The following is a 224,268-nucleotide window of genomic DNA, read 5'->3' as shown; positions in this document are numbered from 1 at the left end:
ATTTGGAGAACCTTTCAACTGAGATTAGTTCATAAGCCTTTGGAGGGAGAGTACATATTTCTCAGTTCTAGATTAAATTTTCAAAACAACCTATCCCTCATGGGTTTCCTATGCAGATAGGACCTTTTGAAAATTTAATCGAGAGTTTAGATTTTGCTAGCTGAGTGCTCCTTAAGAAAAACTTAATTTTGAGAAAAAAATATCATGAAACTCTTATAAATTAGCATCAAACACGGTGTCTTTTTTCGAGAACATTAAGATAAAAAATTCGGCAAGTCTGATATTTGGCACCATGAAAGAAGGGCTCTTTCCCGACATTTCGAGCCATTTTTTGAAATTTTTTTTTGAAGATTTCATAGGATTTTTCTTCAGAAAAGTCGATGAAAATCAAAGGGTTCATGTTCATATCCATCAAATTTCATATTTGACCTTAAATAAAAAGTTTCCAACCCAAATTTACCAGATTTCTAGCTTTCTTTGAAATAACCCCAACATCCAAGCTGGAAACCTCAATACGACCGAATTAAAATCGTTTCTTTGTACAATTTGTCATGAAAATACAGCAACAGATTGCCCAGATACAAATTCGAAACATTGCTAAAAGTTCCCAACATTATTTTTTCAATCTTCTGCCATATTACACCATGACATTTAAAAAAAATCGAATCAATCACATTGTAGAGAACAGTTTTCTGAACAATTTCCATTAAAAATATATCTATTTTGGTTCAATATAAGTAGAGATACAGTATGTAAAAAAAGTATACCAAATTTCGTAAAATAAAACGTGACTTTCTCCAAAATTTCAGAATTTAATTCCCATTCAAACGATGAACACCGCCTACTAAGATGTTTTAAAGATGAAAACATTTGGCTGAAACATAAAACTTACATAAAATTTTGATGATACTTATGGAAATTATTTTTATTAGAATTATAAAAAAAACTCAGTAGCCGGTGTTCATCGTTTGAATGGGAATTAAATTCTGAAATTTTTGAGAAAGTCACGTTTTATTTTACGAAATTGGGTATATCTCGTCTTATATTGAACCAAAATAGATATTTTTTAATGAAAATTGTTCAGAAAACTGTTATCTACATTGACTCGAATTTTTTTTAAAATGTCATGGTGTAATATGGCATAAGATTGAAAAAATAATGTTGGGAATTTTTTGGGTAATAAATAGCTTTTAAATGAAATACTCTAATTTCAGCAATGTTTTAGGCTAGAATTTGTATCTGGGCAATCTGTTGCTGTATTTTCATGGCAAATTGTACAAAGAAACGATTTTTATTCGGTCGTTTTGAGGTTTCCAGCTTGGATGTTGGTTTATTTCAAAGAAAGCTAGAAATCTGGTAAATTTGGGTTAGAAACTTTTTATTTGAGGTCAAATATGTAATTTAGAGTCTTTTAAGGCATATTTATAAGAAATTTGATGGATATGAACATGAACCCATCGATTTCCATCGACTTTTCTGAAGAAAAATCCTATGAAATCGAAAAAAAATCTTCAAAAAAAAGTTGCTCTAGACCCCCCGACGAAATATTTCGCCGGACCCCGCAAAATGTCGGGAAAGAGCCCTTCTTTCATGGTGCCAAATATCAGACTTGCCGAATTTTTTATCTTAAGTTTGTTCTAGGAAACACACCGTGCAAAGATTGGAGAATCAGCTACATCAGAATAACATCAGTGAAAATGAGTATGAATAGCGATCAATGTTCACATGACTATATCTCATTTTGGACAGGTTTGTATTGACAAACGGTGAAAAATCAATCTGATCGCTTGAACAAAATTATTTCCAGTTCTTAATTCAAGTTTTCTTGAGATGTTTTTTAACTAATCGTTTCTGATACTTGACATCAAGTGAGTTTAAATGAATAAAAATGATTTAAAAAAACCGGCAAATTGGTCTTATTTATTTTAAGCCTCAAAAGCCCCAGCCGGTCACAATTAGCTAGACATTTCTTTTAAAGATTTTTTTCATTTTTTAATTTCTAACTAAAAATGTAATGACTTAATTTATAGATACTCATTGAACTTGTTTTATAAAAAAATCTATAATTTCATTATTTTACATATATTTTTTTCTGGTTCTTAAAGTTGAACCGGAATATTCTCAACTATGATTAACAAAAGATATAATTAAAACAAAATCAAACGCCCAATAATGAAAAAAATCCTTTTCTCCTTTTTTTTTAAAAATTTAACACAAAATGTTTAATGGGCCTGATCATAAAACATTTTGTTTCAAATAATTAAAAAAAAATTGTCACCATTTTTTTTATTTCTTTGGATTTTGCTGTTCTTGACTACACTGAATTAAATTCATTCTTTTTTTTGTAATTAAGTGTTGAAAATATCCCGGACTATCTAATCTCAAAATACGCTTTTTAAACACTACCATGAAGAAATCTCAGATTGGTATAAACTAACGATGATTTTCGTCTAAACGGTATAAACTAATAAATTTTCGTAAGGATTGTCTATAAGGCCTCAAACCAATCACATTATTTTAAAGTAAAAATGAAACTTAAACTTGAAAATATATTGAATTTGCATTAAAATACAAAAAAAAAACTCTGACCTCACGACCTCACATGGTGAGTCAACTCAAGAATCTAGTCACCAAACAAAGGTCTCTTTACTATACTTTGCGGTTGCTGGACTCATTCCAGATCTCTTGGCGTCTTGCAAACCGGTTTTGCCTTGGACGGAAAGCTTCAGAATATTTGCAATCCATTAAACAAGTGGAAAATTTTAGTTCAGTATACGCAATGCATTAAAGTGAAATTTTCCATTTTTGCTATTTTATGTTATAAAAATAGTTACTATTTTATACTGCAATTTACACTTTTTAAATTTTGCCTTAGACCTTTTCAGCACTTAATCCAAACCCCCAAAATCTAGTTCTCACCCACATACACAAAGATTAGCGGCTTCGTCCATAAATTTTCAAAATCCAGCAAAACCAGAACAGACAACGGAAAACGATTCACCAAGGCCAACTTGATAGCGGCAGAAGTGCACTTCCCAGCTAGCCTACAAGATCGCCATCCAGAGTGTGCTATGATGACCAGAATCCAAAGAAATGAAAGCAAAACAAGAATTAGCACAGCCAAAGAAGGTGCGCGCGCTCAGCATCAAGTCACCTCCGCGATCACCACCCCAGTAGGCTTCATTACATCGCGGACCAGCGGCCTGCTTGGATCGCTCTTTTTTGCTTCTACTCTACTCTGCGTTACTCTCGTCCAGGTGTGACTACCTACCTAGTGACGATCGCGATCACGCGCGCACTTAAGTGAATCAGTGTTCTACGCGTGAGGCGTAAGGCCAAGTTCAAGTTAAGCTGCTGCTGTTGGTGGACGCGGGCGAAAGGTTGAGCACAATCAACAACTGGATTTTCAAGTTCACACGCGAGCTGCAGTACAGTATGTAAAGGTCGTGAACACCCAGGCCTCAGCTGGAAAAGGAAAGAAAACAATAACAGTTTAAGTGTACGCGAATCTTCCGTGACCGCGGGACAGTTGACGAAGTGCAGTGACTGGAGAAGAACGTTTCAGGAAGACCCAGAAGAGATGTCGATCAAGCGTAACGAGCAGGATGTTCCGTACATCGAGTTGGGGGAAGAGTTCAAGATCTACGTGCAAGCAGATGAGTACACCGACCCGAAGCTGTTGGCCAAAGCTGCGGCAGAGATCAACGAAACGCCGGAAAGGGTCCAGGAATCGCTGGCGGAACTCCGAGAACTCCTGAAACAAGAACCGGATCTTCACATCCCACTTGAAGACGACAAATTTCTGCGGAAATTTCTCCGTGCCTGCAAGTACGATGTCCAGAAAACGTACCAGATGATTCAGTTCGCCTATCGGATGAAGATCAACGGAAAGGAGTACTACGAAAATACACCAAATCCGTCCTCGATCAGACACGTGTTCGACGAAGGAATGATCTGGTACATGCCGGAAAGGGACGCCGACGGAGCGGCCGTGTGCGTCGTTGAGGTTGGAAGTGAGTATTCTGAAGGGATGAAATTTGAATATTATTTTGTCAAACCAGTTTTATTTGCGTGATTCCCTTAAGGGGGAATGATTCAGCTTATTTTGTTTACCGTTTTTCGAAAATTTCATCTGCGCGAACCGGTTTATGGACGCAATTCTACGGAATTCGGTGAAGCATTATAGTATCATTAGATGGGGGTTGCTAAAAAGAATTACCTGGTATTTTCTTAACTTTTTGTCACTTTTTGGAATGGAGAAAAATCGAATTCGACAATAAAAAGCGTTAATTCTATGCAATCAAAAATGTTTAGAAAATTGCGTTGCTAAAAATGGGAATTAACTGCAATCATATTTTCAGTCGGAAAATCTTTTTGAAATATCGTTTGTTGTTGTTGTTAAAACTGTGTATTGTCATATTTTTTTTATTTTTTTATTCTATCTTTGACCATAGTCAAGAAACATATTTTTTTGAAACTATTTAGAATTCATTGTGAAGCGTTTATTTTTGCATTTTAAATCAAATATGGACTTTCAAAGCATATCCCAAATTTTAAATTGTAGGACATGCAATCGAAAAAAAAATATTTTTAGAGAAAAAATATATTTTCATTATATTTGGCATTTTTATTTACAGTAACATAATTGTTATAATGATAAAAGATATGATACTATTTATATTTTTTAACTCATTAATAAAAAACTAAAAATAGAACGTTATAAAGCGCTAATCATGTCTCACGGATATTTTCAGTCTTTAGATCAAAATGTTTTTGTTTTAAATTCGTCATTTAAAAGTATGCTGAATAATACCTACCAAACTTCAAGTTTAATTTTGCCTTTGCAGAATTTTGGCAAGATTTTACTCTTATTTTCCAGGTCGGGTAATTTTCGATAAACTCGGCACTAAATAAAAATCTTTCTGTTTTTCAATAGTTTTTTTTCTGATGAAAGGTTTATTTATATCAGCGAATATTCTATTATGAAAAATTGTCATTGTTTAAAGTCCGACTCTTAAATTTATAACATTTTCCCTTTTTCCATATTTCATAAAAGATTTTTATATGTATGACATTTTTACAAGGTTTTCAATTTAAAACATTATCTTGTTTAACCATCTCAGGCATTCATATTAAAAATTATAAACTGCACTGAAATGATTGCTGAAAAGTTTAACTTTTCAGCACTTTTATCGAATAAAATCATTTTTCAATATTTTTTATTTAAACGGTAAATTTCCTTAAAACATGGATGTTTGACGTAAATTTCCATTCAAAAAGCGTTTTACGGGATTGCAAAAAAAATTGTAAGCCGCTTGTTGCAAAACTTGTTTTTTTTTACAATGTCAAAAAAAAATAATGAGATAGCCTGCTAAATTTTTTTGTCTCATTTTTCACGTTTTTACACGTTTGTGATACAATTAACTTTTTTCAAATATCTTAGAGTAAAAATTAAGTCGACAACAGTGTGTACAAATATTTTTTGAAAGTCGTTTACATCTAACTTTTCCGTAAAAACGTTACTTAATCCACCTTTAGGTGGTTGGTGCCTTTCTCGCATTCATAAAGTGATTACATTTCACAGCCACAAAAAAGTGTATAAATAACACTTATTTTTATTAAAATATCTGAGATCCGGCCTAAAAAAAGTATATTAGAAACACTTAAGTACTTTTAACTTTTGATTGGGTTGTCAGATCTTCAATCATTTGGGCTCGTTGGAAAGGTCTTTTGATTACCTATCTAACGATGAGTCGCATGATAGATCCGGACACCTTTTTCATCAAAATATTTGAGATCCGGCCTCAAAAAAGTGTATAAATAACACTTAAGTGCTCATAAAAAAAATCGTTTTTCGCAAAAAAACACATTTTTTGAAAAATCATACCTAAGGAACTTTTGTGTGTACTAAAATTTGTGCAATTCAAATATGCAACTAAACACTTTTCTTTTAAAACGTGGCGAGCTAACATTTGTTAAGCCGTGGTTTTTGTGGTCAGAAAACTCACTTTTTTGGACCACCCTATTTCGAATAGGAGCACATTAATCGCCAAACAAAAATATATTGACCAAAGAACTTCATTGCCAAATTTGGTACAAATCTGAGCACTTTTGATTGGATTCTACTTGTTTGAATTGGATTCGCTGAGTGCTCAATTAAAGAAAACGTATCAAAGGTATCGTAGATCAAAACTTTTAAAGATCATAAAGAGATTAATTTTGAACCAGGAATTAAATAAAACTTAGCTTTTCGCAAAAACAAGAACTTATTCATTAGATGACTTTGCAAAAAAACAAAATTCTCAATCCCTCAATTCTTTTCAAACACTCAAATCAATCACATTATCCGTCACCCTACAGAGAAGTGGAACACATCAAAGGTATCGATCATCGAGCTGATCGCCGCCATCCGGTTTTCGGTGGAGGCCGCCCTGCTCGACCCGGAGACCCAGCTGCACGGCATGAAGGTCATCTTCGACACCGAGGGCCTCTCGATGGCGCAGATCGCCCAGAACACGCCGAAGCACGCCTGCATGATCCTGGACTGGGCTCAGAAGGCGTGCCCGTTCCGGTTGCGGGGCGTCCACGTGGTCAACAACTCGATGCTGTTCAACATTCTGTTTGCTATTTTTAAGCCGTTCATCTCGAAGGAGCTGCGCGATGTGGTACGTATCTTCGTTGAATGATCGTAGTAGGTCTTGTATGCTAATCGACGCCTACTTCCTGTATGTCTGTTTGTTTGCTCGTTCTCGCGCAGATCTTCTTCCACAACAAAGACTGGAAATCGCTGGCCAAGCATGTCAACCCCAGCTGCTTACGGCCCAAGTACGGTGGATCACTCGCCGGGCCAGAGTACGAAGGTCGTCTGCTGGGAGATTTTCTGCAACTTTACGACAAATATTTCGACAGTAAGTAGACAGAGTGCCGTTCGTTGTCGGTGCTTGATGGCTGATTGTGATAACTTGTTCTCTAGGTCGTGGTAGTTTAAGTTTCTCATCCACAGTTGGCGATCCCTTTGTTGAGAGGGTCGTTCATGAGCCACTTCGTCGTCACTTGGGGATGCGATTTCAATCATTCAAACACAATCACTTTTGAAGCTTGAGTTTTAGATTTGAAAACCAATTTAAGCAAAAGAGAATGTTGTGTCGCTCAACAAACTTAAACACGTGGCTTATGGATGACCCCCTAGTCAAACTGCTGGGAATTGTTAGTTCCTACTATTCACACATTTTCTCATTGTATCGTTTTTCCGTTTTATTACCCGCCTCTTTCAAAATAGCTCTCGACGGTTACGGCTACGCAGAGGGCAGCCAAAAGCGCAAATCCAAGTGAGCTGTGTGCTGTGAACAACCTCTCCTCCAAGAGATCACCAACTTCTTAGTGATGACCTGCTGCTGCTGACCTTATACCGGCTTGATGATTTGTAGACCTGTGTGTGCGCCGCGCGCACGCCTACTTTGTCAAGCTTGATCAACCGTACAAACGCCCGGATTGTGCTCTATTCTTGCTTTGACGCAAGCGAAAAGTGTGGAAATTTTGTTTATTTATTAATAATTTGCCAACCTGTGCAAAACGATGACGTTGTTTGGATGGGAAAAAAGAATAAAGAGAAAAAAACTAGTTTCTGACTCAAATCGCATCAATCGCCATCTTTGAGAAAGAAATCCCGTCATGACTCAAGTCTATATCTACAAGTCTACAATAAAAATCTTGAAGGTAAAAGACGTAAAACCATTCCGCGTCCGCCAGGTTAGTCCAAAATGCAGGCCAAATGGTGACCGGCATTGTCCGGGGAGGGCAACGACAACGAACCACTTTCATGGATTAGTGTACAGCCTGCTACGTCGTCTGCTGCTGAGTACTGATGCTGGTAGAATAAACAATTAAGTGTGCAATTCGGCACGCCGCAGGGTAGACGACACTGAATGTTTGGCTCGCGGTCGGCCGAACTTGGTATGTCACCACACAAATTAATGATCGGAGTTATGCCGGTTGGTGGACGGAATTGTGAGGCATTCTTGACAATTGTGATTTTGACTCTTCCATTCATTAAATATTTAATTTCAAAGTCTATCCTAAGATAATTTTAATAATTGTTACAGCTCGTTGTTTTTTTTAAATACAAATACGTTTTAATCCCATTTGAATATTTGAAACTTGATACAAAAAATCGGTTTTGATGATAATTCTGAAATTACCATTAGAATAGAATTAAAAAAAAATATTTATCATTTAAAACATAGAATTCTGACCATCAGGCACAGAAATTACAATCAAAATTTCTAAAGGCATTGTTGATGATGATTGAATTTTGCGAAACTTTGAGGAATTTACAAAAATGTATTTTCGAAGATTACTTAAACATGGTTTTGCAGGTCGTTTTAAACATATCTCAATTAGCATGTCCGGAAACATTTTTTAAAACATTTTTTGCACAATATTTTGATATTTTTACAGGTTTTTAAACAGACATAGAACAACAGAATTAGCACATCGATTTAAATTTTTGAAGCGTTAAACTGCTCTTAAACTGCTGTCCCTATTCAGGGCAAAAAGCTCGCAGATGAAAATATTTCTCTATGATTTTTCAGGATGTAACATTTTAAAAAAAAATGGTGAATATCCAGTACCAGTATTCTGAGATATGATTAAAAAATCAGATTTCGGTTTATCAATCGAACCTTAACCCGAGCAGGCGGAAATAACTTGGGAATAACATTTTTTGATATTTGAAAATACTAGGCCAATAATATTATATGTTATTTATAACAAGATTTTTATTCGTCGTTATATATTTTTTGTTATTGGATTGTTATTGTAATAACAGACTAATAACATTTTCAGTTATCCTTCGAACAAACCATTGTTATTATTTTTTGTTATTTTAACAACTAATCCGATCAACCCAATATCAGTTGGAGGTATTCTTCCATAACAAAAAATGTTATTCCAAAATTGTTTTGGCTTTCAACCAATATCAGACCAATATCAAATTTTGTTATGATAACATAACCTGTTATTAAACCCTTATGCAAAAGTGGATTTTTCAAGAGGATTCCATAACTGATATTTCAACAGTATTTGTTATTGAAATGGCATGAATTTTGTTATTACCGTCTGCCCGGGAACTACCATTCTTCTCTATCGAAATAAGTTCTCAGAATATTGAAAACGCATGGTGAATTACGTTCAATTCTAGAGTCAATTTCAAAACAACCTATGAGTCATGGGTTTCCTATGCAGATCGAACCTTTTGAAAATTTAATCTAGAATTAATGTTCCGAATTCCGATAGTTTATTTATTAAACCATGTTTTTTCAACGTTATTTTCGTTTTTTTATTTTTTTAATCCATACATTACAAATTTCTACTAAACGATTTAAAATGATTTTTTTTTTGCAATTCCGCTGTAAAACTGTCAACTTTTCCTGTCCTTTTGGAGAAACGAAACGGCCTACTTTTTCCTACCAAAAATAACAGAAAGGAAAATTAATACCTTTCAATACCAGTGCTGAAAAGTTCTACTTTTCAGCACTGAAATTGGTGCTGAAAAGTTGAATTTTTCAACACTATTATCGAAAAGTAACATTTTTAAATATTTTTTTGCAATTCCGTCGTGAAACTACCTACCTTCCCTGTCATTCTTGAGCGACGAAATAGCCTACTTTTCTGTACCAAAAATAACAGAATCGAATAGCAACACTTTTCAAAATAAATGCTGAAAAGTTCTACTTTTCAGCACTGAAATGGGTGCTGAAAAGTTGAACTTTTCAGCACTTGTATCGAAAAGTAACACTTTTCAACTTTTTTTTGATTTAAACGATTTATTGACAAAATACATGAAAATTCGACTTAAAATTTCACTCAATGTGTGTTTTTCGAAATTGCAAAAAATGTTGTATGGAACTCGTTGCAAAACTTGATTTTTTCAGCACTCGTCGTATTTATCCAACTCGGTGAACCTCGTTGGATAAATGTACGACTCGTGCTGAAAAAATCCTCTTTTTGCAACTTGTTGCATAAACTACTATTATATAAGCAAGCGCAGAAAGAAAGAATGCATGAAATTGTTTTAGCAAAACTATAGTATAAATATCTAAAGCTGTTTCTCTATAAAAACAAAAATGCGTTAACATATTTAAAATTGATTGAATTACGGAACAAGCATTCACATTTAAAGTTTTTAAAATTTAAGCATAAAAAACACTATGTATTACCAGTGACAAAGACTAATTTAAAAAATATTGTTTTTTTCTTTCATGTGGAAAATTGGAAAAAAGTCAATCTCGGTTTTAAATGATAATTCTGAAATATCCCCTAAAATTCAACTTTGAATTTTGACCGTCAGTCTCATTTCAATCAAAATTTCTAAAAGCATTATTGAAGACACGAAATCAGAAAAAAGTTTCCTCGAACCCTCTTTGACCTTTTGTGAAACTTTTTTTTAGGTTATTTTAGTTTCTGATCACGAATCCGAGGTCCATTTTTCGAAGTCCTGTGCTGTAGGGGGGGGGGGGGGGGGTGGGGGGCACAACCTCTTTCATTTTTATAATATTTGAAAAAAGAAAATTATTCTAATAATTTGCTGGCTGAACTTTTATAAGTAAAATTTACCGATCAATTTGATGGTGAACCCAAAATAAATAAAAGATTATTTATCAAAAAAAAATTACAAGAAGAACGTTACAAGATTAAAACTATTGATATTTTCAGCTCAACTGTAATAAAATGTAAGTCGTGCCATCAGAAGGAAAAATTATTGTTCTTATAATCTGCAAAAAAAAAAACTCAGAAGGATCAATTTTTAATTGTGAACAAAAAAAAACATTTCTCAATACGTCCAAGAGAGCTAAAATCGGTTTAAATTGCGCAAAGTTATGTTTCTTTTTAAAATGTTGCTTTGCGAAAATCGACGAAAATAATCATTTTTGGACTACCCTAACACGGTACAGTTTCCCCTAACGATCTAACAAAAAAAAAGTATATTTAAAATTTATTTGGTACAACAAAGCCCTTTATCTACATAGGAAACCGCTGTATGCTAATTAAAACGTTTCCAAATGATAATTGACGAGCAATTTTTAACATTTATAGCTGTGAAAGAATATACAAAATAAGGTTTGATTATTTATTTCGATTGTACTGGTTTTTAGCGTATATTTTTAGTCATAAGAAATTATTGAAATATACTCTCGGAAACACTCCAAAGTGCATTTTGTGAAAAAGCTTTATCATCATTTTATTAAATAATCAAGTTATCAGCAACTTTACACTCCCTGCATCCAGATAGTGACTGATACAACAAAGGTCTGTAAATAAACTTTTTTTCTCCAAAACAATTCCGTAATCTGTAATCCAACCTCACCAACCAACCACCCAGGGGTCCACAATGCTCAAGTGTTTGCTATCAATTCCTTCGCTACCACACAAATCAATCCCCCGATAAGAGCGGAGCCTAAGCCCGATACTTATACCGAATCTTAACCCCGCCGGTTGCTTAGTCCCGGTTAAGGTTCGGCGTCGTACAAGTCGTCTCTCTATCGCTGCCAAGGTCAACCAAATGTCGTTCGAATTGGATGTTGACCCTCCGAGCGCCGAGGTGCTCGAGGTTGCCCGCCAGGAACTCCGGGAAACTCCAGAGGTCAGAGCGGCTGCGATTTTGGAGCTAAGGAAGCTGCTTCAAGCGGCCACGGATTTGAGCTTCCCCGATGACGATGACTTCTTGGTGGCGTTTTTGAGACCCAGCCACTTCTACGTGGACAGTGCGCTCAAGTTGGTAGGTTTGGATCGGGGGAGGTCATGAGTTTTTGGGTTGCTTTGATGCGCGGGTTCTTTTTAGATGAGGAATCTGGCGGAGTTTTTGAAGACCCACAGCGACATCAAGAATGTGCTGCCGGTGGATCTGAAGGATGAGATTTGCAACTACAACTTGGTGACGGTGCTGACCAACCGGGACCAGCGGGGTCGTCGAATGGTTGTGGTGCACATGGGTGAGATTTGGGACCCTAAGGCGGTCAGTGAGGACAAGATCTTCGCCATTCTGTACACCATCCATAAGCTGGCGGTGATGGAACAGACTACGCAGATCAACGGTGCCGTTGTGCTGTACGACTTTGAGGGACTGGGCATGAAACAGGTCAAGGGAATGTCCCCAGGAGGTACGAAGCGGCTGTTGTCCTTCATCCAGGAAGCGGCTCCGCTGCGAATCAAGGGAGTTCACTTTGTGAAGGAACCGATGCTGTTCAACATGGTGTGGGCTTTGATGAAACCGTTCGTTAATGATAAGCTCAAGAAGAGGGTAAGCTACCGACATCAACTAAATTTTAAAGATTGCCTGATGACCCTAAATCCCCCTCCCAGATGTACTTCCACGGCAGTGACATGAAGAAGCTGCATGCCCACGTGAACGCAGACTGCTTGCCGGCAAACTACGGCGGAACTCTGCCCGCGCTGAATTACGGCTCCAAGGATTGGTACCCGACGATGGAAAAGCACAGTGATTTCATCAAGAAGTTCAACTCGGCCGGTTTCAAATAAGAGCGTGCGCGTCTTAACGTACAAATAGACTGAAATAAATTGTGTGTTTGACAAAACTATTAAAAACTGCCAACCTCGAGCAAACATCGTCGTGGTTTTAATCGCAGTTGGCACTGCACAGACTGCATCTACCTGGTGGATAATAAAAGCGCTGCCCAGCCGGCCGGGCCAATATTTATTCACGGCACGGCTTGCTGTGTTTGCTTGTTTGCGTGGGGTTGCGCGTCAGGGTAGAATGTATGTGCTTGCCATGTGCGCTCACGCGCTTTCAACAGGTGATCACGTCATTTGCGTGAAAAGCTTAGCTATGGTTGCTGTGATGTTTTGGAAAAAGCTTGGATGGGCTGGTAGCAGTGATTTAGGAGCTTTCGATTTGCAAAGTCTGATAGTTTGAATCGTTTTTTGGTTATTTCACCCCAACTGTACACTAAAAAGTGCAAATTCGAAATCGACTTTTTCTGATCATGTGTTTATAGTATCGAAAAATGCAAGTTTCCGAATTTCAACAGAGTCGGACCACCCCTTCGTTTTGAAACCGCCCCAAAGTTTTGCGATCTTCGTAAAAAAAAAAATCAAAAAATCTATGTTTTCATATTCATATCGCAGAAACAGAAAATGATCGAACAAAAATTGACTACTACTATTTTTATTGTAAATTGGACGATGAATTGAATGGCGTTCTCAGATTTTTGATTGGAATGCAATTTTCTCAACATACATGCGATTTAATTTTAAATTAAACGTAATTTTTGTGTTCCAAAGACGATTTTGGGTATAAACAGCTCCGCCAAATTTAACCGTGATCAGAAAAAGTCGATTTCGAGTGTTTACATCTACAAAGTAGGAAGCTGTTCAAGCACAAGCATGACTTTTTTCTTACTGGTAAGTAAGCTGTTTTATAATCAGTTATATTTGTTTTATTTTGGCCAGTTTTTGAATTTTTTTGCTGGTAAATTTTGTGTGTTTTCAAGTTTCGATCGGTAAGAAGAGGTTTTTCATTTTTAGGGATGACAAAAAACTGTGGCGAGAGTGTCATTCTGCGATGTCGCATATAAATTTCCTAGCTGATTTTGGAATCCTACAACTCTTCCTGGTCCAGCGAAAAAAAACATCGCGAAGCGAAGCTGATCCAACAAACAGAGAAGATTTTCACTAAACCAGTAGGTTTTCAAACGGAATCAAATTAAGATTAAGACAGCTGAGCAATTCTCTACGAAATCGGTCTTTTTTCTTCAATTTTTATTTTTGTATTTTTTAATTCGACTGAAACTTTTTTGGTGCCTTCGGTAGGCCCAAAGAAGCCATTTTGCATCATTAGTTTGTCCAACTAATTTTCCATACAAATTTGGCAGCTGTCCATACAAAAATGATGTATGAAAATTCAAAAATCTGTATCTTTTGAAGGAATTTTTTGATCGATTTGGTGTCTTCGGCAAAGTTGTAGGTATGGATACGGACTACACTGAAAAAAAAATGAAAAACGGTAAAAAAAAATTGTTGATTTTTTAATTTAACTTTTTATCACTTAAACTTGATTTGCAAAAAAACACTATTTTTAATTTTTTTTATTTTTTGATATGTTTTGGAGGACATAAAATGCCAACTTTTCAGAAATTTCCAGGTTGTGCAAAAAATCTTTGAGCGAGTTATAAATTTTTGAATCAATACTGATTTTTTCAAAAAATCGAAATATTAGTCGCAAAAATATTTCAACTTCATTTTTCGATGCAAAATCAAATTTGAAATCAAAAAGTACTTTAGTGAAATTTTGATAAAGTGCACCGTTTTCAAGTTAAACCCATGTTTAGGTGACTTTTTTGAAAATAGTCGCAGTTTTTCATTTTTTTTAATTAGTGCACATGTTTGCACACTTTTGGAAAAAAATATTTTTGAAAAGCTGAGAAAATTCACTATATTTTGCTTCTTCGGACTTTGTTGATACGACCTTTAGTTGCTGAGATATTGCAATGCAAAGGTTTAAAAACAGGAAATTTGACGTTTTCTAAGTCTCACCCAAACATCCCACCATTTTTTAATGTCGATAAATGTCGATATCTCAGCAACTAATGGTCCGATTTTCAATGTTAATATATGAAACATTTGTAAAATTTTCCGATCTTTTCAAAAACAATATTTTCAAAAAAATTAAATCAAGACTATCATTTCAAAAGGGCCAAATATTCAATATTACGCCCTTTTAAAATGTTAGTCTCGGTTTAAAATTTTTGAAAATATTGTTTTCGAAAAGATCGGAAAATTTTACAAATGTTTCATATATTAACATTGAAAATCGGACCATTAGTTGCTGAGATATCGACATTAAAAAATGGTGGGCTGTTTGGGTGAGACTTAGAAAACGTCAATTTTCCTGTTTTTAAACCTTTGCATTGCAATATCTCAGCAACTAAAGGTCGTATCAACAAAGTCCGAAGAAGCAAAATATAGAGAATTTTCTCAGCTTTTCAGAAATATTTTTTCCAAAAGTGTGCAAACATGTGCACTAATTAAAAAAATGAAAAACTGCGACTATTTTCAAAAAAATCACCTAAATATGGGTTTAACTTGAAAACGGTGCACTTTATCAAAATTTCACTAAAGTACTTTTTGATTGCAAATTTGATTTTACATCAAAAAATGAAGTTGAAATTTTTTTGCGACTAATATTTCGATTTTTTGAAAAAATCAGTATTGATTCAAAAATTCATAACTCGCTCAAATATTTTTTGCACAACCTGGTAATTTCTGAAAAGTTGGCATTTTATGTCCTCTAAAACATATCAAAAAATAAAAAAAATAAAAATAGTGTTTTTTTGCAAATCAAGTTTTAGTGATAAAAAGTTAAATAAAAAATCACCAAATTTTTTTTTACCGTGTATCATTTTTTTCCAGTGTAGTCCGTATCCATACCTACAACTTTGCCGAAGACACCAAATCGATCAAAAAATTCCTTCAAAAGATACAGATTTTTGAATTTTCATACATCATTTTTGTATGGACAGCTGCCAAATTTGTATGGAAAATTATATGGACAAACTAATGATGCAAAATGGCTTCTTTGGGCATACCGAAGGCACCAAAAAAGTTTCAGTCGAATTGAAAAATACAAAAAAAAATCGAATGACCGAAATCCTAGAGAACTGCTCAGCTTCTGGATGGATACAACCGCATTGACTCCATAAACAACATCCATTCATATATATAAAAAATGACGATCTCGATTTTTAAGATTTCTTGACTTCAATTCCAGGTCCTGAAAAGCCACAATTTTTTCATTCTGGAAAAAAAAAATTAATGGTCGATAACAATACTCTCTAATTTTGACGAACAGTAAATTGGTTCCACTTTGACAGTTCAAAATTGAGGTCGTTTTGCGAACCACTATTCAGTACCCAGTATTTAATGATGTATATATTTGGCATAAAAACTAAGTTATTTTTTTAAAGCTGAAAATTGCCCAGGAAATTTTTAGTTTTCTAGGGGACCATTAAATGATCAGGAAATGAATCAGGAGAAGGCTGATTAAAATAATATTTAAAAGCCCAAGTCATTTAATCTTGAATAAACCGAGTTTGAATATTCAATTTTCTATTGGAATCGGAAGTCAAGTTGTTATCACACGGAATTTACCAAGGTATTCAACAATATCACTATTTTTCAAAAAGATTTCACGAAACAGAAGGCCGAACTGTACATGTACTTTTCACTAATATTTTAAATGATTTTAAACTAATTCAATCTTGCTAAAAGTGACAATAAACGCAGGAAAATGATTTGTATTCAGTTGATTGCAATTCTATTTTCACTAAACATTTCAAAGTATTTTGAAAAAAAAAATTTGGCACTGAGAATAAAAAAATAACTAAACAGCATTTCTTTTTATTTGAAGCAAAATGTATCCATAAATGCTTAATAAATTTTCAAAGTACATGCTACTGTGAAAAACATACAAAATATCAATACAGCCTTCAAAAAATTAGGTATTTCCAATCTGTGGTTCCAAAACTTAAAATTTTGAAAAGGCTTTAAAGTACGGTAAAATAAGCAAAATTCAATGTTTACAATCGTTCGTACTAATATTTTTCAATGAAAATGTATATTTTAGCATACATTTTTTGTGCCCTTTCTTTTCAAAATTTCATTCAATGAAATTTACATCAGCCCGACTACAACCTTACTTTTTACATTTTGTGATCATTTGATAATTCCAGAAATACAATATGTTTTTTTTTCAATTTTAATCATTTTTTACTTCAATTAGGTATTCATAGCATTCATTTCATATTTCATGTGATAACAATTCTATTCTAATGTTTGCTTTCCTATCAAATATTAGAGTTCAATGCAGTTCAAAAAGTAAATATCACGTTTTTTAACTGAAAACTTATCAAATTTACACTTAAAAAACCATTTGTTAAATGTGCTATTTTTTGCATTGATTTTCAAAAATCCTTGAATTGTGGAATTTCACGAATTTTACACTGTCCACGAAATTGTGAAAATTCACTAAACCTACTTATTCGATGTATTCCCCCCTTGGCTATTTTTCAAGAAAACTCAAGGAAATTATAAATAGGAAATATTTTCAAGAACTGCCCATTTTGAAAGAATGTGAAAACTCACCTAATTTTAAATTGAGTACGGCTCATATTCGAAAACTTGAACAAAAATATTTCAGAGCTGCTCATGTTTCAACCAATGAGAACATTCAAAGAAAACCAAAAAAAAAAAACAAAAAAATTTTTAAAAAATATCATCTTTCAAAAGGTTTAAAGAAAAGCAATAAATAACTCGAAACAAGATTTAAAACATGTTTGTTTTTGAAGAACTGTTTATGCCTAGAATAATGAAAAAAAAGCTTGTAGGTATCCATTTCCAATTCGTTTTTTGCACAATTCGTCTTAAATTCCCATATTTCAATTTTCAATATTCAATAAAGTTAAAATAAAGGAAAAAATGTTTTTTTTTCAAGATTTGATTATTCGAAGACCATTCTCCCTCATATCAAAATTTCCAGTTTTGTTGATTTCATTATTTTTATATTTTTCTTAGCAAATAAATAAACACGTAAAATGAACGATTTCCCAACACAAAAAAACCTCAAACTAAGTAGCGTTCCTCCCTTTTGCCTTTCCCTTCACAATTGCTGCCGTCGAGCCCAAACCTGCCTCGAAACAATTCGTCTAATATCACTCAAGTCGCTTAGTACGGTCACACAGGTTGCATCCTTCAAGGACCACTGGCAAATCCGTACGTGTTCCACTTGCTTATGTGGTCGGTGTACTTCTCGATGCAGGGATACCAATCCCGGGAACCATAGTTAAGCATGGGCAGATTCCCGCCAAAGTTTTTCGGCAGGAAGTTGGGGTCAAGGTACTTGTGCAGCTTCTTCATGTCTTGACCGTGGAATTCCAGCTGGAAGGAGGGAGATGAATTAGGTATTTTTGTAGGTTCCTTGAGAAATAATGAAGCTTACCCTGGTCTTGAGCTTCTCACCAATAAAAGGCTTGAAAAGCTGCCACACCATGTTGAACACGAACGGCTGCTTGATGATGTGAACCTCCTTCATCCGCAGTGGAACCGCTTCCTGGATGAAGGTCAGCAGAAGTTTCGAGAAGGACGGCGACAACGCCTTGACCTGCTTGAGTGAAAGTCCGTCAAAGTCCATAATGATGACGACGCCGTTGATCTGGGTAGACTGCTCCAGCTGGGCCACCAGGTGGACCAGGAAGAACATCCGGAACATCTTTTCCGGGCTGACCGCCTTCGGATCCCACGCTTTGCCACAGTTGATCAGCAGTACCCGGCGACCCTTGTGGTCCTTGTTGGTCAGCACGTTGACGATTCCGTGGTCGATGAAGGAGATTTTTTCATCCTCTGGACTTAGGTTGTGCATCAACGGGTAATTGTTCTTCTTGAACTCTGCAATTCGTCGCATCTGCAGTGGGGGGAAAGATAACAATTTCAGGCTAAGAAAATGAGAACAATTGAATCATACGACGCCCTCAGGCAAATGCGTTTACGGACTTTGATCGAAGTGTTTTCTTTATTTCTTATCGCAAAAAAACGCAGACCAACGTCGACATCGAAGCAATAAATTTAACGACTCAAGCGACGCAAAAAAAAATGAATTTATCTTTGGAACCAATCCATCAAATTGTGCTTTGTGACGTAGGTTGAAGTAAGTTTCGAAGTCTGTGAAATTGACCCTTGCAGGGAATTCCCAAAGTAGGCTAGGTGCTTGAAATCCAAGTTGGCAGGTTTGATTCCTGAAAGCCGTTATGAGTTGGAAGGCGTTTGGCGATCGAAGCGCCACCTTTGATCGGTAATTTGTCAGAAAAATAATTTGAAGGGGTAATTGCAGCTATCAGTTCATGCACCTAAAATCACTTTGATAACAGGTGTTAGGCACCAACTGCACGCGTTCCGTGTGATTTTTTAAGGTGATTCCTTTTGAATCATTCGATAAACACTTGAACAGTCTTGTTTATAAGTGTTTTTCTTTTTTGTTTGTTTGGTGGCTTGTGTGACACATTACGTTATCAAATTTCGACACTTTTGTTAATGACAATCATCGCATGTTGAATGATGACTAGCTGAATTTTAGACTTTAATCGCTGAATCCACTCTATTGGCACGTGCGGATGTTCAAAATATTGAGTGCACTCACGAAAATATATATTTTAAAACCTAATTTTAGCTTATTTCTTGCAAACTTCTTTTGATGGAGTTTAAATAAATCAATTTCCAATTTTTTATAAAGTAGAAATTTTGTATATTTTTTAACTGTGCTGCCACTTCAGATGTAGCATTCCTCTGTCATGTGATAAGACAATGAAAACAACCCAATTTTTGCGTTTTGTTTTGAACCTTGGACGTAAAGTTTATGTTTTGACCAAGGTTCTTATTTCGTTGTTATGTTTACAGTCATCCCCCATATTCGGAACAGTTTACAGATCGGCCAATGTTTAAAAAATCATAGCAAATCGATAATTGAACTTAATGTTTTGCTTTTACCTTCATTTGAAAGCTTTTCTTGCGATCTTTCGAATGCTGTATCGAACAACTGCAAATTTTATCTTTTATATCATGCTTTTGAAGAAAAACTTTGCCCCTTGAAATCCACAAATTCGGAACACTTTTTTCTACCGGATGTAAACAAACTTTGGTTATCTCCATGATTACACAATTTTTACAAAATAATGATTTCACGCACTGAAACCAACGAAATTCAAGCTTAGTTAGAGGAAATATGCCCATTTTAATCACTCTAAGCCGTTCGACCAATTCTCATCACTTTTGCCGTTTTCCGCTATTAAATCAACATTTTCAGATGTATAAACAATGGAGAGTTGCTTGCTCACTTTTGTTTGAGCTATTTATTCCTTTGGAACAGTCAAAAACACTTTATGAAAGCTGTAATTCATGATCAAAGTGCTGATAAGCCGATAATAGAAATAGGCTGAGAAAGGGTATAGTTCCCCTATGTTTTATGAATGGTCTGATAACTTTTTTGTGATAATATCAGTTAAATTCAGGTGTTCCACAATTGCGGGAGGCACAATAACATCCCACAATTATGGAACATGCAATTTGGAGGCAGTAATTAGGGGCTCAGGATAAAATAGTCTTGAAATGAAGTTTTTGCTCAAAAAGTACTACTTTTACTAGTGAAATAGCAAGAGAATGTCCAAAAAAAGGTTCTAAAAATAAAAGGGTCGACAAGAAAGATGCATTTGGCATGCTATTGACAAATTACCACAAAAGTGTTCCGAATTTGTGGGTGATCCAAATTTGTGGGATGACTGTTGCTTGATTATTCATCAATAAAAAACGAATTGAATTGAGAATTTTATAATTTTTGTTAGTATTTACCAATTTGTATGCTTCTGGTCGAATAAAAAAAAAACAGATTTGTCTTTATTTTGAACGGTCAAATGGGGGATTTTTACTGGTCCATTTTTACCGGGAATATTCCGGACTCCGTTGAGCTTCGGCCCTCCTATATGGGTTTTCTTTTCCACAAACAAATGATACAAAATTTCAAGGAATCATCCTAATACATCATCCGGCAACAATAATTGACTCAGTTAAGTCCTACACAGAAAAAAAAACCATGGTAATATTTCATCTGAGAAGGTGTCAGAAAATAATGTATAATTTTACCTCTGGAAATGTGTAATTTTACCACTTTTCTGGTGTAATGTAATTTTTTCAGTCTAAATTGAGGTAAAATTACATCATAAAAGAGGTAATTTTCAACCTTTCAAAATTACAGCTTCCAAACTTACATTATTTTTTACTGTGTACGGGGCGCCGGAGCCGGTTCCAATTGGCCACCAATTGACATCAGCTCAGAGCACCGTTTCCGTTTGGAACCTATTCCGGTGCCCCGAAGGTCTGGATCATGTCAATTATTTTTGCAGAATGTTGTATAATAATGATTCCTTGAAATTTTGTATCATTTCAGACATTGTTTTGTGGAGATGTTTGTGTTATATTCACAGAAAAAAATAATGTAAATTTGGAAGCTGTAATTTTTGAAGGTTGAATATTACCTCTTTTATGATGTAATTTTACTTCAATTTAGACTGAAAAAGTGACATTACACCAGAAAAGTGGTAAAATTACACATTTCCAGAGGTAAAATTACACCTTTCTTCTGACATAAAAGATGTACCCCTTCCCAGATGTAATATTACCATGATTTTTTTTTTCTGTGTTCACCAAATACCCGTATTGGAGGGCTGGGTTAAAAATGGATCATATTTGCTTCCGACAGTTCAAAATATAGACAAATTCGGATGTTTTGCAACCAGAAGCATTCAAATTGGTCAATTCTCCCAAAAGTTACAAGATTTTGAAGAAAATTAGGGGTCAAATGATTACCTGAGCGTTTGAGTGTTAAAAAAGGAGTATCTTTGAAGATTTGAAGTTTTGAAGATTTGAAGATTTAAAGATTTGAAGATTTGAAGATTTGAAGATTTGAAGATTTGAAGATTTGAAGATTTGAAGATTTGAAGATTTGAAGATTTGAAGATTTGAAGATTTGAAGATTTGAAGATTTGAAGATTTGAAGATTTGATTTGGTGAGACTTGGTCATACAAAAATGCAGACATTTATAAGAATCAATCTCATCCCCAGACCTTATGTCACCTCTGATGACGGTACACACTGAATCATTATGATTCTTTCTGGAGTCCAGCAAAAGTTTTTTCCATAATTTTCCATTATTTGTAACGGAATTTAATCAAAATCTGTAAAAAGTTTTATTTATTCGAGATAAATATTTTGACTAGATGAAATTTAGCTCTTGGCGCATTTTGTCTTAATTTTGTCTCTGTTTATATTGAAAACTCGCAAGCAAAATATTCCTTTGAAATTTTAATCAAATACCACCGGATGATTCATAGATCAAAGCCACCTTTATGACGAATTGTTTCTTGCTGCCTTCCAAAGCACTTTTTTTATCAATCCTCGTAATCTGCCTACTTAGATACAACCCTCACACCGCCAAGCTTGCCCTCCTCCAAATCTCACCATTTTCAGCGCACTCTCCGCATAGAAGTGGCACGGCCTCAGAAAGATCATCAGAAAATCGTCATCATCGCGGTAGTGCAGATCGGTCGCGTTGTGCAGCAACTTCCGGAGCTCTAGAATGGCCGCCTCGCGGACTTGGGGCGTCTCGCGCAGATCCTTGCGGGAAAACTCCAACAACTCAGGACTGGGCGGGGAGGTGTCAATATCAAACGGCGCGAGGTCCATTTTTAAAACGCACTTTTTTTTCGAGGTTGATTTGTGCAAACTTTCTGGAGCTGGGGAGCAGCTGGGGTAATTTTAAACCGTTCCGGGGCGCGTCAAGAATCGGACTGATTGTGATTGCGTTACAATCGTATCAATTACAGCTCGTGGAAGAAGTAGGAGGAACTACCCGCGCCTATCAATGTAAGAAATTTTTGATAATAAGCAAACGATTCGCGAGCAATCGCCGCCGTCATAGGAGGCTCGGAGATTCCATTCAAGACGGCTGAGGTATCTAGGGTAACTAGACACTTATGTGGACTACTAGATTGGAACTCGGTTTAAGTGACGACAACATTTGGGGAACTTTGTTTGTACTTCCTCTTGGGTACACATGTGGCTTGAAATCAGTGAGCTCGGGAGATTCTCCAAGCTGAACGTGGCGTTAGAGTTGACCAAACCAGCTGATAGCCAATAGGTACTAACGCAAAGTCTTATCGATGGTGAGGTGGTTCGCTCTTATCAGCAAAGTGTTTTCACCTTCTTTGAATCGTGGTGTGTTGCCAAAAGACAAAACGGCTCTTTCGAAACTAGGGTAAAGCGTCAATAAATGACCAATAACGTTATATTTTTGCTTACAAAGTTTTAATTTATCACGAGTGATAACTTTCATGGCCATGACAAGATGTTTCACATATTTTAGAATTTTTATTCATGTAAAGTAAATTTGGTATGACCATTTCTCAGAAAAACGAAAGCAATAAATCTACCGTTTTCCTTACTCGCGATCTTTTTTTTTTTTGAATTTCCTTTACGTATCAATAAACCAGATAACATCCGTGAAAATTACAGTACAAGTGAATACACTTTTCATACTCCACGTGTTGAAAGAGAAAACCCTTATCAACGCCAGAGAATACACCGAGACCGCGTCAACAAAGGCAGCATTTCTCTCAGCGTTGCACTTAGTATTAAGCAAAATCAAAGAGATGTTTGTCTTGTTTTTGAGAAAACAAAATAAAATATGTGTATTTTCTTCTGCGTGCGACGTCAACCAACTTGATCGGCCGATCGATGTTTGATTTATTATTACGATTTACTATCGCCGTTTGATTCAAGGTCCTGATAATGAAAATACCACAATTAACGGCAATGGGATGTTTGTTTGTTTGCGACGCAACGTAACGAAACTACGCATAACTAGTGGTGACGAATGACATTTTGAGTTAGTTTATCAACTCAAAGGAATATTTTCAGACAATTTATTTTAAATTTGACACAGATTTTTCTGAACTCCATTTGAAATTTATAAATATTTCTGTAACATATTTTTCTTATAAAGTAAAAAGTCTTACCAAACACACTCTTAAAACAATCAAAGCACAATGTGTTCCTAGAACAAATTTGTGATAAAAAATCGACAGGTCTGATATTTGGCACTATCAAAGAAGGGCACTTGCCCAACATTTTGTGCGGTATAGGTACCGAAATATATTTCGTCGGGGGTCTAGAGCAACTTTTTTAGAATATTTTATTTTTGATTTTAGTAAAATAGCTGAAAATCGATGGAATCATGCTGATATCCATCAAATTACTTGTGAATATGCCGTGAGGGGCTTTGAATTACAAATTTAACCTATCTTTGACCTCCAATAAAAAAGTTTCTGAACAAAATTTATCAGAACTCTCGCTTTCATTTAATTTACCCTGAATTCAAAATCGAAGAACTAAACGACCGAAAATAAATTATTTTGCAAGTTTTTTTTTTTTTGCTGTTTTGAAGAAACTATTGAAACCATCGGATCAGTTTAGGTCTTCTTAACTTTGCATAACATTTCTACAGGACCTAATACAAAAAAAATGGGACTGTAAATATTTAATTAAAAAGATTACTCAATAGGATCCCAAAATACATTTTTCAATCAATTGTCATATACACCATTACATTTCAGATTCAGATTTTTGAATAAGTTTTCAAAATAAGTTCCATAAAAAAGTTGGATTAAAATCTCTTAAAATACTATATTTCATATGAGTTCAAAAACTTACCCAGCATGGATTTGGATGAAATTTCGGTCATCGCACAAACGACCATCAAACGATGATGATCAGAATAACTTTTTGCAAAACAGATCAGACCGATGGATTATGCATTTTCAAAAGAACAATAAGATATTTACAGCAAGCGAAGAAGAAGAATGATTGATTATGATAATGAATTTAGAAATAAAAAAACACGAATTGCTATAAAAACTTTATTTAAACCATCAAACATGAACATTACATTTAAAAAAACACTAACATTGTCAAAGATAGCTGTAAAATGTTATAACAACTTTGAAATATTCACGATTTTTGGAATGCACATAAATTTCAACAAGTGTAAACTTTGAACTTTAGTCATAAGAATATTCTCACTTCAGTTCGTTAATCTCTCCTTCGTCTTCTTCTACTCTTATACCCGTTTGTCATTTGGTGATTGGAATTGTCATTTGTAGGACCCTACATTCCTAATATTCTTTGGAATGACCGTTACTTCTCCGCCTTGTCCACAAATCCACACTCATTGTACCGCTTGATGTGGTCCACGTACTTGGCCGTGCACGGATACCAGTCCTTGCCAGCGTAATCGATTTCCGGCAGGTTTCCGCCGTAGTTCTTCGGCAGCACGTCGGGGCTCACGTACTGGTGGAATTGCTTCATGTTGCCCCCGTGGAAGAACATCTGGAAAAAAGAAGAAAAACAAAGTTTGTGATTAGATTAGGGATTTGCCAATTCAGTTCATTCCATCCTTGGTTGGAAAAAAGGTGATTGATCGTTGAAATCAGCTATAAATAAAATAGTTTTTTTTTTGTTTTTTTCTTGTCATACCAAGAAGACCACAACGAAGATTACGAGTAGTTGGCTGTGACTGGATGGTGTTATAAAAATCAGTGCATGGTCGGCCTACTGTGACTGTCAATCAATCACAGCACTCGGTGAAGTGGGCCCAAGTAAACACTGTCGACAAGATCATCAAAGTAGGTCCTCGGTGACGTCAAACGAAACCGTTGAACCCTGAGGAGGATGGGCACTATAAAAGGTGGTAACCCTTTGGGTGTGAATCTCATTAGGCGAGTGGACGTCCAGGAGAGTACTTCAAGACTCTCAGTGGAATCTCACATGATAAATGGGTATTAGGTGGCCATGACCTTAAAAGGAAAGTTCAAGGTCATTCAAAGGAAGACAGATCATTTGTGATGACAAATTATTACAAATGTATCTAAATTAAGAATGCTTTTTCACTAAAATTAAATTTGTATATAAACCTTAGGTTAAATCCTTCTATTTCGGATGGATTTAAGGCAGATTCTGTGAGAAAAGAAAGCTACCAAACAAATTCATGGTTTACTACGATACTTTATTCAATGAATCGTTCATTTATCAGTCTATATTTTTTGTAATTTTGTTTTGAAAAATAATACTTTTGCATCGACAGTTGCTCGAGATTTAAATCCAATTGTAATACCAATTTTATACTACATTCTTCAAATAACCTGAAAATTTGAATACTATCTACTACTACAATACTACAATTGCTACAATTTCAAAAGCTTCTACAAGAAGATTACATTGCTTTCTAAGCTACGATTAATAAGTAGTGGAGTGTTTCTATTGGAAGAAAAAAAGGTCGCAAAATCGCCTCTATTTCCAGTACTTTTGCAGTTCGGGATCGTCCACGAAGCCGAACGTATTCCAGTCGTTGATGTGGTCGATGTGGCGAAACACGCACGGGAACCAGTTGCGGCCTCCGTAGTCCATGAAGGGGCGTGTACCGCCGTAATCCCCCGGCAGATACTCCGGATCGATGAACTTGTGGATCTTGCGCATGTCGTTGCCGTGGAAAAAGATCTGCGATTCGGGGTTTTATATTTGTTGAAACAACCAATTTTTGCGGTACCTCTATTATTATGTTTAATTTTGAAGGATTGGGTCAAATTAATTGGTTGTATTTTTTGTGAATATTTTCAAATCAAGTTTAGAAATATAATTATCATGCAAATTAATGGTTGATAAATGTTTTAACATTTTTATTAAATTGCAAAGATCTGTTTAACATGTTGTTTTGGAAAACCTTTTCTTTTTAATCTTGTTATTTCGAAAACTAAGGACAAGATTAAAAAGAAAATGTTATCCATAACAACATTTTAAACAGTTAATTGCAATTCAATAAAACATTATTTTTTTCATCAATCCAGGATTTGTGAGGAGATAGTACACAATCGTGCTTATTCCATTAAAAGTCAATTAATCTGTACCTTACAGTTTTGATGAATTATATTTAAGCTGATGCATGTTAAATTTTAAGATTTTCTCAAATAACCAGAGGATCAAAACATATTTATATCTGAAAATTAAAAAACAAAATAAGTTTTTGTCGCCCTAATTAAAATTGGCCCGAAAAATCAGGAAGCATAAAAATATTTCAGGAAACTTAAAAATGATGATAAAATAAGAAGTCCAACCAAATTACAACAATTCGAAATGCATTTTTCTGTGGTGATTATCACTTTAAAAGACTTTATTTCATTCAATTGTTGAAACATGACTATTAAGTGTTTTTTTCTGTGTGATTTACATCAGGAATCGGTGTTTCTGTTCTGAATCACCAGTTTCTGTTTAATTTCATATTTTACACATTAATTTAGTTGAAACGATTTTTTAAGTAATATTTTACCAGAGCAATCCTCTACTAATTTGGCACAAACTTTGATGGGGGCCATCCTTATGATCAAAGAAGCCATTGGTTCACCCATATAAGTCTCTATACAATTTTGGCAGCTGTCCATCCAAAATTTATACGAAAATATTCGAAAGTTTGTAATTTTTGATTTAAAATATATAAATATTGAAAGAACAAGCCAAAATTTTATCATTTGCATGGAATTTTTTTTTAAATGCATTTTACACTAGTTCAGTTATTTTGCAATCATTAATTTTCAAAAAATGTAAGATATTACGAAAACTAAAATTTTAGTGAAATAAAAACATTTTGCGATGATGAACATCGAAAATTTTAAAATTTTCAAAGATTTTTAAATCAACCCAAACATGCTAAAAATGCATTTTAAATTGATTTCAGCTGATGGCAGCTCAATTTCCATTGAAATTTTTAAGTTTTTTGAAAAAATATTTTTTGTCCCCTGATTTTTCGGGCCAATTTTGAAGGGGGGGGGGAGACAAAAGTTTTAAGTAAAATTTGTACCAGCCTTATAAAATATTTTTTTGAAGAGATCAGAAAAATTGCTATAAAATTGTCTAAGAGACATTGAAGATTGGACCTCTGGTTACTAAGATAAAGCGGCCTAGAGAAAAAGAAACAGGAAAATTTAGGTTTTCTAAGTCTCACTCAAGAAACCCTCCATTTTCTAATGCCGATGTCTCAGCAACTAATGGAACGATTTTCAACTTTTCCGGTCTTTTCGAAAACAATATTGATTATTTTGCCACTTTGAAATTTTAGTCTTGATTATAAAATTGACAAAAAAATATAAAAATGGTCGAAATCGGCCAATTTCATAAAGAACTGCTCCAAATCAACTTGCTTAAATTTTTTGCACAGTTTCAGTTTTGTAGAAAATTCGACTAATAAAAGTAAACTAATAAGATACGGCTGACTTTATTTTTCATTTTTATCAATATTGTAACAGAAAGGTGCCAGGAAAATCAAATTTTTCTGTCAAAATCCATATTTAATAATGCTTAAAAGAAGGTTGATTTTGATCCAAGTATTTTAAAAATAAGTATTTTTGTGGATTTGAATTGTTGTGAAATTCGGACAGAGTCTCCCCAAGTCTCCCCTAACTAGTCAACGATTTTCCACCAAATCATCACAAAACAACGGCCAGAGGTCATCAGCTTCTCTCTGAAAGCGATTACAGTATTGACAAACATTGCTCAGGCAATAATCCCGGCTACCAGTCAAACAGCCAGCCCCAGTCAATTCAGTTATGGCACAAAGAAAAATAAATTTAACTCTTATTTCGAGCCGCACACAAAGTCAAGCGTGGACTTCGGAACCCTCTTCAGGAATGTTTCCCCCAGCACGAATGGATTAGCCCCCGTCCCGGTTGACGAGTTGATAACACGTCTTATCTTTCAATCGTCCATCGAAGCGCGTACTTTGGTCACATCGTTGACCATCGTCACAAAGAAGTGAATCAAGAACTTACGCGCTTGTTGAGCTTCTCCTTAATGAAGGGCGTGAACAGAGCCCAAACCATCTTGAAGATGAACGGCTGCTTGATGATGTGCACCTCCTTGAGTCGCAGCGGAAGGGCCTCCTGGATGAAGGTCAGCAGCAGCTTCGAGAAGGACGGCGACAGCGCCTTGACCTGCTTCATGCCAAGTCCGTCAAAGTCCATGATGACCACGGCGCCGTTGATTTGCGTCTCCGGCTCGAGCTGGGCCAACAGATGGATGATGTAGAACAGCCGGAACAGCTGCTCCGAGCTGACCGCCTTCGGGTCCCACAGCTGGCCACAGTTGACCAGCAGCACGCGGCGTCCCTTCTGGTCGCGGTTCGCCATCACGTTGACCACGTTGTGCTCGGTGAAGGCCCGCTTCTCGTCCTCCGGCATCAGGTTGTGCAGCAGGTTGTGGTTGCTCTTCTTGAACTCGGCGATGCGACGCATCTGGGAAAAACATAAAAGGCAAATAAAGTGTCCCATTAATCGCAAATCAACTGTGGCAAATGAAATAACGCGCCTCGGTTGAAACCTTGCACCCGTTATATAACATTTGTGTATTTTTTTTTCTCATGCGGATGGCGCCGGTCGACACACGCCGGCCAGATGAGTTATTGACAACACAAGAAAAGGCAAAACAGCAAATGGGGAAAGTCCGCGTACTCTCTGTTGACTTTAAGCGATTGCATGCAGTGAAGAACGACGAGTAGTTTGTGTGATTCATCTTTGGTGATGGTAATTAACGACAATAAGAGGGTTTTGGATTTTTTGGCATTTAAAACTCTTAAAGCCGTTGCAAATATTTTTCAAAGTTTATGTCTGGCCCGCAAAAAAACTAAAGGAGCAATCAACTTAAACAATTCAAAATGCTTTCTATAATAATTTTCAGCATGAATTAGACCAGTTTAAAAACATTTGCATTTTGCCTTCCTCACTGAGGTAAGGCTATAATCCTGCTCTAAAAATGAACTTTCTATTAAAAGCTCCTAGACCCACCTTCATGTGTACATATCTACTCAGAATCGAAAACTGAACAAATGTCTGTGTGTGTATGTGTGTGTGTATGTATGTATGTGACAAAAATTCTCACTGAGTTTTCTCAGCACTGGCTGAACCGATTTTGATCGAACCAGTTGCATTTGACTTGGTTTAGGGTCCCATACATCGCTATTGAATTGTTTGAAGTTTCGATAAGTAGTTCAAAAGTTATGTATAAAAATGTGTTTTCACAAATACCCGGATCTCAATTATATGCATGTAAACGATGTCCGGATCCATCATCCGACCCATCGTTGATAAGGTAATTGAAAGTCCTTTCCAATGAGTCCAAGACATTGAAGATCTGGCAACCCTGTCCCGAGTTATGACCACTTAAGTGATATTTATGTACTTTTTTGAAGCCGGATCTCACTTAAATGTATGTAAACTATGTCCGGATCCATCATCCGACCCATAGTTGGTTAGATAATTGAAAGGCCTTTCCAATGAGTTCAAAATATTGAAGATCTGGGAACCCTGTCTCGAGTTATGACCACTTAAGTGATATATTTGTACTTTTTTGATGCCGGATCTCACAAATGTATGTAAACTATGTCCGGATCTATCATCCGACCCATCGTTGGTTAGATTATTAAAAGACCTTTCCAATGAGTCCAAAACATTGAAGATCAGGCAACCCTGTCTCGAGTTATGACCACTTAAGTGGTATTCATGTACATTTTTGAAGCCGGATCTCACTTAAATGTATGTAAACTATGTCCGGATCCATCATCCGACCCATCGTTGGTTAGATAATTGAAAGGCCTTTCCAATGAGTTCAAAACATTGAAGATCTGGCAACCCTGTCTCGAGTTCTGACCACTTAAGTGGTATTCATGTACTTTTTTGAAGCCGGATCTCACTTAAATGTATGTAAACTATGTCCGGATCCATCATCCGACCCATCGTTGGTTAGATAATTGAAAGGCCTTTCCAATGAGTCCAAAACATTGAAGATAAGGCAACCCTGTCTCGAGTTCTGACCACTTAAGTGGTATTCATGTACATTTTTGAAGCCGGATCTCACTTAAATGTATGTAAACTGTGTCCGGATCCATCATCCGACCCATCGTTGGTTAGGTAATTGAAAAGTCTTTCCAAAGAGTCCAAAACATTGAAGATCTGGCAACCCTGTCTCGAGTTATGACCACATAAGTTATACATTGTGTTCTTTTTTTCTGGATCTAAAAAAATGATGAAACCACTCATATACCCATTTTTGGTAAAAAGTGAGGAAGGCATCAACCACATTGGTGGATTAAGTTAGTTTTTTAATGAGATTTCAATGTACAGTACCAAAAAAATGTTTTCCGCAAAAAAAAATTAACAGGGCATATTTTTTTCAAGCTCATGATGGCCAAAGCAACTGACCGGGTGTATTATGTATTTTACAACACCAAAAAAATGTGCCGAAAATACGATTTGTCGATTAGGTTAAGATAAAGAGGTTTTAGGTTAAGGTTAAGTTAATAAGAAATTAGATAAAACATACAACAAAAGAAAACTACTATTTTCAATTCAAAATACAAAAAAACACCAGCTGATTTGTTAACCTTCTAGTTCTGACCATAAATTTTGTTTATATGTGGCATCAAACGTTTTCAGCATTTCGATGCCTTTGTGCTCTCTTGTGCTAAGCTTGCTGGGATTCCAATGTAGATAGCAGAAGAAAGCATAGAGGCATCGATTTGTAAACATAGTAAATTTTGGTCTGAATACGAATATTTTATGTTTTCAGTTATTTTTCATTTAAAACTTGTAATATTTTAAACAAATCAAACATGTTGTTTAAGATAACTTCAAAATAACTTTTTTTTTTAAACAGTTGGCATGACTCAAAAAGCTTTTTTGAACCAAAATCCCTTATTACCCAAACATTGTTGAATGTTGAAGCTCATACAAAATGTTCAAAATTTCGTGATAAATTGAGAGAAATTTAGAAATTATATTGAGAAATTTTACAAACCTGGAGGTTTTTTTTAAAGGACCAATAAACCAAATTTTCAGTTTTTGCTTTTTGGGTGTTTTTTAGTAACCCTGACTCATGGCGGTTTCAAAAACACCCAAAAAGCAAAAACTGGAAATTTGGTTTATTGGACCTTTTCAAAAATATACTCCAGAAACATTCAAAATATTTTTTATTGTTTCAATCATGCTAAAATGATAATCAACACGCCAATTGCAAGTCTATTTTACATTAAAAGGCTGGTACAACATTTATTTAAAGTTTTTGTCAATCCTCGGTTCTTGTCAAGGAGTATTTTAAATAGTTTACAATCAATTGTACAAGTTTATTCAATGCAAATTTTAATTTCCAATAACTCTGTTTCATTTGCTCCTTAATTTTGTGGGTTGTCATAAAGGCCTAAAAAATACTTAAAAATATTTTGAATAAAAACTAAATAAAAGAAACACGCTTCAAACAATTTTTCTTACTTTGTTTCAGAAGTTATGAGAAAAAATCAGAAAAAATATATTTAAATAATAAAATTTATTCTCATTTCTATTTTAGCATTACGACACAAAAATGAATATTAAGCTTAAAACAATTTACCTTTAATAATCAAAAAGAAGCCAAAATTTCAATTTTATAATTTGAAAAATGCATCACGGATAGAAATCCTGTCCGGGAAATCGACAACATTGTTCTCGATTCGTTCTGAAATTCGTTTCAGAATGTTGTCGACCAGTCGTCCGGTAACATTTGCATCAAAATCGAGAACAATGTTGTCGATTTTGAGGCGTCACGGTTGGTGACGTCTGGCAAAACAGAAAGCACGCAGCCATCCCGAACGGTTTAATCGGTTTTTGAATTGACCGTTGGTTTTGGTTTTTGAATTGACCGTTGGATATTTCTTTTGGTTCAGTAAAACAGTTGATTCGTTTTTTTTATTTATTGAGGCAAAAAATACATCATTAATTATAAAATTAATCTTTGTGTGAGTGTGTGTGAGTGTTTGGAATATGGGAATACAATTTGGTAATTTGAGAATTTGAGAATTTGAGAATTTGTGAATTTGGGAATTTGTGAATTTGGGATTTTGGGAATTTGGGAATTTGAGAATTTAGGAATTTGGGAACTTAGGAATTTAAGAATATCGGAATTTAGGAATTTAGGAATTTAGGAATATAGGAATTTAGGAATTTAGGAATTAGAGAATTTAGGAATTAAGGAATTTGGGAATTTGGGAATTTGAGAATTCAGGAATTTAGAAATTGGGGATTTTAGGAATTTGGGAATTACAGAATTTAGGATTTTAGGAATTAAGGAATTTGGGAATTTGAGAATTAGGGAATTTGGGAATTTGAGAATTTGGGAATTTAGGAATTCAGGAATTTGGGAATTCGGGAATTTGGGGGTTTGGGAATTCGGGTATTTGGGAATTTGGGAATTTTAGAATTTGGTTATTTGGGAATTTTAGAATTTGGGAATATGGGAATTTAAGAATTTGAGAATTTGGAAATTAAGAATTTGGGAATTTGAGAACTTGTGAATTTGGGAATTTGGGAATCTAAGAATTTGGGAATTTGAGAATTTGGGAATTGGGGAATTTTTGAATTTGAAAATTAGTGAATTTGTTAATTTGGGAATTCGGGAATTTGGTAATATGGGAATTTAAGAATTTGGGAATTTTGGGAATTTGGGAATTTGAGAATTTAGGAATTAAGGAATTTAGGAATTTGGGAATTCGGGAGTTTGGGAGTTTGGGAATTCGGGTAGTTGGGAATTTTAGAATTTGGTTATTTGGGAATTCAAGAATTTGGGAACATGGGAATATAAGAATTTGGGATTTTGAGAATTTGGGAATTAAAAAATTTGGGAATTGGGGAATTTGTTAATTTGGGAATTTAGGAATTTGGAAATTTGAGAATTTGGGATCCTGTGAATTTGGGAATTTGTAAATTTGGGAATTTAAGAATTTGGGGATTTGGGAATTTAGGAATTTAAGAATTAAGGAATTTGGGAATTTAAGAATTTGGGAATTTGGGAATTTGTGAACTTGGGAATTTGAGAATTTGAGAATTTAGGAATTTAGGAATTTAGGAATTTGGTAATTTGGGAGTTTGGGAATTCGGGTATTTGGGAATTTGGACATCAGTGAATTTGTTAATTTGAGAATTCGGGAATTTGGTGATATGGGAATTTAAGAATTTGGGAATTTTGGGAATTTGAGAATTTGGGAATTTGAGAATTTAGGAATTTAGGAATTTGGGAATTCGGGAATTTGGGAGTTTGGGAATTCGGGTATTATGGAATTTGGGAATTTTAGAATTTAAGAATTTGAGAATATGGGAATATAAGAATTGGGAATTTGATAACTTGGGAATTAAAGAATTTGGAAATTTGGGAATTGGAGAATTTGTTAACTTGGGAATTTGGGAATTTAAGAATTTGGGAATTTAAGAATTTAAGAATTTGGGAATTTGGGAATTTGGGAATTTGTGAACTTGGGAATTTGAGAATTTGAGAATTTAGGAATTTAGGAATTTGGGATTTCGGGAATTTGGGAGTTTGGGAATTCGGGTATTTGGGAATTTGGAAATAAGTGAATTTGTTAATTTGAGAATTCGGGAATTTGGTAATATGGGAATTTAAGAATTTGGGAATTTTGGGAATTTGAGAATTTGGGAATTTGAGAATTTAGGAATTTAGGAATTTGATAATTCGGGAAATGGGGAGTTTGGGAATTCGGGTATTTGGGAATTTGGGAATTCAGGAATTTAGGAATTAAAGAATTTGGGAATTTAAGAATTTGGGAATTTCGGAATTTAGGAATTTAGGAGTTTAGGAATATAGGAATTTAGGAATTTAGGAATTTAGGAATTAGAGAATTTAGGAATTAAGGAATTTGGGAATTTGGGAATTTGGGAATTTGAGAATTCAGGAATTTAGAAATTGGGGATTTTAGGAATTTGGGAATTACAGAAATTAGGATTTTAGGAATTCAGGAATTTGGGAATTTGGGAATTTGAGAATTAGGGAATTTGGGAATTTGAGAATTTGGGAATTTAGGAATTTAGGAATTTGGGAATTCGGGAATTTGGGAGTTTGGGAATTCGGGTATTTGGGAATTTGGGAATTTGGGAATTTTAGAATTTGGTTATTTGGGAATTTTAGAATTTGGGAATATGGGAATTTAAGAATTTGAGAATTTGGGAATTAAGAATTTGGGATTTTGAGAACTTGTGAATTTGGGAATTTGGGAATTTGGGAATCTAAGAATTTGGGAATTTGAGAATTTGGGAATGGGGGAATTTTTGAATTTGGAAATTAGTGAATTTGTTAATTTGGGAATTCGGGAATTTGGTAATATGGGAATTTAAGAATTTGGGAATTTTGGGAATTTGAGAATTTGGTAATTTGAGAATTTAGGAATTTAGGAATTTAGGAATTTGGAAATTCGGGAATTTGGGAGTTTGGTAATTCGGGTAGTTGGGAATTTTAGAATTTGGTTATTTGGGAATTTAAGAATTTGGGAACATGGGAATATAAGAATTTGGGATTTTGAGAATTTGGGAATTAAAGAATTTGGGAATTGGGGAATTTGTTAATTTGGGAATTTGGGAATTTAGGAATTTGGAAATTTGGGAATTTGGGATCCTGTGAATTTAAGAATTTGTGAATTTGGGAATTTAAGAATTTGGGAATTTAGGAATTTAAGAATTAAGGAATTTGGGAATTTAAGAATTTGGGAATTTGGGAATTTGTGAACTTGGGAATTTGAGAATTTTAGAATTTAGGAATTTAGGAATTTGGGAATTTGGGAATTTGGGAATTCGGGAATTTGGGAATTCGGGAATTTGGGAGTTTGGGAATTCGGGTATTTGGGAATTTGGAAATTAGTGAATTTGTTAATTTGAGAATTCGGGAATTTGGTGATATGGGAATTTAAGAATTTGGGAATTTTGGGAATTTGAGAATTTGGGAATTTGAGAATTTAGGAATTTAGGAATTTGGGAATTCGGGAATTTGGAATATAAGAATTGGGAATTTGATAACTTGGGAATTAAAGAATTTGGAAATTTGGGAATTTGTTAACTTGGGAATTTGGGAATTTAAGAATTTGGGAATTTAAGAATTTGGGAATTTGGGAATTTGTGAACTTGGGAATTTGAGAACTTGAGAATTTAGGAATTTAGGAATTTGGGATTTCGGGAATTTGGGAGTTTGGGAATTCGGGTATTTGGGAATTTGGAAATAAGTGAATTTGTTAATTTGAGAATTCGGGAATTTGGTAATATGGGAATTTAAGAATTTGGGAATTTTGGGAATCTGAGAATTTGGGAATTTGAGAATTTAGGAATTTAGGAATTTGATAATTTGGGAATTTGGGAGTTTGGGAATTCGGGTATTTGGGAATTTGGGAATTCAGGAATTTAGGAATTAAGGAATTTGGGAATTTAAGAATTTGGGAATTTGGGAATTTGTGAACTTGAGAATTTGAGAATTTGAGAATTTAGGAATTTAGGAATTTGGGAATTCGGGAATTTGGAAGTTTGGGAATTCGAGCATTTGGGAATTTGGAAATTAGTGAATTTGTTAATTTGAGGATTCGGGAATTTGGTAATATGGGAATTTAAGAATTTGAGAATTTGGGAATTTGAGAATTTAGGAATTTAGGAATTTGGGAATTCGGGAATTTCGGAGTTTGGAAATTCGGGTATTTGGGAATTTGGGATTTGGGAATTAAGGATTCTTTAAATTTTTAAATTTTAGAATTTTAGAATTTAAGAATTTCAGAATTTTTGAATTTTTGAATTTTTGAATTTTTGAATTTTTGAATTTTTGAATTTTTGAATTTTTGAATTTTTGAATTTTTGAATTTTAGAATTTTAGAATTTTAGAATTTTAGAATTTTAGAATTTTAGAATTTTAGAATTTTAGAATTTTAGAATTTTAGAATTTTAGAATTTTAGAATTTTAGAATTTTAGAATTTTAGAATTTTAGAATTTTAGAATTTTAGAATTTTAGAATTTTAGAATTTTAGAATTTTAGAATTTTAGAATTTTAGAATTTTAGAATTTTAGAATTTTAGAATTTTAGAATTTTAGAATTTTAGAATTTTAGAATTTTAGAATTTTAGAATTTTAGAATTTTAGAATTTTAGAATTTTAGAATTTTAGAATTTTAGAATTTTAGAATTTTAGAATTTTAGAATTTTAGAATTTTAGGATTTACGAATTTTAGAAATTAAAAGTTTAAGAACTCATGAATTTTAATATTTTAGAATCTTAGAATTTAGATTGTTCATATTTCAGAATATCAGATTTTTTAAATTTTAGAATTCCAGAATTGTGAATTCTAGCTGTTTTGATTTTCTGAATTTTGCAATGTTAGAATTTTAGAAATTTTGATATTTTTTTATGAAGCTTGAAATTTTAGAGCTCTTAAGAGTTTCAGAATTTTAGAAATTTAGAATTAGAATTTGGAAATTTTAGAATTTTGGAAATTTAGTTTTTCAAAATTTTCGAAATCAAAAGTTTAAGAATTCATGAAGTGTAGAATCTTATAAATTGGATTTTTCATGTTTAAGAATATCAGGTTTTTTAAATTTTAGAATTCCAGAATTGTGATTTTTGGCATTTTTTGATTTTTCGAATTTTGCAATGTTAGAATTTTAGAAATTTTGATATCTTTTTTTGAAGCTTGGAATTTTAGAGCTCTTAAGAGTTTCAGTTTTTTGGTTTTTTAGTTTTTTAGAAATTTACAATTTCAGAATTTTAGAATTTAAGAATAAAAGAAATTAAGTGTTTAAGAATTAAAGAAATTAAGAGTTTCAGAATTCAAGACTTTTAGAATTTAAGAATTTATAAATTAGAGAATTTAGATTTTTAAAATTTTAAAATATCAGATTTTTTTTAAATTTTGGAATTCCAGAATTTGAGAATTCTAGTTGCAATGCTAGAATTTAAGAAATTTTGTTTTTTTTAAGCTTGGAATTTAAGAGCTTTAGCAGTTAAGAATTGTAGGATACAATTTTAGAATTTTGGAAACTATGAATCGTCGAATTTTGGTATGTTGGATGTGAGTTTTGGAGTGGTAGAGTTTGAGTGTGTGTGTGTGTGTGTGTGTGTGTGTGTGTGTGTGTGTGTGTGTGTGTGTGTTCGTGTGTGTGGATGCTGCCTGCTTTTTCTTCTGCGCAAACTCCGAATTCTTAACCTCTCCTTACGGGCGCTATTCGACTTGGTTGGGATCGCCTCCAGGATGCCGACGTAGCTCGAGGTGTGCGTAATTAGTCGTGGAACGGCTCCGCCGGACAGGTACGTCGGCCGGGTCGCTCTCCTTGTCGTCGTGGTTCGATTCAAGGGGGCTTCATATCTGGTGAATGAGAAAGGTCGATTATGTCATGTGATTTGGGAGGATTTTATCATTTGAACCTTACCAAGCTTCTGGGGGACTGGAATCAACGGCATTGGCAGCACCTTGTGTCACTTCTGGTACCGCAGGAACCAGCAACCCGTATTCGAGTTCTATCGCTGTTTCTTCAGCACATCTAGGCCGAATAAAAATTCAAAAAGTTAACACGATTAGTCAACGAATTAAGCGTGTACTCCTTCCCCGTTAGCATTTCAAACAAGTCACAACTCACTTAATGCTGTCCTTGTTTCGTGTCCCCATGAAACGGAAACGCCGCACCGTCAAATCCGTCGAGGAATTGAACGCTGCCGACCGATGCTGGTGCCGCTCCGGTTGCCGCCGCCGAGGAGAAGTTCAATACTTCTCGCTGCACTACCACTCCTCCCTCGTCGGCCGTGCTCTCCGAATGGCCCGCGTCCGACGGCTTTGCACCGGGCCGCAAACTTGTCTTTACCTTACGGCATGAATGCCACCGGAATCCACAATCCTGAGAAGATCTTGACTCGATCAGTGTCACCAAGGTGGACAACGAACTGAAGGGCAAGTCCCGTCAAGGAATGGATCGCTTCCAACCGCGAGAAGCTGTCCTCCATTCCGCCCGGTGGTGGTGCCGCTTCGGCTGCCGCGCCCGAGGAGAAGGCCACATCTTCCCGCTGCAACTTAACCTTGCCTTTACGGCATAAATTCCACCGGAATCCACAATCCGATGTCTGATTTTGGCTTTACCGAAAAAAATAAATAAACTGAAACACAAACAATCTGTTTCACTCGCGCATTTGACGTTTGTTTTAGGCTGCGTTTGACAGATGTTACGCTTCAAAAAAGTGGTGAGGAAAACGGGGGACGTTTTTGAAAACAAAATGTTTCGAATTTGAGGAAAATGTTTTCGTTTTTGACAACATTTGAAACGAATTCGAAAACAAACGATGTTTTCGATTTCATCGCAGTTCAACATCGGTTTTGCGGACCGGATTTCTATCCGTGATCAGTTTTCTTTATGAAGATCAAACATAGATTTTAAATAATCTTTTTTTTTTTTCAAAATAGGTAATTCTCTACTAACTCACACGAAATCGGGAAAAGTTGCCTCGACCTCTGTAACTTTTGTCCCTGCTCACGAATTTGAGGTCCGTTTTTTTATATCTCGTGACGGAGAAGCGGTACGACTCCTTTAATTTTTGTACATCTAAAAAAGCACATGTTTTTCAATAATTTGCAGCCTGAAAAGTTGATGAAATGGAAATTTTGTGTCAAAGGGAGTTTATGAGAAATTGGACCCCCAAACCATCAAGGTTTACTAAAAATTCAGAAAAAAACATATTTGACAACGAAAAAAAAAGTTCTAAAAACTCTTCCATTTTTTAACTGTAAAAAAATTTGACACACGTCATTTTAAGTGAAATTCATTGTACTGTTCGAATCTGCAATAACCCAGAAGGGTCATTTTTTCATCAGGAACAACCATTTTCATTTTTAAATGTCGTTTTTTTAATTTGCAGGGTTATTTTTTAGGTGTAACAATGTTCAACGAAGAAAGGTAGGGGCAATTGCTGTCTGAGTTGGTGGAGAATGACCCAAATATATATAATTTGTTCTTGAATTATAAAAAAAAAACAATATCAGTATGTTTCTGAAGCTGTAAATATAAAAAAATCTCATACAAAAGGATTAAATGGCAAACTGCTCCATTTAAATTAAATTTAAAAATTATCGTCATCAAGCAAAAACCATCACAGGTGGCTCGTTAAATCTTCATTCAGTCAAAAATCAAACTCCTCTCATGGATTACATTGGTGAGCAAGAAGACCACCATAAAGCTCTCAGAGCACGCTGCGATAAGACGCGCGATTTCAATTCATTTTCCATTATTCCATGGATAGTGAGCGCTCTCGCGGATCAAAGCCCTCTTTGATAAGAATTGTAGCCATAATACACGTCAATCATATTTCGTTTGTTTCAACTTTTTTAATGCATGCTCTACGCGATTAGACGAGGTCACGCCTGCTTGTTGCCAAAGCCGGATTAGATAACTTGCGACTTACCATTTTGAGCGCACTTTCCGGGTAGAAGTGACACGGACGCAGGAAGATCAGCAGGAACTCGTCATCGTCCTTGTAGTGCAGATCGGTGGCCTCCTTGAGCAGGGCGCGCAGTTCCAGGATGGCAGCCTCGCGGATTTCCGGCGTTTCGCGCAGTTCTTTCCGGGCGAACTCGAGCAGCTCCTCGGACGGTGGATCCGTGTCGATGTCGAACTTTTGGGACATATTGGCTGGATGGGTGTAATGAGACAGTTGGATCAGTTTGGATTCTTTGAAGATCAACGGGGGTTTCTATTGTAACTCACTGCTTTCTTGTAATTTCGTTCTAGAATAGATCACCGAGTCTTGGAGGATTCACCAGGCTGCCAGAACCGTCCGGGAAAGCGTCCGATTAGCAACTGACTGAGGCTCGAGGCTAATCATCTACCAAAGACACACTCTCAATCCCTATCGCATCTGGGGCTGAACTCAAAGCAAAAACATTCTCACTAAGGGGCAAGTATATTTATTGAAAATACAAAAAAAAATAAGTACACACACAATACACAAATAGAATGGACACAGCGGACTTCTTCAAACAAACACACCAAACTGTCCGCCGTTTATCAGTTCCTCCAAGTAACAGTGTTGGTGAGGAACCTGCTTCGGAACCCTCGAAGAAATTATGCTTCCGAGAGCCTTATCGCAGTAGGCTAACGGAAGAGGCTCCTTATCTTTCGATCGTCGTCACAAAACTCACAGCACGGCTTCAGCGTATCGAGCTCGACCTCTCTAAGGTGATAACTGAGACTGATGGCAAATCGAAGTCGGCGATGAGTCGCTAGCCAGCCAGTCAGCTAAGCCAGGAAGTTCTGGAACAAAGAACGCAGCCAGCTCATCCAAGTAGGCGCCTTTGTCGCAGCTGGCTACGACCATCAAATGGCTTTCTTTCTGCGACCGATCGATCGATCGATGGTTTATTAATGAAAGTGTGCGTGCGTCTGTGTCCTGCTTAAGTCAACTGATTAAGGGTTGCATACCTAGCCGAGGTGTACTTTGATCGATAGACGAGTAGCGCTAATAAGTTGCACATACTAAGTTAATTGGACGAGCCCGACTTTGTCTGGAAATCAACTCATTGTGGCAGAAAGTTTTAACGGCTAGAATTTCAGCTACTAGACACTGCGAGCGTGTCAATGGCTTCTAGAAGCAACGGTCGGCTGAGGATCCTTAGCGTTTTGTAAAGTGTTATGACTAATGGGACAGCTGTGCTGAGATAAGTACGATGTCCGAGAGGAGTCTCTTCACAGTGTAGTGGACGAGTCGTGATTGATTTGTTTATCGCACGCGGTACTTGTCACGCACGAGATTACTGTACTAAGGGCTGAACTGAGCTGAACAGCAGGATTGTACACTATTTTATTTACGTTCTGCCAGGTTCAGTCGTTCTGCCGTTGCAACGGCATGCAGTAATACTTTGGATTACAAAATCGAGTGAATGATGATGTTTATGATTTAAATGCTTCGTTGGATCTATATAGGCATAAGTGTTTGCTTATAATTTAGCTTAGATATTTTTCTCATTTTTCCAAAACTGTATTTTTCAAGAATTATAACATAACGCAATTTTTTTCCGTTTTCTTTATGGCTGAGAAGTTGCCGATTTTTTTCCTCTAAAATACCTACATCTTTAAAAAACAATAGTTGAACCAAATAAGTACGAAACATTTAAAATGCACGAAATTGGCCAATTTCGTAGAGGATTGATCACCAGATTTAAAGATGAAATGATTTTAAGCAACTAGGTAGCTAAAATATTTCAAATGGTCAATTTTCTACGAACCTCTCCTCTTCAATTTGCGTGAAACATTGTTTTTAGGTGAAATTTTGATCCCTGATCACCATCATCGTGATGGTAGCCGGTAAAACCTCTGCCATTTTTAAACATGCGAAAAAGACGTGTTTTTCAATAATTTGCAGCCAATGAAATGTCAAAAAAACTTTTAATGCAAATAAGACGCCCGATTTGATGACGTACTCAAAAATAAAATAAAAACAAAAAACCATTTGCTTTTTTCGGAATTTTTAGTACGCCATCAATTTGGATGTCCAATTTTACATAAAAGTCCCTTATTTGAGGTCAAGTTTGCACATCAAATTTATTTATTTTTTCCAAAAAGGATGTTTTGAAAATAGAAGAAAAGATACATTTGCAAAAGTATTGTTTAAAATCATTTTGAGAGAGATATTATACTATAGTTGTCTTTTGAAATGACTGCTCAAATTTTAAAATCAATCCAAATATTTTCCTAGAAGATTATTAAACTTCACCAATGACCACTTGGCGCTTGAGGCAATTACTCATTTTTGCATCTAAAAATCCAGTCAAATAATTTGTAGATACAGTTAAATACTACAAATGAGTAGCACTTAGTAGCAAACTTAAACCAATGCTAAAATAGTTTAAAATTACTTGTACAGTGAGAATTCTATAAATTTTACTGCTGAAAAAATAATGTATGGATTTTGAATAACTTAACATCTAAACCCACAGTTTTTCATACAGTTGACTCTCAGGTTGAAATTATCGAAAGAATCATTAGTGGAATATATTTTCATACAATGAAATTTGGTTATGCTTAAATGTTTAAAATCAATTTATTTTTAAATGGAATCATACTTAAGTCAAAAATCACAGTTAAAATCCCTTCACTACTACATCAACCTCTTCAATGCCTATTCAATCAACCATTCAAAAATCTCACCGTCCTGCCCGCGATCATTGCCCGAAATTTGTCGCACCCAAACAAACTAATTACGGAGAGAGCATCCACACTTTTTTTTCGGCGTGTGTTGATCACCCCAGCAACTCCCCGGCTCGCCAGTTCAACAACCGACCTACATCGTTCAACTGAAGACACGATCTCGTCGCGCCAAAAATCTTTCTCCAGATCGCGACGACGGCCGTCAGGGTCATTGGACTTGGCCGATGCACCTTCTAAAAAGTGTCGATTTCGAACTCATGCAGGCCGTAAATTAATATTTTTAAACGACGTCCTGTCAGCTTCCAGATGCACTTCAATAGGGGGATGGTGATGATGAACATTTCGTTTTAGTACTCGTCGCGATCGTCCGAATCTTCCCTGCGCCGAGCGCCAAGGCTTTTGAACTGCATCAATGCCATTTTGATTTAATCAATCAACCACGGCAACTCGGCGACTCTCGGCGACCAAAGTGGACACACACGGACTGAACAACAGCAAAACAAGACGACTTGCATTCCCCTCCCGCCCTTCCCGTTGGACTGTGTGATACATTGTTTTATTGGCAATTGATCGCACACACAAACTCGGCGTCGTCGTTTTCAGAGTTTTCTTAGGCGCCATTTATTACCATGCAACCAAGCGTCAACGCTTGGTGATCACACAGGGAAGAACTTTTCGTACGGGGCTAACGCTAACACTTCGTTGGCGATGTGCTGCAACCGGGCGCCGAGCTGTGTCCGCAGGTCGGCCTCGATCAACCGGACAAACTCCAGCCGGGGCAGGGCGTTAAAGTGCCGGTTTGCCCGCGGGATGTGCGTACTGTGGTCCAGATCGTTGATCATGTAGTGGCCCAGGGCGAGCTGCACGTCGGTCACGTTGAGCCGCAGGTGTTGCACTCCTGACGGGGCTTTGTAGAGATCGCCCAGAACGCGGAACTTGGCCGTTGAGCTTCCTGTTGAGATTGGAGGTTGGGTTAGCTGGTGATCTTAATGGGTTCCAAGAGGTAGAACTTACTAATCGAGATCGTCAGTATGGAGTTTTCCGTGTCGGAATGATCTTCGAACGATTCAGCAGAGTACATGCCAAGAAGCTCCAACGCCGGCATAAGTAAGGTTAAGCTGAACTCCCGCTTGCCCAGGTTGACACTTTTGAGAGAAAAAAAAGTTCAATCAAAAGTGCGATCATACAGCTTTTGGACGCGTCTTACCTGGTATCGTGGACGAAGCTGTTCTTCAGACCGATCAGGTATCGGTTCACGTAGACGGCGGTCAAACCCTTGGTTTCTTGACTGATAGTCATGTTCGGGAGCAGTAGCGGATCAAACGGCGTGATCGCTACCTTTGGTGAAAGCTTGCCGCTGGCCATGAAGTTGACAAACTGTTGGATCGAGTTGCCAACGCAGTCGTCCAAGTCCGGTGCACCGCGTGGACATCCTCCCGATGCCGAGTCCTGCCGTCGTCCTGAAATCAAACGGTGATCGTTAGCTGCAGATCACGAAGATCGCGATTATTCCTTACGGGTTGGTGCCGTCAGCGCAAGCTGGATGCTCGCCAGTACTAGTAGACAAACGCCAGATGAGACCATTTTGTTCAGCGAAGTGTGGTACAAAGATTCGGGAGACACACTAGAACTCCGCACGACACCAACGATCGATCGAGACTGCGGCCCGGTCAATCAATCGCTGTGGACCACTTTGTCCGCGCGACTCTAATATGTTGCAAAAATTATCGGTTGCCAAAATTCGCCCCTTCGCGGACAAGTATCGTCATCGTCTGGATCGTTCCCGCCTGGAGCAGTCACACCCAAGCTTGAACATGTACCACCATGTCGATCAATTGAAATTAAATCAAATTAAAATGGTGCGGCGCTTCGGCGACAGTAGCGACATCTCTTTCGCGCGCAGCATCCAGCCCAGCTATACGGCCCCGAATTGCAACTGCGCGATGCAGAATTGGACCTGGACGGCGCGGGACAATGGCGGGAAGATGCTCTCAATACACTTGATTTGACGCCACTTGACCGATTGCAACCGGGTAGCGTCGGCGGCAGTCGCCGTGCTCTATTTCCAAGTGCGCGAGCTCCACGATCTTCCCTCGGAGACCGATGCCCAATTGGCTGTCCCGCGAGCTCGAGTAGACGCTAATTTAGCGCACTTGATTCGACGTTATATTTTTGGCCACCCAACAATCAACGGAACCGGCAGCGAAAATTGCGTCAATGAATCGAAATTCATTCTGTGATCGCCAGCTTGCGAGGCACGCGTGTGGACAAAGCCAAACGAATTGTGATCGTCACTTGCGAACCTGCTGAACAGTAGGCCGCGAAGAGTCCCATTCATTCACACTTTGCGCGACAAAACGGTCGATCAACCAACGAAGCATGCGTTGCTTAACCGACACACTTCCCCAACACGTTGCGTGTTGACCCAGGTCAGTGCAAGACTTGGATGCGATCTAGTGGGCTACGCGTATCGACGAGTTCTGTAATTGAACGCTACCGCGTGCTTCGCACGCAACATCGCGTGCAAGTTGACTTGTATGCAAGTTTTTCTCTCACTCAATAAATGATTCCTTTTACAAAAATAAATATTTTGTTTATTATTACAAAAAAGAGAACTATTTACAAATCACCCATTCCCCCACGACGACCCCCTCACTGACTCGGGAAGAACCGCTCGAACGGTGCTAGCCGCAAGATCTCGTTCAGCAGCAACTGGAACTTGTCCCGAAAGCTCTGGGTGACCTCGTTCTCCACCACCGACAGAATGTTCCGCCCTCGTTCGAGATCAAACGCCTGACTATGATCCGAGTAGTTGCCACTCATGGTGAACCACCCAAACCCAACCGTGTGATCCCCGATCGTCAGATCAAAGTCCGTAATGTTGACCCGCACGTATATCCGATCCTCGCTTTCGTACGTGATCCCCTTCAAGTGTATCCGCAGCGTAGAGTTCCGCATCGACGAGAACATCTTTGCCCACTCGGCGATCTGCCGCTCGTGAGCCAGCTCAGCCCGGTAGGATCCGTGAACATCAATCGCGGGCATGTGAAACTGCAGCAAAAACTCCAACTTGTTCAAATCGGCCCTCACTTCGGTCACGAACGAGTTTTTGAAGCCTCGCATCTCCCGGCCCAGGAAGTACGTGTGGATGTTCCGGTTGCGCACCAGCGTGGCGTTGGGGAAGCCCAGAGGATCGATCGACATCACGTAGTACCGGTCGGAGATCTTCCCGTTGGCCATGTACGTGATGTAGTACTGGACGGCCCGCTCGATGCATTTGTTGAGGGAGGGCGAGTGGCGGAGGCAGCCGTTGGCTTCGTTACCTGGAAGAAATTTAAAATTTACCGTATTAGTGATAGTTGTCAACAAAATCCTTCGAAATTTTTTAATTTATGATCAAAAAATATTGCAAAATGCTCTATAATTCTAATATAACAAAATGCAAATAGGTACCGTCAACTGAGGTGAATTGGTTCTACATACTGAATATGGATAAAGTTTAGATAAACTTTAACATAGTATGGATGTGAACATTTGTTTTGTACTTGGTGTTTTTTAACCGAAACAAGCCAAAAAACAAAATATTGGACTAAATCATGACTAAATCTAGCAAAACAATGTAATTGGTCCAATGACATCAACTGACATGAGCAGGATAGAAGCTTTGCTTACACTTCGTCTTTGGCCCATTTACATTTGTTACTTGATATCAGCTATCCCAAAAAATTGTTAATATGACTGGATTAGCCCCAATTGCCGGTATTTTAAATTTCATTGTTCCCTAGTTTGGTTGCCTTAAAACATGTTTAAAGTTATCTACGTGCATATTTTTCTAACAAAAATCGTAAAAGGTTGTTATAAACAAATGTTTGTCCCTCCCTTAATTTTGCCTTCCTGAAAATTAATTTAAATAAAATTGATATTTCAAATCATGGATTCAAAATTTATACAAAAATTATTGTTAAATTTATTTAATTCGTTAACATTTGGTTCCTACTGTTGATATTATTGTTCACAACGATAAAGCTTGTTTTCATCAGCACAAAGGATTTAACATGTTTTTTTTAATCAATTTTGAACTTCGCGACATTTCTTGACAGATTCTTGACAGATTCTTGACAGTACCTTGCTAGACAGCTTTTCTAAGGAGATCACATGGTAAAATGTTGTCTTGCTAATTTATTTTTATTGCATTTAGGCCGTTGCCCCCTCCGTCAAAATTGGTCTGAAAAATCAGGGGGCAAAAAAATATTTTTCCTAAAAACTTCAAAATTTCCATGAAAATAGAAGTCTAGTCAACTGAAAATAAATCTAAAATGCATTTTTCTGCATTGATAATCAAATTTAGCATGATTGGGCTTGTTTAAAAATGTTTTGAATTTTTATGAAATTCCAATGAACAGCACCGCAAAAATTTTATTTTTCGCAAAAAATAAAATTTTCGTCGATACTTAGATATTTTGGAAACCAAAGATGGCAAAACATGTGAACACGTATATAATGCATTTTAAAACACTTTTTACATTAAAATGTTAAAACCATGGCTCGTTATTTCAATTTTTATACTTTTTTATTTTTTTGCCCCCCCCCTCGACTTTGGTCAGAGTCGAGGGACATAAACTTCAAAAAATATTTGCAACGGCCTTAGATAAAAGAAAAAGTAATCATAAATGATTTGAGCATGTTTTCATCATTGTATATTAGGGTTCTAGTCTGTCTTTAGTTTTCTGAAAGTTAATGTCAACAGCAAAAAAAATATTTAAAAGGACTTTAAAAACACCGAAACTGTACAGGCCTCTTGAGTTGGGTTCAGTTGATTAAACTGTTTTAAATAATTGAAAATCCTCAATTTTGAAGATTTTTTGTAGGGTCGTAGGGGTGTATTTGAAACTGTCTCATTGAATATGATATGTTTGATTTTTTGAAATTCAGTTGATTTTTCAATAATTTTCTGCCAGCCCAATTTTATAGTATGTATTGAATATAAATTTGGACCTATGATCTGAAATTTAAAATCTTGAAAAAACTTCATATAATCCGTGCAGTGGCTTTAAATATAAATGAATATTAAATAAACAAAAACAAAAATATCAAAACAGGTTTCCAAAATCTAAAACATAAAATCAATTAACTGAGGCAAACAAACCAGACAGGTCATTAATTTTCTATCACACAAATCCTTAAATCCAACTCACGCATAAAGCAGAAACTATAACAAAACCTTGAGCTCGATCTTACCCCTTGCTCCGGAAGCAAATTTCAAAATCAGATCAAAACCCAACAGAGCAATGATCAAGATTCAGTGACTCACTTCATACCAACGGTACTGATTAATCAAATATTATTTCGTATTGTATTGAAATAAATTCAAACCATTTGGAACTTAAAGCTAATGTTCCTAACTCTTAAAATGGCGATGGCTTTCAAGAGAAGCACGATTTCAATTTTCTTTATTGCATTTCTGATAATTTTCGCCTTTTTTCATTCCAATTTACCAAATGATTCTTTCTTTAAACAATCCCGGAAATGTGTCATGAACAAGTTCTCCCACAAGAATTTATTTATAGCGAGAAACCCGATAAGAACCTCAACATAACTCACTCCACATCCCTCCACGCCCCACAACTAAAAGGTCATAAAAACAAAACAAAGCTTTTATCGTCCTTGAAAGATCGTTTTCCTTCTCTTTACATCCCTCTGCACATTGCAGTCGCCGAAACCGGTCTCCTCACTCGGAAATTGCATTGTTTTGTTTTCTCCACACTCTCTCGCTGGAGATCATTCAACTTTTGCGCGCACCGTCGCTTAATTCTCATAACCGGCACAAGAACATCGTCGTTCTGGGGTAAATTTTCAAAATGTCGTATGCTTATTCCTAGTCACTGCAACGGATGTTATTTGAAGTTTGATCAGGATGCTGCTTACTGACAAATGACTCGTAAGACGTTTAGAAAAGTTGCTCTAGAATTCTTTTCTTTTGCACCGCACGACCTGAACTTGTTTCCTCGAAGGTATCTTTCCAGCAGAGATCAGAAGCGATCGTACCGAGAACCTCCGAGAACCAGGTAATGGTGCGTAAATTATGGCTCTCAGTAGGCTTTGAAAGGAGCCCGGCAAGGGACAAGTTTTTTGCCGTTGCACTTGCACAGCACAGTAGGCCGAACTCTGCATCAAGTGCGGAGCGGTGTTCTGAAAGTGGAGTGCTCTCATCAAAAAACTTGATCCTCTTAGAAGACACCTTGAAGGTTAGGTTGTGCTCTGAGAGTTTCGCTGACTCTTCCTGACTTGGGTTAGTTGACAGGACTGCAAACAGTTCTCCCACATTGAGTACCGTTGTGCACGCGCGCAGTACTCCAGGTTGCTGACACCACTTGATCCGAAAAGATCGCGATCTTGCCGCATCGCGAGATCACTCATGGCATGCTACGGTTGTATTGCGCTCACAAGTACACCAACAGCAGTGGCCAGCCCGACTGTATGTATGATGTTTCAAGGCCAATGTCGAGTGTGAATAACTTGTTTCTTGGTACACCTCCCGTTCGTACTCACTCTCTGCCTCTGATCCCTCTACGTTCTGAACACAATCCACTTCAATCCCATCCTCATGGTTCTCTTATCGCACCCTGTGTACAAATTTCTTGTTCTGTACTTTTTTGCGTTCGACCGTTCAACGCGGAACAATTTTCCACTTCCGGTAATTCTCCAAGTAACGTCATGATTCGAAATCCGGACACTTAGTAGCATATCATTTTTGTTATAGCTGGCAAAAAATCATGTAATAAGTTGGAAATGTAGAAATATCATCAGGATGTAGTATAAACAGTCAGTTTCAAGAAAATGCATGCAAAATATGTCTTTTCAAACAATTTTACATCAGAATTTCAAAATTAAGATGACTTGTTGTGCTTCGAATCCCGGACACTGATAAACGCTGATTCGAAATCCGGACACTTTTGCTTCGAATTCCGGACACTCGATTTTACTTATGAATCGCACAAATTTGGACTGAAATGTTAATGAATGGCATTCTTTAGATCTCAAATAAGCTGTTAACATCAAAACAATCGATAGTTTATATAAAATTTGCTAGAATTTAAGGAAATCGTAACCATAAATTTCTGCTTTGCCTTCCCGGTGCTTCGAACGCCTATGAAATATTTCAAGCGAAATGTTTCGCATTTTTTGGTAAACTTATAATTTTATTGTATTTAATTGTTTTGGCATTAACTACAGCGTTCAAACAAACTTTAAATGAACGTTGATGTTGGAGTTCATCAAATAACACAGTTTTGACATTCATAATGCGAACTTATATCCAAATAATTGATAAAACAAGATGAAGTGTCCGGGTTTCGAAGCGTCCGGGAATTCGAATCATGACGTTATATACCGCGCACATTTGTTCCCGGCACCCTTTGTGGTCTGATTTACAATCACCTTTCATCTCGATCTCGACTTACGCGGGAATCCTTCGGCTATTCCAGCAACACCGCAAAGCATCACCGCAGCAAGCCAAAACTTCCTGAACATCGTAGTAGACATCTCGTCCTTCTAATCTCAAACGAAACGCGCTGCCACAGCCTGCTCTTATCAACTGCTCTCGTAATACGTAACACTCCCCGGTTGACTTCCTTCGGCTGCGAAAGTAAATTCACGAATGAAATTCCAGAAGCCCAGTGTGCTCTCTCTAACTCAAACGAAGCGGTCAAAGAGTCCAAACGATGATGGCGATGATGGTCCAGGAGAAAGAGAAAGAGAGTTTGATGTCTGAACCATGTTCCATGTATGGGCACTATTGCCAGTCAGTGTGCTCTGAATGTTCTGATGGGAATAAGTTTATGATCGGCGAAATAATCATCATCAGCGTCCGGCAGTCATTGAAGATCGGGATCGAAGGCTGGTCGGTGAAGAAGACAAGGTTATTTCAAGAATGGAAGTGAACGGAAGAATCAATTATACCCTCGTCATTATGATCGAGCAATAAAGAAACCACAATTGGGAAAAAATATAAGATTAATTGTTTTTTGATGAAAATTACGCAGCAATACTAATATTGCTAAAAAAAAAGTTGTGGCCTTGGCGGCCTCTATTGCAAGATTAGAAAACTAGAGATGCATTGTTAATTTGATTTTGGTTAACCGCGGTAAATTTTCTTGAAATATTTCGAACTGTCAAAAATACACCAAAGCTTTTACCACATTGATCACACAAAAAAACTGTGGTAGAAAAGTATCCACCGCGATTAATTTTTGACAGTTCGACGCCAACGAATTATTTCAAAAAAATATACCGCGGTTAACCAAAATCAAATTAACAATGCAACTTAGGATTCCGAAGGCTTGAAACGGTGAGGCAATCCAAACCTCTTTTTACACCTAGTTCCAATCAAACCCGGGATTCGAACCAACGACCTTTAGATTGTGAAAAAGAGGGCAAAGGGAACAGCATTATTTTTTCCGATGAGGCCGTTTTAAATACTTTTTAAAGTTTATATCCCTCGACTACGACCGAGGTCGGGAAGGGAGACAAAAAAATAAAAAAAAGATATCGAGCTGTTAAATCAGCAATATGGAGTTATACTTTCTGTGCAGTTGCTGTGAAGTTTACCATCGCACATCGGAAAATTTAATTCCATGTAGCACTCACAAACTCTCACTTTTAATCTCTCGATAAAATCTGAAATTTCTAGCCTTGTTTTAATGATTATAATGCAAAAGTTTTCAAAAAATCGTGGTTCTAGAAAAATATTTTTTTTATGAAGCAAAACTTTTTGCAGCACTGTTCATAAAAATTTTACTCATATTCAAACGTACAAAAAGTTATAATAAACTCAAGAAATAGCAGTTTATACACCAAGTTACAAAATGATGAATTTTTCATCACGAGTTGTCCAAAGCTCAAACATTTAAGCAATTCTCCTCGAATTTCGGATATGGATTTTATTTGTATTTTTTTTATTTGGCTCAAGCTCTTTGGGGGCCTTCCCTGTGACCAAAATAGTCATTTTGTGTGATTGGTTCACTCGTAAAAGTCTCCAAACAATTTCAGCAGTCTGTCCATACAAAAATGGTACGAAAATCTTCGAAAATCTGCATTTTTTTAAAGGAATTTTCTGATCGATTTGGTGTCTTCGGCAAAATTATAGGTATTGATAAGGACTACACTGTAAGCATTTGGTACACGAAATATTAAAAAAATATTATTTATAATATCGCCAATTTTAGTTAACTTTATTGTACATAAACCAATTTCCCAAAATCTATTTTATATCATTTTTTTTTATTTTTTGATGTGTTTCAGGCCAATAAATGCTTACGAGCAAAAATTCTGCCGGCGCGATATGTAGAAAAAATATGAAATATTTTTTTGACTACCATTTTAAAGTTAAATCAAAAAGTACTTAACAGTTTGCCGAATAATGTTGATTTTAAATAAAAATTTGCAGTTTCTCAATTCCATCAAAATAGTGCCTACGGTTGACCATTTCTAAAAATATTTCTTTAAACTACTTTTGAAGATTGGATCTCTGGTTGCTGAGATACAGCGGATAAAAGAAAAATAGACAGGAAAATTGAAGCTTTCAAAGTGTTACTTTCTAATTCCAATATCCCAGCAGCTAATGATCAAATTTTCATTGTAAATAAATGAAAAAAATGTAAATTTTGATCTCTTTAAAATAATAGAAAATATTGAAACCAAGGCTAACATTAAAAAAACGTGATATTGAGTATTTGGCCCTTTTTTAAATGTTAGTCTCGATTCCCAAATTTTCTAATTATTTTTACGAAAAAATCAGAAAATTTCACAAATGTTGCAATTGTCAACATTCAGAATTGGACCATACTGGAGATATTGGCATTAGAAAATGAAGAACTGTTAGGGTAAGACTTAAAAAAACTTCAATTTTCTTGTTTATTTTTTTATCATCTGTATTTCAGCAACTAGAGATTCTTCAATGGTTCTTAGACAAAATTTTAGAAATTTTCCTGAAGTTTTCACAAAAAATATTTTTGGAGGTTTACGTTTAAAGGCTTTAGAGGCTCGATTGAAAAAACGATAAACTGCAAAGTTTTAGTTAAAATCAAACTTTAACGGTACACATCAACCAGAGCTTTTGCACCCAGATTTTTGTTACAGACATTTTAGTATCTTCAAAACTACGGGAACTATCGATATTTTTTTATTCATCTCCCAAGTTAATGCCTTCAAAGTTATTTACAACAAAGTTTGACTATTTTTACAATCAGATTCTCGCAGGGTTGGGTCCGTAACTTTGACAAATTTGGAATAAGAAGACAACAACTTCCTTGCTTGCTGTGCACCCTTAAGGGTGATCATATTTCGAAAACTTTGAAGTACTTTTCGACTGCAAATTGAGTTATTTTTTTATTTAATTAAGGGGTTACATACATGTAGAAAATCACAAAATGTTATATTACAGAATATTTGTTAAAACCACACAAAAGATAATTATTAATCACTCCTGAAAGTTTCATGAAAATATTTCATGATTAAACTGAGTAAGAGACAATTTAAGTTCAAAATGTTGCCATGCGCAAAGCGGGCTGTCAAACTTTGTTGGCGTTTTTCTCTAAACCCCGAGTTGATTTCCGGGTGCCACGATATCTCGAGATGGGATGGACCAAATTGGCTGAATTTTGAGGTAAAGACTCTCAAGATGTATCCCGTGTGCATGACGAAGCCCAATTTTTAAAATTTGCTTTTTTAAAAAATACAAAAATCAAAAACTAACTGTTTTTTATATGAAAAACACAAAAATATTTTTATCTTTTTTTAAAATAAGCTTTTTGAAAATCGGGCTTCGTCATGCACACGGCATCCGTTTAACGAGTCTTCCCCATAATTTTGAGCCGATTTGGTTAAGACAATGTTGAGATATCGTGGCACCCGTTTCTTGAAACTGCTAACTTGAAATTGCTATATCTTGGCAACGATGCAACTAAATATCTTCAAATTTGTTTTGAAAGTAGGTTAAAATGTATTTTTCAATGCCATTAAAAAATAATTAAAAAAAAAGTTGATTTGTGTGCTCATACTAACCTCTGACTTTTTTGCCGAAATACATGTATGTAACACCTTAATTTTTTTTAATAAATGCTTATTCTGGGAATCGATTTTTGTCATTCAAAGTCAATGTATAACCGGATTTTTTTTTCGTGTACCTATTTTTTTAGCATAGTCCTTATCAATACCTACAACCTTGCAGAAGACACCAAATCGATTAGAAAAACAACTAAATTTATGATTCAAAGCTAAACTTTCAGAATATTGAAACAAAAAGTGTCACAAAATGCATTTTACATTGAAAGAGTTATTCTGCAATCAAAAATTTTAAATAATTCAATGAATTCTTACAAGTAACTATTTTCCTATAATTAAACGACTTTTCCAGATCTATGGCCAAAAATTTTTATAAATTTGGGAAAAACTTAAAATTGAATGGAAGAAAAATTCAAAATAAGCGTTATACTTGCGTTATACAGTGTTTTCGATATAGTTTACTGTTAGATGTTCTAGTTTTTTTCAATAAGATTTATATAACCAATAAAGCAACAAATTACGAGTTTGCCCCATCTATTTTTGGGAAAAAAGCTTGTAAAAAAATTTCAGACCGAAAAAAATTGTCTTTGAGACCATATTATGTGATCTTCGTCGATTTTTTCTGGAACCTAATCAATCATTAATTTTTTGACATTGAAAATTATACAAATAGTTGATTGATGGCAAGGAGACATTTTTGGAAAAATATTTGTTGTCAGAGAAAGGCGCTGTTTAATAATTGCAAAAAATACAATTTTTATAAAATTCGTCTATTTATAAGCTGTGACTCAAAATCAGTTCACTTTATCAAAATTTCAAATAGGTTTTATTCGATTGAAACTTTTATTAAACCTTAAAAATAAATTTGGGAAAAACATTTGTTTGTATAGTTAGCAGGGTGTATTTCATGCGTTATGTTGTCGTCGATGTGTAAGGTAAAATCACCAGCTTTTTTACCTTAAAAGTCTTTTCTTGTGGAAATGTTTGGTTGCCCCAGATTTGAAGGGCGCTTGACGACGTTGTGAAAAGTATAACTTTCAACCACCCCATCGTCTATGTTTTCAACGACTGCCATCATCAGCATCCGACCAAAAGTCATAACACTACTGACGATCCAGAAAATGCACTGAGAGGTACGCCTGCTACGATGCTCTTACACGAAAATCCCGTCGTCTCTCCCGCTCGGGAAGTGATTCACGCCCCTGACAAGGCCACCTAGCTCGATACGGAAGCTTCATTCATTTGCACGTCGTCAGGCCAGGCAAAAATTACAACCAAGTCAGCCAGCAGTCACCAAGAGAATTCGCTAGATTGAAATTGACGTGCAAATTGGCATGATTTGATAAGGCTTAAGTGACCACTACTGACTGCTGACACTGGCACTGCCGTGGACAATGCGTTCGGCTTAGGGTTACTGCACTAGTGGGAGTTTACTCAGAGATTTGTTTCGTACTTGTGTGAGAAATTCTTCATGTGATTAGCACCTTCTTCGATTTGGATAAGACGTACAAATTTTTGCGAAATAGTGAAAATTTGGTGCCTTGATTGTTCAAATTATGATTCAAACTGATCGTTACACATAACCAAAAATTCAACAAGTTTCAAGTCCATTTGTCTGTGCTATTGACTTGATTTCGGTTGCAAGTCTGAAAAATTCTAGCATCTCTACGCTCGAAAAGCTGGAGAGGCACGTGTCTACGATAACCAGGCGTTACCCCACGCTGAATAGAACAATATTAGCTTTTCAACGCGTCTGTCAACACCAACATTTGAACCGGCTTAGACGCAAAATCGCTGCTGCTATGACGTGTGTGAGTGTCACTTCTTCCAAGACCTGCTGTGGCCGGTTGCCAATTTGGTTGATTAGAGGAAAAGAACGACAGTTTTAGCTGATTCGCGTAGTTGGCGCTGGAATTGCTGGAATTATGGTGTGTACGCTTCCGTGTGTATGATTGGCACAGTAGGCTAATGATGGATTTGTTTGAAATGCGTGATTTTGTGGGTAATAAACTCATTTAACGGGGTAATTGTCACACGCCTCAATCGACTTATTTCCTAAGAAATAAGCCTAACATTATGTTGAAGGTCAGGTCGGCCAGGCCTACTTCGCGTAAAGTTTGCCGCAGAGATGATTCGTGCTTTCGGATAATCGACAAAAATCTGACTTCGTAATTATTACCATCTTTATTAGTGACTTCCGCTTTGTACAAAAACGTGTTTTTTAAATCGTAGTGTTACAGGACATTTCCGAGTTTTGCTTACATGCTAGTTTGATCGAGGTTACACAATTAATACAAACAATTCATCACAGACAACAAGGTGTTCCAGTTACGTATCGATAAGACCAGGAAGAGACAAAGTTCAACAGAGCACTTTACTAAACTAATCTGGGTGTCGATAAAAAGAAAGTAGTAAATGGGGTGCATTTTTGGTTTTTCTGGACTTAAGGTACAACAAATAAGCTCTACGCCGCCGGGAACATGTCGTCGAGCGTTGCCAACTGCAGGATCTCATTCGCAGTATTCTTAAACGTCTCGGACAGGCTCCGCTCCAATCCCGGCGTCAGCTCGTCCAGGAAGAGGCGCGAGTTGTCGTTGATGAACTGGTTGCCCACCTGGCTCAGCACCGGGTCGCCGTTGAACAGGTCCTTCATGTCGAACTGACCCTTCTCGATCTGGATCTTGACGGCGAGCCGCTTGACGCGCATGTACTGCTGGCCGTCCCGGTCGTACCGCTCGCAGTACAGCTTGACACGTGCGCGGGAGTTTTCTGCGAAGAGGGTGGGGAGGGGAGGGGGGGAGGTTGTAAGTTATGTGAGGCTTGAGTTATTGCGTAACCGGAGGAGGGAGAACCACTTACCCAAGACACCCTTCAGATCGCCGACGCCGGCAATGTTCAGCAGCAGCAGACGGATCTTCAGATCGTACTTTCCGCGGAAGGAGAGCTTCGGCAGGTAGATGTTGAAGTCGAAGGTTAGTTTGTCAATATTTACTCTGAAATTTAAAAGTAATGAGGATAAACATATGTATCACAATAGCTTATAGGACCTTTAGAAAAACTCTAGAGTAAGATACAGAAACATTAAGTAATTAAGTAAGATTAAGAAACTTTTCAAGGATTTTATTAATAAAAACTTGTTTCCAGAACAACAGTTTTAACCGAATTGATGTTTTTGCTAGAGGTGGACAAAAAAAGAGCGAGCTGCTCAAAGAGCCGGATCACGAAAAAGAGCGAACGAACTATGGTCACAAAAAAAAAGCCGCGGTTTTTCTGAAACTCTAGTCTATTAAAAAGAACCGTTCCACGATAAAAACATTTTTAAACGTGTGTATTTTTTTTTAGTTTCAAAATATAATTCGTTTAATTTCCAGCAAAGTGTACTATTTAATTTGTTTTTTAGGAATGAAAGTGTTATTGCAAATATTCCAACGCTTATAAATTAATACCAAATTTGTCAAAATTGTCTCACGGTGTTCTTTTTCAAATAATCTAGGATATAAAGGTAAGATAAAGAGCGGCTACTTCCCAACTATTGAGAGCTGAATCGACATATTTCGTTAGGGGGTGGTCTATTGCAACTTCCTCATCAATTAAAAATGAAAGACTCTTAATAGTATTAATGCCAATATTTTTAACACCACATAAAAGTCCTCAAACCATTTTTTTCAGTTTTTAAAGTTTACTTTGAATATTTTTTTCCACAGATTTTTAATATAGATTTGAGCTTTTCTAAATGTTTAACAAGGAAAATTTCTTAGGTACTATGGTTTGCATGCAAATGTTGTCGTTTTTATTTTTTTTATTTTTTTTTTAAATCAAATAAAAACGCGTAAAAAACACACCAAGCTTTAAAATCTCTTCATCATAATTTTGAAAACTATCGAAAGAGCGGTTCAAAAAGCCGCTCAATTTAATGAGCGAGCGAAAAAGAGCGGTTCCTTAAAAAGAGCGGTTTTGCCCACCTCTAGTTTTTGCTCAATTTGTAGTTAATGATCAGAACTATTCCTAACTATTTTTTACACAAAAAAATTGAGTAGCAATTGACCGTATTCTAATGAAATTATATTGTTATTGATACATTGTAGTAGGATTCGCATAATACTTTTAACTTTTGAGTCGATAAAAAGTAAAAAAAAAATCCCCAAAAACAATACCAAATTGCTACATCTCAAAAAAGGATCAATGTCGATATCTCTAAAACTTTTTTTTCGATTCTTTGTATGTTATTAATCTTTTTTTGTGTTTTTTGTTTTATTTAAACGTTTGCACGGTATGTCCACACATCCTTTCTCTTCTGTAGGTTCAGTGAAATAAAAAATATTATAATTCAAAAAACGGGTTTTCCGCAAAAAATATTTATTTGGCCCTGAAAAAAGCATATAGAAAATACCAAAATAAACCTTGTAGGTATCTTCAAATAAATAGTTTTAATATTTATTTTTTATATAAAGAAAAACCTTAAATAATTTCAAAATTTGAAAAAGATGTTAATAAAATAACAAAAACAAAAAGAATCTTAAAATATTCTCTTCAATTCCAGTAAAACAACACAAAAAATATTGTTCTCCCACATTTTATGAGATTAGGAATAAGAAAATAACGAAGATCATTATTGAAAAGAATTGATGTTCAAAAATTGTGAAATTGATAAAAGTTAACAGAAAAAACTAACTAACCAATATAAATTCCTCAAATTACTCTAAAATATGTTGAAAACGGAAAATATTCACCTTTAAACTCTCTTCCATTCTACCTTGAAGAGGGTTTCATTTGAAATTACACATTTTTCGCAAGAAACGACCATTCACCGTTGTAAACCAAACAAGTTACCAAAGAACAACAACGATCTTCTTGATGAGTTCATCGGCCAGACGAAAACCATCAATATTGAGCTGTGACAAACTCACACTGCGTCATTTAAATCCAGTTCCGATACGATGACTTTGCAAGTCACGCCGGATCGGATCGGTATCTCCCTTTTGACAGGGAAGAAGATAAATAATCTGTTTTTATTCTTTTCTTTTTTTTGCCTTTTAGCCTTTCAAAACTCACTTCAGATTGTCCACCTGGAACTTGCTCGGTCCGCTTACGAGCAGCTCGCTAAAGGTCGCCTTAAACTCCGAGCCGCGGTCCATGTTGACGGTGGACAGGGCCAGCGGTTCCAGCGGCGGGATCGAAAAGTCGTCGGAGATCTTGCCGGTGGCCAGCAGCGGCCGCAGCGCGTTCACCGACTCGACGATGCACTTGTTCAGGTCGGGATCGTTGCGTTTGCACACGTGGATTGAGGGAGCTGGAAGTTGAGAAAGACATAAAACGTATTAAATTATTGGGCGGTGATCAGAGTAGGCAACAGGACAGTTTCTAGAAGCGCGATCGATTGGGCACGTCGCGGCCTGCTACGATGTAGAACCTTCGACTCGAAAATTCGATAAGAATCGATTCCTTCTTCACGCAATCAAGCAATTCCAATGCCAATTGTTTCGACTGTGACTACTATTTTTTTCGATAGTACTCACACCGTAGAATTTGCAATCACTTTGCCGACAATGAGGTATTGAATGGAAGTCGATTAGCGCTGAATTGCTCATCATTGGGAGCCGTAGGGTACGGTGTTAAATCGATCAGGCTAAACGATCAACGGGATGGGCGTTGAATATCAATTTCAACCACGTTGATTGTAATCAGAACAGAGTGGCCTTTTTTTTGGACGGTGTGTGGCGGCACTACTTGGATGGGACTGTTTGGAATTAGTGGCACGTGAATGAAATCAATGATAAGCGCAGCACCAATGTGCATCAAGGAAATTGAAGCTTATGACACAGTTCTGTGAAGGTTTTTATTGGTGACTAAGGTGTTTCCGTACGTCAATTTAGGCATGGCAGAATATTAGAAATGACTTTTTCTTTCATTCTTCAGATTTTTAGAACCTCATTTATTATAAAAAATATTAGTTTATGCAATTTATCTCATTCATATACATACCGTCTAGAAAAATATCGTATGAAATCAATGAGTTAAAAGAAGAGTTAGCGTTGAATATATCCGAAGTAATTTTTGAAAAGGACGTAACCTTGCTTGAAAACGCCCAAGGTAACGTCCTAATGTAAAGTTTTCTTAGGGGACCATCCACAAACCACGTGGACACTTTTTTAGTAATCTCAACCCCCCCCCCCACCCCCTTCGTGGACAATTGTACATACAAAAAAATCTTTTTTGTATGGAGCGTGGACAATCGACACCCCCCCCCTAAAGTGTCCACGTGGTTTATGGATGGTCCCTAGATATTATAAACACAATACCACAAATTTTATTTTCAAATTTCAAAAATTCAAATGAGAATTCAGAATGTGTTAAAGAAAAAGCATATGAATCAAAATCTAATTTGGACTGATTTTCATTTGATTATTATTTTTATTATTATTACAAACTATAATCCTGAAAATGTAAAAAAAAATTACAAGATCACAAAAATCCAAATTCAACTTATGTATAACAAAAATATACCTAAATAAAATATCAAATTATTAAAAAAAAATACTTATGGTGCAACAACAGATAGTAAAACACTACAGGAGCTATTTTCTGAATAATCGAATAACGATTATTTATTGTTGGTTTTTTTTTTATATTTTGATGTAACTTATGACCAAAAAAGGCATTTTACATCATTCGTTCGTTCTTACAAATGTTTAAACAATTATTAAAATACTGAAAAATCTGTATCTTGAGAACAGATTTTGTGATCAATTTGGTTTCTTCGGAAAAGTTGTAGTTTTTAGACATTGAAAATCAAAAATTGGCTATTTTTTATGATGAACAGAAAACATCGTTTTTCTCGTTTAATTTTCTTACGCAGCAACTATTGGTCCAATCTTCAATATCTTTGAAGAAAATGTATAGGAAATTTCCTGATATCTTCAAAAACAATTTGAAGGTCCTGTTACCATCCAAAAATCTTTTTTTTTTTTGTTGTAAAACGGTGCACGATTGTGAATGTTATTTAAAGTTCTTTTGAATTGCAAATATAATTTTTAATCTAAAACTACAGTTTTTTTTAAACTTTTTTCCATGTTTTTTAATTTGAATCATGATTTCTTTTAAAAATTGGCTACACTGCCTAGTGAATTATGACCAACTTGTGCAATAGATAGCATTTCCTGTTGTCTAAGGCCGTTAAAAATATTCGTCAATTTTTTTAAGAATGTTGCTTTTGTTCTGAGCACTTCACAAAAAAAACAAATATGATAAATTTGATAATCAACGCGGAAGAATGGAAGGGTCGCAAATACTTTTAAAAATATTTGCATCCTTAAAGACAACACAAAAAATCTGCTTCAAAAAATTGTGTGAAAAAACATCATTTTAAATAAATGACGAAACAATAGTGTGGAATATTGAGTGTTTTTATTGCAATTTTTCTCTGAATATGTTTAATTTCTATTATTTTGGTTTTTAAATTCATCACCTTTTATTGAAATCAAAATTTCAAACTGTGAAAAAATTACAATTTTGTGTGGAATAAAAAAAAAACATTGTAAATCAAACTATGGAATCTGCATTGAACATTTCTTTAATTTTTTATTTTTTCAAGGTATTCATAAGGCCTGTATCATCCTCTCACCATTGTCTTGAAATGTAGCTTGGTTTTGCTTATTTAAATTAATTAAAATTATAAATGTTGTATGGTTTTTTTATCATTTAAATTATTTAAAACATAAATTAAATTAATATTTAAAATTTATTAAGGACGACCCAAATATTTTTCAAAGTTTTTCTCTCTCGGCTCTGGCTGGTGTTGATGGGGGAGGGGAGGGGTCTAAAAAACATAAAAATTTAAATAAAAGGCCAGTCTAAACTGTTGTGTTAATAAAGTGTTTTTAAATGTTTTTCACAACAGTTCAGCTGTTTTGCAATCATTAGTTTTCAAATAAAACTTTTTGCGGGATTTTATTAAAAATTCATATTATTTTTTATTAACCCAAACATGCTAAAAATGTTTATAAACGCAGGAATTCATTTTAAATTGATTTCCGCTGATTGCACTTGAAATGCCATTGAAATTTTTAACTTTTTTGAAAAAAGATTTTTTTGCCCCTATTTTTTCGGAACAATTTGAAGGGGGGTGACAAAAACATTTGAAAATATTTGTACCGGTCTAAATTATGAATATCAAGATGTTTAAATTCAATCTATCTTAAAACATATTTTTCATGACACATGTTTCCAATAAAACTTTCACAAAAATCATACAAGAAGGCAAATATTTTACACATTGTTTTCAATCGAAATAAATTTATTTTACTGTAATCATCAAATCGTGCTTAACTCTGAATTCTCAATCACCACTGAAAACTACCTGGAATGGACGATTACACATTATGACATCGTCAAGTTGTGCCGCCAAATTGCTGTGACATTTTTCTACAATTTCCTAGACTTTTGTCTCCACACAATTTTCCAGGACTTGCGTGTATCAGCTAAATTGATAATTCCGTTAGCCGGCCACATAGGCTTGGTTCCGATTTGTGGTTAGCCTCAAGTTAGTAGTACTTTTCCACACACTACTTATTTATAGCCGCGCTTGAGTACGGTTTTCACTTTGTGTGCACTCACTCGGTCTCATAATTACTTCTTTGTCAATAAAGTTATTGGGTGTTGAAAAAGTAGTAAAGTTTTTTTTGCCTAGTTTCAAACCATATCATTATAACAGTATCTCCATAAACAACATTCCGCGTACACACTTCCCCCTTAGTCACACTTCGTGGTCAACTAGCTAATTTATCATGCAGCCCGTTCAATTAGTGCAAACTTACGCAATTTTGCATCGATGGTGTCTATCCTTAGAATGACTCCGATCAGCAGTATAGCGGCGAATGATTTCATTTTGCGACTGTTTTTTCTGACTTTTTTTAATTTGATTTAACTACTTTTCACTTTTCAACTGATGAGCACAGCTTCCTTAAACTTTTGCTCACTTCACTTTCACTTGCGAGTATCCTTGGAGATAATACAAATCTTCTTCCTTTTTTTTCGCAAAAAAGACTGTCTATTTCCCAAGGCAGCTGGGGCAGGACTTGCGCGCCAGGAAGGAAATCCTCAACCGCTATCACTCGCACACTCACTCAGAACCGGAGCCGACTGTTTTCAAAATTGAGCAATCGGGCGCCTTTTATAGAATGTGTGTGACTGCGACGTGAACGCCGGCGACGACGACGATCGAAACGGGCACGGCGATTTACCGGCTTCCGAGGGGTCCCCCGATGGAGGGTGCGTGTGTGGCGATCGTGGGTGATCACGCGCGGAATGTTGCATGACTGGTGAGGTGCGATGCGACATTTATCTTAAATTGTTAAAAGTTCTATGTAGATATTTTCAATATTTTACAATAAATAAAATACATGAAATACTAAAACATAACAGCAAAACCAACATTTAAAAAAAAATCAAATAACGACATAAAAGTAGTTGTCTGTACTCTCTTCGTCGTTAAATGAAAAATGTAGCATGCGTTGATTGATGTCGTAAGGGGAAAGATGCCACGCAACACTCAACGTGCGCAACAAGCCTCCGCACGATACAACAAAGATCGCAGCAAGCCAGCGTCGCGACCCGCATTGCTTTGGGCGCGCGACTTTTCTTATCACGATGGCGACGACGACGACGCCGGCTGGGAGTAAAAACAAGTCATGTTAATCGAGATCGCGACATTATAGCAGTAGCTCGCGGTAGTCACGCGAGATCGTAGGCGTGATGTATTTTCTTTTGGATTATAAATTAATACGTTGATGAAAGGGGACGTAATTAATTGAATGGCTTGATTAGTTGCGGTAATTCAGGCAGATTAACACTAACAGTCTTATCAGATTGGATTTGATTTGTTTTCTTTAAAGTAGGGGAACAACATCTAATTCCAGCGTGCCTCTAATGTTGCCATGTCAGCACTTTGACATTCAATTACAGCTCATTAAAAGCTGTTTTCAACTGAAATCGAGTGATAAATTGTTCAATAAGAAGTGAGCAAGCAAGTTTCTATCAAACGTTTTGCAAAATTAGTTGTTCAAATAGTGAAAATCAGCAAAATTTCTCCTACTCTATTTTACGGAAATGTGTGTTATTACTTCACTCCTGACTTCACATGATAATGCAATTCATATTTCATTGCTAACACAGTTTATCATTAATACACGTTTCGGTAATAAAAACCCATTTTTTCATGTTTCTTACTGATCTTCGAGTAGCTCAAAATATCAAAATATTATACAGTCCAGACTTGATTATCCGAAGGTTAGGTATGGGACTTCGGATAATTGAATTACAAACAAAAAATTGATTTATCTTTTATTAAAAATTGCAAATCTTTTGTGTTAGGAAAAAGAAAAAAAATTGGCATGAAATTTACGTAACCAAAATAATAATACCCAGCGGATGAACCAATTTCAACTCGTCAAGTTTCAGAAAAGGTGTGAGTTAGATTTCTTATGAAAAATACTTAAACATTTTACAAACATAGCTAAAAACATCTACAGATCAAATGAAATCATTGTTTGCTAAATTGATGGCTGAAAATATTGTTCTATGATGTTTCAGGATATTTTAAGTAAATAACATCTCCAAAAATTGTGAATTTCTATAAACAGGATTGCAAGGTATGATGTTTTGAAATAAATAAATATCGGAATTTGGTTGAACAAAAAGCACCATGCATCTCCATCAAAATGTACTGGGAAATAAAATTCATGGAGAATCGGGACTGCAGTCTAAATAGGGACAGCAGGTTTTAGAGCACTCGCAAACTTGAAATTTGGAAATCAATGCACTATTTTTGTTAATCTTTGTCTGTTCTATTCAAAACAAGGAGGTCAGGATTCATTACAAGATTCGTTATTAAAACACCTAGATTAGCTATTAGAAAAACTCAAAAAGTATCAAAAACATTTCAGAAATTTTTTTTCCGATTACTCAATTTGGTATTGGTGAGATTTGTTTTTTTTTTTGCAACTGAAAGTAGCAGATTTTGAAGTTGTTTTCTAATTATTAGCTTATTATTATTCCAATCAAATATTAATTTCATTTTTTTACATTTTATAAAAGTTTTGGTATAAAGACCACATTTAATGGCCAAAATAATAAACTTGACAAAATTGGTCAAAATTTTCTCATAGTTTTTGCCATATTGAGCTAAATAATAATAATAACAAAATGGGTTTTGAAAAATTGCTCCCAACTTTCCCATAGTTAATGTAAAATTAAACAGTTAAAATTATTATAAAATTTGGTTATAACTGCTAATTGTTTTTTTTTAACTGGAATATCACATGAACTACGCGGTCATCGATTGAATGATCTTCCATGTGTTATATTTTGAGTTATTATCTTACTCTTTGGCATTCTCTCAAAAGATCTGTTCAATATCAATGTCTAGTCTAAGTTTTGGTTATGTTATTATTTTTTCTTCTCATTTCCAACGGTCATGACTTTCTAAGAATAAAATCAGATATTTTTACAGAACTTGTCTACACAAACTCATATCTCTGAATCCTGTTAATGGATATTTGCCATTTTTGGATATGTTACGTAAAACATCTTTAGCAGTGAACTCTTTTGTCCCGAAGATACTTCCATCATTTGTTTTCTTTTGAGTAAGCACTTTTTTGTGATTTGTTTATTTTTAACTAGATACGTGATTAAAATGTACCTTGTGATCTTAAATTGTAATTTATGAATAATTGAATACATGCCTTGTAAATGATCCCTAAATAATGGAAAAAAAATCACATAAACATTGCTCATGTATCCCCAACCCGTGCAAATCACCGTAAAGCTGAACGGTCAAGTTGAATATCACACAAAAAGTTAATTGACAAAAAAAGCCGTCCCAGCGATTGCTTTTTTCCTCCCTCTTTTATGTCTCTTTTTAAGCATTATATTATAGCCCCGACAAGCCCTTTTTATATGCCTCCAAGTTCGTCTCTCTTGCAGGCATTGAAATCTCTTCGGGGCTGAATTACTTCCTCATGATGATCGCTACAGCGCGCTCCATGACCTGCAAATCATGCTCTTATTAATCAAATCTTCGTTTGTCTGTTTTGGGGGATTGTCTGCTGCGTAGAACAATTAAATTTGCTGGGAGTTGTTTGGTTGAAATTTTTCTGGGGTAAAAGAAGGCGAAATTCTTGATGTTTTACAAAGACTTTGGACTCAATGGTTGATAGACGAGTGTAATTATTGATCTTCTTCAATCTTCAGCGAGGAATTCTACAGCGAGCTTTAAGACAAATAAACAGCCAAAGAACTTGATGGGATTCGCAAATTTGTTCGCTATTTGCTGTGCTGATTGACCAAACCGGTCCACGCAAGCATCGTTTTGGTGGGATTTAACTATTTATTCAAGATTTCGTAACTTTTACTGAAAACAAAAAAAAACACTCTCGTAATCACAGCGGGAACGCTTCTTCCTCCTCGGCCTCCTTCATGACTCCGTTGGCGATTTCGGTGAAGGCCTTCGAGAAGAACTGCTGGACGGCGGGTTTGGCTTTTTCGAGGATCAGCTCCGGACTTTCGTTGATGGCTTCGTTGGCGGCCTTGTTCAGGCGGGGCTGGTTCCGGAGCAGGTTCGTCAGGTGGAACTTGGAGTCGCCGGCGAATTTCACCTTCAGATCGACGGGTGCAAATTTCATCGTCGTTCGGCCGGTGTCGTTTTGCTTGTTCAGCAGGTAGTGCATCTTGAGGAGGAACTTGGTGTCAGCTGGAAAGGGGGACCATCATGAGACTAATTTCGTTATATGATTTCTTTTGAATTGCTTACTCATATCCAAAGTGGCATCACCATCGCCATCGATTTGAAGTAACGAGATCTTCATCTTCATTGTGTACCTTCCCTTAAGTTTTAGCTTGTTCAAAGTAATCAACATGTTCATCGTCTTATCAGGAACATTTACACTGTTAAAAAATATAAAACATTTCTACAAACTTTCCTGTGTTACAATATTTGATATCTTACCTAAGCTTATCCACATTGAAATTTTTCCCTCCAGTAACGGTTAGATTCTTGAAGACGGCATGCAAATTAGCTCCATCGTCCACATCGAGTCGATCGATATAGGCCGGATCTAAACTTGGCACCATTACCCCATCTCCAAAGTCCCCACTGGCAATGTTGGTCCGCAGTTTGTTGACCACGGCAATTACACACCGATCCAGGTCGGGATCATCGCGATGACAAACACTCAACGAGGGAGCTTGAAAAGCAAATATTTTTAATAAAGTCACTTTTTTCGAAGAACTTTCAAACAAAACTCACGCAAATATCCCCGAACTTCAACGAATCCAAACAGAGCTAACACAGTTAAAAACAACATCTTAAAAGCCGGAATAAATTAAATGTAACTATCACAGTGATTCTCTCCTCAGAATGAACCCTAAGAAGGTATACAATCTGCTTATATAGTAGAGTGTTGTTATCCCGGGTGGTTTATTACCCCCGAAAAAAAAAGTGGTTCTAAGTGTCCAAACAACAGTTAAACGACAATCACTGCGCTGTGACACCTCATAACTTAAAGGTATGACGTCTCGAAAAAAAAGAAAATAATCAGAATTTATTGCAAGGAGACAATTTAGGGTAAGTTTGGCCGAATTCGAATCAAGTGTTCTTCATAAATTTGTGTGTGATGAAACCTAATAACTGAAAAGAAGTCAACACTTACTAACAATTCAACTAAAATTTTATGTAATTACATAACTTACTTTTATCGAAAAATAAACTGAGAAAAAATCTCGGGAAGGCGCCGGTATTGGCGAATACAGTATGGATCTTCAGGGGATAAACAGTAAACGTACGATTGGCTTCCACTGATCATTTTTGATTCTTTTTTTAACCCAGGGTTGCTCAAATTTGAACCTCACATAAGTTTTTTTTTTCAGAAATTTCAAGTGGGTAATTCTTTGCCAACTCAAACAGCAGTTGCACCTACCCTCTTCAATTAACGTGAAACTATGTCCTACGGAGTAATTTTCGTCCTTGATCACGAATCCGAGCTCCATTTGTCAATATCTCTTGACGGCGGATGGGAACGACCCCTTCCATTTTTGAACATTCGAAAAATTACGTGTTTTTCAATAATTTGCAGCATGAAATCGATGCGTCTGTGCTCTCTTATGCTAACAAGGAAGGAAAGGAGGAAAACAACCAAGCTTAATACTTAGAGAGCACAGAGGCATCGAAATGGTGATGGTTTCCTGAGCAGATGAAAATAACTGGAAAAGTTCAAGTTCTGTTATTGATAGGAGGTCAGAACTTGACATTAAATCATCCAGATTATCTGTTATAATAACTCAAAATAATAACAGAGATATGTTCGAAAAAAAAACTCATTGTATTATCATAAAATATTACAAGAAAATTCGATAACAGAGAAAAAAAAATCCCGGTAGCTCAATTTGATATTGGTGCGAAATGTTTTTTAAGCTAGTAAATAACTGATTTTTATATTGATTTTCTCATTTGTAGAGTAAATTTTCATAACAACCTATGAGTCATGGGTTTCCTATGCAGATAGGACCTTTTGAAAATTTAATCTATTTCTCCTAATCTAGGAATTCACCTAATTTTTAATAAACCAGTATTAGAAGAATATTCAAAAATCAATAATTAAAAAAATCAACTTTCAAAATTTTCACTTTTAAAAAAATTAGGTACATAGACTACATTTTATGGCCAAAATAATGTCCTTGACAAAATTGGTCAAAATTTTCCCATAGTTCTGGGCCATATTCGAAACGAAGTTGACTTTATAGCTGTCGGCCACCATTGCTAGTACCAACCACTAGTGTCTTCCTTTTTATCTACAAGGACTTCGCCGCCCTGGGCTCCTAAGTGTATGAAAGTATGGCACGGAGCGACGGCGCCGAATACCCATATTTACACAAAGAATTTTAGAGCGCCCGCCGCGGGATTCGAACCGGCGACCTCTGGAATGTGAGTCTAGTGCGCGGTCCAATTGATCCACACGGGCGGGACAATTCAGCTAAATAAAAAAATAATAGCAAATTGGATTATGGACACACAGAAACAAACAAATTATTTTTTCTAAGGGAGTTTCCCAATAGCTCAATTTGATATTGGTGCGAAATGATTTTACGCTAATAAATATTTAACTGATTTTTATATTGATTTTCTCATTTGTAATTTTCATAACAACCTATGAGTCATGGGTATCCTATGCAGATAGGACGTTTTGAAAATTTAATCTATTTCTCCTAATCTCTTAATTCTTCTATTTTTTAATAAACCATTATTTGAAGAATATTCGAAAATCAATAGTTAAAAGAATCAACTTTCAAAATCTTCACTTAAAAAAAATTAGGTACAAAGACCACATTTCATGGCCAAAATAATGTCCTTGACAAAATTGGTCAAAATTTTCCCATAGTTCTGTGCCATATTCAGCTAAATAAAAAATAATAGCAAATTGTTGATTTCGTTAGGGAGGTATACTGCCCATGTTCGCATAAATGTCCCATATGCAAAAACAGCAAACTGAGAAAAAGGCATTTGAAGTTTGTCCCACACATAAGGCTACGTGTTAAGTTTTCACGAAAAAACTGGATTTCCTCCCGATTTCTAGAACAAAGTACTGGATGTTATAGGCTCTTTAGAAAGAGCACACGATTTTGAACCAAACTGCATCAAAAACTCAAAAGTGATGAAAATGCATATGGAACATTTATGCGATCATGGGCAGTATATCAATTATTTAAAAAATCAACATTGAAATTTTTCTCTTTAAAAAAAAGTTTAGGTATAAAAACCACATTTCATGGCCAAAATAATGTCCTTGACATAGTTCTGGCCATATTTTGCAAATTAAAAAAAAAAAAACAAATTGAATTATGGAAATAGGTCAAAATTTCTCATAGTTAAAGTGAAATTCAACATTATAATAATATTTCCAAAAACGGTTAAGTCAGTCATATCCCGGATAAACGAAAACTATATGAATTGTAGTGAGGATCTTAAAAAAACCTTATGAGTTATGGTCACCATTTGTAATAATGTTATTTGGCGGACCTTGATGACTATTTGTCAAATGGTCACCATAAGTAATAGAGTTATTTTAATGTTTGTAATGGTAAACAATTTTCTTGATAACTTTAAAAAACTATTTGCAGATATTTTCTCAAATGGTTACCCTAAATCATAAGGTAATTTTAAAGTTCAAATGGTTCAACTGGCGAACCTTCATGACTATTTATCAAATGGTTACCATTAGTAATAGAGTTATTTTAATGTTTTTAATGGTCAACAATTTTCTTGATGACTTAAAAAAAAAATTGTGGATGTTTACTGAAATGGTTATCATATATCATAAGGTTATTTTGAAGTTCAAACGGTTTACCTCGATTCGCGAGTACCATATAGAATCATTTTATGACCATTTGAAAAATACACACGTTTTCAAAATCGTCCACAATACTTGACCTTTTTTTCAAATTATTTTTGTAAAACATTTTTTTTCTTGTAGCATTATAATTTTGTGTTCACAGAACGGACTCGCTAATTTGAATGAAACTGCATTCTTTGAGCCCAAATCCAACCCGATCTCTGGTCTTCCATGCTATTCCTTCTTTCTTTCCCGGTTATGGTGTTCGTATAAGCTTCCAAGCCCAAAGCCGACCAGTACCAGCGGCCAACAATATGGTACCTACGTCATCACATCGGTGCCGACGAACGTCATCAAGACTACGAACAACCTAATCAGTTAGCTGGACGCACAATCGATTGAACTGGCCGGTTGAATCGGTGGTTTTGCATCCACACCTGCGACCACGGCAACCAGTACGGCCACGAGCAGGGCCACGAGGTGCCAGAGCAGAAGGTTTCCGATGAAAGTAGCAGCTCGGCCAGAAGCAGCTCGAGCTCGAGTGACGGAGGTGGAGGCAATACCACGACAACGACCTGTAGCAACAACAGAACTGATCTGGCTGTACCGCTTGGAGCAGCTGTAAGAGTGGCCACGGCTGATACAAAAAACAGCAGCATCAGTTCTCACAAGGGATCGGTCAAGAATTGCCGCATCCGAGCCAGTGGAATCGGATACACTGCTGATACAACCAGAAACACCATGTTACCAGCTCAGAAAGACACCCGCTCGGAGCAGCAGCCGCGCATTCAGTGAAAACTTGAAGCAGCATTTGAAAGTGTAATTGTAGTCGTGTTCAGGTTCAGGCTTTGCCTAAAAATCACCAAATCTAAAATAGGCGTGTTATACATTTTTAAAACAGTTAAGCGGTGCCAAACCTAAAACTACTTCCAGCAGTAAGCCGGAGAAAACCGCGCAACGTTCGCCGTTGACCAACTTGACGATCTGGACAACAAATTCCTGATGGTCAACTGTCAAAACCGTGTACACGGAACCGCCTTTCAGAGCTTTACCTGCGACCTTCTCCACTGCCTCAAAGACATCCCCGAAAAGTGCCGCGAAATCTGGGTCAAATTTACCGCCTACCTCCCGTCAAATCTGCCACCCGACTGGTTATTCGTCACCTCCCTCTGTTGCTTTGGCATCGTCATGCTAATCGCCAGCTCAAGCGCCTTCCAGCTCGCTCGAATATTCAATGGAACCACCATCTACTGCATCGTAGTGGCCGGAACGTTCGGGATCTTCTTTCACCGCGATGCCGGCCTCACCTTAACCGAGCACGGCACTTTTTTTTCGCCTCTGTCGCCTCCAAACATTAAAAACTGGACCGAATCATCAACCGAATCTCCGTCCCCTTTACGACGTGCGTTTTCTGTTCGAACAGCTCCATCGTGTTGGAGCAAAAGATCCTGCTGGCCATCTACAAGGTCCTAAAAAGCAGCCACTTTAAGATCTCCGCGTTGTGCTGGTCCGCCCTTTCCAAATCCACCTTCGTAAAACTACTCGCGCAAGAGTTGCTCGGCATCGCGTTGGATCGCGCTGGTCAGCTACACCGGCTGCGTCCTAGAAGGATCCGGTGCCGGTCATAGCTCTGGTGCTGTAAGTGGTTTGTGATAAGTGCGGTACGGACCGACGGTCTTGCGCCATTGGACACTTGTGCTTGCGTGGACGAATACTAAAGGCAACCAGCACCACCTTTACACGCGTGCCAGGGTCGTAAACGGCCTGCTGTTGATCCGTTTGGTACACGCGTCGCAGCAAATTTTGTTGTTCCCGGCCATCAATTCAATCGCGATGAACGCGTTCGGGCAGGACTGGATCGAATACTCGTTATCTGCACTGTTATCCGTTGACGCCGTGCCTTGTTTTGGCCTTCGCTTCCTGCAGCTCTATGCACATCTTTCCATCATGTTGGCCACGCTCTCGGCACTCAGACACAACTCGCACACCACATTCGACTCGCCTCCTTTGTTCACATTCTCCGGCACGTGAAAAAATCGTGAATTTTACGGACCGCCTTCGTTTGGTCAACGATCTTTTTCGTCTGCAAATCGTCGTTCAGACTGTCCTTGACGTCCGCATCCGACATGCCGACGTCGTCCTTGTCCGATTCGTTGGCGCCTTTGACGTCACCTTCCGGTTTGACACCTGCTGCGGCAAAAGTGGATCTGTTGGATTTTTTCTGCTTTTTCCTTGGTTTCCGCATTCGCATTCTTGATGTGACGTCATTTACGGCTGCTTAGTGGTTTTACGGTGGATCCGCCGGAAGTTGACATGTCCGTAGACCGGTTAGGGGCTGCATTTTCGTCGGATCGGGGGTTGCGGTTTTTCCGAGTCGATCGGGAGTGACAAATTCAAGAAGGACTCGTGCCATGTTAGTCATACCTCGCAGCCACAGCAAACTGTCTACGATGGACTAGCTGCTCGTCGCAATGGCAGGCAACTTCCGTCCGGTTCCGCCTCCAACTAAATTTCACGCTAAATCGGCGCCGCGGCCGTCGATGTACCATCTCCGTCATCACCATCGCTCCACTGCTGAAGTACGTCTCGCCAAACGAAAAGAAACAATTAAACAATTAATAAAAATCGAAGCATCTCACTCCAGGGTAACGCAGGCGAAATAGTTTGGCCTGGTTCCGGTTTAACGCCTTTACGATCCGGTTCCACGAAACTGCCGCAATCCGTCCTGCAAAACTAGAAATTCATTTTATTTACATCAGGCTGCTCGAATCAACAAAAGTAAACAATGAAGCAGTGCGCCCAATTTCATGGGAAACTGCTAGAACGAATATTTTCTGGCAACTCTGACTGCATGAATGAAAATTTTCATTCAAGCACGATCTGACTAGAGATCCTAAATAGGATCGAAGAGTGCGATCTGGCGCGATTTGGAACGATGAACCAAAAACGATCGCGATGAAGGTACGATGAGCAAAGATGAAGGAATTTGGTGCGATTTGGCACGATTTGAATGAAATCGCGGAGTGTCATCCCACTCGAATAGGAAGCCGTCCTTGTAGTTAAGAAACAGGTTGATTTTACCCCCATTTCGAGCTGCCTAAGAAAGCCAATCCGAAGTTTACCAATTTTAATTGACCAAAAAAGAAAACAAACTGAGGAGCACAAGAACAAAATGGCTCCAAAATTCATAAATCATTTTATGTTTCTGATGTTTGTTACTTTATTTCAATTGTTTGAGCGAATCATTTTTCAACAGTTAATTATAATAATAATAATTTTGGATTTAACGCATAATTGCGTGAACAAGTATCGAGCGTAGCAAGAGAAAAAAATGAGTGAGCGCGCAAGCCACAGTATTAATAATCTGCCTTTTGCGCACTCTCTCGTTTCTCTTCTCTCGCTACGCTCGTTACCTGCGCTAGTGCAGGCAAGCGCAGGCAAAAACAGTCTGAAGTGAATCGTTTGTGCGGCTGGTCGTTGTTTACGTTTTGTGCGCAGGTATAATTTTCAAACAAATCATTTGATTTACCAGATACTTTGTTTACATTTTTCTTGTTGATCATTTCAGCGCCGTGAAGAACTTGAAACAACTGAACAGCTGGTGCTAGAGGATTCGATCGGCAATCAAAAGAGATCTTGGCGGCAGCCGACCGACAAAACAAAATCGAAGCGAACGCACGATTCGCATTAATCAAGGCAATCATTTGAATCATCAGATAAGTACACATATTTGAATGTTACATTCTACTCGATACTTTGTGTTTTTTTTTTTTCTTATTTTTTCAGGTTTGGACGACTTTAGCAGTATGATCAACCGAACAGAATCAGCAATCAACTAGAATTAAAACCGAAAAGTTCTAATATTATTGTTGTGAACCATCCGTCAAAAAGTGAACAATTCAGTACAAATTTGGTAGGTAAAAAATGCTAGAAAAACTATTAAAAACCATTTGGAAACTATTTCTCAAATAGTGGAACTGGGAGGAAATTATAGAATTAACCTTAAATAACCATGTGAAAACTATTTCTAAAATAGTAGCGCTCGGTAAAAATAGCAAGAAAAACCCTAAAAAAACCATTTACAAACCATTTGTAAAACAGTAGCAGCAAGGTTAAAAATTGTAAGAAAAACCTTAAAATACCATTGAAAAACCATTTTTGAAACAGTAAAAACCGGAGGAAAAAGGTCGCTTTCACGCGAAAATTAACTTTATTTTTACCATTACACAAATGGTAATTTGACGAAACGTTGTTCGGGAATTTTTAAGGTTACCGTTGCTAACCACCCTCAATTCAGATGGTCGAACTTTATGAAAAATGGTAGGGTACCATTTCCGATATGGTATTTTTAAGGTTTTCCTACCATTTTTCAAATAGTGGTTACGATCTCTGAAATGGTGAGAAAACCATTTAACACAAAGTTTTTTTAAGGTTCTCGTTTATGCGGGATTGTTTTTAAATGTTTAAGTATCACATGAATAACGCGATCAATGATTGATTTTTTTTCCATATTTCATTATTTGAGTTGTTATTGTCTTACTCTCTCATAAGATCTGTTCGATAACAATTTTTAGACTGAATTTTTTTCTTCTCATTGCCGATAATCATGACTTTTTGATAACAAAATTAGATATTTTAATAGGACTTTTTATTGAAATTACCTCCGTTTTATTATTCCCACCTGCCCGGGTTGGAAATTAGGTGTCTGAAGGACTTTTATGTAAAATTGGACGTTCGATTTGATGGGGTACTCAGAATTAAAAAAAACGTATTATACATCGATAAAAATCAAAACAAAGTTTTAAAAGCTCTACCAGTTTTTTGTTACTAAATTTTATTTTATTTTTTTGAACGTGTCATTTTAAGGGACATTCAATGTAGTTTTCGAATCTCATTTAAATTTTCGTGTTTTTTGTTACATAGAAAGGTTATTTTTTAGAGCGTAACAATGTTCTCCAAAGTTGTAGAACAGTTTAATAAACTCATGCAAAAATTTCATAGTTTTGTGTTAATTTGAGAGAGCTATGGCGCTACACAAAAACAATAGGGACAAGTCTCCCTTTTCCCTCCAAATAATAATATAACACATTCATTTCATTTATTTAATTGTTCAAGCATTACTATTGTGAAGTTACTGAGATTTAGATCCCCTTTCAATATCTGATTAATTCAAAATTGGGGACATAGTTTGCGAGTGTTTAATGAGTAACATTCAAACTATCTTTTAAGTAAATCAGTGATGAAGATTTGAATAGTTGCATTCAAGCTCTCAACACCATTCCCATATGATATTAACATAATCAAAATTATGCAACAGCGACCTGTTCCAGCACGTACTGTTCACTTTAAATTGATCCAGTTCAATATACTAGAACAAATACGATGGCTCGCGATAGCTGCACTATATAAGGAAACAGGTAGCACTTCTGGTTGCCTATCAGTTCCCATCGGTTCAATTTACGCGAGCAAAAAACAGGCATTAGAAGCGATTAAGCTTCTCACCTAAGATGCTCGTTAGATGGATGATGTTATCTTCTAAAAGTGCTGTACGTTCATTACAATGTTACACGCACCTCATGTTTATGGAATTGGAATTTTTCCGGGAACAAGATGTTAGGAGATTTTCACTTCCGGGAGATTTGTGGATTTGAGCTACAAACAGGATGTAAGTAAAAAATAAGATACCCCGAAAAATTGCTGAAAAACTTTAATTTTCTTCACTAACAAAACAATTTCCTCCATGATCCCCCAAAAATTACGGCGGAAGCAGCTCCTGTTCGGTTGAATTTTCCACCACCTTGTTGGCGACGGCCGTCAGCGACTTCTTGAGGTGTGCCTCCATCGAGGGGCGCACCTCCTCCAGTAGGATGTGAGGATTGGCGTTGATGGCCTGGTTGCCGATTTGCTCCAGCGTGGGATCACCGTTGAACAGGTTCTTCAGGTAGAACTGCGCCTTGTCGAACTTGAACCGCAGATCGATGGGGTGGAACTTGAAGTACTCTTTGCCGTCTTTGGGCTCCAGAAAGTACCGGATCTTGAAGTTGACCAGGGTGTTTTCTGGGGGTGGAAAGTACGATAAAATTTTTTTTTACAAAACGAAATTTAACAATTATTATTTTTTTAATGAATCCCTTTTTTTTTTAAATATACAAACCACTGATCGTAAAAAAGACGATTTTTTTGTGTTCTGCAAGATTTTACAGTTTAACCTACTCTAAATGTTATAAAAGGGTAAAAGTCCTGATAATTACACATTTATGTGAAATTTTTAAAGCACATTGTCATTGTTCACAATAAAATCGATCATGTAAATTTTACATAAAAGTCTTGGACACCAAATTGTCAAATCATCACCAGGCTGCAAATTACTGAAAAACGTTGTTTTTTGCATCTTCAAAAATGGAAGGGGTCGTACCACCCCTCCGTCACGATATCAAAAACGGACCTGGGTAATTCTCCGCCAACTCACACAGCAGTTGCCCCGATCCCTCTTCGATTTGCGTGAAACTTTGTCCTAAGGGGTAACTTTTGTCCAAGATCACGAATCCGAGGTCCGTTTTTTGATATCTCCTGACGGAGGGGCGGTACGACCCATTCCATTTTTGATCATGCGAAAAAAGAGGTGTTTTCAATAATTTGCAGCCTGAAACGGTGATGAGATAGAAATTTGGTGTCAAAGGGACTTTTATGTAAAATTAGACGCTCGATTTGATGGCGTACTCAGAATTCCGAAAAAAACGTATTTTTCATCGAAAAAAAACACTAAAAAAGTTTCAAAAATTCTCCCATTTTCCGTTACTCGACTTTAAAAAAATTTGGAACATGTCAAAAATTTAATGTACTTTTCGAATCTACATTGAAAATTTCGTGTTTTTTCTAACTTTGCAGGGATATTTTTTAGAGTGTAACAATGTTCTACAAAGTTGTAGAGCAGTTGATATACAAACATAAGGGGTTTGCTTATAAACATCACGAGTTATTGCGATTTTACGAAAAAAAGTTTTGAAAAAGTTACTTTTTTTGTTTCTCTTTATTTTGTCGTCCATGTCTGTCGTGGGTGACCATGAACGGCCATGATCAACGACGACCAACTTTTTCAAAACTTTTTTTCGTAAAATCGCAATAACTCGTGATGTTTATAAGCAAACCCCTTATGTCTATATATCATTTTTTTTTGTAATTGTCTGCTCTACAATTTTGTAAAACATCGTTACACTCTAAAAAATAACCCTGCAAAGTTAGAAATAGCACAAAATTTTAAAATGAAAAATTTTGTTCTTAATGAAAAAAAATACCCTTCTGTGTCAATGTAGATTCGAAAAGAACATCAAATTTCCCATAAAATGACATGTTCCAAATTTTTTTACAGTCGAGCAACGGAAAATGGCAGAGTTTTTAAAACTTTTTTAGTGTTTTTTTCGATGAATAAAACTTCTAACTTTTTGTATACTTCCGGTTTCAAAAGATCCAGATTTGTCCATATTTTAATTTTGTCAGTAAAAATTTAAGACCAATCTGGATCTTTTGCAACAAGAAGCGTCAAATTTGGTCAATTCTACCAAAATGTTAGTAGATTTTAAAGAAAAATAGGGTGAATATAACTACCCGAACGTTTAAGTGTTAATTTGAATCAAGTGAACTTTTATAAATGCTGGTTTAATTCAATAGACAGCGTTGCCGAATAATCAACCTTCAGTGGAGACGAAAATTGTTCCCTTCTTTGTTCCCGAAGGAGAATTTCAACCAAATTATGTCATTTTTATTCGAAAATTGAGTCTTAATCTTCTAAAACAACTTTATAAGTTGGCATACACTTCAAAATTACTTAATCAATTTACTCACCCAGCGTCAAATTGAAAGGTCCCTTTCCTGTCAGCTGCAGCAGCAGAATGTTCATGTTAAGGTCATACTTTCCGTGGACGAAAGTCGTCGGAAGCCTCACGGTAATGTTGAATCCCTTCTCCGGTATGTTTTGACTGTTGACAAATAAACATCCATCACTCATTAACAACTTTACAAAACTCATCACATTTGCTTTCTCTCACCGAATTTTCTTAATCTCAAACTTGCTAACACCCTCAATGACCACATCATCCAAGTTGCACTTGAAACTGGCCCCGTGATCAATCTTCATCTGAGCAATCGGATAGGGATCCAGGCCCGGAGCCTTCCTGCCCGGACCATAATCTCCGGTCGCGATATTTGGCCGGATCATGTCGACCACGTTCGTGATGCACTGCGACAGCTTCGGATCACTTCGGGAGCAAACCTTCAGGATGGAAGCTGTGGACGACCCACCCACACGAGGTTGGTTAGCACTTTTGAACACTGAGGTGGCGAGATATACTTGCCAACTTCACCGGATCCGAAGGCCAAGTTCAGGACCACCACCAGCCCAACCGCAAACAGCTTCATCTTGTTCCGGTTTTTCCTAAACAATATCACAAACTGCTGCGGGTGTTCCTCAGGCTGCAGCCGCAGTTAAAATGAGTCGATATTCCTGATATTTATTTATTATAAAGCACCCCATTAGAACAATACCCCCCGGCCGGCCTGCCCTTTTGGTAGCTAAACCGGTGACTATCTCTATTCAGCAGCTACAGCGATAGAAACACCATCCCTAATAGAGATCATTACGTTAGGTATTTAATTACGGAGGCGCTGGATAGGATTGCTAAAACTAGTATCTAGCAGTAGTAGCTTCAACTAGTAGTTTAATAGAAGACGCCCAACTCATGATTCTAACAAAAAATCTAACCAAATGCTAATTACAACCTTTTAACAATAAAACAATTCTTAAAGCACTTTCATTCTAAAAACATAGTCCAAAATAGCTCTACCCACCCTACCTAGAACTCACATGCCACGCGATAGAATCTGAGGCTAACGACTCCGCATTTAAACAAGTCGCCGACACCACCTCGTCAACCGACTAATGGTTAATCTCGTGTACAGAGAGAGAGAGATAGAGCGAAGTTTTGACGGGATCAGGATTCGCAGAAAATTGCAAACAAACAAATTAGCGTTATTACGCGGGAAGAAGTCACCCCGTCTCGTCACCTGTTCGTATACGCAAATCGGAATGGAGGTGGAAAGTTTAGGTTATACTTTGTAAAAATGCAATCCATTTTCCATTTCCAGAGCTGATTCAAAGTGTCGAGATAGAAAACAACCTCATTAAACTACTAATAGATCAGCTGACCCTATGATGACAGGGGTAGCATCATTAGAATCAACGTTTAACCGAGCGAAGCATGTTTGTGATTGACTGAATATGTTTCATCAATCATCGTTCTGGACTGAATAAATTTGATTAAATGCACGTGGATGCGGAATTCATTCAATGTACATACTTGGCATTCACAAATTAGAGGCACTCACAGCAAAAAAAAAAAGTTGAAGAATGTTGAAAATTTGGTAGGTTGAATATTACCTCTTTTTTGAGTAATATTACCTAAAAAATGTGTAAAAATGTAATCGTGATGAATATTCACCAGAAACTGATGAAAATTCATCATTTTCTGATGTATTGTTACACATTTTTTTGACACAAAATCTGTCACAATTTCCTGATGAATATTACCATCATTTTTTTCTGTGCTGTAAGAGACGATCTGTGAGAAATCAATTTCCTAAATAATGTTAAATTAATTGTAGCCTCACAGAAAACACCTATCGCGCACGTGCCAGCGATTAAAGGATAAATATCAATTAAAATCCTCAATGATTGAAAAGTTACCTGTTTGATCAAAGAATAATTTGACTCAACTGTTCCTTGCATGATCGTTATTGACTAAGCCTTGTAGCTCTGTGATAACGCTTCCGCTTCGTAACACATAAAAAAAATGATGGTATTATACATTAGGAAATGGTGACAGATTTTGTGTCAAAAAAATGATTAATTTTATCCCAGAAAATTATGAGTTTTCATCAGTTTTTGATGAATATTCATCAGGTTCACATTTTTTCACATTTTTTATGTAATATTACTCAAAAAAAGAAGTAATATTCAACAAACCAAATTTTCAACATTCCAAAATTCAACTTTTTTTCTGTGAAGCGGTACACAGCAAAAAAAAAGTTGATAATTCATCAAATCCTGATGAAATTATTACAAATTTTCTATTGCCACAAAATCTGTCATCATTTCCTGATGAATATTACCATAATTTTTTTTCTGTGTAGTTTGTGAGTTCAATTCGCGACACTTGGAGTGGTCATTTCCGTTATAGGTTGGTCAATAAATTGCGTTTTCGATGATTTTCGCAAATACCACATTTTTTTTCAAAAAATCATATCTACGAAACAACTGCAAAAGAAAGTTGATAAGTTGGAGAAAACAAATACATTTAAAAACATAGCTGAATAAACTTACAAATCAAATGAAAACTTTGTTTGTTGATTTGAAAGTCTCGGGATTAAAGAGTTTACAGCTTAAAATATATTTCTATGATATTTCTGGATGTTTACCGTGTTATTGCGAGTTTCTATTTACATAATTCTAAGATATTGTTTTTGAAAATACTATTTCGAAGTTCGCTACACAACGAAAAAAAAAGAACCATGCGTCTCCAGCAAAATTCTCAAATAATACTTTAGAGTTGACTTAACATTATAAGCAGGCCCGTAGCCAGGGGGGGGGCTACCGGGCTGCAGCCCCCCCCGAAATTTTTCCAATTTTTTTTAAAATTGTACTACCTTAAAAAATCTCAAATCAATGATTGTGTGTTCTCTTCCCAGAAATAATTTGTAAGATAGAGAATCAAGAATTGATTGATCAAACTAAGTAATTTGCCTGTCCATTGCCGGGCTCAGTTTTTGTAGATTATGGATCCAATATTTAAAAATTGAGCTGCAGATTTGAACATTGAACATTCCATTCAGTAACATCTCATTTATCTTGTAGTTTTAGCATTACAATGTTTAGGGTGGTCCAAATCTGGGCTTACTTGGGGCTATCCCCTGAAATCAAAGATTTACCCATCACTAGCCTAAGTTCCAAAATTTGAGCTTTTTCTGACCACTGACCACCAAGTTTGGGCAAAATCGTCAACTGTTTCAGTTTTTGACCAATGGAAGGCGCAATAACTATCCAGTTCTTACCAATTTTCAGAACTAATATCTTCTTTAAATTTGGAAAAACTTTCCCTTATTTCTTGGGTTTTTTGCTAAAAAGTTATTAACCTTCGAAAATAGCAATTTCCGAGCGGACTGCTCTAAGGGGCTACATAGAAATAATTACCGTCATCTGGGGCGAATCGGGACTACAGTCTGAATAGGGACAGCAAAAATCCTTAGATCTCGTTGTCTTATTTTTGATTGTAGAGCTTAAGTATGACCCCTGAAGAGCCATAAAATAATTTAGAATTTTTGGATTCAATGTGGCGGCCAAAATGGAGGTTAAGAAATATTTCTGGTGTTTTTTTTTATGGTCCAATAAACCAAATTTCCAGTTTTTGCTTTTTGGGTGCTTTTGAAACCGCCTTGAGTCAGGGGTATTAAAAAACACCCATAAGCAAAAACTGAAAATTTGGTGTATTGGACTTTTAAAAAAACACCAGATTTGTTCAAATTTAACTAAAATGTGGTTGCAGATGCCGAATTTGATGTTAAAAACAAGCAAATAAAACATGCCGATTTCATTTGTTCCTGATTCGATTATCCGAAGTTCGAAGGAACTTTGGATAATCGAGGCTTCGGCTAGTCGAATTTGGACTGTAAAATTAATAGCCCTTCTTTATTTGCATTAAAACCTTTAAACTGTTAACAAATGTTTTTTTTCTACATTTTTTAAAATTTATCATAATTTCTCAAAAATATTTAGATTTTGTTTTCAAAAATGAAAGCATTTAATATGAAAAACTTTTGAGTGAATTTCGACTATTATCAGAAATACAATTTTAATTTTATCGTTTTGGTTTTAAGAATATGGTAAGTTACATATCTGAGACCTTAGAGAAAAATGCTTGAGAAATATCTGTGTGTATTTTTTTTATTACTTTTTCGTAAACCTTTTTTTCCGAAACCACTCGTCCAAAATGCTTTCTTTTGGTCACATTTTTTAGTTTCCAAGATCAACTAAGTGAATTCGGAAGATCAACTAAGTGAATCCTTATTATCAACTAATTTTCACTTTGTGCATGAGCTTGCGATTTTTAAAGGAAGAAATAAAATGATAAAAATATAAAAAACGTTAAAAAATTTAAGCTCGGATTCAAAAACTCGGAAATTAAATTAATTAAACATCATTTTTAAATTGCATAGTTTCTGATCAATAATTCATTTTTAAACTATTTAATTTCTGTTTTTGGATTTAACGGATTAGAATTTGCATTTTGAAAATTTTAAAATTTCTTTATTATTTTTTTATTTTTTATTTCTGAATATCAATTGTAAATATTTTCCAAAGTTTATGTTGCCACCTTTTCAAAATCGGCCAAAAAACAGAGAGCAAATACAATATTTTTTTAAAAAAAATAGCTTCACAATTTTAATGGAAATGGAAGTCTAATCAACTAAAAACAATATTTTTTTATTCATAACTTATTTCGATTAAGTCTTTTCAGGACCAGCGACCAGGTCGGTTCGGAAAACAAATTTGAAATGTTTTTTACTGCTTTGATAATCATATACGACATGTTTGGGCTCGTTTAAAAATATTTAGAATTTTTGTAACATGTCGCGGAACCGCGGAAAGTTTTATGTCGCGAAAAAAGCATTTCGCCATCAGCTAGATATTTTGAAAACTAATTATGCAAAACAACTGTACTGATTTAAAGTGTGTTTTGAAACACTTTTAAAATAATAAAACCATAGCTTGTAGTTTTGATTTTAAACCCTCTCGACTTTGGTCAGAGTTTAGTGACATAAACTTCAGAATAATATTCGCAACGGCTAATTAAAGATTTAAAAATTTTACACTTTGAAATTTCTAAATTTTCATAATTTTTGATTTCAAATTTTTTGGTGTAAGACAAAGAAATGCCAGGAATCAAAAATAAAAATAATAAAAACAAAACAAATTTAAGATAACAATTCAACAGAATAATATCAAAAAATTTGAAATTCCAAAAATTTAAAAATCTAAAACTGAAAAATTAATAAAATAATCAATACTTAAAAAATCCTAAACTAAAAAAATATCATTTTAAAATTATGTTATTCAAAATCCAATAAATTATGTTTTTTCAATCCTAATTTTTTGATGCTTTAAATATTTTTATGTTTGAATTCTAGTATTCCTAAATTTATTTATTTTTACCAGAAAATTAAGTGATTATTGTAAAGGCTTTTCCCTTTTTTTCAGCATTTTAAGATTCAGCGTTTTGACAGTCAACTTCATGAGGCAATTCTTCAATATTATTTAAGCGAAAACATTATTTCTTGACTTTTTTTCGATAAGGTCCTATAAACAAATGTAAACATTGTGTGTATCCCGCTTACTCCGATGGACTTTGACATAAGGTGTGAAAGGGATACACTCAATGTTTACATTTGTTTATAGGACCTTATCAAAAAAAAGTCAAGATTTTCAAATGTTATTTTCAGTCGCATTCAAATAAACAAATCAAAATCTCATCAACACATATTGCACCCGAAGAGATACCAAACGACGCTTTTTGTTTCTGTTCCTTTTCTGCTGCGTACCGCTTAAGAGAAGTCTTTTCGTAAACATTTTCTTGATCGTTTCATGAGATTTTTTTTTGTATGGAGTTTTAAGAGTCTCCGTACTACAGGACATTTTTAAAATTTTTGTTTGAATGTAAGATATAGTTCTTGTAGCAAAATTCAGACTAAGATTTGATTTACAGGAAAAATCTAATTGATTTAAGAATTCTTACATAAAGTATTCTTTACTTTTAAAACATCAAAAATTTAAGATAATAATTTCACATGATAATATAAAAAAAATCAGAAATTCCAAAAATGAAAAAAATCAAAAACTTAAAAAATTATAAAATAATTACAACTTAAAAAAATCCTTAAATTATAAAAAACATTTTTTATCATTTTTAAATAAAGATATTCAAAAAATAATTTTCAATCATTTCAATAAATTATGTTTTAATAATCTTAATTTTTTGATGCTTCGAATATTTGTATGTTTGAATTCTAGTGCAGACTAAGATTAGATTTACAGGATAAAACTGATCGATTTATGAATTCTTACATAAAGTTTTCTTTATTTTTGATTTAGCAAGGTTTCGTAAATATTAAATTTCTAAACCATAAAATGTGCAGGATTTTGTTCCCAGAGACAAGATATTGCTTGAACAAACATCGATTTTAGTAAATGGTTACAATCCTAAATTATTCAACATGATTAGATCCCAGAAATACAAAAAAAAAAAGGATTTCATTTGTGTGGTTTTTTGTTTTGCTTAGAAATATTCAGAGAGTCTTTTCTAGAACCACCACAGCCAATTTACATTATTTTTCCCCTTTATCTTGTAAAATCATATTGGTTATCAAAACTTATTTTAAAAATTAATATAGTTTTGACAGTTATTTAAAAATAAAGAAATAAGTGAATTGAAGATTTTTAATGTTAATCGTGTTCGCATTTACAATTTTTATCGTACATTTTATTTTATTTCAAGAAGATGTGTCTCAAGAACTAATAGATCAATCTCCAATGGTTCTGAGTCTTTACACGATAAGAACAATACAAAGTTTTGCTTGATGTTGCTGTTATATCATTTTCATTGAAATACTTGTTAAACAGTTTGTACACTATTTTCAATAAATTGGATAATGTTAATTTTTGTGTTTTAACGAAATATGCACTTTAAAGCTTACTGTGGATTTATTTTTTTATCGATAAAAAATGAATGATTTCTATGAATTCATAGACATTTAAATATTTTGAACCCTGGATATCTTAAATAATGTCTTTTTGATACTCTTTGGTTTAAATTTAAACTTTTATTCGATCAGAAAATTTTATTTTTAACTTAATATTTTTTTTTAAATTTCGAAGATTAGCAGCACTGCAACGATAGATTGAAATTTTATTAAAAAATTATCTTTAGAAATTAAGATCGGATTAAATTTTTTTGTCATGTTTTAAAATTTTGTTTTTGCTCAAATTCTGGACCAATTTTTCAGAGTACAATGAGTAATGAATTTCAAAATGGCGTTTAGTCGGAATATTAAAGTTAAACATGAATCGTTTTAATGTTTGATGCAATCGAGGAAAATTTTAACGGTTACATATGCATTTAAAAATGGTTACATATGCATTATTAACAACTATTCCAGTAAATATTTTGGCGTTAAAATTTAATTTAATACATTTTATCTAAATTTTTTAACACATTAAAATTAAACTCAAGCACTGATTTTTTTTTCTTCAAATCTATTTATTAACAGATATCCATTATAGGCTTATAGGGTCGTCCAATTACCATGGAGACACTTCAGAAGCTGAAATTTCAACGATTATATTTGTTTGTATTTCATTAAAATTATTTATTTTTGAGAGCACCAGGAGCTTCGCAAAATATGAAATGGCTTCAATAGCTTAGAACAATTAAAATAAAACATTGTTTAAGTTTGTTTATAACATTTTAAGAAAAACAAATATTCCAGTTATGAGTTTTATGTTGTGCTAGAAAAAATGAAAAATGTCAGATAAACCATCACAATTATCACACAGCTGAAAATGTAAATCCAGACGGTTTAAAATTTGATAGTTCAACTTTAGCAGTTTGTTCGTGGGTTTTTCTCTCAGTATAAAATACAGAAAACATTATACTTATGGTTAGATAAATCGATATTTCTTTAAAAAAAATGTTTTGCTTTCAAAAATTTGATTCAAGTTATGTATATTTTAAATTTAGCGACGTTTATCACGCAATTGGATAACAATTAAACAATTCAAGAAAATGTAAAAAAAAACACTTTCTTCTCTACTCCTTAAATACAAACTAGCTGTTTAAATAAAGAAAAAAAATGACGAAGGAGTTTCTTCAATGAAGACATTGAAAACTTAATATGAAAATCTTTGAAAACTTTTTTGCATACATTACATTACAATTTTACAATTCATCTCAATAATTATACCACAAACCAAGTGATGGTATAAATGATTTGCTGATTTTTATACTCCTTGAATTTTTGCACCCAAGCCCCCCCCGAACTAAAATCCTGGCTACGGCCCTGATTATAAGATAAGTTTTCAAAACAAGATAAGTTGATTGATCATCACCAATATCTGAAATATTTTGCAATATTGTATTGGAAAATAAAACCATTTGGCACTGCATAAATGTTTTGGAATAATATTAATTGTTAAATAAGATTTTGAAGGGGGATCTTGCTTCCTTTCTTGTTGGCTTGTGTCATCAGAACAAAAATATATCTAAAAAAGTAGAAATTTCAAGCCATGGTATCAACATTTGAATGAAAAAGTGTTTTAAAATGCATTTTACACTTGCCCATTTGTTTTGCAATCATCAGTTTCCAAAATATCTAAGTTTTGAAGATTTTTTTTTTAGAAAAAAATAGCGTTTTGCTATACTGTACATCGGAATTTCACAAAAATTTAAAATATTTTTAATCGATCCCAAACATGCTAAATAAGATTATAACCGCAGGAAATGGCATTTCAAATTGTTTTCGGTTGGTTTGACCCGGGCAGACGGTAATAACAAAATTCATGCCATTTCAATAACAAATACTGTTAAAATAACAGAAAGTGTTATGAAATCTTCTTGAAAAATTAATTTTTGCATTAGGGTTTAATAACAGTTTCTGTTATCAGAACAAAATTTGTTATTGGTCTGATATTGGTTAAAAGCCAAGACAACTTTGGAATAACATTTTTTGTTATGGAAGAATACCTCCAAATGTGATTGGGATGATCGGATTAGTTGTTAAAATAACAAAAAATAATAACAAAGATTTGTTCGAAGTATAACTAAAAATGTTATCAGTCTGTTATTACAATAACAATTCAATAACAAAAAAATCATAACAACGAATAACAAATCGTGTTATTAATAAATCAAAATGATATTGACCTAGTATTTTCAAATATCAAAAAATGTTATTCCCAAGTTATTTCTGTCTGCTCGGGGACTTCTGTTTCTATTAAAATTTAGAAGGAAAAAAAATGTTTTGCCCCTCGATTTTTCGGGAAGATTTTGAAGGAAAAAAAACTTTTTGCAATTCCGTCGTGAAACTACTTACTTTTCCTGTCATTCTTGAACGACGAAGTAGCCTACTTTTCTGTACCAAAAATAACAGAATCGAATAGCAACACTTTTCAAAATAAATGCTGAAAAGTTCTACTGTTCAGCACTGAAATGGGTGCTGAAAAATTGAACTTTTCAGCACTTGTTTCGAAAAGTAACACTTTTCAACATTTTTTTTGATTTAAACGATTTATTGACAAAATACATGAAAATTCGACTTAAAATTTCACTCAATGGGTGTTTTTCGAAATTGCAAAAAATGTTGTATGGAACTCGTTGCAAAACTTGATTTTTTCAGCACTCGTCGTATTTATCCAACTCGGTGAACCTCGTTGGATAAATGTACGACTCGTGCTGAAAAAATCCTCTTTTTGCAACTTGTTGCATAAACTACTATTTAGCAATTCCGCTGTGAAACTGTCAACCTTTCCTGTCCTTCTGGAGACACGAAACGGCCTACTTTTCCCTACCAAAAATAACAAAAGGTAAAATTGATACCTTTCAACACCAGTGCTGAAAAGTTCAACTTTTCAGCACTGAAATGGGTGCTGAAAAGTTGAACTTTTTAGCACTAGTATCGAAAAGTAACATTTTTCAATATTTTTTTGTTTTGACCGATGAGTTTACTTAACACATGAATAATTGACATAAAATTCCATTCAAAAAGCGTTTTTCGGAATTGCAAAAAAAATCGTTTTTTTTAACTGGAAACTCTTAATAATTTGAACTGCTATAAACGTACCCAAGTAACCATCCAGCACTTAAACCCGGTCACTGTTTGGCCCTTAATGCGCTTTCACAGCAGCGAGTAAAAGCTAAACAGTTTTTACTTCAGCACTAACAGCTACTATAGTGCTGAATAGTGGCCGCTTTTGGACTTTACTCGGCTGGTTAAGTGCTAGCCTCGACTGTTTATGTCCACCCCTGCGGTAAACGTCAAAAAAAAAAGCGAGAGCAAAAGTGTATCTATCTCCCTCTTCCCCGCCTTTTCCCTACACACTCTCAATTCTATTTTTGGTTTGCCCACAGCTGCTTTACCGATTGAGTTATTTTTGTTATGTTTGTTTTGCTGCTTATTCCAGAAGTGATGAAGTTGAAGTCGCCGATGTAGTGGTTGTTCCTGAGCCCGTGTCCTCACGGCTATATGAGGAATCGTTCTCTGCTGTGATTACAAGGATTCATGTACTTCATATGAATGGACACATACTTCTTTCTATAGGAATTTCTTGACATCACATAAATGCTTATAAAACTAATGTCTCCATTTTAAATGAAAGTGAATTTACCTCGGAATTTACTTTATTTTTACATTTATTTGCCAAGCACGTCACACGAAAACAAAAAAACTCCCTCCCGGCTTAGGGTAGCAACCTAGCTCATTCTCTCCGTTGTTGCCGATGACGTCATGCGGGTCATAGCCTTCGACGGTGCATCTGAATCTGTCCTGAAACTCGGTGCCACTGCCTCTTACAAATTCCGGACTTCTTGTTGGCCAACCGCTGAAGCAACACCCGAGCGGGACTCGCGGGGACGGCTGCTTGAAGATCTCCGTCATTAAGACGATGGATTATTCTGTAAAAACTGAAAACGTATAATATAATAAATGAAAAATGGAAAAAATATCTGATAATATCAGAAACTAACATGATAAAACACCTAAATATATATTAAAAAACAATTTCTGTACTGTTGGGAACGAATGGATCACCCTGTTCACCAACGGCATCGTAGCAACACCGCTGGGCTCACTCGTGGCAGTTCAGCTGTCACCGGTCGATGCAGGAAACAGCTCAACTATTAGTGGCGTCATTATCTGGTGGATTGTCTTACCGCGTGGAACGCGGACTGTTTTAATCCGTCTAAATAAAGTTTATTTTAATGTGTAGTAATTTACGTTGCGCGTTGTATTATTGCCACCTTAATTGCGGCCACCTGGCGCGCTCGTAAAATTGGCGACGAGTAAGGTCGTGGAAATCACCGTGAGAAATTGCCTCCCCCGAGGAAGCGGAGGAGGATGGACGGCGAGGACCACCTGATCAACCCGGGCGACGGAAGCGGTAACGGGACAAACGGCCAGCAAGCCGGTCCAGGACTACGCCCCTTCCTGCCACCGAACCCGAGACAACCCTTGATCCGTCCTCCGCAATTCCAACCTCAAAATCATCAGCAGCAAGCTCAAGTCACCACGGACGTGCTGATGCTACAAGTCCTCCAGCAAATCGCTCAGCAGCTTCAACAACAGCAAGCGATGTACCAGCAGCAGAACCAGACATTCTTGCAACAGCAAGGCCAAATGTTCCGGAACGGCATCAACGTTCAAGTTCCACCCAATCCGGAGCAGCTCCTTGACTCACTAGCATCAAACATCAAGGAGTTCCGCTTCGAACCAGATCAGAACGTCACGTTCGCTGGTTGGTTCGCTCGGTACAAGGACTTATTTGAGCAGGACGCCGTTCGCCTGGACGACCCGGCGAAGACGCGTCTGCTGCTACGGAAGGTTGGTCCAACTGAGTACGAGAGGTACTGCAACTACATTCTTCCGCAAAGCCCCAACCTGATCGACTTCGACACCACTGTGGCCAAGCTCAAAAGCCTTTTCGGCACCACAGAGTCGGTGATCAGCCGGAGGTATCGATGTCTACAAGTCACCAAACAAGCAACCGAGGACTACAAGAGCTACGCATGCAGAGTCAATAAACTGTGTGTGGACTTCGAGCTTGGACGGCTCTCGGAACACCAATTCAAGTGTCTCGTGTTTGTTTGTGGGCTGAAGGCGGAAAAGGATGCGGAGATCAGGACAAGGTTGCTCAGCAGGATCGAGGAGAACGCGGAAGTCACCCTGGAGCAGATTTCCGACGAGTGTCAGCGGATCCTGAACATCAAACACGACACGGCGATGATAGAATCAGCGTCGTCATCGTCTTCAGCAGCGGTTCATGCGCGCTCAACCAAGCCGAACGGGAAAACCCCTGGGTCGCCATGCTGGAACTGCGGTTCTATGCACTTCTCCTGGGACTGCCCATTCGCGAAGCATCGCTGCAGAGACTGTGGTCAAGTTGGTCACAAGGACGGGTACTGTTCAAGTGCGAGGAAGTCATCGAAACCCGGCCAACGCCCGTCGAGACCCGTAGAGACGAAAAGTGTCGTGGTGCGGAACGTCAAGAAGAGAAGAAAGTTCGTGCAGGCGCAGGTGAACGGCCGACGCGTTGCTCTCCAGTTGGACACGGCGTCCGACATCAGTGTCATCTCAGAGCAGACGTGGAGAGAAATCGGCAAACCTGCACCGAAACCTGCGACCGTTCAAGCTGCAACAGCATCCGGCAAGCCGCTCAAGTTGGAGTTCCAGTGCGCCACCGAAATCAACATCAACGGTGTCGTGCGTGAAGGACGGTTCTATGTCGTGAAGCAGCAACTCAATTTACTGGGGCTCGATCTCATCGACGAGTTCGACTTCTGGTCAGTGCCAATCAACCAGTTCTGCAATCAAGTCAGCAGTTTCCCATCAACACTTGGCGCTGTCAAAGCAGCTTTTTCAGCTGTTTTCAACGATGCCCCAGGACTGTGCACGAAGGCGAAGGTCAAATTCAGCCTCAAGGACGGCCAAACACCTGTGTTTCGGCCGAAACGACCTGTCGCCTACGCCATGTGCAAGACAGTAAGCGACGAACTGGAACGCCTCGAACACGCCGGAATCATCTCACCGGTGGAATACTCGGAGTGGGCTGCTCCGATCGTGGTTGTCCGGAAAGCAAGCGGAGCGGTTCGAATCTGCGGCGACTACTCGACGGGCCTCAACGACGCCCTGCAGCCGCATCAGTACCCGCTCCCGATACCGCAGGACATCTTCGCCGGACTGGCGAACTGTAAGGTGTTCAGCCAGATCGATTTATCGGATGCGTACCTACAGGTTGAAGTTGACGAAGACAGCCGGGAACTGCTCACGATCAACACGCACCGAGGTCTCTATCGCTACAATCGGCTCTCGCCAGGTGTCAAACCCGCACCCGGAGCTTTTCAACAGATAGTAGACACCATGATGGCTGGTACCACCGGAGCTGCGGCCTACTTGGATGACATCCTGGTGGGTGGCGTCGACGAAGCCGACCACTGGCGCAACCTGCAAGCAGTTCTCAAGCGCATCCAAGATTACGGGTTCACCATCAAGGCGGAAAAATGTTCATTTGCCCAGCGCCAGATCAAGTACCTGGGTCATCTCATCGACGAACACGGTCTGCGCCCTGATCCAGCCAAGCTCGATGTGATCCGGAACCTTCCTGCTCCAAAGGACGTCTCCGGCGTGAGATCGTTTCTGGGGGCTATCAACTACTACGGGAAGTTTGTTCCGAGCATGCGAACGCTTCGTTACCCGTTGGACGAACTACTCAAGACAACCAACAAGTTCGTCTGGACCGCCAAGTGCCAGGAAGCGTTCGAGAGGTTCAAGGCGATTCTATCGTCCGACCTGTTGCTGACGCACTACGATCCAGCTCAAGAAATCATTGTGTCGGCGGATGCGTCGTCGATCGGAATCGGGGCCACGATCAGCCACAGGTTCCCGGACGGATCGATCAAGGTTGTGCAGCATGCTTCAAGAGCGTTGACCTCGACCGAGCAAGCCTACAGCCAACCAGATCGCGAAGGACTTGCCATCATCTACGCTGTGACCAAGTTCCACAAGATGCTTTTTGGTCGCAGATTCCTTCTCCAAACCGATCACGCTCCTCTTCTCCGAATTTTTGGTTCAAAGAAGGGAATACCAGTGTACACGGCGAACCGCTTGCAGCGTTATGCGTTACAACTCCTTCTGTACGACTTCAAGATTGCCTACGTCAGCACGGAGAAGTTTGGAGATGCGGATGTCCTTTCGCGCCTGATCGACCAGCACGCAAAACCTGACGAGGATTTCGTTGTAGCCAGCATCACCTTGGAGGAAGACGTCAGGTCGATTGTCAAGGAATCAATAAACGCACTTCCTCTCAGTTTCAGAGTCGTTCAACAACACACCAAGTCTGACCCGGTACTTCGGAAAGTCCTCCAGTACATCCAGCAAGGTTGGCCCAAGTCAAAGACGGCCATTGCTGACCGGGAGCTTAAGGTGTTCTTCGACCGAAGGGACTCGCTCTGCACAGTCCAAGGGTGCGTCACTTTCGCGGAACGACTCGCGATTCCATCGGCGTTCCGGGCTCGCTGCCTCCAGCATCTGCACCGCGGCCATCCCGGGATTGAGCGCATGAAGGCGTTGGCTCGTAGTTACGTGTACTGGCCATCAATCGACGCCGATATCGCCGGACACGTTGGAACGTGTCGTCACTGCGCTGCAGTTGCCAAAAGTCCGCCCAAAGCACCACCGCAACCATGGCCAAAGTCAACCTTCCCGTGGCAGCGGGTGCACGTGGACTACGCAGGTCCGATCGAAGGCGACTACTTCCTGCTCTGTGTCGACTCGTATTCCAAATGGGTCGAAATCACCAAAACCAAATCTATCACAGCTTCTGCGACTATCGCCATTGTCAGAAGTCTGTTCGCTCGCCTTGGTATGCCAGAAACTCTGGTCAGTGATAACGGCACCCAGTTCACTAGTGCCGAGTTTGGACAGTTCTGCTTGGAGAACGGAATCAACCACATGACGACTGCCCCGTTCCACCCGCAGTCGAATGGCCAGGCGGAGCGGTTTGTCGACACCTTTAAAAGAGCAGTGAAGAAAATCAGAGAGGGGAGAGGAACGATCAACGAAGCACTGGACACCTTCTTGTTGACGTACAGATCAACGCCAAACCCGTCAGCACCTGACGGTAAATCGCCTTCTGAAGCCATGTTCGGTCGCAAGATCCGGACGAGCCTGGATTTGCTTCGACCGCCTGCTGTCCCTGTGGTAAAGGCCAACGAGGAGCAGAACGCCAAACGATCGATCCAGAAAGGTGATTGTGTGTACGTGAAAATCTACTCGGCGAACGCCTGGAGGTGGGCGCCTGGAGTAGTCCTCGAGCGCCTCGGACGGGTGATGTTCAACATCTGGGCTGAGGATAAGCGAATGATCCGGTCACATCTCAATCAGCTGCGATTCCGGACAACAGATGGTCAACGTGGGTTGGGAGTTCAGGGTGCCAAGCCAAGTACAAAACTGCCTCTGGATATTCTGCTGAAGGAGTGCATCTTGCAGCGGCCAAGTACAGCATCAAAGAACACCGCCTCGCCAGCTTCTTCCCCGCAGTCGGCACCCAACACATCATCGCTCGGAGTTCCCTCTGAGCAATCAACACCGATCCAGTCACCGCAAGCCACGGCTGAACCGACGAACTGGGAGTCACCACGGTCACCATCCTTTCGTTCAGCGACTGCATCCCCGGCAGCGGTGCCATCTACCTCCAAACCAGTCTCTTCGCCAGAGTTCCTGTCAGCAAGCGAGAACGAACCAGCTGTTCCGTTCAAACCGCGGCGCTCTTCCAGGCATCGGAGAGTTCCGATAAGGTTTGACCCATACCAGCTGTTTTAAGGAGGGAGATGTTGGGAACGAATGGATCACCCTGTTCACCAACGGCATCGTAGCAACACCGCTGGGCTCACTCGTGGCAGTTCAGCTGTCACCGGTCGATGCAGGAAACAGCTCAACTCTTAGTGGCGTCATTATCTGGTGGATTGTCTTACCGCGTGGAACGCGGACTGTTTTAATCCGTCTAAATAAAGTTTATTTTAATGTGTAGTAATTTACGTTGCGCGTTGTATTATTGCCACCTTAATTGCGGCCACCTGGCGCGCTCGTAAAATGTACAAAAAAAAATCCTGACTGTGTGACTGCAAGAGTGAGCAAGAAGTTTGTTTACTCTGGTACTCTCTCTTTCACACTTCACTCAAAGTCAGAATCGTGTTGCTAGTTTGATGGAAATTTTTAGAAGTGTTGCTAGTAGCGGCACTTAATCAGCATTATCTTAGCTTTTGACAATGCCAATGATTTAGTGCTGGTTTGCATTAACAAATGCTGTTGGAAGACTAATCAGCAATAGAATGCCGATTTATTGCTATTTTATGACTTTTTTAAGTGCTGGATGGTTACTTGGGCAGAAATAAACATAAGGCCATGCAATGTTTGAAAAAAAAACATTGTAGAAATAATCATTCCAGTTTTTCATTCCAAGGCTTCTTATAAATCCGATGCTTTTCAAAGATCATGAAGAAAAGGTTTTAAAAGAAAGGAAAAAAAAATATGAAACGAATATAAAAATCATATTTTTATAATAATTGTATTTTTATTTAATTTTTTTATTTTTTCCAAATTGTATAAATATGAAGCGAATATAAAAATCAGATTTTTTCTATAAAACTCATATTTTTATACAAACATTTTATTTTTTTCATCTTAAAAATTGCAAAAGAACTTAAACATCCGTTATTTTTCGTTACTCAACTGTGATTTGTTTTAGAACATGTCATTTTTGGGAAATTAAATGTACTTTTCGAATCTGCAACAACCCAGAAGGGTCACTTTTCATTTGGGACATTGCGATTTCATTTAAAAATTTCGTAATTTCTGTAACTGTGCAGGGTAATTTTTTCGAATGTAATATTGTTGTACAAAGTTGTAGAGCAGACAATTACCGTCAACTGGGGCGAATCGGTACTACAGTCTGAATAGGGTCAGCACGTTTAAGGCGCTGAAAGGCATCATTCTCGATCGACCATTTGGCGGCCATGTTTCTTTTAGAAAAACATTCAAATCTTGATTCAGAATGTTTCAATCGAAAAATGATTTTCTTTGTGTTGTTTGTAGAAGCATTTTACATACAGTGATTATTTTTTCATTTCAATTTATTATTTCTGGACCCTGAACTCAGAACCGTCATTGACAGTCATCGCTCCAAAAGTGAAAGACACCATCTACGACCTTAAGGGCACTTAAAAGCTTCAAATTTGAAAATGAATAAACACATTTTGTTGCTCTGAATCTGGTCTAACTGAAACCACTCAAAAATATCAAAATATTAGGATGATTACGTTTCTGCACCATTACTAAAACTGCTGTCCCAATTCGCTTTAGTGTCCCGATAAGCCCCAGATGACGATACAAAAAAAATATAAACTTAAGACTTTTGCTCGAAACTAAACGAGTAATCGCGATTGCACGAATACATATTTTGAAAGTTTACCTTTTTTTGTTTCTCTTTGTTTCGTCGTTCGTGTCTGTCGCGGGTGACCTTGAACGGCTATGATCGGCACAGCCACTGGTGATCAGGGACCAGAATTACCCAGGACCAAATTTCAAGCAAATTGAAGAGGGGTCGGGCAACATTTTCCAATTTAATGTGAGTTGGCAGAGAATGACGCAGCTACAAAAAATAACATTCAAAAGAAGAAAAAAAGTCCATTCCATCCATTGCAATCACTACGAAGGTGGAAATTCCTCACCGGTTGAGAAACACTGCGCTAGACTAAACAGCAGACTTAGAACAACAGCAGCAACAAAAAGTGCGTGCCATTCTGCCAGGAAGCATCCAACGTCTTCTCAAACTATCCTAGCTTCCAATCTCGTCGTGATGGCACGTTTCCAAACAATAGCTTGTTCATGTATAAATAAATCTCCAACCGTTACCAGCAAGCTCACTGCTGGGCGCACACCAGTTGGCGCTAAATTAGTTGTTAATGATTTTATAATTGGCTGGTTGAGTTGTTAGTAAAAGTGACGATGCTTGCGGTAATTAGTTTGATTGTGATGCTAAACGTTGGCGTTGGTTTGGGAGAATTGTGTAAGTAGTGTGTTACTTATCTGTTTGATTTGTTTTCTGATGAGAATTTCTTCTGAAAAAAGTGCCTCTGATTGAAAACGTGGTTTGTCCTGCCGATTCTGCTAATGTAACGGCTTGCATCATCGAAGCGGTACAAACTATCAAGGAACCACTCATTACCGGTGATTACGGCGATGGAGTCAAGGGGATCGTGCTGGATCCTTACGTGATCAACAAACTGGAAGTTAATCGCGGTCCAAGCTTCAAGGCATCGTTGAAGAATGTACTCATTACGGGTGTGAGAAACTTCCAAATTGAAAAATTACGGTAAGCTTTTGATTTATGGGTTGGTCACAATGAACTAAATGTTAACATGCTTGACAGAACTGATTTGAGAAAGAAGAAGTTCTTGGTTGCAGTCACCTTTCCGGATCTGGTCGTTCGAGGACAATACAAACTCGAAATGAACATAGTTCTACTGAAACTCACCGGAAATGGGCCGTTCAATCTGACTGGTATGTCAAAATCGTAAAAAAATATCTCATCCCAACTGACCCATTTCTGCTCACAGATGATCCACTGCTCAAAGTGAACTTGGAATTCTACACCGACAAGAAGAATGTGGTCTTTACGAGACCTGTCCATGTTGACTTGGAGTTCGTCCATCCGCAGCTCTATCTGGGCAATCTGTTCAACGGGGATCCCAAACTGGAGGCCATCGATAACCAAGCCATCAATGACAATCCAAACATTCTACTGAACGAACTTAAGCCCGAGCTGGAACGACACTTTGAAGAGTCTTTCTACCAGATTGCTTCTACGATCACGAAGGGAGCCTCTGCTGACGAACTATTTCCGGGATATTAAGCTAGATACAGAAATAAAAGGCGCCCAACCAATTCTAAACATTTTAATCTATTCGATACTAAGTCAATTCTCTCACGGTGGCAGCAGCTCCGACTCCTCAGCACCCTCGACAACACTGTTGGAAATATCCGTAAAGATCCGCGCCAGCTGCTTCTCAAAGACCGGCTTCACCTCGTCCAGCAGCAGGTTTGGGTTCTCGTTGATCGCTCGATTTCCGAACGCCTCCAGCTCCTTGTCACCGTTGAACAGCCCGGTCAGATCGAACCGCGCCTTCGGGAAGCGCAATTTCATCTCGATTGGGTTGAACCGGATGTAGTTCTTGCCCCCGGATGGGACCACCTGGTATTCCATCTTGAGGTTGGCCACCGTGTCGGCTGAGACGAAAAAAAAAATGTGAAGAATAGTTATTAAGTCGGTATGGAATGCGCCTACAGGTAGGCAGCAACTAACTAGCAAGTTTCTCATGAAGTAGCGTGTCTCAATCACATTATTCATTCATAATTGTTTTCACAGTAGAGATGTTCACTGAGATTCATCAACTTGATAACATTTCATCTAGAGGTATTCACGTTTCAGATATAAGTTTCACACACTCTTACGCACTTTTAAATCAAACCTCCTCCACGTGTTATGTAATACCAATTTTATATTGTATTGAATTGTATCAAGGCTGAAACAATGAACGAACAAACCTAGATCGAGTAGAATTCCCATGATCCGATTTAATATCTGAATTTCTCCCTCACACACGTTTCATGCATCCTCGCCTATCGCGATTGAAGATTGATAGTTTTGTTTGTTTTCAAGGAGAGTTAGTGCTTGTGACGTACATTGTAAGACTATTTATAAAGAAATTAGTAGTGAAAGAATCTCTCGATAAAATGTAGCGAGTGTTTATTTAACGGCTGTATAAAATTTTGCAAAAAATTGTGGTATTTAAATTCATGTGACTAAATGTAACATTTTTGATATCTTGACGCACGTCTAAACAATATTATTTAGGCAAGTGACAATATAGCAAAAACACGACGAAAAGAAACAATAATTTGATACATTTAATACTATTAACTATTCTAGAAATATATGTTCATTACCAGACCCACCTAAATAGTCACGATTAGGTATTACGAAGTTTGCTCTTTGAGACAAGTCATGTGGAAGCTTGAGGTTCAAAAACAATGTAGAAAATTCACCAGGACTTTTAAAATAACATCAATAATTGAACAATTTATCGTGCATCGTAAACAAACCACAATATTTGTCTGAAAAATCTCCACCAGCTCAAACAGCAGTTGTCCCGAGCCCTCTTAGATTTGCATAAAACTTTGTCCTAAGAAGCTATATTGGTCGTGGATCTAGAATTCAAGGTCTATTTCTCGATATCTCTAGCAAAACATTGTAATAGGGCCGAAGACGAAGTGTTAACAAAGAGTCTGTCCTGCTCGTTCCAAATGTAAACATCAACTGACGTGAGCAGGATAGACTCTTTGTTTACACTTCGGCTTCGGTCCTATTACAGTGTTTTGCTTGATCTTTTTTATTTAATATTCAAAAAAATACGTGTTTCATCAATAATTTGAAGCCTTGAATGACAATGATTTGGAAACTTCGTATCAAAGAGACATTTAATTTAATAAATACTAGAAATAAAAAAAACACTTATTTTTCACTTTAAAAAAACACTTTTTTACAAAAAGAAACTAATTAAAATTAAAAAAAAGCTAAATTTCTGATTTTGAGCTTTATTTCCGATGTTTCGATACAAAAAGTATACGAAATCGTGTATACATCAGCAAAACATCAATAAATTTATGAAAAACAAAATTCCCTAAACTTTTACATCTTTACCGATCTGTGGTCCCAAAATTCATAATTTGTTAAAATATTTAAAAGGTTTTATTTGATTGCAAAAAAAATAATCAAGCTGCTCAAAGAGCCGGTTCACTAAAAAAAAGCTAACGAACCATAGTTCACAAAAAAGAGCCGCGATTCTTTTTGAAACTCCGGTCTTCTGAAAGAATTGTTCCAAGATGGATTGATTTAGAAACTTATAGTCTTTCTCTGTTTCCAATTATAATTTATTGAATTTTCAACCAATTTTAGTATAAAATTTGTTAAGGGGTTACATACATGTAGAAAATCTCAATATTTCATATTTCCAAATATTTCTTAAATCCTTTAAAAAGATGATTTCCAGTCACTCCTCAAAGTTTCATGAAGATATTTCATGATTCATGATAGGTGAATAGAAGACGATTTAATTTAAAAGTTTTGCCATGCGCAAAGCGAACTGTCAAACTTTGTAAGCGTTTTTCTCGGAACACAAAGTTGATTTACGGGTGCCACGATATCTCAAGATTGGTTGGACCAAGTTGGCTGAAATTTTGGGGGAAGACTTTCAAGAAATATCCCGTGTGCTTGACGAAGCCGTTTATTAAAAAATTACAAAAATCAAAAACTGACGATTTTTTATATGAAAAACAAAAAAATATTTTTATCTTTTTTTAAAATAAACTTTTTGAAAATCAGCCTTCGTCATTCGATTTGGTCAAAGCAGTGTTAATATATCGTGGCACTCGTTTTTAGAAACTGCTACCTTCAAATATCTATACCTCGGGAATGACGAACCAAATGTCTTCAAATTTATGTTGGTAATAGTTAAAAATGTTTATGTAAATGTCCTGAAAACAAACTTAAAAAAAATTGAGTGTGTTCCAATACCAACCCTAGACATTTTTGCCGATTTACATGTATGTTACCCCTTAACAGGAGTATAAAAAAATATAATTTGAAATATTTCAATGCTTAAAAATAAATTCCAAATTAGTCAAAAATGTCCCACAGTGCACTTTTTCAACAACTTCAGAATAAAAACGTCAGATAAAATTGGGGCTATTTCCCGACATTTTAGGAGTTGAATCGAGATATTTCGTTGAGGGTCTATTGCAAAAAAATTAGAATCTGCTTTTTTGTGGTGACATCTAGTATCCTTGGAAACGAACTCGATTTAGAGTAAATGTGAATCAAAGATTTTTTTAACTTTAATTTTAATGCATGTTTCTGTTGTGAAATTGTCTCAGAAATACGAATATGATAAAATTATCACCAGAAATGGGATCTAAGGGGTCCTCGGAGCAAAAGTTTACACCCAAAAAATATTCACTAAAAGTTAAAGTGTCTATTTTATGTGTTAAACTGCCTTACCCAAAGCGTTATCAGTCTCAGATGGTAGTCCGAGTTGTCCCCTACAAGCTCCAGGTCGAATCGAGTTGATATCTGGATGGAACACATTTTTATTTGAGTTTGAAAATTGTGCTAATTTTTCACTAAATTGCCAAAAACTTTAGATTTAACCAATTGGGATGCTTCACCCCGCATTTTGTAGAATTTGTTAAGCTCTTTCAGATGCACTTTGAATTTTCAAATTGAATTTTGCTTAAGCCTTTTCAAGATTTTTTACGCTTTTGAACCTTCAATCTTTGTGTCCAGATTTGCCCCATTTCCCGTTGACCTAGAGTGCTCAAATTTTGGCCAGATGTTAGTTTTATATGTACAAATAATTTCTAAAAATTTCAGGCATATTGGTGTGGTCGATGCGAGAAAAGTATGCTTTGCTCGTGGACTCGCTCAGAGTGTTGAAAAGAGTTTGCAGAATATTTGAATATTTGGCGAGACCTGCGCCACCTGCTGCCAAAATCCTGAAACTATGTTTTTCCCAACACTTTTTTGCGAATATTCCCATACAAACTTCAACGATCAATAACAACTCCCAAACCTAATCCGATTTGGCTCAAAATTAGCACAGTTACTTATTTTTTCCTAAGGAATCGAGTCAAGGGTTATCCCTAATGTTGATTACAAAGAAACCTCTTTTTACGCGGTGGCGTTACGCTTTTTGTTTCGTAGATTTCTCTTAAACCATACAATATTTTTTCAAGCTTTAAAAATCGTTTCGTAGATCTGAACAAAACCTACAAATTGCTTTAAAAACATTGCAAAAATGTTGCGTCGTTCAAGAGAAATCGACAAATTAGAAAAACGTAACGCACCGCGTAAAAAGAGGTTTCACTGTATTTTTATAGTCACCCTAACCACCACTCGTCCCCATGGGAAAGTCTCATGGAGACGCATGATACTTAAAAGCCGCTTCGAGTTTAGAAGTGCATTCCAGCCGCACCCAACAATGCAATTTAAATTTCTGACATTTCGCCGTCTCAAACGCAACGCTTCGCTAATCACCCTAATTGCCTGCCTTCGGCGCACATTTCTCACACAAATTACAATGCATCCTCTTCTAATTCAATTTTCTACTCACTCAACGTTAGATGAAAGTCGCCCTTTCCGACGGCCCGCATCAGCAGAATGTTCATGCTGAGGTCGTACTGCCCGTCGATCGTCAGCGTCGGAATGACCGCCGTAATGTTGAACTGCCGCTGGTCCAGGTTGTACCGGATTCGCTTCACCTCAAACTTGCTGTTTCCGGTGATGGTCACGTCGGTCAGATTCAGCTGCAGTCCAGGGCCATTGGTGATGTCCAGCCGCTTGAAAAACACCGGATCCATCTTGGGAGCAGCTCGGCCATCGCCGTAGTCCCCCGCGGCCACATTGGGCTTGATCCGCTCGACCACGTTGATGATGCACTGCTCCAGATTGGGGTCATTCCGAGAGCAAACACTTAACACCGGGGCCACAAACGATCGGCCGTAGGGGAAGCCCAGAATGACCAGGAAACTGACCGCCAGCAGCAGCTTCATCTCGACGTTGACTCGACCTTTCGGGGGTGGAGAGGGCACTTCCGCAAGCGGACTGAGCTGATCGTTCCCGGGCACGTTCCAGTCAATTAATGAAAGCTTGATCAGTCCGGCGTAACAGTTTTATACTTGGCCTTAACCTCATCGATCAGCACGGCAGTAGTAGCAGCTGATGTAGCAGCAGCATCTTGGCAAATTTAAACTCTCCCGGGTATACTACTTCCACTGAGAAATTGCAAATTGCATGTGTATTTTTAATGGGACTGTCATCAATTGAATGCACCTTCCCCCTTTAATAAAATTTGTGATGAGGTTCCCGCGGGTACTATTCCCTCGATGCATTCTAATCATTGATTTTTCTATTAAGCTAAACTTGGAATGTACACTATCAAGGGTGAGTTCTGATGAATGGGCTCTCGATCAATGCGTCGATCGAGCAGTCCTATAAATCCTGACCGAGATGCCAGTAGGCCATGAAAGGTCCTACGAACGTTCCTTCAGGAACACCTCGAGGAATCGGCCCATTTTAGTAGATGATTGCCACTTCATCATATTCATAGTTGACTGTGAAACTTTACACAGTTAAAAATCATAGCAACACTTAAAAAAATATTACTTTTTACTAACTTATTGTTCACGGTGAAGTGGAATCTGTGACACGGGTGCGAAACTCAATTAGCAAGCTTTGTGAATTATGCATGAACAGTAGGGTGCCCAGAAAAAAATGACCGCCTGCTCCACAAGCGGAAAACGGTTTATTGTGCAAAATTTGTTTTAGATTGACCCATTGATACCCGAGCCTAAAGTTGGCGAAAAAAATGATTTTCATACAAAAAAGACTTTTTTAAATCGCTAATAACTTTTCAGGATCGAGTTTTACAGCTTTGGTATGTTCTAAAAAGTTGTAGAGCATAAAATTTTCAATATTTTGAGGAATTAGCGTACCGTGCAAACCAAACCGTAAGAAAATTGTGTTTTCCATACATTTTTTCGATTTTTCCCATACAAACTTCACCTTCGAGTATCAATGGGTAAATGTTGACCGATTATGCTCATATTTGGTCCAGAGTCCTGAAATAGCTCAAGGAACAATATTCAGCTTGTGGAGCGAGGTTTTGAGAAAAAATCCCATATTCTGGGCACCCTAATGAGCAGGTAAACGATACCGTTTGAACTGCACATTGTGTGCAAAGCGGGTTGATTGCTATCACATTTGAATCTGGTAAAAAAAAGGAAGGGGCGGGAACAGAATAAGTGAAATCTTTTTTATAGTATTGAGAGGCAACTATTTTTTTATTAGATTTATTATCTGTATCCGACCTTTAGTTCTTAATTCCAAATCTTCAAATTTTAACCTAATTTTGCTCTCGAAAAATAAAAGTGTCCACGTGGTACTGCAAGGACTCAATTTTAAGGCGGCAACAACTCCTGCTCAGTTGCTCCTCCAATCACGGTGTTAGCAATATCGGTAAAAAGCTTTCCCAAAAACACCTCAAGCTCTGGACCCACCTCATCGAGCAGCATGGCCGGGTTCTTGTTGACTACATCGTTAGCCATCTTTCCCAATGCCTTATCACCGTCGAAGAGGTTCTTCAGCTGGACACGAACCTTGTCAAATCGCAACTTAACCACGATTGCCCGCACCTGAACGGTTTGATCCTTTCCAATGTCGTAAGTGAGCTGGAGGTTTACGTTCGTGTTATCTGAAACATTGGGTTGATTTTTGTTGTTGCTACAACCTAAAAAATAATAATACCATACTCAAATTGACTGCAAGATCGCCTTTTCCATAGACATCCATGATGGCAACTTTCATGTTCAGATCGTACTGTCCCTTTAGGGAAATAGTTGGTTCTTTCAAGGTTATGTTGATCACCCTATCTTCTGTGCTGAATCTGAAAGGAACCCCGAAATCAATCAAATTAATTCCCCACACACACCCAAAACCGCCTCACCTGACACGGCCCAGCACAAAACCGCCCAATCCTCGGATCACGGAGTTGGTCAGCTTAACCCGGAAACTGGCCCCGTGGTCGATGTTTAGTTTCGGTATCGAAAACGGTTCCAGCGGGGGTGCCTTCGGATGACCTTCACCAAAATTACCCGAAATAATGTTCGGGCGAATGCTTTCGATGACCCCTCGAACGCATTTTTCATACTGGGGATCGCTTGTCGGACATGCCCGCAGGACTGGGGCTGGAAATTCATGTGATTGTGAAAAATATTATTATTTCTTATTTATACAGTACTTTTTTCAAAAGGTTCCTATGTGCCATATGTTTCCTTTGCTGATATGACATTTTGAAAAATAAGCTTGATTTCATAGATTTATTTGAGCCTTTTCGGTATTATGATAACTTTATCCTAAATTTAAGATTCGAACATTTGAAAAATACGTTGAATTTCCCTTGGAACGAAAAGCACCACTATTTTTGACAGTTGATTGATGAGCATTGAAAGCTTTATTTTACTGTATTTTTTATTTATTTTTTTAATATTGAGTACGCAATCAAATGTTAAAAGCATCTAAATTTACATAAAAACCCCTTTGAACACCAATTATTCAACCAATCACCATTTGAGTGACATTTTTTGAGAATAGTTTATTTTTTCGAAAAAAGGAAGAAGTCGTCCCACCGTCACGGGATATCGAAATTTGTTATCTGTTAAATACCAAAATTACTTGGTGCTATGTCTTTAGGTAGGAAGGGTCATAGCAACTTTTTTCAACTTCGTGTGAGCATTGGCAAAGAATTAGCCAAAGGGGTTTCCACTATTATATGGAGTTTTACTCTTTCAATATTTGTCTATTTTTAACGTAATCAAAATCAAATACTATATTTTGAAATTTATCTTTGCTCAAAATCAACGATAGACACTTTAAAATAATTTCATAAAATTTGAAGTACAAATAGACAAAAATAAAAAAACACGTTTTTTAAAGAATAAGTGAGCATTGTTAAAAGTAAATTTTTACTACATTGGAGTGATGTTTGCGTCGAATAAAAAAATTTCCACCTAATACTATATTTTTAAAAAAGTTCTATTTTTACAAATTGCAATACGGATGCATATATTGTGTGTATGTAGTATGTGAAAATCGAACAAAACGAGCCTGGAACACAGCTAAGTTTTTTTAAATGTGTTATTTAATAAACTAACAATTTATGCTTAAACAAAAACTCTGATAACTAATTTTTAAAATCTTTCTAAAATCGATTTTTAATTTCAAAGTAAAATATGTACTCAAAATTGTTCACAAAATACCGTATTTTTTCGAAAGTTCACAAATGTTCATGATTTGCAATATGGGTATCAAACGAAACGAAATTTTGCATGCTTTTTCACTTTATTAGAGTTGTTTTTGAAAATACTAATATTTTCACAAATTACTATTTTTTTTCGAAAATACTCAAATTTTCAAAACATGGGTATCAAACGAATTTGTTTGCTTTTTCAATTTACTAAAGTTTTTTTTTAAACTAAAATTTTCACAAATTACTGTTTTTTTTTTTGAAAATACTCAAATTTTCTAAGTATGCAATATGTGTACCAAACGAAGCAAAATTTTGTATGGTTTTTCAAGCATTTTTTTGTAAAATACTAAAATTTTCACAAAGTACCTTATTTTTTCGAAAATACTCAATTTTTTAAATATGCCTTATGGGCAAGCTTCCCATGCGCCAGTGCCAACGCACACCGCGGGTTTGGTTTTCTAGCTTCGGTACGAGCCTGAACCCATATGTGTGTTGGTATCTTGGTACATCGTACCAGCGCACCACGGCACTCTCGGCTCGCCCCATCGGTTTTGTGTCTGGTACTCACCCATGACATGAACCCAGCGTGCCGTGGTACGCGCCGTGGTATTGAACCCGGTTTGTACCGCCAGCGCGTACCACGACACGTACCTCGGCTCGTACCGAGTGAAGCACCTTGGCTCATAAACTAGGTTCATGCCATGGGTGAGTGCCAGACACAAAACCGACGCGGCGAGCCGAGAGTGGTGCGCTGGTCGTGTGAGTCGGGTACGGGTGTAAACCGAAAAAAGCAGGCGCAAAGCAAAACCGAGGTACAAGTGAACCGCGTGTACCGCACGGTGCAGGGAAACTTGTTTATGGGTATCAAACGACGCAAAATTTTAAATGATATGAAGCATGCAAAATTTCGCTTCGTTTGCATATTTTAAAAATTTGAGTATTTAAAAAAAAATACGGTAATTTGTGAAGTTTCAGTTTGAAAAAACTCTAATAAACTGAAAAAGCACACGAAATTTCAATTCGTTTGATACCCATAATGCAAATATTTTAAATTTGAGTATTTTCGAAAGAATACGGCTTTTGAGAAAATTTTATTATTTTCAAAGAAACTCTCATAAATTGAAAAGGCAAAGATAACGATTATCGTCCCGAAGATAACATTATCGTTATCGTCAGACGATAATATTATCGCCGATAATTTTATCGATTAACAACCCCTGGTTCTTGGCAGGGTTTGGTACCCTCAGAACATTACCAAGTTTTACATTCCATAATATTTCGAAAAGATCGTTTTTACAATTTATTTTCGTGTCTTACCCTAATCTAATTGAATCTTACATTTATTTATTGATTTATATTGATTTTGCATTTTATTCTGCTGCAAATTAGCTAAATATTAAAACCAACCTAATTTAGCGAAACTTGTTGAAAGGTTCAAGAAAATTACAAATCCAATAACACAGAACTTCATATTCCTGCAGAAGCCGTGAAACAAAACTCAAATTAAGTAACACTTTTTTGGATTTGTAACACTTTCCAAACTAATGCAAACAAATACTTTTTGTCTCTCAGTGGTTTGCCGGTGCTTTTATACCCCATCCAAACTATCATTTGTCATACGAGTTTCCAATTTAACTTTCGAATAGTCCAATTACCAAACTCAACTCCCACTTTGTTACCAGATTTTTCAATTAAATATGATCCAAGTAATTTATGGACAGTCCAATTTGTAGTTTTACACAATTTTCATAACCTTATTTCGTTTTCAGAGAAGCAAGTTTCACAAGTAATAAAACCACAGCAAGCACCTTAATAAATAGTATTTATTCTCTTTTCTAACATTTTTGGTATCTCATCTCCTCAAAACCTATTCTTCCCCTCCCCACACACAGCTTCACGGTGGCAGTATTTCCTGCTCGCTGGCCCCGGCGACGGCCGCGTTGGCAATATCGGTAAAGTATTTGCCCAAACTCTCCTCGAAGGCCGGCTTCACCTCGCCCAGCAGCACGTGCGGATCCTGGTTGATGGCCTCGTTGCCGACCCGGCCCAGCGTCGGATCCCCGTTGAACAGATTCTGCAGCTGGAAGCGGGCCTTGTCGAACTTGAGCTTCACCGCGATCGGCTGGAACTGGACGGTGGAGTCGTCCTTGAAGATGTACTTCAACTGCATGTTGCACAGGGTGTTATCTGTAGTTTAACGAGTTTATTAAGTTATTATAACGGTTGATTTGCAAGTTATTCGATCGCATACTTAGATCCAGCCTGAAATCGCCCCGGCCGGAAATTTTCAGCACCAGAATTTGCATATCAAGCTCGTACTGACCCTTGACGAGCATGGTCGGAATCCGCACGCTCACGTTGAACATCTTCTCGCTCTTGTTCAGCCTGGGGGGGTTGGAAAAGAGAGCACAAACTCACCATTAGCCATGGGAAAGTATTTACACAATCGAGTTATTGCGATACAATCAAATTTGCACATGCGAAGCAGGCCACGTGCTACCTCTGTTAAGTAAGCTCTATTCGTCAAAGGAGGTGCAACGATCTATACTCGATGCATTGCACCTCCCTTATCGCATAAAGGCTCCCTAACCTCGAAAGCATCTAAATAAGCTATAAATTTCCCGGTGCTATTGACGCCAGCCGACACCTACTTGACGCGGCGCATTGTAAAGTCGCCGGCTCCTGCGATCTTCACGTCGGACAGCTTGCAGCGGAATCCGGCCCCCCGGTCGATCGCCATCTGGTCGATCGAGATGGGCTCCAGCGGGGGCGCCTTCGGTTGGCCCTCGCCGTAGTTGCCGGCGGCGATGGCCGGCCGGATGCGCTCCACCACGGCTTTGACGCACTTCTCAAAGTCGGGGTCGCCGCTGGAGCAGGCCGTCAGGACGGGGGCTGGAAAAAAGGATTGTTTTAGAGTGACTTCAGTCGAAGTTAAATGCGGGACTGAGGAATAAGACACGGTCTATGTCGAATATTTGATTTTTTTTTTCACATATCTTTAAAAAAATATGTTGTGTTTTGTGGTTTAATTTTTGAAAAAAGTCTCCTCAAGCTATATTTTTATATCAAAAATATTTCGGCTGTTTCCCATTTGACAAACAAATAATATAAGTTGTTTCTTATATCTTTTTTTTATCTTTTTAGACTGATTAAATTCGAAACCTAATGTTTTTAGCATTGAAAAAAAATCAACAAAAGTTTATTTTGTACAAAAAACAGATAGATCCATTTTTTTCTTCGGAATCTTTAGAACCCAAAAACATACACCAAATTAATTCGTATAATAACAACTTTTTAAACTAAGAACTAATATTTACACTCCTTTCTAAAAAAAATCAGATCCATCCATCCCATCCCATAAAAAAGGACTTATCAAAAATTGTCCCAAAACAAACCAATTGCCAGACCAATACAAAAAATTGGGTAAAATCAACAAACAATTTGATTATTGTTCCTCCTGAGCAATTTTCTCAGATTTTGGTCATTCGATTTTTTTATATTTTTCAATCCGGCTGAAACTTTTATGGTGCTTTCGGTATGCCCAAAGAAGCCATTTTGCATCATTAGTTTGTCCGTTATATTGAATGTTTGGCCCTTTTGTTATGTTAGTCTTGATTTATTTTATTTTTTTGAAAATATTGTTTTCGTAAAAATCGGAAAATTTCACGAATGTTTCATAGTTTAACATTGTAAATCGGACCATTAGTTGCTGAGATATCGACGTTAGAAAATGGTTGGTTGTTTGGGTGAGATTGAGAAAACATCAATTTTCCTGTTTTTAAACCTTTGCATGACAATATCTCAGCAACTAAGGGTCGTATCAACAAAGTTCAAGAAAGCATAATATAGAAAAAAAAATCAGCTTTTTAAAAATATTTTTTTCAAGCGTGGTCAGCCATGTGCACTAATTTTGAAAAATTTAAAACTGGGACTATTTTCAAAAAAGTTACCTAAAACTGGCATTAACTTGAACACGGTGCACTTTATAAAAATTTCACTAAAGTACTTTTTGATTGCAAGTGTGATTTTACATCAAATAATGAAGTTGAAAAATTTTTGCGACCAATATTTTGATTTTTAGAAAAAATCAGTATTTATTAAAAAAAATAATCATACCTCGGTCAAAGATTTTTGTCCACTAAAACATATAAAAAAAGTGTTTTTTTGCAAATAAAGTTTTAGTGACAAAAAGTTAAATTAAAAATCACCAATATTTTTTTACCGTGTATCATTCTTTTTCAGTGTAGTCCTTATCCATACCTACAACTTTGCCGAAGACACCAAATCAATCAAAAATTCCTTCAAAAGATACAGATTTTTGAATTTTCATACATCATTTTTGTATGGACAGCTGCCAAATTTGTATAGAAAATTATATCTTCGAAAAAAGACGAATTTCGTTGAGAATTGCTCTCTTGTCATAAAAAACAACCAGAATATTTAAACGACCTTGGAGCACGGTTAATCAAATAAAGTTGACAATTTACAACTAGGTTTTAATCACATTATGAAAACCGTTTTTTACTTTTTATCAACAAATATTTGTTTACTTGAATATTGAAGCTTAGCTAGACAACGATTAAATTTATGGAATGGGTTCGTAGCTTGAATAGTATTCAAGTTATTTTAAGCTGAAACTCTGGAGTTTTTTTTTTTTGAAAAGGTCCTATAAACAAAATTTTCATTTTTTGCTTTTTGGGTGTTTTTGAATACCCCTGACTCAAGGCGGTTCTAAAAACACCCAAAAAGCAAAAAAAATTAAATTTTGTTTATAGGACCTTTTCAAAAAAAACTCCAGAACTGTTTATAAAGGCACTTGATTTCATTAGTTAACCTAATATAATTCAATTATCCAAATCATTATCTTCTTATTGGGAAACGGGACGACAATTCTAACAAAACTTCTTTTCAATAAAATCCTTTTCTGAACTCGGCACATTGATTGCAATCTTACTATTTATCGTAAACACACAGAACTTTTGTTTGTCACAATTATGTCTACATTTATCTTTCTATATCTAGTTATCAAATGGTGTGTAGAATTTAGTTCTTCTTTATTACTTTAACATCAACACAAATAATGACATATTCTCGAAATCTGCGATCATTTCCTCAACATGCTTAATATAGTTTCATTTCGTTTTGAAAACCAACCTAATCGAGCATAACCACTCCCGCAGCACAGCACCGCTATTAATCCAACGACATAGATCTTCATATCACCGGCTTTCTCCCTGTTCCAAACTTGTTCACACAAAAACAAACTTATCACTCCAGCTTTCCGCAAATCTATCCCGCGACCTGCAGATTTCAACTAATCCGAGCCAATCTACCGGCAGGTGCCTTTATACCACCGATTGTCACTGATTCGAACCGCTCGATTGAAGCCTTAAACGTGAATTAGCTCCAATCAAACCCACTCGCGTACCTAGATATACCTCCACTCAGGCTCTTGAAAACGAGCTGTGAACTTTACTGATCACTTGATCTAACCTCGTCTCGTTGCTGCTTCCGACGGCTCTTTGCGTTAATTAGTGCATACTTAGTGCACACGATGAGCTTCTGGCTTACTGGTAAGTGTACACGTCATAGTTCCAACTAACCCCGCCACCCTCTTCGGATAGTTACGTCGAAGATCTCATCTCATCATATTGCGGGTAATGAGCGGGCAATTACGGATAATCGTGCTTTACTAACTGTATTATTTTCTTCTTAATACATGTATTCAAAGATTCGTTTTTTATAGTAGTTTTTTTTTTTGCTGGTGATAATTTGCTGAGAATTTGTTTGTTATTCGAGGAAGATTATTTCACTATAAAATTGATAGGCTCTGTGAGAATTTTTCTGAACATCGTTTTGAAAATAGTTCACAACTGATTGAGTTGCTCTGGGATAAAACTCGTCAATTTAGAATCATTAGCCTTTTCTAGAAGATGATCATGTTTACAAGTGTAGAGTCAACATCGATTATTCCTCTTATCACACTCACGTAGATTGATGTAGGTACATTAGGGTGGTTAGTTTTGCAAAAAGTTTTGAGGATCGTTCTGAACTTTTGGTAGTTGAATCTATCCCAAAAAAAGTCCAGAACGGTCCATGAAACTTTTTGCAAAACGGATCACCCTAATGTACATCATACAGATTGCTATTCTTAGACGTTTTTTTTTTTAATTATTGTATCTGACTGACTCTTATTCAACAAATGGTTCATGTCTCTATAACATAACTATAATATTGGAAACTTCACAGAACAGAAACGTTCACATCATTAATTATACTGAAATCAAAATAATTGCAATATAGACTACATAGTCAAAAAATGTGTAAATTTGGAAGGTGTGATTTTGGAAAGTTGAATATTACCTCCTTTATGATGTAATTTTACCTCAATTTAGACTGAAAAAGTCACATTACCCAAGAAAAGTGGTAGAATTACACATTTTCAGAGGTAAAATTACATATATTTTCCGACATAAAAGATGTACCCCTTCCCAGAAGTAATACTACCATCTTTTTTTTTTTCACTGTTTATTGAATTATAAAGTATGAGCTAACTGAATGTGATATTTTCAATTTAAGCTGTTTGAAAAGTTGTAGACAATCAATTTAGTGCGTTACTCTGATGTCGAAGCTCGAGCCAAAATTCTGGGTAGTTTGTTATTTTATTTGAAATACGAGATATTTTTATGAGATACGATAACGGAAAATCTAATTAAGTTTTGAACAGGTCTCAGATTTTTTCAACAGAAGAAAGTATTGTGTCTATGTCGAAAATGAAAAAAAACGATTGGAAACAGTCTCAGAAACGGAATTTTTTGCTCTATTTATCCTTAATATTTGAATAAATTTCAATCCAGACCAAAAAAGCCACATGTTTTGCATCATAAAAAAGTGATCAATAAAATAAATCCTGTTAAACCGATTGTTGAGAAGCTGAACCGGCGGAACCATGAGAAAAATTTTCATATTGTTACTTTTTATCAAATTAATAGATAAATGGTTTTCAGGAACAAATCGGGCAAAGGGCCTTTTTGAAGTCTCTGGCGGTTCAGTCCATAATCAATAATTGTTGTTATTGTTTTGTCAAACTAGCCTTTTTCGTTATCAATTTCATGGGATTAGCAATGTGTGTAATGTGTGTGAACCTAGGTGCGCCTTTGAAAAAACAGATTCATATTTTTTTTCTCATCAAGGAACTTTCAAACCAAATTTAATTCAAATACGAGCACTTTGGATTTGGATCTTTCTGATTTGATATACAGCAATTCCATTTGAAAAGAGCCTAAACCGAAAAAAAAGTTCAAAATTTTTCTGGGGGTTCCTTGGCCAAAATAATTAGACCCGTATTTTTTTTGTTTGGCCATAAGGGTGACCTACATCGTGCTAGGGTGGTTCGAAAAATGGCAATTTTCGTCATTTTTCGCAAATACCTCTTTTTTTCGAAAAATCATTTCTCCGCGCCGATTCATCCGATTTTAGCTGTCTTAGACGGAAAAGAAAGGTGATAAGTTTAAAATTTCAGCGACGACCTAAAGATTTTACCAAAAGTTGCGTCTTTCAATTACGGAAATTTTGATACCCAAACTCTATAGGTCATCGCTGAAATTTTAAAGTTATCGCAGTTTTAGTGAAAAAAGTTGATTTTTTGCCGATTTCGTCATTTTCCCGTTTTTGGGCGTGGCGCGTCGAAAAACTCAGTCTTTATTTTCAAAAAATCATATCTCCGAAACGTACGGTTCGACATCGCCAATTTTTTGATATGTTATGTGAAATTTTCCGAGGAATCCGATAAAAATATTTTCAGACATAGGCTCTTTGGTCCAGACACGGTCAAAACGCCATTTTAAGTTTTCATGCGACTTTTTCAAATGTTAAGCTAGATTTTTGAAACTTCTTACTATTTTTCCCAAATAGCCAAACTCATCACCTTTCTTTTGCGTCTAAGACAGCTAAAATCGGATGAAATGGCGCAGAGATATGATTTTTTGAAAAAAAAGAGGTTTTTGCAAAAAATGACGAAAATTGCCATTTTTCGAACCACCCTAGCACGATGTAGGTCATCCTAATGGCCAAACAAAAAATACGGGTCTAATTATTTTGGCCAAGGAACCCCCAGAAAAATTTTGAGCCCGATCGAAGAACTTTTTTTTCGGTTTAGGCTCTTTTCAAATGGAATTGCTGTATAGAAAAGCAGTTATTTTGTCATATAATTTAAAAAATGTTTTCAGTGAAAAAATACTTTAAATTCAAAACGGAACAGATTTTTTTTGTAAACGTAGAGTGTAAACTGTAAACTGTCATTTGAGTAAAATGGATACACTCTTTGTTTACAATGTATGTATCTGTGGTTAGTATGCAATACGTCGTAACAGCCATCGCGACTTCCAACACATTTTTGTTTTTTTTTTCTCTGGAGCAAATCATATTTTTATTGTTTTTCAGTGTAGAGCATTGAAAAAACGTGCAGATGAACAATTCAAAGCATTTTTGAGCTCGATAATTTCTTAATCTTAATAAATTTTGTTTGCTGTGGCCTTTTGAAATGTTATGCATTATACCGTGTAGCCCACCTGGAAGTATTCTAAAGTTAAAATTATTTTCAAAGAAATCGTTTTCCCAATCACATAATTTTAATGATCAATAATTGATGTTATCTTCAGATCTTGCAAGACTCGTTGATAAAATATTTTTTAAATCCTTTTTTAAACACCACTGAAAACTTCAACTTTTTCTTCAAGCCCTTCTGGCAACCATCAGCTTGCTCGGTTGCATGAGCGTCGCGACGCCTACCCTGAATCTTTTTTGCCATAGCAACAAGTGCTGCAAGAAGATAGTGAAGAAAAAGTTGAAGTTTTTGAGCGATTATGTTATAAACTCTGTAACCTTCTTAATATTTGACGAATCTTTTCGCATTCTTCGACAAAGTTGTTCCCTGGAACACGAACTATAAGTTCGTGAGGTTTTTGAAAAGTGCAAGATCGATAAGAGGCTCAAAACTGGCTAAAACCAAAATGCGCCGACTTTACAAAAAGTCAAAGCGCCAGCACCGCAAAAGTTGTTTCGACCGTCTCTTAGTTGTAAGTTGGTTTGATAGGGATAACTGCGAAATTGATTATAACAAACACAAACCGTTACGCTTAGTGTGCCGTAAATAGGTACATTTCCATTAGGCCGCTGAACATGAAGACCCAAAGGGTTTCACTTTTAAGCGATTATCATGAATGAACTCCTTCCACAAATAGCTACTATAAACTTTTCGCCTACTATTATCAACTCTCAGTATACAAACGCAGAGAAGCTGTTCCTTTTTCCTTGAGGCTCCCCCCGCTACGCTCAAAGCCATCGCGGCCTACTGTGATTCATCGGAAACTTGCTAATCACTCGTGACGGTAAACAAGTTCGGACTCTGCTTGACTTATGACCCTCTCTCGCTCTCTATCGTATAGTCCGACAGCCCCCTCGGCCGGATCTCATTAAAGTGCAATTGTCTGGCAGTTTGTCAACACGTGGCAATGCCGGCTAGTCGTCATCGTCGCAAATCATTTTCGCTACTCGCGCGGACACTTATGTAAATCATTTTATTACAGCCATTCGAGTAAATAAAACACACAGAGATGCTAGGATCTTAATCACATGTACACTAGTTTGCTTGCTCGTTCATACGACTACTAATACTAAGTTGGTTCAGGTTCAGTTGCACTTAGACCTTAACGGAGTCTCTACTCGGGGAAGATCTCGTCCAAGTCGGCATCCTTCACCAAACTGTTGGCGATCTCGGTGAACTTCTTCGACAGGTTCTGCTCGAAGGATTCCTTTACCTCGTCCAGCAGGACCATCGGGTTCTCGTTAATGGCATCGTTGCCGACACGCTCAAGCGTAGGATCCCCGTTGAACAGGTTGGTCAGGTAGAAGCGGGCCTTGTCGAACTTGAGCTTCAGATCGATCGGCCGGAATCGCGTCAGATCCCGATCGCCAACACGTTCCGTGTAGTACTCCAACCGGAGGATCGCCTTGGTTTCGTCTAAAATTAAGAGATTTATTTAAATTTCGCCCATCCAGCTTAATCCGCAACTCAACTTACTCAAAGTAGCCGAGATGTCTCCCTTTCCGGCGATTCGCAGCACCAGAATATTCATGTTCAGCGAATACTTCCCCTTAACATCCAGCGAGGGAAGAATTACGCTCACGTTGATCTTCCGATCGTCCAGATTGGTCTTGAGCTTCTTGATCACAAACTGGCCGGCGCCGGCAATGACCAAGTTGGAAAAGTTAGCCCCAAAGGTGTTGCCTCGCTCGATGCGGATCTTCTCGATCACCACCGGTTCCAGCTTGGGTAGCACGTTGGACGAGCCGTAGTTGCCGGAGGCCACGTTCGGTCGTATCCGCTCCACCACGTCCTGGATGCACTTGTCCAGGTTGGGGTCTTTCCGTTTGCATACTGACAGAATGGGCTCTGGAGGGGGAGGGAAAAGTGAAATTTTATAAATAACATGCATGGTTAAATTGAGTTAAAATTATTTTTTCAAGATTAATTAAGATTCGAGTACCCAATATTAGTAAAAAAAAAACAAATTTATTAATTATATAAGATTTAAATTCAAGAGTTTTTTTTTCAAAAGGTCCTATAAGCTATTGTCTTCCGTATGTTTATAGGACCTTATCAAAAAAAACTCTGGAATTTATAGTAGGGTTGCCACATTTGATTCTGTATTTTTGAGAGCCACAAATCTGTATCATTGGGAAAAAACCTGTATTTGCAATCTGTATTGACATTCTAGAACAAAATTTATACAAAAAATATTCTAGATCTTTTTTAACCCGTAAAAATGACAAACAATCTAACATTTAATGTCTAGACTTATTCAACAAATTTAATAAAAACGATTTAAAAAAATAAACATTTAATGTCTAAACTTATTCAACAAATTTAATAAAAAGGATTTAAAAAAATAAAAAAAAAATTCATTTATTATGTTATGTGTTTTAATTTATTATGCTATGTATGTATGTTTTTTTTATAATCTATATTTCTGTACATACAGTTTCTGTATAGCAAAATCACCTCAAAAATCTATATTTGTGGCAACCCTGTATAGGGAACAAGAAAGCGAAGTAGCTTATTATCGTCGCTTATTATTGTCGGTGAAATATTTGCAAATTCAAACTAATACATTAAAAAAGTATCAAATATCATCCAATTTAAAGTTGAGTGCCTCTAAGTGAAGCAAAAACAGCCAAAGCTATTAACCAAACCAACTTTTTTTACAACATCAAGAATTACTCAATCATGGTCTGATCACTTCAAGGTCTTCGACGAATCCCTTTTTTAACCGTTCTGCAGAATAATCCTCCGTTCTCCAGACACGCTCTTTGCGTTCCGGGAATTTTCGGCGGTCAACAATAATATTGACTTCTCATCAACTTGTTCTTTATGGGAATTTCGGTGCTAACGAGCGGCGGACACGAACCCCGTGTTTATTCGACAATTTTGTCTTATATCATCCTTCAGGCATCACTGATTTGCAAATTATAAAACATGTTTTTTTTCCAGAAGTGTGTACTTAAATTCTAATTACGGGTCATCTTGCCGATAGAGAGAGTCATCTGGCTTGCTAGTTGCTAAATCGCCTAAAAGTAGATAACGCCCCGATGTACGTCGGACACTCTTGCGTGAAGCTAACGAAGCGTTACTAAGCAGCGACTACCGGCCTACTAAGTCGCGGTTGTTGTTTTTGTGTACATAAGGTGCGAATTTCTCACCTCAATCAAAGTAAAATTTTGCTCACGTGTTGGATTTGTTTGTTTGTTTTTGCCGTTACATCCGGCTCCAAATAGCGTCTTGAAACGCACCTCCAGATTTAATCTAAATGTTCAAATTAGGGTTCTAATGAGCTCGGTGGTGCTAAACGGTCAGGTCGCCAGGGTATCGTGATTTGGTTCGTAGATAGGAATCTTGCGTGCGAGCAATATAATAAGTTGAGTGAGTTGAGGAATTGATGGACGTTGGTGTTGGCAGGCACGTGTGAATTTTTAACACTTGTTCTAGCCGGTGACTACGGCGAAGTTCTTCCAGCAGCGTTCTTCCGCATCATCGTAAAAAAACCGCCAAAGCCTACTTAGATGCCGGGTGCCACTCGGTCTGGTTGGTTTTGTTAGGGTTGAGCAAGGTCATAGAATTGAGGAAACCTTGGGTTAAGATGGTTCAATAAACCGTTAGAGGGGTGGACTCTTTTTCAAGGTATAGAAGGTTACTTTGGGTTGTTGACCCGACCTGGTCTCTTGTTTTGAGGAGGTCACGTTAACACCTTTCGATCAATCATCGAATCCGGCTTTGATTTTAATCATGCGAGAAAATTTCAATTCTGTGAAAATTGCTATTGGTTGTCTGTATTGTTACATCGGAATTACGAAACCAACCTTCATCTCAAATTGAAGTTTGTTTGAAGGTTTAAATCGATTTCCCCGAAACTTAAACTCCATTTTGATGCATTGGTTCCCACATCACAATTGAAGGTAATTACAGTGTGTAAAGATTGTTAAAATCAATATTTTCTCACATTTTACTAACACCGTGCTGCCTCGCCAATGTAACGCTGTCAATGACGTCTATGTTAAGCACTATTTATAAAGTGGAAGCTTCTTGTTGTTTATCTCGTTTGAAAATCAATTTGTTGAACGACGTATACTTGAGAGATCTAATAGCTGTAATAAAATTAATCTTTCAAAATCAAATCAAATTATTCGCTCTACAGCATTGCCTTGGCGTTCTCGATTGCGAGATTCCTACTCGAAACTAGGTGTCCGAAGGCTTGATTGTTGAGGCAATTGCAAACCTCTTTTTACATCTAAGTTTCCATCCACCCCGGGATTCGAACTGACGACCTTTGGATTGTTAGTCCAACTGCCTACAAGCGACTCCACCGAGACAGGACCCAGGGAGACGACTCCTACACCTGGACTGAGCTAACGACCTAACCTTTTTGGTTAGTCCGGGGCCAACATTTACTTCCCGTCCGACGGAAGGCGTGATCAGACAAATCTCGTCTCGAAAAATGCCACCGGAACCGTCTGGGATCGAACCCAGGCCGATTGGGTGAGAGGCAATCACGCTTACCCCTACACCACGGTTCCCGGCCGATCTTTACAAATTGTTATTTATAAAGAATATGAAATTGAATATTTCCATTGCACATGAATGAATTATTAGGATAAAAAAGTAAGTACATTAATTAAACAAAATATTAAAACAAAATTGTGAAAAATAAAAACAATATCAAAAACAAATGTTCCATTATTGAAACGATTACGAAAAAAATACACTTAAAGAGACGTTGCTTGAGTTTAAAAAAATTGTTTAAAAGTTTATTAAAAATTACATTTAATTGTATTAAAATTGAAATTTTAAACAGCCTTTTTGGTAGTTTAATTTAAGACTTAGTTTTTTTTTTAAACAAAAACATCTGACAACAAAATTTTACAAAAGTTTATTGAATCACTTTCAATTACATTAGTCCACAAAAAAACATTCACTCCAGATGATCCAAACAAGATAAACATATTTTTCATTTTATTATTTTTAGTCGTTTAGCTAAAACATGACCTCAAAAATGCTTTTGAGTGATCTAGGATTATGTTATCCAAGATGGCTGTCGATATAACGTTTTAAAAATAATGTTGTTCATTATTTTCTAAAGTTTAACCCACAAGTTATGGCTTACCGCACAATTTCAAGACTTTAAAAAATCTTGAGTAATTCTTTACGTTTTTGTAAATTGATTATTAATCGTCCTTTTGCCTTCCTCAATGAGGTAAGGCTATAATCCTGCACTAAAATTGAACTTTTTATTTAAAGCTCGAAAACCCACCTTGATGTATACATATCGACTCAGAATCGAAAACTGAACAAATGTCTGTGTGTATGTGTGTGTGTATGTGTGTGTGTATGTGACCAATAATGTCACTCAGTTTTCTCAGCACTGGCTGAACCGATTTTGATCAAACCAGTCGCATTCGACTTGGTTTAGGGTCCCATACGGTGCTATTGAATTGTTTGAAGTTTCGATAAGTAGTTCAAAAGTTATGTATAAAAATGTGTTTTCGCATATTTTCGGAAGTTGAATAAATGGCAATAATCTGAACCAAACATCATCATGTTATACATCGTTAGTTAGGTAATTCCTTTCCAACGAGTCCAAAACATTGATAATCTGGCAACCCTGTCTCAAGTTATAACCACTTAAGTGACACTTATGTACTTTTTTGTAGCCGGATCTCACTTAAATGTATGTAAACAATATCCGGAGCCATCATCCGACCCATCGTTGGTAAGGTAATCGAAAGACCTTTCCAACGAGTCTAAAATATTGAAGATCTGGCAACCCTGTCTCAAGCTATGACCACTTATGAGTCCTTGAGTGATATGTGTGTTTTTTGTATTCCGGAACTTAACGTAATTAGACGAAATTTGTGTCCAAACCCTTCATATCACATATCAACCATTATTGGAAAAGAGTGAGGAAGGCACCAACCACATAGGTGGATTAAGTTAGTTTTTTATTTAAATGAGACTTTGTACATTTTTCTCCATACAATTTTAAGACTGAAATTCGAAAATATGTTCCTATAAGAGAGATTTTCTGATCGATTTGGTGTCTCCGGCAAAGCTGATGGTATATTATAATTAGGACTATTCAGAAAGAAATTAGTGCATGGAAAAACGATTTTTATATTTCACTTTTCACCACAGAACTCGATTATGACATTCTTACCACCTTAATTTTATTTATATTTTTAGTTTATTAAAAAGTGCCAACTTGTGAGCTATTGCTATAGCCTAGTTACAAATATTTGAAAAATTAAACCTTTGTCGAAAAAAATAAGAATTTAAAATTTGAATTCGAATTCAGCATTTAAAAAAGCCCAAATAATAAATAAAATTGTGGACTTTGTTGCGAAGCCTTCAAAAAATCACAATTGTTCATCATGAATGGCTGGTACAAATTTTATTTTAAGGGTGCACAGCAATGAAGGAAGTTGTTGTCTTCTTACTCCAAAATTGTCAAACTTACGGACCCAATCCTGCAACAATGTGATTGTAAAAATGGTCAAACTTTGTTGTAAATTACTTTGTGAACAATAGTTTAGGGGATGAATGAAAAAATATTTCGTTTGTACCCGTAGTTTTTAAGATACTAAAATGTCTGTAACAAAAATCTGGGTGCAAAAGCTCTGGTTGATGTGTACCGTTAATTTCAAATTTCAAGCCAAATTCACAAAAAAAGCAAAAAGTATTTTTAAATCAATGAATTTAATTTATGAACATATTTTCCCCTAAGTTGCACGTCCTTTTCTGACGTGGTGGATGTGGTCTCGAAATTCAAAATTTGTAAAAAGCCTAAAAATGCTCGGTTTAAAAAAAAACATAGTTCATAGTTTATAACAGATTGTAAAAGTTTTTTCAATGTATTTTTTTAAATCTAAACTCGTACAGAGTACTTAAAAATGCCTTTATACGGAAATGAACTTCCAAATTCGCGGAAACGGTAATTTTTTTTATAAAATTGTGATTTTTTCGAGTGCTTGGAAGTTTATTTGTAGAAAAATGATATATATAGAAGGTAGGATGATTAGAATCATGTCTTCAACATTATTTATTCCAGTTTTAGAATATGCTTGGTTTGATTTAAATTTTATTAGTTTCATTTACACCTTTTTCTATATATCAGACACTAACTTTCTCATCAAAACACAAATTGTTAGTTGACCGTGGTTCACCTCTTTATGTATTTTTACTATTTGTTTAGATTGTTTTAGGCACGTTTCATGCATGTTTCTTCCTCCATTGATTCCACCTGTTGTAATCTGTCACTGAACTACATCTCGCACCTGCCCCACGTCCTAGACACCGCAACATTCCATTACACAACACTTCACGAAGGAGATCGATCGTTTGCACTCTCACGCATAATCAGTCTATGCAAAGGTCGTCCCACTACTACGCACTGGTGCACTTTGCGCCACTCTGCCAGCGTGCACCTACTAAACTCACCCAAATAGGCGTAGCTGAACCCTAGATTCAGCACCACCAGCAGCATGCAACCGGCCACCACGTGCTTCATCGTCGTCTAGTTTCTCGAGAAATTTGTCACTGTTGGTTCTAGCCCTTAAAACCGGTCCCCGGCAATCAACTGCTACACTACTCCACGAAAGGATCTGCAACTATCTGCGTTTAAGGACCTCCACTGGATCGCAATCCGCGCACCACCACCTGACCACGAACTGACCACCTTAATTACCGCAAACAGACTGATTTGACGAGACGTCGAACGCCGCTATATTTATACAATCTACACACCCCAACAGGCAAATCGCCAGAACAGCGGCCGAAGATGATCGACGTGTAGAACGTAGAATTTTTCGTGTGTTTTCGTGCTTTTGTTGTCTAACGCGCCGCCACGTTAGATTAGCCGGCGAAAAGGTTTCAGCTGTAACGACGAAGCTGGAAGGAAGAAGCATGACATGCTCAAGTTTACAATTTAATCGTCTGCTGTTGGCTCCCTGCTGGATTAGTTTGCTCGAATTGAATTCTCATTGTTAGCGCAAGTAGGATGTTCCGGGATTTCGACATGGCTTTGTCCTATTGTTCAATTTAAACAGATTTATTAAATATATCTTTTGGAAATTGTTACTTAACAAATTCTGATATAACTGCAGTTGTAAAGACGTCATACAACTCTTTCTCGCTTAACAATGGCCTAATAAGTTCATAAACCTTACCTTACTCATTAGAAGTCATTTACCCGCTTGAAACTCGTAAGTTATATCTTGTGTCATGAGAAAACGGAAAACATTCGTAAAATTGAAGATGAAATTGCAAAAGCTAAAATTGGTTTACACACTCTTCAAATTAGAAAATGTATGCCTCCTGAGCATTTGACTACTCATCGAGCTTGATCACAAGCGTGAAAGCATCAATCAGCAACGATGTCACCTCCCTACACCCCTTTTATGTGCACACCCTTATTAGTATCATCAGCATCGCAGTTAATTTTCAAAAGGGATGACGAAGCAGTTTCCACACAGTAAAAAAAAGTTAAGGGTGCACAGCAACAAAGGTTGTCTTTTTATTCCAAAATTGTCAAATTTACGGACCTAATCCTGCAAAAACGTGAATGTAAAATAGTCAAACTTTGTTGTAAATTACTTTGTGGACAGTACTTTGGGATGAATAAAAAAGTATGTCGATAGCAACCGTAGTTTTAAAGATACTAAAATGTCTGTAACAAAAATCTGGATGCAAAAACTCTGGTTGATGTGCACCGTTAAACCTAATGCAAATTGAAAATTTTAAGGTGTAAATTTGACTCTTTTTATGTTAAAAAAGTTACCCAAACTTATGAATAAAATGTTGCAATTTACAAAAAAACTGGTAAACTTTACAACCTCTTTCAATTTTGCAATCATTTATGTAAAATTAAGTAACAAATGTAAATTAACACACTCTCAACTTGTCGTATAGGGTAGAGAACCCAGAAATCGCCCACTTTATAGTGAGAATCTAGGAAATTTGGTGTTGTAGAACGTTGAAAATCTATTTGATTTTAAGTTTCCACATGGTTTTTATCATTAAAGGGTTCATTTTGTTGAAATTTTGCGTTTCAATAAAGTGCTCTGAAGTGCCTATTTTCGCCCCTCTAAATCCAACTTTCGCCCATCCTTGGAACCAGTTTTCGCCCACGACAAAAATCAAGAACTCAGATTAAATTATGGCACAAAGCTAAGCAAATATTGTCTCCTATTGATATAAAACATGTTCCCGAAACTCAATTTCGTTGTGCACATATATTTTAGTAAAAAAAAATTTTGTTCAAAAACCTCCTTTTTTATAGATATCCTACCTAATTCTGAGGTTCTCTGTCTATTATAACTAAAACCAAAACATGTTCTCACTCATAAAAATATAAATAAATCAAAATTCTTGATATAACTCATGTGGCACACGATTACAATTAGCTCCATGTTGTTGTTGATTTTATCAGGGGAACTTTAACCACTAGCGTGCCCAGCTCTTTGAGGAAGGTGGGGCAATAATATGGACGTTTTGAAAAATACGTCATTTGTGGACACCCCCTGACCAAATTTAGAACAAATTTATGAGGATGGTGGGGCAGTTGGGTCATTCGCTCCCGCATTGACTCAATAAAAAACTTCGAGTACTTCTTAAATAAAAATATTAAAGCATATGTGCTATTTTGGAGGAAATTGTGTAACTAATTTTCCATCCTCTGCTCATTTTTTTCTCCAATGTACCAGTAAACTCTTACCACGATTGAACTAGGTGTCCCATATCATAATGAATGAAATAAAATAAAATGATTAATTAACCTTTAAAAATAATCTAGAATGTTCCAAATATGTTTGCAAGCATATTTCGCTGTGATTATATAAGTTTTTATGGTAAACGAAAACTGCCCGCATAAAAAAGTACCATATCAAAACTTTTTCTCATATGGTAATTGAACTTTAAACTATATTGTTACTACCATTTCCTAAAATGTTTGACTACTATTTTAGAAATGGTATATATATTAGGGTGGGTACGTTTTTCAAAAAGTTCTCGGATCAAGTTTTAGTATGGTTCCCCTTGTAGGGCATGCCCATAGGGACTTTCATGCCAAATATCAGCTCATTTGGTTGTAAACTGGCTGCGCGCATCAGGGTTAAAGTTTACATGGGAATTACTATGGGAAATTGGAACTTTTTGTTCAAACGCTTCTACAGGTCTGGGAAAATCACGCGCCAACTTCTGGTATGGTCAGGCCTATGGGGAATGGTCTGGGGAACACGTTTCCCGAAGAGAGCATATGGATTCGTTGTCCCTAGACCTGGCGCATCGGCAAACAATCCGATGTCTCCGGAATCAACGGTTTTCCCTCAAAATGCATCAAATTTTTCTAAGCATGCTATGAAAGCTCGATGAACACCGCGACGCCATACGTCAGGCAGCTACCACGTGGTTGAAATATTTGCAAAAAAATAAAAATTTGCTATGCTGAGATTCGGAATTCGACTAAATAATATCAGGATTACTCGAAATGATCATTTCTAGTTCAAAAAAGGTTTGCATTTAAATATTTCAGCCGTTTCTCAACCACGTGTTAGCTGCCTGACGTATGGCGTCGCGGTGTTCATCGAGCTTTCATAGCATGCTAAGGAAAATTTGATGCATTTTGAGGGAAAACCGTTGATTCCGGAGACATCGGATTGTTTGCCGATGCGCCAGGTCTAGGGACAACGAATCCATATGCTCTCTTCGGGAAAAGTGTTCCCCAGACCATTCCCCATAGGCCTGACCATACCAGAAGTTGGCGCGTGATTTTCCCAGACCTGTAGGAGCGTTTGAACAAAAAGTTCCAATTTCCCATAGTAATTCCCATGTAAACTTAAACCCTGATGCGCGCAGCCAGTTTACAACCAAATGAGCTGATATTTGGCATGAAAGTCCCTATGGGCATGCCCTACAAGGGGAACCATACTTAAACTTGATCCGAGAACTTTTTGAAAAACGTACCCACCCTAATATATATGGTTGGCATGAATTTTTACTATCTCTCAAATGGTTTAACCATCTGGCATAACGGTGGTTAGCAATGGTAACCTTAAAAAACTCAGTACTATTTTCGTCTAAAAACTGTTTGTTGTATGGTTAAGAAATGGTTTAAGTACTATTTGGCAAAAAGTAACCTTTAAATCAAACAGTTCACAAATAGTTTAATATAGTTAAATTTCATTTTTGGGAATTTGTAAAAACGATTTCACAAATAGTTACCATATCTCAAAGTGTCATTGTATGATCCAATATGGTAATTAAATGGTAATTTTTTATCCGGGTGGTTCTAGGTAAAATCTGAAAACACAATACTAGATTTCGAATTGGATCTAATATTTTTTCATAACCCCAGAATACGCCCACTTTATTTTATTAAAATAACCTTTGGTAAACTTTTAAAACAGGTAAATCACTAGATTTTCGTGAAATTCAGACAAACAGTGAAACAATGAATTATGCTTTTACATTATTTTCGGACAAAATAAGTTGTTTCACTACATTAACATTATTTCCAGCAGTAGTCGAAATTGAAAAAAATATGGCGGCTCTAAAAAGGCTTTTTTTGAAGTGCTTATAAAAACTTGATAAACAATAGAAATTCATTAGGAAAGTTTCCATTAAAGCTAGAAATGAATGAATATGTGAATCTGCATAATAAATTCGACCAAAAAATGGTATCGAGAAATTTAAAAAAGAGATGTGAGCCGGTAACATGGAGTGAAACTTTCGCAGCTGTCATGGTAAACTTCACAGCAGCTTGACAGAAAGTTTAACTCCATGTTGCACTTTTAATTTCTCGATAAGCTTACTAAATACAGATTAAATCCAGTAGGTGGGCGAAAACTGGAGCAGGGCGAAAACTGGGTCCTCTACTCTATTGAAACTTGTTTTTAACTGTACATCAAATTAACCAGTAACAACAAACTGATTTGATTTTAAAATAACGTCTACTGGATCTAGTAGGGACAGCAATATTCAATAAACAGAAAAAAATCCGATGGTAAAATTCCATGTGCATTACCTTCGTGAGAAAGGCCCTAAATATTACACACTTTTCCAACCCAGTTGAAAAATCGGTAAAGATTAGATCGGTAAACCGTCTGTCAAAATGAACAAAAATTTACCGAAATTAGTAAATTAGGTAGTAAAATGAATAATAATAAAGTTTATTGCCGAATTTCGGTAAAATTTTACCAAATTCTGTTGTTTTCAGTTTACCTAACTTCAGCAGTTGAAAAATTGGTAAAATTTACCGAATTCGGAAAAAAAATCTAGGTGTGTACCGTCATCAGGGGTGACATAAGGTCTGTGTGTGAGATTGGGTCATACAAAAATGCTTAAATTCGTATGACCCAATCTTACCCCAGCCCCAAAGTCACCGCTGATGACGGTAGGTATAGATTTTTGCTAACACAAAATCTATTTACTGCGTCAAAAATTCCTAAATCAAATTCCAAAATAAGTAAAAGAAACGGAATTGACTTTTTCAATGTTTTTTTTTTTCTAGCCTACACAGAAAAAAAAATTGAATTTTGGAAGGTTGAAAATTTGGTAGATTGAATATTACCTCTTTTTTGAGTAATATTACATAAAAAAAATGTGTAAAAATGTGAACCTGATGAAAATTCACCAACATATGATTAAAATTCACCAGTTCCTGGTTCAATATTACACTTTCTTTTGACACAAATTCTGTCATTATTCCCTGATGAATATTACCATCATTTTTTTTCTGTGTACAACTTTGTCGAAGACACCAAATCGATCACAAAATTCCTTCTCAAGATACAGTTTTGTCCGAATCATTAATTCTTAAAAAACATTCAAAAGCATTAAACTCATTATAATTTCTTAACGAAAACTCAGTAAATCACATCAGCTATCAAACCAGCCGTTCATTCATGAATCTATTCTAAATTCCCACATTAACATATCGCTCAACACCGCGTGGCTGACTGGACTAGCGTTTCGCTCAGGTTCTTCTTTTTCTTTGCTCTACTGACTGTTTAAAATTGCATTAGAATTTTTGTCGGCTGCGAGCGATTCAAGTCATGTCGGTCGGTCCTCCTTCCCGATTAAAATGATTTGCTATAGGAATATAACCAAAACGTGCCGATTCTGTCAAATGGATGAGCCTCTTCTCTATGCAAGAGTTGTGTAAGAGGATACTGAAAATTACCATTTTTTGAGCGAAACTCGTCTAGAATGAATTCTATACATAATTTTTAGATTTCTCAAGATGATGGTTCCTTATTGCTGAACAGAGATACTTATAACAGTTCCAAATGAAAGAATCTCAACCTGACTAGTCATCGCCACTTGGAAGCACGACAGGAATCACGTGATTGTTGGAGGAATGTGTTTTGAAGAGAGCTAAAAACATAAAAAAACGGGGAAATCCCTGTGTCTGGTCACGGTAGCCGGCTGCCAATCGAGCGCCAGCCACGTGGAACCGGTTCTCCGGGGATTAAGTAACTCCTCTGGAACAACTTGTCTCCTAAGGAGACAGATAATTATTATGTTTTTGATCTAGTCCCGGCGAGAAGGGTAATTTATTACTTAGTATATTTTCCTTTATAATGACATGGAGATTTTATGGAAGCTGTTTTACGTGACAAATATCAGGTGGAGCCACTAACTAATGATGGTGAGATAAACGTGTATTTAAATAAGAACAACAGTTAAAAAAATGCACAAAATTTACTTTTTAATAAATTGTACGTAGACAAATACAACATAAATCACAATTAAACATGCAAGCGTAAGACACTCTCCAGCGGTCCTAGTCCAACTGGGACCACCCTCATCAGCTTCTCCAAAATCCTCCTCATCAGACCTTCTCGGGAAACATCTCGTCAATCGTGGCCGTCCTGAGCAAGTTATTAACAATCTCCGTGAACAACCGACTCAGGTTCCGCTCCAGCCCCGGGATCAGCTCGTCCAAAAACAGCCGCGAATTATCGTTGATGACCTGATTGCCGACCTGGCCCAGCACCGGATCGCCGTTGAACAGATTGTCCAGCTGGAACCGACCGCCCTCGATCTTCAGCCGAATGCCGAGCCGGTTAAACCGCACGTACTGCTTGCTGTCCGTTCCGTTGGAGGCGGTTCCGTTGGTGACGGTTCCGTTAGCGGCGGTTTTGTTGGTCTCCGTATAGCCACGGATTTTAATAGACAGCTTTGTATTGGCTGGAATAAAAATAAAAATCGAGAAAAACTCATCAATAAATTTAAAAAAATATATAAAAATATCAATATCTGTAATTTTTTTAAGTTGGCTCCATAACACTAATCGTCAGTAAACAAACAGTTCTCAGGATAAACAAAAAGTAAAAGGTAGATGATCTCACATGGAACGACGTGCAGTGTGAAATTTGACACGCTAACAAACATGCTAATATTGTACTTTCGTTGAAAACTGCAGAGTGCAGCGAGAAAATAAATAACTTGCAGTAGAAATAAACGGAGAACGATGCAGTTTTGATCTTGTAGAAAAATATGAATTTGTATTTTGTAAATTCAAACTACTATTTTATGTTGTTTTTAAGTGACTTTAATAAAAAGAGGGTCATTCGTGACTACACCCAAAATTAAAGACCAAGCGGGTAGTCCTCCAGAAAAGAAACGAGAGGAAAGCACAATTTGGAGAGAGTATTGACTTTTCACGCTTAAAACAACAACAAATTGTGTTCATTCGTTCATTGAAATAGTTCATCCCATTGAGCGGCTTATATGGACAAATCGATGCCTCGAACTAGATAGGAAAACCTGCAAGCTTAGTACAAGAGAGGCATCGAAATATCACTTAGTCACGCAACCTTGGTGGCAGATACGGCAAAGGCGCGGTACAATTTGCCGAAGGTCTTGGGTTCGAGACTCGGTATCGACCCATTTTTTAAGGGTGAACTTTTTGAAATATGAACCCACGAGTAAAGTACTCTAAGTTATTTCGGGATTTATCCTCTCCGTCTGCTCACAGTATCATTTTACTAACGAACCATGCTTTTTATCCTCTCGTATGCCGATGCCCAGTTCTGGGTGTATATTCCAAAATAAAAAATTTTTAATCAAAAAAATACATAAATTGTTTTGAAACCTCTGCCATTTTTCGTTAACTAACTGTGAACATTAGCGTGTCTCAAAAAAAACACGAAGTCGACGAAATTCATGGACTCAGTTCTCAAATGAAAGACAATCATGTTAGAAACAATCTGGGCGTAATTTTTAAGTCAGTTTTTTCGACAGTTTCGCAAAATCTGCTCAGACAATTCGCGATTAAAAGCTCCATTATTCCGGCAGATGGCGCAAAGCATCGAAGAATGACGATTCAAATTTTCACTGTTCGGTTATATAGGAATGCAAACTTAAAATTGAATTTACAGCTCTTAGAACAACTTTTGAGAAAAAATTCAAGTATTGCACACTTTGCACAAAATTCTCCCCCTGTGCACATCATAACTGCACACAAAATATTTGTACTCTGAAACCCATACCCCTTCTCCCATTTTTCAAAATATTTTTTTTCAAAATCTTTTTTATTGCATTAATTTATAGAGGGCAAAAAGTTTACACTCGTAATATGTACTTGATTTTTTTCTCAAAAGTTGTTCTAAGAGCTGTAAATTCAATTTTAAGTTTTCATTCCTATATAACCGAACAGCGAAAATTTGAATCGTCATTCTTCGATACTTTGCGCCATCTGCCGAAATTATGGAGCTTTCTATCGCGAATAAGGAAAATCTTAAAATTTCAAATCGCCTATCCAGATTTTTAAGCATAGAGGACGCAACGAATAGTAACGGCGTTACGCACGCCAGAAATGTCAAAATCGCGCAGAGAAACCTCTTTTTACGCGGTGGCGTTACGCTTTAATTTCGTCGACCATACAATATTTTTGCAAGCTTCAAAAAGCGTTTTGCAGATCTGAACCTACAAATTACTTTTAAAAGATTGCAAAAATGATGCGTTGTTCCAGAAAAATCGACAAATTAGAAAAATGTAACGCACCGCGCAAAAAGAGGTTTCTCTTCGCGATTTTGACATTGCTGTATCAAGTAGCTGTCATACCATGACACACTTTGTTTGTAATGTTGGTAGCACCGAGCGACATGACATTTCAGGCGTGCGTAACGCCGTTAACATTTGTAACGTCCTCCATGCTTAAAAATCTGGATACCATAAAATCATGGTCTATGGTCCAAAAAACAAGTTAATGTATCGATTTGGTTTTAAAACCTTGATTTCACTTTTCCGGTAGCTTTTATGTCGAAAAAAATGCAACCTTTGCACTCGCCACTTTGATTTTTTAGGCTAATTTAGTGCTCATTTAGTGCTATTTAATTGTCTATTCCTCAAATTGAGTGCACTTAATCTTTCCATACAGATCCCATATAAAGTTCAAAATCAGATTACAAATGTCACCATTTTGATTTTTTTTTTTTCGGGCTAAAATTTAGGGCTCATTAAGTCACTTTTGAACTTAGTATGGCAAATTGTATGGAATCTATATGGGCACTAAACCTACACTAAATGAGCACTCAATTTCAGCCAGAAAAAAAAGTTGAGACAATTTGATCAAGTTATGAATATGAATATCGTATTTCATTTATATATCTTAATTTATTTATATTTGTTATCTCAAAAGTACTTACTCAACATCCCCTTGATGTCTCCCTTTCCTTGCAATTCCAGGAACAGCAGTTTCATTTTCAGCGAATATTTTCCCGTAACGTTAAGCTTCGGTATACTCGTGACCAAGTCAAAGGACAAATTCGATGGTTTAGACCTAAAATGACAAATTTTACCTTTCGATAGCCAATCTCAAAAATCATCCCCAAAACTCCCTCCACTCACTGCAACCGATCGATTTTGAACGTGCTGGCGCCGTAAACGTTCAGCTTGTTGAAAACCGCCTGAAAGTCCTGACCCCGCTGCATCTTCATCTGCTCCACGTACAGCGGTTCCAGCTTGGGCACGTCGAAGCCCTCGCCGAAATCGCCCTCGGCCAGGTTCTTGCGGATGTGGTCCACCGCGCTGATGATGCACTGCTCCACCTTGGGGTCATTGCGGGAGCACAATTTGAACTGGCTGGCTGAAAATAATTACGAAAAACGATATTATTTTTGACCGGGATATAAAATTGAACTTGAAAAAATACTTCTAAATTCTTAGAATATTTGTTTTGTCAAATTGCGTCAACTTCACACATTTGTCTAGCTTAGTGGGCCTCCCCGACCATGAACTTAAAATTGTAGCGCATTGAGAGAGAAAAAACTTGTAACTGAGTAGTAACTGAGTTGGTATTTTTTCACACGGTCATCATTTCAGCCGCGAGTACGCGAGCAAACGCCGCAACAACGCTACTGAATTGTGTTTCTTTTTTCTTACTTTGCATTTTACTTTTCTAGCGTTTTGAGAAATTGAACAGAAACGTGTAGAAAAGATTTAATCAATTAATTTGATTAAAAACTGTTTTGCTTATCTCTATTAAAAACAAAAAGTTAAGAAAACGATTTTTGTAATTTTTATCAATGAGCAACTCTTTTTAGAAGAAGGTTTTTACAACACTTGAATCTCCATACAAATTTAGGGCCTGTCCATAAAAAAGCATCTTGAAAATATATGAAAATCCGTATATCGAGAAGAGTGCTTTTTTATTTTACTCGATCTCGGCCTCTTTATTTTTTTATGTTTTTGTAAACCTAAAATGTTTTTTCATCCCGTTATGATGTTATGATTTTTTTAAAAGCGTTTTTTTTTTCGAAAGTCTCAAAAAATTCTCAAAAAACTTCCTAAAATCATCAGTCAAAAAAAATTATTTGAACCGAATTTATTGAATCATATTCATTTTTTGATAGATTTTTTTAATAAAATGGCAATTATTGAAACCATTGTGATTTTTTTCAGCTTTCTGGATTTTTTTTTTTTTAATTTCAAAAACACACCCATCATCTCAATTTATACATTTTATGCATTGAAAAGTTAAGGCTTATTTGGCATTTCTAAGTGAAGTTAATATGGATTTTTTTCTTAATTTCCATGAAAAAAAAAACAAGTACAGATATAGACAAGAACGGACACCATATTAAAAATTTAAAAAAAAAGTTTCGGATAATTCAACACAAAAGTCTCAAAAATGGTGCACCATATCAAATTTTTACTAAAGTTCTTTTACGATTGCAAATTCAAATTTACATCAAAAATATTTTGTTTTCAAGTGTTTTTTTTTAACTATCAAAAATTCCCTATATTTCCAAACATCATAAATGATAAAAAAGACGAAAATGATTAATTTTGTCAAAAACGAGTGCTAGAGATAAAAATCAGGGAACAAATTTTTATCAATGTACCCACTTTGTTTCTAATAAGTCTACAACTTTGCCGATGACACCAAATCAATCAGAAAATCCTCTTCAAACTACGGACTTTGTATAGTCTTTATGGAGAAACCAAAGATGCAAAATATTCTTTAAAAATAACAGCATTGTAATTATTTAGATTTTAAAACTGTCTCATTTGGCATAACGAAAGAAGTTATAGATTTTTAAATACAATAAAATATGCTAGAAGTTTTTTTTTTTAATTTTTAATTTCGATAATACTATACACTCAAACCCCGATGGTTTGACACCAACTGTTGTCAAACGAACGGGGTCACTTTTTAGTTTGACACCACTTTTACACGGAGTTCACACACACTACCAAACGTTTGTATTGATAGTGTGCGTGAGCGCCTTGTAAAAAGTGACAGTTCGTCACTTTTTAGTTTGACTTCACGCAAAAAAATAAGGCATATTTGAATCAACAAAACGTTTTGTTGATTTGAAATTCAAGATTTTTGTTGAATCAACGCAAAACGTCAAAGCATTTTTTTCAAAACAACAAAAGATTTTTGTGGAATTGAGAAAATCAAGATTTGTTTCAACGCAAACTCGGCGTTGATTATATTCAACAAAAATTTTGTTGAATCAAACCTCGTACAGGCTGATTCTACAAAATATTTTTCTGCTTGTTTGACCAACCAACGGGGTACAAACTAAAAAAGTGTCAAACGAAAAAGTAACCAACCACCGGGGGTTGAGTTTATTGAGAAAGTAGACAAAAATCAAAATACGAGCGCAACCTGCCAAAGCTGTTGCGCCACAGGCTGATTTACACGCTAACGACAAACCACTACATTTTTGTTCGCGCAACAGAAGTGATGCGCACTTATCGGTAGAAGAACATAGCATTTTCAGAGAAAATATTTTTTTTTCATTTTCTTTTTTTAGTTTTGAAAAATAAGAAGTTCCGTTTAACCCTCTAAAGTCCAAATTTCTTTCGATTTTTGTTGACGTTTGTTCTACGAAAAACTTTACAGCTCTTGTTTTATTTTTTTCATGTTTTATTTTTAGCTTATTCTACCACCTCTCATCATTAACTTGTGTCTTTCCAGTTTTCATGTTTTTACAGTAACTTTTTAATTTTTTGTTTGTTTTTCACATTTTCTGGTATAAAATGATACCATTATCGATAAAAATATTTTTTTAAATGCGTAGAGGCATAGACTATGCCGCATAATCTGAAACATTACAAAAATTACTGAATACTAAGTACTCTATGATACAAAACCAAATACAACATACTTATTTTGTTTCAAAATAAAAAATAATATTGTTAGTCAAAAACACGGCAAACTTGACAAAATATCATTTTTAAAATCACTGGATGTGACATTTCAAAACATGTTAAAATAATAATTTTGTTGCTGTTTAAAGATCAAATTTGTTTAGAAATTTTGATTGTTGGTGATTATTTAGAATGAAATCCGACTAGAGGCGAGGTTGGAAATGCATAGGGTTAACGGTATCACAATTTCAAAATTACAACTAAATAAGATATCAAACTTACGCAAAGCACTATTCGCCACGCTAACCAAAGCACTTAAAACTATCGCACTAGCTAGTATCACCGATGACTGGACTGGACTCATTGTTGTGCTCTGACTGAAGTTCTGTTCCGTTCTGAAGCACTCCCTGAAGTTTTGAGAGTTTTGTACTTTCTAATTACAAATTATACGGCACTTTGTTAATAAATTCCACTCCGAAAGGTTCCGCACCGTTCCACGTGGCTACTAATCCAAGTTCGTTTGAAGGATCCAAGTACGCGTTTGTCTTTTTGTACTAACTTTAGGTCAAAGCCTACTGATGGCCTGGTTGCCAGCCACGAACGGGTTGCCGAGTCCAGGCCGTTTTTCGCTTATACAAATGCTGATTCTGACTGACCGAGTTCGGGCCCAACGCGGAACTATTTATAAGCTAACTTCAGTGTGACTTTTATTGTTCACTCCCGGCGGCGTTGTTTTATTGTTGAACTGCATGCTGATGTTGCACGCTGATATTGGGTCTCCCAGGTATGATCGCGACGCAAGGGAAGGAACATCCCCATTCAATTTCACTTGGGGCTCTGAGAGCCATCCCGTGTGTGTTGCATTCAGAAATTAATTGTGGCTGCCCAGCGGAGGGAAGATACGTCACAATTACTAGTTTAAAATCCATTTCGTTTTCTGTAACATACAAATTTGCTCAAAAGAAACATTTTAATATTCGATAACTAAAGTTTTGTAGTTAAAATCTACTTTTGCGTAAACCGATTCAAAAGTAAAGTAAATTTTTTCAATTGCTTTCTTTTTAATTTTCTTCATTTCATGAATAAGACAGATTACTGCAATTTACACAAAACATGAATAAGACAGATTACTGCAATTTACACAAAATGTTTACTAAGTACACCTAATCAATCATCACGCCAAGTTAAGCGCAATCATTTTCTTCCTCACTGTCAAATTATAGTCAACGTGGGTCAACAATCTGTCTCCGGAATTAACCTCATTGAGTCATGAATAGTTTATCAGACTAGAAATCATGGTAGAAAATAAAGGTGTTGGCGCGTGACGATCCAAACCGGAATACGGAATGTTCCCACGACCATTAAGAAAGCGATGTAAATCACTGATACTGGTGTCTCGATTTGCACTTCATTACACATAGGTAGAAGTTATGGATTTATTTTCACCATGACTTTATTTTTAACAATTGTTGAATTTAAATTTATGATCTGTAAACAGATAGAAAAATGTAGTTAAAACATATCTTTGCAAGAATAGGTTCCTTTACCCTAATATAATAAAAATTTAAATTTTCACTAATAAAAACTCACTGAAACTTAAAAACAGTATGCAAATCAAGATTCAAACAGCGCCAACTATCGAAACGAAAGATCATCAAAATTGTTTCGACTAATTACAGACATACGTACGAAATCAGCTCCCCACAATTGAAAGTGGTTAATCGGGGTTTGTTGATTATAAATGCGGTCCCACGATTAAAATCACCTTCTTTACATTTTCCACTCTAGACAGTAAAGTTTCAGAACTTAATCCGATATCGAAGCAACCGACGACGACGACATCAACCTACGTCATTACTCGCAGTGAAACTGGAGCGCCTTCTTTGATTCGAGATGTTGTTTTGAATCTTAATTCTACTATTCTACTTTTGTAGTCCAGATATTCATCTCGTGTGTTTTCTCATCCCAATTTGAACAATTTAATCATAGCCTACTTTTAATTGAATTGTTTACTATAAAAAAATTTAAACGTCTCTGTCCGATTTCTACTTTTTGTATGAAATTTACCCCAAATTTAAATATATTCCCGCAATTTGAAGGGGTTTTTTTCCCATTGAAAAATCTCCTCCAAGTCGTTCAATGAGTCAGCTGACAACTTATCATTACAGATCATTAGCACTAAGCTTATACGTTTTTAATACCCACATACGGGATATCATTTACAATTCCAAACAGTGTGCAATTTGTGCGTGCGTGCTCGTGATTATGTGAACGAATACGCGATAATTATACGAATACTTTGAACACTTCTTTTATTGTGGAAAATCGATATAAAAAAAATCTCTACCAAATTAAAAATTTACAGCAAACGAAATGTGGTTCAAATCAAATGAAAGAAACTAACGATACTAAGAAGAAAAAACTGAAAACAGAGTTGAAAAACAGGAAAAGCTACATATTTTTCAAAAGAACAAATTTAAGGAGTTACATACATGTAAATCGGCAAAAATGTCAGAGGTTGATTGAGCGCACATTTGAACTTTTTTTTTAAATCTGTTTTCAGGGCATTAAAATATACATTTTCATCTACTAACAAAACAAATTTGAAGCCATTTGGTTGTATCGTTGCCGAGATATAGCTATTTGAAGTTAGCAGTTTCAATTAACGGGTGCCACGATATCTCAACATTGCTCCGACCAAATCGGCTCAAAATTTTGGTGAAGACTCGTCAAACTATTCCCGTGTGCATGACGAAGGCCGATTTTCAAAAAGTTTATTTTAAAAAAAGATAAAAATATTTTTATGTTTTTCATATAAAAATCGTCAGTATTTGATTTTTGTATTTTTTTAAAAAGCAAAATTAATAATCCGGCTTCGTCATGCACACGGGATATGTCTTGAGAGTCTTCACCTCAAATTACAGCCAATTTGGTCCATCCCATGTCGAGATATCGTGGCACCCGTAAATCAACTCGGTGTTTAGAGAAAAACGTTCACAAAGTTTGACAGCCCGCTTTGTGCATGGCAAAATTTTGATCTTAAATCGTCTCTTACTCAGTTTAATCCCGTAATATCTTCATGAAACTTTCAGGAGTGATTGAAAATCATCTTTTAAGTGGATTCAGTAATTTTTTTGTAACATGAAATTTACTGATTTTCTACATGTATGTAACCCCTTAATAACAAATTATAAAAAATATTCGAAAATAATTTGATAAATTGTAAGAAATTCTATTCAAAAATTGCGACAAACACCATCAAAATTTCTGGGAACTCATTTGAAATTAAAATTGCGACAAACACCATCAAAATTTCTGGAAACTCTTTTGTTTGGCAAACAATGTTTTTTTTTTCAAAATTGCGAGTTCAATCCCACCTCATTCTAGACGTTTTTAAGTATATTTTAATTTCAATATTTCAGAATTCCGACCGAAATTACCAAAAAAAATGTGTTGATTTTTTGTTTTGTAAGCGTGAACATCTTTTTTTAATTTCATTTATTATTTATTAATTTATTTTTTCAACCTTTTAAAGAATTGGAGAAAAGGTTGTGACTCGTTGTATGTCGGAAAACGAATAAAAAACTCATTTTAGTTTTAGACAACAAAATACGAACAAATTAAAACTAAATCAGATGCTGAAAGTTTAAAGAATTCCTCTCAACTTAATTCCACCGTATGATAAGCCCCTATCACTATGTGCCACATCTCGGCTAGACTTAAAAATTGCGTGCGCGTGGAACTGGAAATTCAAGTTATGCAATGAATAATGCAACACCGCCAAGTCGGATTGTTTCAAGTTTGGGAATCTTTCGCGAAACAAAGGCATTCCGACAAGTGAACTATTCACGCATGCAACACTTTTAAGAAACAAACAAAGAAAGTGCTCTAGCATTAATTGTCGTCTATCATTCTGCAAGAAATCCTGATAAGCTTCAGCAAAAGTGCTTACGCGTGTCCTATAAAGTGGTTTAACTTAATCGTCTTGCTGTGGTCAATGAATTAACCGCGTTCCATTTCCTTATGCTTCTTTTTTGTTTCTTTCAAGAAGACACATAAATATCAATAAAAAGTCTAACCTTGAACTTACGCACCTGAGGTCCACTCTATACGCATCGCAGAACAGCTAAGGCACGCCGTGGTTTATGGCAAAGTTTGCCATAAAGTTGCTCTGGCAAACGAACGAAAAAAAATGTGCCAAGAACGGTAATTGCGCGCTATTATACACCCCTTCCCATCGAGGGCCATCGACTACAAATCGGGCGTGAGTTTGCAGCTCTTTTTCTGATGAGAAGGAAGGAGGAGGGTGTTTTCGTTGTATATTTTTTTCACAAACCATGAAATGCAGATAAATTTTATGATTTGCCGATTTTTATTGTCTTCTCATAATTTGAGTGCAAAATTTCTAGAACGTTCGGAAGATAATTTGTGGGAGCTTTGCTTTTTTTCAAATAATATTTTAATTATATTTCTACTTATTACAGGCTTCATTTTTTTTTTCTTCAAATGAAATTGTTCTTTTTCGAATAAAGAAATCAAACTCAGACAAATAATTTAGTTGCTTAATGGAGAGGACGGGAAAATAACTAATTGAAAAAAACTTTACTCTATTTTTCAAATATGATAATCAAAGGCAGTTATGCTACATTTAATCTAATTTTTTAATATATTAAGATTCTTAAAAATGTGGCGCCAGAATTCTTCTTTAGGTTTGATTTTTTTTATCCCATTTTAGGCCAATTCAAATATTTTCCAAAGTTTTTGTCCCTCGGCACTGGCCGGGGTCGAGGGGGGCGCAAAAAAATAAAAAATAAATAATAAAAAAATGAACTAACAAGCCAAAGTATCAACATTTGAATGCAAAAAGTGTTTTAAAATGCATTTCACACTAGTTCAGGTGTTTTGCAATCATTAGTTGTAAAAAAATGTAACATTTGACGAAAATAAAAATTTCAACGAAAAAAATACTTTTTTTTAATTTTCAAAAGTTTAAAAGATTTTTTAATCAACCCAAACATGCTGAAAATCATTCTAAACGCAAGGGATGCATTTTTAATTGATTTCAGCTCATTGCACTTAGATTTCCATTGAAATTTTGAAGTTTTTTGAAGAAATATTTTTATGCCCCCTGATTTTTCGGGCCAAATTTGGAGGGGGGTCAACAAAAATAAAATAAAATTTACACCAGCCTTATAAAGAATTGATTAAAAAAAACAAGATAAAATATAATTCAAGTAGTAAACATTTGATTAAACTTATTTTTAATTGAAAAATAGTTTGCTTTTTGGAAAATAATTAAATAATTAGACTAACAAATTTTGTTGACCTTGATGGCAAATTTCAATTAAAATTTTGCATGGCAAGCACAATACAATAATTATTTCACACGAACAATATTTTTATTACTAACTTTACTATTACAACTATTACTATTACAATCAATTCCTTAAAATCATGATTATTTTAGATTTTTCATTCAAAAGCTACGAACAAACAACTTTTCTTCACGGAGAGACCGTGCCCAGAAATTTTAACAATTAAAATTGTTGATTTTACTTTCGTAAATTTTGACAAAAACGTACTTGTCACTGCCAATTTTCAGTTAAATTAACCAAAATTTAGTATTAATTTAATAACCTGTTTGTTGAAAATGCTAAAGGCAAAAAGCTAACAGATTTCCCGAACTCGAATGAACGTGCTCGACTGTTAGCTTTGGTTTTAGGAAAATCAAAAATTTTGTTGGTTGAATATAATTTACATTTGGTTGAATATTTAAAAGATGAACTTGGGTTTGTTTACGTCTGTCATTTGAAGTCAGGATTCGAACGAGAGCGGTCGATTTGTTGAGTTTGTGTTGTTAATTATGAAGTGAGAGGATGTGAAAGGTGAAAATTACACTATTTAGCTAATGTTGAAGTGGTAAATCAAAGTGTTGCAACTGGGGAGCTGGAATTGGTGAGTAGGTTTGTTGATGATTTCTTTGCAGGTGATAAACTATGAAGAGCAAGAGGACAGCCTTCGCCATGAGGACCTCCAATGCGAGTGAGTTGAACACGTAATAAGAATGTTTGATGGAAAGAGAGGGCAGTAGAAGAGAGATGCGGGCCAACTCTTCACGGATAGAGCAGCCCGGGCAAATTTAACAAAATGTTGGTTAATCCAAGTAAGTATGGGTTTATTTTTGCACAATAATTTATCTAATGTGATTCTTATTAGAAAACTGAATCATTAAAAAGCTTCGTGCTTACGACGGATAAAATCTTAATGAACCATTATTTTTTTCAGAATCATCAATTATTAAATACATAGAAATGTCATGTGTACGCAACATAAACAACATAAAAAATAGAGATGAAGAAAAAAATATAAAAAAAATAAAAATATATAAAATATATAAATAAAGATAATTATTATCTTAAAAGTATTGTTGCAATACGACTGCTCAATAAACTGGTAAGTTAAACTCATAATATTTTGTTCAGGAATCGGAGTACGTTGAATAAATGGAATCAAATGCAGTGAAAGTGTGTTGCCAAAATTATTTTTTTTAAATAATGCAAGCTTGGTAAGTAGCATTATTGATATTTCTTCTTTCCTCAATATAATTTTATTTATTTACGTTCCTTTTTTCAGTTTATAGCTGAAATTAAGAATTTTGTATTAAATTACTAATACATTTCATATGTCTATTTGCAGCAAAATGTTTACTTTAATGAAAATTCTGTGTCCAACCACAAGAAAAATAACTAAACCTGAGACCATTGTAGATGATGATGACTTATCGGATGATTTCACAGTGAAGGTAAGTGGATACAACACTTAATTTTATACAACATAATAAAAATATAAGCTTAAAACTTGGTGAAAATTTTGCTCGATTTCTATTTTTCAGGAATTCATGTTAAATTAAACATCTTTTTTAAATATGTTTAACAAAATTTGTAATATGCTTTTTCATTATTTTTAGTTCAATGCAACGTAATTTTTAAAAACATTAATCAAACTTTACATGTTTTATAACAACAGTTAAAAAAAAGTTTTGTTTTGATGCTTTTTAACAGTAACTTAACAACTTCATGCAAAAAAAAACAAATTAGTACAAAACGTTAAAATTTTAGGCAGAATAAATGCTAAAATAAAAACACTCAGCATTAATTTGTGAGGCATTATTACAAAATTTACTGCAAATTCAATAAAAATATTGCTAACAACAGCTAATTATTGACTACATGTACGAATATTTTTCTGTATTCAAGTAAGACAATAGTTAAAATATAGCTAGAAATTCGGCCCAGCCTGTATCGTTAGATAATTGAAGAAAAAATATATCAACACTTACATAAATTATGTCTAATTAAGAAATGTTTTGTTATAAACCACTAATAATTTGCTGCATGCAAAAATATTTCGGTTGATACAACGAAAAAAAATTGTTGAAAAATAGTTGAAAAACATTTGCCAGCCAGTTTTTAACAGAATATTCCACAATATTTCAGCTGAAAACAAGAAATTTTTAGTTAATTTTCTGAAAAAAATATTCTAGCAGTCGACTGCTAGAATTTTTTTCGGCCATTTAACCAACAAAAATGGCAATTCCAAGTATTTTTTTAGTTAATTTTAATTACCGGTGGTCAGCAATTTCGGGTTAACAAAATCAACAATCGATTGTTGAAAAAAAGCTGTGTAAAAAATTAACCCATGCTTTTAGTTAAATTAACCAAGATTTTCTTACATTTGCCCCGGCCGGTCTCTCCGTGTTGTGAAAATAAAATATACCACCCGTGGTCCAATCAAATAAAATCTTATTTCTTAATTTTTCATTAAAATAAAATAAATGTGCCCATTTGTATCATGTGAACCTGTTTTGAATGCTTATTAGAAAGGATCCACTGTCCAATAGAGTCCTAAAGCCCTATGTAAATTTGTATGTACAACGGTAATAAAACACGCTTAAAAACCATTTACGATCACTTTTTGTTATTTTAAAGCAAAAAAAAAGTTGACAAGACAACAATTTTTCGATGGATCAACTATGGTTCCTTTTTTTTTTTTTTTTTTTTAATTTATATTTATTTTGATTTTCTCTTCCATGTACATTCATTCAGTTAAAATATTATTGAGTGTCCAATCACAATCGATGACTTTTCACCTCAATTAACTATGGTCCCTTTGGAAAGAGCTGTCAAGTAGGAACTTTTCTGTCAAGAAGGACCACGAGGTAAATTTTTCAAAATTGGTTTAAAAATCCATTTAAACTCTTTGTGGTCGTACAAAGAGTAATTTTACTCAGAAAAATAAGCTTTATCGTTGTGAATAATAATATCAGCAATGTAAGCTTAATTTTGGACCCAATTTACCTAGATTTTTTTTTGTTCGTCGAAAACGTTTTTTTTTTTTTTTTGTACCATGCAAACTAAAATTGATTAATTTACAATTAATTTTTAAATATAAAAAATAAAATCATTAACTATACCATTTTTTAACGATTCGTCAGGCTAATACAATTTTTTTTAAAGTTTTTGTCCCTCAGCCCCGGTTGAGAACGAGGGAGGTTGTGGGGCAAAACAATTCAAATCTATGCTTCATTTTCAAAATTGAGATGCAGAAAGTATCTCAACATGCTTCTTACATTATTACAGTGAAATTATTCTGAAAACGTCTTTCTGATCGGTGGTCCCAAAACTCTAAATTTAAAATCCCTAAAAGTAAGAAAACCTAGAGTTTATAAACTATAGGTTCACTATTAAAAGTGTCCAATTCCAAACATAAGCAAAAATAAACGTTACACAATGCATCTTGCACAGCTTGCACAGTAATACTGAAAAATATCTGAGTATATTTCATAAATTTGTATTACCATGTACCATAAATCTGAAAATGGAAATATTTATATAACAAAATATATACGAAGATCTAGACCAAGATTAACCATGATTATTATAGTTACGAGACAGGGTTTGAAAAAAGTAATTTCAAAATTATTTCAGAGCACAACACAACAAAATAATAACTATGAATTTATAAGGTTGTTTATGAAATTAAAATAAAAATGGTTTCAAACTCCAACTTTACTGTATTTTTTTTTTTCTCGAGTCTAAAACCAGTCGCGTACTTTGCATGAAAATTCCACTTTTTATTTGCGGTTTTTTTGCGGTAAAACATAAAAACTAAAAAACAAACAATCACGAAAAACAAAACATCAAAACACCACAGAAAACCACATAAATCTATAAACAAAATTCAAAAACACATACCAATTCACACCAACCCGAGCAAAAAAAAAACATATTTCAAGCAAATGTTCAAAAAAAATATAGTATTTTTTTTGCAAATCAAGTTTCAGTGACAAAAAGTTAAATAAAAAATCAGCATTTTTTTTTACCGTGTATAATTTTTTTCAGTGTAGCCCGTATCCATACCTACAACTTTGCCGAAGAAACCAAATCGATCAAAAAATTCCTTCAAAAGATACAGATTTTTGAATTTTCAGGCATCGTTTTTGTATGGACAGCTGCCAAATTTGTATGGAAAATTATATGGACAAACTAATGATGCAAAATGGCTTCTTTGGGCATACCGAAAGCACCAAAAAAGTTTCAGTCGGTTTAAAAAATACAAAAAAATCGAATGACCGAAATCTGAGAGAACTGGTCCCATGCTAACATATATGGAAATTGGGTCCTAAAATGAAGCTTACATTGCTGATATTATTGTTTACAGCGTTGAAGCTTATTTTTCTGAGCACAATGACCCTTTTGTACGACCACGAAGAGTTTAAAATGGATTTTTAAATCAATTTTGAAAAATTATCCTCGCGGTCCTTCTTGACAGAAAAGTTACTACTTGACAGCTCGTTCCAAGGGGACCATAGTTGATCCATCGAAAAAATGTTGTCTTGTAAAAAAAAAATTTCGCATTAAGGGCTCACATCAGCCGGGGAAGTTGTTCTCTTCTTCTTCAAAATATGTTGCATGCGACATTACGCAGAAATGTCGTGCAACGTTTTGAGGTGGTTGGATTGTTCTGTAGAGTGATTTGAAGATGGTTGATTGAAATACCTTTCAACCTTTATTGGTTTAGGACACATTTTTTTTAATAATTCGTGATTTTACAATATTTTTTTGAATATTCTGAAATAATGCAACACAATTGCAACAAGCAATTCAGTTGCGCAGCGCAAAAATGGCAACAGCGTACCATTCTTGGCTGCTGTTGCTGCACACGGCCAGCACAAAGCGAGGACAAAGGAGCGTTATAGGGTATACTTCACATTTGTGCTCTCTATTATGAAAATAAATGTTAGAAAGTTGATATTTTTTCATCAACATTATTACTAACATATTGAAAATACATTGCGCAATAATGTTTCGTATGCTAATAAAATTTAGAGATGTCTCAAAAAGACCAAAGCCCATTATCATCTCTTTTGCTGAGCATTTTTTCTTTTTCAAGCACAAGTCAAAAAAAAATGAATAGAAAAATGCAAAATATATTTTCAATTGTTAGAGCACACTTCAAAATAATACAAATTCTATATTCTAGTTTACTTTTTTTTGTCACTGACCGACCGATTACTTGACCCTATTCCAGCAGCAGAGGCTCGCCAGGAGTATTGTTTTGAATTTGATCCATTGTGATTGGCTGAAACTTCAAGCACGTGGTTCTCGTGTGTAAACAAACTAACATACTCTCGCGCATGGATATCTCTACACGCATCCTGTCTTAGTAGTTGAATTGTTTCTAATTTTGTTTCAATGGAATGCATGATTTTTGGGTTTTTCGGCAACCTGTGACTGTCCACGTGACTGGTAACGGAGTTGTTCACGTAAGAGTTTTTCAGGTGATTACTCACGTGACGACTCAACCACGTGTCTAGCTACTCACGTGACTGACTTATGGAAAGATGACTTTGGACGTTAGGGGAAGTGTCGTGAAAGTTAGTAGATTGTTCCAATGTTGTGTTGTAGTTCAAAGTAGATAATCGAAGAGTTTCCAAATGCTTCGAACCATCGAATCATGAAAAATAACGTTTCAGTAAATATTTTTAATTTTTAGTTTAGCAGCCCTGAATAAGCAAATTTTATTAATTTGATACGATACCAAATGAATGTACTCTACAATCCATCAGTACCATACAAAAAAAAATATACAAAAATACAAAATGGGACCATCCACAAACCACGTGGACACTTTTTTGGGAATCTTAATCCCCCCCCCCCCCTCCCGTGGACAATTGTCAATAAAAAAATTGTATGGATCGTGGACAATCGCCATACCCCCTAAAGTGTCCACGTGGTTTCTGGATGGTCCCAAAATACAAAACTACAAAAATACAAGAATACAAAAATACAAAAATACAAAAATACAAAAATACAAAAATACAAAAATACAAAAATACAAAAATACAAAAATACAAAAATACAAAAATACAAAAATACAAAAATACAAAAATACAAAAATACAAAAATACAAAAATACAAAAATACAAAAATACAAAAATACAAAAATACAAAAATACAAAAATACAAAAATACAAAAATACAAAAATACAAAAATACAAAAATACAAAAATACAAAAATACAAAAATACAAAAATACAAAAATACAAAAATACAAAAATACAAAAATACAAAAATACAAAAATACAAAAATACAAAAATACAAAAATACAAAAATACAAAAATACAAAAATACAAAAATACAAAAATACAAAAATACAAAAAATACAAAACTACAAAAATACAAATTTGTATTATTTGTATTATTTGTATTATTTGTATTTTTTGTATTATTTGTATTATTTTTTTTTGTATTTTTTGTATTATTTGTATTATTTGTATTATTTGTATTATTTGTATTATTTGTATTATTTGTATTATTTGTATTTTTTTTATTATTTGTATTATTTGTATTATTTGTATTATTTGTATTATTTGTATTATTTGTATTATTTGTATTATTTGTATTATTTGTATTACTTGTATTATTTGTATTATTTGTTTCATTTTTATTATTTGTATTATTTGTATTACTTGTAATATTTGTATTATTTGTATTATTTGTATTATTTGTATTATTTGTATTATTTGTATTATTTGTATTATTTGTATTATTTGTATTATTTGTATTATTTGTATTATTTGTATTATTTGTATTATTTGTTTCATTTGTTTTATTTGTATTATTTGTTTTATTTGTATTATTTGTTTCATTTGTATTATTTGTATTATTTGTATTATTTGTATTATTTGAAATATTTGTATAATTTGTATAATTTGTATTATTTGAATTATTTGTATTATTTGTATTATTTGTATTATTTGTTTCATTTGTATTATTTGTATTATTTGTATTATTTGTATTATTTGTATTATTTGAATTATTTGTATAATTTGTATAATTTGTATTATTTGAATTATTTGTATTATTTGTATTATTTGTATTATTTGTATTATTTGTATTATTTGTTTCATTTGTATTATTTGTATTATTTTTATTATTTGTATTATTTGAATTATTTGAATTTTTTGTATAATATGTATTATTTGAATTATTTGTATTATTTGTATTATTTGTATTATTTGTATTATTTGTATTATTTGTTTCATTTGTATTATTTGTATTATTTGTATTACTTGTATAATTTGTATTATTTGTATTATTTGTATTATTTGTATTATTTGTATTATTTGTATTATTTGTATTATTTGTATTATTTGTATTATTTGTATTATTTGTATTATTTGTTTCATTTGTATTATTTGTATTATTTGTATTGTTTGTATTATTTGTATTATTTGTATTATTCTTATTATTTGTATTATTTGTTTTATTTGAATTATTTGTATTATTTGTATTAATTGTATTATTTGTATTACTTGTATTATTTGTATTATTTGTTTCATTTTTATTATTTGTATTATTTGTATTACTTGTAATATTTGTATTATTTGTATTATTTGTATTATTTGTATTATTTGTATTATTTGTATTATTTGTATTATTTGTATTATTTGTATTATTTGTATTATTTGTATTATTTGTATTATTTGTATTATTTGTATTATTTGTATTATTTGTATTATTTGTATTATTTGTATTATTTGTATTATTTGTATTATTTGTATTATTTGTATTATTTGTATTATTTGTATTATTTGTATTATTTGTATTATTTGTATTATTTGTATTATTTGTATTATTTGTATTATTTGTATTATTTGTTTTATTTGTATTATTTGTATTATTTGTATTATTTGTATTATTTGTATTATTTGTATTATTTGTATTATTTGTATTATTTGTATTATTTGTATTATTTGTATTATTTGTATCATTTGTATTATTTGTATTATTTGTATTATTTGTATTATTTGTATTATTTGTATTATTTGTATTATTTGTATTATTTGTATTATTTGTATTATTTGTATTATTTGTATTATTTGTATTATTTGTATTATTTGTATTATTTGTTTCATTTGTTTCATTTGTATTATTTGTTTCATTTGTATTATTTGTATTATTTGTATTATTTGTATTATTTGAATTATTTGTATTATTTGTATTATTTGTATTATTTGTATTATTTGTATTATTTGTATTATTTGTATTATTTGTATTATTTTTATTATTTGTATTATTTGTATTATTTGTATTATTTGTATTATTTGTATTATTTGTATTATTTGTATTATTTGTATTATTTGTATTATTTGTATTATTTGTTTTATTTGTATTATTTGTATTATTTGTATTATTTGTATTATTTGTATTATTTGTATTATTTGTATTATTTGTATTATTTGTATTATTTGTATTATTTGTATTATTTGTATTATTTGTATTATTTGTATTATTTGTTTCATTTGTATTATTTGTATTATTTTTATTATTTGTATTATTTGAATTATTTGAATTTTTTGTATAATATGTATTATTTGAATTATTTGTATTATTTGTATTATTTGTATTATTTGTATTATTTGTATTATTTGTTTCATTTGTATTATTTGTATTATTTGTATTACTTGTATAATTTGTATTATTTGTATTATTTGTATTATTTGTATTATTTGTATTATTTGTATTATTTGTATTATTTGTATTATTTGTATTATTTGTATTATTTGTTTCATTTGTATTATTTGTATTATTTGTATTGTTTGTATTATTTGTATTATTTGTATTATTCTTATTATTTGTATTATTTGTTTTATTTGAATTATTTGTATTATTTGTATTAATTGTATTATTTGTATTACTTGTATTATTTGTATTATTTGTTTCATTTTTATTATTTGTTTTATTTGTATTACTTGTAATATTTGTATTATTTGTATTATTTGTATTATTTGTATTATTTGTATTATTTGTATTATTTGTATTATTTGTATTATTTGTATTATTTGTATTATTTGTATTATTTGTATTATTTGTATTATTTGTATTATTTGTATTATTTGTATTATTTGTATTATTTGTATTATTTGTATTATTTGTATTATTTGTATTATTTGTATTATTTGTATTATTTGTATTATTTGTATTATTTGTATTATTTGTATTATTTGTATTATTTGTTTTATTTGTATTATTTGTATTATTTGTATTATTTGTATTATTTGTATTATTTGTATTATTTGTATTATTTGTATTATTTGTATTATTTGTATTATTTGTATTATTTGTTTCATTTGTATTATTTGTATTATTTGTATTACTTGTAATATTTGTATTATTTGTATTATTTGTATTATTTGTATTATTTGTATTATTTGTATTATTTGTATTATTTGTATTATTTGTATTATTTGTATTATTTGTATTATTTGTATTATTTGTATTATTTGTATTATTTGTTTCATTTGTTTCATTTGTATTATTTGTTTCATTTGTATTATTTGTATTATTTGTATTATTTGTATTATTTGAAATATTTGTATAATTTGTATAATTTGTATTATTTGAATTATTTGTATTATTTGTATTATTTGTATTATTTGTATTATTTGTATTATTTGTTTCATTTGTATTATTTGTATTATTTGTATTATTTGAATTATTTGTATAATTTGTATAATTTGCATTATTTGAATTATTTGTATTATTTGTATTATTTGTATTATTTGTATTATTTGTATTATTTGTTTCATTTGTATTATTTGTATTATTTGTATTATTTGAATTATTTGTATAATTTGTATAATTTGTATTATTTGAATTATTTGTATTATTTGTATTATTTGAATTATTTGTAATATTTGTTTCATTTGCATTATTTGTATTATTTGTATTACTTGTATTATTTGTATTATTTGTATTATTTGTATTATTTGTATTATTTGTATTATTTGTATTATTTGTATTATTTGTATTATTTGTATTATTTGTATTATTTGTATTATTTGTTTCATTTGTATTATTTGTATTATTTGTATTGTTTGTATTATTTGTATTATTTGAATTATTTGTATTATTTGTATTATTTGTATTATTTGTATTATTTGTATTATTTGTATTATTTGAATTATTTGTATAATTTGTATTATTTGAATTATTTGTATTATTTGTATTATTTGTATTATTTGTATTATTTGTATTATTTGTATTATTTGTATTATTTGTATTATTTGTATTATTTGTATTATTTGTATTATTTGTATTATTTGTATTATTTGTATTATTTGTGTTATTTGTATTATTTGTATTATTTGTTTCATTTGTATTATTTGAATTATTTGTATTACTTGTATTATTTGTATAATTTGTATAATTTGCATTATTTGAATTATTTGTATTATTTGTATTATTTGTATTATTTGTATTATTTGAAATATTTGTATAATTTGTATAATTTGTATTATTTGAATTATTTGTATTATTTGTATTATTTGTATTATTTGTATTATTTGTATTATTTGTTTCATTTGTATTATTTGTATTATTTGTATTATTTGTATTATTTGTATTATTTGTATTATTTGTATTATTTGTGTTATTTGTATTATTTGTATTATTTGTTTCATTTGTATTTTTTGTATTATTTGTATTATTTGAATTATTTGTATAATTTGTATAATTTGCATTATTTGAATTATTTGTATTATTTGTATTATTTGTATTATTTGTATTATTTGTATTATTTGTATTATTTGAAATATTTGTATAATTTGTATAATTTGTATTATTTGAATTATTTGTATTATTTGTATTATTTGTATTATTTGTATTATTTGTATTATTTGTTTCATTTGTATTATTTGTATTATTTGTATTATTTGAATTATTTGTATAATTTGTATAATTTGCATTATTTGAATTATTTGTATTATTTGTATTATTTGTATTATTTGTATTATTTGTATTATTTGTTTCATTTGTATTATTTGTATTATTTGTATTATTTGAATTATTTGTATAATTTGTATAATTTGTATTATTTGAATTATTTGTATTATTTGTATTATTTGAATTATTTGTAATATTTGTTTCATTTGCATTATTTGTATTATTTGTATTACTTGTATTATTTGTATTATTTGTATTATTTGTATTATTTGTATTATTTGTATTATTTGTATTATTTGTATTATTTGTATTATTTGTATTATTTGTATTATTTGTATTATTTGTATTATTTGTTTCATTTGTATTATTTGTATTATTTGTATTGTTTGTATTATTTGTATTATTTGAATTATTTGTATTATTTGTATTATTTGTATTATTTGTATTATTTGTATTATTTGTATTATTTGAATTATTTGTATAATTTGTATTATTTGAATTATTTGTATTATTTGTATTATTTGTATTATTTGTATTATTTGTATTATTTGTATTATTTGTATTATTTGTATTATTTGTATTATTTGTATTATTTGTATTATTTGTATTATTTGTATTATTTGTATTATTTGTATTATTTGTATTATTTGTGTTATTTGTATTATTTGTATTATTTGTTTCATTTGTATTATTTGAATTATTTGTATTACTTGTATTATTTGTATTATTTGTATTATTTGTATTATTTGTATTATTTGTATTATTTGTATTATTTGTATTATTTGTTTCATTTGTATTTTTTGTATTATTTGTATTGTTTGTATTATTTGTATTATTTGAATTATTTGTATAATTTGTATAATTTGTATTATTTGAATTATTTGTATTATTTGTATTATTTGTATTATTTGTATTATTTGTATTATTAGTTTCATTTGTATTATTTGTATTATTTGTATTATTTTTATTATTTGAATTATTTGTATAATTTGTATAATTTGTATTATTTGAATTATTTGTATTATTTTGTATTATTTGTTTCATTTGTATTATTCGTATTATTTGAATTATTTGTATTATTTGTATTATTTGTATTATTTGAATTATTTGTATAATTTGTATAATTTGTATTATTTGAATTATTTGTATTATTTGTATTATTTGTATTATTTGTATTATTTGTTTCATTTGTATTATTTGTATTATTTGAATTATTTGTATTATTTGTATTATTTGTATTATTTGAATTATTTGTATAATTTGTATAATTTGTATTATTTGAATTATTTGTATTATTTGTATTATTTGTATTATTTGTATTATTTGTATTATTTGTATAATTTGTATTATTTATTTCATTTGTATTATTTGTATTATTTGTATTATTTGTATTATTTGAATTATTTGTATAATTTGTATAATTTGTATTATTTGAATTATTTGTATTATTTGTATTATTTGTATTATTTGTATTATTTGTATTATTTGTATTATTTGTATTATTTGTATTATTTGTATTATTTGTATTATTTGTATTATTTGTATTATTTGTATTATTTGTATTATTTGTATTATTTGTATTATTTGTATTATTTGTATTATTTGTATTATTTGTATTATTTGTATTACTTGTATTATTTGTATTATTTGTATTATTTGTATTATTTGTATTATTTGTATTATTTGTATTATTTGTATTATTTGTATTATTTGTATTATTTGTATTATTTGTATTATTTGTATTATTTGTATTATTTTTATTATTCTTATTATTTGTATTATTTGTTTTATTTGTATTATTTTTTTTTGTATTATTTGTTTTTTTTTGTATTTTTTGTATTATTTGTTTTTTTTTGTATTATTTGTATTTTTTGTATTATTTGTGTTATTTTTATTATTTGTATTATTTTTATTATTTGTATTATTTGTATAATTTGTAGTGTTTGTATTATTTGTATTATTTTTATAATTTGTATTATTTGTATTATTTGTATTATTTGTATTATTTGTATTATTTGTATTATTTGTATTATTTGTATTATTTGTATTATTTGTATTATTTGTATTATTTGTTTTATTTGTATTATTTGTATTATTTGTATTATTTGTATTATTTTTATTATTTGTATTATTTGATTTATGTTATTGTGATTTTGCAATTTAGTAATTTTGTAATTTTGTAATTTTGTAATTTTGTAATTTTGTAATTTTGTTATTTTGTAATTTTGTAATTTTGTAATTTTTTAATTTTGTAATTTTGTAATTTTGTAATTTTGTAATTTTGTAATTTTGTAATTTTGTAATTTTGTAATTTTGTAATTTTGTAATTTTGTAATTTTGTAATTTTGTAATTTTGTAATTTTGTAATTTTGTAATTTTGTAATTTTGTAATTTTGTAATTTTGTAATTTTGTAATTTTGTAATTTTGTAATTTTGTAATTTTGTAATTTTGTAATTTTGTAATTTTGTAATTTTGTAATTTAGTAATTTTGTAATTTTGTAATTTTGTAATTTTGTAATTTTGTAATTTTGTAATTTTGTAATTTTGTAATTTTGTAATTTTGTAATTTTGTAATTTTGTAATTTTGTAATTTTGTAATTTTGTAATTTTGTAATTTTGTAATTTTGTAATTTTGTAATGTAATTTTGTAATTTTGTAATTTTGTAATTTTGTAATTTTGTAATTTTGTAATTTTGTAATTTTGTAATTTTGTAATTTTGTAATTTTGAAATTTTGTAATTTTGTAATTTTGTAATTTTGTAATTTTGTAATTTTGTAATTTTGTAATTTTGTAATTTTGTAATTTTGTAATTTTGTAATTTTGTAATTTTGTAATTTTGTAATTTTGTAATTTTGTAATTTTGTAATTTTGTAATTTTGTAATTTTGTAATTTTGTAATTTTGTAATTTTGTAATTTTGTAATTTTGTAATTTTGTAATTTTGTAATTTTGTAATTTTGTGATTTTGTAATTTTGTAATTTTGTAATTTTGTAATTTTGTAATTTTGTAATTTTGTAATTTTGTAATTTTGTAATTTTGTTATTTTGTAAATATTGTAAATATCTCATTTGATCATTCTCTTTACCAGTCGATGACGACGTGAATGCTAAAATAACTCCAAAACCATGCCTTTGATTGCAACAAAACAAGCCTACACACACGCACACACAATCACACACCGAGGCCAGCCGGGCCGGCAAGTTAGCAGAGAAGAAATAGGGTCAAAGTCCACCAAAATTGTCAAAATGTTTTATAGGATAAACACTGTTGATTTTTGAAATCACGTGTGTTATTTGAAGTTTCAAATTACATTATTATTACATAAAATTTCATTCAGTTTTCATCTTGAGGTTGCCAAATGCAAATGTTGAGCCGAGTACGAATTTTGCGCCTCCATCTGGCTGTAAAACATCAAAAAAATTTATTAGAATGTAAAATGTTATTGCATAATTTTCTATTGCCATTATTTCAGTGAAAATTATCTTGAAAGATATTAGTCATTCAATATTTATTTTCCTAAAAGCATACAAAAATATGAAGTCGACCCTATCTGGCTTCTTTGTTCTCGCTCTGTGCCACGTGCTGGCCGAGTGCTGAGCAGCAGGCTAGCATGGCGCGCTGTTGCCACTTTTGTTATACGCAACAAAATGGCCTGTCGCGCGCCTGTTGCATGATTTGAATTGGATAAAAATATTTTTTTGTAGAATATTTACTATAAAAAAACGAAAACTCAAATCAATACAAATTTATATTCAATGAATAGATAATTGTCTTGCAAAGCGCGTACCAACTTCCTTTTTTGGACTGGCATTGTGGTTTTTGCCCTGTTGGGGTTACACGACCAAAAAATAATTTGTAGAGTGCAAAAACAGCATGCAACATTGAACTCTCGGACCCAACATTGAAACAATGGTATTGTAAAAATAGTTTAGCTTAGTTGCAAATTGTTCAGAAATTAATACTCTAGGGGCTAAATCAAAAACCATATCGATATGTTTTGTAGTTTTCGAGATATACCAGTTTTAGAAAAAAAAAATTTCGAGGACGGGTTTCCGGCTGATGTGTCTCGTTAAAATGAAAAAAAGTGATCAGAAATGGTTTTTAATCGTGTTTTTTACCGTTGTACATAAAAATTTACATAGGGCTTTAGTACCCAATTGATGTTAATTTTAAAAAACATTGATTTCAGGCATTTTTGAGACTCTTTACACTCAACCCCCGGTGGTTGGTCACTTTTTCGTTTGACACTTTTTTAGTTTGTACCCCGTTGGTTGGTCAAAGTCAAACTAAAAAGTGACGAACTGTCACTTTTTACACGGCACTCACGCATACTATCAAAACAAACGTATAGTAGTGTGTGTGAACTCCGTGTAAAAGGGGTGTCAAACTAAAAAGTGATCCCGTTAGTTTGACAACAGTTGGTGTCAAACCATCGGGGTTTGAGTGTACCATTTTTTATGTTTCAAAATTCTTAGGCCGTTGCAAATATTTTTCCAAAGCTCACCCTTTTTAAAGCCAAAAAAAATCATAAAAATCATTGTAGGTATACATATCTGGAGTTTTTTTTAAAAGGTCCTATAAACAAAATTTTAATATTTTGCTTTTTGGTTGTTTTAAGAACCGCTTTGAGTCAGGGGTATTCAAAAACACCCAAAAAGCAAAAAAAAAATTGCTTATAGGACCTTTTAAAAAAAAACTCCAGATATATTTATGTAAATCATTGTATTTTCAAAAATGTATATCAAGAGTTTTTTTTTTTTTTTTTGAAAAGGACTTATAAGCTTTTGTCTTTCATATGTTTATAGGACCTTTAAAAAAAACTCTAGAATCTCCATGATCTCCTGTTCTATTAATTAGCTTTGCATTTTTGGTCATCTCAAACATGATAATAATCACGAATTTCCAGATTATCAAACCCACACTGTAACATTTTAGCTACCCGCGCTGGCAACCCCGTTTCTTTTACCTCGGGTCGACATTCGCCCTACCGCCGGCCCTGTCTTTTGCTCTGCTTGCGCGCGAGCTTCGTCGACTGCCAAGTCGACATCGCTTTATCTCATTCGTGTCCTCAACTTCCCCGCGAGACGACCGCATTTTTTGTCCAACTTTTTTCGGTGAGTTTTTTCTGCGTGAAATTTGCACTAATTCGATCTGAAATCATAATTTTATTGTTAATTGGCGTCGTGCGAAGCACGATTCAGTAAAGGTTGTCAAAATTTCGCGTTATTTTGAGGCGAAACGGGAGTTTGAAATTTCCGGAGAAAAATAACCTCTCAAGCAAAAGCAAAATGGCGGCCGCCAAAGCTGCCGCGACAGCGGCAGCAGCCGGGTTGCTTGGATTTGCGAAATTTCACACCCCTCAAATTTATGTGGTTGCCTGCTGAGTTGGTTTAGTTGTCAAGAAATTTCCTGTTTTCTTGATTAAGTTGTAAACAGTGACTAATTTTTATTTAATTTCGTCGCAACAGATTTTAGTCCGGAACCACCGCGCAAAATGGCCGATAACGACGATCTTCTGGACTACGAGGACGAGGACCAGACCGAGCAGGTGGCGGCGGAGCCGGCCGAGCAGCCCAAGAAGGACGTCAAGGGCACGTACGTGTCGATTCACAGCTCCGGCTTCCGGGACTTTCTGCTCAAGCCGGAGATTCTGCGCGCCATCGTCGACTGCGGCTTCGAGCATCCGTCGGAGGGTGAGTTTTATTCTATGGTCTATTTTGGTCTAAGTTTTAAGCATGATGAGAATTGAAACATATTTTTGTAGATAGGGACATCTGATTAAACTGGATGATTGATTTGTTTACTTTGGCTGATTTATGTTAATTAGAAAATTATTCAAAGTTGTGTTCAAATAAGATTCTAACGGTTTTTTTCTTCCTCAACAGTGCAACACGAATGTATCCCGCAGGCGGTGCTCGGCATGGACATTCTGTGCCAGGCCAAGTCCGGTATGGGAAAGACGGCGGTGTTCGTGTTGGCGACGCTGCAGCAGCTGGAACCGACGGAGAGCGTCCCATACGTGCTGGTGATGTGCCACACGCGCGAGCTGGCGTTCCAGATTAGCAAAGAGTACGAGCGCTTCTCCAAGTACATGCCCAGCATCAAGGTCGCCGTGTTCTTCGGCGGTCTGCCCATCCAGAAGGACGAGGAGGTGCTCAAGTCCACGAACCCGCACATCATCGTCGGAACGCCCGGCCGCGTGCTCGCGCTGATCCGGAACAAGAAGCTGAACCTGAAACACCTGAAGCACTTCATCCTGGACGAGTGCGACAAGATGCTGGAACAGCTTGGTGAGTGTTCGGGAGATGCTGGCAGCTTGAAGTGCCTCGCTTTCAATGATGAGATCAACAACCATTTTGTAGATAGGGACATCTGAGTTTCTTCTAGTGAACGATACTTTGTTTACCTTGACTGAGTCAGCGTCCCTTGGCAGAATGCAATTTCTCCCCCCTTGAAACGATGCTAATCGGTGTTTCTCTTCGTTCTTTCCAGACATGCGCCGCGACGTGCAGGAAATTTTCCGCAACACGCCGCACGGCAAACAAGTCATGATGTTCTCGGCCACGCTCAGCAAGGACATCCGGCCGGTGTGCAAAAAGTTCATGCAAGACGTAAGAAGGACTTCAATTTCTACCTCCACCTCCACAACTACTCGTACTCCGACTTCTGTTGTTGTTGCCGTTGTCCACCTTGAACGCTATCGTCGGCGTCGTGCTGCTCGCTTTGTTGTTAAACGCTGCCAACCGCTAAACCACCTCCAAACCGTTAAAATTGGCCCTCGCAGGCGGCGGGCGATCGGAACGATCACCTGAGGTCTCCCAAAAACCCCGAACTGATAATAGTCAAGAGTTTAAAACCGTTGGAGCGGAACCCGCGCGGAGAAACAGTGGCCGATCGACCAGTAGACGTTTAAACTTTCACCCCAAACTGATAAACCACCACCAACCCGCTAATACTGGCTTTCTAGGAACTTGTAATGGCCCCCAAACCGTCTAAAATGCACAAAATAAATAATAACGATGCTAACAAGTCTACTGGTCACGAAGAATCGGCACAAAACTCCCTCCGAGGAACCTGCCAAGAGCTCTGTGGGACAGGGCACGTTGTTGTGAAGAGTTCCGGCGAGGCGCCCCCCGAGGACCAAGCGAGAAACCCGCGGGACAACACCCGGCAAATCCGTATGTAGCTAGCTTGTATGTTCGTAACCGCCTTAGACCTTGTCTCGTTTCAGCCTGAACTGTTGTGTCCCACACAGAGCGAGACGAGTCACGATAGCCGGAGAGCATAACAAAAAACGCGGAGTTGTGAAATCCCCCCCTTAAAAATAAACTCTGATCAAACGCGACGTCCCCTTTTGTAATCCACGACTCTCTATCTGTTTCTTCCCCCCTGAATCTCGCAAATCACCCCCACCCTAAAAAAACAAACAGCCCATGGAAGTGTACGTGGACGACGAAACGAAGCTGACCCTGCACGGCCTCCAGCAGCACTACGTCAAGCTGAAGGAGAACGAGAAGAACAAAAAGCTGTTCGAGCTGCTCGACGTGCTCGAGTTCAACCAGGTCGTCATCTTCGTCAAGTCGGTCCAGCGCTGTATGGCTCTGGCCCAGCTCCTGACCGAGCAAAACTTCCCCGCCATCGGCATCCACCGCGGCATGGTCCAGGAGGAGCGCCTCTCGCGGTACCAGCAGTTCAAGGACTTTCAGAAGCGAATCCTCGTCGCGACGAACCTGTTTGGGCGCGGCATGGACATTGAGCGCGTCAACATCGTGTTCAACTACGACATGCCGGAGGACTCGGACACGTATCTGCATCGGGTGGCGCGCGCCGGGCGGTTCGGAACGAAGGGGCTGGCCATCACGTTCGTGTCGGACGAGGGCGACGCGAAGATCCTGAACGAGGTGCAGGACCGGTTCGACGTCAACATCACCGAGCTGCCGGACGAAATCGATCTCTCGTCGTACAGTGAGTTTCCCGCTTGAAACCCCAAAAAAAACCTCAAATTTCTAACAAAATTTAATTTTTCACCAACAGTTGAAGGACGATAAGCGACGTGACGCGACGCGCGCTCACTCAGCAAAGATTCTTTTCTAGTTTGTAGAACTACCAGCAGCAGCATCATTTCTTTTTTAAACACACTCACAAAATGGTGACTCCAAAAAGGCCTGGTTGTACGTCGGTTTTGCGGTGTACAAAAAAAGTAGGCGACGAGTCACCCTGATAACCAACACACTCTCAACAACTTTAGCTTGGTATGGTTTGAAAAGAAAAAATAACAAAACAAAAGAAAAACGGAAATTCTACTGCTTTTTTACAGTAGGTGTTTATTATTTTTAGCGATGATTTTTTTTTCCAAATAAAACAAAAAAAGAGAAAACTGCTATTAATTCTCCAAACTCCCAAACACTTATAAGTATTGCGACTAAAAAAAATGGATAAGTAATAAAAATATAATTCGAAGAAATTGTATGACGTGGAATTGCTTTGTTGGATTTGTGTGCACTTTGTTTTGAAAGAAATTCCCTTGATCAAGAAAGATCATCAGCTTGGCACTATACGCTAGCAGCAGCTTCCTGTCGTAGATGAAACACCGTTCAGCGTACTCTTCCCCAAAGGACATACCAATCTCAAGGAGCTGAAGTCAGGTCTTGAAACCAGTAACTGTCATCTCAAGCCCCAGGGCCTAACAAACGGAAGCCAAAAAGTGGGTCAACTACTCTGAAGCGTACTGTACTCCAAACGCCCAAAGGCCTAAAAGAAAGCGGCATACGACAAAAAATGGCACAATGCGACGAGGGAACGCTGGTTCGTAATCGCCAGGTAGCTGTCTAGCTAACGAAACGCGGAAATTCCGCAGCGGCATTGGAGTCAACCTTGGAGCACAGCTGATGAACAGTTTCGAGTGCCTGACGGTCCAAAGCGAGATCAGGAAACTCAAGAACCACAAACCTGCCGGCAATCATCGGTCACCGGTGGGCTCTTTAAATATGGAGGAGAGAAACTGGCGAGGGCGCTTCACTGTGTGATTTTGAAGATCTGGGAGGCGGGAAGCTACCGGATGTTTGAATGGTGTGCAAGGAGGTTCGTGGCTCGCGCTATCACAGACCAAATATTTTTTTATCCGATACATTATCGAGTTATCTAAGCCCGATCTCACGCACACTGACACATTATTTGTTTTGCTGGCCGGTACAAAGTTTAACCTCAATTGAAACACAAATTTAGCGAGTGTCGGCGGAATTTTAGGACTCAAAGCGAGTTTTCAAAGATTAAAACCATTCCAAAAATTTCAAATTCAAAATACAGGGTTGTTACGGATGGCGCGTTTCGTGCGGATAGCGCGGATCTAACGCGGATTTGCTGGCTTATTTTGCTCAGGCGCTGATTTCTCGCGGATGGCAATTTTGATAAATAAATTGAGAGAGATAGAATTACTTTCAAGTTATTAAGAAAAATATTATCAGGAATTTCGAGAATTTGTTTTTTTTTCCTTTGAGTGCAAGAATTTTCTTCTGAAAATGTTTGTTTTCAATTTTCTTAGTACAAACCGTCGAAAAATGAAGATGAAGATTATGTAGAAATTATTTTTTATATGTTTCTTCTTCACATCTCCGGCTCTGAATATTTAATTTCTTTTGATTTGAGTAATGATTTTTAACCTGGATTTATTCAATTTTTAACGTTGTACATCAAATATTACAAACTTTCCCCGAAGATATAGACATTAGAATGTGAAACAAAAACGATTATTGGGGCTTGTTCTGGTGGGCGCCAAATATGAGCTTGATTGGACGTAACAGAAGGTGGCCTCCACTTTCGAATTTTAGATGGGATTTAATCCGTAGAAATATTTTATCTAGATTTAAACATTCTTGGCGAAAATTAAAAGATCAGAACATTCAAAATTCAAAACTTCAGAAATTCCAAAATTTGATTATTTTTTGTTTTAATAGTTTTTTTTTATCCAAAAAAAAAATTCAAAATTCATAATCAAAATTTTCGAAATTTCTAAAATTTTATTTAAAAAAATCTGAAATTAAAAAAAAATCAAAATTTAAAAAGTCAAAGTTTGAAAACTAAAAAGTATCAAATTCAAAGCAATTCAGAAAAAAAAAATCATCAAATATCTATAGAATTCTTAAATTTTTAAATTCATAAAATCCAAAATTCTTAAATTCTTAAATTCTTAAATGCCACAATTTTTGAAGTCATATTATATGTTAGATATTTTGAAAAAATGAGAAGAAGATATTTAAAATATCGGAAATGAAATTTCTTTCGGAGTGAAATTTTAGCGAGAAATTTGGAATACAAACTGTATAAAAATTCTTTGATTTTGAATTTTTAGACTTTGAAAATTTAAAATTTTATCGTATTAATATTTTAGATTTTAGTTTATTTTAGAAATTATAGTTTAAAGTTATTTTTTTTTAGGTTTTTAAACATTGTATTTTTGTAGATTTTTTCATGACCCTTCCTTGACCGTCTCTTGAGTTTTTTTTTTTTTTAATGGATTTGTTGCTTTCATTCTTTTGGAGCCTTTAAACATAAAACGAGTTTGTTTTTTTTTTTATAAAATCCTTTGTCAATTATTAAATGTTGGTCGCGATATTTTTTTATATGGCGCGGATTTCGCGCGGTTTCGGGTTTTAGGTCGGCGCGGATTTGGCGCGGATTTTTTTTCGACTCTCCCGTAACAACCCTGAAAATATCAAAAAGTTTAAGACTCGAAAATTTTAAAAATAGAGATTCCAAAAGTTAAAGAAAAAATGTTAACCGAAATAATCTCGGCATTTTAAGATTTTCAATTTAAAAAAATATAAAATCAATAATGTTCATGTTTTGCAATTTTCCCCTTCCGTTGTTTTAAATATCCAAACTACAATAATTTTATTTTGCTTTTGATTTTTTTTCCCTTGATATTTTTATTTATTTAAACTTTCTGAATTTATAGAATAAAACGAGCTCGTCTTTTTTTATATTATTCATATTGGCATAGAAAGGCTCATTTTAATTTCTTTATTCTGAAATTTTGAAAAAAAAATATTTTATGATTTAATTTTTTAAATCTTCAAATTATAATTTTTAAATTTCCTATTCAATGTTTTTCTTTAATGTTTTGTTCAATTTTTTTTTTATTTTTTGATGCTTTGAAAAAAAATATTTTAAAATTTTTAATGCTTTTTAAGGTTTTTGATATTTTTATGATCATGAAATTGCTACAGTTCAGACTCGAATATCCGAAGCACCGATTATCCGAAGGTTTGTATGGGACTTCGGATAATCGAATCACGAAAAAAAAAAGATGTCTTTTTTCCTGTTTTTAACATCAAATTCGTGTTCTGCGACCCCATTTTAGTCAAATTTGCATAATTGATTGCCTATTAAATAATAAAATGCATTTTTTTTAATATTTCGTCAACGCCATTTTGGATTTTAAAACTTTAAATCACTTTAGCGTATTTTCATAGTTACAACAATCAAAAATTAGACACCGATTTTTTTCCGTGGTTCGATTATCCGAAGTGAATTTTTTTGGAGGCCTTCGGATCATCGAGTCTGGGCTGTATTACTTTTAGAAGATTTTTTTTTTATCTCTGAATTCAATTTAAAGAAATGTTCTACTTAAAGGGTTTTAAAGTTTTCGCTTTTATTTTTTATATATTTTACTAAATTTGTATTTTGTTTATCGTGATATTTTATTAATTTTTTACTTTTTGATTGTTTTTTATTAAGGCAAGCTCGTTATTTTTGAGTTAAACTATTTATTTTTTGCACTGGGCCTAGAAAGCCTTTTTTTATTTGATTTTTTTGGAAGTTCTGTTTTTTTTTCTTATTTAATTAATGATTTTTATTTTGTATTTAAAAATAAATATATTTTTTCAAGCATTTGTTTTATTTTTTTATTTTTAAAATGAGTTGAAATTTTTGTAGCTTAAAAAAAATAAAATAAAACTCTTTTAATTTTGGAAAGTTTTCTTTTTTTATATTTTTATGTTTATGAAATTGCTATCAATTTTAGAAGAACTTTAAAAATTTTAAAAAATTGTTAGGGTTGGTAGTTTGACTTTTATTATGTGAAATTGCCAATGATTTTAAAAGGGTTGTTTTCCTAGGCCTTGGAAAAATTTTACTTCGGATAATCGAATCCTCAAAAAAATATCTTTTTTTATGTCTAACCCCTAAACTGCCGTTCTACGCATAATTGTCCCATGTTCAAAAAAGTGCAACTGAGAAAAACGCGATTGAAATTTTTCGACCGATTTCTGTGTTTCTACGCATAATTGTCCCGTGGGTTCCTATGCGCCCTACGTGTCCCTAATCGCCCCAGTTAGCAGTTTATCATCTTATTTATGATTCTCTTGCTATACAACAGGTAAACAAGACATAATGCTTAGTAAAACTAATGATTCCGTGTAAGAAAATACTTGGTGGGACAATTATGCGTAGAAGTTAAACGATGGGACAAACAGACTTGGTGTTGTTTTTAATGATTTTCCGAACAAAGTACCAGATTTTATGTGTTTTTCTTAAAAGACACATCAGACTAAACTTAAAAATGTCATAAAGTCAAAATCGTCCAAAACTGACATGGGACAATTATGCGTAGAACGGCAGTAAACTACTCTAAAGTGATTTGAAATCCAAGATGGCGGCCAAAATGGCGGTGATGAAATATCGAAAAATATTTTTTTTATGTTTTAATTGGCAATCAACCATTTAAATTTAACTGAAATGGGGTCGCAGAACCCGAATTTGATGTTTAAAACGAGAAAAAAAAATACAAACAAACAAACCACAATCGAAAATTCGGATAATAGAGGAGAAAATCGTGACGTCAGAAATGAACTCAAATCACTCAAAGTTCATTTTGTGAGTGACTTACATTTTTGTCTAGTTTGACAGCTACCTTGTCCCCAGTTTTTTTGTGGGAGAGAAAGGAGGCGAATACTTTATGAAAATCATACCTGTCAAAATTCCTAGCCTCAAAATTTTGTCGCGAGTTGCTTTTCTCCTCTATTGAGCCTGGACTGTTTTGCCATATAAGCCGCCACCTTGGATCTGAAAATTCTAAATTATTTTAGAGCCCTTCAGGGATCAAACTTTTAAGCTCGACCATCAAAAATTAGATAACGAAAAAAGAAATTATGATTCGAACTACAAAAAAAAAAATTAAAATTTAAAACAACTGCAAAAACATGAAAAAACTAAAAACTAACTAAACGAGATAAATACAAATAAAAATACTAAAAATAAAACTAGAAAAACATAAAACAAGACAAGTAAAGTTTTTCGATTATGAACAAGTTCTACCAGCTGCTTGCTTTTGTCGATTTGTTAGACTGGCCATGAATTCGAAACCATGGGATTCGAAGGAAAATTGTTAGGTCTATTAAAGTAAATGTTCGGAATAGACTATAATAAAAACCTCAGATTCTTTTTTTTTTTTGCTACTGTTTGTATCATATATTTTTTGTAGGTTCGGTGTTTCCAAGGTTTTTTTGTTTGTATGATTTGAAAAGGGGGAAAGAGCTACGATAGTTTAGTCAAGGTATGGTTTCATGTCTTGCAAGATAATATTTTATTTTGTTTTCATGTAATTTCATGTGGTGGTGGTTTAGGTTTAGGTCATACATAGAAATGGGAATAGAGCCTTCTTTCTAATTTTGAATATCCTTGTGTTAAGTTTCCCTCTTAGTCCTGTGCACTTTCTTTTTTGAAAAAAGAGTAAAAACTATCGTTGAGTTTGTTTGTTTTGAAAAAATCCTTAGCAGATTAAAAAATATAATTAAATTTACACTCTCTTTCACTTTGTTGCTTTTCGAAAAAACATCTACCTAAAAAAACGTCTCTCAGCACACGTTCCTCTCTCACTCACGCTCCCCCCCTCTTTTGGTTACCTTTCCCAAAAAGAATAAAAAAGTATTAGTCTTCTTGCCTCTTGCTGCGTCTTCACTCCAACTACCTCCCACAATCAGCTCAACTCGTTCACACTCGCTTCCGCTTGCTCACTCCAACAAACCAGCTTACCAAACAACTTATTCGATTGACCTAACGTAAAAATAAGATATCACAAACACAAACGTCTTCTGGCTGTGCTGCCCTGCTCCGACGACGCGGCCACCGCGGAAGGAGTAGTAAAAGTAGAAGAAACGTTTCGCCAGTTATTGCTGCACCGGTGCGGAACCGGACTTCATAACGGACCACCAGCCGAGACGGCGGCGCCAATTCTGCTAATACTGGTGGTGGTAATTCGTTTCGATCTGCTTCTGCTGCTGCTTCTTCGGAATGGTTCCGCGGCCGGACAGACTGCAACAAAGCTACACGCTAAACTAAGCATAATCGTAGTGACTAACGCTAAAAGTAAGTTACTCAGTAGTAATAAATGTAAAATGACAGGACTCTCCATCTCTTCACGATGATCATGATCAAGGTTCTCCACGGGTTTGTATGCATTAGGGTGATAGTTATGGTTGTTGCTGCTACATCTAGGAGTTTGCTCTACGACACACATATTTGGCTCGCTACTAAACGACGACGACGACAGGGCGGTTGACCTGGCCGGGGGGAGGACCACCTGGTACCTCCGACAGCAGGTTCCGGCCGGAAACGGGGGGGACTCATAATTGTGTTCTAACTTGGACGACGACGACGAACTGGTCGGCCGCTGAAGTCACCAGAGGTTCCGCGGTAAAACGTAACCATTCTGGGCGAACAGATGCTTGCGACCGCCGGCCGCGTCCAGGTTGAGCAGGGCCGCTGCCAACGAAGACGAAGAAGAAGAAGCAGCAGGGGGAGGCGGTGGCCCCTGGCCGAAGAAGGGCTTCGGGGTGGTTGGCCCACCGTCCGCGTCGCCGCCGTCGTACGTAGTTATGGTTTCCTTGCGGCCTTCGGCTGTGGAGCGCGTGATGGTCGTCTGGGTGTGGCCCTCCGAGTCGCGGACCGTCTTGCGCGTTTCGTAGGTCTGTGGGAGAGAACAGGGGAAAAAATGAGTTTTCTTCTAAGGATACAATTTAATTTTTGAACAAAATTTATTTTTAAAATTGTGCAGGCTTTTTATAAAATTTTACTTTTATAAAATCACCCTTTTCCTTTTAAACTTATCAGAATTGTAAACATATCAAACTTTCAGTTCTCAGCGACTACAATTATCATGTCCGAAATCTCATCTCCCAACTTTCACTGCTCTTTTTTCTGTTTTGAGATTCTCAGCAGCAAGAATTGCCAGTCACGAAACAAAATTTGCCGGAGAACTTTAACGGTATTCTTACGCTACGTTTTTTTGAGAAAATAAAAGAATCTTCGGCGAGTGTGCGTGAACGAGGTAAAGAGAAGCAGTGATAGAATGCTCTTGCTGAAAATCACGAGATGAAAGAAGAGAACTCACAAGCTATAGTGACTATCAATCATTTACAACATTGAACCTTACTATTTAATTTTTACATTTTAAAAAACAAAAAAAATGTAAAATATCATAGAAATTAAAAAAAATGCAAAAAAGAAGCCATTGCAAATTCTTCGTTCGACGCCCCCTACTTCAAAAATTCCTAAAAATCCTAATTGTTTTTTTTTTAAATTACAATACTAACCTCTGAAACCATAGTTTGGCCAAGTGTAAATTTTTACAATTCAAATTACAAATTCAATTAATTCAACTATAATTTAAATTTAACAGTTGTAGTCCTGCGTCATTTTGCTGCTGCCTTGAACAGCCTTCTCATCGGTGTCTTGGGTGGTCCAGTCGGTTGTCCATTGTTATCGCGGTGGTCGTTTGGGGGTGCTACTTGGTCGTCATCGAGGCAAGTTCTTTTTTCTTCTGGCTGCCTCTTCTCGCTATCCAACAGTCTCTTAGCTTTGCCCTTCTTTTCAACAGTAGTGAATCCGTCATTGCCATTGGAAAAAAAAAACCGGTTGGTTTTTGTATTAGGGGCAGGGGGGTCAGAATGGACCAGGGGGGCAGAATGGGCCACCCTTGGTTTTGGGCTTAAGAATGGATTTAGACCAATTGTAAGGCAAGGGTCTTATAAAGGACGTCAAATAACTTCACCATACCGAAAACGACGTTTGAATTCATTGTATTTTTCGAATTATGAGCAAAAATGTAAATTTATTAGAAAAAACCACGCAAATGTTGTTTATTTCGAGGTTCTTAAATAAGCTTTCTCGAAAGTTAGATTGTTTGAAAAATTTTGTTCATTGTTTATAATGTTATCAGGAGCTAGGGACCATCCATAAACCACGTGGACACTTTAACTTTAGGGGGGGGGGGGGGGGGTATGGCGATTGTCCACGATCCATACAAAAAAAATTTTTAGTTCATTTTTTAATTGTGTTGATGCTTATTTGTAAAAATAGTGTCTTATTTTGACATATTTACACTATTTTCAAAAATGTTTGTTTTGTTAAGTGACTTTTTTTATAAAAGTTATCAAACTTCATGGAAACTATGTTGGAAAGGTTACTTAAGTCATTTCTTATCACCCTTCGACGTTGTATTAGACGAAATGGCTTGTTTTCTAAGGTGGCCCATTCTGCCCCGCAGGGTGGTCCATTCTGCCCCGCACCCTGGAAAAGTAGTCAAAAAACACATTTTTTTAAATTGCATCAAAAATAGTTTTAAGCTGAAATCTTTTATCAACCAAGTATACAACATTGAAGGGAACATCCCAAAGCATAAGCCTACTACACTGGATTCATAAATTTGTAAGTTTTCGTAAGGTTTTCGGTACATTTTACTTAGGCGGACCATTCTGCCCCACCCCCCCCCCCCCTGCCCCTATCATTCCCGAAATCTCATCTCCCAACTTTCACTGCTCTTTTTTTCTGTGTTGAGATTCTCAGCATCAAGAGTTGTCCTCTAGCGTTCTTTTGTTACGATTTTCTGAGAAAACAAAAGAATCTTCGGCGAATGTGCGTGAACGAGATAAAGAGAAGGAGTGATAGAGTGCTCTTGCAGAAAATCACGAGATGATAGAAGAGAACTCACAAGCTATTGTGACTGTCGCTATACCTCCTGATATTTTGGTACGGGAATCATCAAATGATAGTTTTTTTCTATCACTAATTTACAACAATGAGCCTTACTATTTTATACTAGATTTTAAAACACACAAAAAAATAAAATTTTAAAAATATAGAAATTAAAAAAAAATACAAAAAAGAAGCCATTTCAAGTTCTACGCCCCCTACTTAAAAATTTCCCCGAAAAATCTGAGGCAAAAATAATTAGTACTAAAAACAAAAATCCTAATTGGAAAAAACCGTTTGTTTTTTGTATTAGCAATAAAAAACATTTATAAACTTTTACAAATTCTGAATTTTGGACCACACCTCAAAAATAGTCGCAACACTTAATAAAAAATAATATATTCATAAATGTATTGATATTTTGAAAAAAAAAAAACAAATTGCAAAAGCATGACTGTTACAATGCATAAAACTTTTTGTGATACTTTTTGTTTAAAAAAAATATCAAAATAAGCTTGAAATTTGAAAATAACGTTTTCATTGCCGTCCCCACGATTCCCCCGATTTTGAACAAATCTTAAACAAATTTAAAAAATATAAAAACTGAAAAAAATTATAAATATTTATTTCTTTTAATTATAAAAATTTAATGAACAAAATGTAAAAAAAGTTCAAATTTTCTTATTAAAAAAACGTTATAAAATTTCTTTAAAATAAATGAAAGTTTTTATAATTATCAAGAAAATTTATTTTTATTTTTTTTTAATAAAAAAAAACAAATTAAATAAGATTTACAAAAAAATAATTTATTACTAAAATAAAATTAAGAAATTTAAAGAAATTAAAAACAACGATTAGAAAAATTACATTTTTTTTTTTTTTTTTTGGGAAGGTGATCCAGCCGCACATCGTTGATGTTGAAACCTCTAAACTGGGCCCTCGTCCTGTCACGTCCGTCAGTAGTCTTGTCGTACATTACAACTAGAATCAGATCTGCCAATGAATTAGTACACTTCGACCAAATAAACACTGACGCTGTATGGATCTGACTCTAGAATAAATGCACAGTTGTGTGTTATTCATAAGTCCAAAATGTTCAATTATTCATTTAAGTCCAAATATTCATTTGCTAACTACTTTGGATTGAAAATCTAAACTTTAATCTAAAATCCTCTAAACTTAATGTTCAAAACTAAACATTCCTTTACCTGTTATAGCACTACTTCTATCAAATAAATAAAAATTTATGAACTGATATACAAATAGGATAGAAACTTCGATTTGAAAAAGAAATGACCATTTACGTCAAAAAATCCGTAGTTCCTCGATTCGCAACAATGGTCAATACAATCATAAGCCGAAAACCGTTAGTTCAACAGATCAACGAATTTTGTCCGATATCATTACATTATTGATTGATCGAGACTCTATGGACAATTTGACATAAAAGAATGCCTAGTATTCTACATCAATCAAAGTTTATTGACAGCATTACTTTAACTTAACTAACTAACTAACTTTAACATCAAATAGATTTGTAAAGGATACAGATTTATTTTAAATGCTAATGCTAAGCAACAACACAATTGTACTATCCTGAAGTCCCAACCTAAATCCCACATTGTGATAGTGAAAAAGTCACAGAAGCAGCGGTGTCTTGTGCAATTGTGATATTTTCACTATCGGAGAACTACCTACCTAGTTCACGAAGACAGCTTATCGGTCAACGCTTAAGCCCTGGGGCTGCGGCAAAGCGAGTTCTCGTAGCATGAAGTGGTGTCCATAGTGCTTATAAAAAAGAATGTATACCCAAATTTTAACTAATGCACTAGGATCAAATCATGCCCCTTGACTTTACAAGGCCCCGATTAGAAAAATTACATTTCAAAAATATTGTTTTTTTTTATTCAAAAAACAAGTATTTTTTAATTTTTGAGGTTTTAAATTTTTGGTCATGTTTGCTCTCACAAACAAGAAAAGACATTCAAAAATCTCCGAAACACGCATTCAACACATCAGAAGGTGAAATTTGATCTCGGTATTCATAAGAAGGGAGCAAATTTGATTTGCAACCCAGCCGTGGAGATAACCTCAAAGTTTGTAAAAAAGCTACAAAAATATTAGAATTGTAGCATTTTAAAGTACTAAAGTTCTAAAATTTCAGGACTATCAATTTTTTTTTCTCAATACTGTTATTTCAAAACTCTTAATTTCTGGATTTTTTTTTTTTTTTTGAAAAGGTCCAATGAACCAAATTTTCAGTTTTTGCTTGTTGTGTGTTTTTTAATACCCCTGACTCAAGGCGGTTTCAAAAACACCAAAAAAGCAAAAATTGGAAATTTGGTTTATTGGACCTTTTCAAAAAAAAACTCCAGAAATTAAGAGTTTTGAAATAACAGTATTGAAAAAAAATTGATAATCCTGAAATTTTAGAACTTTAGTACTTTGAAGTGCTACAATTTTAATATTTTTGTAGCTTTTTTACAAACTTTATTATAAATTTATAAATATTTAACTAACGAAGTGTAAAAAATAAAGTTCAAAATTTATTATTAAAAAGCGTTATATAATTTCTTTAAAATAAATGAAAATTTATATAATTATCAAGAAAATTTATTTTTATGTGTTTTAAAATAAAAAAACAAAAAAAAAATTCTTTAAATAAAATAGGGGAACTATACCCTTTCTCAGCCTATTTCTATTTTCGGCCTATCAGCCCTTTGATCATGGAGCGGCCGTGGCTGACTGGTTACGGTGTTCGCTTTGTAAGCGAATGGTCCTGTGAATGGTTTGTAAAAAAGCTACAAAAATATTAGAATTGTAGCATTTTAAAGTACTAAAGTTCTAAAATTTCAGGACTATCAATTTTTTTTTCTCAATACTGTTATTTCAAAACTCTTAATTTCTGGATTTTTTTTTTTTTTTTTTGAAAAGGTCCAATGAACCAAATTTTCAGTTTTTGCTTGTTGTGTGTTTTTTAATACCCCTGACTCAAGGCGGTTTCAAAAACACCAAAAAAGCAAAAATTGGAAATTTGGTTTATTGGACCTTTTCAAAAAAAAACTCCAGAAATTAAGAGTTTTGAAATAACAGTATTGAAAAAAAATTGATAATCCTGAAATTTTAGAACTTTAGTACTTTGAAGTGCTACAATTTTAATATTTTTGTAGCTTTTTTACAAACTTTATTATAAATTTATAAATATTTAACTAACGAAGTGTAAAAAATAAAGTTCAAAATTTATTATTAAAAAGCGTTATATAATTTCTTTAAAATAAATGAAAATTTATATAATTATCAAGAAAATTTATTTTTATGTGTTTTAAAATAAAAAAACAAAAAAAAAATTCTTTAAATAAAATAGGGGAACTATACCCTTTCTCAGCCTATTTCTATTTTCGGCCTATCAGCCCTTTGATCATGGAGCGGCCGTGGCTGACTGGTTACGGTGTTCGCTTTGTAAGCGAATGGTCCTGGGTTCGATACCCATCTGCTCCCAACGAGAAAGTTTAAGACTTAGAAATATCTAAATAAGAACGAAAAATCAAAGTCGCTCGAGTCGGGGTTCGATCCCCCGTCCTTTGGATTGGTAAGCAAAAATGCTAACCACTACGCCATCACGGCTTGGTGAGCGTGGACTGGAATTAGGAATACTGTTACTATCAACTTATATACGCGCTGGGTCCTTGTCCATTTGACAAGGGTTCGGAAGTTCTAAATAGGGGGATGGCGTCGCTATTTTTAGACCACGTTTTCCACTTTTTCGTATCGAAACCGACTACTTTATCGACTTCAATTTGCTGGGCGAGATAGGACGCCGTCTATTTTTAGACGATGACTCAGCACATTTCCACTCTTGCACTTAAAAAAACCAGGTGGCAGCACGATGTAACGCCACGTCCCTATAACGTTTGAACCCGATTGGTGCAAACGTTCTTCGGGGCGGGGCTTGTCGAAAAAAGCTGAGGAACCTCGCGCTCGGCTAGCCAGCGTAGAAATGGGTCACCGAAGCTCGGCAGAGCTAACACCTTCCAAATGCCTATGCGAGTTATTTGCATGTATAGAATGAAGATCTAAAAATACATGGAAACAACTCAATTTGTAAGAAGTGGCCGCGTGGTCCCGTTTGGTTGGTTGCACACACACGCACACACACATCAGCCCTTTGATCATGAATTACAGCTTTCATAGGGACGTGGCGTTACATCGTGCTGCCACCTGGTTTTTTTATCTAATCTAACTAATCTAATCTAACCCTAGCGCAGCCAGTCTTTCGAGGGCATCCTGGAAAATGCCTTAGGTTGATTAACGCCTAGCATCCTCTTGTCATTATTAACAATTGCAGTGCCCCATTGCATTAGATTGCCTTGGAACATCACAAACGTTAAAGCGGCCAGGCCAACTGCGTAAAGTTTACCGCAAAGATGATTCGTTGAATTGGATTGAGTTTGAGCACGAGTGTTCAAACAGCAATACATTTCTGAATCTACAGGGGAGGAAGAAACGTGGGGATCCCCCGCTCACGTTCCTGTTAGTTATAGCAATTAATCGTTGGGAGCACCATGCTAAGAAGTTTTGGTGCTCCAGGACCCTCGAGGATGGGACATCGAATTTCCGCGAATGCCCTGGACACTATTTGCCGTGGTTAAAGCGCCACAACTCGCTCTGTGCTGCCACCTGGTTTTTTTAAGCGCAAAAGTGGAAAAGTGCTGAGTCATCGTCTAAAAATAGACAGCGTCCTATCTCGCCCAGCAAAATGAAGTCGATAAAGTAGTCGGTTTCGATGAGAAAAAGTGGAAAATGTGGTCTAAAAATAGCGACGCCATCCCCCTATAAAGTGTTTTTGACTGTTCCAAAGTAATAAATAGCTCAAATAAAAGTAAGCAAGCAACTCTCCATTGCTGATACATCTGAAAATGTTGATTTAATAGTGGAAAACGGCAAAAGTGATGAGAATTGGTCGATCGGCTTAGAGTGATTAAAATGGGTATATTTCCCCTAAGACCTACAAAAAAAAATTAAAAAAATTAAAAGATTGAAGAAATTTGAAGAAATTAAATACAAGGATTAGAAAAATTACATTTCAAAAGTAATGTTGGAAATTTGGTTTATTGGAACTTTTCAAAAAATCTCCAGATTTACAATTAAAAAAAAACTAAAATTTCGAAACTATGAAATTTCAAAAAATCTCAAATTCCAAACATGCTGACACTCTGAAAAAAAAATTTTAACTCAAAAGTTCTGACATCTGATATTCTTAAATATGTACTAAGATTCTAAAATTATTGAATATAGTCCAGACTCGTTTTTCCGAAGGCCTTGGCAAAATTTCACTTCGAATAATCAAATCTTCGGAAAATCGAATCACAAAAAAAAAATAGTTGTCTTATTTTTTATTGTCGACCTTTAAACTACTCAAAAGTGATTTAGAATTTTTAAATCCAAGATGGCGGCCAAAATGGCGGTGATAAAATAATGTAAAAAAGACATTTTTTTAATTTAATAGGCAATTAACCATTCAAATTTGACTAAAATGGGGTCACAGAACTCGAGTTTGATGTTAAAAGTAAGAAAATAAAAAAATATCAAAACTTCGGATAATCAAGTCTGGACTGTACTAAGATTATAAAATTTCTAGATTCCAAAAAAAATTAAACTTCCCAATTCCATAAAATCTACAATTCCTAAAATTCATTTTTCCGAAATTCTACTGATTAAAAAACATAAAAATCTAGAGCTCTAAAAGTTTTAAATTAAAAAAAATCATATTTATTTTCAAAAAATCATAGATTCCAAAAATCCAAAATTCTGAAACTATCTTTCTAAGATTCTAAATAAAAAAAAATGTTTTTCTTCAAATTCTGAATCTTTTAAGTTCAAAAAGTTTAAAATATAAAAATCCCTATGTTATGAAAAAGTAAGACTCAGAATTTTTAAACGTTAACGTTAAAAGATATAAATTTTGCGTCTGTATCAATATTTTGACAAAATTCCTCCTACAAGTTGTTTAGAATAGTGCCCTACACATGCTGATTCCTTTTGGTAACGATTATCCCATTCCATGCAAAGTTATGGAAATCGTCATAAATCAATGATTGCCAACTAGGACGTCAATGATTGTACCACAAAATTATATAAATTTTGAAACACATTTGATTTAGACCACAATTTCTTTCAGTGGCTTCAAGAAGGCAACAACCGGCGCATGCTGGTTCATTTTGGTTCACAAATTCGTTAAATTGAACTCAATACAGAGCATTTTAGAGTGATGATCAATTTTCTTTGAAAATGATCAACGGCTTCACCTTAAGATGTTTAATAATTTTATGTTGGTTTTAGAATTTTTAAATTTATTTTCTTTTTATATTATTTTTTCTGTTTTTCTAAATTGAGATTTTTTGCCAACATTTCTCTAAAAACTGTTACTTTGATTAAATTTAAACCTGTAAAAAATCCAATATCTCGAAACATGAAATTTTGATTAAAAATTGTTAAACCTCATTTTGTTTGAAAAAGAATCGAAGAAGACGAAAAAAATTTACTACGAATGTATTCCCATTTTCTAACCCCAGCTTTGTTGTCCATATTCTTATTATACTCCTCCCGAAATTTAAATAAAACCAAGATCATTAAATTTCCTTACCCCATCCGGCTTCCTAATAGTCTGCGAGATGATGCTCTGGCCAAACATACGCGGCCCCTGGAATGTCCCCTCGAAGATCCCGTCGTGGTAGCGCTGCGGCGGCATACGACGCACCGGTGGACGAACGGCCGCCATAGACGACGATCCGTCGTTGCCCTTGATGCCATGAATCCAGTCCATAAACTTTTGCTCGTCCGTCAACTTTAGCTTGGGCCCTTGGGCGACGCCGGTGGACGGTCCTCCGGGTTGGTCCGGCTGCTGCTGCTTCTTCTTGGGTAGCAGTTCCTTCAAATCCGGCGAAATGCGCTGCAACAGGGTGTGCAGCTGTTCCGGGTAGATTCTGAAGAGGGGGAAATTGAATTGAATTTGGCGAAATTCCTCACAATTTCTTCAACTCACTCTCCGTCCAAATCGGTGTCCAGCATTTTTTCCTTCTTGAGTTCCTTCTTGATTTCCTCCTCAAATCCGGGCTTCAAAAAGTCCTGCTTCAGGTCAAAGTCAAACGGCTTGTTGACGTCTGAAAATATGTTTAATTCATAAATATTTCAAAATGTAACAAATTCTAACACTCATTACCGTCAAACTCCTCCAGGCTCTTCATCATCTCCTGGATCTGGTGCTCAAAGTGCTTCTGGATCTCCAGCGGGTTGGTGAAGATCTGCACCCCAAACACCTTCTGGTTGTCGAACAGGTCGTCGTCGCTGTCGTACTCCTCCACCCAGACCGGCTTCCGGAACTCGTCCTTTATGGTCGGCTTTTTCTTTCTGTTTGGGGAAGAAAAAGCGAACAATTATTTTGTGTTTTAAAGGCTAGTACGGAGCTCGGAAGGAACGCAAAACTCCATATAAAAAACGTTCAAGGAAACAATGTTTGCAATATGTTTGATGAATAATTCCAATACATTGGATATGCTTATTTGAATTAAAAAAACAGAGAATTTCAAAAATTGTAGAGTTAAAAAAAACAATACAAAATTTAAAAATTCAAAATTTAAAAATTCAAAATTTAAAAATTCTAAATTTAAAATATTCAAAAATTTAGAAATTTCAAAATAGTTAAGTTCAAAACATTTAAAATTCAAACAAAATCAAATTTAATAAAATATTCGAAAGCCAAAAAAAAACAAATCTACCGTTTGAACTAGAGGTGGGCAAAAAGAAAAGAGCGAGCCGCTCTAAGAGCCGGTTCATTGAAAAGGACGAATGAGCCATGGTTCACAAAAAAGAGCCGCGGTTCTTTTTCACACGCAGATCATTTGAAAGAACCTTTCCAAGATAAACAGATTCCACAATTTCTGTCTTTTTTTATATAGAAATATTAATTGAATTACCAACCGATTGTAGCATTATATGTAGCAAAATTTTCAAAGCAAAACTGATCGTGAAGACACACCCAAATATAAATTTGAGCCTTTCAAAATGCCTTACATGGATTTTTTAAATAGCCCGTAAGATTCACGAGCAAAAATTCTGTTGGGTTGGCATATCTTTTTTGAAAAAATCAGAATATAGAAAAGAGTTCGCAGTATATTATTTCTAAATAAAATATAAGCATTTGTTTAATTTTAGCAGAAATAAACGCAATTTCGTACAATTAAAAGCAACTTTCTTCAAAATACCATACAGCCCGACCTATGGTTTGCAAGCAAATAATGGTCTTTTTTCTTTAAATTATTGATAAAAATCCAATAAATAAATAAAAAACATAATAAAATCACACGACATGTTTAAACATAGCATTTTTATCCAAAAAGAACGAAAGAGCCGTTCAGAAGAACCGCTCTTTTTTATGAGCGAGCGAAAATGAGCGGCTCCTAAAAAAGATCGATTTTGTCCACTTCCAGGTTGAACAATTTAAATAAAGTTTGTACTAATTTTCCGAAGTCCTTGAAAAATTTTCACTCCCGAAAATCGTCACACAAATTATTTATTTTTTCTCAAAATTTGTGTCTCTGACCAAATTGCTAAAAAAAATGTCCAAAAATTATCCTTTTTTTCTGTTAACTATCTTAAATCACAGAAAAAAAAATTTATATTCAATCTTGGCGGCAAAAAATGCAACATTTAAAATTTAATAATATTTATTTTAAATTTTCTGAATTTTAAAATTTAATTTAAAGAATATAAAATTTGTTGAACTTTAAAGCTATAGTTCCTTTAATTTTTTTTTAACTTATAAATTTCTAAACTTTAATCTTAATTTAATTACTTTAGAGTTTTAAAATAAGAGAACTAAGGAATTTTATAATTTTTGAATTATAATATTTTGGAATTCTGAAACATTAGAATTTTACAATACTATAAATCTAGAATTTTCAAATTTCAAAAGCTTAGAACACTTAAATTTTGAAATTTGCCATTTTTTGATCTTTTAATTTCTGGATTTTTAAATAAAAGTTTTTGAATAGAGGAAATATACCCATTTTAAGCCTAATAAGCGGTCGTGTTTGAATGATTCTGGATAATCTGGAGTGTTCCTTGAAATTTACTAAAACCAAGTAAACCATCGAGTAGAGCAACTTTTTGTGAACATTTCTGTTTATTTTCACTTTTGCTAGAAGTTATTCTATTCCTTTTACAAGCACTTAAAAAAAATTCCCCAAATGTATTCTAATCAGACGAGAATGCATTGGCCCACGCCCATTTTCCTATTTTCAGCTTAGTTCTTTTTTCTTCAAGCGCTCTTTTGGGTCTGCTTAGTGCTGCCAAAATTGATGCAATTTTAAGCGAACACTCACGAAAAGTAGCATTTTTATAGAAAGTTTCCTGGCATCACTGGCTCACTCCAACAGGCGCTGCTGGTGGTGTTTGTGGTGGTGATGAAAATGGTCTCGCAAAATAGAAATGCAAATCTAGAGTTTTTTTTGAATAGGTCCTATAAACATATGGAAGACAATAGTTTATAGGTCCTTTTCAAAAAAAAACTCTAGAAATGATGATCAAAAATGCATTAAATTTGATCTTTTTGGTCAGTAAGGCAAAAATGAGTTGCTTTGGAGAATTTGAACGGTTCGCGTCGCGGTCAACAAGCCGGATTTTCGTTGCCGTTTCCGTCTTTGTTTGTGTGTGTTTTTCGGTTCGAGCGGTTTCGCGTTTTCGCATTTTATTTGGTTTTATCTTTCCACAGCCGGCTGTCTAAGATTGAATCATTTATGCTAAACTCAACACCAAATAACCGGGAATAATCTCATCCGCATCCTCCGACTGTTTGCCTTGAGAATGCATAAAACATCACATCATTAAACAAAATTTATTGATTATTGGGTCGCATCATCATCCTTTATGATGAATCCTGGCCATTACCCTTTCCCACTAACAAAATCCCAAGCAGAAGTAGTTTTTCCGGCACACGTGGGGGTGTGGATATCGTCTAGAACCCACCCTTTGTAGCAAGATCTACAAACTGACATGGCTGGCGCCGTTGGTGGCCAACGATTGTTACCTATTTGCTCCAGATCTAGTTTTAATGATCTTGATATTTTATCTTTTCAGCGCATTCATACATGCTGTTGATAAGGGAAACACCATTAGATCGTTTAAGCGTATGGTCGGTTGTATTGATAGGATATTACGGTCCTGTTCAGCAACGGAGAAGGACAACCATGGGTGGTCTCTCATGCTCATGCTCATGCTCTTTTTGGTCAGTAAGGCTGAAATTTGCGTGCTTACTCGAGGCGGTGCTGTTGCTGGTAAGTTTTTAGCCTAAAAAGTATTTTTAAAGCTTTAATCGAGTATCAAACTCTTCATATGACGAAGATAGGTGTTTGATTACAAAGGGTATATTTTCCCTAGAACAGAACATTTCTTCTCAAGATACAGATTTTCGAATACAGTCCAGACTCGATTATTCGAAGACCTCGGGAAAATTTGGCTTCGGATAATCGAATCACGATAATATTTCTAAAGTGATTTACAATTTTTAAATCTAAGATTGCGGCCAATATGGTGGGGACGAAACTTTGAAAAATGCATTTTGTTAATCAACTATTCCAATTTGACTAAAATAGGTTCGCAGAAGTCGAATTTAATGTTGAACAAGAAAATGAAGAAAAACGAAAAAAAATGTTCGTGATTTGATCACAAACCTTTGGATAATCGAACTTCGGATAATCGAGTCTGGACTGTACATTCATAGTATTTTTCTATAATTGTAATTGTAATTGATTGTTTATTTGTGACGAGAGCCTGTAAGTTTACAACTTTTTATCAGGTTAAGGAGGTAACTTTAAGATAGAAAACGGAGATAAATAAACCAACCAAATGGTTCCAAATAAAGCTAAAAATCCAAGTTAGATCTATAGACAGCCCTCAAATTTGTATGAATAGAGATGGAGTATGGAGAAACCAAAGAAAATTTGTTAAATTTCAAAGAATAAATACATAATAAATAGATTAAAAGCAAATATTTGCAAAGAGTATTTTTTTCCTTTTCATCTGAATAGAATTAGTGGAAGAAGTGCAATAATGCAACGAATATATTTGAATTATTCCAACTTTTTTTTTCAATCGTTCATTTCTCATTTCATTCATTAAATATTTCTCCCAACTGAAAATGCAACCGGCTTGCTGAGACAGAAACAAAGCAAAGCAACAAAAACAGCACCGCGATGCAAAACTTCTAATCGATCGATTGCATTTCTCCGGGGATTGTGTAATCTCTGCCTGCTTTCGCTCTTATTTTTTATTTTGTTGCTTTTCTTGCATCAGCAGCAGCATCGGCGCTGTTATTTCGCACATCGCAGTCGGCCAGGCCAGCTGAGGGCAAACAATTTTAGCCTTGAGCGAAAGTGCTCATCAGAGGAACTGCTGCTGCTTTGTTTTGACCGATTTTGTTGTTGACCCCGGTTCCCCCCGGCTTACCTCTTGTCGTCGTCCTCGTCCTTGTGACCGTCCAGGCCCATCATCTTCTTCAACAGATCCATTTTTACGACGCAAATTTTGAGACCGGATTTTAGAACACTGGCGCACGCCAAAAAGTTGCTCCTCTTCAGCAGGCTTTGCCTCTTAGCTACGAATTTTCCGGGGGAGGCTTTTCCTCGGGGCGACTTGGATCCGTTCACTTTTCACGCGTTTTTCCCAACGAATTTCACGTAAAATTTCGTCACCAAAGCAATCGACGCACTTGCGGGCACAAACTCAACACTTTTACGGCGAATTTTGGGTGGAAAATTGCACAAATTTGCACAGACACTTGCCACAATCGAGTTATCAGCTGAACGGGAGTGAAAAATCTAGAAAGAGCTGCTGCTTCTCCTCGGGAGGTTGTCAACAGAAGTTCAGTCCTGCGCAGTGAGCGAAGCTTTGCGCAAAAGTCACGTACGCGAAAAAGCTTTCAACTCGGTGGAAGAGGTTACCAATGATGGGAGCTTTGCAAAGGGGTTACCAATGGCACGGTGGGTTGAAAGCGAGTAGGTACAAAATGACAAAGAGTTTCGAGTAGTGAATGTTAAAATTATTGTTAAAATTTAAATTTCGTATTTGTACACTCTTTATTTCCCTGGTAAAAAATAGATATGAAAAATAAAATCACTAAGAAAACAAGTAAGCACAGTTTTTGATCGAAGAAAAATTGCTAATAATAAATAACATGGTTTTTAGTTGATTTGCTTGAATTTCCCCTTTAAAAATCTTAAAAATATGGAATAAAAGGTTTTAAAACATCATTCAATGTTAATGTACCTCGAATATTATTTTTCTTTTCTTTTTTAGATCTATCGTTATCGTTATTCCAATAATCCTATCGACGATAATGAACGATAACTTATATTAAATATATTTCTAAAATTATCTAAAACCACACACAAAAAAATATTATGGTAATGACAAAAGTAACTTACTTTTGAATTGAAAAGTGGTTAAAATTTGCTACATTAAAAGTTTTTTTCTTGTTTTGAAAATGAAAACTTTTACCACAGACAAACAGACGTGACTCTCCATACACATTATTTTTGAAATCCATCGTCCTCCATCAAATCACCAAATCACGGCGACGCCAGCGCTGAATGGTGAGCTGATGCCGAAGCGCAGCCCAAACATACCAATACAAACCCATTACTGTCATGTGCCACGTCAGTGTATGCATGAGACAATCAAGCCTAAACGATTGTAAACATCAACAGCTGATCGAAATAATTTTGTTGTTGCTACTCGATGAAAAGAATAAAAATCAACACCAAAGGCCGAAGATGACGGCGGGTTGGTTCCGTTTCCAATAGCAGAACCTTATGAGCCAAATCATACGACGCACCACAACCGCAACGACAGACCAAATCACTGGTCCTCTCAGTTGTTACCAAGTCCCGTCGAAGATTTCTCCTCCACCGAAACCTCGAATCATTACACCTAACACCATCATCAACAAGATGCCCCTGGTCACGAAAACATCAGTAGTGGCCGCCGAAATAGATAAATCCAATTCAAACCTACCGGAAATAATCCCCACGATGGGCGTTTTGGAAATTTCCACGGGGAACGTGTCCACGGCGAAGTTAAGTTGCGTCAAACAACAAAAGCAAAAAGTGGCAAAGATTCAAAAAAAAACGCTGCCGCAAAATTTAAATCGAAACAGAACTAGAAAAAGAGATTGAGTGGCGCAACATCGCCAAAAGGACGACCAGCAGCAGCAATCTGAGCAGCAGTCCACGAAGGGTAAGCAGGTTGCTCCGAAGGAGTAACTCCACCACAGGATCCGGCTTCCTCCGCAGTAGCCGGCGCCTCAGCAGCAACCTCGACATCGGCAGGCAGACTGCCCCAATTTTGTCCTGGAAAGCCTGGATTGTGATTCACGGTTAGAATTCCAGAATTCCATAAACATTTGTGCTCTCATTGGCTGCTTCGCACGTGCTCACGCTCAACTTAAAAACAAAAACACGCTTCACACACACTGAGAATAGACGGGCGAGCTGTCACGACAGCAGCGCCATCAGCGCCGGGTGAGTGGATGCCGAAACAAAATTGCATTTGAAATAACCGTTTTTGGAGGACGATGGTTCGGCACTCGAGTGTTCCGTCTGTTTGTCTGTGCTTTTACTGCTACAGTTTTTGAAAATCTCGTTGCTAACTGATTTAAAAGTTTTAACTTTTAATTCGACTGTATAATTTCTTTCATTTTGTTGTTCTCGTGAAACCGTGTTCGTCTAAGTCCAAAATGTAAACAAACGTTTAGGTGATTTCGGTGGTTAGTGAGTGGTGGTCCACGACGTCAATCAAAACAGAACGCGTCCGCAGCCAGGACTTGAACGCGGATACCTTCGAAGGAGGATGGTGCGGAACAAGGTTGGGGGATTAGGGCAAAGTTGATTTTAAAAGGATAAGGCCAGCTTCCTGCCGGATCTGAAGCTGTTTCGCGACCGAAATGGGTAAGAAGGAAGCTTGGGTGTTTGATGGCGTTTGAGTTTGATTTTGTTTGTTTTTGTAGGACGCCGTTTATGCGGATGTGAATTTGCACCGGTTGTATTCGGTGGTGGTGGCCCGGGTGGGTAGACGAGATTGAAGTTGGAGCAGATTTACATCCGCTTTTTGAACAAGTACGATAAAGTAAATTTTAACGGTGAGGAGAAGGATCCGACGGAAGAGGGAAACGACGAGAAGCGATCGGAGGTGGTCAGCGCGGATGGTGCACTCGGTGCCGGCGGTTTACGACCATCAGCAGCATTATGTGCCGGAAGTGATGACGGGACAGTGTGGGATGTCTTGATGGTCCGCAGTCCATTTCTCGGTGCGTGACATGTTTGACGAGTATAACCTAAACACCCGGAAGAATAGTTTCCACCAGTTCTGGAAGGACCGTCTGTACGAAAGCCGCAGGTCCTGAAGCAGTCGCATTCGGATTACTTCTAGAGGTTCGAGCGATATCCGACGAACCTGATCAAGAACATCTACTTGGAATACCGAAGAATTCACCGGTGAGTATTGAGAATGTGTTCAGTGTCTAGCTAATTTAATTTACTTTCAAAATCTTTCAGCAACTCCCGCCAGCAAACGCTTAACTCGCGACGGCGCAGCTTCGGCCGGGTGAACTGGCAACATCTGTATCATTCTCGAAGGAGGACGAAGTGATCGGGAACTATCAGTTCAGACGCTTCTCTTCCCAGTCGACAAACGTCGACTTCCCTTCCCGAATCAACACCCAATGGCCAACTCCTCCAAGCCTGTCCTGACGACGGTCGGCAACGAGACCACCCTGTTCTCTACATCGCTGTCGCGCTCCAAACTAAAGGCCGCGAAATAAAATCCATCACATTTTTCGAAAATCATCACTGTAATGTTAAATGTTATTTATTGTTGCCATAAAAAGTTTCTTCTTGTAATAAAAGTAAAAAACTTTTACCGATACAACGATTTTGTTCCAGAAATGCATGGTAGTATCAAAAACTTTCCAACTGTTAAATTAAAAAGTTTGAACTTTCTACGAATATTCACCAACGCGAACTTTTAATCCAACGAACGATCTTTTTAAATTTACAGTATTTTTTCTTTGTGTGCAGCAAAATTATGTTGAATTTTCAAGCTTCCTCTTATTAAATATTTTTTTGACAATATGGTAAGTTTTAAAGTATTTATACTGAAATAAAATTACAAAATACAGCATGTTTTTGAAAGTACTCAAATTTTTATAATTCGCAATATGGGTATCAAACAATTTCTCGAAAATACTCATTTTTTTTATAATTCGCAATATGGGTGTCAAACGATTCAAAATTCAGCATTTATTTTAACTGATTAGAGTTTTTTTTTAATGAAATACTAAAATTTTCTCAAAATATCGTATTTTCTCAAAAATTTTCAAATTCTTGCAAATTGTTGTATCAACCGATTTGAAGTTTTGCATGTATTTCAACTGTTTTAGAGTTTTTTGTATTGAAAAAACAGGTAAAATTCATTTCATTAAAAAAAAACTCTAAAACAGTTAAAATACATTCAAATTTTAGAATCGTTTGATATCCATATTGCGAATCATTAAAAATTTAGTATTTTCGAGAAAATACGGTATTTTGTGAAAATTTAAGTATTTCATTCCAAAAGCTCTTAAACAGTTAAAACGCATTTGAAATTTCGAATCGTTTGATACCCATATTGCGAATCATAAAAATTTGAGTATTTTCGAGAAAATACGGTATTTTATGAAAAATTTAGTAATTCATTCAAACCCCTTTAAAACATCGTAAATGCATGCAAAATTTCAAATCGTTTGATACCCATATTGCGAATTAAAAAAAATTGAGTATTTTCGAGAAAATACCGTATTTTGTGAAAATTTAAGTATTTCATTCAATAAACTCTAAAACAGCGTAAATGCATGCAAAATTTGGAATCGTTTGATATCCATCGAATTATAAAAATTTGAGTATTTTCGAAAAAAATACGGTATTTGTGATTTTTTTTAGTATTTATACTTTGAAAACTTACCATATTACCAAAAAAATATTTACCAATAGGAAGCTTGAAAATTCAACATAATTTGGTTGGTTTTAGTCAATTTTAGAAATATATTAAATATAAGTATATCGTCGATAAAATTATCGCCGATAGAATTATCGGAATAAAAATAACGATAAGCATTATCGTTAGACGATAATATTATCGACGATATATGTCTATCGATTAACAACCTTGCTTAGCAAGCTTGCGAATCAAAACAATACCTTGTGTATCGCATATTTGCAAAATACTTTTTATTTCCTTTTATAACTTTGTGTTATCTTTCCTACGCACGGAGCTGTTATAGAAATCAAGATTTGAGTTAAATTTAATTTAAATAAAAAAAATCTAAAGGGAGTCATCATTAAACCATGTGAAAACTTTTTTTGGGATACATATTTGGACAATTTTTTTACGACGGTTGGAACAGAGCCTTGCGTGTAAATATGTGATTGACTGTAAATTTAAAAATATTTGCAAATAATAACTTTCACACTGACGATGTTGACTTCCATTTAAGTGTATTTCATCAATTTCAAACAATCTAATTCAGCACGATTTCATTCCAAAAGAAAACTCTCTCCTCTTAGTGGTGATGGTCATCCTTCTTCTGGAACCGCTGGCCACAGTAGCCGCAAGCATGGGCACCGGGTTTGTCCTAAAATCAGTCAAGGAAATTAGAACAAAACATTTGAAGAGCTAAAAAGTAACTCACCAAATTGATGTAAACCTTCGGATGTCCCAGAGCCGGCTCGGTGCCACCATCGCAGTAAACAACACGCGCGCTGCTCTCAACGATCGGTGCCTCATCAACCAGCTTGATGGCCCAGTTCGGGTTGACCACCTTGGTGGCGTTCGTAAAGCGCACGTTACGGTAATCCTTATCGTCGTAGAACTATCCACCCGAACCCAGAGCAAGAGCAACATCATTGTTTTGAATTCAACCAGAGGCCACTTGCGTAACCAAAAATTTCCTTACCTGGCCAGTGTGCGTGATTTCGTCCTTGATGGCGGCGCAAAGCGGAGCCAGCACCTGGCTGGAGATGGTGCGCGTTCCGGCGACCGCGTTCAGGGCACGGCCCGTCGAGGACAGCAGCATCCGGCAGGCCATTTTCGCGAGCAAAATCTTCACGGGTTTATTTTGGAGCCAGCAAAACTTGCGCCTTCTCAACTTTTTAGAATTTTGACGGTGCAGCTGATTGACAGCGAGAAACGTCAGTTTCAGTTCAGTGCGCGCGCGCGCGGTTACCAAGCTTTGACGAATTGTGGGTGTGTTGGTTAAATGTTTTGATTTTGGTTTAGGAGCTTTACACTGTGAATTTCGTATATTTTGTACTAGTCAAAATTGGGTACTATATATTGAGGAAAAAAAATCTTAAAGTTTAAGAATTTAAGAATTTAAGAATTTAAGAATTTAAGAATTAAAATGATTAAAGAATTTAAGAATTTAAGAATTTAAGAATTTAAGAATTTAAGAATTTAAGAATTTAAGAATTTAAGAATTTAAGAATTTAAGAATTTAAGAATTTAAGAATTTAAGAATTTAAGAATTTAAGAATTTAGGAATTTAAGAATTTAAGAATTTAAGAATTTAAGAATTTAAGAATTTAAGAATTTAAGAATTTAAGAATTTAAGAATTTAAGAATTTAAGAATTTAAGAATTTAAGAATTTAAGAATTTAAGAATTTAAGAATTTAAGAATTTAAGAATTTAAGAATTTAAGAATTTAAGAATTTAAGAATTTAAGAATTTAAGAATTTAAGAATTTAAGAATTTAAGAATTTAAGAATTTAAGAATTTAAGAATTTAAGAATTTAAGAATTTAAGAATTTAAGAATTTAAGAATTTAAGAATTTAAGAGTTTAAGAATTTAAGAATTTAAGAATTTAAGAATTTAAGAATTTAAGAATTTAAGAATTTAAGAATTTAAGAATTTAAGAATTTAAGAATTTAAGAATTTAAGAATTTAAGAATTTAAGAATTTAAGAATTTAAGAATTTAAGAATTTAAGAATTTAAGAATTTAAGAATTTAAGAATTTAAGAATTTTAGAATTTTAGAATTTTAGAATTTAAGAATTTTAGAATTGGGTCCTAAAATGAAGCTTAGATTGCTGATTTTATTGTTTACAGCGATAAAGCTTATTTTTCTGAGTACAATGACCCTTTGTACGACCTCAAAGAGTTTAGAATGGATTTTTAAAACAATTTTGAAAAATTAACCTCACGGTCCTTCTTGACAGAAAAGGTCTTGCTTGACAGCTCTTTCCAAGGGAACCATAGTTGATCCATCGAAAAAATGTTGTCTTGCCAATATTTTTTTTTGCGTTAAAATGAAAAAAAAAGTGATCAGAAATGGTTTTTAATAGTGTTTTTTACCGTTGTACATAAACATTTACATAGGGCTTTAGTACCCAATTTAAGAATTTAAGAATTAAAAAGATTGGCATTAAAAAATCTGGAGTTTTTTTAAAAGGTCCGAAAAACAAATAATTATTTTTTGCTTATTAAGTGTTTTTGAATCACCTGATTCAAGATGGTTTAAAAAATAGCAAAAAAGCAAAAATTGAAAAAAATATCGGACCAAATAAGAAATCTAAAAAAAAAATAATAAAATCAAGAATTTAAAATTTTATAATTTTGGCTAGAACTAGGCTAGACTCTTTATATTTAAAATCTGAAGATTTAAATAAAAAAGAAAATTATAATTTAATAATTTAAGAATTTAAAAAAATTAAATAAAACAAAATATTCACCCTAGTATTCACCTAGGTTAAAATTGGCAAAAATAAGATATTTTTTTAATACATTCATTTCCAGAGTTTTTTTTGAAAAGGTCCTATAAGCTATTGTCTTTCATATGTTTATAGGACCTGATCAAAAAAAAATCGAGATTTTAACATCAATTTTTTTTCTACTAAAGATAAATTGTCGTCTAAATCCCAATCACCGTGTACTTATGTTTTTTCTCTCAACACACCTCCTCTCACGCACACACTCACACCTCGCACTGCATCGGACACACGAAAGAAAACCAGAAAACGGAGAAGAGAGAGAAAAAGGTTGAAAACTATTTATGAAAGCGAAAAAAGTCGTCCAATATTTTGGTGGCGAATGTCAGTCGCGGACAGTCCCAGCAGCAGCAGCAGAACCATCGGAACGAAAAATCCGACATCCGACGGAATAAACGGTTCTCGTTGTTTGTGCAGTGTTGTTATGTCACCGTGTTAAAAGTGTCGAGTGCGTGCCGTGTTGTGTGCGGAATCTACGTTAGAGGGCGGGGGTGGTCAGTTGCATTCCGGGGGCCAACCCGTGGCAAGAAAAAAAGGAAAAGAGAAAAAACAGCCGGAAGTGTTCCGTGTGAAAGTTGCCACGAATCGTCCGGCAGCAGCGCAAGGTGTGACGTGACATTCCGGAACGTTCCCGGTGCCCGCCCTCACCTGGCCAAAAACTGCATCGCGCTGCAAAAGGAAGAAGGGAAACACACAAAAATTGCCAGCGAACCAAACTAGTGGCAGCAGCAGAAAGTCGGGAAAAGTAGGCCACACAAACCATTTTCACCCTCCCTTGCAGCAGCAGCAAGGCAATCGGAGAGCTTGATCGCAGCAGGCCGTCGAGCGCGGGGATCGCCCATTCAGAATGTAAGTGCGAAGTACCTGAGCTTTGATTTTGATGCGAGAGTTGGTCCGGCCGGCCTACTGTGTCGTGTGTGGTGGATGGATTTGGATTTGGATTAGGGCTGGGGCAGCTAATTATTATTTTTTATGATGGATTGAGACTGCTCTTGATGTGTTTCTTGGAATTGGTGGGTGATTTCAGTGCAGGACGTGATGGAATTTTGAATTGGATTATTATTTTAATGTGCGTTGCAATAATTTTGAGACAATGTTTTATTTTATCTTTAGCAAAAATCATTTGTTTCAGACAGATTGTATCAGGGTAAGAAGCTTAGAAAACTAAGCAAATTGATGAAAAACTGCGTGTATTACAAGTTTTGTGCTATCCAGTCGGTCCTTTTGGTAAAGTTTGATGGATTTTTAGAACGATTTAAGTTTGTAGTAGAAAGTTGTGCGTTATTTTGATTTCAAAGCTGCCAATTATATCTAAATTTACAAAATCTATTTGCAATTTTCGATATCACCTATTAACAAATCAAATAAAACAATTTGAAGCAAATGTTTTATGCTTTATGCTTTGAAAATTAATGCTCAAACTCAATCCAATTCAACGAATTATCTTTGCGGTTAACATTACACAGTTGGCCTGGCCGTTTTGAAAAGCAGCATGTTGGAAGTAATCGCCTCATCATTCACCAGGATGCTTCCAAAAGGAGGGCCGCGCTAGGGTTAGAGTAGATTATGTGCTCTTTTAGTAATTTAATATTTATTACCTAAGTGAATTATTTTTTTCGTAGAATGATCATTTTTTTCAATTCGGTTTTATTTGTGACTAATCAAGTTACAATGAGTTCATTTAGGTACATAGCAGAGTTTTGGTGTTCCTTTCAGCTGTGTTTTACAATGTAATTCAATCGAAAAATTATTACTTATAACTATGAAATAGACAAAAAGTGTACAGAAAGTGTAAAACGATCAAAATATTAGTAAAATATTATTATTTAATCTCAAAATGAAAGTAACGTTTCAAATACATTCTAATCTTATGTGTTTAAGTGATAACAGTTCGATTGTTGGCAAATTAACATGTTGTTTCATGCATTATTCCTCCCCACTAGTTGAGTAGAACGTACGAAAAATCAATATTTTTAAAATCAATTTTTTATAGTGCAAAAAAGGATTTTTTTGAAACTTTTTCTATCAAAGTTTAAGTCAAGACCTGGAATAAGCTGATTTTCAAAAAAAAACTCGTTTTTAATGGGTTTTAACGAGCATTTCCTTAGCTTGTTACACTTGCCCTACCCTGCAACCAACATAATTGCAAAACTACACAAAAAAAATCCAGGAAAAGTCGGTAACCGCAAAAAAATGGGAAAAAGTTGGGAATTAGTAACTTTTTGTCGAAATGTTGGGAATTCTGAATAAAATTGTTTGACACTTTCTAATCTATTTATGAATGAAAAGGTTTTTTAAGACATTTAATTCCTTTAAATATTGCAACTGTGGTGACATGCATTTGGCACAAAATTTTATAACAAAAAAAAAAAAAATACATTTGACTTAGTTTATTGAATTGAAAAGATAACTGTAAACTGGGAACAACATCAATCAAAGCTATTGAAAACCCATTTTGAAAATAGAGTGTAATTTTTTCAATTATAAACAGCGTTATGTTAAATATAATTCTGTTTAATTTTGACACATTGGAAAAAAAACGATTAAAATTTGTGTGCAGCAAAGTTATGTTTGCAGCTTATATTTAATTTTGCTTAACTATTTGCACTATAAGTCATTGCAGATCTGGTACATTTCGCCGAATGTCGTTTCGCCGAAAGGCATTTCGTAATTCTTCGCAGCTGCAGTGCTATCTTGAAACTCGTTCAAACTTACTTGTATGGGAGCGTTCTTTTATTAAGTAACGTAGTTGGGAGAAAGGGAAGGGGGGAGGGTTTCTAAGGCTGTGTTGTGTTACACTCCATAAAAAAACTAAATCGAGGCGGTAAAAATATCCGTTTAATCCTATGAAGGAGCGGCAAGATAATAATTTTATAATGTATAAAAAGTAAAGAACTGCTTTGGAACTGTTCATATTTGGAAAACAAATGCAGAAACTTACAGAAATTATTAAAATAATTTTCTTTAAAAAAATAAAAGAATACACTACCAGAAATTAATCAAAATAAAAAAAAAACAAAATTATAAGCTGAAATAAAAAGAGCTGCTTATATTTGGAGAATTCAAAAACTTACAGATATGAAATAAATTATTTTCTTTAGATGAGGCCGTTGCAAATATTTTTTGAAGTTTATGTCCCTCGACTCTGACCAAAGTCGAGGGGGGAGGGGGCAAAAAATAAAAAAGTATAAAAATTGAAATTTCGAGCAATGTTTTCAACATTTTAATGAAAAAAGTGTTTTAAAATGCATTATACACCTGTCCAGTTGTTTTGCCATCATTAGTTTCCAAAAAATCTAAGTATTGACGAAAATTTTATTTTTTGCGAAAAATAAAATTTTTGCTGTGCTGTGCATTGGAATTTTATAAAAAAATGAAAACATTCTTAAACAAGCCCAAACATGCTAAATATGATTATCTATGCAGAAAAATGCATTTTAGATTGTTTTCAGTTGATTAGACATCAATTTTCATGGAAATTTTGAAGTTTTTTGGAAAAATATTGTTTTTGCCCCCTGATTTTTCAGACCAATTTTGAAGGGGGGGGGGGGGGGGGGCAACGGCCTAACTAAACATGCAAAAATCCACAGAAATAATTTAAATTATATGCTGAAAATAAAAAGTTGTTGTTGTTAACTTTAACCTTCATAATGTTATTCGTCACATGAAAATTAAAAGAACCTCTTATGTTTTAAAGAAGCATAAACCCACTGAAATAATAAAAAATATACGCTATAAAAAACTAAGAATGCAAAAATTCACAATATTTATTAAAATTATATTTATGATGAAAATAAAAAAAAATGCTCTTGTTTTAAAGAATGCACAAACTCACAGAAATAAAACAAATAAGTTGCTTTGAAAAATCAGAGAATGCAAAAAAAACTAAATTTATTCAAAACTATATGCTAAAAATTTAAAGAATTGCTCATGTTTGAAAGAATGCAAAAACTCACTGAAATGATACAACTTACATGAAAAACAAAAAAATGCAAGACAAACAAAAATTATTATGAGAATAAAAAGATAAATGGCTAAAATTCATTATACGCATAACACAATAAAGCTTCAACAAATGCTCTAGTATTTCTCATTTCGCATTATGCACAAATCCTATGAATTCCTTGATGGTAGCGGTAGAGTGAAAAAAAAAAAACTATTAAAAATTATCTGTAGTTCCTTTGTATTTGCAGGCCAAGGGTGCATGCTACTGATGATACTCGTCAGTTGACACACCTAGGCGAGGAACATCCCGGAAGGAGCCCAACTACATCCGTAGTGCTGTTTGGACAAAACAGCATGGCTCTGGTTCCTTGCAAGTGTCCTATTTTCTTACCTCCACGTTGGCTTGGTTTAGTCATCATGATGACAAGGTGTAACCTAGCTGGTGGCCTGTGGAAACGACTCGTAAACCTTTGACCAGCGAGGGTCAGAGTAGAGTCGGCTAAAAGAAAGGGGCGCGTCAATGTGGGAAAGGGAAGTAATTTGTAATTGTAGACGGTATTGTTTTGATTCGCAGTATGTTGAGTCAACTGCTGTGGATGTACCTGAGCATCGCAGAACGGGGTTTCTCTTCTTTCCATTTCAGCTAACAGCTATCTTCTGTTTATTTTGTTTCACTGATTTTCTAAAACGGCTTCTGCTTACTATCCTCCGTTTGATTTCGATTTTCCTTATTTGATTCTCTTATTTCTCAACGCTTTTCCACTCTATTTTACCAATTGATGCTGCTGTAATAAACTGTCTGCTTTCCCTTAATTTGGTAGCGATGTCAATTTTGTTTATCATGTGCCTTTTCTTTATTTATCTATTTGAATAATTTCTAATTTCTACTATCTTTCTTTTACTATTAATTTTTTACATAGTATATTTCCTTCACTGTCTATTGTTTTGAAACTTCACCTTTTTCTTAAGCAAGTGAGGTTCGAGCTCTTACTCAATTTATGAATGATTAAAGGATTAACACAAATATTACTATTGTATTTTTGGTAAACTTTTATAACATGCTTAGGACCAAAAATTGTAACAAAACACCGCGACAAAAGAAATAGCAACAGATAAACACGACTCAACAATAGGGAATATTTCAGGAGAAAACAATACACAGTAAAATAACAACTAGTTTTTGAATTCAAACTAAAAATAAAACAGTTTTTGCATCAATGAAAGTTGATAGGCACACTTTAAATGGTTAGGCGCTTATACTTACATCAAACCCTACGTAATGTACCACCCCCGGCCGAGTTAAAATGCGTAACCGGAAAAGAAGGTGTGCATGCCTGGCACGAACACTCAAAGCGTGTTCTAGCGTGCTGCTCGTACTGACTCAGAGCAAGGGTGAGATGTAGGTGTAAGGGCAGTGCGTGTTCGTCGGGAACCTGGTGCATAAGATCGGTCAAGGCCCGTTCTTACACTGAAAATTGCGAATTGCGAATTGTAGTTCCTTTGTATTTCCTTTAATAAAATTTGTGTACCTACATTTTATATAGCTTTGTATATTTTGCTAATTCGGCGAAACGACATTCGGTGAAATGTCCCGCACCCGTAAAACATGCATTCTAACTAAACTGGATTTGCATCGAAAAAAAAAATCATTTAAATTAATACAGAAAACATGATAAATCAAAAATGAAAAGCGAAATCTACAAAATTTCAAACACAACTTGTTGAAAACATATTTTAACAAAAATAAAAAAAATGATTTTTGGAAAGAATAACAGCTGTGTTTTAAGCTTTTCTTTTTAATAAAAAAAGAATGAAATTAAGAAATTGTGTTATTTTCTAGTTTTTTTTTCAATATAATTTTTAAACAATGATTTTGGATAAAAAAGGATGTTTTTGTTTGTAATTTTGAAAATAAAACTAAAAATGTAATGTTTTTAAATCTTTTGACTATTTTTTAAACACTGATTGCATACGTTTTTTATCTGAATATCACGTATGAGAACCTACAGTATTTTTATGAATTTGTTGTTTAGTTATTTTCAGTGTAATTTTCAATATATTTATTTTTTGAAGTTTATTTAGAAATTTTGTATGAGGGTTTTCACAGTCCAGACTCGATTATCCGAAGGCCTCAGAAAAATCTAACTTCGGATAATTGAATCTTCCATAATCGTATCATGAAAAAATAACTCGCAGAACTCGAATTTTATGTTAAAACAAGAAAATAAAAATTTAGGCTTCGGATAATCGAGTCTAGACTGTATTGACTTTTTATAGGCAGTTTTTGATTTGCAATATTTTTTTTGGGTAAAAAATGCCTATTATTTGTGGCTCTGGAAAAGTCGGGATTTAGAAAGTGGGAATTGAGTGACCACCCTGCAGTTTGCAAAGTATCACCAAAATATCGTAAAAAAATTACCAACAAATCAGTAAAATGAATTTAAAATAAAAGCAAATTTAAAGTTTTTAATTTTACTGTTAAAGTGTAATTCCTGCTTGGGACGGAAATTTTGAAGCTAGGCCCAGTAAAGGGTCGTTGGCATATCCAGTCAATTTATCAACTTTAGATTGCTTGCTTTGAGATAATTGCATTGTTTTTTTTAATGAAATGGATAAATTGGAAGCATTGCAATATGTAATCTTTAAACTCAAATTTGATATTTGAACAAATATTTTGGCGACGACGTCGGATAATCTAGAACTGACTGTATTGTCCTTTTTTACCTTTTTTTAAATTTGTTTTAGTTTTTTCACTACCTCCTGTTTCTTGTTTTAATTTTTAGCTTAATTTGTAACAGATAAAGTTGAATGAGATATTTCTCAAAAATTGGCCCAAAATTAGTCATTTTCAAATAAAAAGTTATATGAAACAAATTAAAACAGTAGCTTCATAGTATTGGAAATTCGCTATCTATACTAACTTATCTTCATCCCCTTCTTCTTCCTATCTTCCACAGACACGACCATGACGTCGGTGCAGCAAAGCCAGGAGGACCTGGAGGCGCGCATCGCCCGCATCAAGAAGCGCAACGAAGAGATCGAGAAGAAGCACCGCGAGGCGGAAGCGGACCGCCTGATGGCGATGAAGGAGAACGCCATGGTCGAGATCAAACCGCCCAAGGACGAGGACTGGCCGCGGGAGCACAAGTACGACAAGATCGATTTCACCTACGACTTGGACGCGGACGCCCTGGCGGAACTCGAAGGTTGGTCACGGTTGGTCACGGTTGGTTGGGTTGGCCGCGTGGAGAGTGCATTGACTCGGTGCAGAGTTAACTGTAACGATGATCGAGTAATTGTTTTATTATTTTTCTGTGTCATTCTTTGCACGCGCGCTCAGTCAGGCTTGTCCCAAGTTTAAGCTTAATTAGTTAACGAACGTTTCCTCCTCCTTCTCCTTTTCGCAGAGAAAAAGAAAGAGAAAAACGCCTTCATTCAGAAGATTGCGAAAGATTACAAGGTGTTTGCCGAAGGCGAGGGACCGCCCCCGGATCCGGCGTACAGCTTTCTGGCGGATGTCGAGCGGGACGGCGAAAAGGCCCAGTCGGCGTTGGCGGCGGCGTCGTCGGCGATGACTCCGGGAATGCCCGGAAGCGTCCCCAACCGAGGCGGCAAAAATCAGTTTGACCGGAAGACTCCGATGAATCGAAGTGGTCGACTGGGCAACAACGGCGTCGGGCTCAACGGAAGCGGCGGAAGTGGTCGCGGACGGGGTAAACCTGGCGGTGGTGGTTACAGCGGAGGAGGTGGTCTTCAGCGGTCACTGTCGACGAACGAGCACGATGGGGGACGGCGGGGAGGACCGGCGCCGCCACCGAACGGGGATTATATTCGGCATAATCGAGGAGGAGGAGGAGGTCAGGGTGAGGGTGGCAAGTGGAGACGCGATTGGGAGCACGATCGGAGCAAAGACGATGGTTGTATCAACAGTCAGAGCAGCAATGGGTTGTTGAGGGGTGGAGATCCGCAGCAGCAACAGCAGCAGCAGCAAGGATTGACCGTGTCGGTGTCGCAGGATGGGGAGTTTAAGAGTGTGAAAGGTGAGTTTTGAAGTCTTTCAGAAGAATTGCTTGTCTTATTTTAGACATTTTGATGAAAAAAGAAATATTTAGTTACGATTGTACAGTCATTTCACATATTCGGGATACCCAAGAACTCAGAACACTTGTGATAATTTGGCAAGTGCATATTTTTTGTCGACACAACTATTTGAAGGACCATTATTTGGACATTCTCTTGCTATTTCACCAGTTAAAGTAGTACTTTTCAAACAAAAAACTGCATTTAAAGACTATTTTATCCAGAGCAGCATGACACTGCCTCCAAATTGCTTGTTCCATAATTCGACGCCAACATTTCAAAAAGCATCATGTACAAACCATGCGTTTTGAGAAAAACGCATTTGAATGTTGAGCATCCATTTTCAATTCCCATTTTAATATAAAAGCAAAATAAGATGTTCTAATGATAACAAACGATGAAAAACGTTGCTTTTATTGATACTTGATCATCCACATTCAATAAAACATTATTTCCGTAATTTTATTTGAGAAAAACAAACATAACTTCTTTTGAAATCACCAACGCCTATATCACCCTGCTGTCATTGAGGAGGACGCTTTGTTATGCTTCGGTTTTCTTCGCCGAATGTACATGGCGCTTTGTTCATGTTGCTTTTTTTTCGTCACGAGGTTTATGTAGTCTTTTGTTTGACAGGTTGACAGGGCTATATAAACAGGGACTGCTGATGGCAGAGATTTTGTTTATGTTACTTTATTTAAAATCATGATAAAACAAACTTTACTGAAGTAACTTTTGCTCATTTTTGGTGGAGAGGTAGCTTATGAGGTGTACTTGCAGAATATGCAATAACCCAGGAAGTGTCAAAATGTACATGATGCCTTTTGAAATGGTACCGTCGAATTGTGTGATTTTATTTTGCCTCCCTCAATTTTTAAACACCTAATTTAAACTGATATTTTCACTTAAAATTTATCAGACCATTAATAAAACATAACTAAGCTTGGTTCTCTCCAGGTTTACATATATTTTAACACCTCTAGGTTAGACCGGGGCCAACATTTACTTCCCCGTCCGACGGAAGGCGTGATCAGACACGTCTCGAATAATGCCACCGGGACCTTCTGGGATCGAACCCAGGCTGACTGGGGTGAGAGGTTACCACGCTTACCACTACACCACCGGTTCCGGCTAAAAAGCAGAACATTGGCCGATCTGTAAACTGTTCCGAATATGTGGGATGACTGTACACACAAAATGTGACCACGCTGTAGGGAATGCAAAAATGTAATTCGTAGGCAATTAAATTGTTGCCCGATACAAAATATAATATAAAAGAACGTATTTTGTCACGCTGTACTCTAAAGGCTACAACCATAGTCCCGGGGGATTATTTTTGCTTGGATTCCACGATGAGTTCTACAGCAAATTGATAGATCTCGCCAAATTCTACAAATCAAACTATAGACAATTACCATCACTCATCAATAATAGAAGATTGATGTAGAAAAAATAGGAAGAATTTTTTTTTGAGAAAACTATGGCATTTGCAAAAATATTTTTTGAAGTTTATATGTTATGTTTATTGCTCCGACAATTAAAAAAAAACTTACAAAAAAAGCGTTTTCGTGAATTCTTAGATATTTTAAAAAAAATTGGCACTAGCAAAAATGTAAAGCCGGCACACCGAAGCAACTCAAATTTGCACACGACGGCAAAAAAAAAATCAAGTCATAGACGAGAAAAATGGAAAAAGTAAAACACTCAAATGGTTTTTGTAAAGTTTGCAAAATCCAAAATTTTATTAAAAACACATTTTTTTTTAATTGAAAGATTCTTAAATGATTTATAAAATTTTTAAATTTCGAAACCTGAAAATAAAAAATATTTGCAGCAAAACCAAAAAAAATTAAAATAATTTATTATAAATTCTAAACTTCAACAAAACCTAAAAAAAATCTTATTCCAAGTTCCAACATAAAAAAAAAAATATTTTTTTTTTAATTTATAAAATCTTACAAAAAGACAAAACTAAAAAAACTTAAACTTTTTTTTTTTAATCTCAAAATCATTTTATTATTTTAATTAAAAATGTTTAAGGCCGTTGCAAATATTTTTTTGAAGTTTATGTCCCTCGACTCTGATCAAAATCGAGGGGGAGGCAAAAAAAAGTAAAAAAAAAATAAATTACAGGCCACGGTATCAACATTTAAACGAAAAAGTGTTTTAAAATGCAATATACACCTGTCCAGTTGTTTTGAAATCAATAATTTCCAAAATTTCTAAATATAAACAAAAATTTTATTTTTGCGAGAAAAAAAAGTTTTTGCCGTGCTGTACATTGTAATTTCATAAAAGTTCAAATTATTTTTAAGCGAGCCCAAACATACTAAATACGATTATCAATGCAGGAAAAGGCATTTTAGATTGCCCTCAGTTGATTATACAGCAATTCCATTTCAAAAGAGCCTAAACCGAAAAAAAAGTTCACCGATCGGGCTCAATTTTTTTCTGGGGTTTTCTTGGCCAAAATAATTAGACCCGTATTTTTTTGTTTGGCCATTAGGGTGACCTACATCGTGCTAGGGTGGTTCGAAAAATGGCAATTTTCGTCATTTTTCGCAAAAACCTCTTTTTTCAAAAAATCATATCTCCGCGCCATTTCATCCGATTTTAGCTGTCTTAGACGCAAAAGAAAGGTGATGAGTTTGGCTATTTGGGAAAAATAGTAAGAAGTTTCAAAAATCTAGCTTAACATTTGAAAAAGTCGCATGAAAACTTAAAATGGCGTTTTGACCGTGTCTGGACCAAAGAGCCTATGTCTGAAAATTTTTTATTTCACATAACATATCAAAAAATTGGCGATGTCGAACCGTACGTTTCCGAGATATGATTTTTTGAAAATAAAAACTGCGTTTTTTGACGCGCCGCGCGCAAAAACAGGCAAATGACGAAATCGGCAAAAAATCAACTTTTTTCACTAAAACTGCGATAACTTTAAAAAATCAGCGATGTCCTATAGATGTTATGATACCAAAAGTTGCGTCTTTCAATTACGAAAATTTTGATACCCAAACATCTATAGGTCATTCGCTGAAATTTTAAAGTTATCGCAGTTTTAGTGGAAAAAGTTGTTTTTTTGCCGATTTCGTCATTTTCCCGTTTTTGCGCGTGGCGCGTCGAAAAACTCAGTTTTTATTTTCAAAAAATCATATCTCCGAAACGTACGGTTCGACATCGCCAATTTTTTGATATGTTAGGGGCAGGGGGGGCAGAATGGCCCGCCTAAGTAAAATGCGCCAAAAACCATGGAAAAACATGAAAACTTATGAATTCAGTGTAGTAGGCTTATGCTTTGGGATGTTCCCTTCAATGTTGTATACTTGGTTGATGAAATTTTTTAGCTTAAAACTATTTTTGAGCCACTTTAAAAAAAAAGTTTTTTCGACTGCTTTTCCAGGGTGCGGGGCAGAATGGGCCACCTTAGAAAACAAGCCATTTCGTCTAATACAACGTTGAAGGGAGATAAGAAATGACTTAAGGTACCTTTCTAACATAGTTTCCATGAAGTTAGATAACTTTAATAAAAATAGTCACTTACCAAAACAAACATTTTTGAAAATTGTTTTAATATGTTGAAATAAGTCACTATTTTTACAAATAAGCATCAAAACAACTAAAAAATCAACTAATGTTGCATTAAACGTTATTTGTGAACCTACCAGGAGTGAAATAATCCATTTAATCCAAATTTCATAACTTTTGATTGTTTTTGTAAGGCAGGATAAGGGTGGTCCATTCTGCCCCCAAGTGGATTTTAATTTGACACTTCCACCACCAAGCCTCTAAATGATTTTAAGGTTCCGTTGTTGATTGTATACCTTGGTAGTAACATCTAGTATCGTTATAAGCATTGAGCAAACTTTTTCAAACAATCCAACTTTTTAGAAAGCTTATTTAAAAACCTCGAAATAAACAACATTTGCGTGGTTTTTCTAATAAATTTACATTTTTGCTCATAATTCGAAAAATACAATGAATTCAAACGTCGTTCTCGGTATGGTGAAGTTATTTGACGTCCTTTATAAGACCCTTGCCTTACAATTGGTCTAAATCCATTCTGAAGCCCAAAACCAAGGGTGGCCCATTCTGCCCCCCTGGTCCATTCTGCCCCCCCTGCCCCTATGTGAAATTTTCCGAGGAATCCGATAAAAATATTTTCAGACATAGGCTCTTTGGTCCAGACACGGTCAAAACGCCATTTTAAGTTTTCATGCGACTTTTTCAAATGTTAAGCTAGATTTTTGAAACTTTTTACTATTTTTCCCATCATCTTTCTTTTGCGTCTAAGACAGCTAAAATCGGATGAAATGGCGCGGAGATATGATTTTATGAAAAAAGAGGTTTTTGCGAAAAATGACGAAAATTGCCATTTTTCGAACCACCCTAGCACGATGTAGGTCACCCTTATGTCCAAACAAAAAAATACGGGTCTAATTATTTTGGCCAAGGAACCCCCAGAAAAAAATTGAGCCCGATCGGAGAACTTTTTTTTCGGTTTAGGCTCTTTTGAAATGGAATTGCTGTACACTCAACCCCCGGTGGTTGGTCACTTTTTCGTTTGACACTTTTTTAGTTTGTACCCCGTTGGTTGGTCAAAGTCAAACTAAAAAGTGACGAACTGTCACTTTTTACACGGCGCTCACGCACACTATCAAAACAAACGATTGGTAGTGTGTGTGAACTCCGTGTAAAAGGGGTGTCAAACTAAAAAGTGACCCCGTTCGTTTGACAACAGTTGGTGTCAAACAGTGATTTTTCAAACCGTTTTTGAAAGGGGGGTTTGATTTTTCAAATGTTTGAAATTTTATGATTTAAAAAAATCTTGTTTGCTTCACCAAACAGCAGACCTACAAAATCTTCGAAAACACCTTCAAAACTTTGCCCCTGCTTGCCGATACTATTTGGGTCCCAGAAAAATGGGACAAAAAAACTGTTTTTTTCAAATTTCAGATGTTTTTTTAAGTTTTGTCAATAAAAAAATTAAAAATAAATATCAATTCAGGTTTTTTTCTAAATTTAAATTATTAATTAATCAAAAAATATTTTTTTTAAAATTACATTACCTAGTCTGCAATTCCAACAAAAAAAAAAACAGTTTTTTTAAAAGAAAAAAAAAGTAAAATCCTACAATTTTAAAAATTCAAAAATTTTAAGATAGATAAATGCTTAAAAAAAAGTTCAAATTTTCATTAAATTTTTGATGTTTTTTATTTTTTTAATTGTTCATTTTTTTATCTGTTGAGAGTTATGAATTATTCATTTTTTACTTACCTTCTTTAACCACCTTACACATTTATTTTTTTGTTTTTTCGTTTTTTTAACTTTTAATCCTTTTCTTTTATTAACTGTTTCAATTGTTTTTTTTTGCAACATTTATCTTTTTTGGAATATATGGTGAGAGGCATGTTACTTTCTAGTTTTTTAATTATTAGTTATATGCTTTGAAGAGAAAGTATTCAAGTAAAAAACCGTTTGGAAGTCACAAATTCTATTTTCAGATGAACTTTGGCAAAGACCTAGACCCAATTTTTCGACATAAAACCCCACTCTGAAAAAAATATGTGCGTGTGTGTTTTTTTCTAATTTTAAAAGTTTATATTTTTTTTAAATTCTAACAAAAAAACGTTACTTAATCCACCCTTAGGTGGTTGGTGCCTTCCTCACATTCGTTGGAAAGGTAATTTAATTACCTATCTAACGACAGGTCGCATGATAGATGCGAACATCGTTTTCATCAAAATATCTGCGATCCGGCCTCCAAAAAGTGCATAAATAACACTTAAGTGCTTATAACTTTTGATAGGGTTGTCAGATTTTCAATGTTTGGACGCGTTGGAAAGGTCTTTTGATTACCTGTTCAATGACAGGTTGCATGATAGATCTGGACAACGTTTTCATCATGAAATCTGAGATCCGGCTTCCAAAAAGTACATAAATAAATAAATAAAAGTGCTAATAACTTTGGATAGGGTTGTCAGATTTTCAATGTATTGGTTGGAAAGGTCTTTTATATACCTTTCTAAAAATGTATAACATACCAGGTTTCCTTACAAAAACCACCCTTTTTAAATCTTCCGGGCTTTTGTTAAAATCGTTTTTTTAGCATATTTTTTGAAGTACTTAACTAAACCGCATAATTTTTAATAGCGACTTATGGGACCCCAAGACGGATCGAACGGAAACGGACAAAATCGGTTCAGCCAATTTCAAGATAATCGAGTGACAATTTTTTTATCAACATCCCACCACACACACAGACATTTGCTCAGAATTTGATTCTGAGTCGATAGGTATACATGAAGGTGGGTCTTGAGAAGTTCAGTTTTCGAGTGATTTTATAGCCTTTCCTCAGTAAGGTGAGGAAGGCAAAAACAAAAAATAAATTTAAAAAAAAAATAAATTTTAAGCAGCTTAAGCCAATTTTAAGTTTAGCATTTTAGCTAAAATCAGAATGGTAAATTTTAAGAAAAAGAATAAAGATCTGGCAATCCTATCTTAAGTAATCATCAGGTGTTTTTTTATACACATTTTTGTGGCCGAATCTAAAATATTTTGATGAAAATGATGCCCGGGATCCATCGCCCTACATTTTGAAGACCTGACAACCATGTACTGAGTAGGGTAGATGTTGCTATTTTGGTTAAAATTACTGTTTAAATGTGAGGAAGGCACTAAACTTGAATAACTTTTTTTAAAATTGCCATAAACTAACCAGAAACATTTCTATTCTCCTTCTTTCCGCTCAGTAACGGCTCCCCCCGTTTGGGGCAGTGGTCGGGTTGGCCCTCGCCAACCGGCGAAACCACAGTTCCAGTTCCAAACTGGTCCCGGCGGCTACAACCAGCAGCAGCAGCATCCCCATCACCAACAGCCACCACACCACCATCGCGGTGGGGCCGGCCCCAACAACGAGAACCACTTTAACCGGAACACTTCCGGGCGCAAATCGGACAAGGACGTCAACGGGGGCAAACAACAACGTGGTGGTCCACAGCAGCAGCAGGGTCCCGCCGGAAGCGTTCAGGATCGGCTGAACCGGAATCGGGTTGGGACGAGTAATGGGGGCGGATCGTCGGAGCAGCTCAAGTCGAATCCGTCGCTCAAGACGATTTCGAAGATTATCGAGAAGAACGCCGAAATTGACGAGCGGTTGGCCCGGCAAATGTTCCAGGAGAACGAGAAGATGGCCAGCCGCATGAAGGAGCTGAGGATGCAGGACGGGGCTTAGAGAGGGGGAGCTGCTTCGCACAGTAACAGTAACTAACCCAGAGCAGCAGCAAAATGTAGTGCACGCAAATATTATTCACAGAAAAAATCACACAGAAACTCACGTAAAAAATAGTGAAGATAACTTAACTTCCCACGCTCCTAACGATACTTGCATGCCTCTTAGGAAGAAGAAGTCGAAGAAGTTTGCAGCGCAGCGCAACGCTAAAATTCATATTTATATTACTAGGTAATATTAGTGAGGAGAAAAGTTTAAGCAGAAGGCAGCTTTTCAAAATTAAAAAGTATCGTCAAAAAATGTCCTCCTCTTCTTGCTCGAGCAAGGCAATATTGTGGATTTCCAGGAAAAAAACTAAACTTGACGAGAGGATCTTGAATCACACTTCACATGAAATAACACGTAACAAAACTCAAAGAAAAAAAAATTACATTCACATTGACACACATTGAGATTGCGATCCTCGGAAAGCTGGACGAGGTGGCGCGAGCAGGTCGACGCGTCGCCGAATTAAGGAGAAGAAAATAAAACAGTTTTATTCGATGAACCCTTATTTATTTATATATAATATTAAACAAAAAACAAGTAAAAAACATCATATTATTAAAAACCATATTCTTTTACCCCTTATTTTAATCGCATCGGAACGAATTTCTGCATATTTAATTATTTTCAAAACGGCTAAAAGCAAAAAAAAAAAAAGTATGCATGTTATGATTTTACCTTATTACTGCGAATTATTTTTACTTTTGAAGAAAGAATCGTGAAAGCATTTAGATCGAGCGAGCGAAAAAAGAAAAGAAAAGAAAGCGTTAGAGAAACGGCTCTCATTTCAAAAGTGAGTGGCAAGCTTGAGCGAGAGATTGTTTTTTGTTAGGAAGGGAAGAGAAGGAAAAGAAGGAAGAAAACGCAACTCTCCCTTTTAAGTTTTATATATGATTATGTTTTATGTTTTTGTAGCCGCGACATTTACGAATGCGCTCACAATGTATGCGCATTCGTAAATGTTGGAAAATATATTGAAAAAAAGTAACATTTGATGATATAAAAAAGGTGGTCTTTGTGTTGTTTTATTTTCAGAGAGACATATCCAAAAAATTTCAAGCTTTTAGTTTTTTTTTTGTTTTTTCGGGACATTTTCGTTGTTTTGTGTTTTATTCTACGAAAAAAATAATAATTGCGTATTTAAAAAAAAAATAAAAAATAAAATGGGGTCCCAAAGTCCCATGTCAATGTTTATGTACAATGGTAAAAAACACGATTAAAAACCATTTCTGATCACTTTTTTTTATTTATTGCAAAAAAAAAATGATCACTTTGTTTTATTTATTGCAAAAAAAATTGACAAGACAACATTTTACATTTTTTTTTGGATCAACTATGGTCCCCTTGGACCAAGCTGTCAAGTAGGATTCTTTCTGTCAAGAAGGGCCGCGAAGGTAATTTTGAAAAATTGAATTCAACATTCATTTTAAATCCTTGCAGTCGCACAAAGGGTTATTGTACAGTACTTGTTCGGTAACTGGGCTGAGAACGTAGCCCAGTCACCGAATGCTGCTCGTTAACTGGGCTGAACAAAAAATAACGAGGGGACCACCGATGCATAATATTTTCCTGAAAAATATAAAAATAAAAGTTGCTCAAATTTATTTACTATGCTTACTTTTCATAATTCTTTAATTGTGACTTGACATTAAATAAAAGTTTGAGTTTTGTTTTTTTTTACTAAACAGGCTTTTGGCATCCATTAACCCCTCGGTCATTTCGGTTTGTTTTGGTTTTTTGACGCTTGTCTGTTTTTTTAACTGGGTTATGGCCCAGTTATCGAGCGCCTAGTTAAAAAGCAGCCCAGTTACCGAACAACTACTGTACTTCGATAAATAAGCTTTATTGTTGTGAACAATAATATCACCAAGTTAAGCTTAATTTTAGGACCCAATTTAGATTTTTTTTTGATTTTTTAAAAATCTCAAATATTTTTAAAATAAACAAAATGGTGGAAAATTAAAATTTACTGTGTAAAAAAAATAAATGCATGCACACCTAGGGGTTAATCACTTCAAGTATACTGCATACGCGTGTCATACGCACATAATATTCTCATTGTCTGCATACCGTATTGACGATATAGACCCCATATTCGTCGTATTTGAGGTCATATCTACCCAAATATCAGCGTGAATATCATACGCGCATAATACTCGCGCAGTATTCCTTGGCTGCATACCGTATCGACTCCAATATTGGCTTTATATTGGTGCAATATCAGAAGTGAATTGCACACGAATTTTTTTTTTGCTGAAATTCAGTAAAGTTTTACTGAATTTTCATCTACTGAAATTTCAGTAAACGATTCAGTAATTAAGGTGTTACGGAATTCTCAGTTAACTGATATTTGTCACTTTGACAGATGATTTACTGAAATTTCGGTAAAATGGTTGTCAAAACAACTGGAATTTCAGCAAAAGATACGTCAAATTATTTTGCTGAAAATTCAGTAATTTTTTGTGGCAGTTTGACAGATCATTTGCTAAAGATTCAGCAATTATTGCTGATATTTCAGTTATCAAAATATTATTTTGCTTGCCATTAAAAATACTGTTATTTCTTCAATTATTTCATCAATTGCCCAAACCTAAAAAACAGGTGGTTAGCATCGAGACATTTGCTATTAACATTTTTCTTACCTTTGTTTTTAAGACAATACAAAAATTAAAAAACAACACATTTAAAAGAGGATTTTCTCTCGGCAGCATCCAAACAATAAGTCAGAAATGACATTTCAGTTTGACAGATATGCAGTTACTGATTTTTCAGTGATGTTTTTGTTTATTACTGAATTTCAGCCAGCGATGGAATAATCATCATCAAAAGAAAATCTCTGGACGTTCATCAAGAAAAAAATCCGAAGGGAGCATGGCTCTCCTCTCTCGCGCACGAAAGCTCGGTAAAAAGAATCTAAAAAAAATCATCATCTTGATTGTTCGGTGGAACACCTTTTTCACTACTACACTTGCAAGTGTAAAGTCACACGTCGAAAAATGAACTGTCACATTTTGTAGATGGGCAATGTGTGTAAACAAAGTGAAATAAATATTATTAAGTGGTGCTGACAAGGAAATTCACAAAAAAATCATCGGCAGATTGATTTTCTTGGAGAATTTCGGAAGCAATTTTCTTTTGCGTGATTTGCCTCCTCTCTCTTTCGTGGGTGAAGAAAGTTCGCAAGCGAAATTGATTTTTTTGCGATTATTCCATCCCTGATTTCAGAAAATGTGATGGTTACTGAATCGCATTCAGTTATTTATTTTACTGAAATGGCAATCCAAAACTTGCTGTGTAGATCTCAAAATTTCTATTTTTTTTCCCAAAATTATTTAATTTCAAAATACAAAAATTATAATAAGGCCGTTGCAAATATTTTTCGAAGTTTATGTCGCCCCTCCTTTAAAATTTGTCCGGATAAACGGTGATGAGATAGAAATTTGGTGTCAAAGGGACTTTTATGTAAAATTAGACGCCCGATTTGATGGCGTACTCAGAATTCCGAAAAAACGTATTTTTCATCGAAAAAAACACTAAAAAAGTTTTAAAAATTCTCCCATTTTCCGTTACTCGACTGTAAAATTTTTTGGAACATGTCATTTTATGGGAAATTTAATGTACTTTTCGAATCTACATTGACCCAGCAGGGTCATTTTTTCATTTAGAACAATTTTTTTCATTTTAAAATTTCGTGTTTTTTCTAACTTTGCAGGGTTATTTTTTAGAGTGTAACAATGTTCTACAAAGTTGTAGAGCAGACAATTACAAAAATTTTAATATATAGACATAAGGGGTTTGCTTATAAACATCACGAGTTATCGCGATTTTACGAAAAAAAGTTTTGAAAAAGTTAATTTTTGCGTTTCTCTTTGTTTCGTCGTCCGTGTCTGTCGCGGGTAACCATGAACGGCCATGATCGATGACGACCAACTTTTTCAAAACTTTTTTTTCGTTAAAATCGCGTTAACTCGTGATGTTTATAAGCAAACCCCTTATGTCTATATATCAAAATTTTTGTAATTGTCTGCTCTACAACTTTGTAGAACATTGTTACACTCTAAAAAATAACCCTGCAAAGTTAGAAAAAACACGAAATTTTAAAATGAAAATTTTTGTTCTAAATGAAAAAATGACCCTTCTGGGTCAATGTAGATTCGAAAAGTACATTAAATTTCCCATAAAATGACATGTTCCAAAAATTTTTACAGTTGAGTAACGGAAAATGGGAGAATTTTTAAAACTTTTTTAGTGTTTTTTTCGATGAAAAATACGTTTTTTCGGAATTCTGAGTACGCCATCAAATCGGGCGTCTAATTTTACATAAAAGTCCCTTTGACACCAAATTTCTATCTCATCACCGTTTCAGGCTACAAATTATTGAAAAACACCTCTTTTTTCGCATGTTCAAAAATGGAAGGGGTCGTACCGCCCCTCCGTCACGAGATATCAAAAAACGGACCTCGGATTCGTGATCAGGGACAAAAGTTACCCCTAAGGACAAAGTTTCACGCAAATCGAAGAGGGGTTGGGGCAACTGCTGTGTGAGTTGGCGGAGAATTACCCATTGAAAAATCTAATTGAAACACATTCCCTTGTTTTTAAATTGTCTCCTAAAATATAAATATCATTTTTTAAAATTCATATTTTTTAAGCAAATAATTATTTTTAAGAATCAATTATTTGATTGAAAAATGTAATCAGAAAACTTTGTTTTCTATTTTGTAGAAATGTAAATATATTATAAAACTTGATATATTTGTTACAAAATTACAGAAGAAAACAAAAATATTAAAAAAATAAATATTGCGTATATAGTGAATATTAATTCACAGCGCCTCATAAACTGTTTTATCGTTAAAAGTTTGTATAATCCAAACTAAGCGTTTTTTGACCGACGGTCAATTTTTAAAAATATTACAAAAACTTCTGAACGGACTAATTTGGGCTAATTAACTATGTGATAAAACAAACAATAACCCAAATTTCACTTTTCGAAGATTTTAAAAAGAAATTTTCCCTAAAAATCTGGAAATCATATAGAATTCATAACCATATGAGACACTTTCAGGCTTTTGACATTTTATTCTATTGTTGAGACCACAGAACGGAAAGGTGTGAAAGTTTAGGGGAATAATATTTTCATGAATCAATTCCACCTCAAACGTATGGGACCATCCATAAACCACGTGGACACTTTTTTGAAACACTTTTTTGGTTTATGGATGGTCCTAATACAGCATTCGAAGTCAACACTTTTTGATCAAGCTCAAATTTGGTAGGGCTCCTTTTTTAAATATTAAAATATAATTAAATATAATTTTAATAATTTTAAATATTAAAAAAATGTGCTCTCAATGCGAAAATTAGCAAAAAGTTTTTATTTGCGCAACAAACACTGAACACTATTTTTAAATGAAAAATGGACTGTGCCAATCGATTCTACGTCTAATTTTCTTCAATTAAGTCCTTACTTTTCTTTGTACGGCTTGCGGTTCCAGAGATATCGCAGTTCGAAAATGGAGGTCCATACATAAATCCCAAACAAACAAGCACACTAACTTTTTTTTAAAGATCGTTTGTCAAAAAGATTGTGTAGTTTAATTTTGGGTTCTTTTCGGGCCTGTCGTGCCCTCGCTCATGTTCAAAGTAACTAAATCAAAACGAGCGATAAGACACCATGCGTCTCCATCGAGTAGCCGAAGCCTACTGTCACTGCTATGGCCCCCAATGCCAGAAGCTTTCAAAGCAAGCTTTTCTTTGAACCAAATAAAAGCTTTCACACTTTTCGATGGGGGTGCCCGGTGTTGTAGACGTTCTTGATTATTTTAATTATTATTTTTTTAATTCTAAATAAATCATTAAGAACATCATTCCGTAAAAGTTGTTGGAAGTATTTTTGATAATGTAGATAAAATAAATAAAATTTTAAAAAGAATCTTTTTCCAGCAAGGCGTTCCATACCGTTCACATGTGTAGTAGTGCTGGTCTCTAATTACGAACCGATGTAAACAATTTGAGGAAACGTCGGTCGGGTACAGTTTGACGGAAGCTTTTGACGTGCGCAGAAGTGTAGGGCGGGCCAGTGGATGGAGGTTCATGGTGCGAAGAGAGTGTTATTAAATTAGTGAGTAGAATTTTTGCGGGATCCGGATCGTCTTTCGTGGTGTTTTGCAAGTGGAATTAATTTTTGACTTTGTTGGACACTCTAGGTTGGTCTATTAGAGCAGGTAAGACGATATTTAAGTGATTGATAATTTATTCATAGCAATTTGCGTCAACTGGTGGGAATGTTTTTTTTGCTACATTGCATAAGTTCATCCACTTCAACAACTTGTCGTACACAAGAGAGCTGACAAGAGGATTGTTTTCATGTGACGTTAATGTTTGCTTGTTCGTTTGCTGCGACAGTTAAGGTAGTATCGGAAATAACAGTGAAAACCTGGAAGAATATGAACAAATTTTTACTTAAATGTTGTTTTTTTAATTATTTTAATATTTTTTTTGCACACTATTTAAAAATAATTTCAAGCAACACTATCAATTCACAATTTTTTTTCACAAAATGTCTCGAAATTGTCTTGTGCACATCTATACATTGCTTTTAAAACCACGAAAAAAAAAATTTTTTTTTTGGGTTCCAGAGAAATCGACGCGTCGTAAAAAAAATCTCAGTACAAATTAAATTATAAATGACAAAGTTTTTGAAATTTTAAGGGACAGTTTGAACGTTACGCTCATAATTTTTTTTTAATTTAACTTTTTTCACAATCAAAAAAAAATCCTATAATTTTGTTTTTTGAATTTTAAAGCATTCGCTTGGCCTTTAGAGATAATTTTTTAATTCTTGTTAATACTGTTCGAACAGCTCAAACAGTTTTGAGAATATTTAAGAAATACAATTTTTTCAATAACTTTGTTTAAATTTTAATTTTATTTGACAACATATTCCAACTTCTTGAATAAATTCAGTTTCAAAAATAAGTACGAACTACCCCACAAAGGCTCCACTTTGTCACGTACCACTTCTCTCTCAATTATCGCGATACCAGACCGCCAATTATAAAAAGAGAGTCCGTTCTCCAGCAATAGTCAGCGTCCAAAGTCTACTGCGTTTGGCGCTTGTCGTTAGAAGTCGAAGTGATAACAATTAGCCTGCCTACTTGATAGGGTTGATCCCCCTACATTGGACTTTTGCCAGTTAATTTACGATTGCTTTTAAATGTAACCTGAATTCTCTTGTAGATTTCCACCGATCATTGATCTTAGCGGCCCGCAGGTACAAGTCATCGTCGCCTACTCCGCGCACCCAGATAAGATACCAGCTGTTGCTCAAAGTCGCCGCGCGACTACTTCGATTGCCGGGTTGGCCCGTCCATACATTAAGTCACGCTGCACCAACAGCTGGGCTGAGTCGCGGGTCTACCGCTTCCCAAATAACGCTGACTCATTGGACTTGGTGGATTTTATGATTTACGATGTTGCACCGTTCACGGGAGGTTCCCCGCACCGGTTTAGCCAGCGTAGTCGTCACCGCTCGGTATGCAGTTCAGTTGTGACCGTTCGACAGTGCGGACTTGCTTTCTGAGTGCTTCATCGGACTTTGGGGTTTTGTCTGTCCATAATACCGGCTGGCGGGCTGCGACAATAGCTGTACGTTTTGTTGTCTGTTTCTTTTCTAGTTTAGGGTTTTAGGTGATTTAGTGAGTTCTTATGTAATTGTACGCGTGGCGTAGTTTCGCGCGTTCGCACTGCTCTGATTAGAGAGTCACGCAAAAAGGTGTTCAGTGCGCCCAAGTGGGATTCTACTTATAAACCAGAGCGATTGTCTCTATTTAATTTATGCATAGCTTACTAGTTCAACGCGCTTAGCTGCATACAGTACACAGTCGGGCTAAGTAGGCCCTTTTAGGTCGAAACGTACAAAGTTCATCGTGTTTTAAACGCCGTATAAATAATTGAATAACTATATTATCTACATTGTCCTGTGCGAAGTCGCGGCCTGCTGCGTGATAATGAGTTACGACGTGATGAGTGTCTGCGCGGGTCACATTGGCCTTGACGGCCGCCAACTCAAAGTGAAAGGGTTCATGGATGAATCGAACAGCCGTGCGCAATTGAAACCGGCTTATCCGCTGAAACGGTTTTTTTTTCGAGTTTGTGTGTGGGGATCAACCTAATAAAAGAAGACTTGAAACCTGCTATTTTGGGTTTGTGCTAATCAAGCTGTCACATTCAAAGATTTGCACTCAACCTGCTCACAATTGAGCTGTGGTGTTGATAAAGACGTTTAGCGTATTTATTTTATTTATTTATCGAAGCAGGCCCGGTGGGGTCTGCCACATGACATTGTTTGGCAGCCTTCGGCTTTCGTCGATACGATGACGTTTGGCGGTGGACTTTGACATAACCAGTGCAACACGTTCTCAGCGCAGTAAGCCGTGCGCGTTCGATAAGGGGCGCTTCTTCTGCTTCTTGCGAGTGTGATTGAAGAAGTGGTTGCACGTGCTGCCGGTTTTTGTTGATGTGCTTTGTAGTGGTTTCTTGTATTAAAGGCATCAATGAGGGGGGGGTATGAATGGGGAGGAAATTTGTAGGTCAATTGATTTGTTTATCTGCACCACAAATGCATCGTAATTGCGATAAGGTGCAGTGCACTGCACGACGTGTTTGTTTTGATTTAGATTGCATTGTTGGGCAGTTGTTGACCATATCGAGCAGAAGTTCAAAGGTTGAACGGTAACCCTTAGTTCTATATTTTTTTAAACTATTTGTTTTGTTTTATTGGTTTCAAAGCAAATGTAGGATGTGAGTTTGTGCTTTCTTTGGCCTGAAATATTGTTTGGCTTTTTTTTTGTTTTGATTTCTTTCTTTAATATTTTTCTTGATATTTTTTATTTTTTAACAGGCTTAGACGATAACTCATTGTATGAAGCATACATTTATGAAAAATTGTGTATTCAAAAATGTTTTAAGTTCCACATTATTCAGTACGTTTCTTGGCCCAAAAACAAATATACACGTATTTTTATTATTATTTTTATTTTTGTTATATTTTTTTATAAATAGGGTGATACTAGAAAAATTGAGGGAGCTCCACAAATTATTTTTTTCGAATAAGGCCGATGCAAAGGAGTTTTGAATAAACTCAAACATGCTAAAAATTATTTTAAACGCAGAGAAATGTATTTTAAATTGATTTCAGCTGAAGTTTTTTGAAAAATATTTTGTTTGAACCCTGATTTTTCGGGCCAATATATGTACCAGCCTAAGAAAAAGAAAAGGCATATGGGCATTTGACTCTTCATAGTAAAACTAGAATTCCCAAAATACACATTAATAATTATTTTCTAGTTTTTTTTGACATCTATTGCGCTAGAGGTTAGGATGGTGCAAAACCTGTTGATATTTTGGAGGAAATAGTATTTTTTGAAGTTTATGTCCCTCGAATCGGACCCAAAATACATAAACTTCAGAACTGTATAAAATGCATTTTATTGAAACCCTTTTTTTCATTCGAATGTTTAAATCATGCCCAGAATTGTATTTTTTTTATTTGCCTCCATCTTGATCAAATTTTTGCAAAAAATCTGGAATGTTGTCAAACAACAGCAATATTTTTAGATGTAAAATCAAATTTGCAATTTGCCGAACCCTCTAAGGATTCTTGTGGTTAATGGCTCCGTTACAGACTTGTGATTTAATTTTGTGGAAAATGTTCAGTTTTTTGCAACTTTAAAATATTTAAAATTAAAGAGTATTAAGTATTTCTTTTCTCTCTTTCTTAACTCGAAAAAATATGCCTTTTTTTGTTCCCTTAAAAAAATAAGAATAAATAAAAAATTAAAAAATATCTTATTTTTGAAATTGGATTGTTAGTGGTAGAAATGGAAAAAAGGGATATTTTTTTCATGCACTTTTTTTCTGTAATGTCCTACCGAGCAATTGTCTACAAAATCAGCCAAATTCGTGCAATTTTATTTTTTTTCTCTATCTTTTATTTGGCTCAAACTTATTTGTGACATTGGTTTTGGACATTGGTGACAAAAACTTTTAAAAATATTTGTACCAGCCTTAGGGGCCAAAAATCAAATGGACAAAATTGTGGCCGCAAAGTCATGAATTAAAAAAAAAGTTTTTGGAAAAATATAAATTTTACTTGAAAAAAAATTGTCGAAAACTACTTCAAAGATTTCTTTGATAAAGTTCACCATTTTCAAGATATAGCCAGTAAAAATTTAATTTACACTGCAAAATTCCAGGTTTTGATTTTTTTAAATAGTGTCTATTCCTGAAAAAAAATAATTTTCGTATAATTGAGAGAATTTTCAATAAAATTGACATGAGACGTTGAAGATTGGACCTCTGCATACAGCAAATAAAATAAAAAGAAACAAGATTTTTTTGTTTTTTCTTCAGTCTAATCCAAACAGCTTCGCTTTTGTAATGCCAATATCTCAGCAGCTTACGGTGCAATTTTCAATGTAAAAAAATAAAACATTTGTAAAATTTTATGATCATTTCAAAAAAAGAAATATTGTTTTGAAAATTTTGAAATCAATACGTACCTAATTGTAACCAATGCAATTGCAATGGGTGATTTGCATGAGCTTCAAGGATGCCTATAACATTAGGGAGAAAATAAAAAAAAATCGACATCAGAGATACCCTCTGACTCGATTCCTAATGCAAAAATAAGTAAATAAGTAGTATTGAGCTAAATCGGTTAAGGCTAAGGGGTCGCTTTTCATCGTTGAAGTTTATATGGGGAAAATGTATGGGGAAAAACATCGTTTCAGTAGTTTTCTGCTAGGTGGCGCAGGTCTCGCCCAAAATTGGCCAAGTGTGAGATTCTTGTAGGAAATTTAATTCCCTACAACTTTGTCGAAGGGATCAAAACGATCCGAGTTGATCCTGATTTTTGGTGATTTTTCTAGAAAAAAATATTTTCTTATATACTTCTTATATACTTCCAAGTATATAAGCCGATTTATTTTCATCGCATTGCTAATAACTCATCAGGATCATATTAACTTCAACGATGAAAGGCGACCCCTTAGCCTTAACCGATTTGGCTCAAAATTGGCACAGTTACTTGTTTTTGCCTAAAGAATCGATCCAGGGGGTATCTCTTGCGATTTTCCGAAATTTTCAATTTTTCTTGTCACCCTAAGTATAACATTCAAGGACTTCCAGGAGTATAGGTCTGGAGGGCTCAAGTGGAACCAAATACTTTAATGGCCTGGAACACCATGCTTCTCCACCGTCCAACGCATTCGAGCAAATTTTTTTTTCGATTTCCAGCAAGTATCGTTATCAAATTGATTTATTGTCCTGAAATGAAAGTACAATGCTTTACTGGCAATTGTACCAATTGTTTCGCCTATTGCTAGTACTTTATAACACTCAACTGAACCCATTTGGCATCGATCCACTCTGGTGTAAAATTCCTTTCGTGATCTTTCTCTGAACCAAAGTCAATCGCCCAGTGATTGAGATAGAAGTAAACACAAATTAATCTAATTGTTGGTTGCATGATTGTGGACTTTCACCACAGCAGTGACGATTTTGTTACGTCGATAAATTGTGTGTTTTTTTTTAAATTTATTCGATAAGGCCAACCGGATTTTCGTAGTCCGCCGAATTAAGGTGAAAAATGAATGGTCATTCTGATGAAGTTGTCTGGCGTTGAAAGTGGTGACAGCTGTGTAGTCTGTGATAAGATAAAGATCTTCCGACACCTTTACGTAGAGTGATTACTCTGTAATATTATGAGTTGATAACCTTATTGTTTTATTGCGAAACGCATGAGGATAATTGAAGCAAGTGTGGTTGACAATATGAGATGTTCTTGGAGATCTTCCGCGTTCAAATCAAGCCTCGATTGTAGACCTTACAAAGTTGTTAAAGTAAAGCTCAATTTTCAAGGTTCAATTAATTTACCAATCAATAAGATTGGAAAAGCTTATTGACTTCCTCCAACTTCTCTTACTTCCAGATGACGACGACGCTGGCGGACAGTTTGCGCGAGTTGTACAAGTTCAGCGCGGTGGACTATGGCGTGTTTGCGTCCATGTTGATCCTGTCGGCGGCCTGCGGCATCTACTTTGGCTTCTTCAAGCGAACCACTCCCCAGACGCCGGAAAGCAGCGACGATGAGTGCGGTCCACCCGTAGGAACTCCTCCCGGCGTTAGCCGGTCCAAGCGGAGGGTCACCTCGTACGGATCGACCTCGATGGACGAGTATCTGCTGGGATCGCGCAAGTTGAAGGCCTTCCCGGTGGCGATGAGTCTGGTCGCTGGGTACATCTCCGGGGTGACGATCCTGGGGACTCCGTCCGAGATCTACAACTTTGGCACCCAGTACTGGCTGATTATCGTGCCGATCGTGCTGATGGGCGTGGCCGTCTGTTCGATCTACCTGCCGGTGTTTTGCTCGCTCAAGCTGAACTCGTCGTACGAGTACCTGGAGTTGCGGTTCAACTCGTCGGTGCGATCGATAGCTTCCGTCATGTTTGTGCTGGACGAGGTGAGTGTGCGAACTGTTTGCAACCCCTACGCATCGAATTGACTTGATTTGTGTTGCAGCTGTTCTTTCTACCGATGATCATCTACGTGCCGGCGTTGGCGTTCAATCAAGGTACGGCTGATCGAGTCTAGTGTCTATCGAACATTAGAATCGCAAATTGCCTCACCTTCTCACCACCACTCGTAGCTTCATATCGAGGTGTAGGCTACTCTAGAATTGATCGATGACTGTTTTGTTGTTATTTGTATTACTAATGAGTTGAATGGAATTTGAACTTCTGATCCAATTGCGTTTATTTTTAGTGACCGGGTTCAACCTGTACATCATTGGGGCGATCGTTTGCGTGGTGTGCATCTTTTATACGCTGCTGGTAAGTTCAATATATTATCATTTATATTCCTAACCTCATTATCGGGAAGATTTCGTATGACGGGATTGGCAGATCTACAAAGACAAAGTTTTCAATTCATTTGAAAGACCAAATGGTGTTCAAAACTAAAAAATAGTCATAACTTTAAAAAATATTAATTTTCATTCAGATTTTAACCATCGGAGGCGAACCGGAACCCATTTAGCGAAATGGGACAACTGTTTCAGCAAGGTTCTTGCACCATATTTTGGTATTTTTGATTGATATAGGTTAGAACTGATACAGATCAACAAAATAATTGCATGGATTTCCTAATTTAAAGCTTTTACTGTTGTTCCTTTCCGGACTGTAGTCCCGATTCACCCCAGTTGGTGGTACCCTAAGGATGCCAGATGCACAGATTTGTTTGTGTTTTACAGACATTTAAGCTTGTGTGAGACATTTTTGAGGTGCACAGACTTTTAAAAAACATTAAACCAATATTTAAATGATTAAAAACGCAATTTCTGATGGATTTTCATGACTACAAATTAATATATTTTAATTTTAGACAAATGCACGGACATACACAGCCTTTTTTACAGACATTTTAAAAACCAGGTGGCATCCCTGCGGTACGCCAAAAATATTATAAAAAAAATTAAATTACAAATCATGGTTTCAAAAATTAAATGAAAAAAGTATTTAAAATGCCTTTTACACCAGTCCAGTCGTTTCGTTTACGTCTTACACAATAAAAACTTATATTTTCAACAGTGTAAATTGTTATCCTGAGTCAGAGCAGCCAACATTTTGATTGGTCGATTTTGGTGACAGAGCGCTTCGTTCGCCTTCACAACGACAACCTGATTTTGACAGTCTTCCTTCTTTCGTTCTCACACGAAGGAATGAGTGCAACTCAAATCTGACTTGTGAAACTCTCCTTCAAGAGCAACCCAAGTGAACTGATTGCCGAGAATTAGAATTTCGTGCTTTTATATATAGCTTATATATGTTACACTCAAGGTTACATTCTTGATTTGTTTATTAGAAGTATGTCATAGGAATTACCAGAATTACTTAACAAACTCTGAGTGAAATAAGGTCAACATTCTGCAGAGCGAAGTTATTAATCATTTACAACGCATATTAGTAAAACATATTATTACTTGAGATAATAAGGGTTTTTAATCTAAAATTATGCGCATTCAGTTAAATTTTTTATGTAAATTTCTGCCCTTTTTGAGATGTACGGATTCATGCTTAACCAAATATTGGAATAATGTATGATGTATGGAAAATGATAATCAGTTTTTTTACCTTAAGGGTTTCATGATTTTAGTGAAATATTGAACCAATAAATATCTTGAAGATTTGAGCAAAAAGTTGACACTTAAGAAAACTTTTTCTTTTTGCAAAAAACGTAAAAAATAAAATAATCTTTTATATTTATATTCAATTACTGCTAAATTAACACTCACGTGACGTAAGCGCGTTCGAAAGAACTGCAATTTTATGCGTAAGGCAAGATTTTCCTTAAACTTCCTAATGTTTTTTTTCTCTCATGAACAATGTGAGTAATCATGTTGTGATTAAAAAGGCCATGCCTTCATCATGCCGAGCAGTATAAAACCCGAAGAATTGGAACGGTTAAATCAGTTCATTCCGGAAGCTCTTGAGCAACAGATCCACAAGTTTAAGCATATATCGCAAAAATGAAGCTCCTTATCGTAGGTCTTCTGGTTCTTCTTTCTATTGTGGCATTTGCCAACGCTAGTTTTAGCGAGAATGGTAAGTTGTAGATGTTTTCCAATATCGTATTGAAAAGCTAAAATATTATTTAATTCACCCCTTGAAGACGACTTGTCGGCAGCAGATCAAATAAGGGAATTTAACGATTCTGATGGATCGTCCGACCGTTATAAGCGTTCACCAAACCCAGGAAAAAATAAGGGTGGAAAGGGAGGTAAGGGAGACAGGTGGCGACCATTCCCGATTCCATTCCCATTCCCCGCACCAGCACCAGCACCAGGACCGTACCCGTACCCGCAACATCCACAGTCTCAATACTATGGAAATTAATAATAATTGGTTATTGATTTGGTGTTTCTGGCAAAAGTGTGTGTTTTGATAAGAGGAATTCAGAATAAAAAGCTAATCTATAGCAAAATGTTTTATTTTCGTTGATGGGTTGATACAAGTGCTCTAATACCTAAAATAAACTTTCAAAACGTACTGCATATTTTAAGTAATAACTTATTGAAGTGTTATTTTCCAGTCTGCAAAATGAATTTTACTTTTCATAATGTTTTCTGAAAAAAAACTTCGTTAAGTTATACAACAAATTACAAAAACACAAATTTGAGCTCAATCTGACCACGGAAATCGCTCTCCCTAAGCCATTGAAGTTTGTAGGTTAACCCGAGCAGAGGGAAATTACTTTAAAAGGTCAGTTTTTGAGATTGTAAGAAGATCAAAATGTGTTATTGGGATGGTCGGAGAGAAAAAAGTGCGGTATTGGTGAGATATGTATTTTGCAATAGTAAATAACTGATTTTGATATTGTTTTCTAATTCTCAGATTTCGGTCATTCGATTTTTTTTTTGTATTTTTTAATCTGGCTGAAACTTTTTGGTGCCTTCGGTATGCCCATTTTGCATCATTTGTCCATATAATTTCCATACAAATTTGGCAGCTCTCCATACAAAAATGATGCATGAAAATTAAAAAATCTGTATCTTTTGAAAGAATTTTTTGATCGATTTGGTGTCTTCGGAAAAGTTGTAGGTATGGATAAGGACTACACTGTAATATGATACACGGTAAAAAAATTGTGATTTTTTATGTAACTTTTTGTCACTAAAACTTGATTTGCAAAAAATACTATTATTTTTCATTTTTTGATAGGTTTTAGAGGACATCAAATGCCAACTATTCAAAAAATTTCAGGTTGTGCAAAAAATCTTTGACCGAGTTATAAATTTTCGAAACAACACTATTTTTTTCAAAAAATTGAAATATTGGTCGCAAAAATTTTTCAACTTCATTTTTCGATGTCAAATCAAATTTCCAATCAAAAAGTACTTTAGTGAAATTTTGATAAAGTGCACCGTTTTCAAGTCATTTTTAGGTGACTTTTTTGAAAACGGTCGCAGTTTTTCATTTTTTAAATTAGTGCACACGTTTGCCCACTTTTGAAAAAAATATTTTTGAAGATCTGAGAAAATTCTCTATATTTTGCTTTTTTGAACTTTGTTGATTTGACCCTTTGGTGCTGAAATATTGCCATGCAAAGGTTTAAAAACAGGAAAATTGATGTTTTCTAAGTCTCACCCAAACAACCCACCATTTTCTAATGTCGATATCTCAGCAACTAATGGTCCGATTTTCAATGTTAAAATGTGATACATTCGTAAAATTTTCCGATCTTTTAGAAAAAAATATTTTCAAATATTTGAAACCAAGACTATCATTTCAAAAGGGCCAAAAATTTAATATTTGATTTGAAACATATCAAATAATAAAAAAGATAAAAATTGCTTTTTCAAGTTTTCGTGACAAAAATTGAATAAAAAATCACATTTTTTTACCGTGTATCATTTTTTTCAGAGTAGTCCTTATCCAAACTTACAACTTTGCCGAAGACAGATTTTTTTATTTTTTATTTGTATGGAAAATTATATGGACAAACTACTACTATACTATCCCGAGCAGGGGTAAATAGCACGGGAATACCACATTTTGGTATTACTTGGGCAAATAACAGCGACCAAAATGTGCCCTTGGTTGCCCAGTAATAGATGGAAAAATACCATGAAATCATACCAAAGTTTTGTATGTGGAAGGGCACAACAATGCCAAACAATGTTATTTCTACGTTTTTAAAAAAATCTTTGAAGGTATATTAAAAAAATATGAAAATCAGCTTTAACATTTTTGGGTTTCAAGTCAAATAAAAATTAATTATCTCGTCAAAATTTATAAAAAAAATTCCGTAGTTTTAGAGGAATTTGATTAAACCTTTCAATACCAAAATAATAATCCTTTCAATACCAAAATAATACCGAAATAGGGGGTATATCAAAAATGTTTAAAATCAAGTTTGAAATTTCCGGTTTTCAATGAAGGCATTCGCTTTGAGACATCAGTTTAGCGCAAAATTAATTATTTTGTCAAAATTGGTCAAAATTTTTCCATAGTTTCAGAGGAATTTGATAAAATACTGCAATACTTTTTTTGTTTGGTTTTTTTTTGAGAGATTTTTTGAAATTAATAACAGAATTTCATTTTTTTACATTCTAAATCAACATGTATTTTTTCTTTTATGACTTTGGTGTTTATGCCTCATGTAGGAATGGATATTTTAGGTATGGGTATGGTTGGTTTTGATCAGGGGATGGGAAGCAGTTTGTACGTTCTTTTTGATCGGTTTCCTGCGAGGATTTGGAGAACGCCGGTTAATCCATCCAAAGCGTGAACTTCTTTCGGTTCCGTGGCTGTTAATTCTTCTGCAAGTGGTTCCAAATCTTTTAAAAGAAGCAATTAGTTTATAAAATAACTGAATAAGGTTGTTGTGCTTTACACGTGCTATTTTCACTGCTACTTGCATTGATAAACGCAACAACAATCAGAATAACTAAAAGTCCAATTACATGGAATTTCATTTTTAACGATCTCTAAATCGAACTCATTTTAACTTTTCACGTTCATTGGTTTCTATACCGCTTTATTTTAAGGTTTTCTAATAAGAGTAACCTTCAGTAAAATTCCTAATAAGCTTTACACTATACACAAACATGTAGTGTTTGTTTATGCGTAACATGTTTAATCATTTACTCATTAATTTAATGAGAAATAAATGAGGTTAGCCTATTTGAATCAGTCTTTCCCACAAGTGTGAACTATAGTTCCTTGTGTCAGAATGTGGGCCACGAGCAAAACAAATTTGTGAATCACTGGCGAAATCTAAAATTTTGATATCCTCTCCTACACAGGGTGGCATCAAGGCGGTCGTCTTCACCGACGCTTGGCAGGTCGTGGTCATGTTCATCTCGGTCGTGATCGTGGTGATTCTGGGCACGATCGCGATCGGCGGTCCGGAGATCATCTGGGATCGGTCGGAGGTCGGCGGTCGGCTGGAGTTCTTCAAGTGAGTGTTGATTTGGTCTGCTTTTTTCTTATGGGAATTGGTTTATTAATACGCTTCTTTTTGCTTTATTTTTTCATCAATGCTTGCTTTCTTTTCCTTATTAAGGCTTAAGTTCTATTAAGTATTAAGTGATTATGGGTGAACCCTTGCTTTAATCAATTAGTTTTCTATTTTAGTTTGGACCCATCTATGTACGAACGCCAGACCATGTGGAGTGTGTTAATCGGAGGGTTCTTCTACTGGACATCGTTCAACTCCGTGAACCAGACCATGGTTCAGCGGTACATGTCGCTGCCAAACTTGAAGAAGGCGAAGCTGTGAGTATGAGTTGAAGGATTTGGATAAGTTTTCAAGTGACAAAGAACATTGATTACAGATCGATTGCGATGTTCACCGTCGGAATGGGGGTCTTCGTATCGGTCTGTTGCTACGCAGGTCTACTTATCTACGCCCATTACTACCGGTGTGATCCGATGTCCGTGGGGTTGGTCAAGACGGACGATCAGTTGTTTCCACACTACGTCATGGAGATTGTGGGACATCTGCAGGGAATTCCCGGACTGTTTATCGCTGGGGTGTTTGGAGCCGCGTTGAGTTCGTTGTCCGTGGTGTTGAACTCGACTTCAGCGGTACTGCTGGAAGACATCCTTAAAGGTATGTTCCGCGTCAATCCGAGCCCTCGAGTGGCCAACATCTTCGTCCGAAGCAGCGTGGTCGTGTTGGGACTGGCCGCCATGGGTTGCCTGTTTATCATCGAGAAGTTGGGAGGAATTCTGAGTGTGGCCACTTCGCTGTCCGCGATCGCAGCCGGTACTACGTGCGGGATCTTCACCCTGGGAATGCTGGTTCCGTGGAGTAACTCCAAGGGAGCCCTCTTCGGAGGAGTGTCTGGCGCGCTAATGTCCGGCTGGGTCTCGCTGGGCGCTCAGTTCGCCAGTGCCAACGGGCAGATCATGCCCCACAAACTTCCCATTTCGGTTGACGGTTGCGCGGCCGATTTGGTCTCCAACAGCACGATCGTGAACCCGATCTATCCGGACGGGACCGGGATTTTCCCGCTGTACCGACTATCCTACCACTGGATCACTCCGATCGGGGTCGTTACGGTGATGATTGTGGGCACGATCGTGTCGTTCCTGACGGAGCCCAGGAACCTCAAGGACATCGACCCGGAACTGATCTCGCCGGTCATTCACCGATTCCTGCCGCAGGAGTCGTTCGGCAACTACGGGTCCGCCAGCAAGGACGTTCCGCTGCACTTTACGGAAGAGATGCGACCCGCCGCGTACGGAACGGAACGATCGGTAGGTTGACGATCAAAATCTTAAAGATCATCAAAATGTAATGAAATTTTCATTTTCAGAGCACCAAATCGAAGCGATCGCACTGAGAGGAAGAGAGAGGGTGGATCTCAACGCAGATAATCTGAAAACAATGCAGCAATATGTATTCCAGTTACTTAATCATGCAAACATTCGTATTGGGAGGGGTGATCGATGGACGAGACACGGAATCTCCGCTGGAAGCCGGAAGCCGGAATGAGTGGAACAGTGTGTGCGCGTGGGAAACTATTAGACTGTACAAATTAGGTTCTGTCTTGGGGGGTTTGTTTTTTAACTGTGCAAGTTTTACAAAGTGTACAAGTACAATGTGCTAACTGTTTTTTTTCTTTTTCGTAACTGCCTGTGATACAATCAAAAGAATTGTTTAGGAGTTAGGTCATTCGTGAAAAGAGGGGGAGTTTTGTGTTTAAACACACAGCGTTTTTATCTTGAGAAAATATTAATGAACTAGTTTTAACGAAATAAAGTTTTGTATAAAATACAAATAATGTGTTTTATTTTGGCGAACTTCTCTTTTTGAAGCAGGTATAACACTATGATAAACAAACTCTCACTTTTTCGTGCTACACGGAGAAAAAAAAGTTCCCAAAATCGTGAACAAGCGTTCATGAAAATCGAAACCACGAACAAAGTGTTCTAATTGCATGGTACGTTTTTCAAAATCGTACCATGGAATTTGAACACTTTGTTCGTGGTTCCGATTTTCATGAACGCTTGTTCACGATTTTGGGAACTCTTTTTTCTCCGTGTAGACAGTTTGCCTAACTCGCAAACACAGCACCCTGTATGCAGGCTGACGTTTCTGCAATCAGATGCAGGCCAACTGTCGAACTGTCAAAAAGTTCGAGTTTGTTTGTCATAGTCTGATGCCTCCTTAATTTTCGAGCACTGATCGGATGTGATCAAGGCGTGACTGGATCAAAATATTATAAACCGAGATACCCCATCGGAGATTTATACGAAGAAAGTTCTGTTTTACCGGCCTGAATCAGAATCTGTAATGATCAAAATATTGTATTAAAAAATTAAGGTTTATGATTTTTTGTATGGATTTTTAATTAAACTGGCTTCATAGGTGGATCGATTTTCAAAAATTATTTGTTTTAACAGATTTGTAGAAAAATCTCTTACATTTATAACTTTTTTTGGACTTTGTTAATCCGTTTTGACTGTTAAAAAGATATTATAACTTTAAAAAAACAAGCTAAACACGACAAACCTCGTCTTTTTTTGTTTCTTGACGTTTTCATCTTGTTTGCTTATTCAGTCTCCTGTGATCGAAATTGGATTTTACGTAACTTTACCCATACTTTGTGTAGATTTTCCGAAATCGGTTCCGGAGTGGCCAAAGCCATACATTTTTGGCAGCTGGCCAAATAAAAATGTAAATATTCAAAATATGTATCTTTAAAAGGATTTTTCTGATCGGTTCAGTGTCTTGGGCAAAGTTGTAGATATTGATGAGGACTATTCTGAACAAAATTGTACACGGTAATTTAGTTTTTTTTAGAAAAATGTGATTTTTGCAAAAAATAGAAGTTATACTCGAAACTATTTTATGACTGACGTTTAGTTTTTTTTGTCTAAAAAAATAAGAAATTTACATTTTCGGCATTTCCCCGTGTACAACTTTTTTCCGAATCATCCCAAATACAAAACAAATTTTCCAATCAATATCTACAACTTTGCCGAAGACATCAAACCGATCACAAAATTCTTTCAAAAGATACAGATTTTTGGTTACTTATGACACAAAATGCAAAAAAAAAACACGAAATTGTAAACAATATGTTTTTAATTGCCCAAATCGCTATACTTTATTGATAATTAAATACTTCATCGTCATCATAATCGAAATCGAACTCAAGTTAAATGGAAACTTTAACGGTAGTATGGTGGAGGTGGCCTTGGAAGTGTTGGCGTCGGTGGTGCTTGACCTCTTCGTCTTGGGTCTGGCGAACGCCTAATGCGAGGGGCCGATGATGTGAAGATATTTTCCCCGTCGGAAAAATCCATCAGGTCATACTCAAGCGAGTCCACATCTGAAAGGTTTTTTTTGTTGAAATATTGTCTTATGATAGAAATCCAGAACTCACCATTTCTTATCAAATTAGCATTTGCGAATGCAAAAACCGACATCAACAACAAAGTGGCTAATATGAGCAATCGCATTTTTAAACAAATAAATGTTATTTCTTTCGAGTTACACTTGTCTGTAAACTACTAGATCTTAACACTTCGGTTTATATTCTTTTTCATTGAACAATAAATGTTTCAGCAAGATTTATTATTGTATTCGATTTCTATGTATGAATAATTTAACAAAAAGAATGAGTCAGCATGTATGATCAAGGTGTTAATTGTACACCAACATTATTTATTCTACGAATATGTTGACTTCGTAGTAAGTACAATTTTCTCATGCACAGGAATGATTCGATGCTGGGAATTTTACTCAATATTTTATGTTGATTTGTTTAGTACTATATAAACTCGGCTCAATGTTGAATCCTGCATCAGTTGAGTTTGAGAGCCCACATTGATTTGGCCTCTCTTGCTAATAACTTCTTTGAAATGAAAGTTTTTATTGTTTATTCACTTGCAGTGCTGACGGTACTTGCATTTGCACATGCAGAAAATGTGTCGAATGGTAAGATTTCATAACATAATTTAGAAGTTGAAAACTAAACTTGTTTTATTTTATTTCACTACATACTATAGATCTACAGCAACGGGAAGGCGACTCTGCTGCACCAGACGGGTTAAATTTGGAACCCATTGATCGTTCCAATGATCGCATCAGACGTTCTCCGGGAAGGAACAAGGGAGGTAAAAAGCCAAAACCACCAAAAGGGTCGGATAAACCGCCAAAGGGGTCGGGTGGTGGGGGAGGAACGATTTTCGGAGGTCCCTTTGTACTTAATATGCCACCAAATTCCCAACCCTCTTATCCGTCTTATCCTTACCCACCACATCAACCATCCTATCCGTATCCACCACAATCTCAGCCTCCTCAACCTCAGTCAAATCCACAGCCGAATCCATGGTCTTATTATGGATAAGTGTAATGAATGTCAGGATCTAGTTTAAAGAAAGCATGAATCAAATCAATAAAAAATGAAATAAAAAAATAAAGTATAATGAATTTTAAAAAAAATATTGTTCTGTTTTTATTTTTAATTTACAGGAAATTTTGCGAAAGACACTTTTTATTTGACGAGTTTGTACATATCCCTGCTCAAATTGAATCAAAACTGTATTTTTTTCAGATCTGATTAGCTTGAAATATTTTTATATTACTACGGTGTAATTTGAGAAATATTTTTTGGAAGCCCTTTTTTGTTTCTTAATGCTCAATGCTTATTTTTTATGATAAATTATGCTTAGACAAGTTTGTAATTCGAACGACTTGATACTACCATATTGATTTTCGGGGCAATTTCAAAGAAAGCTAGAAATCTGGTAAATTGTGATCTGGAAACATTTTTTTGTGGTTGGTGGCCAAATCAAGCAAAATAATGTTAATGGGTCAATGTGGATTTGCAAACATACAATCTATCCCTCTTACGTCAGTTTATATTTAAATTAAGAATAAACAGGATGGACTGCTTGTTTCCAAATCCTCACTGGCCCATTCTAAGTTTTGCTTGAAATATAAGCATTTCTCCACCAAAACCGGAAACGGAGTTTATTTTTATTTTTTTTTGGTTCCTTTGTGGGGTCCTTCCCAATGTAAAAAAAAAAAAAAGTTTGTCTTTAGAGCTCTAAGTAGAAGTGGTAGATTGCGAGATAAAATGTTAGTGTCTTGGTCAAAGTTGCTTGGATTGGTAAGCCCAACAACTTTTTAGAAGACGATAAAAATCCCAAAAATATTCCTGAAAAGTTAGATTTTCAAAATCACCTTAATCGTGAACCACCCAAATTTTCAACCAAACCAAAAGTTGCCCTTATCTATTTGCAATAACTCTTCTGATGACACCAAAGCTCCAAAACTTCATCTACTTTTAAAAAATCCATTTTCTACTTAATTTTACGATCTGGACCACTGTGCAATGTCCAAAGAAGCCATTTTATGTCACTTGTTACCATACAAGACTCCATACAATTTTTATGCAGCTGCAGCCATACAAAAATAGTACGTAAATATTCGAAAATCTGTATTTCTTGAAGTAATTTCTGACCGATTTGGTGTCTCTTCCAAACTTGTAGGTATTGGTGAGGACTTTTCAGAAAAATAGGTACACGAAAAAATGATTAACTTTTTGTTCACAATAACAATTTCCGAATATCCGTTTTTTTTATTTTTGTTGTTTTTTTAATATGTTAAAGGGGACAAAACCCCGCAACTTTTGAGCCATAG

At 35.3% G+C, this 224,268-nt stretch overlaps 19 protein-coding genes and 1 long non-coding RNA gene across 23 annotated transcripts; 7 read left to right on the top strand and 13 right to left on the bottom strand.

Annotated features, from left to right (window-relative positions):
* Window positions 1–3,174: 3,174 nt before the first annotated feature.
* LOC120413886 (uncharacterized) lies at window positions 3,175–12,603 on the top strand. The gene is made up of 6 exons (XM_052708750.1): window positions 3,175–4,013; window positions 6,361–6,665; window positions 6,758–6,908; window positions 11,448–11,776; window positions 11,840–12,298; window positions 12,361–12,603. The coding sequence occupies exons 1-6, from the start codon at window positions 3,581–3,583 to the stop codon at window positions 12,535–12,537; spliced, it is 1,854 nt and encodes a 617-aa protein (XP_052564710.1). The 5' UTR covers window positions 3,175–3,580; the 3' UTR covers window positions 12,538–12,603.
* Window positions 12,604–17,562: 4,959 nt separating this feature from the next.
* On the bottom strand, window positions 17,563–22,726 carry LOC120413881 (clavesin-1-like). Its single transcript, XM_039574855.2, has 3 exons — window positions 22,076–22,726; window positions 18,011–18,472; window positions 17,563–17,949 (listed from the first exon to the last, which is right to left on the bottom strand). The coding sequence occupies exons 1-3, from the start codon at window positions 22,298–22,300 to the stop codon at window positions 17,764–17,766; spliced, it is 873 nt and encodes a 290-aa protein (XP_039430789.1). The 5' UTR covers window positions 22,301–22,726; the 3' UTR covers window positions 17,563–17,763.
* Window positions 22,727–24,517: 1,791 nt separating this feature from the next.
* LOC120413875 (clavesin-1-like) lies at window positions 24,518–40,695 on the bottom strand. 3 transcript variants are annotated; one of them, XM_039574848.2, is made up of 5 exons: window positions 40,510–40,695; window positions 40,246–40,428; window positions 39,944–40,170; window positions 28,489–28,950; window positions 25,660–26,167 (listed from the first exon to the last, which is right to left on the bottom strand). In XM_039574848.2, the coding sequence occupies exons 3-5, from the start codon at window positions 40,163–40,165 to the stop codon at window positions 25,961–25,963; spliced, it is 891 nt and encodes a 296-aa protein (XP_039430782.1). In that variant the 5' UTR covers window positions 40,166–40,170; window positions 40,246–40,428; window positions 40,510–40,695; the 3' UTR covers window positions 25,660–25,960. The 3 variants fall into 3 exon arrangements, with proteins under 3 accessions (XP_039430783.1, XP_039430782.1, XP_052564276.1); XM_052708316.1 differs by having other exon boundaries at window positions 40,528–40,695; XM_039574849.2 differs by lacking the exon at window positions 25,660–26,167 and adding an exon at window positions 24,518–25,000 and having other exon boundaries at window positions 40,246–40,671.
* Window positions 40,696–43,277: 2,582 nt separating this feature from the next.
* Window positions 43,278–45,114, bottom strand: LOC120413878 (uncharacterized). The gene is made up of 4 exons (XM_039574851.1): window positions 44,202–45,114; window positions 43,892–44,144; window positions 43,699–43,829; window positions 43,278–43,636 (listed from the first exon to the last, which is right to left on the bottom strand). Exons 1-4 carry the CDS (start codon window positions 44,266–44,268, stop codon window positions 43,341–43,343), a joined length of 747 nt encoding a protein of 248 aa, XP_039430785.1. The 5' UTR covers window positions 44,269–45,114; the 3' UTR covers window positions 43,278–43,340.
* A 141-nt stretch (window positions 45,115–45,255) lies between these two features.
* LOC120413877 (uncharacterized) lies at window positions 45,256–50,353 on the bottom strand. Its single transcript, XM_039574850.2, has 2 exons — window positions 50,145–50,353; window positions 45,256–46,007 (listed from the first exon to the last, which is right to left on the bottom strand). The coding sequence occupies exons 1-2, from the start codon at window positions 50,224–50,226 to the stop codon at window positions 45,337–45,339; spliced, it is 753 nt and encodes a 250-aa protein (XP_039430784.1). The 5' UTR covers window positions 50,227–50,353; the 3' UTR covers window positions 45,256–45,336.
* A 5,557-nt stretch (window positions 50,354–55,910) lies between these two features.
* On the bottom strand, window positions 55,911–62,876 carry LOC120413835 (protein takeout-like). The gene is made up of 4 exons (XM_039574790.2): window positions 62,559–62,876; window positions 58,798–59,035; window positions 56,605–56,738; window positions 55,911–56,514 (listed from the first exon to the last, which is right to left on the bottom strand). The coding sequence occupies exons 1-4, from the start codon at window positions 62,626–62,628 to the stop codon at window positions 56,210–56,212; spliced, it is 747 nt and encodes a 248-aa protein (XP_039430724.1). The 5' UTR covers window positions 62,629–62,876; the 3' UTR covers window positions 55,911–56,209.
* A 3,214-nt stretch (window positions 62,877–66,090) lies between these two features.
* LOC120413841 (uncharacterized) lies at window positions 66,091–67,232 on the bottom strand. The gene is made up of 4 exons (XM_052708308.1): window positions 67,046–67,232; window positions 66,746–66,983; window positions 66,551–66,684; window positions 66,091–66,490 (listed from the first exon to the last, which is right to left on the bottom strand). The coding sequence occupies exons 1-4, from the start codon at window positions 67,101–67,103 to the stop codon at window positions 66,180–66,182; spliced, it is 741 nt and encodes a 246-aa protein (XP_052564268.1). The 5' UTR covers window positions 67,104–67,232; the 3' UTR covers window positions 66,091–66,179.
* Window positions 67,233–75,808: 8,576 nt separating this feature from the next.
* Window positions 75,809–78,634, bottom strand: LOC120413838 (uncharacterized). The gene is made up of 4 exons (XM_039574792.2): window positions 78,476–78,634; window positions 78,170–78,407; window positions 77,967–78,100; window positions 75,809–76,181 (listed from the first exon to the last, which is right to left on the bottom strand). Exons 1-4 carry the CDS (start codon window positions 78,537–78,539, stop codon window positions 75,880–75,882), a joined length of 738 nt encoding a protein of 245 aa, XP_039430726.1. The 5' UTR covers window positions 78,540–78,634; the 3' UTR covers window positions 75,809–75,879.
* An 11,633-nt stretch (window positions 78,635–90,267) lies between these two features.
* On the top strand, window positions 90,268–94,080 carry LOC120413834 (uncharacterized protein K02A2.6-like). The gene has a single exon (XM_039574789.2). The coding sequence runs from the start codon at window positions 90,321–90,323 to the stop codon at window positions 93,813–93,815; it is 3,495 nt and encodes a 1,164-aa protein (XP_039430723.1). The 5' UTR covers window positions 90,268–90,320; the 3' UTR covers window positions 93,816–94,080.
* A 1,611-nt stretch (window positions 94,081–95,691) lies between these two features.
* On the top strand, window positions 95,692–96,938 carry LOC120413840 (uncharacterized). The gene is made up of 4 exons (XM_039574795.2): window positions 95,692–96,060; window positions 96,123–96,366; window positions 96,424–96,554; window positions 96,611–96,938. The coding sequence occupies exons 1-4, from the start codon at window positions 96,000–96,002 to the stop codon at window positions 96,904–96,906; spliced, it is 732 nt and encodes a 243-aa protein (XP_039430729.1). The 5' UTR covers window positions 95,692–95,999; the 3' UTR covers window positions 96,907–96,938.
* Window positions 96,934–101,928, bottom strand: LOC120413837 (uncharacterized). The gene is made up of 2 exons (XM_039574791.2): window positions 101,222–101,928; window positions 96,934–97,280 (listed from the first exon to the last, which is right to left on the bottom strand). The coding sequence occupies exons 1-2, from the start codon at window positions 101,658–101,660 to the stop codon at window positions 96,979–96,981; spliced, it is 741 nt and encodes a 246-aa protein (XP_039430725.1). The 5' UTR covers window positions 101,661–101,928; the 3' UTR covers window positions 96,934–96,978.
* A 1,018-nt stretch (window positions 101,929–102,946) lies between these two features.
* Window positions 102,947–103,869, bottom strand: LOC120413839 (protein takeout-like; the record flags this gene model as incomplete). The annotated part of the gene is made up of 3 exons (XM_039574793.2): window positions 102,947–103,360; window positions 103,419–103,552; window positions 103,613–103,869. Coding segments are annotated over 3 exons (684 nt in total), but the record flags the coding sequence as incomplete, so codon positions are not given.
* A 2,850-nt stretch (window positions 103,870–106,719) lies between these two features.
* LOC120413855 (uncharacterized) lies at window positions 106,720–121,226 on the bottom strand. Its single transcript, XM_052708743.1, has 8 exons — window positions 120,963–121,226; window positions 114,996–115,367; window positions 114,638–114,935; window positions 110,398–110,434; window positions 110,069–110,228; window positions 107,566–107,806; window positions 107,166–107,299; window positions 106,720–107,101 (listed from the first exon to the last, which is right to left on the bottom strand). The coding sequence occupies exons 1-8, from the start codon at window positions 121,030–121,032 to the stop codon at window positions 106,809–106,811; spliced, it is 1,605 nt and encodes a 534-aa protein (XP_052564703.1). The 5' UTR covers window positions 121,033–121,226; the 3' UTR covers window positions 106,720–106,808.
* A 5,978-nt stretch (window positions 121,227–127,204) lies between these two features.
* On the bottom strand, window positions 127,205–133,795 carry LOC120413880 (circadian clock-controlled protein daywake-like). The gene is made up of 4 exons (XM_039574854.2): window positions 133,413–133,795; window positions 130,377–130,614; window positions 130,175–130,308; window positions 127,205–127,712 (listed from the first exon to the last, which is right to left on the bottom strand). Exons 1-4 carry the CDS (start codon window positions 133,492–133,494, stop codon window positions 127,354–127,356), a joined length of 813 nt encoding a protein of 270 aa, XP_039430788.1. The 5' UTR covers window positions 133,495–133,795; the 3' UTR covers window positions 127,205–127,353.
* Window positions 133,796–154,444: 20,649 nt separating this feature from the next.
* Window positions 154,445–157,901, top strand: LOC120413862 (ATP-dependent RNA helicase WM6). Its single transcript, XM_039574825.2, has 6 exons — window positions 154,445–154,536; window positions 154,891–155,115; window positions 155,308–155,712; window positions 155,915–156,033; window positions 156,853–157,387; window positions 157,457–157,901. Exons 2-6 carry the CDS (start codon window positions 154,917–154,919, stop codon window positions 157,468–157,470), a joined length of 1,272 nt encoding a protein of 423 aa, XP_039430759.1. The 5' UTR covers window positions 154,445–154,536; window positions 154,891–154,916; the 3' UTR covers window positions 157,471–157,901.
* A 5,422-nt stretch (window positions 157,902–163,323) lies between these two features.
* On the bottom strand, window positions 163,324–178,330 carry LOC120413872 (uncharacterized). Its single transcript, XM_039574842.2, has 5 exons — window positions 177,893–178,330; window positions 173,610–173,797; window positions 173,433–173,550; window positions 173,034–173,373; window positions 163,324–164,387 (listed from the first exon to the last, which is right to left on the bottom strand). Exons 1-5 carry the CDS (start codon window positions 177,952–177,954, stop codon window positions 164,097–164,099), a joined length of 999 nt encoding a protein of 332 aa, XP_039430776.1. The 5' UTR covers window positions 177,955–178,330; the 3' UTR covers window positions 163,324–164,096.
* Window positions 178,331–182,948: 4,618 nt separating this feature from the next.
* Window positions 182,949–183,657, bottom strand: LOC120413874 (probable NADH dehydrogenase [ubiquinone] iron-sulfur protein 6, mitochondrial). The gene is made up of 3 exons (XM_039574846.2): window positions 183,432–183,657; window positions 183,168–183,347; window positions 182,949–183,110 (listed from the first exon to the last, which is right to left on the bottom strand). Exons 1-3 carry the CDS (start codon window positions 183,561–183,563, stop codon window positions 183,039–183,041), a joined length of 384 nt encoding a protein of 127 aa, XP_039430780.1. The 5' UTR covers window positions 183,564–183,657; the 3' UTR covers window positions 182,949–183,038.
* Window positions 183,658–185,474: 1,817 nt separating this feature from the next.
* LOC120413868 (protein FAM98A-like) lies at window positions 185,475–201,228 on the top strand. The gene is made up of 4 exons (XM_039574837.2): window positions 185,475–186,092; window positions 192,146–192,394; window positions 192,596–193,228; window positions 200,018–201,228. Exons 2-4 carry the CDS (start codon window positions 192,154–192,156, stop codon window positions 200,497–200,499), a joined length of 1,356 nt encoding a protein of 451 aa, XP_039430771.1. The 5' UTR covers window positions 185,475–186,092; window positions 192,146–192,153; the 3' UTR covers window positions 200,500–201,228.
* A 5,353-nt stretch (window positions 201,229–206,581) lies between these two features.
* LOC120413865 (sodium-coupled monocarboxylate transporter 1) lies at window positions 206,582–220,396 on the top strand. 2 transcript variants are annotated; one of them, XM_052708033.1, is made up of 8 exons: window positions 206,582–206,768; window positions 212,537–213,067; window positions 213,127–213,178; window positions 213,370–213,437; window positions 218,411–218,565; window positions 218,742–218,882; window positions 218,942–219,869; window positions 219,929–220,396. In XM_052708033.1, exons 2-8 carry the CDS (start codon window positions 212,537–212,539, stop codon window positions 219,953–219,955), a joined length of 1,902 nt encoding a protein of 633 aa, XP_052563993.1. In that variant the 5' UTR covers window positions 206,582–206,768; the 3' UTR covers window positions 219,956–220,396. The 2 variants fall into 2 exon arrangements, with proteins under 2 accessions (XP_052563993.1, XP_039430764.1); XM_039574830.2 differs by lacking the exon at window positions 206,582–206,768 and adding an exon at window positions 208,032–208,191.
* LOC128092906 (uncharacterized) lies at window positions 214,903–215,630 on the top strand. Its single transcript, XR_008212091.1, has 2 exons — window positions 214,903–215,207; window positions 215,275–215,630. It is a non-coding gene; the product is annotated as an uncharacterized LOC128092906 (long non-coding RNA).
* Window positions 220,397–224,268: the final 3,872 nt, after the last annotated feature.

Source organism: Culex pipiens, chromosome 2 (assembly GCF_016801865.2).
Source record: "Culex pipiens pallens isolate TS chromosome 2, TS_CPP_V2, whole genome shotgun sequence".
NCBI classification, from domain to species: Eukaryota; Metazoa; Arthropoda; class Insecta; order Diptera; family Culicidae; genus Culex; species Culex pipiens.
This window is presented reverse-complemented; position numbering and strand designations above follow the sequence as displayed.

What these genes read in the sequence shown, in the direction of transcription:
- LOC120413878 (XM_039574851.1), bottom strand. Translation starts at nt 44,268, where the DNA reads ATGGTCTCATCTGGCGTTTGTCTACTAGTACTGGCGAGCATCCAGCTT. An exon ending in TGCGCTGACGGCACCAACCC is followed by an intron (nt 44,145 to 44,201) that starts GTAAGGAATAAT and finishes GTTTGATTTCAG; the next exon opens with GACGACGGCAGGACTCGGCA. An exon ending in CATACTGACGATCTCGATTA is followed by an intron (nt 43,637 to 43,698) that starts GTAAGTTCTACC and finishes CAATCTCAACAG; the next exon opens with GAAGCTCAACGGCCAAGTTC.
- LOC120413877 (XM_039574850.2), bottom strand. Translation starts at nt 50,226, where the DNA reads ATGTCTACTACGATGTTCAGGAAGTTTTGGCTTGCTGCGGTGATGCTT. An exon ending in AATAGCCGAAGGATTCCCGC is followed by an intron (nt 46,008 to 50,144) that starts GTAAGTCGAGAT and finishes AATTTCTTCCAG; the next exon opens with GTAACGAAGCCAACGGCTGC.
- LOC120413868 (XM_039574837.2), top strand. Translation starts at nt 192,154, where the DNA reads ATGACGTCGGTGCAGCAAAGCCAGGAGGACCTGGAGGCGCGCATCGCC. An exon ending in CGCCCTGGCGGAACTCGAAG is followed by an intron (nt 192,395 to 192,595) that starts GTTGGTCACGGT and finishes TCCTTTTCGCAG; the next exon opens with AGAAAAAGAAAGAGAAAAAC. An exon ending in GGAGTTTAAGAGTGTGAAAG is followed by an intron (nt 193,229 to 200,017) that starts GTGAGTTTTGAA and finishes CTTTCCGCTCAG; the next exon opens with TAACGGCTCCCCCCGTTTGG.
- LOC120413837 (XM_039574791.2), bottom strand. Translation starts at nt 101,660, where the DNA reads ATGAAGCTGCTGCTGGCGGTCAGTTTCCTGGTCATTCTGGGCTTCCCC. An exon ending in CGACTTTCATCTAACGTTGA is followed by an intron (nt 97,281 to 101,221) that starts GTGAGTAGAAAA and finishes TTTTCGTCTCAG; the next exon opens with CCGACACGGTGGCCAACCTC.
- LOC120413872 (XM_039574842.2), bottom strand. Translation starts at nt 177,954, where the DNA reads ATGGATCTGTTGAAGAAGATGATGGGCCTGGACGGTCACAAGGACGAG. An exon ending in GAGCCTGGAGGAGTTTGACG is followed by an intron (nt 173,551 to 173,609) that starts GTAATGAGTGTT and finishes ACATATTTTCAG; the next exon opens with ACGTCAACAAGCCGTTTGAC. An exon ending in CTATTAGGAAGCCGGATGGG is followed by an intron (nt 164,388 to 173,033) that starts GTAAGGAAATTT and finishes TCTCTCCCACAG; the next exon opens with ACCTACGAAACGCGCAAGAC.
- LOC120413881 (XM_039574855.2), bottom strand. Translation starts at nt 22,300, where the DNA reads ATGGACCTCGCGCCGTTTGATATTGACACCTCCCCGCCCAGTCCTGAG. An exon ending in CGGAGAGTGCGCTGAAAATG is followed by an intron (nt 18,473 to 22,075) that starts GTGAGATTTGGA and finishes CCCCCACTGCAG; the next exon opens with ATGCGACGAATTGCAGAGTT. An exon ending in GTGAGAAGCTCAAGACCAGG is followed by an intron (nt 17,950 to 18,010) that starts GTAAGCTTCATT and finishes CCCTCCTTCCAG; the next exon opens with CTGGAATTCCACGGTCAAGA.
- LOC120413865 (XM_039574830.2), top strand. Translation starts at nt 208,081, where the DNA reads ATGCAGTTCAGTTGTGACCGTTCGACAGTGCGGACTTGCTTTCTGAGT. An exon ending in TCATGTTTGTGCTGGACGAG is followed by an intron (nt 213,068 to 213,126) that starts GTGAGTGTGCGA and finishes TTTGTGTTGCAG; the next exon opens with CTGTTCTTTCTACCGATGAT. An exon ending in AACTTGAAGAAGGCGAAGCT is followed by an intron (nt 218,883 to 218,941) that starts GTGAGTATGAGT and finishes CATTGATTACAG; the next exon opens with ATCGATTGCGATGTTCACCG.
- LOC120413841 (XM_052708308.1), bottom strand. Translation starts at nt 67,103, where the DNA reads ATGTTGTTTTTAACTGTGTTAGCTCTGTTTGGATTCGTTGAAGTTCGG. An exon ending in TGAAGTTCGGGGATATTTGC is followed by an intron (nt 66,984 to 67,045) that starts GTGAGTTTTGTT and finishes TTGCTTTTCAAG; the next exon opens with CTCCCTCGTTGAGTGTTTGT. An exon ending in TTCAATGTGGATAAGCTTAG is followed by an intron (nt 66,685 to 66,745) that starts GTAAGATATCAA and finishes ATTTTTTAACAG; the next exon opens with TGTAAATGTTCCTGATAAGA.
- LOC120413886 (XM_052708750.1), top strand. Translation starts at nt 3,581, where the DNA reads ATGTCGATCAAGCGTAACGAGCAGGATGTTCCGTACATCGAGTTGGGG. An exon ending in CGAAGGAGCTGCGCGATGTG is followed by an intron (nt 6,666 to 6,757) that starts GTACGTATCTTC and finishes GTTCTCGCGCAG; the next exon opens with ATCTTCTTCCACAACAAAGA. An exon ending in TGGACAGTGCGCTCAAGTTG is followed by an intron (nt 11,777 to 11,839) that starts GTAGGTTTGGAT and finishes GGTTCTTTTTAG; the next exon opens with ATGAGGAATCTGGCGGAGTT.
- LOC120413835 (XM_039574790.2), bottom strand. Translation starts at nt 62,628, where the DNA reads ATGAAATCATTCGCCGCTATACTGCTGATCGGAGTCATTCTAAGGATA. An exon ending in CACCATCGATGCAAAATTGC is followed by an intron (nt 59,036 to 62,558) that starts GTAAGTTTGCAC and finishes CTCAACTTCCAG; the next exon opens with CTCCCTCAATCCACGTGTGC. An exon ending in TTCCAGGTGGACAATCTGAA is followed by an intron (nt 56,739 to 58,797) that starts GTGAGTTTTGAA and finishes TTTAAATTTCAG; the next exon opens with AGTAAATATTGACAAACTAA.
- LOC120413838 (XM_039574792.2), bottom strand. Translation starts at nt 78,539, where the DNA reads ATGAAGCTGTTTGCGGTTGGGCTGGTGGTGGTCCTGAACTTGGCCTTC. An exon ending in CTTCGGATCCGGTGAAGTTG is followed by an intron (nt 78,408 to 78,475) that starts GCAAGTATATCT and finishes GGTCGTCCACAG; the next exon opens with CTTCCATCCTGAAGGTTTGC. An exon ending in ACCTTTCAATTTGACGCTGG is followed by an intron (nt 76,182 to 77,966) that starts GTGAGTAAATTG and finishes TTCCACCCCCAG; the next exon opens with AAAACACCCTGGTCAACTTC.
- LOC120413855 (XM_052708743.1), bottom strand. Translation starts at nt 121,032, where the DNA reads ATGAAGCACGTGGTGGCCGGTTGCATGCTGCTGGTGGTGCTGAATCTA. An exon ending in GTTCAGCTACGCCTATTTGG is followed by an intron (nt 115,368 to 120,962) that starts GTGAGTTTAGTA and finishes CTCCCCCTCCAG; the next exon opens with AGCCCATTCTGTCAGTATGC. An exon ending in GAGTGGTTATGCTCGATTAG is followed by an intron (nt 107,807 to 110,068) that starts GTTGGTTTTCAA and finishes CCTTTTTTCCAG; the next exon opens with CCCCCGTCCTGACGGCCTGC.
- LOC120413875 (XM_039574848.2), bottom strand. Translation starts at nt 40,165, where the DNA reads ATGTCCCAAAAGTTCGACATCGACACGGATCCACCGTCCGAGGAGCTG. An exon ending in CGGAAAGTGCGCTCAAAATG is followed by an intron (nt 28,951 to 39,943) that starts GTAAGTCGCAAG and finishes TGTTTTTCCCAG; the next exon opens with ATGCGTCGCATCGCCGAGTT. An exon ending in AGGAGAAGCTCAACAAGCGC is followed by an intron (nt 26,168 to 28,488) that starts GTAAGTTCTTGA and finishes CCCGAATCGCAG; the next exon opens with ATCTTTTTCCACGGCAACGA.
- LOC120413880 (XM_039574854.2), bottom strand. Translation starts at nt 133,494, where the DNA reads ATGAGTCCAGTCCAGTCATCGGTGATACTAGCTAGTGCGATAGTTTTA. An exon ending in CGTGGCGAATAGTGCTTTGC is followed by an intron (nt 130,615 to 133,412) that starts GTAAGTTTGATA and finishes AATTATTTTCAG; the next exon opens with CCAGCCAGTTCAAATTGTGC. An exon ending in AGACATCAAGGGGATGTTGA is followed by an intron (nt 127,713 to 130,174) that starts GTAAGTACTTTT and finishes TTTTTATTCCAG; the next exon opens with CCAATACAAAGCTGTCTATT.
- LOC120413840 (XM_039574795.2), top strand. Translation starts at nt 96,000, where the DNA reads ATGCTTGCGGTAATTAGTTTGATTGTGATGCTAAACGTTGGCGTTGGT. An exon ending in CGTTGGTTTGGGAGAATTGT is followed by an intron (nt 96,061 to 96,122) that starts GTAAGTAGTGTG and finishes TTCTGAAAAAAG; the next exon opens with TGCCTCTGATTGAAAACGTG. An exon ending in TGGGCCGTTCAATCTGACTG is followed by an intron (nt 96,555 to 96,610) that starts GTATGTCAAAAT and finishes TTCTGCTCACAG; the next exon opens with ATGATCCACTGCTCAAAGTG.
- LOC120413862 (XM_039574825.2), top strand. Translation starts at nt 154,917, where the DNA reads ATGGCCGATAACGACGATCTTCTGGACTACGAGGACGAGGACCAGACC. An exon ending in CTTCGAGCATCCGTCGGAGG is followed by an intron (nt 155,116 to 155,307) that starts GTGAGTTTTATT and finishes CTTCCTCAACAG; the next exon opens with TGCAACACGAATGTATCCCG. An exon ending in GCAAAAAGTTCATGCAAGAC is followed by an intron (nt 156,034 to 156,852) that starts GTAAGAAGGACT and finishes AAAAACAAACAG; the next exon opens with CCCATGGAAGTGTACGTGGA.
- LOC120413874 (XM_039574846.2), bottom strand. Translation starts at nt 183,563, where the DNA reads ATGGCCTGCCGGATGCTGCTGTCCTCGACGGGCCGTGCCCTGAACGCG. An exon ending in AAATCACGCACACTGGCCAG is followed by an intron (nt 183,348 to 183,431) that starts GTAAGGAAATTT and finishes TCGGGTGGATAG; the next exon opens with TTCTACGACGATAAGGATTA. An exon ending in CGAAGGTTTACATCAATTTG is followed by an intron (nt 183,111 to 183,167) that starts GTGAGTTACTTT and finishes GACTGATTTTAG; the next exon opens with GACAAACCCGGTGCCCATGC.
- LOC120413834 (XM_039574789.2), top strand. Translation starts at nt 90,321, where the DNA reads ATGCACTTCTCCTGGGACTGCCCATTCGCGAAGCATCGCTGCAGAGAC.